General features: G+C 40.0%; 2 protein-coding genes across 2 annotated transcripts; both read left to right on the top strand.

The window, feature by feature from the left end:
• Positions 1-28,190: 28,190 nt before the first annotated feature.
• Positions 28,191-198,765, top strand: LOC109409456 (protein-tyrosine sulfotransferase). The gene is made up of 7 exons (XM_029855542.2): positions 28,191-29,177; positions 92,091-93,046; positions 107,306-107,847; positions 175,238-175,478; positions 196,142-196,458; positions 196,526-196,724; positions 197,897-198,765. Exons 3-7 carry the CDS (start codon positions 107,543-107,545, stop codon positions 198,056-198,058), a joined length of 1,224 nt encoding a protein of 407 aa, XP_029711402.2. The 5' UTR covers positions 28,191-29,177; positions 92,091-93,046; positions 107,306-107,542; the 3' UTR covers positions 198,059-198,765.
• A 24,934-nt stretch (positions 198,766-223,699) lies between these two features.
• Positions 223,700-240,730, top strand: LOC109409457 (alanine aminotransferase 1). Its single transcript, XM_029858059.2, has 4 exons — positions 223,700-224,284; positions 237,632-237,721; positions 239,174-240,260; positions 240,413-240,730. The coding sequence occupies exons 1-4, from the start codon at positions 223,982-223,984 to the stop codon at positions 240,559-240,561; spliced, it is 1,629 nt and encodes a 542-aa protein (XP_029713919.2). The 5' UTR covers positions 223,700-223,981; the 3' UTR covers positions 240,562-240,730.
• The last annotated feature ends 22,288 nt before the right edge of the window (positions 240,731-263,018 follow it).

The raw sequence follows: 263,018 nt of genomic DNA on the forward strand, positions 1-263,018 counted from the left end.
TAATACTTAGCTGTTTTTTTTTTGAAGATCTGGTCATCCCGCATTCAACGTTACTCCTCCAATTCCGTCCAAGTATCGTTCCGCAAACAATCTTCAATTTTAGGCCGTTTCCATCCGATCCATCATTCATCGTGAGCAGGCGATGTTGTCGTTGTTGCACCTCATCTGTTACCTATAAACATAAATTTTAAACACGTCACACTTATACCTTTCACAAGAATATGGATGGTTAAGTTACTTTTTCGATAAATTTCATTAAATCACGTAAAATTCCAATATTTTTTCGCAAAATACACCTCTTCCATTAAACTATAAACAAACAACTTCAGCAGCCCACCTATTTTGACGTTTCAGAGGTTCACTGTGAGTTATCGATGAACAGATTCAGGGTTCATGAGTTTTGTGGAGTCACTCACTTCTTACAGGTTTTGGTGAGTCATGCTCGATGCCTGACGTGAGAAACAGTACAGATGTGGGATGTTAAAGTACTGATTCGGCATATTCCGTATGTGGGATCAAGTTATGCTATGAAAGCGCTCTCTTCCTAGCCAAGGTATTGGTATTGAAGACGATGCGTAATCATATGCGCTTTAGAGTTTAAGTTATAACGTTTGTTCTTAGAAAGCTTTTTTGTCAGGGAATAGCCTTGATCGTCGATCTAAGAGCAAGCAGTGAGGCGAATTCAGAATGAAGTAGTATTTCCATCATCAGGTATGGGGTAGCTTCATGGCTGAATGAGTCGGTTATGTTGAGTGGTAGTAGTTGAAGTCGTCATGAATCAATATCCAAGTGATTTTGATGTCTATGATGTTGTGGTTGAAGGTGTTGAGACTGAATTTGTTTATTGATTTCTCCAATGAACCAAAGATCCGTACTATAGTGTAAATTTCGAGACCCAATTCATTGTAAATATAAAGTAGTTTTCCAATTGACGTATGTAGAACTGGTGATATATTTGTTGATTTTTTTTCGAATTTATATATTGATGTGGTCATGTTTTGTTGATTGGTTGTAAATATATCTGTGTACATGTTATTGTTTATGCATTTACATAGTTATTTACTTATTTATTTATTTATTAATATATTTATTTATTTAGTTATTTATTATTATATTTATTTATTTATTTATTTATTTATGTATTTATATTTTTTGAAGTTTTTTTTTCATATTTTGGAAAGTTGTACAGATATTTACACATTATTTACAAATTTATTTATATTTATTGAGTATTTATGCGTAGTTTGTGTAGAGCTTTATTTACAATGTAGGTGTCTCATTTTTTGAAATTCTGTGATACAGTAAGGCTTGCCCTTACGAAAATTTGGTTGTACTCCTACAACCAAATTTTCGTAAAACAAGTCCAGTGTTATGTAGCGGTATTCGATAGAGAACCAATAAATTATGTTATCATATGAGAAAACTAAACTAAACGAACAGCAATATAAATTCAGTAACCTTCAGAACGAACAGCAGTATGTTTCATCTACTTGCATGCAATAATGAACTAAGATCACTCACTAATAAACTCGGAAGTTATCGTTCACTCACTTGGAGCGTACATAACTCATCTCACGAAGCATGTGCCAAGGTCCGTTGGGATTGAGTAAGATCTCCCGTCGGGATCACTTGTCGTTACCCTCAAAGAATAAGACTTAGAAGTAAAGAATTAAACCGAGCTAGCTAAATGCGAAATGTTTGAGGGGGAAAAGGACAAAATCACTGATCGGCTCAAAGAGTAATCGGGAACCGACTTTTGATAAGATCGTTACCCGATTTCCGGTACGAAGGCCCAAAACCCAAAAGACGACCTTACTGAGGCATCTCAAGTTCTGTCTCGTCCACTTTGATCTGACCCGTGGAAGAGGCAGGAGTGTGAAGTTTTTCTTTAAATAGTTTCGCGGTGTGTTTGTCCCAGGTAATTAAAACGTGAGAAGTGTCTTAGTGATCAGTGTTTAATAGCTAGATTTTCCCTCCCGTTAGGTAGTGCTAAAAGCAATAAATTAGCCAGGTTGTGCGGTGCTGTGCGAGGTTGAGACTAAGAAAAGGTAAGGAGAAAACTGAACGCTTCCCGAACAAAAGCTCATTCCCGTCGAATAGCCGTTCGACGGCTTTTTATTTGGCAGTTTGATTTCCCGCACCACCAACCCTCCCGCTCGACACACCGCGCCCCATACGCCATTTCCACACTTCTGACCCCACGCGCCAGCTTCGAAGGTCCTAACTGCCGGCCGGAGTTAGAAGGGAGTTTGCGCCGTCACCATCGCACTCCACCAGAGCGATTTTCCCGCCAGGAAGCAGAATTCACTGCGCCGGCGGCCTGCATCACCAAGCGCCATTCATTTGTGGTCCCTTTGTTCATCCGCGTGGGCCAGCGTCGCTGAAGCGACGCGAAGGAAGGGGCGACGGTGCCGGTATAACCGGCAATGAAGAGACGGTAAAGCAGAAGTCCAACCGTAAGTAGACTGCCCATGTTTCTGCTATTTTTGGATGGATTGAGACAGTGAAGGAATGTGAGAGTGGGAAGCGTTCGTGAGAGCTCGAGAGCGAAAATCTAAAATTAGATCGATAGGCCAAATAGAAATCCGCACAGTTAGGAGCAATAGAAGGGAGAGGAAAGTTGAGAGATGTGAAGTGGGTACCCGAATAGAAATGTAAGATCGTTGGAATAAATGTTATTTGAAAGTTTGTGTTTCCCTAAATGATGTGAGTAATTCTGTTAGTTAGAGCTTCCCGTAGTTAATGCACTGGTTCTAGGATCTTTTTCACGTTTCGTTCGTTTTGGTTGTAGTTTTCGTTGATTTGTTGTTCTCCAAGTCGGACTGCTTGGGATCCTCAGTCCTCCATTTTTGTCCTGAAGCGTGTAGAGAATTGGGGTCGAGACGGACTTGGCCTGTGATGATACAGGTCGACCACGTGCATTCGTTATCGGTAGAAAGTCGTGTTTTTGATTATTCTTTGAGTCGGTCAGTCGATATCGTTTGGAGTACTTCCAAACATAGAACATTTGCTAGTTCGTTCGGTCGTTTGATTTAAACTGAACTCGCCCTGAGGTTTGAGTTTGCCGGGCAATTGATATCGACAGGTGGTCCTCTTCGGAGGTGGCGCATAAGCCACTTTGTTTCCCTTCAACCCGAACGCCCTAGTAAAACTTTTCTGAGCCGCCTAGTGCCGGCTACAAATTGGCGCCCAACTGCAAGGTTTCAAATTACGTACTATTTTTGTTGAGTGTTATTTAAATTATTTGGGTTAATTGCAAGTTTATGTTCGTTAGTTAGACAGTTGTTTAAAGAAATAAGTAAAACCGCTTTTTCGTATTTATAATTCCTTGGTGATTGTTGAGTTTGTTTGTTATTTGTTTTTGGAACATTTTGTGGAAATGGCTGCCAAATTCCCTCGAGCAGACCATTTAACGAATGAAGAAGTAGACTACGAACTTACCATTAGAGGTAGACGTGAGGAAATAAAAGACGATTTAGGTGCTAAACATCGTCTGCTAAGAAACTTGTTTTTCGAAGATGTTAAAGAGAACAGAACTCACACGTCTCGTTACACGATGGATCAAGAATATGACCACATTACTGGAAAACTCGATACTCTAAACCAAAGATTACAAAAAGGTTTCGATGATAAAAGTATATCAAGGCTGAAACATTATCTGATGAGAGTTGAGCGTTGCGTTGCGGATGATCCTCGATCGTCACAATTGAAGGAAGAACTATGTCAGGAGATCAGTTCCATGTTGAAACGTTTCGCTCCTAAGGACCCTTTTTACAAAGAGTCTTTGAATGTTGGGCAAGTTGCTGGAGCTGTAGGTGGCATTTCTTTACAAGATCATATGCATGAAACAGAAAGACCGGAGGGTAATGGTTTGCAAAATAATCCAGAAGACTTAGAACAGGGAGAATCGCGAAATACTTCTACAGGTGCTTTTCCTAAAGCCATAACAGACAAAGTTAGCTCTTCACCGCATAAGTCAACAGTAGATGAAAATGAGGCATTACGAAGACAGATTCAGATGTTGGAAAAACAATTAGCGGAATTCCGTGCCAATGCACAAATCAACCTTGGTGATTTGCCAGGCCAAGGTAGACCTAGTAATAGATTCCAATCAAATGATCTCGTTCACCAAGAGCATGTGTCCCAGGGTCAACCTGAGAATACTTCCGGGTTAGCACAGTTTAGAAGGAGGGATTATAGAAACGGGGAAACGGCAGGAAACGAGGTTCAAAACTGGAGAAGTGAGCAAAGGCCTGATAGGTCACGAAGGAGCAGTTATAACACAGTTAACTCAGAGGAAGAGAACAGGAGGGAATCTGATCAGAGAAGAAACAGAGGAAGTCATGGATTTTTTCAGGATGGGGATAGGAACCAATTTAGACACAGAGCTCATGAACTAGAATCGAATCAGAATCAAAGTCGAGGAAGTAATAGAATGTACGTAGAGTCAGGTATTGGACAAGGCCGGACAAACAATAGTAGATCTGATATCCGTAATAATGTACCTTACCAACCTTTTGAGGAAGACGAAAATACTTACCCACAATTTCCCAGACGTCCAGCAAGTGAAACGGATATTGTAAATGCTGACAGACGGATGGAAAAATGGCATCTTACGTTCAATGGTGACTCTCGACAAAGATCATTAGAAGATTTTCTCCATAAAGTTCAAAGACTAGCTCACATGGATCGGATCGGCAAAGATATATTACTTCAGCGTATTCATACCATTTTGAGAGGTGAGGCGTACGATTGGTACCTTTGCTATTCAGATGAGTTCAGGAACTGGGAAGACTTCGAAGAACGAATTAGATACATGTACGGCAATCCTAACAAAGATCAGGGCAATCGGCAAAGAATATATGAACGGAAGCAACAGCGTAACGAAACATTCCTAGCTTTTAAAATGGAGATTGAACGTTTAAACAAACTTCTCTCTACCCCACTCGATCAGGGCCGATTATTCGAGATCATTTGGGATAACATGCGTCCCCATTATAGATCCAAACTAGCCTGCATAAACGTTAGGGATCTATATATGCTTGAGTACTATGCTTATCGAATTGATGCCAATGATTCGTCTTTTCGACAAAGAGAAGTTCCTGTCAGAACAGCCAATGCCATCCACAATATAGAGGTGACTACCGAATCAGAGAAATCCTACTCTTCTGACTCAGAGGCGGAGGAAGTCAATGAAGTCGGTAGAAAGTTTGATAAAACTAAAAATAGAGTCCTTATGAATCAGCAATCTAGGGTTAATAGGGAAACGCCTGAAGACAAGAACATTCCTCTTTGCTGGAATTGCAATAAAACTGGCCATCTCTGGAGGTACTGCAAAGAACCTAGGAGAATTTTTTGTTATGCATGTGGGAATCCAGGAAAAACTACGGTCTCGTGTCCAAACCACGTTCGAGATACGCAGCCGGCAACCCAACGATCGGGAAACTAAATTTGGAGTGTAACTCGGGGAACCAATCCACTCCAAATGCAGAAAGTGTTCCCAGCGTAAGACCGTTTAAAGACCCTTTTCTTCAAGTTTGTGAAGTTAAAGTACAGACCGGAAGTTGTCCTCATGTTAGCGTCCAAATTTTTAACAAAGTTTATGACGCGTTGCTTGATTCTGGAGCAAGTGTGAGCGTTACAAACATTGCGAATATTGCACAAAACCACGGCCTCAAACTGCATGAAAGTCCATTCCGAATCGTGACAGCAGATAAAACGGCTCACGAATGTCTAGGATACGTCAATCTACCCGTAGTGTTTCGAGGTGTAACGAAAGTTATATCAACCTTAGTTGTGCCTCAAATCGCCAGGAAGTTGATACAGTCGGAACCCGCTCGTTGAGCCACAACCTCCACCCAACCAACGAATTCGATTCGCTAGTTGGGTGAAGTGACAGCAGCACAAGGGGCGTGCGCATTGTTTTTTTTCAATCATGTTTAGGTTGGACGCAAAAAGGAAAATTTTTCAATTTGTTTTACATTTAGAGCAAAACTGATACGTTTTGCAAGATACATATTGTTGAAGCTAGTCCACCATGGCCACGCAGGCCATAGCGAGGCTAGCTCCGTCGATGACTGTTTCTAAATTACAATGAAAATAGAACGCTAGACATCTTCCATCAAACTAGACGGCTGCCGACTAATACCTCAATCAGCAACCGCCACACTCTTTATTCCATTCAGGTATATACAATTCAACATTCTTCTTTTATAATAATATACCTACGACATCTCTTCAGCAAATCTACCCATCAACAATACTGCAATCACGTACCTGAAGGTTCGACGCTATCCGAGCGTTCAACGCTACCTATCTTCCAACACATATATGGCCAATGCGAGAAATAATAATTTTCACCCATTTTTAGTCGGTGAAGTGAAAATATAGATGTTTATGAAACCACCCGGACCAAAAGCAAGCACAAAACGCTTTCAATGATCGACAAAATAAAGATTGCCGATGTTTTGCATTTGTTTCGAAGTAATTGTACATATTATTATATATTTCGATTATCAGTAAAGTTTAAGAAACCAAAAACTCATTAGCTCGCCCCTCGGAATTACAAATTGGTTGTCATTTTCAGTTTGACATTGAATTATGACATCCAGGTACTTTTTAGTTGGCTGACAGCTCAACTAACGGGGCCCCAACTAAAAAGTCACCCAACTATTAAGCCCCCAACCAGCGGGTCATGACTGTACTGGGTTGCAATTTTTGGGAAGAATTCGAAATCAAACCAATGATTAAAAGCAAAAATGGGTTTGAACAGATTGCTACAATTTCGGTAGAGAGTCAATCGACAGAGACGATTGAATTCTCATTGTGTCCCATTGAAACCTTACCAATCAAAAAGGTTGAACCTGATGAAACCCTAGACATTCCAGCTTTGGAGCTACCAGAGGCTTCGAAGACTACGCCAGCTACGATTGAGACGGAACACGTTCTTTCGGAGGCTCAACGGAAGGAGTTAGTTAGGACTGTTGAAACGTTTCCATGCACTTCAGAACAGCGGTTAGGTAGGACGACTTTGATACAGCACGAAATAGTCCTTAAAGAAGGAGCAAAGCCTAGGCGACAGCCATTGTACAGGTGTTCACCGACGGTTCAAGCTGAAATGGAAGCAGAACTAGAACGATACCGGAAAATGGACGCGATTGAGGAGTGTACAAGCGAGTGGGCCAGCGCTCTAGTGCCAGTTCGCAAGTCGAATGGTAAGCTACGAGTTTGTCTGGATTCACGTGGAGTCAACGCTTGGACAAAAAAGGATTCGTATCCAATGCGTAATATGGGAGCAATTTTCCATAGGCTTGGAAAAGCGAAATTCTTCTCAGTGGTGGACCTAAAGGATGCGTACTTTCAGATTCCTCTGAAAGAGGAATCTAGAGACTACACAGCCTTCAGGACACCACAAGGGTTATTCCGTTTCAAAGTCTGTCCATTTGGCTTAACTAACGCGCCTTTTACAATGTGCCGTTTAATGGACCGTGTGATCGGGTTTGACCTAGAGCCAAACGTATTCGTCTACCTAGACGATATAGTCATAGCCACTGACACGTTTGAGGACCATATCCGTCTGTTGAAGATAGTTGCTGAACGCCTTGCCGCAGCCAACTTGACCATATCGCTCGATAAGAGTAGATTCTGTCGTAAACAGGTATCTTACCTCGGCTATCTTCTGACGGAAGAGGGCGTCTCGATAGACAACTCGAGGATCTCACCAATCCTCGATTATGCCCGGCCAAGAAACGTAAAAGACATTCGGAGACTTTTAGGCCTTGCTGGGGTTTATCAGCGGTTTATACGAAATTATAGCGCCATCGTTGCTCCGATCTCCGATCTCCTGAAAAAAACACGGAACAAATTCATTTGGACAGAGGCTGCCGAGAAATCTTTCGGCGACCTTAAAGCGGCCCTGATATCTGCCCCCATCCTTAGTAACCCTGATTTTAGTTGTCCATTTGTAATAGAATCGGACGCATCGGATAACGCCGTTGGAGCTGCCTTAATCCAGCTTCAAAATGGCCAGCCAAAGGTTATTGCTTACTTCAGCAAAAAGCTTAGCAGTACACAGAAAAAGTATGCTAGCGTAGAAAAAGAATGCTTGGGTGTCCTTTTGGCTATCGAGCATTTTCGCCATTATGTAGAGGGTACTCGTTTTAAGGTCGTAACCGATGCCAGAAGCCTGTTATGGTTGTTTACCATAGGCGTAGAGTCAGGAAACTCGAAGTTACTACGGTGGGCGTTGAAAATTCAATCCCATGACATTGAGTTGGAGTACCGAAAGGGGAAAAATAACATTTTGGCTGATTGTCTCTCTAGGTCCATTGAAACGCTAGGCACGATAACAATAGACCCCGAATACCAAGAACTTCTGGATCGTATTAGGCAAAGACCCTTTGATTATCCTGATTTCAGAATCGTCGATGATCAGATCTTTAAGTTTGTTAAAATGTCTGGGAAACTTGAGGATAGTAGATTCCAATGGAAGCTCTATCCCCCAAGATCTAAAAGACTCGAGGTCATAAAGGAGACTCACGACACAGCGCACCTTGGTGCTGAGAAAACGACATCAGCGGTTAAGGAACGTTATTTCTGGCCCTCAATGGGCGTAGAAATCAAAAAGTTTTGTCGAAGTTGCCTTTTATGCCAAACAAGCAAAGCAACATACAAAAATACCACACCCCCAATGGCAGAACAGAAAAAAGTTGTACAATATCCATGGCAATTCTTGGCCATGGATTATGTAGGCCCACTTCCGGCATCAGGCCGCAGTAGAAACACTTGCCTTTTGGTCGTTACGGACCTTTTTACGAAGTTCGTCATTGTACAGCCCTTCCGACAGGCCACGGCAGATACATTAGTACAATTCGTCGAAAACTCCTTGTTCCTACTCTTTGGAGTACCTGAGGTAGTCCTGTCAGATAACGGTACACAGTTTACTTCAAAGCAGTTCCAATCCTTACTGGCAAAGTACCACGTGAATCATTGGCGGACTCCAAACTATCATCCGCAGATCAATGATACGGAGAGGGTGAATCGCGTGATTACCACTGCGATCCGCGCTTCGATAAAAAATGGTCATACTGAATGGTCCAACAATATTCAGCAAATCGCCAATGCTGTCAGAAATTCAGTTCACGAAGCCACACACTACACCCCCTACTTCGTTTTGTTTGGTCGCAACATGGTTTCCGATGGTAGAGAATACAGGAAGTTACGAGATTTGAACTCTACAGAAGACCACCAGCTTAAAACTGATGAAAGGGAAAAACTGCTTGAAGATGTCAGGAGTAATCTTAAGAAGGCATATGAAAAACACGCGTCTTATTACAATCTTCGCTCCAATACAAATTGCCCAACATATGAGGAAGGTGAAAAAGTCTTGAAGAAAAACATGGAGCAATCAGACAAAGGCAACAAGTTTTGCTCTAAATTAGCACCAAAATATGTCCAGGCAGTGGTCAAGAAGGTGGTAGGAAGCCACTGCTACGATCTTGAAGACCCCAGTGGGAAAAGATTAGGTATCTTCAATTGTAAGTTTTTGAAGAAATTGGTTCAATAGAACTGATTTCTTCGATGGTCAAGCTATGTAACTCTCAGTATAGTTGAGTAGTAACAATTGCGCCATGATGCTCAAAAGCTCTGGTTGCAGCGGAAACGCTTGCCACCGTTTGTGAAGTTTAGCATCAGACCTAGTCTGATGCCGCCCCCACAAAAACTCTATCTACTGGGGGAATCCTTGGGCAAGGACATTCGTTCTAGCCCAAGAAGAAACTTCACAAATGAGTTGGTCAATGTTAACTTTTGACCGCCTTAGGATGGTAAATTCTATTTCAATTTGGTTTGTTCTGCAAATGCCTATCCCCTCGACCAGAAGACAGAGGGAGTCCTTGATTATCAAGGACGATGACCTTTTTGCCAGAAACTCTGAGCTGAGAAAGCGTTGACGAGAAGTACTTGATTGGAAGGTGAAAGCGTGAGTCTGAGTTTGGGGATGCTCAGACGCTGATCGCGAAATAGACTCAATTGCCCAGAAATGGGTCGATAAAGAAGAGCCAATCTAGTCAATCAAGCTGTCAGAACAACCGAAGTTGCAAATTGAATTTATAGTACTACGGATCTAATTGTAAATACTTTTCCCATTGTAAATAGTCTTCTAGTTCGTAAAATGACCAAACTTGACGTTTTTAAAATTGTATATATCAAATATGACCAATCAAGGGTTTTTCTTTCATTGATGGATGTTAGCATGTAGTGCACATCGAGTCTTAAAGCTATTTTAGTACTTATGGCTAAAAGCTTTATTTCTCCTGTAAATATGTTCATAGTTCGTTTATTTATTAATTTATTTATTTATCTATTTATTTATTTATTTATCAGATGGTTTATTTACCTTATTCTAGTTGTTTGTTGTATGTAGTATTTATTAGATGCATTATTTATAGTTTAAGAGATGCTCTATTTATTACATATATTAATGGATTTATTTATTAGATGATTTATTTATTAGATGTTTAATTTATATATGAAGATGTTTATTTACTTATTTATTCAACTTTTTGTTATTTATTCTTCAGTGCGGTCGATGATAGTTCTGTCGATCTTTATGTTAAATATCGTGACGTCATCGTCATGCCTGGTGAGCGGTTAACCATCGCTAGAACCATTTGGTTACTTGTTGTTTGCCCGTCTTTGTTAACCTAAAAGAAAAGAAGAAAGAAACAGTATATGATTGATTAGAAGATAGAAAATGGAATAATACTTAGCTGTTTTTTTTTTGAAGATCTGGTCATCCCGCATTCAACGTTACTCCTCCAATTCCGTCCAAGTATCGTTCCGCAAACAATCTTCAATTTTAGGCCGTTTCCATCCGATCCATCATTCATCGTGAGCAGGCGATGTTGTCGTTGTTGCACCTCATCTGTTACCTATAAACATAAATTTTAAACACGTCACACTTATACCTTTCACAAGAATATGGATGGTTAAGTTACTTTTTCGATAAATTTCATTAAATCACGTAAAATTCCAATATTTTTTCGCAAAATACACCTCTTCCATTAAACTATAAACAAACAACTTCAGCAGCCCACCTATTTTGACGTTTCAGAGGTTCACTGTGAGTTATCGATGAACAGATTCAGGGTTCATGAGTTTTGTGGAGTCACTCACTTCTTACAGGTTTTGGTGAGTCATGCTCGATGCCTGACGTGAGAAACAGTACAGATGTGGGATGTTAAAGTACTGATTCGGCATATTCCGTATGTGGGATCAAGTTATGCTATGAAAGCGCTCTCTTCCTAGCCAAGGTATTGGTATTGAAGACGATGCGTAATCATATGCGCTTTAGAGTTTAAGTTATAACGTTTGTTCTTAGAAAGCTTTTTTGTCAGGGAATAGCCTTGATCGTCGATCTAAGAGCAAGCAGTGAGGCGAATTCAGAATGAAGTAGTATTTCCATCATCAGGTATGGGGTAGCTTCATGGCTGAATGAGTCGGTTATGTTGAGTGGTAGTAGTTGAAGTCGTCATGAATCAATATCCAAGTGATTTTGATGTCTATGATGTTGTGGTTGAAGGTGTTGAGACTGAATTTGTTTATTGATTTCTCCAATGAACCAAAGATCCGTACTATAGTGTAAATTTCGAGACCCAATTCATTGTAAATATAAAGTAGTTTTCCAATTGACGTATGTAGAACTGGTGATATATTTGTTGATTTTTTTTCGAATTTATATATTGATGTGGTCATGTTTTGTTGATTGGTTGTAAATATATCTGTGTACATGTTATTGTTTATGCATTTACATAGTTATTTACTTATTTATTTATTTATTAATATATTTATTTATTTAGTTATTTATTATTATATTTATTTATTTATTTATTTATTTATGTATTTATATTTTTTGAAGTTTTTTTTTCATATTTTGGAAAGTTGTACAGATATTTACACATTATTTACAAATTTATTTATATTTATTGAGTATTTATGCGTAGTTTGTGTAGAGCTTTATTTACAATGTAGGTGTCTCATTTTTTGAAATTCTGTGATACAGTAAGGCTTGCCCTTACGAAAATTTGGTTGTACTCCTACAACCAAATTTTCGTAAAACAAGTCCAGTGTTATGTAGCGGTATTCGATAGAGAACCAATAAATTATGTTATCATATGAGAAAACTAAACTAAACGAACAGCAATATAAATTCAGTAACCTTCAGAACGAACAGCAGTATGTTTCATCTACTTGCATGCAATAATGAACTAAGATCACTCACTAATAAACTCGGAAGTTATCGTTCACTCACTTGGAGCGTACATAACTCATCTCACGAAGCATGTGCCAAGGTCCGTTGGGATTGAGTAAGATCTCCCGTCGGGATCACTTGTCGTTACCCTCAAAGAATAAGACTTAGAAGTAAAGAATTAAACCGAGCTAGCTAAATGCGAAATGTTTGAGGGGGAAAAGGACAAAATCACTGATCGGCTCAAAGAGTAATCGGGAACCGACTTTTGATAAGATCGTTACCCGATTTCCGGTACGAAGGCCCAAAACCCAAAAGACGACCTTACTGAGGCATCTCAAGTTCTGTCTCGTCCACTTTGATCTGACCCGTGGAAGAGGCAGGAGTGTGAAGTTTTTCTTTAAATAGTTTCGCGGTGTGTTTGTCCCAGGTAATTAAAACGTGAGAAGTGTCTTAGTGATCAGTGTTTAATAGCTAGATTTTCCCTCCCGTTAGGTAGTGCTAAAAGCAATAAATTAGCCAGGTTGTGCGGTGCTGTGCGAGGTTGAGACTAAGAAAAGGTAAGGAGAAAACTGAACGCTTCCCGAACAAAAGCTCATTCCCGTCGAATAGCCGTTCGACGGCTTTTTATTTGGCAGTTTGATTTCCCGCACCACCAACCCTCCCGCTCGACACACCGCGCCCCATACGCCATTTCCACACTTCTGACCCCACGCGCCAGCTTCGAAGGTCCTAACTGCCGGCCGGAGTTAGAAGGGAGTTTGCGCCGTCACCATCGCACTCCACCAGAGCGATTTTCCCGCCAGGAAGCAGAATTCACTGCGCCGGCGGCCTGCATCACCAAGCGCCATTCATTTGTGGTCCCTTTGTTCATCCGCGTGGGCCAGCGTCGCTGAAGCGACGCGAAGGAAGGGGCGACGGTGCCGGTATAACCGGCAATGAAGAGACGGTAAAGCAGAAGTCCAACCGTAAGTAGACTGCCCATGTTTCTGCTATTTTTGGATGGATTGAGACAGTGAAGGAATGTGAGAGTGGGAAGCGTTCGTGAGAGCTCGAGAGCGAAAATCTAAAATTAGATCGATAGGCCAAATAGAAATCCGCACAGTTAGGAGCAATAGAAGGGAGAGGAAAGTTGAGAGATGTGAAGTGGGTACCCGAATAGAAATGTAAGATCGTTGGAATAAATGTTATTTGAAAGTTTGTGTTTCCCTAAATGATGTGAGTAATTCTGTTAGTTAGAGCTTCCCGTAGTTAATGCACTGGTTCTAGGATCTTTTTCACGTTTCGTTCGTTTTGGTTGTAGTTTTCGTTGATTTGTTGTTCTCCAAGTCGGACTGCTTGGGATCCTCAGTCCTCCATTTTTGTCCTGAAGCGTGTAGAGAATTGGGGTCGAGACGGACTTGGCCTGTGATGATACAGGTCGACCACGTGCATTCGTTATCGGTAGAAAGTCGTGTTTTTGATTATTCTTTGAGTCGGTCAGTCGATATCGTTTGGAGTACTTCCAAACATAGAACATTTGCTAGTTCGTTCGGTCGTTTGATTTAAACTGAACTCGCCCTGAGGTTTGAGTTTGCCGGGCAATTGATATCGACAGGTGGTCCTCTTCGGAGGTGGCGCATAAGCCACTTTGTTTCCCTTCAACCCGAACGCCCTAGTAAAACTTTTCTGAGCCGCCTAGTGCCGGCTACACTCTTTATATTGAAACCTTGAAATAGTTTCTAAATTATTCTGGCGTTTAATCAGAAATAAGTCAAGCTGGATCACCAAGTCCTCTGAAGTTGCGAGGTGACGCATTACTTATCTACTTTTTTAATCAAACTCTTCATATTAAAACTTTGAAATAGTTTCTAAATTATTCTGGCGTTTAATCAGAAACAAGCCAAGCTGGATCACCAAGTCCTCTGAAGTTGCGAGGTGACGCATTACTTATCTACTTTTTCAATCAAACTCTTCATATTAAAACTTTGAAATAGTTTCTAAATTATTCTGGCGTTTAATCAGAAATAAGTCAAACTGGATCACCAAGTCCTCTGAAGTTGCGAGGTGACGCATTACTTATCTACTTTTTTAATCAAACTCTTCATATTAAAACTTTGAAATAGTTTCTAAATTATTCTGGCGTTTAATCAGAAATAAGTCAAACTGGATCACCAAGTCCTCTGAAGTTGCGAGGTGACGCATTACTTATCTACTTTTTTAATCAAACTCTTCATATTAAAACTTTGAAATAGTTTCTAAATTATTCTGGCGTTTAATCAGAAACAAGCCAAGCTGGATCACCAAGTCCTCTGAAGTTGCGAGGTGACGCATTATTTATCTACTTTTTTAATCAAACTCTTCATATAAAAACTTTGAAATAGTTTCTAAATGATTCTGACGTTTAGTCAGAAATAAGTCAAGCTGGATCACCAAGTCCTCTGAAGTTGCGACGTGACGCATTACTTATCTACATTTTGGCTAAAACTCTTTATATTGAAACCTTGAAATAGTTTCTAAATTATTCTGGCGTTTAATCAGAAATAAGTCAAGCTGGATCACCAAGTCCTCTGAAGTTGCGAGGTGACGCATTACTTATCTACTTTTTCAATCAAACTCTTCATATTAAAACTTTGAAATAGTTTCTAAATTATTCTGGCGTTTAATCAGAAATAAGTCAAGCTGGATCACCAAGTCCAAAAATACCAAGTCCTCTGAAGTTGCGAGGTGATGCATTACTTATCTACTTTTTTAATCAAACTCTTCATATTGAAACATTAAAATAATTTCTGAATTAATCTGGCGTTTAATCAGAAACAAGCCAAGCTGAATCACCAAGTCCTCTGAAGTTGCGAGGTGACGCATTATTCATCTACTTTTTATATCAAAATCTTATTGAAACTTTAAAATAGTTTCCGAATTAATTTGGCGTTTAATCAGAAATAAGGCAAACTGGATTACCAAGTCCTCTGAAGGTACGAGATAACGTATTACCTCTACTTTTTGACTAAAACTCTTTGCATGAAAACTTTGAAATTATTCTAGTCAGAAATAAGCAAAGCTGGATCACTTTTTAACTCACGATTTAGGGTATGTGTGCCATCAGTAATCTCATGCTCCCATATTCATCCTATTCGAAAACAAGCGATTACGGCACCAATTGATTCCGTTCTTTTTGTTTTCATGCGTGCTCACTTCTAACAAAAAATACAAAAATTTGAAACAAAACAAACAACGCTTTAATTCTTTGTTTTTCGTAGGATGAAAATGGGAGCCACATGTTTAATAAAGGAGCCAATACCCTATATTAAAAATTTGAAATAGTTTCCCAATGATTCTGGCGTTTCATCCTTGGTTTCATCAAAAATATTCGAAGCTATATCGCTACCTTCTCTGAAGTAGCAGGTCTCAGATTCAAAGCCATTTTGCCTGTAGCCTTACACTTTTGCTGATGTGGCTGCCCGTCTATTCATGCATGATACCACATTCTCGCAATCTGGATCGTTGCTATAGTTCATATCGGACGTCTGGTAGATCTTGTTGGATGATTGTTGGTGATTCCGACAAGTCCCCGGGAAAACGGTGTGATTTTTCTCAGGAACATCAAGAGCTTCCGCACGGTGCAAAGCTTTGTTGCATAATAAAATAAAAAAAAAAAAATCTATAAATACCTAATTTATTCCACCTAAACAAAAACTTGATTTAGTTATCGATATGGCGTATAAACCAGTTCTACAGGAGGCTGTCGACTTCCGGCTTGACCGCTTTGGCATCAGGTATCCCCCGGAACATCAATGTCATATCTAGCTCATTCCCGGCTATCGCTTCTCCGTCTTTCCTCGCCAATCCATCCCGCCTATTTGGCAATATCTGCCCAGCTCCTCATTAACCTTCAACATAAGTTCCATCTGGTTCAGCTTCTCCCGCATAGCCTTAAGAACTTCTGACTCCTCCAGCTTCCGCATTGCATTCTTCAACGTTCTCAGAGTTTTTCCCTTTCCATGTCCGAGTCCACTGCGAGAAAAATCCGGTTTGGTGTGCGAAATATTACTACAAAGAAATAATCGCAATATAACAGATGCTTACATCATAACCTATACATAACCCACTCCCGGATCAAGAATACTTACCAGGCAATCCAGTCCTTTTTTCTCAAACATTGCTATTTCAAAAACGGGATAAGATGGTCCGATTACCATCATCAATCTGGAACCGCATGAGTTGGCATAGGTCATCCGTCTCCGCATTTAACGTTTCGCTGTTCTGACTCTACGAAATGTTTCGTTGTTGATTTCAGTGGCCGCCCCCAAGTTTTCCAGCTCGTGAATCTCAATCGTGGAGCGACTCGGAGACGCGTACATGATGACATCCGACAAAACGGTTGCCGGCAGACCGCAGCTTTAGATGTCCAGGATCAAGTTAAACCAACGATTCCAACTGGGGCATAATTTACTATAAACAAGTTTTTTTTCTGAATTTCGCGGCACTAGAAAAGCACTGACAGCTGAATCAAAACAAAAAAAAATCGACAGGCCCAGAGAAAATAGGTAGAGAAGCGAATTGATTGATGCACCAAGCGAAAAGAAGAAGAAGTTTTGACATCCAAGCGGTGTGCCGTCGATTGATCCTCGTCGCTGATTGGTCGATGGATGTAAACGGCACACCGCTTGGATGTCAAAATTCTTCTTCTTACCGCTTGGTGCATCAATCAATACACGCTCATTGAAAACTACTCTAAAGTGAGTCGTTTTCTACTCACATTGGTACAAAGTGCATCAGCTCATTTTAGAGTAAATTGAAGTTACTCACTTTTGAGTAACTGTAAGATTTTCGAAAATTAGAGTAGTTTTCAACTCACTTTCTTAATTTCAATAAAAGCAAAAGTGAGTAAGTGCTACTCATTTTTTTATTTTTTAGATGGCATTTTATATTAAAATTGATTATAAAACAAAAAAAAAACAAGCAAGTCAATAACATTCATTATTTATTTATTTCACCATTGCATAAATGTCAACAATTTTCAAATGAAAACAAAAATAATAAAATAGCTAAATCTTCTTCTTGGTCCACTTGACTGTCTGGACCTCGGTCTGGACTCCACCCCGACTTTGATTTTTGGTGGTTCCAGCGCATTTTGGCCAAAGCGGATTCTTCGGAAGGTGACACCACGGGGACACACACAGGGTGACTTTCGGGGCTCATTCATTCGGCATGTTCGTCTTCGACATGTTTTTTCGTCACATGGACACGGTCTTCCATTTCGGACAAGCTCCTGAAAATTATAAACATCGGCACAATTATGTTTCATTCCACAGGTTTATCGATCTCAACTTACCAGATTTATTTTCTTCAACACTTTTCCGCATGAAACTAGCTTAAATATATAGATTTTTCAATAATAATTGTTAAGTCCGGACCGAGGTCCGGACTTAGCATGTTTTTCGTAAGTTTTCGACGGTTGAAACTGAGTTCTTTTCTGATGCCGATACTCAAAAGTGAGTAAAGCACTGATTTTCCTATAAGAGAGTAGTTAATAACTCACTTTGACAAATGCATGTTACTCACCTTTGACAGATTTAGCAAAAGTTTGAAAGTGAGTATAATTTACTCACTTGAGAGTAGTTTTCAACGAGCGTGTAGTGTGAAGCCAAAAATACCTTATCGAACCGTCAAACTGGTATCCTAATGAACAAAATCAACAAACCTTGACGATAGGCCTTTTCATGTGACAGATCCGTGCATGCATTTGTTTACAAAGCTTGAACAACAGCTGCTAACAAGAACGTGTCATCTTCATAGAAGAACTGTCAAACGCCCGAACAATCAGCTGATTTAAGACGTCAAATGAAAAGGCCCATTGCCGCAAAAATGAAGATAAGTATTGCACTCATTTCAAACAAATTTTCACCAAAGTTTCCAAATATTATGGATAACAGTGCAAACAAAATTGATTTCTTGAATTATTTAAAATTGTTTCATTTTGGAACATTAGTTTGATAATTCCTAGTTAATACAACAACAGTATAAAAAGTTTTCAAATGCGGTATGCGCGATAGGCACTACCTTCGATGGGTGGATTAATCTGCTTTGCGACAGTTGCCAGCATCCGAGCAATGAAATCAAAACAGAAGAAGTGTTGCCGTTCAGGCGGCTGTTCACTCTTCGCTTCTCTACCTATTTTCTCTGGACAGGCCCAGCGAGGCCAGCTGATCGAGCTGACCGCACAGCTGATGCTAAATTCACCTCAAACGAGAAATGTCAAAGGGGGGAGGACGGGATCAAACGCATTTTCACCAAAGAAAAACTTAGTGGGGGAAGTGGTGCGAAATGAAGCTTCGCACATTTTTTGCTGTTTTTCAATAGTTGCAGGCTTCAAACAATAGTGGTCTCTTGGGAAAGTTTACTCCATTAATTAAAAGAAAGCGTATAAGCAAATAAAAAAAAGTCACGGGAATGGTCTATTCATGTGGCCATTAGTATCTGTAAATGCTGGAGAAAAATGTTACCGAGAAATATGAATTCTTTGGTTTTTCAAAGGCGAAATCTGTTTACATAACAACAAATATTATTGCATGTTTATTTTAACATCGGTTCAATTGAACCCATTAAACTAATTGTATTTGTATTGTTATCAATGGTAGTTTACTATTTACTAGATTCCTTTAATTTATTGGAAAACATTAGAAAAATCATTGTTCATCTTTTTCTTGTCTTAACATCCTCACTTGGCTAAACCTGCTTTTCAGCTAGTTTTCTATAAGTACTTCCTCAGTTATTCATTGAGAGCTTCCTCTGCCAACACGGCTTGACGTCTGTCAGTTTTAGCGAATAACATTCGATAACCGAAACATCTACTGTACTCAAATTTAAAACGAAAACTATAAAAAATATGTCAAGTGATTTTGTATTTGATTATACAAACATGATCCAAGCAACAATAATACTTATTGTTATTTATTTGTTACAATTTGTTTTTAAGTGTAATTGAGAAATAAACTCTTTTTTAATAAAAAGTCCATGAGAACTTTGCAGGCACTTTTGCAACTATTTAAAAACAACCTCAATTAATTTTTACTTATAGTAACTTTAAATTATTATAGAACTATTGAAACACAATCGAATCAATCAGTCACTAATAAAGCTAATGTTCACTTATTGTACGAACTATATGGGCTTGATTTCTATTGTAAAAAGTAACAATATATCTCGGATACTTATTCAAAACGACGTATCAACATAGGATTTGCGTGTATTATACGTCGTTTTGAAAAAGTATCCGAGATATCTACTATGTGTTTTATTGTGAACAATAAAACCAGTCATTTGTTAATAATATTTACCATGTAATGAATGGTAATTTTTTATCCGGGAAACTCGGCACAAAGTGCAATAGAGGTAATAAACTATAGAGGAAGAATGTCGCTGGCGTCGCTGCTGAAACATCTCTTGCTGGCAGAGATAGGCCGGGCTATAAGTGTCAAAGCGAAAAAGTATGCAGTTTGACAGATAGATACCCGACATGTTTGCGAGCGAGAACAAAGGGAACACCAGCGACATTCGTCCTCTATAGTTTATTAACTCTATTCAAAGTGCCCGGCACACTTTCGGCACACTCACCGGCACATTTGTGAAGCTGGCTGTCATCAAACTGGCAACACTTTTTTTTCTCTTCTGGAGGAGAAGGACAATAACAAAAACAACTTTTATCAACACTATGGTAAAAAAATGCAACAAGTATCGAATTCAAGATTGAATGTGTTTAAGGCTCGAAGCGCTGCATTTTTTCTAGCAGTTATGACGAAGTTAGTCTCTATGGCTCGCTGTATGGTATAATCCGATGCACACTAGCGTTAATTCATGCTGCGCCGCCGCAGCGTTCCTGTGGGGTATGTGTAACTCAGGAGGCACCTGCGTGGACGCGCCGCCTGTGTGCATCGGCAGGGAGGAATAACAAGGATGAGGTTCTGAAGTTCTGGATCTCTAGCTGCAGCATCAACATCAAGCCTTGCCGATTCAGACTGTTTATTCTATCGAATGAGCGCAGCAAGCGGGGAAATTATTTTGCCAAAATCGAGGCCATAATCATGATCTCCTGCAGGAGATTGCTTTTGATTACAATAGTTGTGCAAGAATCAGGACAGGAACGGACATAAAACAAAACAAGCGAAAGGTTGCCAGATACATAAAAACATATAATGAATCAACTGACAGCATGACTGCCAGCATGCCGGCACACTTCAGCACAGTCGGCACATCACCGGCACATTTGGCACAACATGAATTGTGCCGAGTTTCTCACCCCCTGGCACAAAATCAAGTGTGCCGAGTTTCTCACCCCCTGCGCCATTCGCTCCCCCAGTATATTCGCCTGCCTGTAATTTCGCTTGAAGCGACGCCGTAACTTCATCTGCTTTTTCCCCCCGTCGATCTAAGCAACCAACATCGCATCCAAATTTTGATGTTTATTTACTCTACGCACACTTGAACGTCAAATATTTAGAAGTTCAGGGAAACTCCACTTCGGCAAGCGCGACACGTCCGTTCCACGTACTTCCCAATATTCCGCGGGAGTCGTAATTCACAACGTGTGGAATACCCTAGCCCTCGTGAAGCCTCACCCGTTCAGGGCGTGCTCATGGTCAGCCTATTCCCGATCGCCGTGCAAGCTAATACAAACTCGCTCGACAGATTATCGGCCCTCGCCCCGCAAAAGATGATGGACTTGTCATTGGATCCTATGTTGGTCACGAAGTTCATCACGGGCATGTACTCATCTCGATCTGTTGGGTGACTGTGCATTGCGGCAAGATCCAGCGCTCCGACGTATACCTGGACCATAATATATTCATGTAGCTCTGTGTCAACCGGTGGGCACCCGGTGGCCACGTCACATTCGTCATGATGGTCTGCCCATTAGGCCGGATGTCCAGAAAGAGTTGTCGAATTTACGATTCTAAGCCCATGTTCAACCTACGATCCGCCTCGTCCAATACCAGATAGGTGATGGTGTATTATCGATGACTTTGGCAGCCCCGCACCCCTTGCCCTTGCCCCACCCCCCATCCCCCCTCGTAGACTTTTTTCCATGCAAAAAAAGAAAATTTGTATGGAACGTAGACTTTGGCAAAAACCCCTCCCTCCCCTTAAAAAGTCTACGTGGTTTATGGACGGCCACCTTATTTATTTGATCTGCGCTCTCCGATCGCCACCGCCGTACAGACAATTTGGTTTGATGTCCTGAAATAGAGGTAATCACGTTCAAATGTATGCGTGCCTTTCTTGTAGATGTAGTTGTGAAACTGCGAGGAAAATATTTGCACTCTTGCCCCGGACGTTAGTTTTATCATTATTTACCCGTTTTACCCAATTCGATTGGGTAATATTTGCATATGCAATCTGAATAGCCTTTCAATCGGCGTGCACTTTTGTGTGAGGAAAAACTTGCGCTAGTGTTCGTAAGTTGAAATGTCATTTATCTCTATTGGTACTTGAATACCTTCACAATTCGGGAACGTCCATAAATTACGTCACGCGTTAAGGGAGGAGGATGGGAGGGGGAGTTCTGCTAAGCTTGACGACCCATACAACAATTTCAGAGGTCCTACACAAAAAGTGTGACATAGGGGGGAGGTGGGGGGGTGTGTTTGTGTTGAAAGTGGTCGATTTTTGCGTGACGTAATTTATGGACGTTCCCTATTGCTGGGCCCGGCCCATTCACGAGTTAGTGCTATCACTAGAAGGTTCGATCCACCCGGGGCTTCGCCTCGCGATACCTGTTGGCCCTCGATGTGAATAAACGCCGGCAATAGGAAAGCCAACGTTTTCCGGGTTCCAGTTTGATCAATTCCAATTAGATCTTCGACGTTGAGTAGCACTGGCCAAGTCTGGGCCAGAATCGGGGCAGGTTTTGCGAAGCCTTGCTTCTTGATACCCTCTAATATTCACGGAAAGCCTGCTTGAACCTCTGCACTGTGTGAATGCCGGGCAACTCACTGGAACAATCCGTTACCGTTAGCAAACTGCAGTAGAATCACTTGGCATAATACGGAACCTCACGGTGATGGCGACTTGCTCCGCCAACAGTCCACTCGTCAATGAGGCAGCATCACACTGACGACGACCCCGTCATGGTGCTGGCTGTCACTGATGCTTGCTAGGGGAAATACACGCATGGGGAATGCTGCTCAGCTTTGTTCATACCCCACACACTGGGATTGGAGTCGGCACCAACGGTTTGTCCGTAATTCACTCACTTCTTCCAGCGTCATCTTGGCCACTTCCGGCAGTTCGTTATAGAAGTTTTTGATTATCTTCGGGCATCATTGTCGGGGGGTGGCCTCATCGCAGTGTATGTTTAATCAATCCACATCAGGACTCTTGGGACAACCTCTTTTACCCTCCAAAACTGCTTGGGTCAGTCAAAGACCAAAAACAAAACAAAAGAACGAAAAAGTCGCAAAAACATGGGTAAATTGATTGACAGCAAAAATGTTAGAAGCGCCGCCTCCTTTTGGTCATTCAAAAATGATGTAGTGGGGGATTGGGGTCGTTGAAGTATGATGAAACTGGAGTCACGGGCGAATTTCCAGTTTCGTATTGATTGTTGCTATTACCTTGTTTTGGTCGTTCGGGCATCATGTACAGCTCCTGCTTCCGGAGAGTTAACAGTAATTCGTACTGGGCAATCTCTTCTCGCTCTACGCAGTCAGCTGGAACATGGTCGATTTCGAGGATGCGATAACGTAACATTCTTCACTACGGAAATATTTGGACGTAAGTTCTGCTAAGGACTTCCACACGGAACCTGAACGATCATAAGTCCATAGTACGTCGAGCAACTCTGTGGAACCTTGCCAGAAGCGCAATGTTGCTGCGAGGATTGTGCCGCTCCCGGGTGCATCGGGTTGTGGTGAGGATGGTGTAATATCGATGTCGGCAAATTTATTGTTCCGATGGCCGATGTTTAGAATTTGGCGGTCACTCAAGAGTAGGTCCGTAGCCCCATCGTGCTTAATTTATTAATTTAATTAGTTTAATTTTATGAGGAAATCTAAATAACTACCCGAGGAAAATCCGGAACAGCGAAGAGGCGATTGAGTGTGCGGTTGCACCCGAACCTGATTCATTTGCCCGTGTTAATTTTTACGTGCCCGTCATTAATAATCTGGTTTTATACGACTTTGTTCCACTGTGCGTTCCATTTTCCATTTCCTTCCTCCCACGTAAAGTAACTGTTTTCTGGTCACCCCCGCACTCTTCTGACAGCCACTCGCGTTTTCCACGTCGTTTTGTTTACTAAGGCTGTGACCATAGTGGGTAAGGTGAGATGCGATCGGATGCGATAAGTTATGAGATGAGAAGAGGGAAGTTTGATAGGCCATAGTGCATGAGGTTTTCAATGAGGGTGCGCATGTTGTTTTCACATCCTTTTTCGCCTATTTCGTGCGCATCAACGACTCGCGTGATTTGATCGATGAAGTCGCTTGTATGTTGAAGCGCTTCTTTGGATGTGGGTAGTGAAATGATCGTTTCATCTGTAAGAGCGGAAAGATAAAATGCACCTTCTTTTTGTTTTGCGCGGGCCGTTTTTTTTTGCTATAGCTTAGTCAGTTTTGATCCTGTTGCAATAGCAAAAACCGACCAGTTCAAAAAACAAATTTGGTGTAACTGTAAAGATTGAGATTACTGAATTAATTATTTGATAAAAGAATTATAAAATGTAATTATATCCGCATGAGGGATGTCTTTATGTATACACATATTATTACTTTCCGGACTGAGCTATCTGAGTGTTGATTCCAATTTAAATCAATATGAGACTGTTATACTGATTTTCGGCATTAAAACATTACTTTATTGTGCTGATCTCGGCAAAAAGAAACAAAAATTCGGCAAGTATGTATTATTTAAGGGTATAGATTTTTTTTATTACAAAATTTTCGGCGACATCTACGAGAAAAGATGTCTCTACGAGAAAAGGGTGTCTACTACCTGGAAAAACCTGGAAAACCGGGAATCCTCAGGGAATTTTATTTAACAGGGAAAAACCTGGAATACTCAGGGAATTTCTTGAGTACTCAGGGAAATTTTACTCCGAAAAGAAAAATCATTGGGTCGTATGAACCTGGTAGTAAAAATCCATATAGAAATTTCGCTACAAGGATTTTTTTTCCAGAAATTCCGTCAGAATTTCTTTCTGGAACTTCTTTAACGATATCTCCTGGAATGTCTCCCAGGATTTCTTATAAAATTCCATTCCGCATTTTTGACGCTATTTCTCTTGGTATTCCTTTTTGATTTTTTTCCAGAAAGGTATACTTCCGGATTCCTTCCAGGATTCCTGAATTCCAACCGATTTCTCCTGGAGTTTTTCACGGGGATGCTATTTCTTCTCAGAGTTCCTCCAGTGTTTTACTCAAAGAAATCTTCGTAGGATTTCTACCAGAATTTACAGTCATGACCCGCTGGTTGGGGGCTTAATAGTTGGGTGACTTTTTAGTTGGGGCCCCGTTAGTTGAGCTGTCAGCCAACTAAAAAGTACCTGGATGTCATAATTCAATGTCAAACTGAAAATGACAACCAATTTGTAATTCCGAGGGGCGAGCTAATGAGTTTTTGGTTTCTTAAACTTTACTGATAATCGAAATATATAATAATATGTACAATTACTTCGAAACAAATGCAAAACATCGGCAATCTTTATTTTGTCGATCATTGAAAGCGTTTTGTGCTTGCTTTTGGTCCGGGTGGTTTCATAAACATCTATATTTTCACTTCACCGACTAAAAATGGGTGAAAATTATTATTTCTCGCATTGGCCATATATGTGTTGGAAGATAGGTAGCGTTGAACGCTCGGATAGCGTCGAACCTTCAGGTACGTGATTGCAGTATTGTTGATGGGTAGATTTGCTGAAGAGATGTCGTAGGTATATTATTATAAAAGAAGAATGTTGAATTGTATATACCTGAATGGAATAAAGAGTGTGGCGGTTGCTGATTGAGGTATTAGTCGGCAGCCGTCTAGTTTGATGGAAGATGTCTAGCGTTCTATTTTCATTGTAATTTAGAAACAGTCATCGACGGAGCTAGCCTCGCTATGGCCTGCGTGGCCATGGTGGACTAGCTTCAACAATATGTATCTTGCAAAACGTATCAGTTTTGCTCTAAATGTAAAACAAATTGAAAAATTTTCCTTTTTGCGTCCAACCTAAACATGATTGAAAAAAAACAATGCGCACGCCCCTTGTGCTGCTGTCACTTCACCCAACTAGCGAATCGAATTCGTTGGTTGGGTGGAGGTTGTGGCTCAACGAGCGGGTTCCGACTGTATTCCGAATACTCTATAAGAATGTCTGTCGGGATAAATCGTGGAATTTCTTTCGGCACTCCTTACGAAAATTTTATACGATTCCTTCGGGTGTTCCTCTTGGGACTTCCCCAGAAGATCTTCACAGAACGTTTTTCAGAGTTACTAAAGAAGTTATTCCTGGGGTTCCTACTAAAGTTTCTCCAAGGATTTCTGAAGGAGTTTTCACGAATTTACTGCAAGAGTTCCTCAAGAGATTTCTTTTATTTTTTCCTGTGATATCTTCAAACCATTGCTTTGGGCTTTCTTCGAGATGTTTTTCCTGGTCTCCTACAGGAATTTGTTAAAAGTTTTTGCGATGTTTATTTTGAAGTTTTACCTGAGATTTTTCTCGGAGTATCTCCTGGAACTTCTCTCAGAAGATTCCTTCCGATGTTGGTCATGAGATGTCTCTCAGAGCTTTTCCTAATTAAAATACCCTGGATTTTCCCCTAAGATTTTTTTTCCAGAATGCCTTCTGGGATTTCTACAGGAGTTATTGCTGATATTTCTCATTGAATTCTTCTCTTGCATATTTTCGGAGCCAGGCTGTTTCTTGTAGTTGTACCGGATTTCTTATAGTGATTCACCTGAGAGTTTTTACAGATATTCTGTGCATTATTCCCAAAATTCTTCCCGGAATCTTTACCAGAAATTGTACCAGAAATTGTGTTCAGGAATTTCTCCCAAAGTAATTGCAGGGATTCTTCTACGGGTTTTCCTCAGAATGTATCCTGAGATAACTTACGAAATACCTTATAGGAAATTCATGGAGAAATATTCGAGGGAATCAAAATAAAATCTTGCGAGAAACTCCGCAAAGTGTTATTGAAGAAATCTCGACAGGAACTTCAGGAAAAACCTGAGAAAAAATAAGACATCTCGAAAAAAGTTCGAGATAATAGTAATCCCGAGAAAAAATATTAAGGACATCCAAGGAGGAATTCTGAAAACCATATGGAATCTTGAAAGCAGCTGCGGACGAAGTTCCGCGAAGAAAACAAGAGGAACATCGGAAAACTATCGGTAAAAATCCAATAGTTTATGGATAGCTGTCCCGGAAAACCGTTAAAAAAGGCATGGACACTGGCTTTAGCCGGCGGCTGTACCGATTGAACGAAACTTAACACGGAGTGGCTACGGATTAGAAGCTATTCTCGTGAAAATTTTCATCGGTCGGAGCGGGAATCGAACCCTCATCCACCCGGACTCTAACCGCATGGCTACGACATTCTTGAAGAAACTTTGAATAGTTTTGGATGGATCTTCAGGAAGAATCCAGCGAGAATCTCTAGTATATCGGAAAACCTTTGCAAGAAATATCGGGACGTACTCAAACAGATATCTCGTGTGAAAGAATCTTGCGGAAAGCCAGGAAGATACTTTGGAGGAAATTCCAGGAATAATGCTCAGAAATATTGAAAGAATTTTTGAAGAGTAGGAGAACTTACGTATTTTTGGCAGTTTTGTTCTCTTCGTCATGGGGGGTTTTTTGAAACCTGTTGAACTCAGAGTTGGCATCAAATCCGTCCCAACCAAATTGAATATGATCAATTTTCAGGCAATTTGACCGGCATAAATCCCTCATGACGAAGAGAACAAACCTGGTGATGATACCCTAAGTCACCCTTTATAATTTTTAGAAAATTTGGGTTATTTTTTTAATCATAAACTTTCAAAATTTCATCTGGAAAAACCTGGAAAACTCAGGGAATTTTATTTTGAGTTATGAGTAGACACCCAAGTACACAATATTCATCATATATTAGGTAAAAGAGTATCAATCGAAATCGATGCCACACTCTTTTCTAGTTTTGCCTGACAAAGAAAAAAGCAGAACCTTTCAATCAGAGTCCTTTTAGCAATTGAGTTGAATACCATAAAACCCTTAAACTTTCTAACTTGCACATGAATAGCATGCACTGAACAAATGACCATATCAAACATTGATCACTTCATTTAAATCCCGAACGTAGAAAATAAAATGTTTTTTTTTTTATACACATATAATAACAAAAATATGCTGTAAAAAACTTAAACGATTTGATGGAATACTATTTTATATGCAATGAAATATGTTATTTTACATGGCGATCGATAGACAGTATGATAAATTTTTATTACGTCTGGTTCATCAAAATACAAGTCATGTGAAAAAGCATTGGGTTATATTGAAAAACAACAACATATTAACGCATTTTATATTACCTACTAGCATTCCCAACACATTAAATCCGCATTGCTTTACATACACAACGAGCGCAATCATAAAATCCATACCCGACAAGCATTCTCTTGCGTTCTCTTGCGATCACATGCGTCGAAGCAGCTCCATCGCATCTGCACACTCATCGCAACTCATCTACTATGTACGGTTCATGCGTTCTGCATATAGTTTCCACAGAGTGTGCTTCGACGCTTATCCGATCTCTTATCTCTTTGCATCGCACCTTACCCACTATGTGCTCAACGTAACGCGACTACACCACCACATCACAACGCATTCATTGATAGAAATTTAGCCTTTTAACTGCGCACTACTACAAAACTACTACAAGTACAGTTTGTTTTACTCTTTCGCACCCACATCCTCTAAAGAGGAAACCCCGTTATGTTGTTTTGTTTCTTCTGAGCTGCTCACCCACAAACAAAGACGCAGCTGTCACTTTTTTCATTCATCCGAACGTTGTGCGACGGTCGGCACAAACACAAACGACCCCTTTGCTGTTGTAAACATCCGCCGAGTCGCGAATATAGTAATCGGTCGTCCGTCGGAATCGGAATCAGTAGTGGATCGCCGAGAATCACGAAGACCAATCGTCATCGTCGTCCGTCACATAAAAACCGGGAGAGTGCCATCACTGTGCTACTGACTGCTGACTCGTCTGCTCTGGGTCTGGCTGGTGTAAAAGTAAAGACGACACTGCTGGTCCGATCGGTTGTTGGTCCGTCGTAGCTGCGTTCCGTCACCGCAACAGAACGAGGAAGGTGGTGCGGGACTTTTCTTTTTCCGCGACGGATTGTGCAGCCAGCAGCACATTCCGAGAGTGTCGTCGGTTCTTCGTTTCTGGCCAGTAGTGGCCGCGCCGCTGGTGTAACATATTGGATTGTCAGTGCGACGACGGTGAGAAACTTATGACCAGTTTGGGAACAAAGTCGTCGCCTCCGAGGGTCGTTGTGTGTTTGCAGAAGAAGAGAGTTTTTTCTCGAGTGTCAAGAGCCGCCGTGGAGCTATCCGCTTGCTTGTAACTACTTGGAGTGGAGAAGGTTTACCTTGGAAGAATAGTGAAGTTTTGTTTCTCTGTTTGTTTGGTCGTCGCCCGTCGCCGCCAGCCGCCGCCGAGAACGAAGAGAACCGGGGTCGTCGGCAGAAAAATCTTATTGTTTTCTCAAGTGGTGCTTTATCATAAATTCTCGGAAAGAAAACCGTAGGGCTGTGTTGTGTGTGGGATCGAAGTGCGGAGGGGTGCTGCGGGGGAAAAGACGCAAGGCGGGAGGAGCTTTATGACCATTCTAGGCCCCAGTCCGCAGCGCAGCAGTGGAATCCGCTTACATAGTAGCTGAGCGGCGTCGTCGGAGAGCTTCTACAAAGTTACACTCGGAGGTACGTACCTTACATAGTAGCAGCCGTAGCATCGTCGAATCACAGAGTGGGTGGATGGACGGGTGAATCCGCGTGCGGACGGAGGGAATGAAAAAGGCATAAAAATAGGTGATTTGCATACCCTTATAGACGATACGGGACGGGAATGGCAGCTGGTAACGCACAGCACACAGCTTTTCGGCCTGTGACGACGGCGATTCAGTATCGTTCGCTGATAATAACTGGTATGGAAGAGGAGAGGGAACAGTTTTTCCACGTGATTGCAATATGGGGTGGAGTTCTAATAGGAAGGTGGAATTTCGAAAGGCATCGACTTCTTTCGAGGCCGGGTGGCGAATAGGTTCGAGTCATGAGAGTCCATTCAATTAGGGTCAGGCGAATAACGAACAATCTTGGACAACTGAACTTAAAGTCGTTAAAAGCTTCAGGGAAATTTTCTTTGAGCTTCTTGGATGCTCTCCAAGATCTTCTATTTCAAGAGTTCTCAAGAAGCTTTCCTAAAGCTTCTGGGAAGCTTTCCTAAAGCTTTTGGGAAGCTTTCCCAAAGCTTCTGGGAAGCTTTCCCAATTCCAAAACCTTACCCTGGACCATTTTTAATGCGTCATTTTCTTTAGTGGACTAAAAGCCCCAAAAAAGCAGATATTCAAGCCCGAACTGGAAAGAATCCTCTCAGAAATCTGAGGAGATTTCTCTCAGGAATCTGGAGAGATTTCTCTCAGGAATATGAAGAGTTTCCTCTCAAGAATCTGGAGAGATTCCTCTCAAGAATCTGGAGAGATTCCTCTCAAAAATCTGGAGAGATTCCTCTAAGAAATCTGAAGAGATTCCTCTCAGAAATCTGGAGAGATTCCTCTCAGGAATCTGGAGAGATTCCTCTCAGGAATCTGGAGAGATTCCTCTCAGGAATCTGGAGAGATTCCTCTCAGGAATCTGGAGAGATTCCTCTCAGGAATCTGGAGAGATTCCTCTCAGGAATCTGGAGAGATTCCTCTCAGGAATCTGGAGAGATTCCTCTCAGGAATCTGGAGAGATTCCTCTCAAGAATCTGGAGAGATTCCTCTCAGGAATCTGGAGAGATTCCTCTCAGGAATCTGGAGAGATTCCTCTCAGGAATCTGGAGAGATTCCTCTCAAGAATCTGGAGAGATTCCTCTCAGGAATCTGGAGAGATTCCTCTCAGGAATCTGGAGAGATTCCTCTCAGGAATCTGGAGAGATTCCTCTCAGGAATCTGGAGAGATTCCTCTCAGGAATCTGGAGAGATTCCTCTCAGGAATCCGGAGAGATTCCTCTCAGGAATTTTAAGAGATTCCTCTCTGGAATCTGGAGAGATTCCTCTAAGAAATCTGGAGAGATTCCTCTCAGAACACTGGAGAGATTCCTCTCAGGAATCTGGAGAGATTCCTCTCGGAAATCTGGAGAGATTATTCTCAGGAATCTGAAGAGATTTCTCTCAGGAATCTGGAGAGATTCCTCTCAGGAATCTGGAGAGATTCCTCTCAGGAATTTTAAGAGATTCCTCTCAGGAATCTGGAGAGATTCCTCTCAGGAATCTGGAGAGAGACCTCTCAGGAATCTGGAAAGATTCCTCTCAGGAATCTGGAGAGATTCCTCTCAAGAATCTGGAGAGATTCCTCTCAGGAATCTGGAGAGATTCCTCCCAGGAATCTGGAAAGATTCCTCCCAGGAATCTGGAAAGATTCCTCCCAGGAATCTGGAAAGATTCCTCCCAGGAATCTGGAAAGATTCCTCCCAGGAATCTGGAAAGATTCCTCCCAGGAATCTGGAAAGATTCCTCCCAGGAATCTGGAAAGATTCCTCCCAGGAATCTGGAAAGATTCCTCCCAGGAATCTGGAAAGATTCCTCCCAGGAATCTGGAAAGATTCCTCCCAGGAATCTGGAAAGATTCCTCCCAGGAATCTGGAAAGATTCCTCCCAGGAATCTGGAAAGATTCCTCCCAGGAATCTGGAAAGATTCCTCCCAGGAATCTGGAAAGAGTCCTCCCAGGAATCTGGAAAGATTCCTCTCAGGAATCTGGAAAGATTCCTCTCAGGAATCTGGTGAGATTCCTCTCAGGAATCTGGAGAGATTCCTCTCAGGAATCTGGAGAGATTCCTCTCAGGAATCTGGAGAGATTCCTCTCAGGAATCTGGAGAGATTCTTCTCAGGAATATGGAGAGATTCCTCTCAGGAATATGGAGAGATTCCTCTCAGGAATCTGGAGAGATTCCTCTCAGGAATCTGGAGAGATTCCTCTCAGGAATCTGGAGAGATTCCTCTCAGGAATATGGAGAGATTCCTTTCAGGAATCTGGAAAGATTCCGCTCAGGAATCTAAAGAGATTCCTCTCAGGAATCTGGAGAGATTCCTCTCAGGAATCTGGAGAGATTCCTCTCAGGAATCTGGAGAAATTTCTCTCAGGAATCTGGAGTGATTCTTACCAGGAATCTGGAAAGATTACTCTCAGGAATCTGGAGAGATTCCTCTCAGAAATCTGGAGAGATTCCTCTCATGAATCTGGAGAGATTCTTCTCTTGAATCTGGAGAGATTCCTCTCAGGAATCTGGAGTGATTCTTACCAGGAATCTGGAAAGATTACTCTCAGGAATCTGAAGAGATTCCTCTCAGGAATCTGGAGAGATTCCTCTCAGGAATCTGGAGAGATTCCTCTCAGGAATCTGGACAGATTCCTCTCAGGAATCTGGAGAGATTCCTCTCAGAAATCTGGAGAGATTCCTCTCAGGAATCCGGAGAGATTCCTCTCAGGAATCTGGAGAGATTCCTCTCAGGAATCTGAAGAGATTCCTCTCAGGAATCTGGAGAGATTCCTCTCAGGAATCTGGAGAGATTCCTCTCAGGTATATGAAGAGATTCCTCTCAGGAATCTGGAGAGATTCCTTTTAGGAATCAGGAGAGATTCCTCTCAGGAATCTGGAGAGATTCCTCTTAGAAATCTGGAGAGATTTCTCTCAGGAATCTGGAGAGATTCCTCTCAGGAATCTGGAGAGATTCCTCTCAGGATTCCCGCGAGATTCCTCTCAGGAATCTGGAGAGATTCCTCTCAGGTATATGAAGAGATTCCTCTCAGGAATCTGGAGAGATTCCTTTTAGGAATCTGGAGAGATTCCTCTCAGGAATCTGGAGAGATTCCTCTCAGGAATCTGGAGAGATTTCTCTTAGAAATCTGGAGAGATTTCTCTCAGGAATCTGGAGAGATTCCTCTCAGGAATCTGGAGAGATTCCTCTCAGGTATATGAAGAGATTCCTCTCAGGAATCTGGAAAGATTCCTTTTAGGAATCTGGAGAGATTTCTCTCAGGAATCTGGAGGGATTCCTCTTAGAAATCTGGAGAGATTTCTCTCAGGAATCTGGAGAGATTCCTCTCAGGAATCTGGAGAGATTCCTCTCAGGATTCCCGCGAGATTCCTCTCAGGAATCTGGACAGATTCCTCTCAGGAATCTGGAGAGATTCTTCTCAGGAATCTGGACGGATTCCCCTCAGGAATCTGGACAGATTCCTCTCAGGAATCTGGACAGATTCCTCTCAGGAAACTGGACAGATTCCTCTCAGGAATCTGGAGAGATTCCTCTCAGGAATCTGGAGAGATTCCTCTCAGGTATATGAAGAGATTCCTCTCAGGAATCTGGAGAGATTCCTTTTAGGAATCAGGAGAGATTCCTCTCAGGAATCTGGAGAGATTCCTCTTAGAAATCTGGAGAGATTTCTCTCAGGAATCTGGAGAGATTCCTCTCAGGAATCTGGAGAGATTCCTCTCAGGAACCTGGAGAGATTCCTCTCAGGCATCTGGAGAAATTCCTCTCAGGAATCTGAAGAGATTCCTCTCAGGAATCTGGGGAGATTCCTCTCAGGAATCTGGAGAGATTCCTCTCAGGAATCTGGAGAGATTCCTCTCAGGAATCTGTAGAGATTCCTGTTAGGAATCTGTAGAGATTCCTGTTAGGAATCTGGAGAGATTCCTGTTAGGAATCTGGAGAGATTCCTGTTAGGAATCTGGAGAGATTTTTGTTAGGAATCTGGAGAGATTCCTGTTAGGAATCTGGAGAGATTCCTGTTAGGAATCTGGAGAGATTCCTGTTAGGAATCTGGAGAGATTCCTGTTAGGAATCTGGAGAGATTCCTGTTAGGAATCTGGAGAGATTCCTGTTAGGAATCTGGAGAGATTCCTGGTAGGAATCTGGAGAGATTCCTGTTAGGAATCTGGAGAGATTCCTGTTAGGAATCTGGAGAGATTCCTCTCAGGAATCTGAAGAGATCCCTCTCAGGAATCTGAAGAGATTCCTCTCAGGAATCTGAAGAGATTCCTCTCAGGAATCTGAAGAGAGTCCTCTCAGCAATCTGAAAAGTTCTCCTCAGGAATCTGGATAGATTCATCTAAGGAATCTGGAGAGATTCCTCTCAGGAACCTGGAGAGATTCCTCTCAGGAACCTGGAGAGATTCCTCTCAGGAACCTGGAGAGATTCCTCTCAGAAATCTGGAGAGATTCCTCTCAGGAATCTAGAGAGATTCCTCTCAGGAATCTGGAGAGATTCTTCTCAGGAATTTGGAAAGATTCCTGAGAGGAATCTCTTCAGGAATTTGGAGAGATTCCTTTCAGGAATCTGTAGAGATTCCTTTCAGGAATCTGAAGAGATTCCCCTCAGGAATCTCAAGAGTCAAGAGATTCCTCTCAGGAATCTGAAGAGATTCCTCTCAGGAATCTGGGGAGATTCCTCTCAGGAATCTGGTGAGATTCCTCTCAGGATTCTGGGGAGATTCCTCTCAGGAATCTGGGGAGATTCCTCTCAGGAATCTGGGGAGATTCCTCTCAGGAATCTGGGGAGATTCCTCTCAGGAATCTGGGGAGATTCCTCTCAGGAATCTGGGGAGATTCCTCTCAGGAATCTGGGGAGATTCCTCTCAGGAATCTGGGGAGATTCCTCTCAGGAATCTGGGGAGATTCCTCTCAGGAATCTGGAGAGATTCCTCTCAGGAATCTGGAGAGATTCCTCTCTGGAATCTGGAGAGATTCCTCTCAGGAATCTGGAGAGATTCCTCTCAGGAATCTGGAGAGATTCCTCTCAGGAACCTGGAGAGATTCCTCTCAGGAATCTGGAGAAATTCCTCTCAGGAATCTGGAGAGATTCCTCTCAGGAATCTGGAGAGATTCCTGTTAGGAATCTGGAGAGATTCCTGTTAGGAATCTGGAGAGATTCCTGTTAGGAATCTGGAGAGATTCCTGTTAGGAATCTGGAGAGATTCCTGTTAGGAATCTGGAGAGATTCCTGTTAGGAATCTGGAGAGATTCCTGTTAGGAATCTGGAGAGATTCCTGTTAGGAATCTGGAGAGATTCCTGTTAGGAATCTGGAGAGATTCCTGTTGGGAATCTGGAGAGATTCCTGTTGGGAATCTGGAGAGATTCCTGTTAGGAATCTGGAGAGATTCCTCTCAGGAATCTGGAGAGATTCCTCTCAGGAATCCGAAGAGATTCCTCTCAGGAATCCGAAGAGATTCCTCTCAGGAATCTGAAGAGATTCCTCTCAGGAATTTGAAGAGATTCCTCTCAGGAATCTGAAGAGATTCCTCTCAGGAATCTAAAGAGAGTCCTCTCAGGAATCTGAAAAGTTCTCTTCAGGAATCTGGAGAGATTCATCTAAGGAATCTGGAGAGATTCCTCTCAGGAACCTGGAGAGATTCCTCTCAGGAACCTGGAGAGATTCCTCTCAGGAACCTGGAGAGATTCCTCTCAGAAATCTGGAGAGATTCCTCTCAGGAATCTAGAGAGATTCCTCTCAGGAATCTGGAGAGATTCCTCTCAGGAATCTGGAGAGATTCCTCTCAGGAATCTGGAGAGATTCCTCTCAGGAATCTGGAGAGATTCCTCCTCAAGTTCCTTTCTGGAATCTGGAGAGATTCCTCCCAGGAATCTGGAGAGATTCCTCCCAACAATCTAGAGAGATTCCTCCCAGGAATCTGGAGAGATTCCTCCCAGGAATCTGGAGAGATTCCGCCCAGGAATCTGGAGAGATTCCGCCCAGGAATCTGGAGAGATTCCGCCCAAGAATCTGGAGAGATTCTTCCCAGGAATTCTTCTCAGGAATTTGGAAAGATTCCTCTCAGGATTCTTGAGAGATGCCTGAGAGGAATCTCTTCAGGAATTTGGAGAGATTCCTTTCAGGAATCTGTAGAGATTCCTTTCAGGAATCTGAAGAGATTCCCCTCAGGAATCTCAAGAGTCAAGAGATTCTTCTCAGGAATCTGAAGAGATTCCTCTCAGGAATCTGAAGAGATTCCTCTCAGGAATCTGAAGAGATTCCTCTCAGGAATCTGAAGAGATTCCTTTCAGTAATCTGAAAATATTCCTCTCAGAAATCTGGAGAGATTCCTCTCAGGAATCTAGAGAGATTCCTCTCAGGAATCTGAAAAGATTCCTTTCAGGAATCTGAAGAGATTCCTCTCAGGAATTTGGAGAGATTCCTTTCAGGAATCTGAAGAGATTCCTCTCAGGAATCTGGAAAGATTCCACTCTGGAATCTGGAAAGATTCCTCTCAGGAACCTGGAGAGGTCCCTCTCAGGAATCTGGAGAGATTCCTCTCAGGAATCTGGAGAGATTCATCTCAGGAATCTGGAGAGATTCCTCTCAGGAATCTGGAGAGATTCCTCTCAGGAATCTGGAGAGATTCATCTCAGGAATCTGGAGAGATTTCTCTCAGGAATCTGGAGAGATTCCTCTCAGGAATCCGGAGAGATTCCTCTCAGGAATCTGGAGAGATTCCTTTCAGGAATCTGAACAGATTCCTCTCAGGAATCTGGAGAGATTCCTCTCTGGAATCTGGAGAGATTCCTCTCAGGAATCTGGAGAGATTCCTCTCAGGAATCCGGAGAGATTTCTCTCAGGGATCTGGAAAGATTCCTCTTAGGAATCTGGGAGATTTCTCCCAGGAATCTGGGGAGATTCCTCTCAGGAATCTGGAGAGATTCCTCTCGGGAATCTGGAGAGTTTCCTCTCGGGAATCTGGAGAGATTCCTCTCAGGAATCTGGAGCGATTCCTCTCAGAAATCTGGAGAGATTCCTCTCAGGAATCTGGAGAGATTCTTCTCAGGAATCTGGAGAGATTCCTCTCAGGAATCTGGAGAGATTCCTCTCAGGAATCTGGAGAGATTCCTCTCAGGAATCTGGAGAGATTCCTCTCAGGAATGTGGAGAGATTCCTATCAGGAATCTGGAGAGATTCCTCTCAGGAATCTGGAGAGATTCCTCCTCAAGTTCCTCTCTGGAATCTGGAGAGATTCCTTCCAGGAATCTGGAGAGATTCCTCCCAACAATCTAGAGAGATTCCTCCCAGGAATCTGGAGAGATTCCTCCCAGGAATCTGGAGAGATTCCTCCCAGGAATCTGGAGAGATTCCTCCCAGGAATCTGGAGAGATTCCTCCCAGGAATCTGGAGAGATTCCTCCCAGGAATCTGGAGAGATTCCTCCCAGGAATCTGGAGAGATTCCTCCCAGGAATCTGGAGAGATTCCTCCCAGGAATCTGGAGAGATTCCTCCCAGGAATCTGGAGAGATTCCTCCCAGGAATCTGGAGAGATTCCTCTCAGGAATCTGGAGAGATTCCTCTCAGGAATCTGGAGAGATTTGTCTCAGGAATCAGGAGAGATTCCTCTCAGGAATCTGGAGAGATTTATCCCAGGAATCTGGAGAGAATCATCCCAGGAGTCTGGAGAGATTCCTCTCAGGAATCTAAGGAGATTCCTCTCAGGAATCTAAGGAGATTCCTCTCAGGAATCTAAGGAGATTCCTCTCAGGAATTAAAGGAGATTCCTCTCAGGAATCTGGAGGTTTTTGAAGAAAACCAGACCGAAATTGCTGCAGTATTTCCTCAAAGAAATTCTGTAGGAACTTCATGAGGAATTCTATAAACAAAATACTCCCTAATAATAAACTGCTAAATGATTTCCATTAGACACATCTGAAAGATTTCCAGAGGAACTCCAGAAGGATCTGCAGGAATTCCAAAAAGGACTTCTGAAGAAACCAGAAAAGAGCTCCTAGATGAATCATGGAAGCAGTTTCTGAAAGAATTCCAGAAGCTTTCCTAAAGTTTCTGGGAAACTTCTTCAAAGCTTATGGGAAGCTTTCCTTACGCTTCTTGAAAGCTTTTCTAAATCTTCAGGGAAGCTCTTCTAAAGCTTCATGCAAGCTTTCCTAAAGCCTCTCGGAAGCATTCCTAGCGCTTCTGGGAAGCTTCCCTAATGCTTTTGGGAAGCTTTCCTCTCGGCTTTCCTAATGCTTCTGGGGAGCTTTCCTAATGATTCTGGGAAGCGTTCCTAATGCTTCTGGGAAGCTTTCCTAAAGCTTCTGGGAAGCTTGCCTAAAGCTTCTGGGAAGCTTTCCTAAAGCTTCTGGGAAGCTTTCCCAAAGCTTTGGAAGCTTTCCTAAAGCTGCTGGGAAGCTTTCCTAAAGCTTCTGGGAAGCTTTCCTAAAGCTTCTGGGAAGCTTTCCTAAAGCTTCTGGGAAGCTTTTCTAAAGCTCTAAATAAAAATTATGATACACTTGATACACTTGGTAAACATATGCGTTGAGAAGCAGGCTTTGTTCTAGCTCGTTCGGTATTCCAAGGGGAAGAAGATGTACCGTGGCATTAGTTCTTTCAACGAGCAACCATCTCACCCGTATTCGACTCTTAAACAAAGCAACTTCGAGCGAAACCAACAGCCTGTCGTCTCGTGTCAACAAAAGTGAAGGTCTCCCTCCCCACTCAGACCCCTGTCCCCCCACCGAATGCTGACAGTTGCTGTTGATTGCCGCATTTTTCCTCCTCCTCGGAATCCTTATTTGCCATATCCGAACAACCTAACCAAGACGATTGTTTAGCAAAGGATGGAAGTAACACAAACGCTTAAAGATTCCCATCTTTTCTGTAGGGCTTCGAGCTTCCAGTTGCTGCGAGCTCTGGGCTGGGAGCAAAAGGACAACCAACGAAGCAGCCAGTCGCAGCCACAGCAGCAGCTTGCCGAGGGGTGCCGGCCGATTCTGTGTGGGACTCCCAAAAGACACTCAACACCAAAACCCAACTCCACACCATCCTTCGTCGTCGTCGTCGTCGTCGCCACGTGACAATACTCAACAAAGAAAAGAAAGCGCCCGACCCGGCTCTGTACTGCAGCATGGAGCTAAAGGATAGCTTTTCCGTTCTTTCCTTCCAGCAGCTGTCGAGTCGAGTCGAGTGTGGCGTGTGGGTGGTGGATTGCTGGAAGAAATGTATCGCATTTTCATTAGGGGGTGGTGCTTGGTCCGATTGAATCCTTCTCGGTTTATTCTACCTACGGATGCTTGGCGTATGTGTGTATGTGTATGTGTGTGGTCATCGCGGGAGATGAAGAACTTACGAAGATAATGGCCGAATGAAGACGCGCGAGGAAAGTGTCATGTCATTATATCAACACTCTCCCCGTATCGTCGCTCTTGAGCTCGAGTTTCTTTGCTTCTGGCTTTGTGGTTTGGGTTTGGGGTGAGGGAGACCCCATGCAAGGTGGGAAATGAGTTGTGCTGAGGATATGAGGACCTCTTGGTGTCTTCTCTAGTATGCTGCCAGAATCCAAAACGAGCTCTATGGGGGACAAAGGAGTAGTGTTTTGCTCTGTAGTCGATATGATCCGGTTTCACTGAATGATACGTATACGTACAGTAACGGTAAAAAATCAGTCAACTGGAAATTTCTCCGGATTCCTGGAAGGAATCTCTCCGGATTCCTGGAAGGAATCTCTCCGGATTCCTGGAAGGAATCTCTCCGGATTCCTGGAAGGAATCTCTCCGGATTCCTGGAAGGAATCTCTCCGGATTCCTGGAAGGAATCTCTCCGGATTCCTGGAAGGAATCTCTCCGGATTCGTGGAAGGAATCTCTCCGGATTCCTGGAAGGAATCTCTCCGGATTCCTGGAAGGAATCTCTCCGGATTCCTGGAAGGAATCTCTCCAGATTTCTGGAAGGAATATCTCCAGATTCCTAGAAGGAGTCTCTCCAGATGGAAAGATAGAGAGATAGAAGTTTTGTATAATAAAACTTTTTAAAGTGTGTCGAAGAGATAACAAGATAAAACTGCTTTTGAACACTACTGTACTATCGAAACAATAGCTTCCGATTCATTTGAAGCGGCAATGGGGGCTAAATTTGACGTTAATCGTATCGGATGTGGCTTCCCCAACAAGCTGCTTGCTTCAATCTACAAAAGATAAACTAAATAGTGGAGAGATTGAGGGAGAGGAAGAGGACGGGTGGCATAAACGAAACGAAACGAAGCGAGCAAACTGAACGGCAGATAAGGAGACAACAAACGGGATACCTATAGGGAAAGGATATGAGTGGGGTCACGGGGATCTGTATGTGGTATGCTGCATCCTGAACTAACGACGACGACGAAGGACGACGAAGACGACGCTGACTCTCGATGGGATTTGCATTATGACATTCCGGCGAGCCAAGTCAGATGAGCGTAATGGAAAGTCCTTTTCTGGTGGTGGAGCACGCCATCTAATGAACTTTGCTCTCGCTTCAAGCAGAAAACCTGGGAAAACGAGTGTTTGTGTTGTGCTGCAGCGCGATTTTTGATGAAGCCATTTTTTCATATTTTCTCGGAAGATGCAGGCAGGCTTGACAGAAACTCCCTCGCGAGAAAATGAGGAAGCGATTTTGGCGATTTTCTGAGGAGTGAAAATAAAACTCAAAAATCACATCGCAAATCCTCAACAGCACCGAGCGCGAGCTGGCCGCGCAGCGAGGAGTTCGTCCAACACTCATAATTGCTTGTTGTGTTTCTCACGTCCACTCACACTCAAAAAGCTCTCGCGAGTTCCACTCCCATATAAAAAAAGACTCTCGAGGCGAAAATCGCACTCAAAAACCCGAAATAATCATCGGCTCTTTTTTTCGTTCGCCTCTCCCTCGCTCAGTTTTTATTGCCTCTCTGTTTGGGGTTCGTTCGCTCCCTCGCGACGAGGCAAAAGCAAAACACCGCTCTAGAGTATGTTGCCAAACTCTTTTGATTTCGAGGAGGATTATCAAGCCTGGATGCAGGTTCAAAGTTGGATGAACGGTTTTGAGATTGCGGACTGGAGGTGAATTCTAATCAAGTGGTGGTTAGTGAAGTTAAAATGTTTGTTGAAGCAGAAAGCAGATATGGTAGCTCAAACAGTATTCTGTGCTTCAACAAATTCGATTTTATTTAGATAAGCTAAGGAAAAGCGGATGAAGCCCTTATCTTAAAACTTAATCAGGAATTTTATTCCAAATTTCAATTTGTTTTTCAAGGCTGTGTTCGGTGATATAGGATCACCGTTGCATAAGTAATCTTGAGCTACCAAATTCATCCTATTCGAAAAAAAGCCATTACGGCACCGATTGATTCGGTTATTTCTAACAAAAAAAAATAACAAAACAAACAGTGCTTAATTCGTTTGTTTGATGAAAATGGGAGCGCATATGCTTAGTAAGGGAACAAATACCCTACTAAAGTTATGTCCCAGGAGGAGTTTTAGAATTAATCCATAGGATAATTACTGAAAAAATCCCTGCAAAGAAAATAAAGTCCTGGAAAAATTCTTGAAGAAATCCCTGACGATATGTCTGAAGGAATTCTTGAGATATTCAAAATAGTTTCTAAAAAAATGCATCAATACATTTCTGGATTTTTGAAGGCTTTTTTTAATTTTTTAAAGAAATTTAAGAACTATTCTCCTAAAGATTTTCTGTAAGAATCTTTAAAGGAATACCGGAAAGAAATTTCAAACTCTGGAACTGTGAAATTATTTTCTACAAAAATAAGAAGAAGACCGACGAATGTCATCGGTATGTCAAATGATGGATTAGTTGTCAAGTTTTACAGGAAAAATATAAAAACTGAGCCAAATCTACTTTAAGTATTTATCACGGCGTGTGCCTATGATAGGAACCCTGTACCAGTTATGGACACATTTGTTAATTTGGGTTCCACTTCGCACTATTTACATGCATTACTTATGGGATTAGCCCTAACTGGTACACTATGGCGAAATAGGGTGCAAGGAAGCCGAAAAGTTTAGGAAAATGATTTATTTCCATCATTATTTGAGCAAATTGTGAACTTTGAATGATTGCAACCATCTTTTGTGAACGTGATCTGTTGTTCACAATTTTTTTCTTGTTGATTTCCATCATTAAAGGTTGAAAATCAACTATGGCGAATAACTGGTAACTGGTAACTGAGCGGTTCTGGAGGAGAAGGATGCAGCGCGGGCGGTAATGCTGCAGCATGGAACCCGACAGAATGTGGAGCGATACAGACAGAAGCGGAAGCAGCAGACCCGTCTCTTCCGGGAGAAAAAGCGCCGCCTATAAGAAGCGGAGTGCGAGGAAATGGAACTGCTGTGCCGTTCACAGGAAACACGCAAGTTCTACCAGAAGCTCAACGCATCCCGCAAAGGCTACGTGCCGCAAGCCGAAATATGCAGGGATAAGGAAGGGAGCCTCCTGACGGACAAACGTGAGGTGATCGAAAGGTGGAAGCAGCACTTCGACGAGCACCTGAATGGCGAAGAGAATGTAGGCACGGAGGACCAAGGCAGCGGAGGAAATGACTATGTTGGTGCAGCAGAGGACGGGAACGAACCAACTCCTACGCTGAGGGAAGTTAAGGATGCCATCCACCAGCTCAAAAACAACAAAGCGGCTGGTAAGGACGGTATCGCAGCGGAACTCATCAAGATGGGCCCGGAAAAGTTGGCCACCTGTCTGCACCAGTTAGTTGTCAAGATCTGGGAAACCGAACAGCTACCGGAGGAGTGGAAGGAAGGGATAATCTGTCCCATCCACAAGAAAGGCGACAAGTTAATGTGTGAGAACTTTCGAGCGATCACCGTTTTGAATGCCGCCTACAAAGTGCTATCCCAGATCATTTTCCGTCGTCTTTCACCTAAAACAAATGAGTTCGTGGGAAGTTACCAAGCCGGTTTCATCGACGGCCGGTCGACAACGGACCAGATCTTCACCGTACGGCAAATCCTCCAGAAATGCCGTGAATACCAGGTCCCAACGCATCACCTGTTCATCGACTTCAAAGCGGCATACGACAGTATCGACCGCACAGAGCTATGGAAAATTATGGACGAGAACAGCTCTCCCGGGAAGCTTACTAGACTGATAAGAGCAACGATGGACGGTGTGCAGAACAGCGTAAGGATTTCGGGTGAACTATCCAGTTCATTTGAATCTCGACGGGGACTACGACAAGGTGATGGACTTTCCTGCCTACTATTCAACATCGCCCTGGAAGGTGTTATTCGACGAGCCGGGCTCAACAGCCGGGGTACGATCTTCACGAAATCCAGCCAATTTGTCTGTTTTGCGGATGACATGGATATTATTGCCAGAACATTTGGAACGGTGGCAGAACAGTACACCCGCCTGAAACGTGAAGCAGCAAAGGTCGGACTGGTGGTGAATGCGACTAAGACAAAGTACATGCTGGTAGGTGGGACTGAGCGAGACAGGACAAGCCTTGGCAGCAATGTTACGATAGACGGGGATACTTTCGAGGTGGTAGAAGAATTCGTCTACCTCGGTTCCTTGCTAACGGCTGACAATAACGTGAGCCGTGAAATACGAAGGCGCATCATCAGTGGAAGTTGTGCCTACTATGGGCTCCAGAAGAAACTGCGGTCAAAAAAGATTCACTCCCGCACCAAATGTACCATGTACAAGACGTTAATAAGACCAGTGGTTCTCTACGGACACGAGACATGGACGATGCTCGAGGAGGACCTGCAAGCACTCGGAGTTTTCGAGCGACGGGTGCTAAGGACGATCTTCGGCGGTGTGCAGGAGAACGGTGTGTGGCGGAGAAGGATGAACCACGAGCTCGCTGCACTTTACGGCGAACACAGTATCCAGAAACTGGCCAAAGCTGGAAGGATACGGTGGGCAGGGCATGTTGTAAGAATACCGGACAACAACCCTGCAAAGTTGGTGTTTGCTAACCATCCGGTTGGTACAAGAAGGCGTGGAGCGCAGAGAGCACGATGGGCGGACCAGGTGGAGCGTGATCTGGCGAGTGTTGGGCGTGACCGAGGATGGAGAGCTGCAGCTGCAAATCGAGTATTATGGCGGCAAATTGTTGATTCAGTATTATCATGAATTTGATGTGAACTAAATAAGTGAAATGAAATGAATGGTAACTGATACACTGAACCTTTCCAGAGATTTGCCCAGCAATTCATTCAGAGCTTTAGCCAGGAACTTCTCAGTTGGAGATGTTCCAGGTATTTCTGCTGGAGTTGAATTTGAAATAAATTCGTATCACCCTTCGTAGTTCCTCCGAAAATTGCTTCTGCAGATCCTTCGGGAATCCTTCCGTCAGTTCCTCCGCAAACACCACCAGGAGTTCTTCCGGAAATACCTCCAGGATTTCCTCCCAAGAATTCCTAGAGGAATTCCTGTAGGAATTTCCGGAGGATTTTTTCGAGAAATTGCTGAAGTAATTCCCGGAGGAACTGCAGAAGGATTTCCCGGAGGAACTCCTAGAAAAAATCCTGGAGGAACTCCTGAGAATTTGTGGGAGAACTACTGGCGGAACTCCAGGGACAATTCCTTGAGAAACTTCTGCAGCAAATCCCAGGGAACCCCTGGTGGTATTCCCGGGGGAACTTCTGAATTAATTCCCGGAGGAACTCCTGAAAGAATTCCTGGGGGAACTCCTGGGAATTTCTGGGAGAACACCTGGAGGTACTCCTTAGGAACTCCTGGAGCAATTTGTGGGATAATTCTGTGAGAAAATCCTGCAGCATTTCCCGGAGGAACTCCCGGAGGTATTCCCGAAGAAACTCCTGGCGGTATTCCTGGAGGAACTCCTGGAGATATTAACGGAGGAACTCCTGAAGAAAGAATTCCTGAAGGATCTTCTGCAGGAATTCTTCGAGGAACTACTGGGTCAATTCCTTGAGAAATTTGTGCAGCAATTCTCGGAGGAATTTCAGACAATATTCCCGGACGAACTCCTGCAAGAACTCTCGGAGTAACTCCTGGAGGTATTCGCGGAGGAACTCCTAGAGATATTCCTGGAGGAACTTGTGGAGGAAGTTCCGGTGGAACTCCAGGAAGAATCTCAGGAGCAACTCCTGAGAATTTCTGGTAGAACTCCTGTAGGAAATTCTGTATCCTGGGGCAATTACTTTAGAAAGTCCTGCAGCAATTCCCAGAGGAACTCCTGGAGTTTGCCTGGAGATATTTGCGGAGGATTTCCTGGAGGTATTACCTGAGAAAATCCTGGAGGTATTTTCGGAGAAACTCCTGGAGGAATTCCCGGAGGAACTCCTGGAGGAATTCCTGGAGGAATTTCTGAGAATTTCTGGAAGAACTCTTGGAGGAACTTCTGAAGCAATTCCTGGAGCAATTCTTTGAGAAAATCCTGCATTAATTCCCAGAGGAACCCCTGGAGGTATTCCCGGAAAAATTTCTGTAGGTATTCCCGGAGGAATTCCTGGAGGTACTCCTAAAGCAATTCCTAGAGGAACTGTTGGGGCAATTTCTTGAGAAATTTCTGCAGCAATTCCCGGACTAATTTCTGGAGATATTCATGGAAGAACTCCTGGAGTTATTACCACAGAAATTTCTGAAGGTATTCCTTGAGGAATACCGGTGGAACTCCTGGAGGAATTCTCGGTGGTACTCCCGGAAGAATTCCTGGAATAACTCGTGAAGCAACTCCTGGAGCAACTCCTTAAAAAAATCTGCAGCAAACCCCAGTGAACACCTGGAGGTATTCTTGGAGAAAATCCTGGAGGAGTTCCCACAGGACCTTCTCGAGGAATTCTTCGAGAAACTGCTGAGGCAATTCCCTGAGAAACTCCTGCTGCATTTCCCAGAGCAATTCCTGAAAGTACTCTGGGAGTAGCTCCTGGAGGAATTCCCCGAGGAACTCCCAAAGAAATTAATATAAAGATTCCTGGAGGAACTCCTGCAGTATTTACTGGAGAAATTCCAGGAGGAACTTCTGGAGGATTTACTTAAGGTACTCCTAGAGGATTTTTTGAAAAAACTCCAGGAAAAATTCGCGGAAGAACTCCTGGAGGTATTCCAGTAGGAACTCAGGGAAAGATGGGCGAGTTCCTCGGGGAAATCCTCTACGAGTTCCTTCGGGAATATCTCTAAGAGTCCCTCTGAGACTTCCTCTAAGAGTTTCTCCGCGAATTCCTCTAGAATTCCGCTGGGAATATTTCTAAGAATTCCTTCAAGACTTTCTCTAGGAGTTCTCTCAGAAAATTTCACGGAAATTTCTCTAGAAGTTTCTTCGTGAATAGCTCTAGAAGTTCCACCGTGAATTTCCATGAAAAATCTTCTAAAAGTTTCGACCAGAATTCCTCTGGAAATTCCTCTAGGAGTTTTTCCAGGATTTCCTCTAGAGAGTACCTCCGGGAATTTCTCTTGAAGTTCCTCCGGGAGTCTCTTTGCAAAATTTTCTGGGAGTTTTAGTTTCTCAGTGTAGAGAAATTTTCGGATACATCCCTTAAGAAATTTTTTGGAAGCTATCCCAGAGAAACACTCGGAGGAAATTCCCGAAATTTCTTCATGAATTCCTGCAGCAACTTCTAGAAGAATTCCTGGAAGAAACTTTTAGAGAAATTCCCGAATAAACTTGAAATTCTTGAAGGAACCTCCCGCAATTCCCACATGAACCATACCTGGAGTAACTAACAGGAATTCACGAAGGGATTTCTGAAGGAATTGCCACAGGAACTCCTATAATAATTTCCAAAGGAACTCCTACAAAAATAATTGAAAACTCACACAATTCCCAAAGGAACTTCTGGAAGAATTCCCGGAGGACCTTTTGAATGAATTTCAAGTGAGACTCCTAGATAAATTCTTGGAGCAATATCTAGAGTAATTTCTACAGAAATTCCCAGAGGAATACCTGCAATAACTTCCATAGGAATTCCTAGAAGTCTTAGAGGAATTCCCGAAAAAACATCCAGAGGAATTCCTGGAGGAAATTCTCGAAATTCCCAGAGGATTTTCTAGCGGAACTTCAAGAAGAATTCCCAGAGGAACTCTTCTCGGAGGGATTTCTGGAAAAATCCTAGAGGAATTCCCGAAGGAACTCCTAAAGATATTCCCGGAGGAATTTTACGAAATTTCCAGAGGAACTTCAAGAGGATTTCCCATAGAAGCTGTAAGATAAATTCGTGGAGGAAATTCTTGGAGAATACCTACAGAAACTCCTGAAAAAAAATGCTCGTGAAACTCCTAGAGGATTTCCAGAACAAAGTCATTGATAGAACCCCAGAGGAAGCGGAATTCTCGGCAAAACTACTAGAAGAACCCCCAAAAGAGTCGTTTGAGAAATGTCCTCTCTTCTGGAGAGTTCTCAAACATATATATTCTGGAATCACTAGAATTTTCTTGAATCACGTGAATACTATAATACACCAGGAACTGCTAGTTTTTTTACCCCTAGAATCTTTCCTCAAACTTTAGCTATCTGTAGAAGCCCCCAAAATTGCTTTCAAAACACCGTTGACAAGACTTGCGAAATTTAGAATTTAAAACAAACACCGCACAGTGGAAAAAATCGACCCAAAAACGGATCTTTTAAGGCCGCTGGTTTCGGTACGTGAAGTTGACAATTTCTGACGTAAAGAAATACGAGAAATCGATTGGTGCTAAATTTATTCACCGCATGGCACGGGAAATGGTCCATTTTGCCCCATTTTGCCCTTTTTCATACAGAAAGAGAATCAAAATGTCCTATCCAACAACTAACACGACTGTAGTTAGTTGGAAAGAGCTGCAGGTGTAATTAGAGGTTAATAGAAATCATAAACATATATGAAGGATCCTTTTAAATGCTTATTTTGCCCCATATGCCCCAACTACTGCTGGAAATTGTGAATTTTACATAATTTGGAATGAATTTTAAGGTTACTGATTTGAATTTGTTTTTTTTTTCATAAACAAAAAGCGCTAGATCTGTTATTATCAGAATCATCTTCAGTAGTTGTCCAATTTGCCCCATTTTGCCCTATTATCATAGAAAAATGAAATTTAAATTGCATTTATAAGAAACAGATACTGCTATGGAACGTTGAAATTAGTTTTAGTAGCAATTAGAAGCTAACAGTTATCATACACATGTATGAAAGATATTTTCTCTATTTTACCCTACATGCCCCTAAAACTGCTGGATGATAAATTGTTTTGTATTGTTTTGTAATGTCACTGGTTGCAATACATGAAGTCTTGAATATTTTTTCATATATTCAAATACGGTTAATCAATTGGCTTTTGAATCATTCTCGGGAGGGTACAAATAGCTGTCCATTTTACCCCAATTTGCCCTGATTTGTTGTCGCTTCATAAATGAATTGATTTCCCGCATTTTCTTATGTGCGAATTGATGGACTTTTGGTACTGAAACCAATGTAATCGAAAGGACAGTTAAAAATATGACTTTGGGGAATTCAGGGTATAGTAAGCATTAATCTTATTCCTAATTGGGTTTTTAAATTAAGAATAATATATTGATTTTTTGATTTTATTCGAAAGAGCACCTTTTTTATGCCAGTATGATTTTTTTCAGATTTTTAAAACCTTATTTTGATATCTAAATTCAATTACAAAAAGATTTTTTGAAAACACCTTTTGACAGCTGGGCAACTGCTTGACCGCTCCGCCCAGTACGAAATGCGACGAGGGGTGATTCGACAAATCACTCCCATACAAACTTTAAATCGATTTTTAAATAGGTTCCCGAGCACCAAAGTTCATGAAAATTTGGATTTCGGCTCAGTTTGGCATGTAGATTGTGAATATGGAAATATCTCAACACCACTAAAGAAGCCAATTTGTGACAAATATGCAAACAACTGATTTAATTAGGCATCTTGAATATTGATAATTTGGTGCTTTGACGCCCTATTTAATCAATTTAGCGCATATTTGACATATTTTCTAAAATGCTTATTATGCCCTTAATTCCCCATCAAAAGCTGATATTATAGAAAAAGTGATATATATGTCTTTTTGATAACATTGGTTTCAGTACCAACACTAATAAGGGAAATTAATTTATTCATTGCATGACAAAAAATCAGGGCAAATTAATTTATTCATCACATGACAAAAAATCAGGGCAAATTGGGGTAAAACGGACGGCTATTCATATCATTCCGAAAATGGTTTTAGCATAAATCGATAAACTGCATTTGTATATATAAAAAATGATCAAGGACTTCATGTTTTGCATCCAGCAACATAACAAAACCATACAAAATATGTTATTATTCTGCAGCTTCAGGGGCATGTAGGGTAAAATAGGGAAAATATCTTTCATATATGTGCATGATAACTGTTAGCTTTCAATTTCACCTAAAACTAATTTCAACGTTCCATAGTAGTATCTGTTTTTCATAAATACATTTTAAATTACATTTTTCATGAAAATAGGGCAAAATGGGGCAAATCGGACAACTTCCGAAGATGATTCTGATGATAATAGTTCAAAACTTCGTGTTTCATCTTGCCCTACCCGTTTCAACTTGCCCCGGTGTACCTTAATAGAGTCACAGTGGACTTTTCAGATTGGTAAGCATGTTGGCTCACATGAAGAGGCACATTGGCCAGATGAACATTACGGATGTGATGATCGACAATGCGTTCTAAGCATTTCAGGAGAAAAGAGGTCAAACTGATTGGTCTGAAGCTTTTTGCTTCTTCATACGACGTACGACCCACTTTCGGAATAAACTTAACAGTAATATCCCGCCAGGATTTGGGAATATACCCTGTAGCAAAACTGCAAACAAGTAGTTGTTTCAAAACATTGAAATGATCAAATCCCTTCTGAAGCCAAATAGGATAAATCCCATCTGCCCCAGAAGATTTGAAAGGAGCAAAGCTATCAAGTGCCCATTCAATCGATTCTTAAGTTATAATACTCCGAGCCGTACCTAAAGAATCATAACTACAAGAAAAGACATCAGGTTCATCCGAAGATGTAATATCCACACATCCGGGGAAGTGTGTACTGAATAAACATTCCAAAACTTCCTCATCAGAGGAAGTGAAATCACCATTTGGCAAACGAAGTTCCTTCACTTAAAAATCCTTAGATTTTGCAAGGATTTTGTTCAACCGACTGGCTTCACTCAGATTGGAAACATTTGTACAAAGGTTTTCCCAGCCGGTTCAGCAGACCGAAGAGCTTTCTGATAGGCCTTGCGAGCAGACCTGAAAGCCTCCGATCCAGCAGAACGTCGTCTGTTCCAACTCTTTCTACATTGTTTCCTGAGCTTCGCCAGATCAGAGTACCGCCAAGGGGTTCCTCTTGTGGTCTTCACAGACCACAACAGTATCCATGAAATTTGGCTGCAATCAAATCGGTAAAGAGATCCCAGTTGGTTGCCAGATCCCAGTATGTCTAACACTTCCTCTCTAGCAGATACCATGAAGGTTGGGCGGTTGCCTATGTTAAGTAATCCAAGATCTGTACCACTTAAGTATTCCATCAAACTGGAGCCTCTCAAATTGATGTCTGAGCTGCCCCAGATTATATGATGAGCATTAGCATCACTACCAACAATTAGCGGAAGGCCTTTTGAAGTGCAGTATGCAATGACTTGCTTGAAAGCATCCGTAGGGGATGGTTCATCATGCGGTAAGTAAACCGAACAATAAACGTATTTCCTGTTGAGGTTTTCAACAGATACATCGATTGTGATAGCAAATACATCTCTAGTAGTTAGTTCAGAGAGGAGTGTAGCAACGATTGAGTTGTTGACAAGCACACATGCTCGAGGCATAACACGTGAGTTTGCCATTTCATTTTTACTGAAAGTAGCAAACACCGGATTCACAAGGTTTCCTAGACTGAAATTCCCCTTACGAAAGTAAGGTTCTTGGACTAAAGCCACTTGGGCTGGGCTGCGTCCGGATTCTAAATGGACAATGCCTTATATTCTGGAATCACTAGAATGTTCTTGAATCTCTTGAATACTATGATTCACCAGGAACTGCTAGTTTTTTTTTACCCCTAGAATCTTTCCTCAAACTTGATCTATCTGTAGAAGCCCCCAAAATTACTTTCAAAACATCGTTGACAAGACTTGCGAAATTTAGAATTCAAAACAAACACCGGTGGAACTGAGCGGATTTTGGTCTATTTTTGGCGTTTCAAATTTTTAGAACTGTTATAAATTTGGACCAAAAAAATGGACCACCGCTGAAAACGACCTAACAGTTAACTGATGTGAATTCTGGGTGCCATACTGTTCAACTTCTCCTCGATGGTCAACTACACCTCAGATTACGATACCTATTTTTGTTTAGGATTGTCTTGGACACATTTTAATAACGGTGAAAGAGACACAACTCTCTAATATGGCAATAAAATTCAATTGGCGTTTGATTGACTGGCGCCGACAGCTAAGCAAATTGTGTATGTAAATTCGGCAAACTCAGCCGCCACTAATTTAACTTGACGGCTCCTCACAACCTACAGCAGTTAACGGAATGCGTCACGAACTGTTGTGGAGGACGGAAGAAAAAAAATATGTATATGTGACAGTGCATTAATAAACACTAAAACGCGTGCAAATATTCATACATAATTTGTACTAGGCAAACATGGCCTCGGCAACGGACGGACCGACTAACGATGTCAGAAGAAAAGCGAAACAAACAACTGCCAACCGTTTTCCAAGCGATTAACTACTAGGTAAATCCAATGGCTCCATCCATCCAGTACCAGCCCTGGCCGCTGCTATGCGCCCCATATCCCCCCTATCACTCACTCATCAACTCACTTGTCCGGATTAGACTCACCACCATCGCATCGCATCGGAGGACGCATCGATCGAACAACGGGCAATCAAAGCTCCGATCCGAAGCACTCTCTCCCTACCTACCTACCTACCTACCTACCTTCCAACCTACAGGGAAACCGCAAGTGGGCTGAGCATCAACAAATGCGTCAGGTCTAATGCGGGGGTGCGAGCTATTACATACACACAACATTGTGCACTACAAATAGCTCCCCATGAGTCGAGGTGGTGGGACCAACAGTGGGGTGGGGGTGGCTCTACATATCTAATAAATTGCCACAACAACGCGTCCCAATCTCTCTCCATAATAGTGATGAACGGCAAGCACTACCGCGTTGCGTTGCGTAGGTGGCGGCGGCGAGATTAACATGTATTGATGAGCAACTAATTAACATGGGGGTAAAACTAATACGTCTCGGTTGGATTGTTGCGTTTGTCTCCGGTTGTTGGATGCGTGTGTTAGGTACGCCAAACCACAGCATGTTGCGTTGAGGGAATTATGAACATTTTGATACGATACAATGAATAGACAGATTTTCCGGGATAGGGACAAGTATCATTCCTCATAACAAAATCATGATGATTTGTTTGAATGAGGTGTTAACGTGGAGCGGAATTGGTAAGATGGTTAAAATACGAGACTTTCACGCCGAGGACCAAGGATCGAATCCCACTCCTGACAAACTCACAAAATTTTAGATCTATATCCTTCAGCGGAAGGGAAGTGTAACCGTTGGTCCCGAGGTGAACTAGTCCAACGCTAGAAATCACTTTCGTAGAATAACTTACCAAAAATTACCAAAATGAGTTTGAATTTCGAAAAATACATTCATTTATTACATCATGAAAACACCATCAAACAGGTCATAATACCATGACTCATTTTATCGTAACGCAACCTTAGCGTTGCGTATTAGATAATTGTTGAGGAAAAAATGGTAAAATTAGGTTATGACATCATGAAGCACGCACTTGGAATTGCGTAACGTTTTGCAGCGCCATGACTCGAAGTCATGTTTACGGAAATCAGAGTCATAATTTAAAGACTCAGCGTTATGGTTTCATGCCTTGATATAATGGCTAAGCGTCATTATATATAATATCTGAAAACGAGAAAAACTTCGCATAACGCTTTCCGCACAGGTCATGATATCACGACTTGTAGTCATGAATGATATCATGAAGCGGTAAAGGTAAGATGATTTTATAACTTTTTGGTCATGAATCCGATAACGATTTTCCCCATCTAAGGTTTTAATGCAATTCTGAAACCAAGATTAACACGTATTGTGAAATAGCACACTACTAGAACGTAATTTAGAATGATGTTCTGGTAGAAATAAAGATTTGTTCCAATCGAGGCATCATCTAATTGCCATAGTCAGGATCTTCTTAAGGAATTACCATTTTGCAAGTTCTTACAGGAAAGCTTCAGAGTACTGAGAATTTTGCCTGGAGTTCCTCCAGGATTTCCTTGAATATTTCAACTTTTCCAGAGAAAATTTGAAGGCTTCCTGAAAATTACCAGGAATTTACCAGGGAGCTCCAACAGAAGTTCCCCAAAATTGGCTATAACTTTTTAAAAACTTATCGGATATCGCTTAAATTTTGATTTAAGTATCTAATAGGGTTGATTCCCGTACTTACCATTTCATGCTACAAAACAGAAGAAGGAAGTGCTGTTTGTTTTGTATCTTATTTTTGTATTTTTTATCAGACGTTAGCAGGTATGAAAACAAAAAGATACAGAATTAATCGGTGCCGTAATCGCTTGTTTTCTAATAGGATGCATTTGGTAGCGTTATGGCTCTGTGACCTTATATAGTTATTAGCTCGAATCTCAGCGCTTTAATTTGATCAATTAAAAGCCATGATTATTTCAATCAAAACAACTTTTTGGGAAGTTCACAGAAGAAATCCTTGAAGAAACTCTTGAAGCTCTAGGTGAAACGTCTTCAGTGTCTTTAAAAGGAACCAACAAACGTCTTGAGTAACTTCAAAAGAAATCACTGGAGGAATCTCTGGACTAGCTCCAGGAGAAGTTTCAGTAAAAACCTGTGGAGTAGCTCTAGGAGAATCACCTAAAGTAGATCCAAGAAAAACCCCTTGAGTAATTCCAGGTTGTAACCTGTCATCTAGGTTCCAATATTGTAAATAATTAAACTGTAAATATTTTGTAAATAGTTGTTTCTTTTTGTAAATAGAAAATGAATTCGTGGTTATTTAAAATATAATATTGAATTAAATAAAAATGGATTGAATAATTTAGTTATAAAATTCCTATTTCTTTTCCCGCTCCATTTCCCTTGGTGTCAGATGTCCTTTACAACCCGATTATATTTTGAATTCAAAATCATTCCACTCCATGCAATACCCCCTGACACCAAACGACCATCTTTCAACGGCTGATCTAGTTGTTAAACTGCCCGTTGATGTGGAGGCTGATTTCAACCACGAACATCAGCTGCAACAAAACCCGCCTGAGATTTGGTTCAGGTCTCTTTTTGTAACAGAATTGCCAAGTGTCCGCGCAAGTGATCGACCAACCCAGAAGTTTCCGTGTGCGAGCGTGATTTTCGTCAGTGAAGTGAATTTTTCGATTCTGACGACTGTGCCACGTGGGTGATAGTCGACCGGACCGAGTGAGTGCAGACTACTATTCGGCGAAGAAAGCATCGATCGAGCGTCCCGACGACAACCTGGCGGACGTCTCGGAAGCTGGTGAGCCAACCGTGATTGAGCGAAACAGCGAACGTCAAAGCCTGGCGTCTAACCATCCCCGAGCTGGTACGGTACCCGAGCAAAAAGGTGTGTCATTTTCAATTTTCCTTTCTCCATAAATCTCCGTGAATAAACCTAAATTATTGAATTTCTTTGAATTATATTAAATGTTTGAATTAGTGTAAATTAAAGTTCTTTTTTTAACCACGTAATCTCTTTCCGCCATCTGCAAATTGTTTTTCGCCTGGTGCCATAAAGGTGGGAAGTAGTCTACCACCATTTTAACGACCCTGAGATCCAGGTCACCACAAGAGGCCTTGAGTGCCCACCCCGAAAGCAGCCATCGGCTAAAGACCAGCCGCTTGGGGCTTTGTCAGGTTCCCGTCTGGGGCCGAGCAGGAAAAAGACCTGGATTAAAGATAATCGTATCAAGGTAAAACATCTGGAAAAGCTCCCGGAGAAACCATTGGACTAACTCAAAGAGTACACTTGAAGCAGTTCCAAAAGAAACCCCTGGAGTAGTTTCGAAAAAAAACATCGAGTAGCTCCAGGAGAAACGAACGGAGATAATTTAGGAGGAAACACTTGAGGAACTTCATTAGAAGCTTCTGGAGTAGCTCCAGGAAAAACCTTTGGAGCAGCTCGAGAAGAAACATCTAAACAAGCTCTAGGAGAAACCCGTGGAATACATCTTCTTCTTTATCTTCTTGGCGTAACGTCCTCATTGGGACCAAGCCTGCTTCTCAGTTCAGTGTTCTATGAGCACTTCCCCAGTTTGAGTTATTAACTGAGAGCTTCCTCTGCCAACGACCATTTTGCATATCATGAGGCTGACACGAAGATATTCTATGCCCAAAGAAGTCAAGGAAACTTGAAAGCCGTCTGGGAATCGAATCCCTGGAGTTGTTCCGCGTACAAATCTCTGGAGTAGTGCGAGGAGATACACTTGGGGTATGTCAAGAAGAAACCCCTTGAATGATTTCAGAAATGAAAAATCCGAAATAGACTGGAGTAAATTTAGAAGGAAGAGCTCCAGAAGAAACCTCTGGGGGGCTCCAGTAGAAACCCCTAGAATAGTTTGAAGAGAAACACCTGGAGTAGCTCCAGAAGAAACCCATGGATTAATTCCAGAAAAAAAAACCTGGAACAGCTCCAGGGGAAATGCCAGGGGTAACTTTAGGAGGTACCACTGAAGGTACTCCAGGAGACGCCTCTGGAGTAGTTCCAAATGAAACCCCTTGAGTAGCTCCAGGAGAAACATCTAGAGTAGTTGTAGAGTAAAAACCGCTGAAATAGCACTAGAAGAAACCTCTGGAGTAGCTCCAGGTAAACCTCTGCAGTAGCTTGGAGTTACTTGAGAAGAATCACCTAAAATAGCTGTAGTAGGAATTCTTGGAATAGTTCCAGGTAAAACCTCGGTAAACCTAGAGTAGCTCAAGGAGGAATGAACGGAGTAACTTTAGGAATTCCGCTTTAAACCGGAGAAACTTCTGGAGTTGCTTCTGCAGAAACCTCTGGAATAGCTCTAGAAGAAACACCTGGAGTTGCTGCAGGAAATCTCCCTAAAGTAGCACTAGTAGACATCTCTGGAATTGTTCCAGGTTATCCTCTGGAATAGATCCAGCAGAAATCTCTGGAGTAGCTCGAGAAGAAACACCTGATAAAGCTCTAGAAACTCCTGGAGTAGGTAAAATTTCTGGAGTAATTCCAGAAAAAAACCTCTGGAATAGCTCGAAGAGACACACCTGGGGTATCTCCAGAAGAGACCCCTGGAGTAACTTTAGAACATAAACCCTGGCATAGCTGAGGAACCTCTGGAGTAAGCTCTAGCAGAAACCCTTGGAATAGCTTGAAGAGAAACCTCTGGAGTAATTCCAGAAAAAATACACTGAATTGGCTCCAAGAGAAATGCCGGAGTATGTACCGCTGGAGGAACTCCAGAAGGAACCTCTGAAGTAGCTCTACGAGAAACACCTCAGGCAGCTCCAGAAAAAAAGAACCGAAGTAGTTTTAGGAGACGACACATCTGGAGTAGTTCAAGGTAAAACCTGTGGAGTAGCTCTGAATTTCTGAAATGGACTATTGAGTTGCTTCTTCAGGAACACTTTCAGGAGTTTTTAAAAGAATCTTAGAAATTCCTGCAGAAGTTTTACCAGTTTTTCTTAGCTACTTCTGAAATTTCTATATAGACTTCTTCTGGAACTTCCCTAGGAGTTTCTTCAAAAGTTTCTCAATGTGATTCTTCAAGAATTCCTCTAGGAATTACAGCAGTACTTTCAGGAGTAATTTCAGAGTTTTTTTTAAGTAATCGTTCTGAAATTTCTCTAACAGTCCCTTTATGAATTTCCGCAGTATTTCTCTTCTCCAAGAATTATTCCCAGAGTTTTTACAGAAATCTTTCAATAATTTGCAGCATGAGCTTCGGGAGTTCCTTTAGGAGTTCCTTCAGATATTCCTAAAAGAGATGTTTTACAATTTATAACTCTACAAGTTTTTCCAGAAATTTATGTACGTGGTCCTTCAAGAACTTCGCAACAAGTTTCTTCTAGAACTCTTCCCGGAGTTACTAAAAAATCTCAGAAGGAGTCCCTCTAAAAGTGAGTTTAGATATTCTTAAAAGAGATCGTTCTGGAATTTCTATAGAGAGTCCCTTCAGAAATGTCTCAATGCCTCTCTAGGAGTTGCTTCAGGTACTCTTTCAGAAGTCTACAAGAATTTCTCAAAAAATACAGCAGATATTTCAGGTGCTCTACAGCAGTCATTTAAAATATTCCTTTAGCAGATCCTTATGGAATTTTCCTAGAAGTACCACAGAAAATTTCCTCAAGAAATCCTTCAAGAATTCCTCTAGTAGTTACTCCAGTAATTCTAACATTAGTTTCCACAAGAGGTTCTGGTCCTCTAGGAATTACTAAAAATGTGTACGCCTTGTCCATTGCTTCATAGATTCCCATTAAATATCTTGCTAGAATTTCTCTAGAAATCCCTTAAGGAATTTTTCAAAGTGGTCCTTTAGAAATTGCGCTAGAAGCTTCTTTAGGAATTCTTCTAGTAGTTTCTACAAAAATCTATCTTAAATTGCAGGAAGCGATTCAGATATTCCTAATAGAAATCTGAAATTTCTCTAGAAAAAACTTCAGAAGTTTATCTAGATTTTAGTCCAAAAATCCTGGTCGAAGTATTTACAGGAGTCCCTGTAGTTTTTTTTTCTAGGAGTTACTTTAGTTGTTTCTGAAGAAGCTCTTTTAAAATTTCACTACAAGTTTCTGAGGGTGTTCGTCGATTTTTTTGAATTTCCTCCAAAAATTCTTCCCGTTTTTTAGCAACAATTTCTAGAAGTAACAGAAGAAGTTTCAGGAGTTCCTCTAGGAGTTACTTCAGATATTTCAGAAGGAATTTCTGCTGGATTTTTTCTAGAAGTCTCTTCGGAAATTTCCCTTGATTCTTATGGAAGTTGCCTTAAGTGATTCTTCCAGCAGTTTTTACAAGAATCTTTCTTAAAATTTCTGCAGGAGTTTTATGAGTTCCTCTTGTAATTCTTCGGAGATGCCTAAAGCAGATCCTTCAGAAATAAATCTCCTAAGTTCCTTCGGAAATTCCTCCAGGGGGTCTTTTAGGAATTTCTCTGAGAGCTTCTTCGAAAAAAAAGTAAAAGCTCAAAAGATTTCAGAAGAACTGCTTTCCACTTTTCCTTGGAATATCATTGACACACGAATAACACAAACTGAACAAAACTAATTTATTCAACCCTTCCAACCCAATTAGATTCAACTAGTAGAAAATGATAGGCATCGCAAAACTTTCCAGTTGACAAATCCCATCAAACTCAGCCAGCAATCCTGGCACTTTGTCGCCCTGACACGACACCCGGGTGCGCTCCAACAACAACGCAGCAAAGTAAAGCAACGCGCTTCATGGAATTCACACCAATTGCTCCGATTACGGTTGCTGCGAGCCAGCGATTGACGACGGATGAACTAACAGCCCCTTGTTCCTCAAGGCCTACATCATCTCGCTCGTGCCGTAATCCTAGTTGCGCGCCATTCCTCGAACGCCATTAATACTTTTCCCCTTAGCTATGTAGTTTAAGCGAAAAAGAACGGAGGAGGGAGATGAAAGTCGGTAAATTATGCGCCATTATGCAAAATATGAGCAAGCTTACCGATTCATTCCTGTCGCAACTCATTACAAGGGAAGGATTCTTCGACTACCCGACCGCCCGAACGGTGGTCGCACTTCACGCAAAAGATGGCCAAAAATACGAATGTAACACAATCCTGTTACAAATAACTATTTTTACCTGTTGAAATTTTCCGATTTTCCTTAAATTTTTGAAATTTTCTTTTTTTCTGTTTTTTTTCTTTTTTTTACCTAATTGAGAAAGTTGACTTTTCTATTGTGTGGCTGGATTTTGAACGATGATTTCCAAGCGTTTCCCTAGTAGTTTTCACTATCTTGGAAAAATAATCAAATTTTTGAGGGATCTCATTCAAAACATTTTCTCGTAGTATTGAGAAGAGGACACTTCAAATTATATTTGTTCATCATCCAAACTGATTTTTAGGTCTTTTTAATTTACTAAAAAAACAAAGGTTTTGTTGGAGTAATATTTTCTTGAAATTTAGCTAGTCTATATTTTTTTCCACGTTCAACATGGTGTCAAAAATCAAAATCAACTCCAGATAAACTAAACAATTAAATTCAGAGTTTAGAAAAGTTGAGAAAAATATCAATGAACGAATTTAAAAACTTTTGACCATCCTCCGGTCGCACTGTGCCTCCCGCCTGCACCCGGTAGCGGTGGCCTGGGGCGAGGCAACGGACTACAAATGCCAAACGGAACGGAATACAACATTATCGCAAACCGCTCGCTCGCTCGCGCTCTCTTTCGCCCAACTACCTCCGGATCTCCGGCTTCCGGCGTTTCACTTGGATGATTTTTCCCCGGGTGCGTCGGCGATGTCACGCATAGTAAGCTTTCCACTTTTTGGGACCCCGGAATCGGGGGAACGTGGTTTACAGTTTAAGGTATACTGGCACGGAGAATAAAGTCCACGTTAAATCTGGAAAATATATCTAAATAGATACATGAATTTTCAGTTAAATTCGAAAAACAACGATGCAGAATTATGAAAAACATTCTTCCAGAATCCTGATAATGATTCTACAAGAATCTTGAGAAGATTCTCCCAGAATCACAGAAAGGTTTCACCAAAAATCCTCTATGAATCCTGAGCAGGGTTCTCTAAGAATCCTGAGCAGGATTCCCTCAGAATACTGAGCAGGATTTCCTCAGAATCCTGAGCAGGATTCCCTTAGAATCCTGAGCAGGATTCCCTTAGAATCCTGAGCAGGATTCTCTCAGAATCCTAAGCAGGGTTCTCTCCGAATTCTGAGCAGGGTTCTTTCAGAATCCTGAGCAAGATTCTCTCGGAATCCTGAGCAGGATTCTCTCGGAATCCTGAGCAGGATTCTCTCGGAATCTTGAGCAGGATTCTCTCGGAATCCTGAGCAGGATTTTCTCGGAATCCTGAGCAGGATTCTCTCGGAATCCTGAGCAGGATTCTCTCGGAATCCTGAGCAGGATTCTCTCGGAATCCTGAGCAGGATTCTCTCGGAATCCTGAGCAGGATTCTCTCGGAATCCTGAGCAGGATTCTCTCGGAATCCTGAGCAAGATTCTCTCGGAATTCTGAGCAGGATTCTCTCGGAATCCTGAGCAGGATTCTCTCGGAATCCTGAGCAGGATTCTCTTGGAATCCTGAGCAGGATTCTCTCAGAATCCTGAGCAGGATTCTCTCAGAATCCTGAGCAGGATTCTCTCAGAATCCTGAGCAGGATTCTCTCAGAATCCTGAGCAGGATTCTCTCAGAATCCTGAGCAGGATTCTCTCAGAATCCTGAGCAGGATTCTCTCAGAATCCTGAGCAGGATTCTCTCAGAATCCTGAGCAGGATTCTCTCAGAATCCAGATGCAACAAACTGCCCATTGTAAAAAGGCAGTTTGTTACAAGTTGGCATATTTGATTAAAAGCAGTAGTTGAGTGTTTTTGAGTGTCCAAATTTACTTTGGACCAATCAATTAGAATTGAATCGATTTGGCCTAGATCCACTCGCCACTGCGAGCATAACAAGCCACATATAGCCCTGACTTTGAATATTTTTCAAGTTCAAGGGGAGAAAACTTTGCATACACCATATGCGACAATATTTATAAACACTCTTCCTCTAGAACAACCACCGATAGTATGGCGTTTAGCTGAGAGTTGTTTATGTTTGGAGAAATATCGATCGGACGCGCGATCAAAACGCAATGCGTGTTGCAAGCGACAGTCCGTCTTGGGTTTTCTTTTTGTTCTTCCATTTAGAACAGATTACCCCTTATGGAACATGGCATATGTTTCGATAGATGGAGATAGGAATCCATTCAATGATTCATACAAGGCATAGATTCAGCCACTTATTCAAGGCGAGAGCCTGGGGTAAGGAACAATCGATCCAACTGTGATTATGAGTATTCGTACTACAGGGGTTCTCGAACGAATTTGAGTACGAGACATTTTCTTCATACATTTGAGTACGAATCAATCAATTGGGAAAACTTCATTTTTATCACGAATTAGATCTTATCCCCACCACTTTATATTGATAGTGTGTAAAAATTTTATTTATGGGAAAGGGGTGCAAATTTGGAATATCATACCCCCTCACCATATTTCGAATAAATATTTCCGAATGTGAACCGATCTCTCCCCACCACTCTTTAGGGATATTTTGTAGGATCCGTATTATCCCGATCAAGAATAATCGTGGATCCGATCTCTCTCTTTCATTCGTCACGGATAAAAAATTCCGAAGTTGAACCGATCTCTCCCCACCACCCTTTAGGGATATTTTGTAGGATCCGTAGTATCCCGATCCAGACCGATCGTGGATCCGATCTCTCCCTTCCATTCATCACGGATAAATATTCCGAAGTTGAACGAATATGGATCCGATCTCTCTCTTTCATTCGTCACGGATAAAAAGTCCGAAGTTGAACCGAACTCTCCCCACCACTCTTTAGGGATATTCTGTGGGACCCGTATCCCGATCGAGACCGATCGTGGATCCGATCTCTTCCTTCCATTTATCACGGATAAATATTCCGAAATTGAACGAATATGAATCCGATCTCTCCCTTCCATTCATCACGGATAAATATTCCGAAGTTGAACGAATATGGATCCGATCTCTCTCTTTCATTCGTCACAGATAAAAAGTCCGAAGTTGAACCGAACTCTCCCCACCACTCTTTAGGGATATTCTGTGGGACCCGTATCCCGATCGAGACCGATCGTGGATCCGATCTCTCCCTTCCATTTATCACGGATAAATATTCCGAAGTTGAACGAATATGAACCCGATCTCTCCCTTCCATTCATCACGGATAAATATTCCGAAGTTGAACGAATATGAACCCGACCTCTCCTTCCATTCATCACGGATAAATATTCCGAAGTTGAACGAATATGGAACCGATCTCTCTCTTTCATTCGTCACGGATAAAAAGTCCGAAGTTGAACCGAACTCTCCCCACCACTCTTTAGGGATATTCTGTAGGACCCGCATCCCGATCAAGACCGATCGTGGATCCGATCTCTCCCTTCCATTCGTCACGGATAAATATTCCGATGCTGACTCGATCTCTCCCCACCATTGTTTTTAGGGACCCGAATTATCCCGATGCTGAACGAAAACTTTTTTTTTGTCATGGATAATTATTTCGGACGTGGTCGGATTGAAAAATAGAAAAAGGCCCCTTTAGGGTCGGACTTCATGAGGATGGTTTGCCTTCAAATTATAAAATGATGGGTTCGATTTTTATGGGAACACAAGGGATATGGAATGATGTTTAGTTTTTAAGGACGAAAAAAACTATCGGTTTAAAAATATACTTTTGGTGTGTAGAAACGGGTTGGGTTCCAATAGAATCGAAGTTTCATTAGATTTGAATATTTGTTTTTAACTCGCCATGAAAAATCAAAGTTTATCCCGAGCTCAAGATTTTTTCTAGGCGCGGGGCTGAAACGCATGCAAGTTCGGGGGGAAAATTTTGGAATGCGATTGGTCAAATGAACCGTTTGAGTTCATGTAATCAACCAAAAGGGGAAATATGATGAATATGATTGGTCAAATGAATCTCTTTGATTCAAAAAGACATCATATGGGGAAACAGCACAAATGAAAGAAGGATATATACACATCTCTTTCCAGCTCAGGAACTCCAGGATTCTTTTCTGATTCCAGAGTGGGGATGATTGAAAAGTGTAGTGCATATGTATTGTAATGAGAGTTGATGTGTAGGTTGAAATCTCAGGATATAAAAACCGCTGCCGGACCCTTGATCGAGGAAGTGCTTAGAATTTTTTAAAGAGTTGTTATTAAGGAATTGAGTTATTTAGGGAGTTCTTAGTAAGTGATATTGAAGTGTATAGTGAAGACTAGGAAGTTCGTTTTTATTTTGTGAAAAACAAAGAAGAAAAACAGGAAGAGTAATCCTGAAAATCTGCACATGGAAAACGCAGCTAAGTATAAGAACTAATAAATAATCTATTTTAAGGATTCATTTAGCTTATCCACAAAATATCACATCCGAAAAGTACATTTTGACGTAGGACTACGTCTCTGTTTTCTATACCCGGTGTCATTTCAAAATTTATGAAACCAAGAGCGTTACGTTTGAGTGAAAGATTTTAAACGCTCACAGTACCTTTCCCACTGAACGAAATGATAAACAAATCCCGTTATCCGAGAGATGAAACTCCCGCGTTCAATTTGTAATATTCGGTGAACCTAAAAATCATTGATAAATAGTTGAAAAGTTGTTTTAAAGTTAGACATTGAAATCGCTGAAATCTATAAATATGGGTAGCGGACAAATTTTCTCGTTCAGTATACCAACGCTCTCTGATTGGTGCGCATCGTGGGGGCAACTACGATGCAGGAAGGAATGCGATCATGCGAGAGCTGATCGTCAGTTCCATTCGACCACCGTCGAGGTGACACCTCGAGCTGGGCAGCGGCACATCGACTCAGCGACGACAATTGGCTATTGTACTGATAGCACCAGGAATCTCATTCACGGCAGCAAACGGCGGGCCAGTTTTCGATTGCGTCTAGCGTTGAGCGCGGAGAAAACCAACACGAATTGCGTGGCATTGTAAATTCATCAAAATCGTCCATTATTCAAACGGTTCTTTTCAGGACCATCGAAAAAGATTTCTCAAGAGTTAATTGGATGAATTCCCACCCTCGATCGAGAAAGGTGAACCTAGTGCAAAGCAAGGACAGAGCGGCGTTTCTCAGCAAAAGCAAAGCCGGTCATTAATCGCATGCACGGCAGCAAGCGGCGGGCCAGTTTTCGGTGGCGTTCAGCATTTAGTGCGGAGAAAACAAACACGCATAGTGGCATAGTGAATTCATTTAATTTTCCTCCTAATTTAAGGACCATCGAAAATGATTTTTCAAGAGCTGTGAATCGGATAATTCCATTCCAACGAACGGGAAAAGTGTAGTACAACCGAAAAGTGAATGATTTTGAATGCTTGGTGACTCAGCCAGCAACAATTATGACGTCTAATTGTTCCACCCGGACTTTGGCAACGCATTATCATATCCGGACCATTTTGCGTGAAAAATGTTTCAATTCTAACATTTTCCAAATTAAAATGATCTAAATCATCTAATATTTTGGTTACATTATCCGTTCAATGGAAATTTTCTCATTTCTCGGTTGATTAATCGTTTGATGCATCTGGAGCATAAGGGGCGGGTCATGCAAACGAAATTAACTGAAAAGCCAGCCGAATGGGAGGAGCTTCATCTGCCAATCTAGGGGTATAAAAGCAGTGTTCTCTGTTTTCTTTCGTCATTTTCGTTGGATCAGTCAAGGAGGTTGGAGGTGGATGTCACCTCCAGCAAGGCAGCAGCACAACAACCCAGCGACTACTCTCGGATATCGTGCTGATGATAGCACTTGGAATCGCATCCATGGCAGCGGCGGTGGGCCAATTTTCGACGGCGTCCAGCATTCTCCGCACTCCGCAGCGAAAACCAACACGCATTGCATGGCATTTTGAATGCATCTAAATCGTCCATTATTCAAACCGGTTCTTTTCAGGACCATCGAAAATGATTCCTCAAGAGTTAATTGGATAATTTCCAACATCGATCGAGATGTAGTGCAACCAAAAAGCAAAAGACAGAGCATCGTTGCCAGCAATAGTGAAACTGGTCATTATTGTAATCCACGGCGGTCCAGTTTTCGGTGGCGTTTATCATTCAGCACGGAGAAAACCAACACGCATTGCGTGACATGGTGAATTCATGCCATTTCGTTCCTAAAATCGTCAATTAATCAAACGGTCTTGTTCAGGACCTCCGTTAATTATTCCTTAAGAGTTTGTGAATCAGCTAATTTCATTCCATCGAACGAGAAAAGTGTGGTGCAATTGAGAAGTGAAAGATTGAATACTTGGTGGCCCAGCAATAATGATGAAACCGGTCACTAATGGCCTAATGGTTCCACCCGGAATTTAACAACGCATTATTCTATCCGAACTATTTTGCGTGAAACATTGTTTAATTAAAATTAAGTTTAAACATTTTTCAAAAATGTTCGAAGGTGAATATATGACGAAGCCACACCTAGAATTTTCTAGAGCACAAATCTGAAGAACCGAATGTCGGTTTGCGCTTAAAAGTTGATCGTTTGGTTTCCCGCTGGTGGTTTGCTCATTTCTCGGCTGGTTAGTTGCTTGATGCGTCTGGAGCCTTCGGGGCGGGTCATGCAAACGAAATAAACTGGAAAGCCAGCCAAATGGGAGGAGCCTAATCTACTAATCAAGGGGAATAAAAGCAGTGACCTCTGTTTTCTTCCGTCATTTTCGTTGAATCAGTCAAAGGGAATGGATGTCACCTCCGCAGCTGCGCACCAATCCTGCGATGACTCTCGGCTATTTAGCTGATAGAACCAGGAATCTCTAGAATCTGGAACCAGGAATCTCAGGCTATATGGAACAGGGCCCATATAGCCGAGGCGGTAAACGCACGGGTATTCAGCACGACCATGCTGAGGGTAACGGGTTCGATTCCCGGTCGGTCCAGGATCTTTTCGTAAAGGAAATTTCCTTGACTTCCTTGGGCATAGAGTATCTTCGTGCCTGCCACACGATATGCACATGCAAAATGGTCATTGGCAGAGGAAGCTCTCAGTTAATTACTTTGGAAGTGCTCATAGAACACTAAGCTGAGAAGCAGGCTTTGTCCCAGTGAGGACGTTACGCCAAGAAGAAGAAGAAGAAGAACCAGGAATCTCATCCACGGCAGTAAGCGATGGCAGTTTTCGATGGCTTCCAGCATTCAGTGCGGATAATTTTCAATTGTCTTGCCGAAATCTCCTGTTATTTGAAAGGTTCTTTTCAGGACCAGTGAAAATTATTCCTCCAGAGTTATGAATCGGATAATTAAAAGCGACAGACTGAAAACTTAGCAACAGCATAGCCGGCCTCTAATTGTTGTTCGCGTAACTATACAACGTATTGTTGAATCTAGCAATTGAGTTGTGTCAAATACACATGGCTACGGTGGCTCCATCTGTTAATTTCATAGCGGCAATTTTAGTTATTTTAATGATTGTTGCGATCGCAATATGATGTTTGGGAAGCTATGGCTTAACGCCTTTCAATATTATAATCATTCTTTCCTTTCGACGAAAATTCTTTCAAACAACGGTTGAACATTTATCTTCAAAATAAAATAATACTCAACCCTCAAGTGAGGCGCCGTCCACAAATTACGTAACGCTCTTGGGGGAGGGGGGGAGTATGGTCGAGCGTTACGGCCCATACAAAAATTTCCGGGTTTTCATACAAAACAGCGTTATGGAGGGGGGAGGGGGGGTCGAAAATTGTCGATTTTAGCGTTACGTAATAAATGGACGCTGCCTGATGGCCAACCGCGCGAGTTACGGAAGGTTTAACTAATTAACATCTTATGAATGCGTTCAGTGAAATGGATCACATAGGTAACAACTTTAATCAACACATCACTCCGCCGATTTGAATTTTGCCAGCATACATTGTGTAGGCCTTTTATCGTCGGTTTCCTGCAATAGGGGCACAACTCAAAAAATGTGAATTTTCAGAATATGCGTTTGAAATTTGGCAATCATGAAGCACCTCCTGCAAATTCACTTATTTCTCTCATCACTTGACAAAAGTAAACAAATTTTGATTGTTGTATCATTGAAAGGGGCTGAAGGACTATCTGTTTCATGAATTTTTGACAACTATTTTTCAACGACTATTGAAAAAATTGACTGATTTTGAGTTGTGCCCTTACTGCGGAAAATTGGTGAAAATGCCCAAAATCTCGCGTTTCTCATCGAATTTTGGAACGGGTCTTTGTGAGATGAAATTTTACATAGTTTTTCATCATTTGCCATCAAAATCTCAAAAATGACATATTTTGAGTTGTGCCCCTATTGCAGGAAACCGACGTTATGTGATAAATCCGTTATGCATTTATTTACGAAGGTCGGACAACAATGACACGAAAAATCAGCTGATTTAAGACTTCAAATTAAAGGGCCCATTTCAATATATAAAAGTCGGAACCTCATTCCAGCCTTTGTCCTACGTCAACAATGCGGTTATGTCTCAGACATTACCCACCCCTAGTTTTTTTTTTTTAATTTTTTTTACAATCGCTCGAGGTTGGGGCGGTTGCACAGAGGAGCATTCTCTCAAAATCCTGAGGAGAATTCTTCCAGAATCCTGATGAGAATTCTTCCAGAATTGTGAGGAGAATATTTCCAGAATCCTCAGAAGGATTTGTCCTTCTTGTCCAGAATCCTAGAAAGGATTCTCTAAGAATCCTGAAAAGGATTCCTCCAGAATCCTGAGAGGGATTCTTACAGAATCCTGAAAAGGATTCCTCCATAATCCTGAAAAAGATTTCTTCAGAATCTTGAGAGGGATTCTCTAAGAATCCTGAAAAGGATTCCTCCAGAATCCCTCTCAGGATTCCTCCAGAACCCTGAGGAGGATTCCTTCAGAATCCGGAGAAGAATTCTCCCCGAATTCTTAGGAGGTTCTTCCAGAATCCTGAGAGGGATTCTCTCAGAATCCTAAGAGGGATTTTCTCAGTATCCTAAGAGGGATTCTCTCAGAATCCTGAGAGGGATCCTGAGCAGGATTCTCTCAGAATCCTGAGCAGGATTCTCTCAGAATCCTGAGCAGGATTCTCTCAGAATCCTGAGCAGGATTCTCTCAGAATCCTGAGCAGGATTCTCTCAGAATCCTGAGCAGGATTCTCTCAGAATCCTGAGCAGGATTCTCTCAGAATCCTGAGCAGGATTCTCTCAGAATCCTGAGCAGGATTCTCTCAGAATCCTGAGCAGGATTCTCTCAGAATCCTGAGCAGGATTCTCTCAGAATCCTGAGCAGGATTCTCTCAGAATCCTGAGCAGGATTCTCTCAGAATCCTGAGCAGGATTCTCTCAGAATCCTGAGCAGGATTCTCTCAGAATCCTGAGCAGGATTCTCTCAGAATCCTGAGCAGGATTCTCTCAGAATCCTGAGCAGGATTCTCTCAGAATCCTGAGCAGGATTCTCTCAGAATCCTGAGCAGGATTCTCTCAGAATCCTGAGCAGGATTCTCTCAGAATCCTGAGCAGGATTCTCTCAGAATCCTGAGCAGGATTCTCTCAGAATCCTGAGCAGGATTCTCTCAGAATCCTGAGCAGGATTCTCTCAGAATCCTGAGCAGGATTCTCTCAGAATCCTGAGCAGGATTCTCTCAGAATCCTGAGCAGGATTCTCTCAGAATCCTGAGCAGGATTCTCTCAGAATCCTGAGCAGGATTCTCTCAGAATCCTGAGCAGGATTCTCTCAGAATCCTGAGAAGGATTCTCTCAGAATCCTGAGAAGGATTTTCTCAGAATCCTGAGAAGGATTCTCTCAGAATCCTGAGAAGGATTCTCTCAGAATCCTGAGAAGGATTCTCTCAGAATCCTGAGAAGGATTCTCTCAGAATCCTGAGAAGGATTTTCTCAGAATCCTGAGCAGGATTCTCTCAGAATCCTGAGAAGGATTGTCTCAGAATCCTGAGAAGGATTGTCTCAGAATCCTGAGAAGGATTCCTCCAGAGGATTACTCCAGAGGAATCCTGGGGAGGATTCTTCCAGAATCCTGGGGAGGATTCTTCCAGAATCCTGGGGAGGATTCTTCCAGAATCCTGGGGAGGATTCTTCCAGAATCCTGGGGAGGATTCTTCCAGAATCCTGGGGAGGATTCTTCCAGAATCCTGGGGAGGATTCTTCCAGAATCCTGGGGAGGATTCTTCCAGAATCCTGGGGAGGATTCTTCCAGAATCCTGGGGAGGATTCTTCCAGAATCCTGGGGAGGATTCTTCCAGAATCCTGGGGAGGATTCTTCCAGAATCCTGGGGAGGATTCTTCCAGAATCCTGGGGAGGATTCTTCCAGAATCCTGGGGAGGATTCTTCCAGAATCCTGGGGAGGATTCTTCCAGAATCCTGGGGAGGATTCTTCCAGAATCCTGGGGAGGATTCTTCCAGAATCCTGGGGAGGATTCTTCCAGAATCCTGGGGAGGATTCTTCCAGAATCCTGGGGAGGATTCTTCCAGAATCCTGGGGAGGATTCTTCCAGAATCCTGGGGAGGATTCTTCCAGAATCCTGGGGAGGATTCTTCCAGAATCCTGGGGAGGATTCTTCCAGAATCCTGGGGAGGATTCTTCCAGAATCCTGAGGAGGATTCTTCCAGAATCCTGAGGAGGATTCTTCCAGAATCCTGGGGAGGATTCTTCCAGAATCCTGGGGAGGATTCTTCCAGAATCCTGGGGAGGATTCTTCCAGAATCCTGGGGAGGATTCTTCCAGAATCCTGGGGAGGATTCTTCCAGTATCCTGGGGAGGATTCTTCCAGAATCCTGGGGAGGATTCTTCCAGAATCCTGGGGAGGATTCTTCCAGAATCCTGGGGAGGATTCTTCCAGAATCCTGGGGAGGATTCTTCCAGAATCCTGGGGAGGATTCTTCCAGAATCCTGGGGAGGATTCTTCCAGAATCCTGGGGAGGATTCTTCCAGAATCCTGGGGAGGATTCTTCCAGAATCCTGGAGAGGATTCTTCCAGAATCATGGAGAGGATTCTTCCAGAATCCTGAGCAGGATTCTTCCAGAATCCTGGGAAGGATTCTTCCAGAATCCTGGGAAGGATTCTTCCAGAATCCTGGGAAGGATTCTTCCAGAATCCTGGGAAGGATTCTTCCAGAATCCTGGGAAGGATTCTTCCAGAATCCTGGGGAGGATTCTTCCAGAATCCTGGGGAGGATTCTTCCAGAATCCTGAGCAGGATTCTTCCAGAATCCTGAGCAGGATTCTTCCAGAATCCTGAGCAAGATTCTCTTAGAATCCTGAGCATGATTCTTTTAGAATCCTGAGCAGGATTCACTCAGAATTCTGAGCAGGATTCTTCCAGAATTCTGAGGAGGATTCTTCCAGAATCCTGAGGAGGATTCTTCCAGAATCCTGAGGAGCAAGCTTAAAAATGGGGCTCAAACTTTGAATTATGACAAAATTTGAATGGTGGCTCCGAAGAGGAGCTCAGCTAGATATTTCTACAGCATTTGAATAATTCCAGTAAAACTATCCCGAAAACTTAGTCAATCTTTGGATTATCCGCATATCTAGAAATTTCATTAGGAAGCTGGATTTCATAGAAAGTATGTTTTTCACAGATGTTCTTTAGCATTTTTTTTTTAGATTTTCAGATGTCTCCTAATCGGGTTGGAACACGGTGACGTTAAGTTTTTTTTTGTAATGCTCAAAATTGCTTCATGCAAACTCAATTGCTACTTATTGGCAAATAATCAGAAATTTATTCCTATAAAAACACCTCACCCTAGTGCACCTTTGCGGACAAGTTTTCACGTGCGTGCATAGTTGTAGCGCACTATCAGGTGAACAGGGATTTTGCCCTCCCAAAGAACTGGAGTAAGATGGTTTTAGCTTGATTCCTGTGAGTGATTTTTTTTCGCCAAGGATTACCTTGCATTATGTACGGGTATAAGGACCGAGATAGAGAGAGAGCTTTCATAACGAGTAAGGAAGGACCCCAGTAGTATGAGTACTTTATTTTGCTGCTTTTACTGCTGCTGCTGCTGCTGTTACTGCTTCAGGCAAACAAGCTCAGCTAGAATTCATAGAGATTTTCACATCCACCTACGCTGCTACTACGCTCACATCGTTGTTGGTTCTTATCGTGTATGCAAGCAGCAGAGTCTGGCCCAGGATACCTAGCTAGTGTGGGAGTCAGAACAAACAATGGATGCATGCCGCCGACAACTACCAGACTACCAGACCAGGCCAGGCACAGCAGAAGACAGAAAACCCATTCCGATGATGCATGCTTGATATAACATATAATGGGTTTTGATTTCTTCAGAATAGGTAATCTTTTCCCCTCTCTCTTTCTCTATGCGATGCGATGATTGAGTGGAAGCAAAACTGATATCATAGGTAGTCTTTTATCCTCGGCACAGATTGAATCCCGGGCGGGTGTATGCAGTGGTATCCTTTGAGAAAGATGAGGATATTGAACTATTGATGTGCACTTGAATAACGTTTATGCAGACGTGGTAGATGAGTTGATCTTAAATTTAATTACCTGATATTATTCTGAATTGAATATTCTATTTTATAGAAAACTTCACGTAAGACCAATCGATTACGATGAAGATTTGTTTCTTTATTCAATAAAGACATAGAATCTTCTCATTGCGTCGTACAAATCAAAAGTAACGTGATGCTGAAGTTTTTTTTCTACTAGAAATTAATGGTTCCACGAAAAGGTTGCTGATTCCTCTGGATGATCAATCGGGTAGCATGTTGAACCTAGAAGGAATAGGGATAGTCTTGCTGAAAAAATAAGAGGGCAAGTAATATTTTTAAGTCCTGAAGACTAGAATAGGTTCTCAAAACCATCATAAAATCAAATATATGCTGCTAAATCATTCAGAAGTTCCTCGGAAATTCCTCCGGGAATTTTTCGGCAATTACTCTGGGAGTTCCTCGGGAATTCTTCCGAGAATTCCTCGGGGATTCCTCCAAGAGTTCTTCGGGAATTCCTTCAGGAGTTTCTCCGGAGTTTCTCCAGGGGTTTCTCGAGCATTTCTTCAGGGGTTCCTCGGGAATTCCTCCAGGATTTCCTCTAGGAGTTCTTCGGGAATTCCTCCGGGAGTTCCAGGGGAATTCCTTCTGGATTTCCTCGAGAAATCCTCTATCAGTTTCTTGGAAATTTCTCCGGGAATTCCTCCAGGATTTCCGCGGGAGTTCCTCGGGAATCCCTTCAGGAGTTCCTCGGGAATCTTTCCAGGCGTTCCGCGGGAGTTCCTCGGGAATCCCTTCAGGAGTTCCTCGGGAATCCCTTCAGGAGTTCCTCGGGAATCTTTCCAGAAGTTCCTCGGGAATTCCTCCAAGATTTCCTCGGGAATCCCTTCAGAAATTTCTCCAGGGGTTTGTGGGTAATTCCTCTAGGAGTTCCTCGGGAATTCCTGCGGAAGTTCCTCGGGAATTGCTCCGGGAGTTCCTCGGGAATTCCTTCTGGATTTCCTTGGGAATTCTTCCATCAGTTTCTTGGAAATTCCTCCGGGAGTTCCTCCAGGAGTTCCTCGGGAGTTCCTCGGGAGTTCCTCTAGGAGTTCCTCGGGAAGCCCTCCAGGAGTTCCTCGGTAATTCCTCCAGGAGTTTCTCGGGACAATGATTTTATGGCCCTTTTCCGGCTATACCAGACGGCCAGTATGTCTGAAATAGACGTACGTCTAGTTCCTCGGGAATTCTTCTAGGAGTTCCGCGAGAGTCTCTCGGGAATCCTTTCAGGAGTTCCTCGGGAATCTTTCCAGGAGTTCCGCGGGAGTTCTTCGGGAATCCCTTCACAAGTTCCTCGGGAATCTTTCCAGGAGTTCCTCGGGAATTCCTCCAAGAGTTCCTCGGGAATCCCTTCAGGAGTTTCTCCAGGGGTTTCTGGGTAATTCCTCTAGGAGTTCCTCGGGAATTCCCGCGGAAGTTCCTCGAGAATTCCTCCGGGAGTTCCTCGGGAATTCCTTCTGGATTTCCTTGGGAATTCTTCCATCAGTTTCTTGGAAATTCCTCCGGGAGTTCCTCCAGGAGTTCCTCGGGAGTTCCTCGGGAGTTCCTCGGGAAGCCCTCCAAGAGTTCCTCGGTAATTCCTCCAGGAGTTCCTCGGGACAATGATTTTATGGCCCTTTTCCGGCTATACCAGACGGCCAGTATGTCTGAAATAGACGTACGTCTAGTTCCTCGGGAATCCCTTCAGGAGTTCCTCGGGAATTCCTCCAAGAGTTCCTCGGGAATCCCTTCAGGAGTTTCTCCAGGAGTTTCTGGGTAATTCCTCTAGGAGTTCCTCGGGAATTCCTGTGGAAGTTCCTCGGGAATTCCTACGGAAGTTCCTCGGGAATTCCTTCTGGATTTCCTTGGCAATTCTTCCATCAGTTTCTTGGAAATTCCTCCTGGAGTTCCTCGGGCCAGTATGTCTGAAATAGACGTACGTCTAGTTCCTCGGGAATTCCTCCAGGAGTTGATTTTCCTTATGGAGTTAAAAATCTCATGCAAAATCTCCTCAAGATCTCCTGCAAACCCAACATAAACTTGTTTGTCCCAAATCAGCACGACTCCACGATACTCTCTAGTTCTGCCAATTGTAACCCCAGTTTGCGTTCCCTGTTTACTCAAATTAATCAGCCCGAGAAATTAACGATGCGATTGAAATCCCACAGGAAAATCTTTCATACACGTCTCAGCCGCCTCCAGGAAAACCCACCCGGTGACATGTAGCACCCTGGCTCAACACTTCGCTGCTTCTCCATTTCGCACAAATGCTGCTTGCTGCTACCATGGATTCCGGCTTCTCATTCCGGTTGACTCCAATAGAGATGGAGTGTTCAACCGGTGAGCTGCAACTGGCTGTCGGCTGCCGGCTATGACTACGCGCTGCATGGTATCTCTCGGTATATGTGTAGTTATAGAAAGAGGTAGGTTCGGCAGCAGCTTGAGCAAAAGATTTCCCCTCTGCATCCGTCGCCCTTCACCCGTCGTCGTTGTTATCATCATCATCGTCGTCGTCGTCGTTGTCGTTCTTCCTCTTCCGGCGATGAGTGATGGTGCTGTATGTGTATAGTTCCGGTGCAGGACGGTGATTCCCTCTAAACATTGCTAAGGATGAAGCTAGTCCCAGCACCAGCATGCAAGATACAAACGACAAGTAGCGACGCTGTCGGTTCTTCTTGAATCACATCCATATACAATCCGTGCACTATATCTACCGACGACGACGGTCTATTTATGCTGTTACTCTTGGAATCGTCGCGTCGTCTTGGTTTTGAGCAGTGGTTCTCTAACTTGGTGTTCAATAATTACGAAAAAGTCATCCGAATGAGTCCTTGACAAAATCATCGGCCTCATTGAGGCTCAGTCAGAGGCATTTTTATGTAGAGTACTGCATAACGATGTCTTGTTCGATCCAATCCGAATCGTCCTGAAACTTGAAAGGGGTTTCTCTCAGAAGTTTGAGAGGAATTCTTCTAGAATCTTGAGAGGGATTCCCCCTGAATCTTGGTATGAATTATTTAGAATCCTTTAAGGGATTCTCTTAGAATCCAGAAAGAGAATCTCCCTGAACCCGAGAGGGATCCTCTTAGAACCTTGAGGAGATTTTTACTCGGAATTTTGAGAGAGATTCTCTCTGAATCTTGAGAGGAATACTTCAGAATCATTAGACAGGGTGTTTCCTACCTGGAAACAATCTGGAAAACCCTGGAATACTCAGGGACATTTCACACCGATAAAAAATAAATCATAAATACCTTGTATTGAACTTTACTACTTGTAAAATCTTGCGAAAACCCAAAGATCTATTGGAAAAACTCGAGAGGTAGTTTGGAATAAATCCAGAGAAAAACTAGGACCTCCCGGAAAAAAAAATCTGGGAGTAATCCCGGCAGGAAATATGAAAGAAATTTAAGAAGGAACCCTAAAACCTGTAAGTGAAATCCTAGGAGGAACTTTCGGCGTACTCCCGTGAGGATATCCAAGTAAAATATTCTGGGAGAATCCTCTCCAGGATTCTGGGAGAATCCTCTCCAGGATTCTGGGAGAATCCCCTCCAGGATTCTGGGAGAATCCTCTCCAGGATTCTGGGAGAATCCTCTTCAGGATTCTGGGAGAATCCTCTTCAGGATTCTGGGAGAATCCTCTTCAGGATTCTGGGAGAATCCTCTTCAGGATTCTGGGAGGATCCTCTTCAGGCCTGCTGTGTGAAGAATTAGCATTAAGTTAAAATTCACAAATACAAAGAAATTAAAAAAAAATCTCTTCAGGATTCTGGGAAAATCCTCTTCGGGATTCTGGGAGAATCCTCTTCAGGATTCTGGAAGAATCCTCTTCAGGATTCTGGAAGAATCCTCTTCAGGATTCTGGAAGAATCCTCTTCAGGATTCCGGAAGAATCCTCTTCAGGATTCTGGAAGAATCCTCTTCAGGATTCTGGAAGAATCCTCTTCAGGATTCTGGAAGAATCCTCTTCAGGATTCTGGGAGAATCCTCTTCAGGATTCTGGGAGAATCCTCTTCAGGATTCTGGGAGAATCCTCTTCAGGATTCTGGGAGAATCCTCTTCAGGATTCTGGGAGAATCCTCTTCAGGATTCTGGGAGAATCCTCTTCAGGATTCTGGGAGAATCCTCTTCAGGATTCTGGGAGAATCCTCTTCAGGATTCTGGGAGAATCCTCTTCAGGATTCTGGGAGAATCCTCTTCAGGATTCTGGGAGAATCCTCTTCAGGATTCTGGGAGAATCCTCTTCAGGATTCTGGGAGAATCCTCTTCAGGATTCTGGGAGAATCCTCTTCAGGATTCTGGGAGAATCCTCTTCAGGATTCTGGGAGAATCCTCTTCAGGATTCTGGGAGCATCCTCTTCAGGATTCTGGGAGAATCCTCTTCAGGATTCTGGGAGAATCCTCTTCAGGATTCTGGGAGAATCGTCTCCAGGATTCTGGGAGAATCGTCTCCAGGATTCTGGGAGAATCCTTTCCAGGATTCTGGGAGAATCCTTTCCAGGATTCTGGGAGAATCCTTTCCAGGATTCTGGGAGAATCCTTTCCAGGATTCTGGGAGAATCCTTTCCAGGATTCTGGGAGAATCCTCTCCAGGATTCTGGGAGAATCCTCTCCAGGATTCTGGGAGAATCCTCTCCAGGATTCTGGGAGAATCCTCTCCAGGATTCTGGGAGAATCCTCTCCAGGATTCTGGGAGAATCCTCTCCAGGATTCTGGGAGAATCCTCTCCAGGATTCTGGGAGAATCCTCTCCAGGATTCTGGGAGAATCCTCTCCAGGATTCTGGGAGAATCCTCTCCAGGATTCTGGGAGAATCCTCTCCAGGATTCTGGGAGAATCCTCTCCAGGATTCTGGGAGAATCCTCTCCAGGATTCTGGGAGAATCCTCTCCAGGATTCTGGGAGAATCCTCTCCAGTGTTCTGGGAGAATCCCCTCCAGGATTCTGGGAGAATCCCCTCCAGGATTCTGGGAGAATCCCCTCCAGGATTCTGGGAGAATCCCCTCCAGGATTCTGGGAGAATCCCCTCCAGGATTCTGGGAGAATCCCCTCCTGGATTCTGGAAGAATCCTCTCCAGGATTCTGGGAGAATCCTCTCCAGGATTCTGGGAGAATCCTCTCCAGGATTCTGGGAGAATCCTCTCCAGGATTCTGGGAGAATCCTCTTCAGGATTCTGGGAGAATCCTCTCCAGGATTCTGGGAGAATCCTCTCCAGGATTCTGGGAGAATCCTCTCCAGGATTCTGGGAGAATCCTCTCCAGGATTCTGGGAGAATCCTCTCCAGGATTCTGGGAGAATCCTCTCCAGGATTCTGGGAGAATCCCCTCCAGGATTCTGGGAGAATCCCCTCCTGGATTCTGGGAGAATCCTCTCCAGGATTCTGGGAGAATCCTCTCCAGGATTCTGGGAGAATCCTCTCCAGGATTCTGGGAGAATCCTCTCCAGGATTCTGGGAGAATCCTCTCCAGGATTCTGGGAGAATCCTCTCCAGGATTCTGGGAGAATCCTCTCCAGGATTCTGGGAGAATCCTCTCCAGGATTCTGGGAGAATCCTCTCCAGGATTCTGGGAGAATCCTCTCCAGGATTCTGGGAGAATCCTCTCCAGGATTCTGGGAGAATCCTCTCCAGGATTCTGGGAGAATCCTCTCCAGGATTCTGGGAGAATCCTCTCCAGGATTCTGGGAGAATCCTCTCCAGGATTCTGGGAGAATCCTCTCCAGGATTCTGGGAGAATCCTCTCCAGGATTCTGGGAGAATCCTCTCCAGGATTCTGGGAGAATCCTCTCCAGGATTCTGGGAGAATCCCCTCCTGGATTCTGGAAGAATCCTCTCCAGGATTCTGGGAGAATCCTCTCCAGGATTCTGGGAGAATCCTCTCCAGGATTCTGGGAGAATCCTCTCCAGGATTCTGGGAGAATCCTCTCCAGGATTCTGGGAGAATCCTCTCCAGGATTCTGGGAGAATCCTCTCCAGGATTCTGGGAGAATCCTCTCCAGGATTCTGGGAGAATCCTCTCCAGGATTCTGGGAGAATCCTCTCCAGGATTCTGGGAGAATCCTCTCCAGGATTCTGGGAGAATCCTCTCCAGGATTCTGGGAGAATCCTCTCCAGGATTCTGGGAGAATCCTCTCCAGGATTCTGGGAGAATCCTCTCCAGGATTCTGGGAGAATCCTCTCCAGGATTCTGGGAGAATCCTCTCCAGGATTCTGGGAGAATCCTCTCCAGGATTCTGGGAGAATCCTCTCCAGGATTCTGGGAGAATCCTCTCCAGGATTCTGGGAGAATCCTCTCCAGGATTCTGGGAGAATCCCCTCCAGGATTCTGGGAGAATCCCCTCCAGGATTCTGGGAGAATCCTCTCCAGGATTCTGGGAGAATCCTCTTCAGGATTCTGGGAGAATCCTCTTCAGGATTCTGGGAGAATCCTCTTCAGGATTCTGGGAGAATCCTCTTCAGGATTCTGGGAGAATCCTCTTCAGGATTCTGGGAGAATCCTCTTCAGGATTCTGGGAGAATCCTCTTCAGGATTCTGGGAGGATCCTCTTCAGGCCTGCTGTGTGAAGAATTAGCATTAAGTTAAAATTCACAAATACAAAGAAATTAAAAAAAAAAATCTCTTCAGGATTCTGGGAAAATCCTCTTCGGGATTCTGGGAGAATCCTCTTCAGGATTCTGGGAGAATCCTCTTCAGGATTCTGGGAGAATCCTCTTCAGGATTCTGGAAGAATCCTCTTCAGGATTCTGGGAGAATCCTCTTCAGGATTCTGGGAGAATCCTCTTCAGGATTCTGGGAGAATCCTCTTCAGGATTCTGGGAGAATCCTCTTCAGGATTCTGGGAGAATCCTCTTCAGGATTCTGGGAGGATCCTCTTCAGGCCTGCTGTGTGAAGAATTAGCATTAAGTTAAAATTCACAAATACAAAGAAATTAAAAAAAAAAATCTCTTCAGGATTCTGGGAAAATCCTCTTCGGGATTCTGGGAGAATCCTCTTCAGGATTCTGGGAGAATCCTCTTCAGGATTCTGGGAGAATCCTCTTCAGGATTCTGGGAGAATCCTCTTCAGGATTCTGGGAGAATCCTCTTCAGGATTCTGGGAGAATCCTCTTCAGGATTCTGGGAGAATCCTCTTCAGGATTCTGGGAGAATCCTCTTCAGGATTCTGGGAGAATCCTCTTCAGGATTCTGGGAGAACCCTCTTCAGGATTCTGGGAGAATCCTCTTCAGGATTCTGGGAGAATCCTCTTCAGGATTCTGGGAGAATCCTCTTCAGGATTCTGGGAGAATCCTCTTCAGGATTCTGGGAGAATCCTGTTCAGGATTCTGGGAGAATCCTCTTCAGGATTCTGGGAGAATCCTCTTCAGGATTCTGGGAGAATCCTCTTCAGGATTCTGGGAGAATCCTCTTCAGGATTCTGGGAGAATCCTCTCCAGGATTCTGGGAGAATCCTCTCCAGGATTCTGGGAGAATCCTCTCCAGGATTCTGGGAGAATCCTCTCCAGGATTCTGGGAGAATCCTCTCCAGGATTCTGGGAGAATCCTCTCCAGGATTCTGGGAGAATCCTCTCCAGGATTCTGGGAGAATCCTCTCCAGGATTCTGGGAGAATCCTCTCCAGGATTCTGGGAGAATCCTCTCCAGGATTCTGGGAGAATCCTCTCCAGGATTCTGGGAGAATCCTCTCCAGGATTCTGGGAGAATCCTCTCCAGGATTCTGGGAGAATCCTCTCCAGGATTCTGGGAGAATCCTCTCCAGGATTCTGGGAGAATCCTCTCCAGGATTCTGGGAGAATCCTCTCCAGGATTCTGGGAGAATCCTCTCCAGGATTCTGGGAGAATCCTCTCCAGGATTCTGGGAGAATCCTCTCCAGGATTCTGGGAGAATCCACTCCAGGATTCTGGGAGAATCCTCTCCAGGATTCTGGGAGAATCCTCTCCAGGATTCTGGGAGAATCCTCTCCAGGATTCTGGGAGAATCCTCTCCAGGATTCTGGGAGAATCCTCTCCAGGATTCTGGGAGAATCCTCTCCAGGATTCTGGGAGAATCCTCTCCAGGATTCTGGGAGAATCCTCTCCAGGATTCTGGGAGAATCCTCTCCAGGATTCTGGGAGAATCCTCTCCAGGATTCTGGGAGAATCCTCTCCAGGATTCTGGGAGAATCCTCTCCAGGATTCTGGGCAGGGATTGGCGGCATGCACCGTGCGGTGCGAAAAAAGCGTGTGCTTCACACAATTGCAAGTGCTCGACTCCCGTTTTGCCGAGAGACAAGAGACGTATGAGTGAGAGCTTTCGTAATTGTGCGAGAGACAAACGCAGCACTAGCTCTACGGCGTAGGGAGTAATGCACGGTGCTTGGGACTGCGCTTGTCTCCAAACAGAAAAAATCAATTAATAAATTAATTGAAGAGTTTGTGTTTTCAGCAAAGTTGTTAAGCTTGTCAAGGGTTGACAAGTGATGGGTCGTTTGATTCGAAATTTTTCCAATCGTGCGTAGTATTAAGCCAAGTGCAAAGCACGGAGACAAGCACCGAGAGAGTGCATACGACAGAGCGTGAGAGACAGGAGAGCTCCAGCGCGCGGCAAAGTAAGCGAGCAACACACAACCGATTGCGCGTACTCGTCTCCTTCTAGTTTGTTGTGCTGTCTCGTAGCAGAGTGTGCGGCACGCAAAGAGTTTTGAGTCGCACCCTATCCCTGATTCTGGGAGAATCCTCTCCAGGATTCTGGGAGAATCCTCTCCAGGATTCTGGGAGAATCCTCTCCAGGATTCTGGGAGAATCCTCTCCAGGATTCTGGGAGAATCCTCTCCAGGATTCTGGGAGAATCCTCTCCAGGATTCTGGGAGAATCCTCTCCAGGATTCTGGGAGAATCCTCTCCAGGATTCTGGGAGAATCCTCTTCAGGATTCTGGGAGAATCCTCTCCAGGATTCTGGGAAAATCTTCTCCAGGATTCTGGGAGAATCCTCTTCAGGATTCTGGGAGAATCCTCTTCAGGATTCTGGGAGAATCCTCTCCAGGATTCAGGGAAAATCATCTCCAGGATTCTGGGAGAATCCTCTCCAGGATTCTGGGAGTATCCGCTATTCTGGGAGAATCCGCTTCAGGATTCTGAGAGAATCCGCTTCAAGATTTTGGAGAATCCTCTTCGGGATACTGGGAGAATGCCCTTCAGAATTTTGGGAGATGGAATCTCAAAAATGTCAAGACATGTTTTCCATGACTTTTCGTGACATTTTCCAACCATGGCTCGAATCACTTTGCTGTCTCTGACGAAGCTTTTCGGCACATCCTAGGCATTTAGCTTATCGGTGAGAGGGTTTAAAGAAATTGTGAGGTCTAAGCTTTGTTGCCCATATCCGCAAAGTCTACGTAAGCGGCACTGCTGTTTTCAACCAACTTTTTCAATTTTAACAATGAAATATTTAGAGGTTAAAGGTTTTTTTCACGCTGACATCTACCTAAGGATTAGTTATGTTGCGTGCTCTATTGAATTAAATTGATCACAAATCTGTTCATGAATTAAATATTAATCAATATGTTTGCTGAGTTTTTCAATGGTGTTCACGTCGATTCTGCGAACATGTAGTAAGTTAAAAGGTAGTATGTTTCTGGAAAACACATTACGTCTCTACCTTTAATTTTGTTGGAATTCAGCCGATTTTTCCCTATTCTGTTGATACAGATCGTCTCTTTTGAAAACTACTGTCCCGTATAATACACCATCTTCGCTTTCTCTTTATTGACTCGAAGGGAGGTGCCGTGCTTGCTTGGGAACCGCGGCACCCGTGTGATAGGATTTAAAGGAGCTTCCAGAATCATCATCAGCAGCTCCTTCCTTTTTTTCCTCTGCTACTACTGCTACTACTTCTAGGTATATGTCAACTCAACCGACGCAACGCGACGGTGACGGTGTGATGCGTATGGTGGCTACGGTGAGGAGCTCCACCGGTGTGTTAGGAGGCGACGAAAATGCGCTGCTTTTAGAGGTACAGGAAACGAACGGGGGATCCCATTCGGATTGATGTTTGCCTTCTTTTCCCCATGTTTTCGCTCGACTACTGTTCCTCCGTCGTAGGTACAAAAGATTCCTCAACAACAACGAGGGAAAACGTGGGACTGTGACGATGTGGCAAGGCGCAGCAGCGGCCTTTTTCGATTGCGTTGCGAGGAAATTGTATATTCTCTTTGGTGACGAAGAAGCAACTGGTCGTTTATCGTATCCTGGGTTTGTCATTCAGTTTTTCCGGGCGACGACAACGACGACGACCACGGTGGAGGAAAATTGGCATCTCGTTGGTTGTCTCTTTTTTTTTTTTTTGAGGCGGAAGGCTGTCTGACTCAATGCATGGGTAATGTGGAAAGTTTAACGAAATTTGCATAATCTGCCATCACCGGGACGATTTTTTTCCTTGATCCTTCGTGGAAGATGTACCTTCTACACGCATTGCTGGTGTCACGCCCCGAGCAGCTGTCGTCGCACAAATTAAATTTGATCAGATTAGGGCTACCGGCTTCGACTGATTAGCATATAAATGAGGCATTGGAAAATCGATTGGAAAAGGGAAGTAACCGGAAAGGAATGCCTTGTTGAGCTAATCTTCAATTTGAGATCTAATGAAATACTTATCTTAGGGTACTCGATCCGACCCTGCTTTGCTCTGTACCTCCACTAGTTTCATGAAAAGGATTCACTTCGATGAGTTTCCTGATTCAATTTTGATGTTGGTACATTTCTTCGTCTCAGCACAAAAAAGTAGTATGGAACGAGCTCACCAATCCAACTTGTTCTGAAGCCTGTTTCCTATTTAGCTTATTAGAATCTTATGGAATAGTACTAGGGCAGCACAGTTTGCTGTTCATTTTTAGTAAACATGATCACTTTGCTTCATCCAAACAACAATTTGAAGTCCAATTGGATTTGGGGAGGTTCTAAGAATCATCATAAAACCAAAGTAATTTAATTTTGGTTTTATTGTGGTTCTAGGGTTTTTTTTTTCAAATTAACTTGGAAATGTTACGTGGAAAGATAAGTTTGCCAGTTTTTGAGTATTTTATGTACATTGAACATGTTCTAACTAAAGAATTAATGATCAAATCTATATATATAAAAATGCAGTGGCATACGTGGGACCGCGCATAACTTGCGAAGCCTAAAACATGGGAAAATTGAGAGTCTTTGAAAATCGGGTTTTCATGCATTTTGAACGGGGACTTGGGCGCTTGGCTAGGGACTCGAAACGTCAAAAAACGCAGTAGGCAAGACAAAGTTTGCCGGGTACAGCTAGTTTCTCATAAAGATCTTCCCCAAGGATTATCTCCCTTACCACGTCAACCCAGTTACGTGTCCGTCCAGAGGGATGATCAGAAAGCGCAACAATTTAAGCGCAGAACGTCCGGATTCTCATCGTCGTCGTCATTCTTTCATTTCATTTTGTTGTGACTGACGGGTTTCGGTATTGTATGTACGTGTACACTGTGCAGCTATCTGGTCTGCTGGTCGGTCGGTTGGTCGGTTAGTTGCTTCGGTCTGCGTTGTGTTGCTGTTGTGTATGACTTGTGCCGGGATGTCTAACAACACTAACAGACAGCCCTAGCTAGTGAATGACGAAGAGCTCAACAGTCAGTGTCGACGTGAGCATACTTACTTGCAGCAGCATCGCGCGCCGTGGACTATGGTCCAGGAATTAGAAGCTCCCAACGTTATAGTTTTTTGGCGTAACCTCTCGGGGATAATTTTGTAATAGAATGGTATTGGCTTTTAAATGACCCTTCAACCCTTTGAAGCCGGAGCGTACAAGCGTTATTGTACAGTTATTTCATTGTGTTTCTGTAGTTTTGGTGCTCAACAGCATTATAAGGGCAGAATATGATGCAGACATTTTTTTCTGGATATCCTAGGTCATCCAAACTGTTCTTGAATTTAGCTCCTAAATCCTACGGGTGTATCGGTAACTTATTTCATTATACAAAGCTAACATTTGTAATCTATAATGTTCAGTAAGTCTTCTGAAAGTTCAATAGACAAGTATCAGATCAGCTGGGATATCCTAGGTCATCCAAACTGTTCTTGAGTTTAGATCGCAATGGGTGTAACAGTAACTTCTTCCATTACATTATTCATAATTCTTTATTATCATCGCAAGCACCAGGTTTGCGGGGTTGTTGTCCGGCATTCTCACAGCAAGCTCTGCCCATCGCACCCTTCTAGCTTTTGCCATCTTCCGGATGCTAGGTTTGTCGTGAAGTATAGCGAGCTCGTAGTTCACACACCGTACTCTTGCACACCGCCAAAGATGGTTCTAAGCACCCCACGCTCGAACGCTTTGAGTGCTTGCATGTCCTTTTCAAGTTCAGTCCAGATCTCGTGCCCGCACTTGAAGAACTACTGTCATAGCCATAGATTTTTAAGAACTGTGCTCCATAACACATAGGATGACCCAGAATACCCTAATATTTCTAAGAATGCCTTGTGACCTTCAACTATCCAGTGAACATGATTGATTACACTAGTTTACAGCATTTCTGAACTCGGTAAGCTGATGATCATTTTTGGTGTAGAATCATGCCCTGAGTTCGAAAACGCGAAGAAAAAAAATTAGAGTAGAGCGGAAATTTTTTCGACTTTCCATACAAGGCTGATGATTTGAAATCGATTTTTGTTCTATTTTTAAGCAAAGTCGCTCACTACAAACATCTCATTCTCCGTAATCAATGCTCCGATTGAGCTAAAATTTTTACTGTAACTCGCCTACATATGATATGTCAAATAAACGTCGAGAAAGAATTTTTAAGTTGTTTTTTTCTTATTGAAAAAAATACATTACTTCAAAAAATTTTGGGAATTTTGCTAAAATTTAAGAAGATTGTCCCTAAAACTCGCCAATATCTTGAATTTCATCAATCTGATGTGAAACCTGTATTCAGATGATCGAATGGTATTGTATTCAGCTTTCAATTTATGGAAAAAGATTTAAAATTGGTTGAACAAAACGCAATATATTTGAATTTTAGTTAATTACATATTTTGAAAAGTTACAAAACTCGATATTGAGCTAAAACTCAAAAACTGTTCTACTTAAAATTTTTTGAAGGTCAGTTTCGGAATCAGCACAAAATTGTGCTTCAAAAATTTTGGTCGTTGACAGAAGTTCACGACTTTCATTTTATTTTGTAAACTTGTGTTATGTAGGGTTACTCTATATAGCGGGAAAGATTTTCGATACAAATTTTTACTGGAAGTTCTTAGTTGTAGGGAAGTTTATTAATGCTGAAATATCTCAAAGGTATTTTGGCATGGCTCTGAGTTTCACAGAAGCTCGTGGATATGGGTGCGTTAGACTAGGTAACGAAACTTTTCATAGCACAAACTATAACTACAACGAATGTAGATTAAAAAAAAACAGCTTTATAAAAGTTCGTACAACCTTGATTATTTCAAAAGTACAGAACAATGGCTACTAGTCTTTGAAGAATATTAGTAAATATGATTCATTATGTAACAGGCTAGAGTTGCAAGTGTAGATATAAAGCTGTGTACTCAAGAAAAAAAAGATTGAATGACCTAAATTATCACAAAACTACACAAGTTTACAAAATAAAATGAAAGTCGTGAACTTCTGTCAACGACCAAAATTTTTGAAGCACAATTTTGTGTTGATTCCGAAACTGACCTTCAAAAAATTTTAAGTAGAACAGTTTTTGAGTTTTAGCTCAATATCGAGTTTTGCAACTTTTCAAAATATGTAATTTACTAAAATTCAAATATCTTGCGTTTTGTTCAACCAATTTTAAATCTTTTTCCATAAATTGAAAGCTGAATACAATACCATTCGATCATCTGAATACAGGTTTCACATCAGATTGATGAAATTCAAGATATTGGCGAATTTTAGGGACGATCTTCTTAAATTTTAGCAAAATTCCCAAAATTTTTTGAAGTAATGTATTTTTTTCAATAAGAAAAAACCAACTTAAAAATTCTTTCTCGACGTTTATTTGACATATCATATGTAGGCGAGTTACAGTAAAAATTTTAGCTCAATCGGAGCATTGATTACGGAGAATGAGATGTTTGTAGTGAGCGACTTTGCTTAAAAATAGAACAAAAATCGATTTCAAATCATCAGCCTTGTATGGAAAGTCGAAAAAATTTCCGCTCTACTCTAATTTTTTTCCTTCGCGTTTTCGAACTCAGGGCATGATTCTACACCAAAAATGATCATCAGCTTACCGAGTTCAGAAATGCTGTAAACTAGTGCTATCATAGAGTGACCCGTGAGAGTAAAAAGGCTGACGGATCCTATTTGGTTGTGTAACGTTACTCTCTAAAACAAAATCAACAGTGGTTGTTTTTATCATCTAAGTTCCATAACAGTAAGGAAGACCCGTAATATCCTGAAAATAAATAACAACGCTTATTATTGCTCAAACTACTTTGGTAAATACAGTTGATTACGGAACACCACTTAACGTAGGAGCAAAAGCTATTATCACAAGTGTAGACCTGAAGCTATGCTCTCCAGAGTAGTTTGATTGATCTGGAATATCTGGAATCTGGAATATAAAGTATCTTTGAATGACTCATGAAATGCCAGAGGGATTACAGATCACAATTGGATGTGTAATGTTACAGTTCATTGTGAGAATAACTACTGTTACTGTCAAGAAATAAACTTCAGTACAGTTCGGATGACCTTAAATGTCTCAAAGGTTTGTAATAATATATAGTAGACTTCTGGTTGGTCCAGTAACCACGATTGATTGTGCAACGTTATTCAGTATATCAGATATGACTACTGTTACGAGTGTAGACCTGAAGTTCTGAACTCCAAGGTAGTTTGACTGACCTGGAATATCTCTATAGTGTCTCTAAATGACATTTGACATTTCAAGAGCTTCACGGATCCCAGCAGATTATGCAATGCTATTATATGTGGCGAAAACATTCAAAGTTATTCTTGTAGATTTGATGATATGAATTTGAAGGATTTCATTATACGACAGTTTGGACGACCCTGAATGTCCCAAAGGTTTATAATAAATTCGACTATACTTCAGATTGGTCCAGTAACCGCGGATGATTATGCAACGTTACTCAGTATAGCAGGTATGGCTACTATTACGAATGTTGATCTGAAGTTCTGAAGTCCAAGGTAGTTTGGCTGACCTGGAATATTACACCCCCCCCCCCAAGTTCCTAGGTGCTGAAGCTTTATTGCATGCAGATATACAGTGTATTTAGAGCAATCATTACTTTACATGCAAACTTAAGGTTGATTTAAAGTGGAAATGTGCAATTACCTATAGAATCAAATTAAGATTATACTGGTATAATCTTAGTTCAGTCGCATAATTGCCCATTTACACTTTAAATCAACCTTAAATGTTCATGCAAAGTAATTATTGCTTTAAACACACTGTGTATCTGTATACAATACGGCTTCAGCACCGTAGTTACTAGGGTCTATAATTATTAAAATAGAATTATGGGCTTGTAGATTTGAAGGACTTCACTACAGGACAGTTTGAAACACCTAGAACATCGCAGAATATAAAACACCTGTTGATATTCTTGACGAAGGTTAAATGAATACATATGTACGTAGTCCACATCCAAATTCAGCTTTTAGAACAATTATTTCGTTTCTCCTTGGTGTTCAGGATGTTCTTCTAGATTGTCAGTGAAGTCTCAAATACAAATATTTCCATTTTTCCTTAATAGAGGACTTAATTTGAAACGTTTTTTTTCCGAAGATAGCGTTTTATTTTATTTAGTGTGTGAATTTTCACAGCCGTTTCTATGTATTTTGGGGTCCGCCTCCAAAGGGTTGAACATTGTTCAGCATTCCATAATGATTTTTTTTCAAATTCATGGAGAAACTCTTAAAATAATTTGCTAAATGACTATTTAAAAATATAACTTGAATATTTAAAAATCATTACATCAATGTATTAAGATTTTTTTCGGCTATTCTCAGAAATTACTTAAGCAATTTCTTTAGGGATCGTAACGACAATTTCTTCAGAACTTCTTGGCTTTTTTTTAGTAATTCCCTGCTATTTTTTCAGAAACTTCTCTGGCAGTTTCTTTGGGAATCGCTCAGGTAACTACTTCAAGAAGTTGCGACAATTTTTTTTTGAAATTCCCTAGGTATTCCCTTGGCAATTATAATATAAGAACTCTCTGATTTTTTTCCAAAATTTTCTCCGCTGATTCTTTTTAGAATTATTTCTCCTACGATTTCCATTTGTAAATTGCTCTGACAGTTTCTTTAGAAATTCCACCGGCAGGTTTTTTAGGATATTCTTCGTAAATGCCTGCCCATTATTCTTCAAGCTATTTTTGTAGGATTTCCTCCGAAAATTCCAAAATGACCTTTCTCATTTTTTTAGGAATTTGTCTGCCAATATTCTTAAAAATTCTTAGTATCTTCAGGAATTTTGTTTTTTTTTTTAATTTTTCATGAACTCTTGTTGCGTATTGTGGTTGGATTTTCTTATATATGGTGCCACCCACTTTACGTCCACAGCGATTTCTCGGCAATCTTAGATCTAATTGAGCTTATTTTTGTGCGTAATTGGGGTAGCCTACTAATTTACCTTCAAAAATCAACTGCATTGCCGGCAATTTATTCAAAGAAAATTTCTAAAATTTCTTTAAGAATTATTCTGAAAAATACATAACAAACTCCTCTAGCTAGTTCTTCAGGAACTCCGACAATTTCATCAGGGTATCCTCTGGAAGTTTCTTTAGAAGTTGTGCTAGGAATTTTCTTTGTTTTTTGTTAAGTTTTTAATAGAAATACACTGAAGATCTTCCTTAAATTTCATTCATGAATTTCTCAGTCATTTAACATAATTTCGCAGGGCTCTGTCAATAAACTGTATGAGAATTTTTTTGAAGGAATACCTGTACAAATTTCCAGTGCAAGAATAGGTTGAACAAATTACCAGGGGAAATTCACAATGGATTGCAGGAACAATTTCTGAAGAAATTGCTAGAAAGGTTGTTAAACATGATAAAACTAGCAAAAAAAAATCTCAAGGAATTTTCGAAGATATTCCTGAAGTAGTAGTCTGGAAATTCCAGAAGTAATGGATGGAAGAATTCCTAAAGAAATTTCAAGTTTCTTGAGAAATTTGAGTACAACTTTCTGTAGAAAATTTTGCAGGATTTACCTAAAAAAAAATAAAGGAATTGTCGGAAAATTAAAAAGAGATGCCTAAAATTCTTGGAAGACATTTCGTAGAAGTTGCAAGGCGTTTTCCACTATATTTTCAATAAAAATCAGATGAATTATTGTAGGTTTTCCTGATAAAATGCTAAAAGATTTACCAAAGAAATTACAAAATTCTTAGCAGGAATCTTTAAACAAAATGCAGAAGAAATATCTAAATAAATTACCAGAGGCATTCTTCAAGTAACTCCTTAAAAATTTCCTAACGATAATCTGAAGTAACACATGGGATGAACGTCAAGGGGGTTTTCAGAGGAAAAAAAATATCCAAGAGAAGCACCAAGAATTTTGGAACTTCAGAATAAATGCCTACAAATTTGCATAAGAAATTCTTAGCAATTTCTTGGAAAATTGCTAGAAAATTTCCTAAAAAGTTTCCAACACTGGAGCAACTGTGAATTGAGCTTTTATAGAAATTGCTAGAGGAATTCCGTAATAAATTGCCGAAATAAGTTCTAAATAGCAAGAGAAATCCCCGAACAATATGTCGGAGAAAGGTCTAGAAGAATTACCTGAAAAATGGCCAAAGAAGTTGTTTGTGCGCGCGGGAAACGGATCGTTTCGGATACCATAGAAAGAGATTCTTGATTTCACTCCTGAATCGCTGCCAACTTGTTCAATCTGTGTGAGCAGTGTCTGGAACTCGTCTGCAGTCTGGCAGGATTCTTGGCCCGATCATTCGTTTCAATAGTGTCTTGAAGGACTTCACTTCTCGAGAAATCCATGGAAAAATTCGTGGAGTATTCTCTGACTAAATTTGTGGAGAGACCTCAGGAGGAATGCCTGGAGAAACTTCTGGAGAAATCCCTAGAGAAATTCTTGGGAAAATTCAGTGGAAGTATCTCTGGAACAATTCCTGGGGAATCCCTGAATGAATTTCTGAAGGAATCTCTAAACGAATTCTGGGAGGAAACTCTGGTGAAATTTCTGAAGAAATTTCTGAAGAAATTTCTAGAGGAATTCTCAGATGAATTTCCGGAGGAATTCAAAAAAGAATTTCTTAAGAATTACTGGAGAAATCATTGGAGGAATTCATCTTTTGAAGGATCCGTAGAGGAATCCCTGATGGAGTTCCTGGTAAATTACTGAAGGAATTCCTGGTGGAATTTCTGCAGGACTGGAGGAATCCCAGGAGAAATCTCTGGAGAAATCCCTGCAGGGGAAATTCTTTGATAAATTTCTGGAGGAATCCCTGGAAAATTCCTGGTGGGATTCCTGAAGTTCTTTTTGAAGGAATCCCTGGAGGATTCCCTGGAGAAATTTCTGGAGGAATTATTGTAGGAATTTTCGAAAAATTTCCTGGATCAAATCTTAATAAAATTCCTAAAGGGGGTAATTTCTAAAGGAATTCTTGGTGGAATTCATAAAGGAGTCCCTGGAGAAATGCCTGGATGAGATCCTGAAGGAATGCCAGGAAGAACTCCTGGAGAAAAGCCTGGATTAATACCTGGAATAATTCCTGGATTAATTCAGGGAAGAATTCCTGGGGGAATTTCTAAAGGAATCTCTGGAGCCTTTCCTGGAAAATATCCTGGAGAAATTTCCGTAGTAATTTCTGAAGGAATTCCTGGAGGTGTTTCTGGATCAATTCCGGAGGAATTTATGAAGGAATCCCTGGATGAATTTTCGAAGGAATTTCTGGAGGAATTTTCGAAGGAATTTCTGGGGTGCTTCCTGGTGGAATTCTTGAAGGTATTTCTGGAGGAGTCCCTGAATGAAATCCTGGAGAAATGCCTGGAGGAATCCTTATGGAAATCCCTGGAGGAACTCTTGGAGGAATGCCTGGAGAGTGGAGGTATTCCCAAATGAATTCCTTGGAGGATTTCCTAGAGCAAACTCTAGGGGATTGCCTAAAGGAATTCTTGAAGCAATGGCTGGAGGACCCCCTGGAGACAGTCCTGGAGACGTGCATGTAGGAAATCCTGGAGGAATCTCTAGAGAAATTATTTGAGAAATCTCTAGAGGGATTCCTGGGGAATTTCCTTGAAGAATAACTGGGGCACTTTCAGGAAGAATCCCGGGAGGAATGCCTGGAGGAATCTCTAGAAGAGATTGAGATATCTCTAGACTAGAGGAATAACTTGAGGAATTTCTGGAGGAGTTCTTAGAGGAAGTCCTGGATGAATCCCTGTAAGATACCCATAGGAATCCTGGAAGAATTTCTGGAGGAATTCCTTGAGGAACTCATAGAACAAAGAAAAAATAGGAGCAATTCCTAAGGGAATTCCAGGACGAGTTTCTGAAGAAATCCCTGGAGGAAGTACCCAAGAAATCACTGGAATTCCTGAGAAATTCCTAAAAAAAAGTACTTAGAAGAACTCTTGGAGGAACCCCTGTAGCAGTTACAGAAGAAATACTTGGAGGAGGCATGTTGTTTGTAACTTCTTCACAGTCTTTAGAAACCTCCACCATGAGGGTATCAGAAGGTTTTTATGATGGGCTTGGAGGCGCTTTGAAGCATTTCGTAAAGTTTCTGGGGGCTCGGGGGGCTGCAGTAGAGTTTAAGAGTAATCTACGGTTTCAGGGAGTTTCAATGAGTTTATGTAGAGTTTGAGAGGGTTTTCCGGGAGGTTTCAAGGCGTTTCGAGAGCTTTCAGAGTGTCCGGTAATTTTGCCGAATGCCGGTTGGCCGAAATGATCGTTTGGCTGGAAGCTGTTTGGCCGAAATATTATCAAAACGATTTGAAGGCGTGGACAATCTCTGGATAACATTGTAGCTGCCAATATGATCATTCGAAATATTTTCATTTTTTTAATCATAGGTTATTCTTTCTAGTCTTACGATAAAGGAATTGGTTGGCGTTGAAACTGAGAATATTTTTGTCAGATTTTTCCTTCTTTAAACCATGTAGGCTATTCTTTCGAGTTATACTGATATACGAAACAGTCAGTGGCATGATGACTTAAGTTCATCATAACTTGTTCGGCCAAAAGCCGTTCGGCCAAATGACCCTTTCGGTCAAATAGCGTTCGGCCAAATGACCCGGAAACAGAGTTTAAAGGGTGTGTCACACAGGTTTTCTAGAGGTTGGAAGGCGTTGTGAGAATTTGAAGAGGGTTTCATTGGAGTTTAACAAGAGTCTACAGAGGTCTCCAAGAGGGTTTTGAGGCGTTTCGAAAGGTTTCACAGGGAACTTTATCAGATTTTATTGAAAGTCTACAGGGGTTTCTAGGCGGTTTTTGACAGTTTTAAGGAAGTCTTCAAAGACATCATGGAGATTTATGGGTTTGGGAAGTTTTAAGCAGTTTCATGGTTCTACAGGAGGCTTTTGCAGAGTTTGAGGGAAGCCTATGGGAGTTTCAGGAGGTTTGCTGGGGCGTTCTAGTGGATTTCGTAGGACTTCAGTAGAGTTCGGTGAAAGTCTACATGGGTCTCAATATGTTTTATGCAAAGTTTTGCTGTGTTTTAAGACGTTCTGAGAGATTACGGAAATTTTAGGTGGCTGCGGTAGAGTTCAAGGGAAGTCTATGGATGTATCGGGTGGGCTCTGAACGGTTTCAATGTGCTTCACTGAATTTCAGAGGGTTTTAGGAGAGTTTCAGTAGAGTTCCAAGATGTTTCGGGGGGGTTTCACAAACCTTTAGGGGGTTCTCATAGTTTTTTACAGGCCAACGTGATTTTCAGGGGTTTTCATAGGGATTTAAAAGTGTTTAAAGGCGCTTAAATAGGTTTCAAGAGGTTCAATTGGTCTCCAGAAGGCTTTAGCAGGGGGTCTCCACTTAGCCTAGTGGTTAAGGCTATGGATCGCCAATCCGGAGACGGTGGGTTCGATTCCCGTTCCGGTCGGGAAAATTTTCTCGACTCCCTGGGCATAGTACATCATTGTACTTGCCTCACAATATACAAATTCATGCAATGTCAGGTAAAGAAAGCCCTTCAATTAATAACTGTGGAAGTGCTCAAAGAACACTAAGTTGAAGCGAGGCAGGCCAAGTCCCAGTGAGGACGTCGAGCCATAAAGAAAAAGAAGGCTGTAGCAGAGTTTAAGGTAGGTTTCGCTGGCCCCGTTCGCACAACAGTCCCATGTGAATAGGAAACCCAGCAGAGATGGGACTATCATACGAAAAGGGGCAGTACGGGAGTCTCAAGAAGGTTTTATGAGGGGTTACAAAGCGTTTCAGTAGATTTCTGGAGTCTCAAGGGGCTCCAGTTGAGTTTAATTGAAGTCTACGGAAGTCTTAAGAAGGTTTTGTGAGGGGTTTCAAGAGATTTCAGGGGCTTCAGTAGAGTTTGAGGGAAGTCAACGGGTATCTCAGGGGATTTTTCTGAGGGGTTTCAATGCGTTCCAATGGAGGTTCCAGTGTAATATGTTGCGAAATTTAACGTTCTGACCCATAGTGTCCTCGCCGTACTGATGATGATACGTGAACGTGATGTGTAGTTGATTGTTGTTTTCTGTTTTCTTTACATTTACAGACGCCTCTGCCGACTGAAGCCTGATTGTGGAGCTGCCTGCTGGAGGACGGGGCGCGAAACGAAGAAGGGTTCTGTGTGATAGCACACACGGAATCAAATCAGTTCTACCCACCCAGAGAGCAACGGGAAGAAGCTCTCGCTTCCGAAAGCCGAGGCCGGGGCGGGCAATATCGCACCAAACAACCAACAGTCGTCAGTGCAGTGTTCTTCAAAGCAGAAGCATCATTTGAGCTTCGGAAGCGAGCAGCACCAGCCAGCAGCGAATTGGCAGTTCCAGTTATATCAACAAAGCGGCCCGGCAGCCCCGCGCGTCACTTCGTCGCTGGGAGATTTCTGCTTGGAAGCATGTGCTAATAGATTTAACACTCGCGCGCTCGCCGCTGCCACCGCGCGCTGCGCTGCTGGAAGAGTGTAATTTTGAGTTTTGAGTCGTCGTCGTGTCAGTGCGGCTGAGAGCGCGGTACGCTACGCACGTGGTTTTTCGTTTATTTCGGATTGGGTCAGGTCCGTTGGGGATGGAGTGCGAAGCCGGTCGTCGCGCTATTAGAACACCCGTTAATCGCATTCATTACAAGTGGTACTGTGGCTGCTGCTAAGCAGTGAAGAAGGTTCAGTGGAAGAAGAAGAAATAGAAGAAAAGTGTTCTGGTTTAGTTCAATTTCCCAAAATTTTGAAGTGAATCTAATCTGGAATCAAGAAGTGTGGGATACAGTGAACCACAAGTAAGAAGAGAAGAAGAGTTCGCACAAGTTTGGGGGTCTTCGCGACCAAATGGAGGTTCCTTGGGGAAATCCACGGCAGTCTGATCATCATTCCACAGCGAGCAACAATTGCAAACCAATCGTCGCAGTTCCCCCTAATCATCGTTGTCTGCGGCATCGTCGTCGTCGGATGAGCAAATATCAAAACGAGAACGTTAATGAATGTACACAGCAAAAAGTAGTCAATGAACTTTGGTAAGAAAGCACTTCTATATGCAACGAATTTGAGGCCTTCCATAATTAGCGTTCAGAGGCGCAATTGAATGGGCGATTTAATGATTGAATATATCGAGGCTATTACGGCATAACGAATTTCTCACGTTCGTTACATGCATCTTCACTAGGACAGACTAGGACATTTCTAGAACGAACTGCAGATATACTTTGAATGCTGCTGTGAGGAAACTGGAGAAGAATCCTAGAAAGGAGATTTCCTTGACAAGTGCTCTCATGGAATTTTCCCGGAGGTAAAATTGGTCGTAACTCAGGAGCGGAGAAAAACCAACAAAATTTCACAGGATATAGCTTATGTAATTCTTTTCCAAAAATATATTTTTTTTTCAACAGTGGAAAAAATTGTGGAAAACAATTTTCATGTTGTATACTACAACAGGTTTTTTTTCGATTTTTCACTCGGTGCTCGTCCTGGAAGTTTATGAACTTCCATGAGTGCATGAGTGCACTCAGGAATTTTTGAGCTTCCGATGATTTTGTTGGGATTGTTATCAGATAATGGCACACATTTGTCAAAAGGAGGAGAACGCACCTATGGAACCATCCTACTGATCAATTAGACTAGTGGATGAGCCGTTGGATCGCCAATCCGGAAACGGCGGGTTCGATTTCTGTTCCAATCGGTATCAGGTATCAGAAGGCCGGCTCCAGAGGCACGTTATCCTCCATTTGGGACATTTGTGCCATCGCCATACATATAAGCCTATTTCATCATTTACCTGAGGGAATGGGACAAGGGATGGAATGGGATTAGGAAAAGGAAAGGTGATGAAATAGGAAGGGGTGCCCTAGAAGAGAGAATCAGAGGCGTCTCGTGACTAGCAGACTGACCTGTTCTACAGATTACTATTTTACTAAATGAAAACACATTAGAGTTATATTATACTATGCTTGCTGTTTTTTTTTTGTTTTAGTACATATTGTGATTTTTAACATAAGCTGATTTTTATCTTCTTGTTTGTTAACCATTTTCTGAAAAATATCTTCCGCATTTTCATCGCAAATAATGATGCGATTCGCATTCAGAGGCGCCTTTGAGCGACTTCCGAAGTTTGGTATCTCACATACTTTCAGAAAAATCAATTTTCGGTGGAAGTCATTTTTTAACGTTCTTCACACACCGACGATACTTGTTTTTTTTTTCAATCATGTCCAACATGTTCCGCAAATGAACGAAATTTCCACCTCCATAAATTGTTTTAGCTCGTATCATGACCTCGAATTTAACATTTGGAAACCGTTGCCAACGAGTTAGAGCACATTCGGCACCCCCAGCTTCATCCACGCTGGATGAAATGCATAACAAGCGCGCACGACATTGGGTGTGCCAAAATGTGTTCTAGCTGCGCAAGTTGTTCTCAGCCTACGTAGAACGACAAACCGAGAAACCACAATCCAAGCTTTCATTCATTACTGGTTTTGCTACACACATGTAAACTTTCCACTGAAGAAGCTCTTTGCGTTTAGCTGTGTGCCTCTGGTATCCATCGCTTTTTTCTCTGAAGAGTATTCCGAGCAGCATGCTAACAATTATTTACACACATTTGAGAACCTGATCGGTAAGCATAGCTGGCAAAGTATTTATTTAAATTGATTTAAATACTGTGCAATGAATGTTCCTTATTCCATTTTTTTTAGATTTTGTTAAATAATCCTTTAATTTCCAACAACGATACAACATACATTTTTTAGCATTCTAAAACTGTAAATTTTCAACATGATTTTAAAGACTTTAGTCGATTGCGCTTAGCGTGCGTGTACGCGTGAGAAGTAGGCGGGAAGTGAAAAATGGAAAGAAACGTTGACAACGTTGCTGCTGGTTCTAGACGAGTAGGGAACGTATGAGCGACAGAGTAAAGTGAAATGAATTCGAATGAACACTGCCATTCGGAGGCAAAAAAGGGAGGAAACGGTTGGTTTGGAAACAGCATCCATCGTTCGCATGAATCGGGGAACCGGTGGCATGTAGTTTCGAAGAGTCGAGCAAGAGAGAGCTGCGCAAGGCTGGCTCTCGCATGCTCTTGTTATATGGTTTCTGCCGGTGGATGGCTTGGAGTCGTCTTTCGTTCTTCATAAACCGGGAACGATGTTAGCGCATTGTGTGCAAGTTGTTATGGGATATGTGCGGTGGGAGTTTTAAATTTAGTTTATTCTTTTGGTATATCTACTTAAAGAATATTTTGCGAGTTTTATTCTCAGCCTATACCCGTTCCAAGAACAGGTCGAACATGTGGACGAGGCGCCTCTGGAGAGAATGAACGCATAAGCGCAACGAGAGCTCATAGCCCATACCACAACGGGTTTAATCAGTGCCCTGAAAAGGACATTGTAAAACGCATAAGCGTAAAAAGAGCCTATAGCTCATTGGAGGTAGCTTGTGACGTCATGCAACTTTCAATATGACATTGAAAGGCACGCCATCGAAAGCACCCTCAATATTCAAGAAATCACCCAAGCAAAAACTACGTTTGAGCGAGTACTTTCTTGAAAACGTATACAACTTTGTGTAAGAGTCACTGTGGACATCCCAAATTGGGAGGCATGTGAATTCACATGAAAAGGCATGTCAGCCAGACAAACATCGCAGATGTGATAATCGACAATGCGTTTCAAGCATTTCAGAAAGAACGAATCTGGAACTCATTCCTTCTTTACAACGCACGCACCCTTTCGGGATAAAACTATGGAGTAATTTCACGCCATGAAAATACCTAACAGCAATCTACAAGAGTTCAAAACATGTTTGAAATACTCAAATCCCTTTGGAGAAAATAGGACAAACCCCCATTCGAACCTGGAGATTTGAAGTAAGCAGAGATTTTTAGGCAAAGCAAAGCAAAGCAAAGATAACCGTACACATCGTAGTTGCTACTCCGTGATTGACCAGAACAATCGAAGTTGCACAGAGAGCCAATGAATGTGAAAGCTTGGGACGAGCTAACCATTCTCAATGTGCACAATTCGAGAGTTCAGCTATTTAAAGTCAATAACGGCGCTGGCCACGTCCTTACGGTCATCAGGAAAGGGAAGGAATGTTAGTTCGACAACCGTTGCTACTAGAAACCGTGGAATCCACAGCATCCCCACAGTTGTCACGGGAAGGAATGGTGGTTAGTAAGGTAGGGTAAGGTGTGGATCTAGGAGCCACCTCTGTTAGGTGATATGATCCACTAGTTATATGGAAATACACGTCGCGGTCTTCATCACGATTATGATTTATTTGATCACGATGACCACTGATCCCGGATTTCGTGCTCGCGTTTCCATCGCCCTACCTTGGAAACCGACTGACCAACGAATATTGTAGCGCGATTCTGATCCCGGATTTTTCACTCGCACCCCCATCACTCTTACCTGAAAATTGTCTGCCATTCGAAAATTCTCAAGCTAATCTGATTCCGCATTCCACATTCGCGCTTGCATGGCTCTACCGAGAAAATCGACTCTTGAAGTAAGCAGAGATTTTGAGGGCCCACTAAGTCGATTATATAGCTATAATTCTCAAGCTGAAGCTAGAGATTCGTAACTATACAAAAGAATGGTTTATCCGAAGATATTTTGAGCTGGAACAGATCAGAGTTCCATTCAGGAATACCTCGGAGACGAACCAGCCGCGGGCTGAAAGTCTCGATAATAAAGATAAAAAAAAAAAAAAAAAAAAAAAAAAAGGAATACCTCTTGCGGTCCACACAGACCGCAGAAGACAAGCTTCTTTCAAAGCAATAGTTATGGTATACCACAATGGAGGGCGTTGTAGGTACAAAACCGCAATGAAACTCTCTTGGAGTAGCAATGGAAGCGAGTTATCCACAAAACGTGGTCGCAACCAGTTAGTACAGGTTCCCTAGTTCGTTGAGCAGGGACGCCTGAATACGCAAATTTTGCGAAGGAACACTCAAAAGTGCAAAGAAGGTCAAATGGAGACTCCTCATCTGACACATGCCAATCAGTCAGCTCATGGCAAATTCTGCTCATGCAGAGTTGGGTTAGGTGCAATTCTATGTTAAGTTATCCTTGAACTGTACTACCTAAGTAATCCATCCAACTGAAGCATCTCAAATTAATGTTTGAGCTACTTCAGATGACGTAATCATCGTAGCAATACTGCCAAATACCAGCGAAAAGATGCTGAATACAAGAGCTTGCTTGAAGGTATCCATAAGGATAGGTTGACTGTTAACGTTATTCTAAGATATAGCATGCTCGAGGCACGACACTTCATTTATAATGAAAAAAAAAGCAAACTGGGTTCACAAGGTAACCTATGCAGACGGTACCCTACGAAAATGAACTTTTCGAAGTAGAGTCACTTGGGCTACGCACGCTTTTTACGCTGAAAATTGATCGGAGGTTTCCTAGCCGTAGCCATTACCCAAACTAGACAGAATTACACTCTTCACAATCACAGCACAAAAAGAAAACATCAACGACAAACCAGATCGGTGTCAATTGAAAAACGCCAATGGCGAAAACGCATTAAGCGAACCCACATAGGTAGTAATGTAAGCTATACAACATTTGAATAATCCCGCCCTTATTTAGCCTCAAATTTGAGACTCAAGAAGGGCAACTGATTATCTCGGAGAGACGCAAGGTCCACTGCACTATTGCTCCGGTTAGTGCAGTAAGGGCATAATACTGTGGAAGACGCCCTAATTCACCACAGGCTCCGTTTGTGGTTAGGTTTTTATTAGACCCCCCAAACCATTCATTCCTTGGCACGGTAAGCATAAAGCCGCATAACACCATGAATTAGGGGTCACCTGTTGGTGGACTCTTACCACTGGATCAGGCGGTCCGTAGTGTTATTCTTAGCCAATTGAGACAACCGCTACCGACACTACACAGCTATCTAGGCTGATCAGGAAAAGAAGTTAACATTGATGGTTAACTTCCAAACGAGCCCGAACAGCGCCATGGAACCATCCTACTGATCAATTAGACTAGTGGATGAGCCGTTGGATCGCCAATCCGGAAACGGCGTGTTCGATTTCTGTTCCAATCGGGAAATTTCTTTCAATTTTTTGACTGAATACTGGCACACAGTATACGAATTCGTGCTATGGTAGGCAAAGAAAACCCTCCAATTTATAACATAAGGGTGTATTATAGAAACCTCAGGTTTCGAAACGGTTTTATGGCATTTTCAAAGTTTTCCATTAAATCGAAATTATGGCGACAATATGCCTTTTTATCAAATTATTTACCTTTTTAAGCTTGCAAAACCGAAATTTGATTCAGTTACTTCAGTTAAATACAAGACTCCTTCCGAGACTACTGTCGTTTTTTGCTCGAAATCAGTTACAGGATTCCTCTTTGAATTTTTCGCGAAACTTTCAAATGAGTTTTGCCTAGGATTTCGCCCAGAGTTTGTTCCCACTATAGGTACTGAAGTTCCTATCGGGATTTCTGATGAATTTCATTCGAAATTTCTCTTGGGATTTCTTCATAGAATTCCTTCTGGAATATCTCCTGGACTTCTCGGGAAGCTCCACCAGTGCTTTTCCTCGATCACTTTCTCAGAATGCAGAGTGCATTTCTTCAAGATTTTGAAAATAATTCAAGCAAAAATCTCGCTAGAAATTTTGGAAAGTCATGCAAGATGCCCTGAGAACTCGAAAGAGTAAATCTGGCGTAGGTATCTGGAATACCTATGAAACCTGGGATTCCCTGAAACAACCTGATTCACCATGTAACGCCCATGAAACCCCCAGGAATGCCTCTAAAACTTTCTGATTTTTCTTGATCTCTCTGTGGAACCTATTTGAATCACATGAACCCATTGACGCGCCTCCATTACCCTCTCCGAGACACCCTATGGCACCATTCCCCTTTTTCATGTTCTTGGTGTAACATCCCCACTAGAACAAAGATTTTTTTATGAGCACTTTCATAGTTATTAACTATCAGCTTGTTCTGACCATTTTTGCATTTCTGTATCGTGTGTCAGGTATGAAGATGCTCTATGTCCAAGCAGGAATGTTTCCATTATGCAGGATCTCTTACATTATTTATGCAGTACCGATCGGAAATCGACTCCGGCATCCTCTACATGGTTTTGTTATAACCATTTCGCCCTTCTGCCTTTTTTGATTCATCTTTTTGTTCTTTGCAGTATTTTCTAATCTGCAATTCTTGTATTTGAATGATTCTCTAAAGTTGCTTCAGATGCTAAAGATGTTTGGTGGTCATTTTTCCACTAATTTTACATCTGTCAATCTTGATTTTGATTAGGCTAATGGAAATTGCAATGGACAAGTTTCTTTGACATCCGTGTACACAACTCGATGGACAATGTTTGCCAAAGATGAAATTCTAAGTAAAAATTTTAAGACTCTCTAGCAACATCTGGTGGATAAACCTAGAATCAACTGTTTCATCATCGGATGTCTCTTGATGTTTTGATCAACTTTTCCAAAGACGAAGTTCTTCTATGTAGTCTGATTTTCAAGAAACCATAGGAATTTCAAGGCATTTTAAGACGCTATGGATGGTTCCAGGAAATTTGGATGGTGTTTTTGGAATTTGCTGTGTGAACCTCCTTATTCCATGGTTGTTTTAGAAGGTTTTGAAGGCGTTTCAAGTCGTTTCAGGGGTTTCCCAGAAAAGTGTGAAATCATTTCAAGGCGTTTTTGGGTATTTTAGGTGAGGGAGCTTTCAATGAGGTTTCAGGGATGTTTCTGCGTGTCAAGACGTTCTATGGAGTTTTAGGTGGCTTTCATTGTAGTTTAAGAGAGAGTTTCAGAGGGCTTTCAAGGTGTTTCAATTCATTTCAGGGAGTTTAGGATAGCACATGAAACGTTCTGAAAACCCTTGCAACCACATGACACCCCTGGAATACCCCTGGAACACCCCTGAAACGCCCCAGGAAACCGCAAGGATCAACTGGAATCTCTCTGAATCCCCCTGAAGCGTCCATGACATACCCCTGGATCTCCCCTGAAACCCCTCGAAACTCTCGGGAACGTTACTGAAATCCCTAGAACGACATTGGACCATTTTACATCCCCTGGAACTCCCGTGAAACCTATAGACATTATAGATACCATAAACTCGCGAAGGCGAAGACAACTGTAGCCAAACGGACTATCAGTTCGTGTAGCCAAACGAGCATGACGTCACGAGTTCAATAGCGACATTAGCGACAATGGATTGTGTGACGGTACACTCTAAATTCACGGTAAAACACACTAAAATCGTTTTGCTCAACCATGTATCCGCAAGTCTATGGAACGCCCCTAGTACTCCCTTAAATCTCCTGAAACACGCTGTAACGACCTTGAAATTCCCTGAATCGCTCATGGAACCCTCTCAAACCCCATGATGTGAGGGCCTTTCCAGTCATTAAAACGCGTAACTCGATCCAATACTAGACTCTCTATTTGAACTTACTAATCCTACTTACAAGCTACCCAACTGCTGTGATAAACTTTTCTTTGAGAACTTAAATCCAGCTCTCATTGAAGTTTCTCTATAGGGTGTCCCAGAAAGTATGGGCACAACTTTGTATAACGAAAATGCAATCATTTTCTTAGCAAACAACAATTTTTATATTTTTGTATTTCTATTCAAAGTATTTTCATTGATACCTGTAAAGAGTTTAAACATTAAAAAGGGTTTTTGTATGCAGAATATTTTAAATGAAAAAAAAACTTCTAAAACTTCTGCACAAACTACTTTTTTACGGTTTTGCCAAAAACCCAAAATCGAAACAATTGTTTCGTATTTTTTTTAGATGATATATTCGAAAACATGATTCCTTAGATGGGTGATTGAAATTTTTTATAAAAATATATTTTGCCTGTGCGTACGGGTACTTCAAAATTTTGAGAAAACTGAAAAAATCGACTTTTCTATTTCTGGATAAGACATACCCACAGACATTTGAGTTTGAAAGAATGTTTTAACGAGAATAAAAATAATTCAATCTACACTTCATAAAGCTGAGGCATTTATTTAACTTATAGTGAAATTTAATTGTAGTTTTCTGCATGCTGTGATAATAATTCAGAAGCTTGTTTTCCACTAGTCGAAAATCGGGTTTTCAAAAATATCGATTTTGGTGTTTGAATTCATTTTTCAGGTGCAAAAGTATATATTTTCAATTTAAACTAAGGGTTGTATAATAGATACACATACTGAAATTCACGGATATATTTTTTGAAATTTTTATTCAGCCTAATTTCATGCGCAGAAAACAATTTGTTAAGCGATGTCATTGAAAAATAAAACATTTGGTGCAGAAGCTTTGAAAGGTCTTTTAGGGAATGTTCTACCGCATTTAAACGAAGTGTAAAATGCATATTCTAATGATTGGCATTTGGTGTTAATATATCAAGGCAGGATATGTGTTAAAATAAAGATTGTTTATGCATCCATTCCAAAATGGCAGAGCTGCAAAGTTGTGCCCATACTTTCTGGGACACCCTATATTGCGCACCAAAAATGCACCGCATAAAACTGGGTTACCAAGCTTTTCTGCAGTACCATTACAGTTACGCAAAAAAAATAATTAATAAATATTAGTTCTAGCGCCCTTTTATCGAATGCCGTTATACCAATGCAGTGGGGTCTCCAGTTAGCCTAGTGGTTAAGGCTTTGTATCGCCAATCCGGAGACGGCGGGTTCGATTCCCGTTCCAGTCGCGAAAAATTTCTCGACTCCCTGGGCATAGTGTATCATTGTACTTGCCTCACAATATACAAATTCATGCAATGGCAGGCAAAGAAAGCCCAAAGTGCTCAAAGAACACTAAGTTGAAGCGAGGCAGGCCAAGTTCCAGTGGGAAAGTAGATCCATAAAGAAGAAAATGAAGAAGTTTCTAACAGATACATCAATTGTGATAGCACATACATCTCTGGTGGTTAGTTCAGAGATGAGTGTAGCAACTATTGCGTTGTTGACAAGCACACAGGCTCGAGGCATGACACGTGATTTTGCCATTTCATGTTTACTGAAAGTAGCAAACACCGGGTTCACAAGGTTTCCTAGATAGAAATTCCCCTTACGGAAGTAAGGTTCTTGGACCAAGGCCACTTGGGCTGAACCATTTTGCATAAGTCTGCAAAGATCGATTGTTGCTGTTCTTTTATGCTGAAGATTGATCTGAGCTATCCTAACCGTAGCCACTACCCAAACTAGGCAAGATTAAACTCTTCGCAACAACAGCACAACAAAACCAGATCGGTATCGATTGGAAAACGCCAAAGGCGAGGATACACAGAATACACTGTGTAAATCGCATGATGCGAAACCATATAGGTGAAAATTTAAACTAATTAGGGGCCGTCCATATACCACGTGGACAGACAATTCATGGTTTTTGACCCCCTCCCCCCTCCCCGTGGACAAGCGTGGACATTTCATAGACCCCTACCCCCCTCCCCCAATGTCCACGTGGACATCCGAAAACAATTTTTTTTTCATATTTCTAAAATAAATGGAAAAAGTGATTTTGAAACGTTTTTTTTTTTAATATTGTTTTTTTATCTACGTAAGCAATGTCCTTGGGGGTTTTCGGCCTTGCAGTCTCCGGTGCAGTTAAAACGCAATATATTTTCGATGCCTGACGTTTCGATGGACTATGCCATCTTTCTCAAGGGTTAGAAATATCGTTCTTCGTCTGGTGGTATGAATTGCACATGAATTATAGTCAAATTTTGGACGGAGTTAATCAATTTCTATTTTTGCCAGGAAAAACTGGGAAGTTTTGTATGGCGGGTCACTACTCTGATCGTCACTATGCTATTCTAATTTTAAAACCCTTGAGAAAGATGGCATAGTCCATCGAAACGTCGGGCATCGAAAATATATGTCGTTTTGACTGCACCGGAGACTGCAAGGCCGAAAATCCCCAAATTACCAGTCGATTGCATCCACAAGGTAAGCAATGTCTTAAAGATAATTAAAAATTTTATAAAACACAAAAATTCTATAGCTTTACATAGAATATAAACAAGTAGCACAAGGTTTCAATATTGTTGTTAATTCAGCTTAATGTGTGTGAGAGTGTGGGTTCGATTCCCGCTCCAGTTGGTAAAAAATTTCGTTAATCGGAAAATTCTTCAATGGGTGTGTTTCGTGTGATGTTAGTGATTGTTCAATGTTCAGTCTGTACAGACTCTGGTTGAAGACGATGTTTTTTAGAATATTTGTTTAAAATATGATTGCCAGATTGTTTTGTTGAGATAAGGTAATTTTAAATCTTAGATTTTTGTTGAAATAAGATTATATTTCTTAGATTCTTTCAAAAAACAAGATTTAAAGCATCTAAATTGTGTTGCTGAGGTTTAGACTTTAATATCTATTAGAAACATCTTAAATTTTAAAGGAACCTACCAATAAAAGTTTTTGAGATAAGTAGTGAAGTAGTTTAAAAATTTGATATATAACTTCGAGAGATCCATACAGCACTTCAATGAAAATTTTCTGACTGAAACACCAACATTTGCATGGTCTACACAACTAAGTAATTAGAAATTCTGATAATTTCTGTTAATTTAAAACAAATAATTCTGTGAATCGATACCATCATTATTTTTCCTTGAAGAAGTAACTTACAATTTAAAGACAATGTATAATAAAATAAAATGTATGGAAGAAGTGTTGAAGAGATTCTTATCAATAGGCACAATGGAAATTCGCGGCAAAATTGCTTAAATTTTGCGAGCCAACATTGTGAATTTTGCGGTTCCATATTTTTGACGGTATCGTTGAAGAAAACGCCGATGTTGCATGCGAAATGAAGCATTTGGTTGGTTTTTGTGAGGCGTAAACGTATATTCACAGAAAAGTTAAAACATTTGATATACCGTCAAGGCGCCATTCACCGTGGGGGCTCCATTCACCGTGTGCCTTCGAATATTTTTTCATTATTTCCATATTACGATTGAATGATATGACAATTTCCCGTCAACTTCACCAATACAACACTAATGTATTGTTATCATGTCAAAACGCTCATTAGAAACATTTAAAAGTATCATTTTGACACTAAAGTGTGTTTACATGCAGGGATGGGAACACTCACTTGGAAAGAGTTACATTCACTTGGTATTTTCTCAGCTCAGAAGCATGCTATCAAAAAACAGTGTATGGAGCACTTTTACCTTGTGGTTTTATCTAAAACTTTGCCGAATACATTGAGGATCGAATACACATACCAAAGACGTGAGAGGGCTATGAAGGCGAGTCTCCACGAGGTGAATGTAAATTACACTCACCTCGTGGAGAGTTGCCTTCAACGCTCTGTCACGACTTTGGAATGCGTGTGCGACCCTTACTTTATTCGGCAAAGTTTGAGATAAAACCACAAGGTAAAAGTACTCCATACACTGTTTTTTGGTAGCATGCTTCTGAGATGAGAAAACAGCAAGTGAGTGTAACTCTTTCCAAGTGAGTGTTCCCATCCCTGTTTACATGAAGCGGGTTTCTGCTCGTTCACTGCATTCATAGTGAAAAAAACGAAAACTGCGCTAAGGTGATCTAAGCGATAAACTAAATGTAGTAACGTTTTTATTCCACCAAGAAGCAATTAAATTCACATATCAGGTATGTATTTTGCATTACCGAAGTAAGTTTAACAAGAAAGTACGATTATTCGTACTTTTTAATTGAAACAAAAAGGCACGGTAAATAGGTACCCTAAAAATCAATGGTCTCCATTCACCGTGCCCCATATTGTCCCATATATCTAGAAAAAATCGAAAATTTGAACATTCGTTTTTCTAATCTAATCTAATCTAATCTAACACAAACGTAGCCAGTACTAGAAAGCATCCTGGAAAATAATCGGGTTAGATTACGCCCAATTATTTTTCTTGTCAATATTGATGATTGTGGCATATCATAGATATGACACAAGCATCAAAGCGGCCAGGCCTACTACGTTGCGTTAACCACAAAGATGATTCTTCGAAATGCTTCGATGTCATGTGATATCCGGATTGTAAAACATCGAAACACTTCTCGAATCTACAAGGGAGGAAGGATGCGTGGACATACCGTACCAAACGCTCCGAGTTACATGAGGTAAATGGTTGTTTTGGTGTGTTGAAATAATATAGTTAAAATGTAATCAAATAAAGAACAATCTCACCAAATGTGGCCGTCCAGGTCCAGGTCCAAACTTTGCCGTCTTCTCTGGTCCAGGGGTTTTGTCTCGTAATGTAATCCTCGTTCATAAATATAGGTAATTTAACGTATATGCAGCTACTTCCAAGTTCAATCCTCTTTCTTCGGCACAGGGAGAGAGTTTAATAATGCACGCGTTTAATAGTGACTTTAATTTAGTTACACCGCTGTCTGTGAGAGAACCAGCGGAACACAAAACTAAACCAAACTGCTTATAAAATCTGTCGATAGTAATGTCACTATTTCACGTTTCTACTAAAACCAGATCACATTTTCACAAACCGCACGACGGGAACGAAGCGGGATACACAGCTCTTTTCTGGCAGAAGATCTCAACCCGAAAAAAAAACAGCTTTGTGGACATTTTTTACTGCCAAACAGAAACTTTTCGGGTCAGAACAACAGTTACCAAAAACTTGTCCGGTAATAACAAATACTAGCCATCGTCGGAACTGATTCCACGCAAAACCCGAAACCCTCCCTCGAAACCTCGCGAGACCGTGCAATGGACCTTACATTAGAAGGTTATATGTTTCACCTGAACTTTCACTAATTAAATTCACATAATCACTATTCAATTTCTTGAAATAAATGTTTGGAAAGCATCGGCCGAAAAAAAAAATAAAGGAACGAAAAAATGACAGCCAAATTTTTTTAAACGTCCGCGCGCGTTCACAGACTGCTGCGATCTCAAAATTTGAACATTCGTTTTTCTAATAAAATCTTGCAAGTTATTACTTGAAATGAATTTAAACGAAGAAAATTCCCTTGGCTGGGTTGTTTTAATGATGTTTAAACAAATTAGAATAAAATTTCTCATACACGGTGAATGGGTCCCTACTACCACGGTGAATGGTGACCTACCACGGAATCAGGCGACCTTACTACCCTCTACTAATTGTACTATATCACCAAGTATTGTGAAAAATTTCTACTTCTGTGGATATTGTTTTAATTTTAACCAATAATGAAGGCAATTAAAAGCGGCACTAGCAATGTTTATAAGACTGGTGTCAAATGACAGCCCTTATTTGCCCCGAATCCTCTTAGATCCACGGTGAATGGTGCCTTGACGGTAAATCGAAAAAAATGTAAAATTGTTCAAACTTTTATTTTATTAGGCTCGGAATAGTCAATTTGTCTACACTGTTAAAAAATATCAGCATTATTTATGTTTCAAAACTAAAAAATTGTGAAATTTTCAGTTTTTTTAAAAATATTGTCAGATTTCGCGGCATTTTGCGAGATTTCCTCAATTTCGCGACCGTTGTCCAATTTCGCGTACTTCGCGGCTTCCGCGAAATCGCGAATTTCCTTTGTCCCATACTCATCAATAATGCGATATAATTTGTTTCGTTTGTAGATTATCGTTGTATGTCAATGTTGTCCACGTGGACATTTAACGAACCCCCACCCCCCTCTCCGTGGACAAGCGTGGACTTTTCGCTAACCCCCTCCCCCTTCCAAGCTGTCCACGTGGTATATGGACGGCCCCTTCTGATAAACTTTGGCAAAGACTTCGCAAGAATGGTTACAACTTACGCTAGATACGCTACGCATTGCAAAACCACGCTTGATGTTCAACACGAGCGTGACGGTATTGGCAATGACTGCTGAGGCAACAACATTCAAAGCAAAGTGTTTCAGGATCACTAACGCTGCCTACTGGAACAAATATGTACTAAATTACGTACTATCCCTAAGCTCTTCAATAACTTTTCAATTTTAAGAATTGATGAATGATTTAGAGCTGAATAAACTAAATAATTAAATAACATTTTCTACTGAATACAAATTTGTAACGAGAATCTGAGTCATCAGCTTGGGGAAGAAAACCATTGCAATAAAAATAATTATAATAAACAACAATAATAATAATAATAAAATATAAGAAAGAAGAAGCACATGTCATCACAAAGTGAATTGATAAAGTTTTTTTTTCCATAGCCTTCGATATATTCAAATGATTTCTACAAATCAGAACAAACTGGAAGACCTTAAATAGAGCAGATCGTTGCTAATGAACGCTGATCATTTTTTTTGCTGTGTACATTCTCTTCTAATCGCCAATCCATCATTCACACACAGGAGAACTGGCACATCAGTAAACTAGGAGAATTTATTGATTCCCGGTACAATCACACATATCTCCTCTTGGTCGTCGTCGGTGAGCAGCGCAAGCAAACGGCACAAACAAGCTCGCGCAACAACCAGTAACCAGAGTAGTTAAACCATAAAACACAAAAAAAAGAAACAACCAAAGACTGCGAATCCCCCCAAGGCGGCCTGTAGTACCGCGTAGATATAGAACAACAACGTAGCACAATGCGATACATGATGCGCAACCGGAAGCTGCTGGTGGCGGCCTGTTTCGGCTGTGCCCTTCTGCTGATCCTGCTGCTGAAGGATTCGGAACTGGGAGCGAGGTGTTTACGGGGGGCGGCATCCACCGGAGCAATGATAAGGGGCGAAACGGGTCCCGAAGGGGGCGAAAGAGGAGCAGGTGATGGCGAGAGGGGAGACAGAAACTATCGCTACCATCGGAATATGCCGCTGATTTTCATCGGGGGAGTGCCCCGTTCGGGGACGACCCTGATGAGGGCGATGCTGGATGCACATCCGGAAGTGAGGTGAGTAGATTCGGCGGGACCGACCGTATGCCTAGCCTATTTGTTGCTCCTTTTTGGAGTTGATTGTGGTTGTGCTTTGTTGGGGGGACGGGTGGGTTGGGTGGAGGGTGTTATTGGGAATTTGAGCGTGTTTTCGACATAAAAGTGTTCCGCATGGAATCCGACGGATGAAAAGGCAGGTGGTAGTCTAATGGTTACCATTTGAATGGAAAATACCAGAGGATTTATATTAGAATGGGAAGGATTGAAATGGCTCAAATAGAAATTTTTACTTGAAACTTAATATGCAGGATAGTTCACAAACTGAGTAAAAAATGTTTAGTCGTCAATTACTATAAATTCACATGCTCGGGCTTAATAAGGGATTCTACGGACAAAAACTGTCATATACATGCCGTACATAACCATTACGTATATTTATTGTATCGTATCGTGTATCTTATTACGTATATTGACCATAAAGTATATTGTTATTTTATTGTACTTCTTTACTAACCACAACTGTAATGCTACATCATGATGAACTGAGTTGCATGACCATTTCTAGTCTGTTTCCGAAAATTTACTACGTGACCAGACGAGAACAGACACCCAGGCTAGAACAAATTTCATTCGGAAAGTTGTGTAGGGATTTGAATCTTCACTTGAGTAAGGTTGCAAACCAATACACGATGATAACCCTAACGCCGCCAAACACCATATTGCCACAGTCAGTGGTGAATTGAAACATTTCAAGTGGTGAATTAAATTAGTATGGGAAATTAACCGATTGCAGCGCCACGCTATTGCCACTTGTGTTGCCGATTTCAAATAGTCGTTAAATTCCTTACACAGTTTCGCAACTGGACTTGGATGTCTGTTCTCTGTGGTGCTAAGTTGGGCGTTCTAGTAGGTGCTAAAATATTGCATCAGGTGCTTATATTAGAATTGTTTGTTTCGAATATGACCCATATAGCATGATACACTTTGTTGCTCGATTTCTAACATATTGAGAGAGATTTTGTGGATCTGGAGACTTTTCATTAATCCTTCATCGTTCATAAAACTGAAAAGACTCTCTCCAGCATTCTGGAGAGATTTCCTACAGGAATTTGGAGATTTTTTTTAACAATTTCCCCGACAAATCTGAAAAAAAAATATTCAAAAATCATTCAATATCTTGGAGAGATTTTCACCAAAAATCAGGAGAGATTTCTATCAAAATCTGGAGAAATTTCCTTCATAAATCTGGAGATTTTTTTAGAACCCGGAGAGATTTCCTCCAGAAATCTTGAGAGATTTCCTCCGGAAATCTGGAATGGTTTCTTCAAGAAATCAGGAGAGATTTCCTCCCGAAATCTGGAGAGATTTCCACCAAAAAATCCGGAGAGATTTCCTTCAAACCTCTGGAGAGATTCCCAAGCAACACACATGTTGCATAAAAGTTACGACAGCGCAAGTTTTGGTTGTATAGAAGTTTATTTTACGTTATTTCAACACAATGTTGGAATTACGTAAAATAAACTGCTATACAACCAAAACTTGCGCTGTCGTAACACTATTATAACATGTGTGTTGCTTGGGTTATTTTAGAAACCCGGAGAGATTTCCTTCAGAAATCTGGAGAGATTTCTTCAGAAATCTGGAGTGGTTTATTTCAAAAATCTAGAGATTTTTTCAGAAACCTGGAGAGATTTCCTTCAGAAATCTGGAGAGATTTACTCCGGATATCTGGAGAGATTTCCTCCAGAAACCACGAGAGATTCCTCCAGAAATCTGGAAAGATTTCCACCAAAAATTTGGAAAGATTTCCACCAGAAATCTGGAGAGATTCCTTCCAGAAATCTGGTGAGATTTCTTTTAAAAATCCGGAGAGAATTTCTCCAAAAATCTGGAGAGATTTTTTTTAGAAACCCGGAGAGATTTTCTCCAGAAATCTGGAGAGACTTCTTCTAAAAATCTGGAGAGATTTCCTCCAGAAATCTGGAGAGATTTCCTCCAGAAATCTGGAGAAATTTCCTTCAAAAATCTGGAGATTTCTTTCAGAAAGCTGGAGAGATTTCCTCCACAAATCTGAAGAGATTTCCTCAAGAAATCTGGAGAGATTTCATCAAGAAATCGGGAGAGATTTCATCAAGAAATCTGAAGAAATTTCCTCCAGCAATCTGGCGAGATTTCCTTCAACAATCTGGAGAGATTTCCTCCATTGTGGAGCGGACCTGGTGTGGTGGTTAGAACACAAGACTATCATGCCGAGGACCTGGGATCGAATCCCACTCCCGACATACTCACAAAATGTGGGTTCTTCCTTCGGAAGGGAAGTAAAGCGTGGGTCCCGAGATGAACTAGCCTAGGGCTAAAAATTTCGAGACAAAAAAAAATTCTCCAGAAATCTAGAGATTTCTTTCAGAAAGCTGGAGAGGTTTCCTCCAGAAATCTGGAGAGATTTCCTTCAGAAATCTGGAGAGATTTCCTTCAGAAATCTGGAGAGATTTCCTTCAGAAATCTGGAGAGATTTCCTTCAGAAATCTGGAGAGATTTCCTTCAAACATCTGGAGAGATTTTCTTCAGAAATCTGGAGAAATTTCCTTCAGATATCTGCAGAGATTTCCTTCAGAAATCTGTAGAGATTTCCTTCAGAAATCTGTAGAGATTTCCTTCAGAAATCTGTAAAGATTTTCTTCAGAAATCAGTAAAGATTCCCTTCAGAAATCTGTAAAGATTTCCTTCAAAAATCTGGAGAGACTTTCTTCAGAAATCTGGCGAGATTTCCTACTGATATCTGGAGAGATTTCCTTCAAAAATCTGAAGAGATTTCCTTCAGAAATCTGGAGAGATTTTCTTCAGAAATCTGGAAAGATTTCCTCCAGAAATCTGGAGAGACTTCCTCCAGAAATCTGGAAAGATTTCCTTTAGAAATCTGGAGAGATTTCCTCCAGAAATCTGGAGAGATTTCCTTCAGAAATCTGGAGACATTTTCTTCAGAAATCTGGAGAGATTTCCTTCAGAAATCTGGAGAGACTTCCTTCAGAAATCTGAAGAGATTTCCTTCAGAAATCTGAAGAGATTTCCTTCAGAAATCTGGAGAGATTTCCTTCAGAAATCTGGAGAGATTTCCTTCAAAAATCTGGAGAGATTTCCTTCAGAAATCCGGAGAGATTTCCTTCAGAAATCTGGAGAAATTTCCTTCAGAAATCTGGAGAGATTCCCTCCAGAAATCTGGAGAGATTTCCTCCAGAAATCTGGAGAGATTTCCTCCAAAAATCTGGAGAGATTTCCTCCAGAAATCTGGAGAGATTTCCTCCAGAAATCTGGAGAGATTTCCTCCAGAAATCTGGAGAGATTTTTTTAGAAACCCGGAGAGATTTCTTCCAGAAATCTGGAGAGATTTCCTCCAGAAATTGAGAGAGATTTTCTCCAGAAATCTGAAGAGATTTCCACCAAAAATCTTGAGAGATTTCTTCAAGAAATCTGGAGAAATTTCTTTCAAAAATCCGAGAGATTTACTTCAAAAATCTAGAGAGATTTTTTAGAAACCCGTAGATTTTCTCCAGAAATCTGGAGAGACTTCTCCTAGAAATCTGGAGAGATTTCCTCCAGAAATCTGGAGAGATTTCCTCCAGAAATTTGGAGAGATTTCTTTCAGAAAGCTGGAGAGGTTTCCTCCAGAAATCTGGAGAGATTTCCTCAAGAAATTAGGAGAGATTTCATCAGGAATCTGGAGAGATTCTCAGGAATCTGGAGAGATTCTCAGAAACCTGGAGAGATTCTGAAGAATCTGGAGAGATCCCTCTCAGGAATCTGGAGAGATTCCTTTCAGGAATCTGCGGGACTTACTCCTGAAACCTGGGGCGATTTCCTCCAGAAATCTGAAGAGATTTCTTTCAGAAATCTGAAAAGATTTCGTCCAGAAACCTGGAGAAATTTCCTTAAAAAATCTTGAGAGACTTCCTCTAGAAATCTGAGAGATTTCCTTCGGAATTCTGGAGAGATTTCCTGCATAAATCTGGAGCAATTTCCTTCAGGAATCTGGAGCAATTTGCTTCAGAAATTTGAAGCGATTTCCTTCAGAAATCTGAAGAGACTTCCTTTTTTCAGAATTCTGGAGCGATTTTTTTTTCAGATATCTGGAGAGATTTCTTTCGAAAATCTTGAGTGATTTCCTCCAGAAATCTGGATAGATTTCCTGTAGAATTTTAGAGAGATTTCCTCGGAGATATTTCCTCCAAAAATCTTGAGAGTTCTCCTCGAGAAATCTGGAGAAATTTCCTCCAGAAGTTTAAAGAGATTTCATGTTCTTTCGACATCTGGAGCGATTTTTTCCAGAATTATAAAGAGCTTCTGAACGAATTCTTGGAAAAATTTCTAGAGGAAAATGTAGAAGATTTTTCGTAACAATCATGGGGAAACTTATGAAGGAACCCCTAGAAGAATTTCTTAAGGAATTTCTTGAGAAATTGTTCAAGAATCCATGGAAAATTTGCAGATGGAATACTTGGAGTAAATTCAGGAGGAACATCAAGACTGAATTCTGCAGAACTCCCTGTAAAACTGTCTTAACGCTATTTTAAATTATTTTCGAGATGCACTACTCTAGAGAAGGAATGTCTGAAGAAAGCCATGGAATGCTTTATGGAGGAATCTACAGAATATTCTCTGAATGCATTCCTGGAGTTATTTCTAGAAAAAGCATGATTTTCAAGAAATAAATCCGTCCCTGTGGATATTTCCGAAGAAACCATTGCAGAACTTCCGTAATAAATTGCTTCACGAAATTGAATGATTTGTTCATAAAACGTTACATGGTAATTGTATGATGATTTAGCAATACATTCGAGTGTATAGAAAGTTCAAATAATACATAAATAAATATGAAATGTATGCCATGGATTCGTTTGAGAAAAAAAAAACAAATAATTTTTCAAATTGTTACTATACTTGATAACCTCTATATTAAGGTGGCCCACGCTTATATGAAGAGCAAAAATTTCAAAAAATACCAAGTCTTACCTCCTCAATCAGTTGTTTTGGACTCCCAGAAGCTACGTTTAAAATTTGAGAAAAAACGGTTGAGCCTATGGGGGCGCTCAAAACGCTTGAAGTTTGTATGGGAAAACTTGGCCAAATGTATGTAAAAAATTTAAGTTTTCGAATTATGCCGCTAGGTGGCGCTGTAAGTGTTCAATAATCAAACCCTCTGGTATTATTGTAGGTGACTATATGAAAAGTGAGGATAAACTTTATTGTTGTTTTTCCAATACATACATGCAGAGTTTATAATTTTCATTTTCAATGACTGAAAATCAACTGGAATTTTGAAAATTTTCAACTCAGGGATCAAAATAAAATTCATTTTGGTGAATGATTTTTTTCACCTATTCATTCATTTTTCTGTCACTGACAATTTTCACTGAGAAATAAAACTGAACCGTAACTCCCGATTATACTTCCAATCACCTCAAAACTTGTGTATAGTAGTTTATTAGAATATTAATTATGTTCTCTATTTGTCCCTTAACCTTCCGAAACTCGCGCGGTTGACTACCTGCGTCAGCACCACGCTAATGCTGAGTACAAAAAGCGAGGTTTTTTCAACGTGTTGCACAAAATACAACAGCGCGATCGCTCGAGGGTTAAGTGGGATTGTGCGTCTGGTAACAGAAATTGGACATTTTACGTCGTGCGAAAAAATATTCGTCACAGCGAATTGAATAAAAAAAGAGAGACATTCAGCTGACAATGAATGTGACCAAAGACGAATGAAAAATTGAGAATGTCAATTTTCACTTTCAATCTTCGAATTTTTCACTCTCTGCATACATGTAAAGGAATACATAATATCAATAATGAATTCTCAATACTTTGCCTCACTTTGCCTAGGGTATAACTTTTTTCACAGCCGTCAGATCACTTCGCGGTCTCCGACAAAGTTTTCTGGCATATAGTTACCTACAATAATACCAAAGGGTTTGATTATTGAACGCTTACAGCGCCACCTAGCGGCATAATTCAAAAACTTGAAATTTCTGCATACATTTGGCCAAGTTTTTCCATACAAACTTCAAGCGTTTTGAGCGCCCCCTTAGGTTCAACCGATTTTGCTCAAATTTTGAACGTAGCTTCTGGGAGTCCAAAACAACTGATTTAGGAGGTAAGACTTGATATTTTTCGAAATTTTAGCTTTTCATATAAGTGAGGGCCACCCTACTCTATATGCTTGTAACGATACATCATATGGCGCATAACCATTACTTATATTGTTATTTTAGTGTTTTTGTTCTATTACCACTACAAACTGTACCATAAATTTACAAAACAATGTATTGTATTTATATTCGAACTTCTTTAATGTTAGGGTAGTAACGCACTGGCTGGCACTGTCATCAATCAACTTGCGGCACTAATTTGTTTGTATGCTTTCGTAAGCTTACTTCGTGACCATTTGGTTATTTAAGCAGGTTATTTCGTTTTAATAAGTTGTTTCTAGGTGCTAGAATGTTGCATCAGAATACTTATTTTAGAACTGTTGGTCACGACTATGACCCATATAGGGTATGTGTTCCATCAGTAATCTCACGCTCCCATTTTCATCTCATTCGAAAACAAGCGATTACGGCACCGATTGATTCCGTTCTTTTTGTTTTCATGCGTGCTCACTTCTAACAAAAAATACAAAAATAAGAAACAAAACAAACAGCGCTTCAATCCTTTGTTTTTCGTAGGATGAAAATGGGAGCCACATGCTTAACAAGGGAACCAATACCCTAGCAGGTTATATTTCATTACGCGACACCATCGCTGAGTTCTTTATACCTGCACTTCTGTTTGGAATTATATGATCACCTTTGCGAATAAAACACCTGCTTAAATAATACAGGAGGTGGTCAAAATGTTTGGGATAGGCAACTTTTTTTTCTCTCATAAAAAAGTTCAACATGCTGTAACTTTCCATAGAGATCATCGAAAATTCTCAATTTTTTTTCAACTGTTTGTTAACCTATTATATGTGCATCATTGGTACAGATTTGTGCTCGATTGGTTAATCTCTCGCGAAGTTAGAACCGTTTTGATAAAACCACTATTTTTTAGACAACTAATTTTTGAGCTGCCATATCTCGGAGACCAGTGAACCGAATTGAATGAAATTTTGAACGTTTATCAACAATATATTATTGCTTGAAAATTCTTTAATACATAGGGTAAATCGCCAATTGTTGCACGGCTAAAAAATCGCCTATTGTTGCACACTCCATAAGAAAAACATGGAGTGTGCAACAATAGGCGAGTTTTTAGCTGTGCAACAATTAGGTACTTTTCAAACGTTGAAAAAAGTTATGATGGATTGACACTTTTAGGACCTTTCTCGAAAAAATGAAAATTTTTCACATCTATGTCATTAAATTTTACTTTTGATGTCCAAAGATTTTCTATTTCTGTTCTTAAGATATCTATAATAAGATATATTCGAGCCCATTCAGAGTAAAGGAAGAACACATTTAGTATTTTCTGTAGGGTATTGTAAATTTGACTCATTTTCCTCTATATCATCATAACTTTTTTCAACGTTCAAAAAGTACCTATGTTTTGAAGCATTTTCATATAATAATATATTGTTGATAATCGCTCAAAAATAAGCTGTCTAAAAAGTAGTGTTTTGCGGAACCGTTCTAGCTTCGCGAAAGATTAACCAATCGAGTTCAAATTTGCATCAATGATGCACATAGGTTGACAAACAGTCAAAATTTGAGAATTTTTGATGCACTCTATGAAAAGTTACAGCATGTTGAACTTTTTTATGAGAGAAAAAAAGTTGCCTATCCCAGACATTTTGGCCACCCCCTGTACAAATTCATGCAATGGCAGGAAAGCCCTTAAATTAAAAACTGTGGACGTGCTCAAAGAACACTAAGTGGAAGAGAGGCAGAACAAGTTCCGAACGTTGAGCCGTAAAGAAGAAGAAGATCTGAAAGCAATTTTGGACAAGTTCTGCAAAAATACTATTAGAATTTGTGCAACAAATATTAAAGAATCGCTGAAGGAATTACTAAAGAAAAGTCAAATAGATGACTAACTAGGTTAACTCCTAAATGAATTTCTGGAGAGCTTGCAAAAACACATTTTGAAATTAATATTCCGAGTTGAGTTCAGAATATCTGGAAATTTTTTTTAGGACAATCCTAGAAAGAGTTTTCGTAATAATATTTTGAGAAAAAAAAATGAGCCACTGGTGGAATGCTAGAGAATGATTATTTGGAAAATTTTTGAAGTAAATTGTATGAGAAATTCTCTGGGAGAAGCACGACACTAAACAACGTGCAATGCTCAATGGCACATACAAAAACATGGCCTCGAAGCTTGAGATCCAAAGTATCATTTTTAGTCAAATATACTAGAAGAAGTTTTTAGAACGAATAACATATATTTTTAGGTTTTATGTTGGTTCTCAAAACCTTCACAAGCCTAATTGGTCATCAAATTGTTACTTGTGCATGAACGAGCTAGATCAAACTAAACTTACATGAAGAATCAATTAGATAACTACCCAAGTAACACAACATGCTCTATAAGAGTTTAAAATTCACTATTCATACATAACGTAGTGTATTTTTCTTGTATTATTTACTTAATTTTAAACACTTGTATAATCAAAACAGCGCAAAAAATGGCGGCTTATAAAACATCTTACATGTGATATAAGATGTATCTCAACACATTAATATCGCTGAAAAATATGATATAGGACATATCATCCAACTCCCAAAAATGTTTCGATACATTTATCAGCAATATCACTTGCAAAATACACATATAGAACAATTACATACACGAGTACTTATAACACATTTTGGTAGTAATATAACTTGTAAAAAACATTTATATTACACATCATTTGCACAGGTTCGAATTGAGCTATTCAAATGTTATATAACTAATAGAAAGCATTTATGCTACAAAAAAAATATACAACAGTATATCTGGCATACTAAATTGACAGAACACAGAAAAACAAAATAAATTTGGTTATAAACATATAAATAAATAACCACATGAACATGGAATTTGGAAGACGTTATGGGGTCAATTATTTGTGAATTATTTGGAAAGCCTTAATTAGTCACGGGATATACTCAATAATGGTAGCGCTATTTTACATGCAATTCAAAAATTATGGTGAAACATTCGATTTTGCTCATCCAGATTTCAAGCGCTCTAGGTTCAATTAGAAATGCCAACCATAACCATTAAAAATAAGCCATCCAAATTGTGCTGTTCTATCAGTTTATTGACTCCACATGTAGATTCAATATGGCTGATTTTCTATCATACTTACAGTGCCGTACAAAACATGTAAACAACTATGCAAATCTTAATAATAATGGTTTTTCAGCCTAAAATGTATCACTGTTTTGGGCACACGTGGAGATAAGAGTAATGTAAAATTTATAAATAGTTTTGTTTGAAGAATTTATAATGATTTGAAGGTAAAAACATGTGCAATTGATTTCCATATTTTTATTTGTGCATGCATATTTTTGACAGGTACTGTAATTTGGATGGTTTGCTATGGAAGAGACGCTATATATGAAGATCTTGCGTTAAAAATACGTTTATAATACATAATCAAAACAATCATACAACAAACGTTTTATTAAGCTATAATTATGTTCTGCGGTTAAAATTTAAACTCCGAAATAACTACACTACAACTAAGTTTCAGCATACCTAGTTGAATCTGTCAAAATGTAAACGTAAACATTGCATTGTAATTGTTCCCTTCACTCTGCTATTGGTGCAGATTCTGATTCGTTTTTCAATATCTGACCACTAGTTTTTGGAAATTTGAGATTTAGATTATTCGCAATCTGATTTGGAATAACATCAGCTGCTGCCGAGAGGACTTAGGATGGTGCTTGGTGATAAGCTGAACGGTGTGTGAGCAGCCACTATTCAAATTGCGAGTTGTGTCCTAAAATTCAATAACAACTTTCCCAGATCAAACTTTTCTCGAGACCCTGCGTAAACTAGACAGTTTTCGTAAATCTTTCTCGACATCATCGTCATCGTCGGAGATTTTTCAGACCATTGCCGACCAAAATATGGTTCATGAAGCTTTAATCTGTGTTGAATTTTGCAGTTAGGAAAACTCGGCAAACCCAAATGAGCTGCTGTTGTAAAATAAAAACATTGTGGCTTTCATGAGTGAGTTGCATGATGCTCGAGTATTGTTATATATTAGTAAAATATACTTGGTGTGATCCGTGATATTTTTTTTGCTGTTTGTAATCGGCTGACATTATAAAAGCCTAATAATAACATAATGTGCTTCCTGATACACTTATATTACCGTTATAAAACATCTTTTGAAGCTTAAATTTTGAAAGATGTTTTCTGTGTTACTTGGGTACTTCTTGAGCAATCATGTTTATTGTGTTAGTGTTGGCGATCGTTCCCTTTTAGTATTTTCCAAACTAGAATCTGGTATGAGTTCAAAGTAGTAGAGCCTATTGGATACAAATTGAATTGTATCCAATATGTAATATATGTAACTGTAATTGAGTGGACGCCATTACACCACCAAGCCTGTTTGATGCAATTTCTGGATATCAATAAGCAGTATCTGGATTCCTCGGTGCACGGGTCGATATTTTTACATTTTTCGACTGAGTGTATGAAAGGTTTTCTTTAATATGGACTTATTTGGACCGATGCTGGTAGTGCTAGGGATGTGGACGAAAGACAACTTTCAAAGATAATAAAAACAATACTAAAATAAGGATCAACGAAAATGGACATAACAAACTTATCGACTATCTAACAGATCATAGGCACACCAAAGACTACTGAATTATAGGGCACAGCATGAATATGAACTATAATATTCTTTAAACCTTGACATGACAAAAAAAAACAAATACAAAATCGACCATATGACAAAACCGAAACTTTCACACCTTCTACCGTAACCTTCTGAGTCAGTACGCAACAGTGTCTTACTGGACGACATGTTCCGTGCACGGCTGGTGAACTGCTTCTGAAGGATTACGTTCTCTATCCTATCCAAAGGCCTAGTGAACTATCGTTGTCCGCGCAAACGCGAGACGCTTGTGCGCACAGTAGTGGGAGAGGTTTCTACGTCCGTCGGCGTGCCGCTAGGAACCTTTAAAAAAACAAAAATAAAAAATAAAAAAAAATAAAAAAAAAATAAAATTTAAAAAAGGATGCTCAATGTCTGCAACGAATGAGCAAGAAATTGAAGCTCCTCAGGTAGTAAGGATGGAAGGAAGATCTGGCTATTGTGGTGATAATTTTTGGTTTTACTCACCAATATCCTCCATAAATGCAGACAATTCAGTTGAAATCTGAGAAGATGTTTGCTTTATTCGTAGAATGTCGAAATTTACTTCTGAGGTAAATGTATCATTTTACAAAGTATCCATTTTACACTCGACCAAAATTCATCAACCTGCAACTGGCATCATCTTTGCCGAAGATGTTGTTTCGGAAGGAACCCTCCGGGAATCTAAAACTTCTCACACAAGAAGTGGTTGTTGTCTGACGCAACAAATTAGTTACAGACAAGAACTGTTGCTTTGAACGCAGGGGTAATTGCAAAACATGGCTATTCTCAGCATTGCAACGAACATCTTTGCATCTCGGTTTCTCAATTTCTTCGCTCTCATCTTTAGGCACGTAGGTATCTACGCACGTTTTATTCAAATAAAAGTCACGTTACTACCAGGATCGTGACAATTTTGGACAAGCTTTCCGATTATATTATACGGTAGTCAAACGTAGTGAAGTTTAAAACATTAGGGGAACACAGTTTATTCAAATGTAGGACAGCAACAGGCACGTTTCAAATGCCCTGTCCTATATGATTGCTGGTCCCCAATTGATAATGACAACCTTCAACCTTTGCCCAGTAGCACTTAATTTGGCAGTTTGGGTAGTTTGGCACGTGTTTGTACCCGCATAAATTCTTGTGATCAACCTTCACCATTCTTCCACGAAATTGGCCACGCCATTGATAGAAGGTCGTCAGAGATTGGAGTAACCTACAATAATTTTAGAATATTTTGCACATAGCCGCAAATTGTGAGCGAAGCCACGTTTTTGTGAGAAAGTTAGAAATGTTCATAACAATTTTTGATAAATGAATATTAGTAGGTTTCCGTTCTTCTTCTTCTTTATGGCTCGACGTCCCCACTGGGACTTGGCCTGCCTTGCTTCAACTTAATTTTCTTTGAGCACTTCCACAGTTATTAATTGAAGGGCTCTCTTTGCCTGCCATTGCATGAATTTGTATATTGTGAGGCAAGTACAATGATACACTATGCCCAGGGAGTCGAGAAATTTTTCCCGACCGGAACGGGAATAGAACCCACCGTCTCCGGATAGGCGATCTATAGTCTTAACCACTAGGCTAACTGGAGACCCCTAGTAAGTTTCCGTATTTTCTAGTAAGATTAGAAACCCTATACTAACTAAATACATTTTGAGATGTGAAATTCAGTCACAATTCACTTGCAACAATTTCAGTTTAAATCTCATAAAAACTGATTCCAAACTTTAGTAGATGAAAAAATGCACAAACATGTAACGAAATGACTTTCCCCAAGAATGCGTTGACAGAACAACAACTGACCGCCGAAAAAATCAGTCCTAATTGAGTTACTCATGCCTCACCTGAACTTTCCCACAACCTTCTCCTTTCCCCCACTTTCCATTCATCCAGCAGAATGAACGTTAATCGATTCGGACCAAAACATCCATCAGACATTGTTTTCCAATGCCTATCCTATAGAGGCATCTGCCTCTATCGGAACGGAACCTATCGCATAGCGATGTATGTCGTACGCTTCACTTACCCGACCACATCCCAGAAGCGATTTTTATCAATCATAAAACATTCTATGGGTACACGGGTACAGGGCCGATTAAAAATGTGTAACAATCTTCACAAATAAAAAAAACATTTATATGTCCCAAAGAGCCAGAATGTTTTATGTAATGTACCCGAGAAGGTGAGAAAATCTATCGACTAACACATTCAGTTATTAATAACTGAATTACTGAAGAACAAAAACTGGTATTGGTTTGATTGAGATAAGAGGTAAAATATCAGAAATAATATCAAAACCAAGTATGGAGAAGTGCACACTAAAAACTCGTTAAGATATTACAAGATCAAAATAATAGAAGACAAGCTTTGTCGATCATTTTCTTGAAAAAAAATTCCAACATCCAGCATCGAACCTACGACCTTAGGCTTCATATGCGGTGATGCTTACCACTCAACTGCGGCTCACTGTTGTGAATATCATGGCAACAAGAGCATGAGATTCTTCGTTTCCTTAGCTCAGAAAGGGGCACATGGCATTTCACTAACATTGAGCCATCTCTATGGGTGTATGTGTTCCATTTCGTGCAGAAGAACTAAATATGTTATTATGAAGAAATTTTCAGATATATCGACAAGAACAAAATCTGATATCGTATCATTTTGAATTATTGGTGCGATATTCTTTAAATTTTTGAATAACACATCAAAATCACATCGAGCTATGACAGCAAAACTTGGTCAATTTGAGATATGATTTAGATATTCTCGTCTGCCCGGGTATGCAGGAAGTAATATGGAACGAGCTCACCAATTTATCTGGAGATAAGATTTAGTACACTATCACATTCAATGCTCAAAATGGAAACGGTCAATGTTCACGATTTTCCATGAGAGCTGACTCCATACTTCTGATCGGCAGTCTAGACTGATAAAAGTACCCAGTCAGGACTCAGCTACACTCGCATAACATTCCCTTGTTAAAACTCATTAAAAAGCTTTTGGCGATCATTATCGTTGATTCGTGTTTTTTTTTTTGTTCGAGTGTTTTGGTTGTTCGCTTATCACACAGTTCGCTGGGAGTTCCCCTACCTCGGCTCATGAAACGGACACCCGCTGCTGCTACTGGCCCACACTTTTTAAATAGGTTACTCATCCAAACGCCCTTTCCCCACCTGTTTCACATATTCAGTGTTTGATACCTTCTCCTCTCTTTAAAGCGGGAATTTTCGGCTCATTACCATAGTGTACCGCTCAACGCCAACTCCACCACCGCAAACCATGCACAGAACCACGCCAAAGAGCCCCCAAAACCAAGAGAGTGATGATGGAATGGAAATATTATTGGATAATTGGCGTTGTTTCATCTAGTTTGGCTTGCGGTAGATCGGAACAAGCTTGTGCAAGTTGCTCAATCGGCACACGCTATGGTTAATGTTCGTTATTTTGGGCTCACTTTTCAGGCGGGAATTCATCGAAATACTGTTCGATTGGGGAAAATGTGGAAATGGCAATTTTTGTAGAAGCGTAGAACAACGTTGAAAGCTAATTAAGATTTTTTTTTGTAATGAGCTAATAATTAATAGCTTTCTTGTGAAATACAGTGAATCGAATATATGCCCCTTGTAAATTCAAAACAAGCTGACCAAATAGTTGGACAGCCATAATGTGCTTTACATTCCACCTTTCTGTGGAAAAGTTTGAAAGTTAGAAGACACAGAATTTTGATTAATTGGCAAATAAAGAGAATGAATGAAGAAAAAAAAATTCCCATCTGATGGGATGATTTGAACCCATGACTCCAAGTTCGCTACACCGGCGGCGCTTTAACCAACTAAGCCACATAATAGGTCAAAATTCTGCGGAATAGAAAGCCAAACTGACTCCTACACCATGAACACACATTTTTTCACAATTCCGCAGGTGATTTCATTAGAAAATGCTTCTGTGGTTCGTTTAGATATTTTTCTGTGAATATTTTAGAAAATTCTCGAAACATTCCTATGAAATACTCTCAGAGATCACCTTCACGGATTCTTTCAAAATATTAATATAGAAATTCCTCCATGTATTTCATAGAAATCCCACTAGGGATTTGGACAGAAATTCCATTAAAAAAATCGATAAAACTTACATGAATTGCTTCAGAAATATTTCAAGAGTTTCTTCAGTGATTCCTTCTAAAATTTTCGGAAAATATTTATTTAGATATTTTCTAATGATTCTTTTAGTAAATCCTTCAGAGATTCCTTCAAACATTTTTTGGAATCCTTAAAAAAATCTTTCATTTCTTTCAGAAGTTCGTCCAGGGATTTTTATTAATTTCTCCTGCAATTCCCTCAGAAATTTCTACAGGAATTCCCTAACAGATTCTTTAGAAAAATCTTTCCAGGATTTATTGAGAAAATTCTCTATTGAACCCATATCTTCTCCAATTTGTGTCGAATTTCGAAACTGTAGGTCTCTTTCGAAAGATAATAATTCATGAACGTGATATTTTCGAAAATTTGCTAAAAATAGTTAACATTTTCTCAAAAAAATAAGCGGTGAGAGCGGTAATATAACCTATTTCTATAAGCTGTTTTGTTTTGTTTGTTTTTTTTACCGAACTTAGCGAACAAATCTAGAACAATCGGTTAAAAGTTTAGGGTCCCCTTCGCAAAACATGGAAGCTGATTTGGTGATATTTTCGTCATCTTTCGTTTGATTCCAAGCGTACAAACTATACTTATGCATTGTATCTTTAGTTTATTGTTTATTATATTACAAATCTTAATTCAGAAGATCCTTCAGGGTTTGATTCTATAAATTCCCGTAGGATTTTTTTTTTGTGGATTCTTTCAGTCTCTTCAAAGATTGATAAAGAAATTCCTCCAGGGATGCTTTCAGAAATTGTACTAAAAATTTCTCAAGAGAAATAGAGAATGCTCTAAAAATATTGCATTGAATGCTTCAGAAATTCGTCCAAGGATTCCTTCCGAAATTCTTCTGGATATTCATCAAGAAGGTTCGCCAGTGATTCCTGCAGAAATGCCTCCAGGGATACATTTAAAAATTTATCCAAAAAATCCTCTAGAAATACCTACGCAATTTCTTTCAAAAAGCCTTCCAAAGACTTATTCTGATTTTTTCAGGGTTTGCTTTAGAACTTCCTCCAGCGATTCTTCCAGTTTTTTTTCTATCTGAAAGTTCTGCAAGTATTCCTTCGAAAACAGGAATTTCTTCACAGATTCTTTTAAAAAATCCTTCAAGGATTCACTTTTTTTTCTGAAATACTTCCAGGAATTCCAGAGAATTCTTCAGACATTCTTCTATAGATTCCTCAAGAAATTCCCCGAAGGTTTCCTTTGAAAACTTTCCATGGGTATCTTCAGAAATTGTTTCTCTAGAGGAGTTCATCTAGAAAATGATCCCAAAAAGCATTCAGAAAGTTTTCCCAGGGATTTCTTCAGAATTTAGTTCAAATATTCTTCCTGAAATTAGCTCAAGTATTTCGTCTAAAAATTCTTCATCAATTCTCCAAGAATTTCCTCCGAGATTTCCAACCCGGGAGCTACTTGACAGCTGCCGAACAACGTCAGCGTACCTAAAATTTTTGGTCCGGGTGGTACTGTCAGATTCAAAGCGGCAAGCGCTACTTTTGATAAGGACGAAAACCGACAATAACAAACCGAACAAAAAATATTAAAACATTAAACATTTGTTGTTTCCGCTTTTTTTGTGGTAGGTAAATGCAAATAAAGTGCGGCATGATGAATTTGTTTACTAGAAGCGAAAATTATATCTATAAAACAAGTAAAGGCAAAATAGTCGGCTTTTATAAAATTAATAAGACACTCATGTTTTCTTCTAGCGCGGTTATTAAGCACCAGCAAGTAATAAATTAGGTTGCTTATGCTAACATTTTACAGCTACATATCTGGTGGCCAATCCAAAATGGAAGTTAAAAATAATCATTTGCAGATTTTTTTTTCGAGTTTGATCTTCGGTTTGGTCTAGCATGCAAAGTCACCAATTACTATGGAAGACCGTTTTAAAATGTGTTTTTATTACATTTTTTACAACAACAAAAAGAAAAATCAAAATAATTTCAATTCAATGAACATTAATTTTTGCACTTCTGTTGAATACGTCCTTTTGATACGAAACGCTAGCCTCTTGTTGGCTTCCACTCACCACGAAACAAAAAGATGTTTTCGCATGGACAAAAATTGTTGCGTCAGTGAAGGATGGACCCGTTGTTTACGAACAGTAGCGACATCTGCGATTTGCAAGTAGGTACGCGAAACTGAGCTCATCTGTCAAGTTACGGGGGGGTTGGAGATTTCTTAAATAAACCCTCTAAGGGTTCCTCTATAAATTCCTCCAGGTTTCTTTAATTTTTTTTGAAATTTCTCCAGAAATTCTTTTAAGAATGTTTCCAGAAATTCTTGAAATTCCTCCATATTTTTTTTCGAGAATTCATTCAGAGAGTCTTTCAATAATTTCTGTATATTTAAGTATAATTAATTTGAATATATTTCTGTCTAGGCAAGGGATTCCTTCAGAAATTCTTCTATAGATTCGTCCAGAATATTCCGATTCTTTAGAAACTTCTTCTCTATCGGAATGAATTTCGATTGTTCCAGTGCATAGAATCGATATTCCTGTAAGGAAAAGAAATATTTCAGAGTTACATCATGACATTTCACCAGCTATTTCCTTTATTCTTGTCCAAAACTTTTATAAAACTACCCTTTCAAAAGTTTTGCCAAAAAATCCTCAAAAAATATTCTCAGGGATTCCTTCGGCTTTTTTTAAGGATCTTCCAAATATTCTCCTTCGCGGATCCTTTCAAAGGATTGCTTGAAATTCATCCAGGTATTGTTTCAAAATTCCACTTGTCCAGAAATTAAATCAAAATAAAAATCTTTAGGTAATACTTGCACGGATTGGTTCAGAAATAACTTCATGAGTTTCTTCAGGGATTCCTTCAGAAATTCCTGTGAGTGATTGTTCAGATATTTTTCCAATAATTCTTCTAGAAAATTCTTCAGATATTTTTTCAGAAATTCTTCCGTGGTTCTTCAGAAAATTTCCAAATCCTTCTGAAGTTTATCCATGGATTTTTTTTTTAAATTTCTCCAACAACACCTTCAGAAATTCCTACAGGAATTCCATCACGGATTTTTTTAAAAATATTTTCAGGATTTATTTAGTTACTTCTCCAGGAATTTAGAAGATCTTCAAGTAATTCTTCCATGGGGTTTTCAGAAAATCTTCCAAATATTTCTTCGAAAGATCCTTCAGAGTTTCTGCCATAAATTCCCACAAGAATTGGTTTCTAGATTCGTTCAGCAAATTTTCAAAGTATTCACTTAAAAAATTCTACAGAGATTCTCTCAGAAATTGTTCTAGAGATTCCTCCAGACATTGAATGAAGAATGCCTTAAAAAATTGCATAAACTGCTTCAAAAATTCATCCAGGGATTTCTTCAAAAACTCCTCCAGAGATTCCTTTGAAATTTTTATCAGAGTTCTACGAATATCCCACAATTTTCTTGACCCATTTGGATTTTTTTTTTCAGGGTTTGCTTTAGAAAATTCCTCCAGAGATTCCTTCAGAAATTGTTCCGGGTGTTCTACAGAAAATCTTCCGGACACTTCTTCAGAAAGTTATGAAAGAATTCTTTCAGAAATTTAGGCATATCTTTACGGATTGTTTCAATAAATCTTTCAAACATTTATTATTTTTTTCCGTAATTCCTTCTATGATTGCTTCTTCAGATTGCTTCTGAAATTTCTCAATGATAATCTTCCTTGGGTCGGTTCAGAAATTCCTCAAAATTTTTTTTTCAGACGTTCTTCTAGAGATTCCCCCAGAAGCTTCGTCAAGAGTTCGTTCAGAAAACATGTTATTGATTTCCTCAGTAACTGCTTTTTTGCAGATGAACCAGCCTAGGGCTGAAAATCTCCCTAATAAAGCTAATAATAATAACTCCTTTAAACATGTTTTCGAGCATTATTTCAGAAAGCCTCCAGCAATTCCCTAAGAAATTGTTCCAAGTTAAAAAAAAAATAGGGATCCTTCAGGAATCTCTATAAAAATTCTAAAAGAGATTCATTCTGGAATCCCTCTGGATATTTATCTGTGTATATTCTCTGTGTCATTGATCTAGGGTTTCTCCGAGAATCCTCCAGATAATAACATGACTGTCATCAATTGTATTCAGACGATCAAATGATTTTTTGAAGCTTTCAATTTCTGCCAAAAGATGTTAAATTGATTCAACACAACGATTCTGTATTTTAACTCAAGGTGAAACTAGACGCATTTTAAAGACACTGCACACCGTCTTCAGCCAGAGGCGGTACAGACTGAATATAACTCGCACCAGACAACGGACAACGTTTACGACAACCAGTAGTGGTCTAATGATGAATTTTTTGTTTGACGAAAAGTTTTCACCGACTGAAGTGGGAATCGAACCCACACTCCGTGGCTTACAATACGCGTAAACGGCTGGCACCGCTAACCGCACGGCCACGAAGCCCACAATTTCGATAAGAAATTAAAAAAAAGGGAAAAACTGTTTTGTGTAAATTTGGAGAATTTTCCCATAGTTTGCATAGGGTGGCGCTAGAACAAATTGTTTTATCGCTCTATATTTTTTGTTTCAAATTTATCATAAAAGTCGACAAAGAACCACTTTTGGAGCTTTCAAAACCGCACATTTTCGTGCGCGGAGAATGTTGCTATGTCATTCCGTTCAAAAGATATTGACGATTTTCTAGAATCTAGAAAAAAATGGGCACTTTTCAGCTTTTTTTTCTCAAGTCCCAGGATTAACACCTCTCTAATTCTTTGATATGTTTTAAACCCGATATATTTGAAACAGGCATTCCTTGACCACCCTAAGCTAATTCAGAAAAATATCACTAGTTCGGTTTTTCCAAACAACATCAAAAACTGTCTTCAGCAAATTTGCTCAAAATTGAAAGATCTACAACTTTGCCGGTGAATGTACATATATAGATATTCTTGCAAATAAAAAAGTTTGATTTCCAATTTCTTCCAAAATACGGATCCCCCTAATTTTCATGTACATTGGAAAGAGGGTCTGTTTTTGTTTTGTGTTTGTTAATGTGCATTTTAACACTAAGCTAATTCTACATTTGGTAAAAAGATGGTCCAGTGTAACATGAAAAACATTTTCAGATAGAAGCTCGTGCATGAGGAAAAATTCCATTTGAATTGAGAAAGGTCGCATCTACGCGATCCGTGCGTTGAGCTGGATGTGTTCCATAGACTGATTTTTTTTTTGTGAAATGCGTAATTGCCATTTTTTATATTATCGTGCAAATTGGGCCGAAGGGTCTCAGATATTTATGATTTTTTTTCTACAGGCAGGGCTCAAGGATATATAAACAAAAAAAAAATAAGAAAAAATCAGAGTCGCCTATTTTCCCGGAAAACACAAGAGAAATTTTTTTGTTTTCCTCTGATACTACTTACTTTGAAAAATTATAACTCAAGAACAAAGCATCATCGTAGAAACAAAGTTTTTTTTTAGAAAATGAAAGCAAATTTTCTCAGGAATCAAAAAAAATATGAAGTGGAAAAGTTCTTCACAAAATTTTCCACCGTTGAGAAAATTCATAAAGAAAAACCGGAAATTTATGCCCGAATTATCGGAAAATTAAAAAAAAAAACATATTGAGAAGGTAATTTTATAAGCTTTGATCGCTGAAATTGAACTGGAAAAAGTTTTCTACAAAATTTTCCACAGTTGAGAAAATTCGTAAAGAAAAGCAGGAAAAACTATGCCCGAACTCGTGGAAAATTTTCGAAAAAATATTTTGGAGATGGTTATTTTATAAGCTTTGATCGCTGAAATTTTTGGAATGCTTTTTTTTCGTTTTTGAGTTATGACCATTTTTTTGAAAAATGTCCAAATAAGCCAGAAAAGCATTTTTCTTTGAAAAATTATAACTCAAGAACGAAGCATCGTAGAAACAAAATTTTTCAATGAAAACGAAAGCAACTTTTCTCAGGAATCAAAAAAAAATGAAATGGATAAAGTTTTCCACAAAATTTTCCGCCGTTGAGAAAAATCAAAAAGAAAAGCCGGAAAAACTATTCCCGAACTCGCGGGAAATTATTAAAAAAAATTTGAGAAGCTAATTTCGTAAGCTTCGATCACTGAAATTTTTGGAATGGACTTTTTTTTCTTGAGTTTTGGTCAATTTTGTGAAAAATAACCATGTATATTATATGGTAATTTTTCACATAATTGGTCATAACTCAAGAACGAAAAACAAGCGCATTCCAAAAATTTCAGCCATCAAAGCTTATGAAACTACCTTCTCGAAAAAACTTTTTTGAAAATTTCCCGCGAGTTCGGACATAGTCTGTCCGGCTTTTCTTTATGAATTTCCTCAATGGTGGAAAATTTTGTGGAAAACCTTTTCCACTTTTTTTTGGATTCCTGTGAAAATTTGCTTTCATTTTCTAAAAAAAACTTTGTTTCTATGATGCTTCGTTCTTGAGTTATGATTTTTCAAAGTAAGTAGTGTCAGGGAAAACCCAAAAATTTCCACCTGAGTTTTCCGGGAAAATAGGCGACCCTGAATTTTTCTCAATTTTTTTTGTTCATATATTCATGAGCCTGTGGAAAAAGTTTCATGAAAATCTGGGACCCTTCGACCCAATCCCGTACGGTAATAATAAAAAATGCCCCATTCAAAAATTCAGCTCATTACTACAAATCTAGTACTACACCGAACGTGCCCCATTGCATTAATGACTCCTACGGTCTCGAAGTTCACAGTGGAGGACTTCCGTTAATTCCGCAAATTAACCTTCATGCTGGAATGATCATAGCTGGAAAACAACCCAATCTCCAGCTCTCTGCTGGAGCGAGCTGACAGCGTGCTTGCATGGACAAATTCGTGGAAGAATTATTTTGATTGGCACGTGTTGATGGTGATGAAGGTTGGTCATCAGGCAGGACTATTTTCGCGGCACAACGGCACGTGCCAAACTACCAAAACTGGCTAGTTAACTGCTGGGTACCTGAGGTAACATGAAACTATCGAATGTGTAGTCAACGAAAGCTTGTGCGTTATCTGCAGGAAGCATACGCGGTTGAAACTTGGGAACGTGCCCAGCTGTTGGCCCAAGTTTTTAAACATCCAAATTTACGTTTCCCACAATCCGTGGTCGGTTACACCACGTACCGTTTAGTTTTCGCTTTTTTCTTAAAAAAAATAAGCATGGAACATTCGTGACATTCCACGATGCCCCATAATTGTGGGTTGGAATTTTCAATTATAGAACGCAAGTGCTCGCTGAAGCACGTGGTGGAAGTGGAACAGAGGCAAGGTTGCAAAACATGACCACATTTCTGTACCTAACTGCCCTGGGGTGGGCGCCGTCTGTGTATGATTGGTTGCATTATTATATAGACAGCACACATCTTATGCGAAAAGTTTTGGTTTCTCGCCGGTAGGACTTTTCAAACCGGCAGCATCGGATCGGTACAGACAGGCAGTTGTTAGAATCGTTGGAAGCTTGATTGAATTTTCTTCGAATAGAAAATTAGTGCTACGGAAAGGGGACTTAGGCGCTCAGGACTATTTGATACAAAATTGTTTTCAGACTTAACTTTAGAAATTGGTAGCAACATAGTTGTCGGCTCTTGATGAATACTTGAATTCGAAAGACAGTTCTTAGGTTCAGGCAGTACTTCATGCCAATACCATCAATACCATTGATCGGCCTAGAAGAATGGCAGCCATTTTTTTAATTTTTCTAAGAATTCATCTAAAAATTACTCAATAAAATCCTCTGGGTGCTTCTTCCGATATTCCTCCAGATTTTTTTTTGAAAAGTTCAATTCTTGCAGAAATGCCTTTACAGATTGTAGACAAGTTCCTGAAACCTTTCTTCAGAGATTCTTTCAGAAAATTGTCCGGATAGCTTTCAGAATGCCTTCAGTGATTATGTATTTCATGATTTATTTCGTGGCGTTTCTCAAGGGATATCTCAAAAAAATATTCTTGGAATTGCTGCAGAGCATTTTCCAGTTCTCCTGGCATTGCTTCAGAATATCGTTCTGCACAATCTTTTTAATTTTTTTTACTAAAAAAAAATCAGGAACTTTCCAGTAACTTTGTCTGCAGTATCTGCACGGATTCCCACCGAATTTTTTTCCAAGGATTCCTTCAGAAATTTCTCCGCTATTTAATTTAGAAATCGCTCAAGGATGTTCTTTAGAAATCCCTCCAGGGATTTTCTCAGAAACTTCTCCAGGAATTATTCCTTAATTTTTTGCAAAAGTTCGTCATAAAATTCTTCTATGAATTTCTCCAAAACCATCTCAGGCAGTTTCTTCAGGTATTCCCTAGGGATTCCTCCAGGAACACATCCAACGATTACTTCAAATATTGCTTCAGAAAATTTAACTCGGGAAATTTTTAACAATTCCTTAAGAAATTACTTTAGATAACCCAAGAATTATTTAGTATTTTCTATGCCATTCCATTAAATACTACTGTAAAAATCATTGGAAGAATATCTGAAAAAATCCCTGGGGGGTCTCTGAAGGATTCCAAGGATATACACTCCCGTTCAAAAGTTTGGGGTCACCCCCTCAAAAACATGTCATTTTTTTAGGCCCATATCTCCGCCAATTTGCGTCCGATTTCAAAACCCTAGGTTTCATTCAAAAGATAATAAGTCAAAGAAACTTTGAACATGATTTAAAAGAAACTTTTTCAAAAAATTTTGTATGTAAACTTAACCCAAAGTTGCCAAATTTTCTAAAAAATGAATATAAACTTACGGCAGTGTCGCTGGAAATTGGGTCGACCAAATTTTAAGATGAGAGCGGTAATATGACCCATTTTCTATTAGCTTTCAACTACTTTTTACCTAACTTACCTAAAAAATCTAGAAAAAAAGTTATTAAGTAAATTAATCCTTGATGTCATCGACCAAAAGTTTGGGGTCACCCCTCAAAATGATGTATCGGCCAAAAGTTTGGGGTCACTATCGTAAAACATGGAAAAGTGATTTGTTGATATCTTTGTCATCTTTCATTCAATTCAATTTTAATTCTTCTTGGCTTATTTGAAACAAAATGAATGATACTTACTGCATAGACATTGAACCACACATATTTGTTGAAATTTACATACTAAAACTTAACGTAAAGTTGCCTCATTTTTTGAAGCGTGGTAAAATGTGCTAACTTTACATAACATTTTTATATACAAAAATCGTTAAATACGCTAAGTTAAAGACATCAAACGTAAATTAAGTTAATTATCTTTGAAATGAGCCAAAAATAATAAAAATTGAACTATAGATGACGAAGATATCACCAAATCACTTTTCCATGTTTTACGAAAGTGACCCCAAACTTTTGGCCGATACATCATTTTGAGGGGTGACCCCAAACTTTTGGTCGATGACATCAAGGATTAATTTACTTAATAACTTTTTTTCTAGATTTTTTAGCTAAGTTCTGTAAAAAAGCAGTAGAAAGCTAATAGAAAATGGGTCATATTACCGCTCTTATCTTAAAGTTTGGTCGACCCAACTTCCAGCGACACTGCCGTAAGTTTATATCCATTTTTTAGAAAATTTGGCAACTTTGGGTTAAGTTTACATACAAATTTTTTTGAAAAAGTTTCTTTTAAATCATGTTCAAAGTTTCTTTGACTTGTTATCTTTTGAATGAAACCTAGGGTTTGAAATCGGACGCAAATTGGTGGAGATATGGGCCTAAAAAAATGACATGTTTTTGAGGGGGTGACCCCAAACTTTTGAACGGGAGTGTATTTCTGAAGGAAACGCAGGATGAATTCCCAAAAGAATCATTCTAGAAAATCCTCCAGTTACCCCTTTCCTGAGGAACTTTTTAATAGAATTGTTATAGTAATTTCTGAAAGAATCATTGGAGGAATTTTTGAATAAATCGTCTAACTAATTCCTGTAGAAATCCCTGGAGATATTTTCGAAAGAATCCCTAGAGGATTATGTGAAAGAATCCCAGGGAATTGCATATAGGAATTCCAGAAAGAGTTGCTCAAGAAATTTTTGGAAACTCTTCCTCAAAAAGATCTTCGTAAAAGATTTATTAAAAAAAATTAGAAATAAATCGTACTGTAATCTTTTATCAAAATTCATGGAGGAATTCCCGGAGGAATTTGTGAAGGAATTCCCGGAGGAATTTGTGAAAAAAAATGTTTTAAATAACCCCTGAAAGAATGTCTGGAGAAACACACACTCACTTCTGTTAAGATAAATTAGAAAATTTCATGAAAAATTCCCAAGGAATTTTATTTAAAACTTTATTTCTAAAAAATTTTTTAAAAGTGCAAGTGAAAATTCCTAAAGGTGTCCTTGGAAGAAATTCTGAAGAAATCCCGAGGAACTTATAAAGAATTCTCTATCAATTTCCGCAGAAGTCGCTGGAAGAATATCTGTTGGAATTAGTAAACAAAACCACGACCCAAGTAGCATTTTGAAGACCAATCAGTCTTGTAGTGGTTTTGAGAACCATCATAAAACCTAATACCTTTTATTTTGGTTTTATGATGAAACTAAGAACCTTTTCTAGTCTGATTAACTAAGAAATGTCACTTGGGGAAAGAACTTTTATTTATTTATTTATTTATTATTACTATGTCTTCAATAGAAAAAAACGTACAGACTGGTTCTTAATCTAATTTAATAACCTATTCCTGAAGTTCTCATTCGTCATTCCAAAATCGAACATGTTGCTAACTTCATTAAACACTCGTATGCAGTTATATCTGGAGATTTTCCATGGGGAAATTAATTGAAGATGCCCTGAATGAATTTTAGAAGGAACCGATGAAGGAATTCCTGAAAAACCTCCTTGATTACTTTATAAAAGGAATTCCTAAAGTTAATTCTGAATGGGGAATGTTCGTAAATTACGTTAAGAATTTAAGGTCTCATACAAAAGGTGGTCCAAGAGGAAAAGGAATTGAAAATGGCCAACTTTTTCGTGACCTAATTTATGGCATAATAAGGAATCAATAGAGCCATTTTAGGAGGTTCTCTGTTGAAATTCTGTGAAAACTTACTAGGCATCTAAAAAAAATCTGAAGGAACATTCGGATTTTTTTGAAGAAATCCTTGGAGAAATTTCCACAAGACTTTTGAATTTTTGATTTTCTCAAAATATAACGCTGTTAGGATGTCTGAAATCCGTGAATGGTTTTCTGAAAGAATCCGCGGAGAAATTTCTGGAAAAATACCTAGCGGAGGAATTTCTTAAGCATTGAGATTTTCTAGAAGAATTCTTGGTAAAATTCTTGAGATTCCTCTAGAGAAATATCAGAAAAATCCCCATGGATAATCCTCCAAGAATGTCATACGGAAATTGGCTATAAAAATCTTCCAGGAGATATGCCAAAAATATGTTGGAGAATGTGTTTACTGACCTCATGAGAATGCCGCCAAGAATTTTGTTCATAATCCGTAAAGGTTTACAAAAGAAACTCGCTTATTACTTAAAAACAATAGCGAGAATCTTCAAAATATTGCAGAAAGATATAAAAATATAAATCATTAAAGTTATTGCAAAAGATTCACAAAAAGAACTCAGGAAAAATACGCCTAAATAGTACATAAAAATGTACTATACTGTAAAAAATTATCATTATGACGTGGAAAAACGCGTCATAAATAAATATAAAAAATGCAAAGAAGGAACTTCTGAAGAAGTTTCTGAAGAGATTCCTGGAGAAATTTCTGGAGGAATTTCTGGAAGAAATCATGGAGGAATCTCTGGAAGAATTCCTAGAGGTATTTCTGAAGGAATTCCAGGAAAATTTTGTGAAGGAATTCCAGAAAGAGTTCCTGGAGAAATTTCTGGAGGTATTGTTGGCAGATTTTTGGAGGAGCATCTGGAAGGGTTACTGGAAAAAAATCTGGGAAAATTTTTACAAAAAAATCTGGAGTAATTCCGATAAGAATTTCTGAAGGAATTTTCTTGGCGGTTTTTTTGGAGTAATTTGTGAAGAAAGTTCTGCAGGAACTCTTTGAGAAATTCCTTGAGAAATTACTGCCAAAAGCTTTGTTGGAACTCCTGGAGAAATTTGTTCAGGAATTAACGAGGAATATTTAGAGGAATTTCTGGGACAACTCTCGGGGGATTATTTTCTGGAGGAATTTCTGGCAGAATTCTTGAAGGAATTTCTGGAATAATTATTGTTTGAACTTTTGGAAGAATTCCTGGTGAATTTATGGAGGAATTTTTGGAGGAAGTTCTGAAGAAACTCCTGAAGAAGTTCCTTGAGGAAATTTTGTAGAAATGTCTGTCGGAACTCCTGGATGAATTTCTGCAGAAATCGCTTCGAAAATGTCTGGAAACCAAAACCTAGAGACATTTCTGACGAAAGATGAAATTTCTGCAGAAATTTGTGGAGGAATTTCTCGAGGTATCCCTGAGTAAATTTCTAGAGGAAATCCTAAAGGAATTTCTGGAAGCATTTCTGAAAGAATTTCTGAAGGAATTCATGGGTGAAATCCTAGAAGAATTCAATAAGAAACTTTTAGAAGAATTTCTGAAAAAAAATCTTGGTGATATTTCTGAAGGAATTCCTGGAGAATTTTCCTGATGGAATATCTGGTGGAATTTCCGAAGAAATTCTTCGAGGAATTCCTGGAGAAATTGCTGTGAATATTTCTGGAGAAATTACTAGAGAAATTTTTGGAGGAATTTCTGAAGAAATACTTCGAGGAGTTTCTTGAGGAATCGTTGGAAGAATGTTTGATCTCAGAAGAAAATTCTGGAGGACCTCCTGCAGGAAATTCCTGGAGCAATTTCTGAAAGAATTTCTGGAAGAATTATTGAAGAAACTTCTGAAGCAATTCCTGGAAGAACTTTTGGATGAATTCCTGGAGTAATGTCTGGGGGAATTCTCAGATGATTTTCTGCAGGAACTTCGGGAAGAATTTCGGGAATAATTCCTGGGGCAATTCCTGTAGGAATCACTGGAGGTATTGCATCTTGCTTTGCTTTATAGATTACCGTGCAAATGTTCAATCGTCTAAAATATTTGTTCACACGTCAGACATCAAAGAAAGTAGCAAGCAAACAAACCGATTATTCCATGCACCACCTAAAAAGTGTAACCGACGCTTAAAATTTCTAGCAGCGAAACGAACCAATGTATGCTGAAACTGGTGGGAACATATTGTGGTGTGACAAAAAATTTCTGCAGGGGGTCGAATACGATGCAAAAAAAGCAATATTCATGGATGAATTTCTGGAGAAACTGCTGGAGCAATTTCTAGATGGATTTCTGGAGGAATTTCTGACGGAATTTCGGGAATATTTCCTGGGGAAACTTCGGAAGGAGTCCCTGGTGGATGTTTTGGAGAAATTTTTGGTTGAATTCCTTCAGGAGGATGTTCTGGAGGAACTCTTGGAGAAGTTGCCGACATTTCTGGAATTCCTGGAGAAATTTGTTCAGGAATTCACGAAGGAGGTTTTAGAGGACTTTCTGGAGGAACTTCTTGAGGAATTTGTGGGATAATTCTTGGGGGATCTGTTGGATTTTTTTCGGGTGCAATTACTGGATGAATTCCTAGCAGAATTACTGGTGGAATTTCTGAAATAATTGTTGGTTGATTTTTTGGAAGAATTCCTGGTGAATTTCCTGGAATAATTTATGAAGGATTTTTCTGAAGAAACTCCTGAAAAACTCCTTGAGGATTTTCTGTAGAAATTTCTGCTGGAGGGATTCCTGGATAAATTTCAAAAAGGAATCCTGCAGGAATCTCTGGAGGAACTCCTAGAGGAATTTCTGAAGGAATTCCAGGAGAAATTTCGGAAGGAATTCCAAGAGGAATTTCGGAAGTAACTCCAGGAGAAATTTCTAAAGAAATTGGAGGAATTCTCGGTATATTTATTGGAAAAAAATTCTGGAGGGTTTTCGGGAGAAATTTCTGGAAGACACTCTGAAAAAATCTCTGGCAGAATTCCTTGAGGAGTTTCTGAAGTATTTCTGGGGAAATTAAAAAAAATCCTGGAGGTATTCTTGGCAAACTTTTTAGAGGAATTTATGGTTCAATTCCCGGGAAAATTCTTGGAGAAATTTCTTGTGGAATTTCTAAAGAAATTTTTGTAGGAACTTGTTCAGGAATTTTAAGAGAAATTCTCGAAGGAATTTCTTGAGGAATTTCTGGGACAATTTTTGGAGAAGCTTTTGAGGGAATTTCTGAAGGAGTTACTGGAGGAATTTCTGGCAGAATTTCTGGAATAATTATTTGTTGAATTTTTGGAGGAATACCTAGTGAACTTCCTGTATGAATTTATGGAGGTATCAGTAGGTCGGCTCTAGAGGCACGTTCTCCTCAATTTGGTAATTTTGTGGCATCAATTTATGGAGGACTTCTTGGAGAAAGTTGTGAAGTAACTCCTGAAGAAATTTCTGTCGGAACTTCTGGAGGAATTTCTGGAAGAATCCCTGGGAGTGTTTCTGGATTGATTTCTGGAAGAAATTTCTGTAGAAACTATTGATGGAATTCTGAAGGCATTTGTAGAGGAATTTCTGGCGGTAGGTATCTCTGAGTGAATTTCTGGAAGAAAACTTGGAGGTGTTTTTGTAGACATTTCTGAAAGAATTTCCGAAGGAAATTCTTGACAGGAATTCCTAAAGGAATTCTTAGAAGAATTTCTGATGGAATTACTGAAGATATTTCTAAAGGTATTACAGAAGAATTTTCTGAAGGAATTTCTGGACTAACATCTGGAGGAAACCCTGGAAGGATCTTTGGAGGAATATCTGAAAAAAAAATCCAGCTGAAGTTTTTGTAGAAATTCCTGAAGAAATTGCTGGAGGATTTTCTGAAGAAATTCCTGTAGGCATTACTAGAGGAAACTCTGACGTAATTTTTGGAAGAATTCCATCAAGATTTTTTGGAAGAATACCTTTCTGGAACAATTTCTGGGGGAGCTTCTGAAGGAATCTTTGGTAGTATTCATGGATGAATTTCTGGAGAAATTTCAGAAGGTTTTCTTGGCGGATTTTTTGGAGGAATTTCTGGAGGGCTTACTGAAGAAACTCTTGGGGGAATTTCAGGAAAAAATCCTGGAGGAATCTACGGAGGAATTTCTAGAGGAGTTTTTGAAAAAAAAATCCAAATGAAATTTTTGGAGGAATTTTTGGTGGAATTTTGGAGGAATTTATTGTTGAATTCCCGGAAAAAATTCTGGAGGAAGTTTCGGAGAAACTCCTGGCGAAATTCCTTGAGGTATTTCTGCAGAAATTTCTGTAGGAACACTTGGAGATTTTTTTTTCAGGAAGTCACGGGGAAATTTTTAGAGGAATTTCTGGAGGAATTCCTGGAGAAATTTCTGGGACAATTCTTGGGGCTGCTTTCGGATTAATTTCTTGAGAAAATTCTGAAGGAATTTCTGTTAGAATTCCTGGAATAATTATTGGTTGAAATTTTGGAGGAATTCCTGGAGGATTTTTCGTAGGAAAATGTGAAGAATCTCCTGAAGAATCTCCTCGAGGAATTTTTGTAGAATTTTCTGTCGGAATCCCTGGAGGAATCGCTGGGAGAATTTCTAGAGGAAGTCCTGGAGAAATTTCTGGAGACATTTCTGAAGGAATTTCTGAAAGAATCCTTGTTTGAATTCCTGGAGAAATTCCTAGTAGAATACCTATAGGAATCTCTAGAGGGAAACTTAGAGGAATTCCTAAAGAAATGCTTCTGAAGAAATTTCTGCAAGAATTCCTGGATATATTTCTGAAGTAATTCCTGGGGAATTCTGTGAAGGAATTTCTTAAAGAATTTCTGGTAAAATTTCTGGAGGATTTTTTGAAAAAAATTCTGGAGGAATTCCTGGAGAATTTCTTAGAGGAATTCATGGAAAATGTCTTAGAGCAATTCCTGGAATTTCTTGAAGGAATTTCTGGAAGAAATCCTGTAGGAATCCCTAGATGGGTTTCTGAAAGAATTCCAGAAGGAATGTGTGAAGAAATGACTGGGGGAATTGCTGGAAAAATCAGGGAAATTTTTTGGATAAATTCCTGCAGGTTGCTGGTGAAATTTCTGGGGGAAATCTTGGATGATTTTTTGAGAAATTCCTGTAGAAATACCTTAATAGTACCAGTAGAAATCCTCCATACAAGTTCCAAAGAAATTTTGGAAACATTTTCGTAGGAGTAACTGAAGAAGGTTCTAAAGAAAACTGGGGTAATCTGGAAAAATCTTTCAATTTATTAATTTTAAATCCCCGAAATAATGGGTAGCTTTCGATTGGATTCTTAGAAAAAATCTCAAAAAAAAAATATTTAGGAGCCCTTGAAACATCTTCGAAGAATTGCCAAAGCTAATTTTGGAGTAATTTTAGTAAGTATTCCTAATGAAGTTCTAGCTTCTAAGCAATGTTCCTGCTGAAAGCTTTTCCAAGAAGCTCTGGAAGGTAGTTTCTGGAGATAGGATTCTACAGGAGGTTTCTGGAAAAAGTCCTTGAGGAGGAGAGGAAGTTTCTTGAAAAAAAAAATCATGGGTCATTCCTAAAGAATGTCTTAGTAAATCCTGCATCTTTTACTTGATGATTTTCTGAAGCAAATTTTAAGGGACGTCTATAAAAATCTTTCTATTCAGTGTACAACATTCATTGCACGAACTACTCAAATTTTGACTATTCTGTTAGCAATCAATCTTGTTGAAATTCTTCATTATAGCCGTTTTTATCTCCCTAGCTCAGAGTTGTTTTCCAAGAGCCACTCAACTCAAATGAGAAACACTTTTCGTAAAAATATATTGCTGTAAACTACAACTGCCGCAATCCGTTGTAGGCCAATGCAATAAACATTTCTGCCGAGATTTTGTTAGGAGCAAATTGACCAAAATTCGGTTGTTCTTTTTCTTTTGAATGAATGCTTTCTCGATATCGTGAACCTTTTTGTGTAAAACGGTGTCCGACCGTTTGACCGAATGCCATCTGGGCGAATGGGTCGTTTGGCTGAATGCCGTTTGGCCGAGCAATGATCAAAAGAATTCAGAGGAACTTTTCGACATCCCAGCTGTCAATATGATTATTAGAAGAAATGTTTCCTTCTTTTAACCCTCTAATACCTAAACCCGCCTTTAGACGGGGTAAAGTTTGAGCATTTTTGAAATTTTTGTTTCGTGGAAAATCATTTTTTTATATTTTTGGCTGATATTTAGGACTGTTATGTATATCTCAAAATGGTTTTTGGTGTATTTTATAACATATTTACGTTTTTTAAAAATCATTGAAAAATTGATGTTTTAGTCACCTTTTAGAAGTCATTGTTTATTTTGTATTGAATCGCTACAATTAACATATTTTCAATTTTTCCCAAATCATTCTATCGGAAAATAAAACTATCTGTGAAAAAAAATAATAATATTTCAACAATAATCATAAAATCTCAAAATGTTTTCATCTCAAAAAATCCGTTCCCCAAAGTGGCTTCTAGGAAAAATATAAAAGTGTGGGGATGTTCAAAAATAAAAATTAGAAAAATCAAAAACTGAAATTCACGAAAACGAGAATTAAAAAGAATCATCTTCCAAAACATGTTTAAATCGATTTTTGATGACGAAAAATGATATTTAAAACAAAATCGGGTATTAGAGGGTTAATCGTAGGTTATTCTTTCTAGTTTTGCCATTCAGAGATTGGTCAACGTTGAAGATTTTTCTTCTTTAAAGACAAACGACCTTGAATCCCTCCCTATTAAACATTGCATCACGACCTAAAATACACAAATCTCAAGATGCAGTATTCCTACAATACTGTAATTTTTATTTTGTTCTTGTTCACTTATAATAAGCTTGAAATAAGTAGATCCGATGCATTGGATCAGTTGTTTGTGAGATTTGTGTGCTCAAAATCGTGGTGCAAAACTCGGCAATTGTGGCGGCCATCTTATGAGTCTAACGAGCTTGTCCTTAAATCATAGGCTGTTCTTGCGAGGTATACTTAAGTTCATCATACGTTTTTCGGCCAAATGGCGTTCGACCAAATGACCCGGAACCATGTAAAACAGTCACAGTGGACTTTTCACATTGGTAAACACGATGATTCACATGAAGTGGTATGTTAGCCAGATTAACATCACGGATGTGATGATCGAAAATTGGTTCTAAGATAAATTAGCAAACTTCTTCTCTCTTTATACGACGCTCGTCTTACTTTCAGGGTAAACTTTACAATAATATCCCTCCCAGTAGCAAAACTTCATACAATAAGTTTTCCAAAATATGTTCAATCCCTTTTGGAGCAAAACAGCGTTACATTCATTTGCTTCTAGACATTTGAAAGGAACAAAGCTAATTTCACAAAGCTTTTTTTTTCAGAAATTCCACCAACAGTCCTTCCAAAACAACTTCAAGAGCTTATGTATGAGTTCTCTTGACCATTTTATCAGAATGTATTCAGGTTGAATTGAAACGGATGGAACTAATTAAAATCTTTTCATTCTTTCAAAACTTTTTTTTTATCATTATTCAATTCCGAGTTTCAGTGACAATCCTATTGAACCATCGCTATCCTGTCAACAAATTGGCCTATTTACGATTTTAATCAATTTCGCGACACATTCATCCACTTCAACGGAACACACAATAGCTACCTACCAACGTTGTTGTTCAATCCCGTTGCGTTGTAGATCGTAGATAATTTATTCCCTACGAAATTGGCAATTTAAGCGATGATAAACGATAGCTCATTCCGAGTGCGCTTCGCCACAAATGGTTGCAAATTCTCTCTATCTCTCCCTCTTTTTCTGGTTTCCGAATGAAAATTGCAAAAGTTTGCACCGCATCATCGGAGAGCTGAGCTGAACTGATAGCTGGGAAAGCTATTAACCTGTCATTTCCACCAGTGTGCGCCGGTTTTTTTTGTTCGACGATAATAGTTCTATGGGCGTGTGTAGAGATAGCAAAAGGTATATATTTTGCCACCCATCATCAGCCGTTGTTGCTGGTTGGTGGTGGATGATGCACTAATTTTTATTTCATTTTCCTTCGCTGTTTTTCTGCCGCACCTCCTGCCCTCAGCGTGATTGTGTGATTTGCTCCGATGACGGTGTAGTGTTTGTCACCCAATCCGCGTATCATTTCGTTCCATTGTGCGGCGCACAACGTGAACTGAAACAAAATCGGAGCAATTTTTGCCGCCACTTCCGGCGTTTACCTTTCTGGCTCGTTCCTTCTGAAACTAGCTTAGAGTGCTTTTCGAAACTGTATGGTCAACATTATTTTTAGTGAGTTTAGCCACAATAACTTTTGTCCCAAAAAGTTCGAACAACCAACAGCCTTTCTATTTTTCAGCTCGGTGTATGAACTTTTTCACCTTATACAGCTGGTAGTTCCACTGGTAGTTCCACTGAGAGTAGTGTGCGGTAGTTCGGCAGCAGCAAAGCTTCGCGCGCTCGCTTTGCTAGATTTTTGCGATTTGTTTTTCTTCTCTGCGGGGCACCGACGACGGGACGCCAAGCAGTCAGTAGTGTCAGTGTGCGGTAGTTTGGCAGCAGCAAAGTTTCGCGCGCTCACTTTGCTAGATTTTTGCGATTTGTTTTTCTTCTCTGCGGGGCACCGACGACGGGAAGCCAAGCAGTCAGTAGTGTGCGGTAGTTCGGCAGCAGCAAAGCTTCGCGCGCTCGCTTTGCTAGATTTTTGCGATTTGTTTTTCTTCTCTGCGGGGCACCGACGACGGGACGCCAAGCAGTCAGTAGTGTGCGGTAGTTCGGCAGCAGCAAAGTTTCGCGCGCTGGCTTTGCTAGATTTTTGCGATTTTTTTTTCTCTTCTCTCTGCGGGGCTCCGACGACGGGACGAGTGTGCGCGCGCCGTGGTTGAGTCGGTTCCGAATTTTTCGCTTCCCTTCGGCGCTAGTTTCCAATACACTTTTAGTTGATAATAAATATTTTCTTTCATTTTTTGCATTTACACAAAAGAGTGAAAAATGTTAGTTCGGGTTCGCCGGTCGAGAAAAAAATCCGGGCGCCGACAAGTGAGTCGCGTTCAGTGTATTTCTGTGTGGAATAGACTAAAGGTTTCTGCTCCCTAGTGGAGTGGAGACGCGCGATAGAATTTTCTTTTTGGCTAGTTCTTGCGTCGAAAAGTGGTCGGTTGTTAACGGCGGTTTGTGTATATTGATCCATTGTCAAATCATATCACCAACCATAGGTGACTCCCGGACTGACAATGTACCTTACCCTACTAACAAAAAATTCCTTCCTGAGACAAACGTGGAGATGCAGCGATTCGCGGTCTTTTTAACAACGTTTGTCTTACTAACATTCCCTTCCATCCTCGATGACCGTAAGGACGTGGCCGGCGCCGTTATTGACCTTATTAAAGTTGAGAGCTCTCGACCTGTGTACATTGAGAATAGTAAGCTAGTCCCAAGCCTATTCATTGGTTCCTTGTGCAATTTCGATTGCTCTGGTCAATCACGGAGTAGCAACTACGAATTGTGCGGTCATCTATGCTCATGCTCATGCTCATGCTCATTATACAGCTGGTAGTTCCACTGAACCGAAAATTCTCCAGGAATTCCAACAAGGGGTTCTTTTTGAAATTTCTCAAGAGAAATTCATCTAGAGTTTTTAATAGATTCTTCCATAAATTTCACCAGAGCTTCCTTTATAAAACTGTTTATAGATTTCCTAAGCAATTTCTCCATGGGTTTCTTTAGAAATTCCTCCAGGGATTGTTAAACAAAATCTGTAGAAATTTCTCTCGGAATTTTATCCGAAATTTTTCGAGGAATATCTCCAAGAACCCGTTGGTGCATGAGTTCCTTTAACCTTCCGTAACTCGCGCGGTTGACAACCTGCTTCAGCACTACGCTAATGCTGAGTACAAGCGAGATTTTTTCAACGTGTTGTACAAAATACAACAGCGCGATCGCTCGAGTGTTAAAAATCTTCCACAGAATTCTTCAGAAAATCTTTCACGGATTTGATCAAAAATTCTTCACTGTAGAAATTTTGTATGAACAGATTCAAACATTCCTCCATGAGTTTCTTAAGAACTTGCTCCACAGTTTCCTTCATTAATTTCTCAGAAATCGTAACATGAATTTATTCCAAAATTATTTAATGAATTCATTTAGAAATTCTTCTAGAACATCTTCTTTGGATTCATTTTTTTATCTGTATTATCAAGATTTTTAGCCCCAGGCTAGTTCATCTTGGGACCCACGTTTTACTTCCCTTCCGAAGGAAGAACTCACATTTTTTCAAAGACACGGACATGTCTTTACCCGAGCAGAAAAGAATGGCAACAAAATAACATATCGAGGTATTTATCTTAAATAACATTATATCTCGATATGCTCTTCATTAGGTATACATAAGAGGCAAAATAACAAAAATGAATACCATAATTTTGTATAAATAACACCTGAAAAATAACAAGTCTTGTTATTTCAATAATGAATGCATACCATAAATTTCAAGTGCTCTATTTGTTATTCAGAAGGTATGAAATAACAAAGTAATAGCATGTCTTGCTATTAAATTGAACAATTTTCGAAAGCTCCGTGATGTAATAACAAATCTTGTTATTCAGTTATTTTCCCAGCTAAATCAACAATATCACATCAATACCTAACTTTGCTCAAATACCTCCATTTGTTATTGTGGTGTTCTCATATCATTACGCAGAATAATATAGCAATGCCACAGGTTGTGCTTTGCACGGTATTTGTAAGGTATGCCGTTCTGCTCGGGTAATGCTTCCAGTGAGCTATTTTCTCTTTGAAGGAAGCACGACACTAGACAACGGACTAGCATGCAACGACCAGTGGCACAGCCGAAAATTTTTACTGACAGCTGCGGCGGGAATCGAACCCGCGCTCCTCAGCACGATGCGACTAAAGGCTTGATGACCTATGCCGCACGACCACGAAGCCACACCGTGTGAGTTTGTTGGGAGTGGGATTCGATCCCAGGTCCTTGGCGTGATAGTCACGTGCTTTAACCATCACACCTGGTCCGCTCTTAGGATTCCTTCTGAAATTATTACATAAATACCTCCATAAAATCAACCAAGGATTTCTTTTTATAAATTCTTTCAGGGATTCTTTGTGAAATTAATCCTCCAGTGATTCTGTATATTTTTTCAGGTATTCCTTCAGAGACTTTTTCAAAAATTCTTTCGGTAACTGCTGCACGTTTTATTTAGAAATTCTTCCAAGGTTTTTTGCTCCAGGAATACCTGCGGAAATTCTTCCAGGAATTCCTCCGGATATTACTGATTGGATTTTCTTAGAAATGTTGCTCTTTGAATTTATTCATAAAGTCTTTCTAAAATTCATTCAGAAATTTCTCCAAAAATATTCTATAAGACAGCAACTGCTTTGGAAATTTCTCAAGAGATGTTTCTAGGACAGAGATTTATAAAGGAGTATGTCCTGATGTTTTTTCAGCATGACGTCCACGGATTTCTCCTGGAATTTCTTCAGAATATCCTCCTTTTGTTTTTTTTTTTGAGAATCTAATTTGGATTTTATCAAATATTCCTCCTGGTTTTTTTATGTACTCCTTCAAAGATTTCTAGAGGATTTACTTGAAAAAAAAAGTCCATGGACTTTTCAGAAATTTTTACGAGGATTCCTTTAGAGTTGCAGAAGAGTTTCAGGGGAAGCCATGGGCGATTTCAGAAGGTATAACGTGGAGTTTCAGGAGCTTAACTGGATGATCAAACAAAGGGTTAATAGGAAGTTTCAGTGATTTTCATGGATTGCAAGGGGGGTCATTAGGGGCTACGTACAAATGGCTGAAACACATAAGACTGGAATAACAAAAGACTGAAAATCAAAAGGCTAAAACTCAAAAGGTTGAACATATCAAAAGGCTGTAATTCGACTATTTTTCAAACTCCGTCAATTTAAAATCAGCCGTTATCTAGATCACCACAACCCTATCAAGTTCATGCTATGCTTTATTGATCAACCACAAATTATGACAATATATATCGCAAGACTAGCCTATGCTTAAAATAAGAGAAAATCTCTGACGATATTGTTAGCAACTATAATACCAACAATTGCTATAAAAGCATAACTCGAAAGAAAAACCCTTGTTTAAAGAAGGGGAAATTACCGATTGAAATAATACCAGTCACATTTTGTGTAACTATGTGGCACGCTATGTCTGAACCAGCAGATTATAAAAATTGAATGTACATCGGGTTTCTTTCCATAAAACATCAGTATTCAAGCTATATTTTCATTTGCAGAAGGTTTTAAAATATTCTATCGGTGAAAATTTTTCCATACATTTTGCATGGGAGAGAAATTGACCGGAAATGAGGATATCTAGCAAATTTGTATGAAAAACGGTCAAAAAGATGGAAAAATCAAAATTTCCCCGATAGAATATTTTGAAACCTTCTGCAAATGAAAATATAGCTTGAATACTGATGTTTTATGGAAAGAAACCCGATGTACATGCAATTTTTATAATCTGATGGTTCAGACATAGCGTGTGTGGCCCTTATAAACGAAACGGTAACTGTGCTGCAATTCGGCAAGACCATACTGAGGGTGCCTGGTTTCCCTTCACGGTCAGTCCAGGAACTTTTTGTTTGAAAATTGTCTTCACTGCAGTCGGCATGAAGCATTTTTGTGCCCACCACATAATATGCAATATGGTCATTGGCAAAGACAGCGTTCAGTTAATAACTGTGTGAATGCTCACAGAACACTAAGCTGAGAAGTGGATTTTGTTCTAATTAGAACGGTATGCCAAGAAAAATATGATTTGTGATTTTGGTATGCATCATTACTAAACCTAACTTTATTTCAAGGTTTCGTGAGCTTTCAGCTTTTTTTACATCATCACTGTTAATCACAATAAACTGCTCTGACTACACGAGAGGCGCCGATTCCAAGAGAGTTTATTTATTTGTTTGATTATATCCAACTTCGTGGGGAAATATCAGGCTGGATTTATGGGTGAACGCGCTACAACGGACCAGATGTTCGCCATCCGCCAGGTGTTGCAGAAATGCCGTGAATACAACGTGCTCACACATCACTTGTAGATCGATTTCAAATCGGCGTATGGTTAAATCAGCGAATGTTTCTAACAGTAGTTTGAATAAAGTTCTTTTAATAGCGAAAGTATCCTAAAAAGGGTGAGTCGATAATTATTGTACCATTTTCAAACTAACGTAACTTGGTTCCTACCTCACCGAAATCAACCAAATTTTGCACAGTTTCTCCTTATAGTCTGCTGTTTACATATGCTTAATTGAGCAGTTATCAGTGAGATTCCGGGGGATATAGAATAAATTTAGTTAACAGATCTCAAAATGATGTTGTACAATCACATACTAAAATCTAAAATTATGGTAACGCGCCTTGGAACAATTAATGATTATACATTATAATGTATAATTATCGTTATAATTATCGGATCATCTTAATATTCGTCAATAGGTTGTCAGTGAAACATAAGCTTGAAGCTGGGTGAAAACCAGGCATGATGCGCATAAACAAACCAGAGAGCGTTAATTGTTTATTTCAAGTGGAACCTGAACATGCCCACATGGAGGACGTCAATCGAAAATGTCGTGAATTTTAACTAAAACGCATCCTAAATTTGAGCCGATACCAAAAAGTTGAAATACATATATTTACTAAATTACTGTAAAAATTTGGTTTCATTTTGTTAACTGTAGACAATCTGCGAATCAGTTGAAGGTAGGGTGGCACAATAATTAACGACTCACCCTTTAAGTACAAGTTCAATACTTCGCAGATCTGCTGATAGTTATGTAGGGGCCCCTTCGTGATAATCAAATGTTTTGGCTTGGCTAGTTTGAAGTCTAATTATTAACAATTGCAAATGTAAACACATTATTCTAGTGGTTTAGTTAACGCTCAAAGTATTTGTAATGATTATTAAACATAATTATATTCGTGGTAATTTTTTGAGTTTTCTTTCATAGGTGCTAGATTTTGACAACATCTTGCATTCTAATAGAGTAGATATACGACAGTGCTATTATTTCACCAGATTGAAACATCCTGAAATACGTCGAAAATTTAAATCTCCATCTCAAGTGGATCTCCTTGAAGGATTCCTTCAATAATTTATCCGAAAATTCATTCAAAATTCCCCCCAAGGATTTCTTTAGAATTTTATATAAAGCTCCACAGAAATTCCTCCATGAAAGTCTGTATGAATTTCTTCAAAGAATCATTCTGAAATGCTTACAAGGATTCCTTCAAATATTCTTAAGTATTTCTTGAAGGATTACTGCAAAAAATCCTTCGGAAATATCTCTTACAATTTATTAGCAATTACTTCAAGGAGTTTTACAAAAAAAAATCCACTAAGATTTCCTTCGGAACTTGTTCCAGGTATTGCTTTCGAATTTCTTCAAAAATTTCTCCAGGAATCCTTAAGGAAATTCCTCTAAGCATTCCGCTTCATGAATCCCTCATGGGTTCCTTCATATAGGCCTTCAAGAATTACTTCATGAAGTCCATCAAGTAATCCTTCAGTTACACCTTGTCGAAGTCCTCCATGGATTCCTTTGAGATTTCTTCATAGAGAAATCTTGCGGGAGTTCCTCATGGAAACATATCTTTGATAAATTTCTGAAATCATGCACGGAGCTACACCTAAATGAATCTTTGAGAGATTTTCTCAAGGAATTTTGGAGGAATTCCTAAAGGAATCCTAGTCTAAATATTTGCAAGAGCTTTTAGAGGAATTTCTAAAGGAATCTTTGAAGAAACTTCTAGATAAATTGTAAGAGGTTTTCTAGGAAGAATCATTGGGTGGACACGGAAGGTGTTGTGTACCATCTACGGCGGAGTGCAGATGGAAGACGGGACTTGGAGAAGGCGAATGAACCACGAGCTGCATCAGCTGCTGAGAGAACCAACCATCGTCCATACCGCGAAAATCGGGAGGCTACGGTGGGCGGGTCACGTCATCAGGATGTCGGATTGCAACCCGACTAAAATGGTTCTCGAGAGTCATCCGACCGGTACAAGAAGACGTGGTGCGCAGCGAGCTAGGTGAGTCGATCCAGTGGAGGACGATTTGCGGACCCTTCGCAGAGTGCGGAACTGGAAACGCACAGCCAAGGACCGAGTAGAATGCTGCCGTAATTCTGCAAAACGACGTAAGCGACATTGATAGTTATAACATATTTTTTGGTTATTATGCATAAAAATCTTGGTCATCCTCTAAGTTTTTTTTTTCCACAAATGATAGATTATGACAAGATCTTGCATTCTAATACAGCAGGCATACCACAGTGTTTTTTTACACCAGATATTATAAATAATATACCAAGAAATTTTGAATTTTTTTATGGCGCTTACGTCACTTTGCAGAATTACGGCAGAATGGAGACGACTCCTACGTACAGCGGAGGAGAGTAAGGCCTTAGTCTGACCGGTAAGATAAAAAGTCTACGCTTGTAATAGATTCTTCTTCATAACAGACACATTCTACCGTGACGTTACAACGTTTTGACGCATTCGTAGTCAGATTTTCCTCTATAACTCATGAAAACGAGCGTAAACCGCGAAATATTTTTTCATATTCGGATTCCTTGTAAAATTTCTGATATATTTGACCTATTGAACATTTAGTTTTCATTAGAAAAACGTGTTTAAAATGCGTATTTGTAGCGTGACGTTACAACGCGCTAGAATCCGACCCTCTCTAACGCGCTACCAACATCTTAAAAAATCTGCTCGGATTTTTATGATATTCTGATTTTTTTTTCCACCATTGAAATTTATTGGTTTGTTCTTCAATTCAATTGAATAAAACATTTAAATTTCGGATTTGTTTTTGAATGATCGACTTTTACTTTTCGTGACGTTACAACGCCCGTTCAGTTTCAAACAGGGTTCTGCTCGCGTTGTAACGTCACGAAAATGCACATCATGTTAGAATCAGAATAATCAGCCAAATTTACCCGAATTTGTGAATATATCATTGCATTATCTTCACTGCTTCAAGGGGAACTTTATTCTATTGAAAATCCAGTTTGTGATAAATGGCTCGGAGGGCCAAGTTATTGTTATCAATAGTATGAATACTCCTTCATGAAGGTTAATGACACCGGCACCCATCTTTGGTTTAGTATCACCCATATTCTTCTAGTTTTGTTCCAAAGACTAGCGCGCTGAGATCCGTTATTTTGCACTGCCAGATATTTAAATTTTCAGCATACATATAACTCATCACGCCATCGAGATAAGGCACATTCTACCGTGACGTTACAACGTTTCTACGCATCCGTAGTCAGATGGTGTACTTTAATTCATAAAAACGACTTTAAACCTCAAAATATTTTATCATATTCAGATTCCTTGTAAAATTTCCGATATGTTTGACATGTTTAACATTTAGTTTTCATTAGAAAAATTTGTTTAAAATGCGTATTAGTAGCGTGACGTTACAACGCGCTAGAATTCGACCCCCTCTACCGCGCAACCAACATCTTGAAAAATTTGCTCGAATTTTTATTTTAAACTGAAAATTTCTCCCACCATTGAAATTTATTGGTTTGTTCTTCAATGCAGTGAAATAAAACATTTAAATTTCGGATTCGTTTTTGGATAATCGACTTTTACATTTCGTGACGCTACAACGTTCAGTTTCAAACAGGGTTCTGCTCGCGTTGTAACGCCAAGAAAATGCACATCATTTTTTAATCAGAATAATCAGACAAAATTGCCCGAATTTGTGAATATATTATTGCATTATTTTTACTGCTCCAAGAGCAACTTTATTCTATTTAAAATCCGTTTTGTGATAAATGGCTCGGAGGGCTAAGTTATTGCTATCAGCAGTATGAAAACTCCTTCATGAAGGTTAATGGTACCCATCTTAGGCCTAGTACCACCCATATTCATCTAATATTGTCCCAAAGACTAAACCGTTGATATCCAATACTTCGCACCGCCAGATATTTAGATTTTGCAGCATAAAACTAATCACGCCGTCGAATTAAACATTTTTTCAATAATTTATGCAATGTCATTGATTCAATTAAAAACGCTTTAAGATGTGCGAGCAGTTATTGAACCAAAGACATACCTGAGGATCTGCATACCACTTAGGGGCATCAATTTATGTGATTCCAGAGACAAATAGACCTAATTCTGACAAAAAAAAATCCATCCTATATATGTCAGAGTCATAATTACTCAGAGAGTTAGTGTCTTCGGTAAAATTGTTTAACAAGTCAAAAACTTACAGCTGATTTACTATTGGATGTGAGATTCAGACACACTGGGAGACGCTTATTAAAAGTTTACAATAATTTAGAATTTCTCAAAAAGTTTTCAACAAATTTTGATTAGTTGAGAAACAATTTTTTGGCAAAATCTTTGGGCTCTTAATAAGAAGTTACAACATGTTGAATATTTTTGAATAAATATAAAGTGCACTATTTTTCAAAATTTCAACTACCACTAGTCAGTTAGAAACTTGAACCAAACGGCTTTCAAACTGAAAATTCTGGACAAGATAAACAACTTTTCCAAAGACATCAACATTCTAAAAGTCTAAAGTCTAAGTAATTAGAGTCCCGAGATATATATGAGTTTCAATTTCGTCTGTTTGTCGGTGATTCTTGTTATATCAAAAATAGATGTAACACTGACGTAATATCCATCCCATATATTTCAAGATCCTAAAATTTAGACAGTTGGTGTCCTCGACAAAATTGTTTGGCTGGTGAAGAACTTTCAATCGATGGGCCGTATGATTTCAAATCCTTCCACTAGGAGGCGCTAGAGGGCATACGCATTTTTAGTTTTACTTCCCAAGTAACACAATTTGTTATAATAATGTAAATAATACATGATCCATACAAACACCAATGTTTTATTCCAAATATAGGAAACGTATTTTCGTACACTTATATCACCGAAAAAGCGCAAAAAATGGCGGCTTATAAAACATCTTCGATGTTGCCAAAGATGTTTTTCAATACATTCTTATAACATAAAACTAGTATTGAATATGTTTTCTGCAAACATTGTAAACACTTACTTTTTACTTTCAGAGAAATCATAACTTACCAAACTCACGCTGGGTAAATAAATATGTCACCTGTTATGGTGCTATTTGGACATGGCTCAAAATAAATATTAAGCCACTAATTTGATTTGTTATTTACCATCTGAATGTTTGATTACTATGAACTAATTTCATATGCCATTTAAAATTTATGGTGAAATAAACACATTCACTCTTCCTTAATGCATGCGCTTTCCATCGGGTTGGAAACAAGAAGAAAGGTTTTTGCCATTTCTCTGGATTGCTTGAGAATTTGGAACAAATTTTCAGGCATGCAACATGGTGGCTTCCTGACACAGTACCGTCAGGAAGTTTTGGAATGCCATTTTCATTTATGTTGTATAAATGATGTACTTTTAGAATGTAGAATTTTTATCAATTATTGATAAGGAAATTATATTATTTCAATCAATGTTTAATTGTCACAGATAAATAGTTATTGGAAGAAAAAAAAATGTAGATAAATCAACAGCTGAAGTGTCAGTGTGAAACTTTTTAACGGGCACTGTAATTCATCTGTCCTGATAAAGAAAATTTCAAAATATTAGAAATACGTTCAAATTACATCTTATGGACATCTAAATAACATGTTTCTCGAATACCTTCAAAAATACATTGAAAAAACATCATTGCAACGTATTTTAAACAACCATTTGCATATAGTATGTGATTTTAGTTTTGGATACCTATTTTGAACATTAGTATGACAATAACAAACTCAATGTTCAATTTGCGAAGCCAGTATCAGTAAATTGATTATTAATATTTCGTGGGGTTAATTTAGTGCCTTTTCAGTGAGATTGAGCCGCCAGTAAGTATCGTAGTGACTTTAATACCCTACAAGGAATAATAAGTATCTGAAGTGATTATCAGGTGATAGTATAACTGACATTGTGGTGAAGAAAAAAGTGGTCGCTTTCTTCTTCGCCTAGAGTGATTTCCACAGTCGCCAACCGTTGTAAACAGTATTTCAATACCTCTGTTTACCTGTTGAGTAAAAGGCAAAGCTAACAAATGTGAATGTTGCATGCTATTATAGTATAATTTCTGGGTATTTTTTGTATAAAAGATATTTAATGATCAAGACAGTGACATTCAAGAAGAGACTGTGAAGTGATAAAAAATTACGTAATTAATACTTGAAAATAACGTTTTAGTAACACATTTGGGAGCAAAGGTTTTAACTATGTGCTGCTAATGTTTAACAAATCATCTTTAATTGAAGCAGATGTTGATACAAAATCTTGTGTTATTAACGTTAAATTTACGTCATTCTAACTTGTGATGAGGTTGATTAGACTGTGTACAAACATGTTTTTGTCAAACATAAATAAAACACGATTTCAACACAATATGTATTCAAATACGATTATAGTACTGTATTATAACATCTTTCTCAAATATTTTTTTTCAAAGATGTTTTCTGTGTTACTTGGGTTATCTTAGGATCGTGATTAATTGGAAAGATGGTTGCTTCATTAAAGTTGTTTGGTAGATCACTAGACTTTCAGTTTAATAGCCGTATGTTATTAATTTCTGCCACACAGTGGTGGTAATTGCAAGTTTTCAAAAGCATGCCAATTTTATTAATTACCCAAAACACATTCAACAAGCCGAAACTTTTTATAAAATATTTCAAAAATTCTTAAATTTTGACTGATAGTTCCTCATCTTGTTATCTGTAATATCTACAATTTTGGACTTGATTGGTTAGCTCTACACAAAGATGGAGCGTTTTAAGCAGAATAATATTTTTGACTGTGTTCTATTAACTCTTATATCTAAGGAATAAGTGAATCAAATCAAATAAAATTTTGAAAGTTAAGAATTATATATTGATCTTTGATTACAATTTGATTTGAATACAATATGTCCAAAGTGAAAAAAGTTCCAGCTTGTAGAATACTTTTCAAGAAATTCTAATCCCTTGACTGCTTTTGCAAAATGGAAACTAACGTCTTTTAGTGGCAAAATCTCGCATCTATTGGTAAATCAACTGCAAGTCCATTACTTACCAAACAACTTTGCCGAAGAAATCGTATTTCTATGTAAAAGGGATCCTGAGATGTATGAAGCTTAAAATTTGTAAGTTCTCTCTCAAACTATCCATCAAATGTAAGTCTTTGACCAACTCAATACCCTTGTAATTTCGTCAGTGTTTCGTCTGTTGGCCACTCATATCACAGAAATTTTCGGTTTGAGTGGTACTAGATTACGATTAAAAAAATTTACAATATCGCAGTACAATTACATAGTAGATTTTGGCCAAACACCATCTCCCCGTCCTTCAAAAATCTACGTAGTTTATTAACCGGCAATGGTACGCAATTTATAAACGATATCTCGAAAAAGAGCTCATACACAACGAGAACGAAGCTGTTTTGCATATAGAACTACGTTTGTCCAATTCAGAAGCCGTCCAAGCCAGAAAGATTTGGTCTTTTCCACAGAACTTTTTTTCGTGACGTTACAACGCAAACTTCAACCAGGTGAAACTCAGGCTTCCGTGAACCGATTTTATTTTTTTTAGTCTCATTTGAAAGATCTTTTCGAGTACAAAGAGCATACAAAATTTCATATTTGTAACGTTTTCCGTATTTGAATAAAATTTAAAAATGTTGATTTTTCGTGACGTTACAACGCAATAAAAACCCATACTATGATCAGCCATATTTCAGAGTTGTAAAGTCTTCCGATTAAAAATCTTTTTATGCTAAAAAATCTACATACATTTATCTACAAATGATGGAAGACTTTTGAAAAATCAGTGTGTTGGTGTTTAAAATACGATAGTTTGGATGAAAAGTGTGCCTAAAAGACTTAAAATCACGATTTTAATGTTAATCTTAATCGTCATTCAATTAATATTTATTGTAACACTAATATCATGTCGAATACATTTTTGGATGACAAAAGTAATGTAGAATGTGATAAAAATGTCAAATATGCCATAACTCAACTTTGAAAAATTGGTATTGATGATACGGGGCCCGTAGAATGTGTCAACAAATTTAGAAGGCCTTTTTAACCAATAAAATTCGCTGAATAGTTCGATGTTCAGAAACATTATCTAAAAGGTTAAGGGGTCCATAATTCTATGAAAACCAGTATAACATTTGCTACTGATGATGAAGTAGAGGACTACACCGGAATGGTGGCGTATGGAGGCACTGGACTTTATGTCACCCTCAGAACTGGGGAAAAACATGAGCACGTGGCACGGCGGCGCGGGTTGGAGCTGGTGGACCGAACGCCACCAACCAGGACCGGGAAAAGAAAACCTAATTGCACACTGTTCGGAGCAAACTTTCCCATGTTATTTGATTCATGGCTCCGCATCGTCGGGCATCGTTGGCGGGTTGTCATCTCGCGCCGTGCCGTGCGCATTGGCAACTTTTTTGCTCTTCCTGTCTGTTCCATTCCAGTCCCGTTCTCTTCCTGTGCCGGACCGGGTTTCCGGTTGATTCGTCCGAGGCCGGGCCCGGCCCGGCCGGACGTCGTCGCATGTCCATCTCTTGCGAATGCAGCCCTGTGCAACCGACAGATGAAGCGCCTCCGGTCGATCGCTCGGTCAGGCGCAGGCCACGGTGATGTTCTCTCGGCGGCACATTTTTCAGGTTCAGTTGTTGCAGTTTTTAAAATCGTTTTAATTCCGGTGCTGCTGTTGTGTACCGCCGCCGTTTATGTAACCCAAGGGATGAACCGCCAAACGCAGGCAAACAGACAGCAGCGCGGTCCCATTAGTCAGCGAGCGGCCGTTTATCATGGCTTCCCGAGTGAGGGAGGATTACGAAAAAGGATCCAGTTTCGTCTGTGAAATAGAATTACTAAACCAAATCATAACAAATAAAATGTTATATATTAGGTGCAATCATGTTGTAATTAAGTTCGCACGTACCAAGTTTTTGGCAGATGATACAACAGTTCCAAAATATTGGTGGAGAGGTATGAAAAGATCAAGTTTTGTCGTTTCATGCAACAACTAAACTAACTATCATCAGTTAGATGTTATCATTGCCACATATAGGTTGCATATAAGTTGTGAAAGAGTTCCCTCGTAACAAGGGGGGGGGGAGTTTGTGGTAGTTATTCAAACTCATCAAACATTTTAATCGTTTCACTGACATCTGTCTTCACTTTTAAACTTATAATAGACGTAATTGTAACATGATGTTGTTCATAAAGCAAAAGTAATGCAATTTTAATACGTTGCCTTTTGTTTTATAGCGAAATTTTCACCCATGATCTAAGTCATCTATCCTATTTTTGTCTTCAATCAAAAAAATTAATGAAACTTTATTAAAAATACTTTTACGAAAAATAAAAACAAATTCATCAGTACTTTGCAGCGTTTGCAAAGCCGAAAAATGATTCTTATATGACTGATAGTTGCGGAGATTTCCGAAAAAGAGACGAACCGGCCAAGGGCTGAAAGTCTCTTTAATAAAGACAAATCAATCAATCAAATTTCCGGAAACAATTGATATAAAAGATGTTCTAAAAATGTTACATTAGTTGTTATAAAAATGTTGCAAAATAAACTTATTTAGAACACAATACACAGATTTTCTCCAGTTAGCCTAGTGGTTAAGGCTATGGATCACCAATCTGGAGACGGCGGGTTCGATTCCCGTTCCGGTCGGGAAAATTTTCTCGACTCCCTGGGCATAGTGTATCATTGTACTTGCTTCACAATATACAAACTCATGCAATGACTGGCAAAGAAAGCCCTTCAATTAATAACTGTGGAAGTGCTCAAAGAACACTAAGTTGAAGCGAGGCAGACCAAGTCCAAGTGGGGACGTAGAGCCATAAAGAAGAAGAAGAACACAGATTTTATGAAAGGGTGATGTATAGAAGCAATTCAGTGACAATTATATTTGCAAAGTTTGTTGTTGTACGGATGTAAGGTTGTTTCTTACTTCTAGTCGGGTCTAGATGAGAGACACGTGCCAGTCACACGAAAAGACACGCAAGAATAACCCCGTGCTAATTGGAGCTTTAATAAATAAACCAACCCGTTTTTTTCTGTGAATGTGAACTTGCTGACTTTGAGAGAATTACGCAGCCGGTTCTAACGCTGTGTCGTGAATTATAAAATTATTCTAAAAATTCCATATCTTCCTATAAATATTTAAAAATAACAATTTATCTCAGTCCTTCAACAAAATCTAGATTTTTTAAGAATTCTGTCAGAAAATCTTTTGAAAATTTAAAATGAAAATTATATTGGAATTTGTTTGGCAACTCCTTCGCAAATTCCTTCAGCAATTTTATTGGAATTTATTCTGTACTTTCCTTGGATTTCAATCGAAAGTTCTTTTGAAAATGCACCAGCAATTCATTTGGCAATGTATTTCTGTAAATTTTATCGGCAATCCTTTTGAAAACTCTTTCGATATTTTTTTTCGTAAATTTCTTGGGAAACATTTTTGCAGTTTGGGCCGTTTATTAGGAAATTTTTAAGGCAATTATTTAGGAATTTCTTCCACAGAATTCCTTTTTGTAATCTCTTTATAAACTAATTCGACCACTATTTTGCAAATTTCTTGGGAAATTTAGGAATTCAGAAACGAAATTGCTGACTAGTATTCAAGTAGTTGCAGAAGGAATTGCCGAACTTCAAAAGAGCCGGGAGTATTTCTGAAAAAAATTACCAAATCAATTTTAAGAGGAATATCTAAAGAAATAAAAGAAATCGCCATAGGAATTTCAAAATTAATTGTCTAAGGAATTCACATGAGAATTCCCAAAGCAGATGCCTAGGAAATTTCCAAAAACAATGCAGAATGATTTTCTTTAGGAATGACTGTAGTATTTCCAGCGAGTTTTTGAAGAAATATCCAAAGAATGTAACGAAAAAAGTTCCAAACAACAGCTTAAGAATTTCCGAAACAAATTGCCGAAGAAATTCCTAAACAAATTGCTATAATACATATTTCCAGGAGGAGCTTGCCAAATCAATTTCCAAAAAAATTCCGAAGGAGTTTCCAAAGGATTTTGTTGAAGGAATATCCAAGGGAACTACCGGAAAGAAAAAAGTTCCAAATAAACTGCGGGAGGAGTTATCGAAGGAGTTTTCAAAGAATTTAGAGAATAATTACAAAAAAAAACCATGGAAATAAGCAAAAAAGATTCTAATAGAGTTGCTTTGGAAATTTGAAAAAATATGTTGGATGAATTTTCCAAGGAATAATCGCATAAGCTGCAAATGGGTTTAACGAAGAAAATGCGAAAGATATTTAAAAAATAATCTAATAAAATTCAATAAAAATGAGCAGAGAAATTCCCAAAGACATTTTTGAAGAAATTTCTAAAACAAATGCTATATAAATGCCTGAAAGCATTACTAAAAAAAATTGTTGACGAAATTGTCTAAAGAATTTTCATAAGAATTACAAAAAAAATACTCACGAAAGCCTTGCTGCAGGACTTTTTGAGAAATTACGGGAAAAATTGATTTCCGAAACAGAATTGATGAAGAATTTTTCAAGAATTCCAGAATTCCAGATAAAAATGTGCCGCAGAAATTTCAAAAGCAATTCCCGAAGACAGTCATTATTGAATAAATTTTTAACCCGTAAACGGGAAAATCTTCTTCTGGTAGAAATGCAATATATTCTTTGTTTAAAAAAAAATTACCCTGTTTTACAAATGATTTTCATAGTATTTTGAAGTATGGAACGTAGAATCTATATTTAATCACTTCCACTTCAGGAGTTCACCCAGAAGTTCTCCAGCAATAATGCATACTTCTCTCCAGGATTTCTCAAGGATTTTTCCAGGGTTTTCCCGAATATTACTAAAGGACTTACTGGGCATATTTCCACGAGTTCCAAAATCAATATTTGTCAAAATTGACAGATTTCCCCCAAAAGTTCCTCGGAAATTACCCAAGAATTCCTCCAAGAGTTTCTCGGAAATTCATCGTGATGTTCTCCGAGAATACCTCTACGAGTTCCTATAGAATTTCTCCAGAACTTCCCGTGAAATCATCCATGAGTTTCCCGATGGTTTCTCTGATTTTTTTCAGGAGCTATTGTGGAATTCCTCCAGGAACCTTTCGCAAAATTCTGCAGGATTCCTCGGAATTTCCTCCAGGAGATCCTCGGGAATTTCTCCTGGAGTTCTTCGAGAATTCCATGGGAGTCCCCTAAGGATTTCTCTAGGAGCTCCCTGAAAACTCAATTTTCCCAAGAGTTGATCCAGAATTTCTCCTGGGATTCCTTCAAGAGGTTTTCCTAGAATTCCTCTTGGAATTCCTCCTGGGAATTTCTCTGGGTAATTTCTTCAGAAATTCCTTCAGGAATTCCTCCAGGACTTTCTACAGGAATAATCCACCAAGAATCCTTCTAGGGATGCCTCCAGAGATTACACCAGGATTCAACCACGAATTCATCCAGGGATTCAACAAGGAATTTCTACATAAAATTCTGCAGGGATTCATCCCGGAATCCCTCCAGGAAATCTTACAGGGATTCCACCAGGAATTCCTCCTTGGATTCTTCCAGCAATTCCTTGGGGATTCCTCTGGGAATTCTTGCAAGGGTTCCTCCCTGAATTCCTTCACAGTTTCCTCCAGATACATGACATCTTCCAGAAAGTACTCCAGGAATGCCTCCGGGATTTCCCCCAAAATTTTCTTCAAGAAATTCTTGAAAAAATTTCTCGAAGTTGTCTTGTGAGAATTCCGAAAGAATTTATCAATGAATTACTAGAGAAATTCCTTGCGTGATTCTTGGTGGAATTCTTGAAAGAAGTGTTCCTGAAGAAATTCTTGGAAGGGAATTCCGGAAGATATTGTTGGAGGAACTCTTGGAGGATGTCTTCTTGGAGAAATTCTTGGAGGTTTTTTTTGATGAATTCTTGGAAGAAGTCTCGGGGCAGTTCCAGAAAAAATCCCTGAAAGAATTCTCGGAGGAATCCCTGGCGTTGTCCCAGAAGTATTTTCTTGAGAAATTTCTGGAAAAAATCCCTGGAGGTATTTCTGGCGAAATTCCTGAAGGAGTTCTTGTAGAAATTCTTGGCAGAAGTCCTAGAGGGACCCCTGGCGAAATTCTTGGGGTAAATTCGGTATGAATTTTTGGAGGAATTTCCGGAGGGATTCTTGGAGGAAATTCAGACAGATGTCTTGAAAGAATTTCTGGATGAATTGTTGGAGAAATTTTCTTCTGAATAAATCTCTGGAGGAATGCCTGAAAGAAATCTTGGAAGATTTTTTGCAGGTTTCTGGATGAACTCATTTAGGATTTTCTGGAGAATTCATCGAGTGATTCTTGTAGGAATTTCTGGAGAAATCTCGGAGGAATTCCTGGAGGAATGCTTGGAGAAATTTTTGGCAAAAGTCTTGCAGGACTTCCTGGAGAAATTCTTGGAGAAATACCTAAAGGAATTCATTGAAGAATTCTTGGCACAAGTTTTAGAGGAATATCTGGAGAAATTCCAGGTGGATTTATTTGAGGAATTCTTGGTGAAAGTGTTGGAGGAATGCCTGAAGGATATGTTTATAAAGGAATTCCTGGAGGAATTTTTGAAGAACTCCCGGAGGAATTTTTGGAGTTATTTGTGGGGGTTTTCCGGTTTATCCTGGAGGAAGTTTCAGAGGTATTCCTGGTGATGTTCTTGGAGAACATTTTTGGCAGTTGTCTTGGAGAAATTCCAGAGGGAATTCTTAATGAAATTTTCGGAAGAATTCCTGGAGTCCCCTAGAGCAATTTCTGGAGGAAACCTTGAGATATTCCTGGAGTATTTCTTTGAGGAATTCTTGTATAAATTTCTGGAGGAATTGTTTGAGAATTTCCCTAGAGGAATAAATGGAATAATTTTTGAAGAGATTTATTTATGATTTTTTTTTTTGAGGAATTTCTTCAAGATTTCTAGGAAGAATTCGAAGAGGCATTTCTTAATGAATTTCTGGGAGTATTCGTTAAGGATTTTTTGCAGGAGTTCCTGGATTAGTAATATATCAGGCAATTCTTTGAGAAATTTCTGGAGGAATTCCTGGAGAAGTTGCTGAAGGAATTCACGGAGGCATCCCTAATCCAAATCCAATCCAAATCCAATCCAAATCCAATCCAAATCCAATCCAAATCCAATCCAAATCCAATCCAAATCCAATCCAAATCCAATCCAAATCCAATCCAAATCCAATCCAAATCCAATCCAAATCCAATCCAAATCCAATCCAAATCCAATCCAAATCCAATCCAAATCCAATCCAAATCCAATCCAAATCCAATCCAAATCCAATCCAAATCCAATCCAAATCCAATCCAAATCCAATCCAAATCCAATCCAAATCCAATCCAAATCCAATCCAAATCCAATCCAAATCCAATCCAAATCCAATCCAAATCCAATCCAAATCCAATCCAAATCCAATCCAAATCCAATCCAAATCCAATCCAAATCCAATCCAAATCCAATCCAAATCCAATCCAAATCCAATCCAAATCCAATCCAAATCCAATCCAAATCCAATCCAAATCCAATCCAAATCCAATCCAAATCCAATCCACATCCAATCCAAATCCAATCCAAATCCAATCCAAATCCAATCCAAAGCCAATCCAAATCCAATACAAATCCAAGCCAAATCCAAGCCAAATCCAAGCCAAATCCAATCCAAATCCAATCCAAATCCAATCCAAATCCAATCCAAATCCAATCCAAATCCAATCCAAATCCAATCCAAATCCAATCCAAATCCAATCCAAATCCAATCCAAATCCAATCCAAATCCAATCCAAATCCAAATCCAATCCAAATCCAATCCAAATCCAATCCAAATCCAATCCAAATCCAATCCAAATCCAATCCAAATCCAATCCAAATCCAATCCAAATCCAATCCAAATCCAATCCAAATCCAATCCAAATCCAATCCAAATCCAATCCAAATCCAATCCAAATCCAATCCAAATCCAATCCAAATCCAATCCAAATCCAATCCAAATCCAATCCAAATCCAATCCAAATCCAATCCAAATCCAATCCAAATCCAATCCAAATCCAATCCAAATCCAATCCAAATCCAATCCAAATCCAATCCAAATCCAATCCAAATCCAATCCAAATCCAATCCAAATCCAATCCAAATCCAATCCAAATCCAATCCAAATCCAAATCCAATCCAAATCCAATCCAAATCCAATCCAAATCCAATCCAAATCCAATCCAAATCCAATCCAAATCCAATCCAAATCCAATCCAAATCCAATCCAAATCCAATCCAAATCCAATCCAAATCCAATCCAAATCCAATCCAAATCCAATCCAAATCCAATCCAAATCCAATCCAAATCCAATCCAAATCCAATCCAAATCCAATCCAAATCCAATCCAAATCCAATCCAAATCCAATCCAAATCCAATCCAAATCCAATCCAAATCCAATCCAAATCCAATCCAAATCCAATCCAAATCCAATCCAAATCCAATCTAAATCCAATCCAAATCCAATCCAAATCCAAGCCAAATCCAAGCCAAATCCAAGCCAAATCCAATCCAAATCCAATCCAAATCCAATCCAAATCCAATCCAAATCCAATCCAAATCCAATCCAAATCCAATCCAAATCCAATCCAAATCCAATCCAAATCCAATCCAATCCAAATCCAATCCAAATCCAATCCAAATCCAATCCAAATCCAATCCAAATCCAATCCAAATCCAATCCAAATCCAATCCAAATCCTATCCAAATCCAATCCAAATCCAATCCAAATCCAAGCCAAATCCAATCCAAATCCAATCCAAATTCAATCCAAATTCAATCCAAATCCAATCCAAATCCAAATCCAATCCAAATCCAATCCAAATCCAATCCAAATTCAATCCAAATCCAATCCAAATCCAATCCAAATCCAATCCAAATCCAATCCAAATTCAATCCAAATCCAATCCAAATCCAATCCAAATCCAATCCAAATCCAATCCAAATCCAATCCAAATTCAATCCAAATTCAATCCAAATCCAATCCAAATCCAAATCCAATCCAAATCCAATCCAAATCCAATCCAAATCCAATCCAAATCCAATCCAAATCCAATCCAAATCCAATCCAAATCCAATCCAAATCCAATCCAAATCCAATCCAAATCCAATCCAAATCCAATCCAAATCCAATCCAAATCCAATCCAAATCCAATCCAAATCCAATCCAAATCCAATCCAATCCAAATCCAATCCAAATCCAATCCAAATCCAATCCAAATTCAATCCAAATCCAATCCAAATCCAATCCAAATCCAATCCAAATCCAATCCAAATCCAATCCAAATCCAATCCAAATCCAATCCAAATCCAATCCAAATCCAATCCAAATCCAATCCAAATCCAATCCAAATCCAATCCAAATCCAATCCAAATCCAATCCAAATCCAATCCAAATCCAATCCAAATCCAATCCAAATCCAATCCAAATCCAATCCAAATCCAATCCAAATCCAATCCAAATCCAATCCAAATCCAATCCAAATCCAATCCAAATCCAATCCAAATCCAATCCAAATCCAATCCAATCCAAATCCAATCCAAATCCAATCCAAATCCAATCCAAATCCAATCCAAATCCAATCCAAATCCAATCCAAATCCAATCCAAATCCAATCCAAATCCAATCCAAATCCAATCCAAATCCAATCCGAATCCAATCCAAATCCAATCCAAATCCAATCCAAAACCAATCTAAATCCAAATCCAATCCAAATCCAAATCCAAATCCAATCCAAATCCAATCCAAATCCAATCCAAATCCAATCCAAATCCAATCCAAATCCAATCCAAATCCAATCCAAATCCAATCCAAATTCAATCCAAATCCAATCTAAATCCAATCCAAATCCAATCCAAATCCAATCCAAATTCAATCCAAATCCAATCCAAATCCAATCCAAATCCAATCCAAATCCAATCCAATCCAAATTCAATCCAAATCCAATCCAAATCCATTCCAAATCCAAATCCAATCCAAATCCAATCCAAATCCAATCCAAATCCAATCCAAATCCAATCCAAGTCCAATCCAAATCCAATCCAAATCCAATCCAAATCCAATCCAAATCCAATCCAAATCCAATCCAAATCCAATCCAAATCCAATCCAATCCAAATCCAATCCAAATTCAATCCAAATCCAATCCAAATCCAATCCAAATCCAATCCAAATCCAATCCAATTCCAATCCAAATCCAATCCAATCCAAATCCAATCCAAATCCAATCCAAATCCAATCCAAATCCAATCCAAATCCAAATCCAATCCAAATCCAATCCAAATCCAATCCAAATCCAATCCAAATCCAATCCAAATCCAATCCAAATCCAATCCAAATCCAATCCAAATCCAATCCAAATCCAATCCAAATCCAATCCAAATTCAATCCAAATCCAATCCAATCCAAATCCAATCCAAATTCAATCCAAATTCAATCCAAATCCAATCCAAATCCAATCCAAATCCAATCCAAATCCAATCCAAATCCAATCCAAATCCAATCCAAATCCAATCCAAATCCAATCCAAATCCAATCCAAATCCAATCCAAATCCAATCCAAATCCAATCCAATCCAAATCCAATCCAAATCCAATCCAAATCCAATCCAAATCCAATCCAAATCCAATCCAAATCCAATCCAAATCCAATCCAAATCCAATCCAAATCCAATCCAAATCCAATCCAAATCCAATCCAAATCCAATCCAAATCCAATCCAAATCCAATCCAAATCCAATCCAATCCAAATCCAATCCAAATCCAATCCAAATTCAATCCAAATCCAATCCAATCCAAATCCAATCCAAATTCAATCCAAATTCAATCCAAATCCAATCCAAATCCAATCCAAATCCAATCCAAATCCAATCCAAATCCAATCCAAATCCAATCCAAATCCAATCCAAATCCAATCCAAATCCAATCCAAATCCAATCCAAATCCAATCCAAATCCAATCCAAATCCAATCCAAATCCAATCCAAATCCAATCCAATCCAAATCCAATCCAAATCCAATCCAAATCCAATCCAAATCCAATCCAAATCCAATCCAAATCCAATCCAAATCCAATCCAAATCCAATCCAAATCCAATCCAAATCCAATCCAAATCCAATCCAAATCCAATCCAAATCCAATCCAAATCCAATCCAAATCCAATCCAAATCCAATCCAAATCCAATCCAAATCCAATCCAAATCCAATCCAATCCAAATCCAATCCTAATCCAATCCAAATCCAATCCAAATCCAATCCAAATCCAATCTAAATCCAATCCAAATCCAATCCAAATCCAATCCAAATCCAATCCAAATCCAATCCAAATCCAATCCAAATCCAATCCAAATCCAATCCAAATCCAATCCAAATCCAATCCAAATCCAATCCAAATCCAATCCAAATCCAATCCAAATCCAATCCAAATCCAATCCAAATCCAATCCAAATCCAATCCAAATCCAATCCAAATCCAATCCAAATCCAATCCAAATCCAATCCAAATCCAATCCAAATCCAATCCAAATCCAATCCAAATCCAATCCAAATCCAATCCAAATCCAATCCAAATCCAATCCAAATCCAATCCAAATCCAATCCAAATCCAATCCAAATCCAATCCAAATCCAATCCAAATCCAATCCAAATCCAATCCAAATGCAATCCAAATTCAATCCAAATCCAATCCAAATCCAATCCAATCCTAATCCAATCCAAATCCAATCCAAATCCAATCTAAATCCAATCCAAATCCAATCTAAATCCAATCCAAATCCAATCCAAATCCAATACATACAATTCATTTGGTTTCATAATTTCTTTAAGAGGTCTTCTCTAAAATTTCTTCGTAAAGACTCGTAACTCTTCTGGTGCCTTTTTCTCCCAGAGTAATAACTAATGCATGTCGCATAAGCGGAAACGGCATAACGCTATAATGCTCTGCTATCATAACTACGGGATAAGAAACAGGCACATTCCATTTGGATGATTAAATTTACTGGAAGTGCAACACGACATCTCATAACTCTGGGATTGCGTTGGAATAAGGGCTTGGGGAAGGAGGCAAATTCAGTCCATGTGGAAATATTTTATTGGCTTATTTTTTAACCAGCGTACTTATGGTTCTGGAATATGTGTTGATTTTTTTCTTAATATCTGTCTTTCTTGAGAAAACAGATATGTAAATAACAAGTTTCGTCCTTATGTCAGATCACTCCAGAAATTTCCGCACCAAGATCCATTGCGCTAATCCAAATTTGATTCTGTCGCTCGCTTTGGCTCAAGAAACAGCTTCCGGGAAGCCGCCTTCGAGGCAGCTTATGCCCGACTGCTTCAACTACTGCTCCAATCCAATATGTATCGCAAAATTCCTACTGGGATACGAAGGCACTGCAACTGCATCGTTATCATCTTTTATCGAGAAGAGGCAGTGGAGGCAGCGAAACTGCTGCAGTCGCAGATGTGGCTTTCCTCCACATGTGGTGTGTAGGTACGCTGCTTTTACCTTGTTGCTTGCGTTCATGTTTGTTTTCCGTGGCGTACATTTTCGCTTAGTAAATTATTCTGATGCTCACCGTCGTCGGTTGCGATAGACCAACGACGACGACGTGTTTGCTCATTTGTTCTAACTTTTCCGTTTAACTATGGTCTCCTTTCTGTATCCCCCGAATGTGGTCACTAATTTCACAGTGGGTCAGGTTGCAGATGAATGTTGCGTCTGCACAAATTCGTGCGGATGCCGGAGTGTTATGGTGGGATATGGTTGGCATAGGGTTCACACATTGGTGCATGAATGACATGCGTAAGGTGAAAGATTAGTGTGTTAATGAACTCTGAAGATAATGCGGCACTGTTCAAGGGCGTAGCCAGAGGGGGGCATGGGGGACTTCTCCAGGAATTTCTCCCACGATTCCTTTAGAAATTTTTACAGATGCTTCTGCAAGTATGAATAAACGAATTCCTCTAGGATTTTGTTCATAGCTTTCTTTAGTGATTCCATCATGGATTGCTCCAGAGACTTTTTCAAGAACTCCTCTAGGGAAATCACCAGACATTTCTCCAGAAATTTCTCTTGGAATATCTTTAGAAGTTCCTTCAGGGATTGTTCCAGTGCTTTTTAAGAGGATTCCTCCAGGAATTTCTCTAGGGATTCACAAAGGAATGACAACAGAGATCTTTTCAGGAATTTCTGCAAGTGTTCCTTCCGAGATTTGTTCAGGGATTCCACCAATGGCTACAATAATACAAGTATTTCAGCAGGAATACCTTCCAGAAATCGTTTCATAAAATTTTACCTGAGATTAACTAAAAAATAATCCTGGAATTCTTTAAAATCTAAAACATTCTTTTGAGATTCCTTCCACAGATTCAAAAATAGTTCGTCCAGAAATTGTTGCAGACATAGATTATTTTTTTGCTAGGTATTCCAACAGAAATTCTTCCAGGAATCTGTCAAAAAAGCTTACCTAGAAATTTCTAAGGAATTCCTCATGCGATTGCTTCCGGGGATTCTTTTGAGATTTCTTCTGGTATTCCTCCTGATTTTTCTCCAAAAATCCCTCCAGGAATTCCTCAAAGAATTTGTTCACGAATTGCATCAGTGATTCCTCCAGAATTTCTACCTCAAGAATTTCCCCAGGACTTCAATGGAGAAATCCTTCTGTGATTCTTTCTGGAACAACTTATTTTTTAAATTCCTTCAAAGAATGCCTTAGGAACACTTCTTAGGATTCCTTCAGGAATTCCCCCTTGTATTCTTGATGAAATTCCTCCATGAATTAATCTAGGAACAGTTTGGGGATACCCTTAGAAATTTCCCTTGAAATTGCTTCTGAAATTCCTTCTGGAGTTTCTTCAGTTATTCTTCTAGGGATTCCTCCACGAACTCTTCTATGAATTCCTTCAGAATTTCTTCATGAATTCCATCTGCAATTTCTTAAGATATTCCTCCGAAAATTTCTACTGGAATTCCTCTAGGAATTCTTCCTGGGATTCCTCTGGAAATTTTTGCAGAGATTTCTTTAAAATTCCTCCAGACATTCACCAAGAGATTCTAGAAAGTCCGCCAGAAATTCGTCTAGAAATTCCTTTAGAGATTTCTCCAGAAGTTCTTCTGGAAATTCCTTCTCAGGAATTCCGCTAGGATATTCTCCAATGATTACTCCAATGATTTTTCAAGAATTTCTCAAGAGTTTCCTCAAAGCATTCCTTCAGAACCTCTCCAGGCATTCCTCCAAAGATTTCTCCAGGAATTACTTCAGGGATTCCTCCAAGAATTCCATCAGAAATTCTTTTAGTCATTCTTCCAGAAATTTATGCATGCATTTTCCATGGATTCCTCCATAGATTCTTCTTGCAGAAATTTCTCCAGGAGTTCTTTGAGCGATTCCTCTAGGAATTCTTCCAGATATTCTTCCAGGAATTGTTTCTGGAATTCCTCAAGGGATTTGTTCACGAATTTCCTCTTCCTTACCTTCGTGGTACGCCCGTTAGGGATGACTTCGAGAAGAGGGGGGACCGTACATGAGTACACTCTAATAGTAAGCGTTCCACAAGCTACCGCCTTAAGTTGTTCACTCTCCCCTGGAGGCTCGGGTCCTGGCTAGTACTTAGACTACCCGTTGAACTCAAGCTCCTGGATGGGGAAGGGGGGGCCAACTCAACTAGCTGTTGTTCGGCTCGCCATTTACTCTGTAGTTCAAGTACGATTCGAGAAACCGTGGAAGTAACGGAGTCCCACTTGTCCGCCCCCATACACATCCTTTCAACAATGTTGTCAGGCGTGATATCTCTACCGCATACCTCTTGCATACTCGCATACTGCATGCTCCACGAAACGTGGACATTCAAAGAGCACATGCTCCGCGGTCTCGTCGCAGTCTGCACACTCCGGACATGCGGGGGAGCCTGCGTGTCCGAATCTGTGCAGATACCACCTAAAGCACCCATGGCCTGACAGAAATTGAGTCAAGTGAAAATTCACCTCGCCATGGGGCCTGCTCGTCCACTTGGACACGCTCGGTATGAGCCTGTGTGTCCATCTACCCTTGCTGGAGGAATCCCATTCGCTCTGCCACTTCAGCATAGACGAGGTTCTGGCGATACGCCTCGCGTCTCTTATGCCGCGTCGCTCGAAGCATTCTTCATCCTCTGCCACCACTAAAGCTATGGGCATCATGCCCGCTAGCACACATACCGCGTCCTTTGAGACCGTGCGGTATGCGCTCACCACCCTAAGGCACATCAGCCTGTGGGTACTCTCAAGTCGCTTCACGTTTCGGTTAACCACTAGCGCCTTCGACCATGCAGCGGCGTCATACCGTAGTATGGAGACCGCTACTGCCGCGAGCAGCTTACGCTTACTCGAGACTATTGCCGAGCTGTTTGACATTATCTTTGACAATGCCATTATCGCCATGCTTGCCCTTTTGCAGGCATATTCTACGTGGCTTCCGAATTTCAGCTTATCGTCGATCATGACCCCCAATTGCTTCAGTGAGCGCTTAGAGTTGATCGTGCATCCACCTGTGGTGACAACTGCCTGCTGTTTAGACTTGCGGTTGTTTACCACCACCACCTCCGTTTTGTGGTGCACGAGTGCCAAATGTCTCGACCTCATCCAATCCTCCACTATGCCAATTGCGTGAGTTGCTGTCAGTTCCACTTCCTCTATCGACTCGCCGTATACCACGAGGGTAATATCATCGGCGAAGCCGACCAGCTTTACGCCCGGTGGAAGTTTGAGCCTCAATACGCCATCATACGCCGCGTTCCATAGTACCGGGCCCAAGATGGACCCCTGCGGTACCCCTTGCGGTGATTTTGTAGCTCCTCTCGCCTTCCTCGGTGTCATAGATTAGCACTCTATTCTGGAAGTAGCTCTCCAATATCCGGCATAGGCTAACCGGGACTCCTAGGTGGTGTATTGCGCACTCAATGGCGGTCCAGCTGACGCTGTTGAACGCATTCTTAACGTCCAGCGTGACGACCGCGCAATAGCGGATTCCTGTTCGCTTCTTTTGGAGCGCTATTTCGGCCGTTTTGGTTACAGCCCTAATAGCGTCCACCGTCGATCGACCCTTACGGAAGCCGAACTGGTTATCCGAGAGACCAGAGTCATCGGGTTTCTCGATATTGACCATCAGCCTCGACAGAATGATCCGTTCCAACAGTTTTCCGGCGGTGTCCAGCAGGCAGATAGGTCTGTATGCCGACGGGTCGCCAGGTGGCTTCCCGGCTTTGGGCAGTAGAACCAATCTTTGCCTCTTCCACCTCTCCGGAAATTCGCCTCTGTCTAGGCACATCTGCATAGCCATTCTGAACATGTCAGGCTTAGCCTCGATGGCCGTTTCGATGGCTAATGTCGGGATACCGTCCGGACCCGGAGCCTTGTTCAACTTAAGCGACTTCGCTATTGCAATGAGTTCGTCGTTCGTCACTGGGGCTACCTCGCTATGGCCGGTTTGGCTATAGGGAACGGGGGCCCATGGTCTTGTATCGTGGCGCGGGAACAGCGTTTCCACGATCTTCTGCAGCATTTCTGGGGAGCGTTCTGGGGGTGCTGACGCGCCCTTCGTTTTGGCCATGACTACTCTGTAGGCATCACCCCATGAGGCGTGTTCGAAGCCGCCCGCTCACGAGTCTTAATCTCTTTATTCAGTGCCAGTTTAGCCGCCCTGTAGGCCTCGCTTCGTTCAATTCTATCCTCATCGGTACGAGCCCTTTGTATCCTCCTTCTAGCTCTTAAACAGAATGCGCGGAGTTCTGCGATTTCTGGACACCACCAGTACACCGGTTTGCGTCCATTTCTGGGTAGGAATCGCCTTGGCATAGCGGCGTCACATGCACGGCTTAGGGTTCCGACTAGATCATCGCTGGATAGATCGTCGGTGTTACTCTCCATAAACAATCGCTCCACAAATGCCGGCGACGAATCGCGAAGTCAGCCATCCCCGATGACGGTCGATGACCTTCGGCTGTGGCCGTCTTCCTCCGTGTTCTTCGCGACATCCACGTTTAGTCTAGCCATAGCTTCGAGTAAGGCCCAACCTCTCGCGTTAGTCAAGCGGCTATTCCACTCAATCGCCCAGGCGTTGAAGTCTCCACCGATGACCACGGGACTCAATCCCACCATTGCGCTTGTTAACGATTCCAGTCATAGAGCTTACAGTTAGATAAAACATAGATGTATAAGCCTTTGTGAGTATAAACTTTGTTTGTAATATAACGAGACGTCACAAGTTATGCATTATGGTTTGAGTTCAAGAAAGCTTTTAAGGGTCGTTCAATATTTCCAAACCCCTTTCATCCTTCACTCTTGCACATGTGAAAAACTTCCTTCTCTGGTTCTTTCCCGAAAGCCAACCATATCCCTAATCTTAAGTACACTAACTGCTCTGAACACAATCCAATTCCATCTAGGTTATGGAGATGCCTAAATAGATTTTATCCAAAAGGATTTTACTCTCGGGGTCCCGGGGATTCCTTAGGGCATCCAAGGGAATTACAAAGACGTTTTGAAGGATGATTTTCAGGGGGTTTCAGGAGGGCTCCGGAAAGGTTTCCGGGAGATTCAAAAGGAATTAACAGGACTTTCAAGAAAGTTTCACGGATTTTCAGAGAGGTTTCAAGGCTTTTCAACCTTCTGAAACATACTGGAACACCCCTGAATTCTCTTGAAAATCCCTGTAACGCCCATGAAACCCTCTGAAATCCGCTGAAACACTCTGAAATGTCCCTGAAACCCCAAGGAACGCCCCTGACACACTCTGGAATTCCCTTCGAACGCTCTGGGAAGCCTGTGAAACCCCTTGAAAACACCTGTAACGACCCTGGAACCCCTTGTAGCTCACTGGAACATCCCAGGAACAGCATTACTTTCCAAACCCCCCTGGAACCGTATGAAACGCTCATAAAACCCTTAAAGTCGCATTGAGCCCTCTCGAACACCTCTGGAATTTCGCTGGAATGTCTCTGGAATCCCCTGACACACCCCTGTTGTGCCCCAGCTTGATTGATTTAAGGAACAAAACTAGCAGTCTTGCTCACAGTTAAGGTTATGCCAGTGTTCAACAATTGGATCATAGATGCAGAATGAAAGTTTGATAAAGGAAAATAATGTATCTTTTAAATTGAAAAGTATTTTTGAAGAAGCCTCCCAGCTCTTGTAATACTATAGTATGACTTTGATATTTGTGAATTTAAGAATTGTGCAGTTTTTTTTTACATTTTTAGTGTCATAATTGGTTCAAATGATAGCGTTACTCAAACTATTGGTTGCGTCCCACCAGAGTAGTGATCAGAGCTAGTATTTGATGAATTAGGTTTCTACCAAAAGAATGAAGATTTTTGCAATGTTTTAGGTTTGATTTATTCAAGGGAATTCTTAAGGTTCTCCATATTTGTAGCTTAGAAGTTTACGTAGAAATTTCTTTTTTTTTTTCTCTAAAGAAATGTGTCAGAATTGATGAGTTTGTCTCACAATCTTGCCAAAGAGTTTTAAATATTTCAAGACCGCCCGTTCAAAAACTGATGTTTCAGGCAGCTTAGCTCAAACTTATCCTCATTTCAGAATTAGAACTTTGGTTTTGGAACTTACGTATATTCGGCCGTTTTGTTCTCTTTGTCATTTGGGGTTTTTAAAAATCTATCGGCTATTTTGGCATATTTTGAGGATAAAACTTTATCTACAGAAAAAAAATAATAAAAAATCGAAAGGCAATTTTTTTTGGAAAATTGAAATTATATGACTTCTAACATAGATTCGCGATGAATATAAGTCTCATAGGCGAGATGGCCAGCTGGGACGGTGGTTACACTCCATTATTCCTAATGTTTCTTTGCGAGCGTGGTGGCATGGTTTGGATGTAAGTCGAAATTTCATTCGCGTAATGTCAAGGCTTATGTCCAACCATTACTCGCCAGACGCGCATTTACACAGGATTAACCTCGCGTTGAGCAATGTTTGTACTAAGTGCGGTTCCGGTTATGATGACATCGACCACGTAGTTTGGCAATGCTCGTATAATGACGCCTCCAGAGCACTACTTTTAGATACCCTTGAGGCCCGAGGTAGACAACCCTTTGTTCTTGTGAGAGATGTGTTGGGCCCTCGCGATGTCACTTATATGATATGCATTTACGACTTTCTTCGTTTGTCTTGTATAAAGGCTTAATTCTCTTGTTTTTTCTCCCCCAGTTTTTTTTCTCTATTTTCGTCTTTGTGTTGTTCCTGGCCATCCGGCAGGAATATGGTGCTGAATCACTATGAGGACAACGAACATGCCATTACGTTATACCTTCCGGATGAGCTTCAGAGAACCCTTACCCCCAGTCCTTACCACGCCCATCCTCAAAGCATCTGTGACCCACTCGAGCTGCCACGAGTATCCTGGCTCCGTCCCGTACTAACTACACTCCCGTTCAAAAGTTTGGGGTCACCCCTCAAAAACATGTCATTTTTTTAGGCCCATATCTCCGCCAATTTGCGTCCGATTTCAAAACCCTAGGTTTCATACAAAAGATAATAAGTCAAAGAAACTAAACATGAATTAAAAGAAACTTTTTCAAAAAATTTTGTATGTAAACTTAACCCGAAGTTGCCAAATTTTCTAAAAAATGAATATAAACTTACGGCAGTGTCGCTGGAAGTTAGGTCGACCAAATTTTAAGATGAGAGCGGTAATATGACCCATTTTCTATTAGCTTTCAACTGCTTTTTCCAGAACTTAGCTAAAAAATCTAGAAAAAAGTTATTAAGTAAATTAATCCTTGATGTCATCGACCAAAAGTTTGGTGTCAAAAGTTTGAGATCACTTTTTGGGGCCAAAAGTTTGAGGTCACTTTCGTAAAACATGGATAAGTGATTTGTTGATATCTTTGTCATCTTTTATTCAATTTTAATTCTTCTTGGCTTATTTGAAACAAAATGAATGATACTTACTGCATAGACATAGAACCACACATATTTGTTGAAATTTACATACTAAAACTTAACGTAAAGTTGCCTCATTTTTTAAAGCGTGGTAAAATGTGCTAACTTTACATAACATTTTTATATACAAAAATCGTTAAATACGTTAAGTTGAAGACATCAAACGTAAATTTAGTTAATTATCTTTGAAATGAGCCAAAAATAATTAAAATTGAACTATAGATGACGAAGATATCACCAAATCACTTTTCCATGTTTTACGAAAGTGACCCCAAACTTTTGGCCGATACATCATATTGAGGGATGACCCCAAACTTTTGGTCGATGACATCAAGGATTAATTTACTTACTAACTTTTTTCTAGATTTTTTAGCTAAGTTCTGTAAAAAGCAGTTGAAAGCTAATAGAAAATGGGTCATATTACCGCTCTCATCTTGAAATTTGGTCGACCCAACTTCCAGCGACACTGCCGTAAGTTTATATTCATTTTTTAGAAAATTTGGCAACTTTGGGTTAAGTTTACATACAATTTTTTTTGAAAAAGTTTCTTTTAATTCATGTTTAGTTTCTTTGACTTATTATCTTTTGTATGAAACCTAGGGTTTTGAAATCGGACGCATATTGGCGGAGATATGGGCCTAAAAAATTACATGTTTTTGAGGGGTGACCCCAAACTTTTGAACGGGAGTGTATGTTGTATAAGAATTATATTTGTACATAAAATACAAAAAAATAGTTTTGGCTCCGCAAAGCGTTAAACGCGATTGAGCCCCAAATAAATGAACTAGATAAAAAAAAGAATATAAGTCTTTTTAAGTAGAACATTAGATATTTTTCATACGCCCTTATCAAAAGATAGGAGAAGAAAAATAGTTATGTGATGCAAAAGTTAATGATTCCCATTTAATTAGAAAAAATGTCGAGTCAAAATGGGATTTGTTTCGTGTTTCGGGCTGGAAATGCTCAATAATAAGAACTGAAGATTTTGTATTCAGTGTGTTAAAAGTTAATCTCAGTTGCACTTATTCTCGGGTACTTTTTTGTATTAACCCTACTTCTTGCGCTAGTCTAACAACTAGTAATTTGAAATTATAATTCATTTAAACGGAGAAACATAAAAAAATAACAACCACGTGTTTGACTCAGCATTTATCCCACTGTGACAATTCCTTTGTTGATGCCCGGAAGCCCCTCATCAAGCCACCGCGCGCCCAGCAGACCACACACACCACACACCGTCAGCCAGCAGATGCGAAAATAATGACCCAACTGCAATAGCCGGGCGGGCGGCCATATATTTCCATTTTACTACGAATGCTCATTTTTCTTTTTATGATTACATTACACATTTTCCATCCTCATGATGGCTGCAGATGCTGAAGCTGCAAACTGCACAGTGCAAAATGTAGAACGAGAAGAGGCGGAGGGGGAGCATTTGCATTTGCACTTCATTGCTGCGCGCACACATTTTTAAATGACGCACATAAAAATCAGCAACCAGACGCTAAGTGACCTTGTAGCCAGCGGTTCTAACTTTATGTTGTTGTGTTTCCGTTTGCAGATGTGGCCAGGAAACTCGTGTCATTCCGCGAATACTGCAGCTCCGGTCCCACTGGATGAAGTCGGAGAAGGAATCGGTCCGGCTGGTGGAGGCCGGAATTACCAAGGAGGTGCTCAATGGGGCGATCGCACAGTTCTGCTTGGAGATCATCGCCAAGCATGGGGATCCGGCGCCTCGGTTGTGCAACAAGGATCCACTGACGCTCAAGATGGGCACGTACGTGATCGAGCTGTTCCCGGAGGTAAGAAGTAACCATTACACTACATTGCCTAGATATATTTATTTGCTCAACAGCACATTTAAGATTAGATATAATCTACAACAGTACGCCACAATACTCGATTTTTGGCAGCAGTTCACCGAGGCCAATGTTGTGCCAACCGGATCAGTAGCGAACACAAACTTTTCAGGGTTGTTGTCCGGCGTTCTTGTGACATGCCCAACGCACCGTATCATTTCGGCTTTGGCCACCATCTGGATGCTGGGTTCGGCGTAGAGCGCAGTGAGCTGGTGGTTCATCACGCCACACACCGTTCTACTGCACACCGCCGTAGATCATCCGTAGCATGCGTCGAAACTTCCTCGAAAACTCCGAGTGCTTGCTGGTCCTCCTCGAGCATAGTCCATGTCCATAGAGGACCACCGGTCTCATAAGCGTTGTGACTAGCGTGGCTTTGGATTTTTTTTTTGACTGCAGTTTGCTTCTGGTGCCTGTAGTAGGCATGACTTCCACTGATGATACGCCTTCGTATTCGACGTCTAACATTCTTTATTCTTTATTCTTTATTTGTATATTATGCCCAACTGACCATGTCTAGGTCTTATTGAACTACTTATATCTAAATTACATTTAAAAAACATAATAACAAAAGGTCTACAAAAACTTATCAATCATCTACGCGGTAAACAGTTCAAAATAATCACTAGGGTAGGTAATCAAAATTTGAACCAAATTGCGGCTTTCTGAAGCAGTGCATATTTTAAGTGATTTTTTCTCCCACATGGAAATAATTTACTACAACGAAATCGTATGTACATGAAAGCCATGGGTATAAGCTTTCTGTTAAATGGTAAAAAGTTTGTATTTGCACCGAATTTCATTGAACTATTTGATTTTTCATCAACAATTATTTTAATCTTAATTTGAACCATCGTAATCATAATTTGAACCAATTTTAATCTTAATTTGAACTACTGGCGGCAGCAGCTCGAGCAACTCACAAAACAGCCAATTCCATGCTAAACAATGAAAAATCACATGAATCTGCTAATTCTCATACCTATTTTTCATTAGGCAGTGGAATCTAAACTCAGAATGTTCGAAATTCTTTAGGAAATTTAGATTACAAATGGTTCAACTTAAGATAACATTCTCCAAGTAAGAATCACTTGAATTTGATAATTTCATGACAAATAATGCGGAATATTATACGGTTGGTCGATTCTACGATAAATAAGCTTTCATTTGACGTGTTCACATATTGCGTTTGATACAATGCATGAGCTGTACGAGTGCACCAAAAATGTGCTTTCTCTTGGGGGAAATTGGTGAAATCACAGTGATTTTTCAATTGCCTGTTTTCCATGACAAAAACGCTTTTTTCAATGTTTTTAAAGTCCATGTTATCAGGTTACATTACGGAAAGCTGTTTAACATCTTTTTCGGGACAATATTTGCCTGAAAAGTACGTCGTTTTAATGAATTTTTAAATGGTTCAAATTAAGATTACAATTTGACTAGTTCAAAGTTTGATTTCTTACCCTAATAGCTTTACAACGATGTACAATAGCAGCATACTAAACATATACAATAAAACCATCATTCAATCTTAAACTTAAATATTCAATTAATCATCTACAATACAATCACTATTTGATCACAACATATTACATCATAAAGAAAAAAGCAACAAACATATACGCTACGCCGATGTAAGCAAACAATATCTTCATTAGCATGGTTTCCAAGTATCATTTGAACGGCTTACAAATTCACGAAATTTTATTCCTTTCGGCCAAGTACATTAATTCAGTGCTAACGATTTTAACTTTGTATTCAAAACGATTTTGAATGAAATGTAATCAACCGTGTTAGTGCATTTTCCTTTCGGAACAAGCTTCACTACATCTTTACAAGACAATATTGGTGCATCTAGAAGCGTGATACCATCACACTAATATCTTCTTCAGTAGCGTTTCTATCAATGTTCGTCAAATACAGAGAAAACTCTTCACTATTAGTTTCAATTTGTTTTGATGTGCAGCCAGTCATATTACTTCCTTCATGAAGTTTAGGCGAAGAAACGGGCGTCGAATGTTGGTACGGCATAATTGGATCCTGTCTCCGAATCACCTCTGCAAGCGTTTGGACGACCTCAGCAACAGTACTCTTTAACTCATTAATTTCATATTCCAACGGACGAGACACCTCAGTGTTGGTAGTGGCATCAGCATTAGTTCGCTCTCGATATCTGCAGAATAGCACCATACACGAATCGCAAATCCAAACAATATTGTTCGAAAAGGCACACAATTGATCTTCAGTCACGCCAACACAGTCTGCGTGAAACGATTTGGCGCACTTTCCTTCGCACACTGTGTAGAGGTCGGTATCTATATTGATGCCAAGAGTGCATTTCTCGCAATTCTTCATTTCCCCGCCGAAGACTGATGGGTATTTATTGCACTAAATTGTCGGGTGAAAAATACAGTTTACCGGGAAATCTTAACACGGCGTAGTGAAACAGGCAATGTTGCTCAAATACAATTCACTTTCACAATTTTTGCGTTATATTATCACAAGAAAAATACGTTTCAAAGACCGAGCGAAAATCAACGACGGCGATACGATAGCGTTTTTAATTGAATTGTTGTCAGACCAGTAGAGATCCAATGTAAAGTAAATTCCACTGTTACCTCGAAGCTAACCTTGTCTTCATTGCATTATGTAGTTTCTAGTCGAATCCTGTCGTGTTTAGTTGCGCCTGCCAGCTAACACTTTGCTGTTCCGCCTATTCCATTCAGGTTTTTTTTTTCTCCTGAAGAGTCGGGTACACTTCTTTCGCTTCTATTTGTATCGCTCCTCATTCTGTCGGGTCCCATGCTGCAGCATTACCACCCGCGCTGAATTCTTCTCCTACAAAACCTCCGTCGTGCACTCATTGTCAAACCATTCGACTCCGTTTCACGTACCGTAGTACACTCGGCTGGTATCAGGTATCAGAAGGCCGGCTCCAGAGGCACGTTATCCTCCATTTGGGACATTTGTGCCATCGCCATACATATGAGCCTATTTCATCATTTACCTGAGGGAGAATGGGACAAGGGATGGGAATTGGGAAAGGGAAGGGTGATGAAATAGGAAGGAGTGCCCTAGAAGAGGGAATGACCGCATAAGCGCAACGAGAGCTCATAGCCCATACCAGAACGGGGTTAATCAGTGCCCTGAAAAGGACACTGTAAAACGCATAAGCGTAAAGAGAGCCTATAGCTCATTGGAGGTAGCTTGCGACGTCATGCGACTTTCAATATGACATAGAAAGGCACGTCATCAAAAGCATCATCAATATTCAAGAAATCACCCAAGCAAAAACTATGTTCGAGCGAGTGCTTTCTTGAAAACGTATACAACATTGTGTAAAGCCTGGAACACATAGCGTCCGTTCCGTCGAGGTTTGCGTTTTTTTGACAGTTTTCCCATGGGAAATGTGTCAAATTACTGTCACGCACACGCAAACGTATGCATTGTGTGGGGCACTTAAAGAGTCACTGTGGACATCCCAAATTGGGAGACATGTGTGTTCACATGAACAGGCATGTTAGCCAGACGAACATCACAGATGCGATAATCGACAATGCGTTTCAAGCATTTCAGAAAGAACGAGGTAACCAGATAAATCTGGAACTTATTCCTTCTTTTTACAACGCACGCACCCTTTCGGGATAAAACTACAGAGTAATTTCACGCCATGAAAATACCCAATAGAAAACTACAAGAGTTCAAAACATGTTTGAAAAATTCAAATCCCTCTGGAGAAAAATAGGACAAAGCCCTATTCGCTCCAGGAGATTTGAAGTAAGCAGAGTTTTTAGTGCTCACTAAATCGATTCTATAGCTACAATCTTCGGGGTAGAAGCTAAAGATTCGTAGCTATACAAAAGACTGGTTTATCCGAAGATATTTAGAACTTGAACAGGTCCGAGTTCCATTCAGGAATATCTCTTGCGGTCCGCACAGACCGCAGAGGACAAGCTTCTTTCAAAGCAATAGCTATGATATACCACAATGAAGGGCGTTGTAATAACAAAACCGCAATGGAAGCGAGTTATCCATAAAATGAGATCGCAACCATTTATTACAGGTGCCCTAGTTTGTTGAGCAGGGACACCTGAATATGCAAAGTTTGCGAAGGAACACTCAAAAGTGCAAAGAAGGTCAAATGGAGATTCCTCATCTGACACATGTCAATAAGTCAACTCATGACAAATTCTGCTCATGCAGAGTTGCGTTAGGTGCAATTCCATGTTAAGTTAACCATGAACAGTACTGCCTAAGTATTCAATCAAACTGAAACATCTCAAATCAATGTTGGAGCTACTTCAGATGATATAATGATCGTAGCAATACTGCCAAATATCAGCAAAAAGATGCTGAAAACAAGAGCTTGCTTGAAGGCATCCATAAGGAAAGGTTGAAACATACTGTAAAAGTTATTCTAAAATATAGCATGCTCGAGGCACGACACTTCATCTATAATAAAAAAAAAACAAAGCTGAAGTAGATCCACTTGGGCTACACACGTTTTTTTACGCTGAAAATTGATCTGAGCTTTCCCTGCCATAGCCACTACCCAAACTAGACAGGACTACACTCTTCACAATCACAGCACAGAAAGGAAACATCAACGACGAACCAAATCGGTGTCAGTTGAAAAACGCCAATGGCGAAAACGCATTAAGCGAACCCATATAGGTAGTAATGTAAGCTAATTAACAACATTTGAATAACCCCGCTCTTATTTAGCCTCAAATTTGAGACTTAAGAAGGGCAACTGATTATCTCGGAGAAACGCAAGGTCCACTGTGCCATTGCTCCGGTTAGCGCAGTAAGGGCGTAATACTGTGGAGGACGCCCTAATTCTCCACAGGCTCCGTTTGTGGTTAGGTTTTTATTAGATCCCCTTAAACCATTCATTCCTTGGCACGGTAAGCATAAAGCCGCATAACACCATGAATTAGGGGTCACCTGTTTAGTGGGCTCTTACCACTGGATCAGGCGGTCCGTAGTGTTATTCTTAGCCAATTGAGACAACCGCTACCGACACTAGACAGCTATCTAGGCTGATCGGGAAAAGAAGTTACCATTGATGGTTAACTTCTAAACGAGCCCGAACAGCCCTGAAAACCATTCGACTCCGTTTCACGTACCGTAGTACACTCGGCTGTGTTGTTGATGACTGCTTCGAGTGTACTGTAGCAGTCTCCAGAAAGCCGGACGGAGCTTGCAGCCGTCCTCAAGCACCAGTTTGAGATGGATGCACAAAGTGCATCGATTCGTATACGAAAACGCCCGGCAGGCACGCAGATCGCGCCACGATCAAGCTCCAAGTATTTAGGTTGGGCAGCAGGGATTACCGTTCCGGGGGCCTGAAGAACTGCCCCGCCTGAGAGTCGCCGGCGTAGTGGCCGGCTAAGAATAGGGCTAATAACCCCAATTCAAGGTGTCAAGCGACCCGTGCTGAGGAACGAGTGATCGAGAAGGTGAAAAAGATGCTCGATCGTTAACGGAGTCTGTGGGGTACCTGGGCACCCCCACAGTATTTCGTCCCTTACCGCGTTGATGAAGGGCTCTGGCGTGGTGGACCTTCTTTCCCGTGCTACTCGTGGGATCTAAGAATGAGCTTTAACAAAAACTATCAAAAATCAAGTGGTCGAAGTAGTGGTGAGGCTAACCCCTGCACGAGAAGTGTAGTATCAGTATCAGACAGAAAAACTTCAATCGTTCGCGGATGCTGTCGCGTCTTCAGGCCAGAGCGGTCTCGCGATTGAGAAATCGGCCACGAGTGATCGGAGTGGACAGCGAATCGTCGGTTGTGCAGCCGTCCAAGAGCTAGGCTCGTGAAATCAGATCCCGTCCGCCAAAGGCGCGCCGGCATATGCTCCGACCCGAGCAGGAATGAATAACTGCCACATAACTGCAGCATGCCAAAGTCAGGTCTCATACCAAGACAAGGTATTGGTCGGTTGTCCAGGTATTGAAAATAACTTATTTTGGTATTTTGTAGGTATTCATACAATACCTCATCCAGTTATTGGTTTGGTGTTGAGGACTGCTTGAGGTATTATTGAATTATGGAAAAATCGCTATTTGTAGGGAAATATCGCTGATTATTATTTAGGTATTGCCATACCTGATATCATTATTCACGCATTATGCACAGAATACACACCAGTTATTATTTTAGGTATTTTACCTCTTATGCAGGGCTACTTAATACCTCATTCAGGTTGTAGGTATTCGGTTTTTCATACCTGAGTTAGTTATTCTTTAGCTATTTTCTCCTGCTCGGGGAGGCCACACGAAACGTGGCTGACTGGAGGATCAATTCATCCAGAACTAAGGAAATGGGGCAGCACGGACGTAGAGGCATGGGAGATTGGGACCCCGAAAACCGATGGCAGAGTAAGGAGGCTCCAAATACCAGCATTGTTCTTTCGATCAGTAGAGAAGAAAAACGGACTGAATTTCGATAGCACTTTACTTCAGCGATGCTTCAAAACTAAAAAAAAACAGATTATAATAATTAGTTTAGTATATAATATAGGTTAGGTCAATTATCGTACTTTTCAGTGATTCCTTTTATTTCAAGTACAAATTATAACCGATCAAAGAACTTTGCTTGTTTTAACTGCAAGATAAATGCGAATTTAGTAACACAATTGAGGAAAATGAAAATCAAAACTCACAATATTTTAGCCAATAACTTCAAGAAATACACTTTAGTTAGATGAATTCAGTCAATAATGTAGCGTGGCATATACTTATAGAAATGGTTTGACGTTTTGTCTTGTCACGTATATCTAGGCTTGCCAAACTGACAAGCGCTGACGTTATGCGACCAGGGTGGCCATCTCGACGGACTTGCTGTCCACAAGCATGCAAAAAGGCGAAAGCAGTCAATCAGCTATGAACAACACCAGTTACAAGGAGTTCAGCCCTCGAGAAACACTCAAGAAGGAAGCAACGAAGTCACAAGCCCTTAAAAAAATAGGAATTTACACGTGACGTAAACCATCAACGTATGTAAACATTTCATGACTGAATGGCAAATTTGACTCAATTTTACATCCATCATGTAAGTTCGCGTTGGTTGTACAAGATGTCAACAAACCTATCTGACCAGATAGGTAGAAACAGTTTTACATTTATCGTTTGTCTCACAACTCGGTGGTACAGCCGAGAGGTATAGTACGTGCCTCTCAATCAGCGGACCAGAGTTCGAATCCAGTTCATTATTTTACTTACATATATTAAAACATATGTATATATCTCTCGCTTCGGCTCTAGCGATTGCTAGCTTGACTTTATTTGTGATAGAAGACGTCAATTTGTGTCAAACGTGCCGCTTCTTTTATATGCATCCAAGTGAACTTAAATTTACATGATTTTTTCTAAGAGTGTAGTCACAACAGCAAAAATCGATCAGGTCCAGAGAGTTACGTAATCCTGTAAATCTGTCAAATAAAGGTCTTTTTGGCACCTCGTAGTGTTCGGGCGTTTGCATGGCATATCATCCCGGGTTTTACCCAAAAGCAACGCGACCGTGGGCGCGGATATTCCAAGGCAACATGGAATTGTGAACCCTTTTCCTGGACCCATGCAAATCGAGGGCGAGTAAATGCGCTCTTTCCCGAACTAACTACTCATGCTATGAACTTGACTTTGGTCAGCGACTACGCCACAAGGCACGAAAACAGGCAGTACAAGGAATCAAACCACCGATGATGTCCTAGCCTTAAGTAATTTAGCCAAATCGTATTCCTCTATGTTATTGGATATTTGTAAGATTTCCCTAGTTATAGTTGCAACTAGAGATAATCTGTTTGAATGTTTCGCTGTGGGACAGCTAGCATAGAGATTGTGTGGTATATGTCTGACAATGATCATCTCTCAGTGTCTACAGAGTCTTGTCCCTCAATATGTTAACGGACAATTGATAACGCACGCACATTGCCCACCCGGGGTAACGCCTACGCTGTCGACTGACCGCTGCTGATGAGATCATAGCAGGCCACGGCTCTGCCCGAGCAGAAGGGAATAGCAACAGCATAATAAAATGTGTTATTTTGGAAAAATAACTGAGTAGCAGAAAGAGTTATTTTCATGTTATTTACATAACACATCCTGTTATAAACTTGTATGCCATAAGCGGCAAAATAACAAAAATTATAACAAAAAAATGTTCCTGGGAGACCTGTATAATAACATGTTTTGTTAGTTTCAATAACAACTTAATAATAGCGAATTTTTAAAATATTTCAATAACAAGCTTTGATATGAATACGTTATTGATAACAATCCGAAAACAAAATTTGCTTTTTTTCTGATTCGGATAGGAACTCCTCCAAAGTCCCATATGCATTCAATGGGATACGCAACAATAGGATCTATTGTTAAATTTTTCATTCATAATTGGGACGCTATTGTTGTCGCAAACGGTTTATTATCGAAAACAGAGAGAAACAATAATTTTCGTTTATTTCCCAAACAACTTACGATGAAAAACTACCGTCGTTTTGAAACCCTTTATTAGGTGGTTCATTGTTTGTAAGATTTATTCACATTATTACCTCATTTATTGACACATTTATCCAAGTGAATCTAAGTGGGCTCGATGCAGTGAAATCAATAAAAATAAAATGTCTAAAAATAATCAATGGAGTTCTTGATGACTTATTTTTTTACATTTTTGTCGAAAATGTGTTGTTTGTCGTTGATTTCCACCAGTTGATCCAAAATGTTTCATAAAATGCCTAACACTCTATTACACTTTCTATTTTCGTATTCATATCTTACTGAAACTGGGACAAAAAAACAGGTATACTTTTCAAAGTGCTTATAAAACAAAAAGGCTGATAAGTTGGCACTGTCACAGTAAAAACGTAATGTCAGTAAGAAGAGGAACTGATGACAAAATAATATTTTCTCTTACAGTTCCTCACGGAATGCTGTGTACAACGAAAATCTCGAATGGTGTAGTTTTGATTGCAAAGCTAGTTACGTTGTAATATTAATGATCAAATATTTGTACAGTCTCAATGACACAATAATAACTGAACTTGTGCTACAACAAAACATGTTATTGAAATGTAATTTAAAGAAAATATACCAAGAGCACGATCATAACAAAATAAGATTGCCCAACAGAACATGTTATGGAACGGTGATGACTTAATAAGTTAATAATAACAAACCGAGATATAAAAACAGGTTTTGTGATTCTGTTGTTATTATTTTGATATTTTCCTCTGCTCGGGTGCCTCTTTCTTCGGTCAGCGTTCGCCCACGTCGGACGTGCTGCAGTGCATCGGGTCGCTGCGCTGGGCGATTCTCATCGAGAACCATAAGCTAAATTCCCACAGAGATGATGGACAAGAACTTCTCTAGAGACCATTTGCCAAGACATCGTTGGCGTCTGATCAATTTGTCTGACAGGACTCGCTGTCGTTTACAGAATAATATGAGTTTTGGATTAAGTATTCCCGCTATGGCAAGTGGTAAGATTTCCCGAGCAGGAATGAATAACTGACACATAACTGGAGAATACCAAAGTCAGGTATCATACCAAGACAAAGTATTGGTCGGTTATCCAGGTATTGAAAATAACTTATTTTGGTATTTTGTAGGGATTGATACAATACCTCAATGAGTTATTGGTTTGGTGTTGAGGACTGCTTGAGGTATTATTCAATTATGGAAACATCACTATTTTTATGGAAAAATCGCCGATTATTATTTAGGTATTGCCATACCTGATGTCATTATTCATGCGTTATGCAAAGAATACACACCAGTTATTATTTTAGGTATTTTACCTCTTATGCAGGGCTACTTAATACCTCATTTAGGTTGTAAGTATTCGGATTTCCATACCTGAATTAGTTATTCTTCAGCTGTTTTCTCCTGCTCGGGTGCCTTATTTAGTTTGGATTTTGTATCGTTTAGTACATAGGTTCCCAAACTTTCAAGTTGTGCGACCCCCTTTGGTCAGCAGACGTACTTTTTGCGCCCCCCCCCCCATAGCAATTCTTTCATTTGTTGTCTGTTACAGGAAAATATTTGACTGTCTCTCGCGACCCCCTGGATGATGTCCGGCGACCCCCCTGGGGGGTCGCGACCCATAGTTTGGGAAACCATGGTTTAGTATGTCTGTGAAAACTAAACAACCAGATCAGTTCAGTCTCTAGAAAACTTCTTCATGGAAGTGAAAGTTTAGAATTTTTCATGAATCGTAGAATCGATTCATGACAAATTCAATCCCCACAGTGAAGTTGTGTAGCGTTTGGTTTTGCAAACTTCAAACTTCATGATAATATTAAGCGAGCATAGTTACTGCTCCAGATTTAGTGTGCAAACTGGGTGTAATTACTAGCGGTATAAGCTTAGAGTGTAATGAAAACGAGTGGCATGCTGCTGCATGGGCTCCACAGCCTGACAAGAAGACGCAGTTGTCATAACTGTCACCCGCATGACGGTTCGAACTCCTTCCGGAAAATCCACACGCACACGTCGACACACACGAGCAGAATAGAGAAATCAACGATAAAGCCTCAGCAGAAAGTATTCCACGCCCGGAGTGAATGTTTGTGTTTTGTGCATTTGTAATGTTTTATTTTATTGTTCGTATACAGTTCTCAAACGTGGGGCCCGATACAGAAAATAAAATGCGCATTCGTAAGGTTCCAATGTATTTGTTACAGTACTCGTACGGGTGACATGATCCTAGAACTCAAGCGCGACAAGGAACGCAAGGGCGCCGCCTGCAAAAGCCTGGCGGAAGAAGTCCTTGGCGAAGTGGTCGAAATGAGGGCTTTTACAGCAGAGGCGACTCTGAAGGTGAAGACCCAAGACGAGGCCACCGAAACAGGTAAGCTCGTCACGGCACCGCGGCAACAGTGCGACGTGCAGGTGGCCACCACAGCCGTTCGCCTTATGGAAGGGTCTGGCAGGGACACAGGTAGCCTTGGTTCAGCTACCTGTGACAGACGTAAAAAAATCCTTAAGGCTAAAGCATTCGTAATCATTTTTTGGAAAAAGAAAAGCAGTTTTTTCGCTGTAAATCAAAACAATGACCACGAAAATGTATTCACTGTATTCTATTCCTCATGTGGAATATAGTGAATCCATTTTCGTTGCAAAAATGATTGATTTGAACGAAAAAACTGCTTTTTAATGTTTGATGATGACTGTGATTCCAATGACGAATGGTTCAACGTTAAATGTTGAACAATTCGTCATTGCAATCATCGTCATCATTTGAAAGCAGTTTTTTCGTTCAAAACTAAAATCTTTGCTATGAAAATGTATTCACTGTACTCCACATGAGGAATAGAATGCAGTGAATATATTTTCATGGTCGATGTTTTGATTTACAGCGAGAAGACTGCTTTTTATTTTCCGAAAAATGGTGACGAATGCTTGAGCCTTAAAGTAGGGAAAGTCAAGGTTGACTGGTGCGTATGTCATCTGAGCTTCCACGAGCCACCGGAGATTTGTTATTGTGTTTGGAATCAGGACATAAGTCATGGGAATGCAAAGGTCATGACAGGAGCAAAATGAATAGGAGATGTGGCGCCGAAGACCGTAAGGCACAAGGCTGCACGTAACAAGTTACTGGCATCAAAAAACTTCTCCACATAGTATCAGTAGGTCGGCTCCAGAGGCACGTTCTCCTCCATTTGGGAAATTTGTGCCACATAGTTTACATAAAACCCAGGAATTAGAACCAAGGACTCCTAGAACCTGAAACAGGAACTCGTCATTTTTATCAGTGAGGCCATCGCAGCACTTAGACTTAGAGTGAAGGACGATATTAGCTGAAAAAGTTTTTCGTATTGATAGCTCCTCTAGAAATAGACTTGCTGATCTAACATACAAGAAAGAGAAAGTATGACGTCACCACGCGCATAACAACAGTCTATTTGCCCCCCCCCCCCCTCAGCTTCAATGTCCTGCGCGCTTGTTGTGCCCACAGCCAGCGTGCACGACTTCGGAGATGGGGAGCCAAATCGCTGTAGTTACACGAATGCAATTGATCACAATTATATCTTCGTATCTTCAACTAAGTTGTACAGATATTTCAAATGCTGGAAATCGTGGAAGTCATAACTACTTTGCACCAGCGTTTGACATGTTTTATTTCATGTCATGATATGCTTTCAGCAAAGTTGTTCAGTAGCCTCATAGTGCTTAAGTGGTGGACATTTTAGTAGGAAAATCCACAGCAAATTTTTGCTTGAATTCCCATGGAGGAATTCATGAATGAATTTTTGAAGGGAAAGTAAAAGGAATTCCAGAGAGAGTCTTTGGTGTATTCTCGATGGAATTTTTAAGTATCCTTTGGATTGAACCAAACATTGAAGAAATTTATTTTCGCCCATAGAGCGTTCCGAAAGTCGGTCGCTACATATAACACTTCGTTTCGCGGGTGAACTAAACATTTTGTTTACGCGAACAAAAAAACTACACTTCTTTTTTGTTCGTACGGAATACCGGTAACAGCAGTAGTGTAGTTCTGACTTCTTGACTATTTAACATAGCCATTTCGATCATCAGCTGGGCATACACAGATGATCTATGCGGCAAAAAGCTGTACTTAATTGTAGTGATATATGCATGCAACAGAGAGTGAGTGGCCCTCAAATTAGTAATTTACTACTGGCTTACACAATATCCTCGTAAGAATCCTTCAGAGAAGACTTTGAAGAATTACTGGAGGATAACTTTGTAACGATATTATATATTCCCATCATATATAATTGCATTGAAAATGCATTTTACTCCAACCGTTTGCCTATGCTGACAAAAGGGTTACAACTTGAAGGAATTACTGCTGCAATCCTGCTGACGGAATTTTTAAAGAAATATTTGGAAACATTTCCTATGAGATCCTTGGAGAAATTTTCAAAAGAATCCATGGAGATTTTTTTTAAAAGAATCCTTGAATTCCTGAAATAATCCTTAAAGAAGTTGCCACTGGAGGCATTTCTAAAGAAAACTTTGGAGGAATTCCTGGAAGAATAAATGGGAAATTATCCGAAATAATCCTTGGGGGAGTTCCCAATGCAATAATTTCTAAGAAAATTGGCATAACGCGCCAGCTTGGTGTTTTATTAACAATTTCGCAGTTATGATTCACGAGCTTTCTCTTTCCAATGACCGTTTTGTATTTGTATTTCGTCAGGCACGAAGATGTACAATAAAGTCAAGGAAGAATTTCTCTTAACTCATAATAGTTGCAAAATTACAAGAAAGAATCCTTTGAGGAGTTCCTGATGAATTCGTTGGAGAAATTTGTTAAGAATTCCATGAAGAAATCCTTTTTTGGAATCTACGAAGGAATTCACAAGAGGTCAATGTATAAGAAATAATTTTTCAACAAATCCTTGGGGCATTGGAGTTCATATGTATGTTAAAACATGTCAAAAATTTCTATATTTTCTCAACACTATGGAATCATGCAGCGATTAACCCGGGTAGAGGCTGATGGCAAACAAAGGACAAAATAATAACTGGTTCTGCCATCATATCTCGTTTTGCCATTCTTCTGTTATTATGAAAAACTTAAAATGGTTAATCAATAGCAAAATATACAATCATAGCAAATCTTGCCATTGATATGTTATCCATGAATAATGCTAAATAACACATCAATAACAAAAAATACTATCATGGTAAAACTTGCAATGGCACCTTTTACAATGAATTGTATAAAATATCAAAACAATAACATAATTTACATTCCTAGATAAATTTACCATTATTTTGATATTGTGAGAAATTATTTATAAACATTAGGCACCATAACATATTTTACTCTTAATATACCATTAACTATTATATTGTATATTTCAAGCATAACGGTGGCTACGTTCATCAAAGTGAATTTGATTTTTAAGTTCGTTTCGTTTTGAGTTTTTAATTTCCACAAAATAAAACTGTTTTTACATTGATTGATGAACTTAAATTTTATTGAAGAAAAAAAAAAGAAATAAATTTGTTCTTATTCTGTTATCAATAACTCAAGAATGTCATATTTTGTTATTCACCGATAACAGTTAATTTGGGTCTTATTTTGTTATCAATATCTCAATAATAACTTATTTTGTTCTTCAATTTAATCCGCATGCTTTACCATTACTTTGTTATTACAATGGCAAAATAAGTTATTTTTATGTTTTTCTGCTACCAAAATTTTGTTATTAGTTTTGTTATTTTAACTCTTATTTCAAACAAACAAATAACACATTTTGCCATTCAAACATTCTGTTTTAATGGTAAAAATTTGCCATTCTTTTGCCATTAAGCTCTACCCGGGAACTTACGCGCTAAACCGAAAAATATTATTAATCATACAAACATACATATCACCCAAAAATTTTATTAGGTAGGTATACATTGCCTTTTGAAAACTATAACTGAGTTTGTTATAATGTTGATGTATGCGCACATAAGGGCGATGGGGTTTCTTAGTGCCAGAATTAGGCGAGATGTAACTAAATATTCAAACACTGTACTTTAATTAACAACTAACTGATTTATTGGCTTAAGTTCACATAACAGTAATATACAAATTGTAACAATTCACGGAATAATGTCGCACGGACGGTATGAAACCTTTGATTTTTTGATACTGTTCTCAAACAAGTTACTGGACATCGTATATATGATTTAAGGCTTGTTGTATAAGAAGAAGGCTATTCAATTTAGAGGATAATGGTTTCTGAGTTCATTGTACAGTAATAATGCAGTATACAGGGTGTTAGGTTCCTGAGTGCAAACTTTTTAAAGGGTGATAGAGGACTATAAATGGAGAAAAAAATTGTTCTACGCATATGGTCAAATCTCAATCGTTACGTAGTTATTGAACGTCCCATGTTTATGACTCTTATTGCCTTAACTGGCAAAAACTTGAAAATGGTTAAACTTATCGAAGTTTTTCTACCCTTATTCGAAAGATTATTGAATTTTCTAACAAATGGCATCTTTGAATCGATTGGTTTAGTTAAATAACTAAGTTTTCTAGAGCAAAATAGCTTAAAAAAGTTTATTTTTATTGGTTTTTGTCAATTATCTTTGAAACATGCGTAATAAATAAAAATTCTTTCTTTGGGAAAGTTGTGGTCCCTGTTACACTCTACAATTCGTTTTTTGACATTGAACTTCTATCTCTTATCGTTTCCTTGCAATTTCGATTTTAACATCGCATTTCAGATCATAAATTTGCAATCGTCATGGAAAGCACTTTTTTGCGCATTGTGCCGCACATTTAAATCAAAATTGCAAGAAAACGATAAGATCTGGAAGTTTGGTGTCGAAGAACGAATTGTAGAGTGTAACAGGGGCCACAACTTTGCCAAAGGAAGAATTTTTATTTATTACGCATGTTTCAAAGATAATTGACAACAACCAATAAAAATACACTATTTTTGGCAATTTTGCTCTAGTAAACTTAGTTATTTAACTAAACCAATCGATTCAAAGATGCCATTTGTTAGAAAATTCAATAATCTTTCGAATAAGAGTAGAAAAACTTCGATAAGTTTGACCATTTTCAAGTTATTGCCAGTTAAGGCAATAAGAGTCATAAACATGGGAAATTCAATAACTACGTAACGGTTGAGATTTGACCATATGCGTAGAACAATTTTTTTCTCCATTTATGGTCCTCTATCACCCTTTAAAAAGTTTGCACTCGGGAACCTAACACCCTGTATAATACAAAGTGTGAGTAAACACATCGCAATCCATGACTACATTACCGAATGCACTTTGACGACAGACAATTCTAACTAATCCGTTAAAAATTACTGAAATATGCGTAAACAGTTGATATAAAGATGATCAAATCACACTTTAATTTGTTGTAGCTGACTTTGTTACCCGGACAGAAGAAAATAACAAAAGAAGATAAATTTTTGCCATTAAAAGTGAATAGCTGAATGGCTAAATGTGTTACTGGTTTGTTGGGAATAAGAACTAAAAGAACAAACATAATAACTGAATTTGTACTGGAAAATAACTCAATAATAATTTTTTTTATCATTATAAGAACAAACCAAGGGCATAATATTTTGAAATGTAAAATAACTGAATCAGTTATTATTGAGTTATTGAGAAGTAAGTACAAAATAAGTTCATTCAAAAAAGATCATGATAATTGTAAACTTTGTTTTAATGATTGGAAAAAAAAACTGTGTTTCAAGTTCAGAAATGTTTTGTCCTTGGTTTGATCTTATAATAACAAAAATAGTTATTATTGAGTTATTTTCCGATGCAGACAGTTATAAGTTTTGCTCTTTTAGCTCTTATTCCCAATACGATCTTCTCATGTGATTCTTTCCCGACTAGAAAATATAACAAAATGTGATGTTCGACAAACTTGTAGATTATTGTTTTTCCTACAATTATCACCAAGGACGCCACATTCTAACTCTTATATTTACGGCGTAAAAGTGTTAGTACTACCTACTCATACTAAACGATCGGATTTTTCGATCGTTTAGTATGAGTATGTGGTACTAGCGCTCTCACGCCGCATGTTTGAGAGTTAGGATATGGCGTCCTTGGTGATAATTGTAGGAAAAACACTTATCTACAAGGTTGCCGAACATTTCATTTCAGTATCATGCTTCTGAACTGAGTTATGGATAAATGAGTCAAATGATTGCCAAGTGATCGAAAACAACCTTGCTACCTGAACACACCAAGAGATTTCCCGGTGTATTCTCAGAACTGCTTTATGTGGAACCGCTAAATATGAAACTTTTAGAAAATTGTTACAAACTTTGCAATCAACGTGGTATATGAATGGTCAAAAAATGTCAAGCGGAATTGTAACATTGTTACCACCTTGTATTGGTTACACAACTGTTAGCACCACCTAGCGGCGAAAATCACAAACTAATTGGTGAATCACCAGATTGTTCTTGCCGAAGACAGCATTGTTTCAAATCAAGTAGATCTTGAGATTTCGCATGTGATAACTTATGAGTGCTTCTACAAGCGAGTGGACATAAGCAACCACTTCTACATAGCGCCTCTATCGGCCAAATTGCCAACTAATTGGATACATTGTGTGGTAAATCTGGACTGGCACTGGACTACAACTTCGCCAATAAAAGTATGGTGCTATCTTGTAATACTCCTGATATATTCGCTCACACCCCCAATTAGGCGAAATCCCATAAGCTCAGGGATTCCTACAACACGGATTCCTACTGCACCCCCGAACCAACCGTGTAGTAGGAGTCTAGACTGTATTGCGTTCGTCACTGGATAGCCCGTGGCCCAGCCAACAAATATGTCGAAGACACCACCTACTTAAATTATCACGTTATTGAGATACACACATATACGTTTGTACTTTTGCATCCAGTTTGTATGCACACTAGCGCCACCTATCGGTTGAATTCCTACTTACTTGGTTCGTCACTGGATAGCCCGTGGCCCATCCAACAACTTTGCCGAATATACCAAGTTTTTAAAAAGCAATATCGCAATAATATTTACAATTCCAATTATCCCTGTTTTATAAGGTACTTTCGTCTCCATCCAACGACGGGTGGTGACGCCGCAGATGACTGTTACCACCCTCTTCAACACGCAAAACGTGCAGTGATGCCAATTAAAGAAGTTAGAAATCATGCGAATAAGATGTCCATTGTTTCGAAATTTAATAATGCCGTTATCTGAAGTGTAACTAAAAAGTTGTCTTCTAACAAAATGTTCACTAATATATGCACTCAATCTTCAGGGGGGGAGCGGATTTTTAGAGTTACTTTAAAGTGCCTTTTTTTTTTTCAAAAGTTTGAACGCATTGTACAAAGCCGCCAAAAAAGCAAGGCCTGAAAAGGTATAGCTGTGGTTCATGATGGCTGTTTTGAGACATCAGCAACGAACGTGCAGCTTCACAGGAAAAGCATGTCACAATTTAATGGACGCTTTAATTGTTCTTGAAGGGCTCTACCCCATTTGGCATAACGCCGTTTGGCATAATAGCCATTTGGCATAACAAATATTATGCACATTCTTATCAAGAAGGCTGTTCTTCGTGTTATGCCAAACGGCATTATGTCAAATGGCATTATGCCAAACGGCGTTATGCCAAATGACATTATGCCAACTGGGGTAGAGCCTTCTTGAAGGAGTTTCTAAGCTACACGATCTTTTAAATGTAAGCGTTTAATTAACTATGATGGTTTTATAACAATTATATTTCAGGCATTAAAACTCTACAGACATCTATAGAGCGTGTTTCATAGATAAAATAGATACATACTATACTGCCGTGAATCGCAAGTCAGTCCCCCCATCTGCAGTTTGAGCAAAAATGAACTAATACCCGTTTTCGACCTTTTTTCCGAGGATCTTTCAGCTACGTAATTAAAAATATGTATATTTGTTTTAGTAAAATCGAAAAACAACACCAGTCCAGTCAGATTGTCCCATAATGAAAAGTAATCGCAAGTCAGTCCCATTTCGAACTTTTGTACCTTCCAATACAAAATTGATCAATGTTTTTCTTACATTTAAATTTTCTACAGTTACCGCTTTACGTCTGAAAAAAAATCTGAAAGTTTCACGATGACCGCAGAAGTTTTCAAATCACGGCCATTTTTTGAAGTTTTTCTTATTAATCGGATTTGTGTGTTGGTGGTTCATCGATTGTTTTCGGCGAAAAAATAATAAAACTGTTGTTTTGCCAGATTGTCCGGACGTTTCGGTCGATTTTACTGGCCTTCGACCATCTTCTGCGGACTAATCTTCTAGTCGTCTTTTCACTATTGGACGACCATTACTGGTAATGGTCATCCAATAGTGAAAAGACGACTAGAAGATTAGTCCGCAGAAGATGGTCGAAGGCCAGTAAAATCGACCGAAACGTCCGGACAATCTGGCAAAACAACAGTTTTATTATTTTTTCGCCGAAAACAATCGATGAACCACCAACACATCAATTCGCGGCGATTGAACCATCAATATCATTAATCGGATTTGAAAACTTCAGGGTCCATTTTCTCAATGCCTACTTTTTACATATGGGACTGACTTGCGATTCACTGCAATTATACCACGTTGAAGGCTAGGTTTGAAACAATATGGAAGGGCCTTAATTTGCCGAATTTCGCAAAGTTTCATATTTTGCAGTTCCTACGAAAAAGCAGGTCTGAGATGATACTGGAAAGTCTCTTGGTGTGTTCGGAGAGCAAGCTTCTGAGAGCGTTCCCAGTAATTTTCAGAAACATGGTAGAGATATCGTACCCCCAGACATCGAAATCATGTTTCAACCAGCTGTTGAATGCTGTGGTTGACTACAACAGCGGGAATTTAAATTGGGTTTGGTTATTATTTACTACAAGTAACCGTTTATTTTCCATAAATTCTGTAAAAACCTATGGATTTGGATTATAAATTCAATTCCCAATCACTTTTAATTTATTTGATGAAATGTTCTCAAATTTCCAGTAAGAATGCTTGAATACCGTACGTTTTGAATGTTGAATGTCTAATTTACGAGCGACAGGTCGATGGCCACGATTGTTATACAACCACGATTGAAAATTAATAGTTCAAAGAGTGTTTCGTTGAAAATCGCCCTAAAATTTCAAATCGCTTAATCTATCAATTCCCTCGATAAAACATTTCCAAAATTTCAAAAATGATACCTGGATACTATATCTTTCGAATGGTGGGTACTACTGCTTAGATGGGTATTTTATTTTGTTAATAACGGTTTTAAACACACCGTGAACCCATTACCGAACGCTCAGCGGTTGAGATTTGAATTACCCAACGCGATTAGCTGTGTATGTCTCAAGTGTTCCAAGATACACAAATTCTCTGATAACTTCAAATACATCTTCATCACTACATCTACCTTAACACCATTAGGCCTGCTTCTGTCTCTACCCACAATCGTGTACTATATGGTCGAGTTTATCGTCAAGTATACTCTCGTTGTCTCCTTCAATCAGCATCGTCCGCAAAGCCGAGAAGTGTGTGTGACCGTGTTCCCAGTCCTTTGCAATCTCGTAATCGCTCTTTCGAGTAGAACTTTCAACAATGAATTTCGTCTGCGATCCGAGCACTTGATTTTGATCTATCCAGCGTTACGCGTTTCAGCCTAATTAGTATTGCCGGAAAACCATGTTTTGACATTATCTGCCAAAGCCTAGGCCAAAGCTATTTTTTCCAATGAATCGTACACTGACTCCTTTAAAATCAATGAGTGAGTCTGCATGTTATACTCCGGAAGCTTTTCTAGGATCATCCGCAGGTTAAACATTTGATTCGTCGTTGATCGGCCCCACCAGTCTGATAGTCTGATAGTCAGGAAAGGCTACAGTACCTTGTACGCCAAATTTGTGAGGATCATTAATCTGTAACTACCATACTCTATCTGTACCCTTTCTTGTAGATTGGGCGTATGAGGATATCCAACCAACTGGTGGGCAATTCTTCATCGTCCTATATTTTTATACGAACCTGGTGGATTGATTGTAGCTGCTCGCTTTCATGCTGAAAATGTTCGATCAGGATCTCGTGTTTCCCAGTCGTCTTACTGATTTTATAAAAATCTCTACAAAATCCTCACAAACAATCTCTCTCTACTCTCATTCCAGGCTAAATTCCTCTTCATGGTGCGGGACGGTCGCGCAACGGTACATTCCATCATCTCTCGTAAGGTCACCATCACCGGATTCGACCTGTCGAACTACCGGCAGTGTATGACCAAGTGGAACCAGGCGATCCAAACCATGCACGACCAGTGCAAGGAGATCGGCAAGGAACGCTGCATGATGGTGTACTACGAACAGCTGGTCCTCCATCCGGAGGAGTGGATGCGAAAGATCCTGCACTTCCTGGACATTCCCTGGAACGACTCGGTGCTGCACCACGAGGAGTTCATCAACAAGGAGAACGGGGTGGCGCTGTCCAAGTATGATTGTTGAATATAGACAGATGGTAATGAGATGTTATTTATGACCTTTTCCGATGTCTTTCAGGGTGGAACGATCGTCCGATCAGGTGATCAAGCCGGTCAACCTGGAGGCGCTCTCAAAGTGGGTGGATCACATACCGGAGGATGTGGTCCGGGATATGGCAGAGATCGCACCGATGCTGTCGGTGCTGGGGTACGATCCGTACGCCAATCCACCGGACTACGGCAAGCCGGACTCGTACGTGCAGGAGAATACTTACAAGGTAGGTGCATCAAGGATTTCTCCGAGAGTTCCTCCAAGGAATTCCCCCTCCAAGGGGAATTCCTGCAACGAATTCCCCTCCAAGGGGGATTCCTCCAAGGAATTCCCCTTCCAAGGGGGGTTCCTCCAAGGAATTCCCCCTCCAAGAGAAGGATTCCTCCAAGGAATTCCCCCTCCAAGGGGGATTCCTCCAAGGAATTCCCCCTCCAAGGGGGATTCCTCCAAGAGGGATTCCTCCAAGGAATTCCCCCTCCAAGGGGGATTCCTCCGAGAAATTCCCCCTCCAAGGGAAGGATTCCTCCAAGGAATTCCCCCTCCAAGGGGGATTCCTCCAAGAAATTCTCCCTCCAAGGGGGATTCCTCCAAGGAATTCCCCCTCCAAGGGGGATTCCTCCAAGGAATTCCCCCTCGAAGGGGGATTCCTCCAAGGAATTCCCTCTTCAAGGGGGATTCCTCCAAGGAATTCCCCCTCCAAGGGGGCTTCCTCCAAGGAATTCCCCCTCCAAGGCAAGGATTCCTTCAAGGAATTCCCCCTCCAAGGGAGAGATTCCTCCAAAGAATTCCCCCTCCAAGGTAAGGATTCCTCCAAGGAATTCCCCCTCCAAGGGAAGGATTTCTCCAAGGAATTCCCCCTCCAAGGGAAGGATTCCTCCAAGGAATTCCCCCTCCAAGGAATTCCCCTTCCAAGGGAAGGATTCCTCCAAGGAATTCCCCCTCCAAGGGAAGGATTCCTCCAAGGTTTTCCCCCTCCAAGGGGGATTCCTCCAAGGCATTCCCCCTCCAAAGAATTCCACCTCCAAGGGGGATTCCTCCAAGGAATTCCCCCTCCAATGGGGATTCCTCCAAGGAATTACCCATCCAAGGGAGATTCCTCAAAAGAATTCCCCCTCCAAGGGGGATTCCTTCAAGGAATTCCCCCTCCAAGGGGATTTCTCCAAGGAATTCTTTCACCAAGGGAGATTCCGCCCTGATATTTTCGTGAAAGTTTTCTTTTGTAATACTGCGGATTGCATCAGGAGCTCATATTGCCTTTTTCTTGTTTAGGCATTCTAACTTTGGGGTCAGCCCACTACAATCTGCCGTGTGTATAAAAGAAGAGTTTAACGAATTTTAAAACGAGCATGTTAGGAAATCCATGTTTTATTTATGTATTTTGTATCGAATTCTCTTCAGGTCCAGGCGAATCCGCAAATGTGGGAACACAAGGTGAAGGAGCTACTTAATCGGGACGAAAACCCACCACCCAAAGCGAACAACAACAACAACAACAACAACAACAACAACAACAACGAGGACGAAGATGACTATGGCAATAATAAGGAACGTAAAACGTGATATTAGAAAATTTTAGCATACTTTTCAATCAATCAACCAGCGCAACCAGCGACCCTCTATTCTTAGGGGACAAGTATCGGACAAAATCTGGTTCGAGTCCGGCTGCTGAGTGTTGTTCCAGAGCACAACGAGATGTTATAGCGCAACTGTGTGCAAACAGAAATGAGCGAGCTTTTTTAGTTAAATTTGTTAATTCCTATTAGTTTTGTGCGTACAATCGTGACATAGATTTTTTTTAAAGCTGAACCATCATCGCATCGCCAAAGCTGCCACCGTCGTCACCACCGTCGCTGTCTAGTACATAAAACAAAGAATACAAGCTATGGGCAACGATGCGATTTATGTGTCGATAAGCGAATCATCAGCAAGAAAAGCACTTTTTAAAGAAATCAAGACAAACCAAGCTAATCGTAGACAGCAAACTAATATAAATTATTATTTTACAAAAAAAAATCAACGTACAAGCAAATCCTGTACTCGATACGTTCAGCGTATCGAACGAATGCAACCAAAACTGTGACTAGGTGTGTTTGTTGTGTAAATAATAGTTGTGTAATGTATGGTAAATGAATGCCGCGCCAGGGTTGCACATAACTAATAATAATTGTAGAACAAGTCGGAGAAAAAATGGCCAGAAACGAAGTTTTTAAATGTGTATAAAAAAGAGGAAACAGAAAATCAAATAAACGAAAAACAATGCGATTCAAGTGGGGCACCTTTTCGCTTCTTCAATGTTGAGATAACAGTAAAATGAAATGGTGTTTTATTGTACGAGATTCTTCCGGTGTTGTTGCGAATTACATTGAGTAAAGGTAAGTAATTCTTATGTTTTGCATCGTTGTTCATTCCAACAATTCCATGAAAGAATGTCCATGAGTAGAGTATAGAGTAATTTTAACCAAATAATAGCTCCCATAGCAGTAAGGGAGACTGGTTAGACTTGATCCCTTTTTCTTAATTTGCCTGTAACTTAAAAAAACACACAAAACTAGTTCTGCTTTTCGTATAGAATGTCAGGTTAACATCTATTGCAAGTTTATACACAACAGAAGGACTTAAAATTATTGTTAAAGTTTTCAAATCTGTGTTTTATGGAGGCATGTTTTTGATGTATTTTTCAAAAATAGGTTTCAATTGATCCCCTTTTGAGCACATAGTTAATTTAAAGAGAAAATATATAAAGAAGCTTCCTATTAATTTTCTTTTCAAGTTTTCTTGTATTTTTGATGAATATGGTGTATTTGAAATTGTAAGATTTCCTTAAATTGTTAAGGATATTTCGAGCATGGGGAGACTTGATCCCCCTTTTATGATGTTTAATAAAATAATAATTATCTGACACGTTTTATAATTGAATATACTAGAATTCCAAGTAAATAGAGGCTTCCAAATAGAATTTTATTTTTCACATGTATAATGTGTGGATAATCCTTGAGGGATCAAGTCTCCCCATGTCACTGTTGTATATACTAAGCTGCGTTAATTAAAGTATTTGTATAGCAGCCTTTTTTGTGTAAATACGTTTGATAGTATTTTATTTATACTATGTGTTTTGAAATTTTGAGACGATTTGGTGTAATTTTCACAAATTTATTGAGATCTTCGAAATCGCCTAAAAGATTCTAAAGAACTGAAAACAAATCATCAGCCATTAGAAAATAATGCAATGCACAATCAAAATCACTTGTAGCCAAAACATTGTCGTCTGTTCAGATGTAGTTTTGAGAAAAACATGCTAGAAGAAAACTGTTTTTGATTCCAAGAAAATATGGGGGGAACAAGTCTCCCCAGGGATCAAGTCTCCTCAGTCTCCCTCACACCACATAACGATAAAGGAGATAAAAAACCTGACGAATATTTTACCAAATCATCCGAGTATGCTTAACGCAAAACAAAGCATGGCGAATGTTTATCCAATGTCCATGTGTACAACATTAATAATACAATACATTCAAGTGATAATCATGAAATTTATGGTTATTACCATTTGCTAATAAAATAATTCGTTCTAACTTTTTTGAAATTTCTATATAAGATAGAAAAAAGTGGTCGTATATCATAACACAATCATATGTTACTTTATTGTTTTTGTATGGTAGCCACATGAAATTGCATTGTGATGTTTGGATCACCTTTTCTATCTCTGTTGTAACCCGGGTAGAGGTGAATGGCAAACCAAAAACAAAGGAATAACAAATTTTATTGTCATAACTTATTTTGTCATTCATGAGTTCTTCATGAAGAGCTTGAAACAACATGTCAATAGCATAATATGATATCATATCAAAATATGCCATTCGCTTGTCATTTATCAAATTTGGAAGAATAACTACTGAATGTCTTATTTTGCTATCATAACAAATTTTGCAATTGATGAGTTATTGTTGACCTCTTACGAGTTTGATGAACCATCGCAGTTTTGGCACTTATTAAGAACAACATAAAGACAAAGTTTGAATGTTGGTTATTCTAATGGTAAATTTTGATATTTTTTTGTGACAGGTGAATAATTAATTTTGATATTGTTCTGTTTTCAATAACTCAATAATGGTATATTTTGAAATTCTCAACCTAAAATTTTTTAGTTCTTGGTTTGCCATTGTAGTGTCGAAATTTGACATTCTTAAGTTATTATATAGAACAATGTCAGTTATTATTTTTGCCCTTTTGTCACTTATTTCAAACAAACCAATGGCAAATTTTACCATTCAGTCATTTTTTTGAATGGTAAAGCTTGCAATTGCTTTGTTATTCTTTTCTGCCCGGGAATAAACAAAACTTTGTCTAGTTGTTTTGATTGAATACGTTCTTTTTTAAGAATACATCTAGCATGTTTTGTTTGTTGGATGTTCTCGGAAGGCCCTCGAATGTGTCCCGTAACGTGTGTAGAACACCTTGCAATGGTGCGTTACGGAGTAAGATCTACGAGCTGTAATCATGCTTTGATAATGCTGACCTTTGATTCCACATGCAGGAACATCGAAGTTTCATAAGTCATGAGCTGATGACCATGTTTTGTCAGTTGTTTTTAGCCTTTATAAAGATTCCAAAAAATGGAGTTTTTAGATTTTATTTCGGGAGCAATTTCCACTTGAAATTATAGTAGCAATTCCTTGAAGACATTCCCAGATGAAAACCGAAAGAATAACTGCAAGAATCTCTAAATGGAATTTCAGTGAAACTCGAGCAAGAGTTTCTAAAGAAATCCCAATGTAGAATATCTGGAGAAATCCTTTAACCTTCACGCACCCGACCCCCGACAACTCATTTTCCAAATGCTGGCATTTCGTCAATTTTCATTCATTTTTTTTATAAGTCGCCCTCAATCGGTGCCATTTTAATACACTCAAGTGGCCATGTTACATCCGGAGCCATTCCGGATACTCCGGATTGTACTGGGGTCAAAAGGTAGGAGAGGGATCTGTTTTGCCAAACGGCTAAAAATGATTATTTGATGTGTTATTGTGCTTTAGAGGCCAACGCGAAACCTTTTCCAAATTGTCCGGAGCGGCCATATCAGTTCAGTCATTTTTTTTCTGCCTCATTCTCTCGAAGTCATGAAGATTGATTCGTCTCACAGCATGTTTTGGTTGCAAACCAGAAATGTCCCCGATGACACCCCCGTGGAACCTGTGCTATATGTTCCGGAATGGCCATATTAGTTGATACATACTTTAGTCTATCGTTTCTGACTCAGTCATTCGAAATCATGAAGATTGATATGTCGCACGGCATGTTTAGGTTGAAAACCAAAAGTGTCCACAATGAGGTCCCGCGGAACCTGTCACGGGGATCCTGATTGGTCAACTTATTCAAATCTGGTTAGCGCAGTTGTATTTCACTGTTTGCAACTGTGGGGTTCTCCGTACAGTACAATCCAGATGTTTCTGATTCTATCCCGGATCTCCAGATCCGATTCGGGAACCAGTTCTTAATGCCTCCTTACACTTGTTTTAACCCGTCGTAATTTGCTCAACCACTTGCTATCACTCCCGCTCACATACTGACTGATGCAACCTAGAATGCAACACTGTAAAGTTTGAACTACTCAAAAGATGTGAATATCAACCCAAGTGCCAAGGTATCTAGATGTTTCAGTGATAGGTCACCACATCTCCCTTTTTCTACAAGAACCAAAGTTTCTTTTCTCAAATCCACAATAGATTCAGAACTGCTGAGATTGATGAGTTCGATTCTCGACCGACCAGGAAAGTTTTGTAATGGGAACTTCCGAAACTTCCCGGGTTCAGCCTTATTCGTGCCTGCTACACGATATGTAAAATAGTCATTTACAGAGCGCTCAGTTAATAACTGAAGAAGTACTCATAGAACACCAAGCTAAGAAGCAAGCCCAGAACATTACGCCAAGAATATGTGTATCACCTCATACAATGCATTATCTGACTAACCTCTTAACATTAACATACATTTTCCAGTTCTGTGTATGTACAGCAAACTCTTTACTCTCCTCTTCCTAATTTCGCTCTATTTACCTACACAGCTCAATAAACCATCTTTTATTCACGGAACAAAATAGTGTTCCTATTATTTATTTCTCGGTATATATCTATGTATATTACTTCTTATTTATTCATCTCTCTCTTTTATTAACCTCAGCCATAATTTATACTCCCTTAGGCAACCCATTGATTATTTCCTTGGATATTCCAATTGTTTTCTTTTTCAGCTCGAATTATCACGCATTTTACTGGAAGCATTTCTGATTACTTAGACTGTAAAGAGTCTAGATTTACTTCTTCTGAATGCCCGTAAGGTCAATGTCAAACTCAACTACAAAACTACTTCTCGAGCACCGTAATCTCATTAAATCCGTATCCTAGAGGGACAGTGGTGTTTCATTTATCATCTCAATTTCTCTGTACACGTTCTCTAAGCTGAGATACCATTCGTTGTTCAAAACGTTCATTAGGCCCTTGTATTTACCAGTCTTTGGATATTATAAATCAACCATAGACAAATAGACGTAGACGTGCCACAGTCACTACTTCATCATTCATTTGATCTTATTTATAGTCTTCTTTCTGATCAACCAACACTATTTCGGCATTAATTGTAGCAACAATCGCATGCTGCTTGAGCTTAGCCTAAACACCGACTGTCAAAGAAACATTCACTCAAACACCTTGCATTCTACACATCGAAGCTATCCATAAATGGGTCGGTACAAATGGTTTTACGTCCCTTCCAAAAGTATGGCGAGATTGAACAATTTTGTCTCAAAAGTATCGACAGTGTTATTGAACCCAGCTCGACTGGGTGAGAGACAATCACGCTTACCACAACAGCACGGACAGTATTTGTTTCACTAAATGTAAAACAACAATTTTGTCCACCTTGTGCTGCCCTGATTGGTATTTTCACATTTGACGATGATGAGTTTGATAAGCTATATTATCTAACATTTCCTTTTGTTTGTCTGTGACCCAACTGTGCAGTTTCGTTTTCCAAGATTGTGTCACGAATGAACGTTTGATTCATAATTTATTTTACGAAACGACAACAGTGTTGATATTTATATTTTCACTCACAGGCTACGACGTGACCTCCTGTCGAACTTTCATTTATGAAATGAGTGACTAGCTGATCCGAAACGTCTCGTGATATGGGTCATTCTCGTTCCTCCCGATCTTTTTCTTTGCTAGCGAATTTCAACAGTTACCGGTGATTTGTTTTGATTCCTATCGTTGCCGTTTTTCTTTCGATGAAAGATTATTTAGAATTGAATTTTGCAAGATGACGTCACGAATGAACAGACGGTTCATTCTCGTTCGTCCCTTCCTTTTCCATCTCGGGCGAGTTTTGACATTTTCCGGTGGTTTGTTTTGAATCCCATTCGTTGCCGTTCTTTTCTCTCTCGGAGAGAAAATTTAGGTTAAATTTCGATGCAAAATTCCTTCGCAAACCTTCCTACGCAAAACTCCAATCTCTGGAAAGTGCGTAATTGAGTACGCTCTCCGGGAGCCTCGCCGTGCACTGCACCAGCAACATTTATTGGTTACGGTCTCCGGGACCACCTTTCATTTTTCGCTCTCCGGGAGCCTCGCCGTGCCTTGCACCAGCCGTTTCATTATTCCGGTCTCCGGGACCGCTTCTGCAATTCATTCTCCGAGAGTTGTTTCCCTTTATTACTTTCCTATTGACTGCCATTGAAACACCTTGACTTCCAAAGTAATCCAATCGCCCTCTTCCACCACACTTCACCAACCACAACAATCCCATACTTGTCGCCACTGTGGGGTTCTCCGTACAGTACAATCCAGATGTTTCTGATTCTATCCCGGATCTCCAGATCCGATTCGGGAACCAGTTCTTAATGCCTCCTTACACTTGTTTTAACCCGTCGTAATTTGCTCAACCACTTGCTATCACTCCCGCTCACATACTGACTGATGCAACCTAGAATGCAACACTGTAAAGTTTGAACTACTCAAAAGATGTGAATATCAACCCAAGTGCCAAGGTATCTAGATGTTTCAGTGATAGGTCACCACAGCAACAAAAAAAAATCGATGGTTCAAACACAATAACAAACGAAATAATCATTTTTAACCATTTTGGAAATCCCCTATCCCCAGTACAAGAAGAAATACCAGCATTTTGAAAACGAGTTGTGAGGGGTCAGGTATGTGAAGGTTAAGGACAAACGCCTTGAAATCCCAGTTCAACATTGTACCAGAACCTCAATATTGCACAAATCTCAAGATGAAAACATCAAATAATACTTACTTTCAGTCCTGAGCACCCATGGTGGTGCAGAGGCCCGAATTGAAAGATCCCTATCCCGGGCGATTGCCCGCCGCCGCGTTTACGCCAGGTCAAATTTCTGTCGACTTGTTTTATTTCCTTGTTGAGTCTGCGAGGCGCAGCCATGAGCCTCTGCTGCGATGTCCAGCTAGGTTCCAAGCTAACGCTGCTTGCAGATTTCGTTTCCGCCCCTGTGTAGAGTGTGGCCAGCCCATCTCCACTTTCGCTCCCGAATTTCTGTCGCTTTCGGCTTTTGATGACATCGACGACGAGAGATCCAATTGTGAGGCCACCATGCACAAATTATATACCGCAGACATCTATCGATGAAGACCTGCAGCCTTTGAGTATGTATTCTCCACTGGTACACACCAAGTTTCACTGGCGTACATCAGCACAGATTTCACGTTCGAGTTAAAAATTCGTATTTTGGTGCGTTGACTAACCTTCACGTACCCGACCCCGACAACTCATTTTTATTATGCTGGCATTTCGACAATTTTCATCCGATTTTTTTTTAAGTCGCCCTCAATCGATCATAAATTGGTGCGAGTTTATTATACTCAAGTGGCCATGTGATATCCGGAATCATTGCGGAGATATTCCGGATTGTACTGGGGTCAGGGGGTGAAGGAGGGGTATGTTCCATTTGGCAGGCAAAAAGTAATTATTTCGAGAATTGTTGTGCTTGAGCGGCTCTCATTTCCATGGAACCTGTTCCAGGTGTTCCGTAGCGGCCACATCAGTTGATACATCATACTTCAGTCATTTTTTTCTCACCCGTTTCTCTCGATATCCTGAAGATTGATATACGTCGCACGGCACGTTTTGCTTGCAAACCAGAAATGTCCCCGATGACACCCCCGTGGAACCTGTGCTATATGTTCCGGGGAGGCCATATTAGTTGATACGGTCTTCACTCTATCGTTTTTGAGTCAGTCATTCGAAATCATGAAGATTGATATGTCGCACGGCATGTTTAGGTTGAAAACCAGAAGTGTCTCCAATAAGGCCCTGCGGAACCTATCACGGGGATCCGAATGGGTCAGCTTAGTTAAATCTGGTTATCGCAGCTATGTTTCATTGTTCGCAACAAAAATGTCGCAGAAAATCGATGGTTAAAACACAATAACATACGAAATAATCACTATTAGCCATTTTGGCAACCCCCTGACCCGAGTACAACACGGAATATCTCCGGAATGCTTCCGAATATTGCATGGCACTTGAGTATAATAAACTTGCACCAATTTATGATCGTTTGAGGGCGATCATTGAAGAAATGCCAGCATTTTGAAAATGAGATGTCGGGGGTCGGGTACGTGAAGGCTAATCTGAACGTTATTTTTTTGCATTTCATAACCCTTTGAAGCCGGATTTTTTTCCAAGCGTTATTATAGTTTTTTCTACGAATTTCTATGATTTTAGTTGTTTGTTTGTTTGTTTATTTATTAACGACCCTTTAATCAAAAATGATCATTCGGGTCGGAATGCGAGTTCATTAAATTAAATCTAAATACAAAAAAATAATACAAATTTCGTTACTGTTTTCTCCGTTTCTCTCTATCGATACTCCTGCGTAACCATTTAATCCATGCGTCCATGTTATCATCGCGGTCGGGCTCGGGATCATCTTCGTCGTCTTCATTCAATTCGATGCTATTCATATCGAAATCTGGGCTGCGTTCTCTCTGCGACTGTTCAACCTTGCGAAAGAATTTTTCGTTGCTTTCCTGCTTCTTTCTCGGTGGCGATGGCGACTCCGTTGTTGGTTCATTCGTATTCACCACACGCTCGGGCGGCTGTACACTGTGTTGCTGTTGTTTATTTCTCCTTCTTTTCCCGCCGACGGTAGTTGCGACGTCTACCGATAGCTTGTTGGTCGGTTTATTTTCCACCACGCTGGAGTAGCTCAAACGGATGTTCGGCTCGTTCGCTTCGTTCGTTTGTTTGAGTGTCGAGCTACTATCGCTAGCGGGTTTGTTGGCTGTCGATTGTTTGTCAGGCTTGATTTTAACTGCTTTTTTATTTTGTACACATGTACTGCCGGGATGCAGTGGCTGGGTGCAATGCTTGATTTTAGTGCTCAACAGCATAGAAAGGGTAGAATATGATGCAGAATATTTTTTTCTGGATACCCTAGATCATCCAAACTTTTCTTGAGTTAAGATCCTAAAGTCTACGCGTGTAATGGTGACTTCTGTCACTATTCAAAGCTACGATTTGTAATTCATCGTGTCCAGTAAGTCTTCTGCAAGTTCAAAAGACAGTAAAAGATCAATCGGGATATCCTAGATCATCCAAATTGTTTTTGCATTCAGATCCTAAAGTCTACGGTTGTAATGGTAACTTCTTTCATTATTCAAAACTACGATATGTAATCTGTCATGTCCAGTTAATCATCTGCATGTTCAATGGATATCATCAGATCAGCTGAGGTCATCCAAACTATTATGATGTTTAAAATCTAGCATCTACAGCAATTAAAGTTTCTGTTTTGGTTATATTGTTTTATGTTGTAAAATCTATTACATATGGGTCATTCCATATGAAGTGACCGAGAAAAAGTGAAAACCTGCAATCGACCGTCACGGATTTGAACCAAATTTGGCTGAAACATTTGTTTAGATGGAAAAAGAAAAAAATCCAAATTTTGGTGCCGATCGGATCACCCCTCGGCCCGTGGCAGCACCCCTCGTTTTGGCCGACATGAAAATTATCCTCTCTTTCTTTTATTTTTATCATTGAAACGATTGCACATACACATTTTCGGCCTTCGGCTTTTTTGTAGGAGATCGTTCAGGGAATCCAGAAAAAATATTATTTTTTTGATACAGTGTTGCCAGATATCATTATTATTATATTTTATTAAAGACACTTTACCAAAAAAGTTGGCATTCGTGTCCAACCAGATATCATATTTTTCAATTTTAAAACTAAAAATCGATTTTTCTCAAAATACGTATATTTTGATTTTAAAAATTTTGATTCCATCGTGTTTATCAGACGTGTTTCGATCGAAAAAGCTTAACTCCCCAAGGTAATTTGTGTTGTTCTTGAGATATAGCGTTTTTAAGAAAAAATATTCATTTTTTTCATATAAAATCAGGTGCAGTTTATAAATTTCGCAAACAAAACATCATTCGATGCCATATAAAGACGTTTTGTGCTGATTTGAACAATATCAAGTACCTTATTGATTGAAAAAAAGTGACAGTGTTGCCAGTTCATCTTTTATGAGCCTATCGTAATGGACTAGCATAACCTGTTGAACTAAAAAATGTATCTATTGAGATCATCAATTCTAAACAAATTTCATAAATTTTAACATTATCTGAACGGAAGTGCTGCCGAATATGTAAAATATATTGTAGAAATCTTAATTTTATGAGAACTCTAGTTCTCCTCTCTCCTCTTCTTGGCGTAACGTCCTCACTGGGACAAAGCCTGCTTCTCAGCTTAGTGTTCTATGAGCACTTCCACAGTTATTAACTGAGAGCTTCCTTTGCCAATGACCATTTTGCATGTGTATATCGTGTGGCAGGCACGAAGATACTCTATGCCCAAGGAAGTCAAGGAAATTTCCCTTACGAAAAGATCCTGGACCGACCGGGAATCGAACCCGTCACCCTCAGCTCGGTCATGCTGAATACCCGTGCGTTTACCGCCTCGGCTATATGGGCCCCATATACACTATAATTACTTACTTTCAACAATCAATCTTCACTTAAAAAGAAACAGACTGGATTGTATAAACAATCATATTTCTTTTTGGGGCCAGAACAAAGTGAAATTTTGATTGAGATTAAGTCAAATATTGTTGTTTTTACCAGATATTTTTCTGCGTGTACATTCAATGACCCACAACTAATTTCAGAAGCTGAACCTGAAAATATGGAATATTGTAAAATATGAAGAATGATATCCTTTGGAATTAGATAATATTAGATACTACGCATCGTCGGGCAACTGATAGCTCAACTCTTCGGCAGTGATGGAATTACTCTCCTCGTGAAGCAATTCGCGAGTGTAAAGCAAGGTGTAAAGCCAACACAAGGCTTACTCACGACTCCGAGAGCAAACAGTGTGTGAATTTATTCGCACCCGCCTGCTTCGTGAGTAAGAAGCAAAACAAAAACAGAAACACTCATGAGCGTTTATTCGTGAAGAACTAGTGGAGGTGCGGGAAGTGGATTTTGTTGTGGTTATAATAGCAAATCCAGTGATTATCCAACATAAACTAATGCTTTATGCTTCATTGTTCCTGAAAAGCAGCACTGTCAGTCGTTAAAATGCGTTTTTCGTCAAAATGCAAAAAACTCACGAAGCTTCGCGAATCACATGCGAATGCTTGCCAGCTTCGTTTACTCACGAATAAAAAAGTGCGAGTATTCTCGGGCCCCTGTTGTTCACGAGTATGTTTGTTTTGATTTGTCTCTGCTCAGCTGCAATCTTCATCATTTTCCATCCCTGCTCTTCAGTATTTTTATTTATATTATGCTTTTGGTCGAAATACAAAGTGACCGAACGTGCGAAAATTGATTTTTAACCTACTTAGAAATGTCGCAACTCAATTTGGATTAGTGCATATTGTTGCTCTTAATCGTTATGTGGCCGGCAAACTTTTTGCTTTTTTCTACACCGTGTATTTTAAATGGGTGCTGGGTACCCGGGTACCCTGCCGGCCACATAAGGGTTAATTAGCTTAAGGCCGGACGGGACGGTGGTTGAATCGTCCGCCATTGCTCTGTTGCTAGTAAGATGCAAATCTCAATTTCTACTTCATATTATTGACTAGAAATTTGATCGTTCATTTGCTCACTTGTGGTGCACAATCGACTAAAGTTTCAGCTACGTCAGTGCAGTGGAAATTGATATTTGCTTCTTCAAAACCGCAAGGCAAATTGTTAGAAAGAGAGGGAAGATAGGAAAAATTACACGTCGTCCCGTGCGGCCTTAATGATGCGCAACAGAAAAAATAGATTCAAATTTACTTCGCAGCTGCAACTTTGCATGTGCTTCTAGCGACGACTTCGATTTGGTGGTGCGACGATAATATTCGAAGGTTCAACTCCTTATAAAAATCCCTGTAAAAATATCTTTTGATTAATTTTTACGGCAGTGTTGCCAAGAATGCAAGTATGCTAGTTTCCGCGGAAACGCAAACAATAGGTGCGGGGATGCTTAGTATTGCGTTTACTCTTACTGTGAATGCATCACCCCTATGAGGGGATCGTAGAATAATAGATCATGTCCTTTATTGTTCCGGGCAGAGAAGTGAAGAACAGTGTTGAGTATTGTATTGTCTATTAATGTGATTGCATATGGTATGAGTTTTTGTTTGTTCTTCGTGGCGATGAATGAACTAAAATTTCTGAGTGAAATGGATTAGTGGCGTTTGCTCCCTAGAGAGGTGGTAACTACTTTTATTAGCCTTTTTTTTGCATGGAAAAGAGATCGTTTGTACGCGAAGGTTAATTCCGGTAAATCAAATCGATTGTTCGATCAATTATAGGTGACTCCCAGATCGACAATGTATCGTATCATACTAAGGATCGGTATATTCGCCTCACTTTATTCATATTCACTACTCTTTTCTGAATCGAATCGAGAAAGATGCAGCAAACGGGTTGTCGTGATCAAACACGCAACCCGATCACCAGTGGGAAGCCATGCGCAAGTTACTTGACATGGATATTCGTTGCCGTTCGTCACAGTTTGGATCGCAAGCGAATGAATGAATGGCGAATGGTGAAGAATGCTGGTGAGTGATCGAAGTGGCTGCTGTCGTCGCTGACAAGCAAACACACAAACTAAAGCGACAGTTGTTCGCTGCGACGGAGTATCAATCATGAATTGTGTTGCCATCTATGCTCATACTCATGCAGTGTTGCCAAATATGCTCAATATGAATAAAAAACAGAAATCATTTGTTTTTATTTGGTGTTATCTATTTACGGAAGCTTTCGTGTAAATTAGATGTTTACAATAAAAATGACATGTGCGGCAACACTTCCATCTACAACATTGTAGTTATTGAATAAAATGACAATTGAAATGAATTTCAGAATAGATACATTTTATATTTTAACAATTTATCCTCATCTTTTGCAATAAACGTATTTTTTATTGCTAACTATCAAACTGAGCCGGGGCCCGTGGCGTAGTTGGTCACACGTTCGCTTCATATGCGGATGGTCCCTGATACGATACATTTTTCGTCAGTTGCTTTTCCCCCGAGAGCAACTGACACTGACCCTCTTCTGAGCCCCATGGCTCAAACGGATCCGGATACCTGGACATCGGCGAACTGCTACTCATAATGGACCCCCAATCGGACTGGAAAGGAACAACGGCCATCCATCATCATCCTTGTGCTCATCATTCTACTAGGTATAAAGTAGAAAAAGTGGAAGCAGCAGAAAGGCAACCAGTTCGATAAAGTAGAATAGAATCTAGGCGCTGTACAAAAATGTAAGTGCAGCTGTCAATTGAAATTGCTCACGTAGTGCCCCAGTGGACAATAGAGCTGTACATTAAGTTAAGTGATTAAGAATAAAAAAAAACTGCCAATTATCGGGTCATTTTGTCAGATAGGACCATAAACAAGAAAACACAGACACAGACGTATCATTAGCAAAATTTCCATCGACCACGGTTTTAACGATTTTTTCGAACCTTCATAGTTGTAGCACAGACAAACAGACGTATCACTTGGGACAAATTGCGATAAAAATCATCGTCACGAAAACATAATTGCCCAATGCTAATCAGGCTGTGTTACGCGAACCACTCAGCAGGTGGCGGTAGTAAGCAAACGTCAAACAGGAGCAAAAACGATGCGAGCGCCGTGACCGAGCGATTTGCGAACTACAAAATATTTGAACTAACCGTTAAAAAGGATAACGATAAGAAGTGAGTAGAGTGAGACGTCTGTTTGTCTGTGGTGTAACATTGTGTTTGTTATACCATATACAACTTAACACAATGGCAGGCAAAGAACAGGAAGTTGAAAATATGCAGGCCAAGTTGCAATGACAACGTAAAGTAAGACAGGACAATAAAAAGGATTCATTATTTTTGGTCGTTTTTTTTATTCGACCTTTTGACCACTTGTCATTTTGACCTTTTATCCTACAACCGTCCCCGTAATCCTAAACTAGAAAAGTTTTTAAGAAATTGTGAAAGTTTAATCAAAACATTTTGAAAAACCAAAAAAAAAGTTTAGACCATTTATGTGCTTTTCCGAAGGTGGAAACATGTTGTTATAACGGTGGCCAATGGTAACTTTCGGGAGCAATACACTTAACTTGACCGGACAAAAGTATGGCGTGTTTCGAACTGCGTATTTATTTCAACACATTTTTATACGAACAAAACTTCTTTTCTCTTGTCGGGGGAAGTGATGACAGCTGTCGCAAGTTTAAGCAAGGTATTTAGGTTAAAGGTTTACATGGTGAAAGTAGTTCATTAAGGGCCGATTTCTTCACCTCGGCTTAACCGGTAAGCCAGGCTTATCCATACAGTTAAACCTGGCTTAACGCTTAAGCCAGGGTGAAGAAATCGCCCCTAAAGGTATGACAGCTCTTCCTCCCTTGAAATAATTCAATTCACGTTTCATAGATTTAATCTTCTTGGAGGACGAACGATCCTGCCAGATCGTCTCGGCGATTGAGCTACACCTTGGTTTGGTAGAGCTAACTGTTCTGTTTCAGTCAACGCATCGGGACCAGGAACTCTTATAGCCTCTGTCTCCATCGGTGCAGGCGGTGGCATCGTAGAACTGGCTTGATGGTGTTGTGGTTGATCCGGTGCAGCATAAGGTGTAGCAGGGCTTCGACTTTCAATGAAGGGTGGTTGAACTGGTTCTTCTGTTAGAGCCGGAACTGGAACGAATCTATCACCCGGCAAGCTTGAACCAACCTCCCGCAGTTGGTAAACGTGGCGTTTCCAAGTTCTTCCATCATCCAGCTTGACGTAGTAATGCAATTTTCCCAACTTCTCCGTGACGACTCCGTACTTCCATTTGGTTTTGTCAAAATAATCCCTGGCAGCAACTCTCGCCCCCTCTTGAAGCTCGCGCACTTTTCCTTCTATCGGTTTCGTTGTTGCCGATGATTCAGGAATCAGTAGATCCAATCGAGAACGGATTTCTCGGTTAAATAACATCATTGACGGCGATTTTCCAGTGGCTGGGTGGATGGTCTTACGGTAGGACATCAATATATTGCAGAGTTCAGTGTGCATCGTAGTTCTGTCACACTGAAGGCTCTTCAACTTCGCTTTTAGTGTTTGGATGAACCTTTCTGCCAATCCATTCGTCACAGGGTGATAAGGTGCACCCATCTTGTGGTAGACTCCATTTATTTTCAGGAACTTCTGGAACTCCTCAGATGTGAATTGTACTCCATGATCAGACACAAGCACTGATGGAATTCCATAGGTCGAAAAGAACTCGCGGCACACCTGGATCGTTGTAGCAGTCGTAATGGAGCGATTCCAAGCAACAGCATCAAAATTAAGGAAATTTTTTAATTCATGATTTTCTATTGAACTGAAACTTTGCACAGTTTTTCAGTTCCATCTAAATCGCCATTTTTCGATAGTAAATTTTTATTTTGAATCACGACTAACTTTTCAAAAGGGTGTATGTGAAAATGATTCAAAAATATTCAAAAATCTGCACAGCCAAAATGGTTCGTTCGATTGCTATGAATTTTTCAGCAAAGTTAGATAACTAAATGGTGATTTCTAAGAAAATATACACTGTGAAAAAAATATTTTTTAACATGAAAAAATATAATTTTTTGGCACTAAAACTCAAATATCTCAAAACCCTATTTTTTTACCAACGTAATTTTTTTAGGGAAGACGGTCCATTGTATTAGCAATCTACCATAAAAATTTGGTGATGGTAAACTAATAAACAAAAAAGTTATAACATTTCAAACATTTCACAATTTTCACAATTGGTAAATATTTTTTTCTGTGTAAATTATTTCGGTCAGAAATTGCAGTTTGATGCTAATTTTATTGTTCAGCAAAGTTAGATAACTAAATGGTGATTCCTAAGAAAATATACACTGTGAAAAAAAACCTTTTTTAACATTAAAAAAAACCTTTTTGTCACAAAAACTCAAATATCTCAAAACCCTATCTTTTTACCAACGTAATTTTTTAGGAAAAACTGTCCATTGTATTAGCAATCTACCATAAAAATTTGGTGATGATAAACTAATAAACAAAAAAGTTAACACAATTCAAACATTTCACAATTTGCACATTTAGTAATAATTTTTTTTTAGTGTAAATTATTTCGGCCGGAAATCGCAGTTTAATGCTGATTTTATTGTTAATGGCATTGCGTGAGAAAAACAAGCTGTTTTTATTATGTATTATGTATATTATATGTACAGTAATGTTCCGATTTAAGCACGCCCTCCGCGCATCAGTCGTTTATTCATTAATTTGCTGTTACATTTGAGGACAAGTGTTTTCCCTCTTCTTCAAGATGAATGTTGAAAGCGTGTTTTGCAACGTTAAAAATATTGAAATAGGTATAGATGTTGAAAAATATTTCAAAGCATTTTTTAAAAGGGGCGTGATTAAATTGTTTAAACAGATGTCGCTGATGATACGGTGACATGACTCTCTGCACTTAGCACTTCTGGCAATTTCTCAGTTGTTGTTGTTTTCGAACTTCCTGCGCTCTGCTTTACCGATGATATACAGATGGCTCGTTTGTCAAAGTCTAGACGGCAGGACGTGCAAACGCGTAAATTTATATTCAATGTGGACATTTGGGCATAACCAGTCTCTTTCGGTGAGATTTCGTAACTCTTTTGAACATTTTTTTCATCAAACGGTCTACAACAGAGCGTTGAGTTAAAGACCTTTGAGAAAGCGACTGTTCATGTTGTTTGTTAGATTATAATAAACAAAATCACTTATTAGTTTTAACTGACTAGTTTGGTGTTGTTTGCTTGGCTGAAGAAAAAGTTTACTATAAAATTTTTAATATCCATAGCGGTAGTATTTTTTTGCTTTTTCGTGAGCATTGTCATGGTATGTATACAGACAAACAAACGTAACACTGACGAAATTTTCATTGACCACGCCTTTAACGATCATTTTGAATCTTGGTTGTGGCTTTCATAACCAGAAGAGTGCCCCTCGTTTTTCTTTGCGTTTGACGTTTCACACTAGCGCCTTCTGATGACGATATTGCACAACGCAGTGTTTCGTGAAACATTTCCACCAGGTGGTGGTAGTGTGAACTGGGCGATGGATTTTCACGAAAATTGTTCTAGGCGTTTCGTCTGTTTGTCTGTGGTATGTATCTCTCATACATTTGTTGTTGTTGAAGTTACTCGCATTCTTCCGATCATAAAGTCTGTTCTCTAAGAGGTATTTTTTTTGCAGATAAACTAGACGTATACGCGTATATAAAACTTTTATTATACAGCTTTTGTCTTAAAAATAAGTTTAATTCCATTTTTCTTATAATCAACAGCTTTTCAACACCCAGGTAACCAATAAGCATTTGAATAAGCCGTATTTCTGTTTTATATCTGCATTTGACCTGCTTACTGCCGTATGACAGCAGTTCGACGGCTAAACTGCCCTATATTAGCAATTTAAATGCTACTTAAAATCTGACAGCAGTTATGTAGCATTTCAGATGCACGGTATGTTTTGGTCAACAAGCAGCATAACTGCTACATTAGTGCCATAAAACTGCTAAGTGGGAGGAGTGATGCTGAACCCACAACACATTTCCACTTTTTAATTTACGTGCCCCGGCTGTAGATGCCATTATCATTCGCTTGTCCGGTCATTTATAGAGTAGCAACTAAAAAAACATGCTTTGGCAAATACATTCCATGGTTTTGGCTACTTTTCAATGCTCGATTTAATTATCAGCACATGCTGGGCACATAGCATATCTGACGAAGCTACCGCCGGTGTAATATTCAAGTTTTAAATTGATCAAAAAACCAACGCACATAATCTAATCATCTATAGCTTACAACGTAGCGAGGCTCAGCACCATCGTCAACCCGAGGATCGAGGGATCAAATCCCAATTTCGCCTAAATCAGCAAAAAAACAAGAACAGAATTTCAAAACGTGCCCCCAAGCCTCTAAAGTTGCACAGGAGAGTAAAGATAAAAATAGAAGAGAAAGAGAGGCCGTAAAATGGGCAGGGGAAATTTTTTGTTTTTATTTTTGACAATCTGGGGGGTAGGAAATTTAAGCATTAAATCGGCCGTATATTGGGCCAAAACCTGCATTTAAGTAGCACTTATGGCGCATATGGGGCAAATTAGCATTTAATGACCTGCCGTAAAGGCGCATATAGTGCCGAATTAATGCCATTTTAACTGCTTATTGGTTACCTGGGCACTATCAAGGGATTTTTTCACCAGTCACGTACAATAAAAAGTATGACACTCAATATTTTTGATCATAACACTGGATCGCGTCTAAGTTTCAAATAGATACTATAGTAATTATGAATAATCAAACAAAAATATTGATTGATTGATTGATTTGTCTTTATTAAAGAGACTTTCAGCCCTTGGCTGGTTCGTCTCAAACAAAAATATTATGAAAACAACTTGTTTAATTCAGGCGGTAGCTTTTACAATAAAATCAGCATCAAAATATAATTCTTGAAATAATTTACACAGAAAAAAAAATGTTTTGTTGCAAAATGTAAAAATTGTGAAATGTTTGAAATGTCATTACTTTTTTGTTTATCAGTTTACCATCACCAAAATTTTATGGTAGATAGCTGATATAATGGGCCATTTCCCCTATAAAATTGACGTTGGTAAAAAGATAGGGTTTTGAGATATTTGAGTTTTTGTGACAAAGATCATATTTTTTTAAAGTAAAAAAAAAAATTTTTTACAGTGTATATTTTCTAAGGAATCATCATTTAGTTATCTAACTTTGCTGAAAAATTCATAACAATCGAACAATCCGTTTTTGCTGTACAGCTTTTAGAATATTTTTGAACTATTTTCGCATACACCCTTTTGAAAAGTTAGTCGTGAGAGAATATGAAGGCTTAATATCGAAAAATGGCGATTTATATGAAATTGAAAAACTGTGCAAAGTTTCAGATATTTTTGAAATGGTCGCTCAGGATCGACTGACATGACCCCGTGGAATTCCTCAATGTTGTTAACTATTCTCGCCTCCGGCCACTTCGTGTAGGCATCCACGAGAATGATGAAATACGTATTTCTGAACGGACCAGCAAAGTCGACGTGTACACGCTCAAACGGTTTCGAGGGGATTTCCCAACAATGGGTTGGTACTTTTGCTGGCTCAGCTCGGGTGGACTGGCAAAGACTACAGTTGCGCACTAGGTCCTCGATAGATTTATCCAATCCTTCCCACCAGACATACCCACGAGCTAGGGACTTCAATCTGGTGATACCAAAGTGTGTAGAATGTAGTTCTGACAGCACCTTGTTTCGCAAACTAGGAGGAACATAGACGCGTATACCCCTCAGGATGCACCCTTGCTGAAGAGTGAACTCCGATTGATCAACTCCGAAGCGATCCCTAGGCTCAACTGGCTTACCGTTCTTCAAACCCTGTACGAGCACCTTCACTGTAGAATCCGCAGCAGTAGCTTGTCGAAGTTGCTCCACGGTCAACGGCAATGTCTCAATAATGTTAACCTCCAGGAAATCCGTTTCTTCAACAATGGAGTCTGGCGTTTTCTGCTTCAGCGGCAATCTTGAAAAGGCATCAGCGTTGGCATGTTGGTTTGTTGGACGGAATTGTATGTTGTAGTTGAATGATTGCAGGAATGTCGCATAATGCTGCATTCTAAGCGCCGACATTTTCGGGAGTCCTTTCGTATCCGAAAATATTTGCCTCAACGGTTGGTTGTCCGTGACTAGCGTAAATTTCCGGCCGTAGAGGTACTGATAAAATTTACGAACTCCGAAGATTATCCCATACGCTTCTCGGTCGACTTGCTTGTAGGCTTGCTGTGTAGAGTTGAGAGTTTGCGATGCGTACTGGATCGGTCGCTCGGATCCATCCGGAAAAACGTGACTAAGAACTGCGCCAACTCCGTAGGGCGACGCATCCGTAGCAAGTACCAGCGGCAGCTTAGTATCATAGTGGACCAAGAATTCATCGGACTGCATCTCTCGCTTCACCTTGTTGAACGCATCCGCACATTCCTTCGACCACACGAAAGGAACCGAAGTCTTCAAGAGGTTATTGAGAGGGTACAATGTCGTGCTCAAATTATGGAAAAACCTCCCATAATAATTGACTAGGCCTATGAAGGAACGAACTTGATCCTTGTTCTCTGGTACAGGCATGTTTTGTACAGCATCGATCTTTTTCTGGACTTTGTGAATACCATCCTTGTTGATTTGGTAGCCACAGTATTCAATTTCATTCGCGAAAAACTGGCATTTGTCCAGATTAATTCTCATATTGTACGAGCTTAGGCGTTTGAGAACCTCTTCTAGCCGCTGCATATGGATGAAATCATTTGGACCTGTAATACGAATATCATCCAAGAACACGGTCACGCCCGGAATACCATCCAACACCTGTTCGATGAACCTCTGCCAAATGGCGGGCGCAGAAGCGATGCCGTACATTAGACGTGTAGGACGATACAAACCCTTGTGAGTGCTTAGAATTAGTATCTCACGATCACCCTCCTCAACCTCCAGTTGCAGGTAGGCCTGAGTCAGATCAATTTTTGTAAACTTTTCTCCACCAGCAACGGTCGCGAAGAGCTACTCCACAGTCGGTAACGGATGATCATCAACTTCCAGCTTCGGATTAACCGTGACTTTGAAGTCACCGCAAAGTCTCACTCTGTTGTTGGATTTCATTATTGGGACGATTGGAGTCGCCCACGCGCTATGGTTGACTTTCTCCAGCACTCCGCTTTCGACCAAAGTATCAAGCTCCCTTTCGACGACCTCTTTCAAAGAAAACGGAACCGTACGAGCTTTCACGTACACAGGTGTTGCATTCGGTTTGAGGCTCAACTTTGCCTGGAAACCGGCCCAGCCAACAAATTGATTCACATAACTCTGCTACAATTGTGCTAAGTGAACTCTTATCCGTCCAAAACACATTGTATAAGATGCACCAAATATGCTCTATTCGCACAAATTTGGAGGCCATATACGTACGTTTTCAGAAAACCACTTTTAGTCATACAACTTCGGACGAATGCATTTGGCATGTAATATAACTTCTTTTTATAACTTTGCTTTGCAATATATACAATTTCATTTTCACATTTTCAAACATAAAAAAAGAAGGTAACAAGCATAGATTTCCCTGCCTGCAGCTCATTGATCAGATACCCTACCACTGTAACAATCACTGACTGTTGTAGAACGTGAAATTTAAGCAAATATAAATTAGATGGGTGGTGAGCATTCATCCACAAGTACCAGTATTGGATGATAAAATTTTGCACTCAAACTCTGCCAACAAATAGGTTGGCGTTATTCTTTCGCAACTGAGTCAAATGAATATTTATTCGTTCAAAATGAATTGCTTTAAATGCTCATATTTGCTATATCCGTACACTCTTTGGGGGTCATCTACGTACATATTGACAATATCATTTTGATATACAATTCTTGGCGAATTCATTCTGCGTTTTATATAACTTAGTCTGACCCTTTACGATTTTTCATTTACAAACAATAAAATAACAACAATTCGTGTCAGTATCGTTGTTGAAAGTGTGAAGTTCAGCAAAAATGTTGATGAAACTACAAGTAAAGTGTGAAAAGGATTTCGTAAATTGGTGGAATTCTTGATTTATGCTGATATCAGGTTGTGCAGCAGCATCTGAATGGTTTTTGTTCGCGGAACGAGAGAAACATTAACCTAGAACAGCGCAGCTGCTGATCCGTGATACGGCTGATGTGGTACTTCCACAGTGCTGCCCTTGAAGCTGCCAGTAGGACATTGAGGTAGGTGAATCTAATACAATTCTCCTGCATCTGTAATTATTTGAGCTGAGCGATGCGTTTAGCGAAATATTTCGAAAATCATTTCAATATTAATCATCCACTGGCTCTCCAACTAGATTCCCTTACCGTATGATTTAATTTTTACAAATATGACCTCATATGCAATCTCGCATTTAAGATTATAATGGAGTCACAACAAGTGCATCTGAAGTTGTTAAAGAATGTCAACTTGGAGTTATATAATTGTTAACGCAAATTTGAAATTATTAATACAGCCAAATGAAATTGGATAAAATTGTGGGCTTCGTATACGATTTAACCTAATTTGTTATTGCATCTTATATAATTCTAACTTAATTTGTTCATCAATATAACTTTAGACTAACATCCTTATATGACTTCTGGTTTGCTGGGGGTAATTCTGCCAATCGAATTGTCGTACACATTGGCATACTTTTCCACTAACGCTCTAACTGCAGCAGGAGTACACTTGGACACAGCAGCAGGACCATCGAGAACATGAACATCTGAATGCGCAACATTGTTCAAATCAATCTGCATCCCTGTAATCCACTGACGACCCAGAAGTGGCTGCCGGACATTCGACACGTACAACGGTAGTTCAAAAGATTCCGAGCGGTACTTGGTAGTAACATTCAGCATACCCTCGACGTTAATCCGGTTGTTGCAGTAGCTCACCAGCTCAAGATCCGAAGGCAGTAGTTTCTCCGCGGGAAAGTATCTCTTCTTATCCTCAGTACTGATGATAGTGACTGGAGCTCCGGTATCCACCTCGAAACGGACGGCAGCGCTGTTCACCACCAACTCCAAATAAAATTTGGTAGTCGACGGCTTCGGTATCTCGTCCAGCTTGCAAATCTCCTCCAGTGTCATCATTTCACCTTTCTCCCGTCTGGTTTCAGCTGCAGCATCCTCCAGCAAATGAGCTTCCGATTTGGTACCTTTCTCTTTCTTCGCCTTCAAGCACACCTTTTGCAAATGCCCTACCATTTTACAATAGTGACACACTGTACGAATATGGGGACATTTGTTCGCAAAGTGCGATGCGCTACCGCAACGGTAACATTGCCCTTTCTTTCCCGAACCCAACTTCTCTTTATTTTTCTTATCGTAATTTGCATTTGTTACCTTCGTTTTCGCTGGGGTATTCCCACGGACGCTTCTCGTCAGTTCTACCAGGTTGATTTCCGACTTACCCTGCCGCAACTGGATTTCTCGTCCGCCCTTGGACGAAAGTTCCATTGAGACAGCGATCTCCCTTGCACGGTCCAACGTAAGGTTCCTCACCTCCAGCAATCGGGACTGTATTACTCGATCTTTCAGTCCAAAAACGAGTTGATTCCGCAGGGCCGTATCCAGATAATTACCAAAGTTGCAAGTGATAGCCAGCTTGCGTAAGGCTATCAGGTAATCATCAATAGTTTCCTCTGGGTGATCATCTCCCTGCTTGCGGCACTTGAATCTAAAGTTTTCGAGTATCTCCAAGGGCTCAGGATTGAAGTGAGCCTCCAGCAAGCGCACAATCTCAGCATACGTTTTTGTCTGCGGTTTCGCGGGCGCCAGCTTGTCGCAAACCGTATCGTAGGTTTCACTGCCCATGAAGTGTAGTAGCATGAAAAGTTTCGTGTCGTCCCGCACTCCAAACAAGACGAAGGCACCCTCCAGCCTTTCGACCCATCGCGACCATTTCATACGGTGCCGGTCGAATGCATCGATCGTGAACGCCGACTGCATCATCGCAGGAGCAAAAACGGGAACTTGTGGATCTGGGTTCTGTGGTGGCGGAATTCCAGATAGAAGGGCCATCCTCGGTCGACAACTGTTATAACGGTGGCCAAGGGTAACTTTCGGGAGCAATACACTTAACTTGACCGGACAAAAGTATGGCGTGTTTCGAACTGCGTATTTATTTCAACACATTTTTATACGAACAAAACTTCTTTTCTCTTGTCGGGGGAAGTGATGGACAGCTGTCGCAAGTTTAGGCAAGGTATTTAGGTTAAAGGTTTACATGGTGAAAGTAGTTCATTAAAGGTATGACACATGTATTGGCTGAATGAAGGTTAAACAGATTTTGTTGAAATGTTTTTGAAGTTAGAAAAAGGCATCACGACCAATAAGTGAATAATTAGTGTTAAATCTCATTATGTAAATAACCTTTTTGATCGCACCCTGTAAGGATGGCTCAACTCCAGCAGATGGCTCGGAATGATAACGAAAGGTTAAATGTGAATCGCTAAAGTGTACATTCACCTACGTCGCCGATCAAGTGCGGTTGATCATGACTGTGAAAATCTTGTTTGTTTCATTAGTCCTGCATCTAATCAATCGTAGTCTAGGTGAGACACGTGCGATCAGCTCTTTCTTCAACTATTTCTTGGAACTGATATCAAAATCATTCGTTCATGATAAAATACGATTGGGCGATAAATCTCTGTCCGGTGGAAAGCAGATCCTCTTGCCTAATCTCATTTTTTCAGTTAATAAGTCACCCACCTCCTCCTCTCTCTCTCTCCTCTTCTTGGCGTAACGTCCTCACTGGGACAAAGCCTGCTTCTCAGCTTAGTGTTCTATGAGCACTTCCACAGTTATTAACTGAGAGCTTCCTCTGCCAATGACCATTTTTGCATGTGTATATCGTGTGGCAGGCACGAAGATACTCTATGCCCAAGGAAGTCAAGGAAATTTCCTTTACGAAAAGATCCTGGACCGACCGGGAATCGAACCCGTCACCCTCAGCATGGTCATGCTGAATACCCGTGCGTTTACCGCCTCGGCTATAGGGGCCCCTAAGTCACCCACATGGCACCGGACTCGGCCATCAGATTCTAATCTGACTTGTTTTGATCGGTTCGGTTCGTATTAGAACTCGACCGTGATGCAATACCAGCTGAGCGTTGCAACGATTTTTCCAGTTTGCCAATTTCGGTTTCATGATGTCATGCGGAGCTCCTATTCCATCATTGCCCTTTAGCCCGTAAGATTTCCGACAAGACAACTGCCACACATATTGATTAGATGAAGAAACGTGTTTGAAATTGAAAAACAATAACGATGGATCCATCTAGCGGGATAGGGTTCATGGTTTGGACATATTTAGGCTTTTTATTGGATACATGACATAGCACAGCACGATCATGCTCTACAAACATTTAAATAATACAATACTGTTTACAGTTGCTATTATGCAAATACAATAACATAACTATATAACGTATGGTAATGGACTATACGATGTATCGTCGAAAATGAACAAATAATATTATAATATGTATCTGGCAAATCTGAAGCACACGTCATACTTACATATTAATTTTTTGAGATTGTTTGAACTTCCTGTATAATAGTATTGTTGTAACGCCATAAAATAACAATAGAAATCATTGTTCTCAATACAATGTATTCTATCAGTATTGTATTGTATTTGTATAGGATTCTTTTATCCGGAATGGTCCATTTTCATTCATCGTTTCTCTAGCATCATCTTTATAGAAAATACCGAGTGTAATATTTAATAAGGGTTTAACTGACACGATCAATTTTTTTTCTCTTTGCTCAAATTGATTTCGTCCTCTGTGTCTTACTACAGTTTTGTGTTACTATTTGTAAACTATTATGAATGTTAAGCCCATTCGAAAATGTCATCGTGCATTCGTTTTAAAGGATTATGTCCTTTTTGTGTTCTAATGAAAAATCTTCTCAATCATTAGATCGTTCCCACGCTACGCAGCGATCGACGAAACGATCAGCAAATGATCACGTGAGAAGCCCAAATCTTTTCCCAGTTTGTTTTCGTTTCTACCTTTCTCCGTAATAACCAACCAATGGGCTCGCGTGAAAACCAAAATATTTGTGACGGTCCTTGAAACTGCAAGTAATGCAACCCAGAGCCAGCCGTCAATCAGTCACTCAACCAGTCACTGACTGCTGCAGCGAAGTTGAGCTGATCCAGTTTAAATCGGTTTCGGTTGTTTTGGCTTACGAAATAAGGGTGTGCTGTGTCTGTCTGGAGGAGGATCGCCCCGTCGTAGGTGAATCGGTTAGATCCTCGATCAGCTCTCGCAGTATTCCACCGTTCGTTGATCGGATCGGTCGCTTTCGCTTCAAATAGTTTGCGCGCGCGCTTTTCTTCCCACAGCCACAGCCACAGGATGTCGTTCGGGCAAGCGTTGAACACCTGTCTCAAGGGAGTGCTGACGGCGGTCGCTACCAAGACGAACCGTGAACCGGTGATGGCTGCAGCCGCCGTCGCTGCCGCCGCCACCGCTAGCAAACCGGAAGTTTCCCGTACAGTGCAGACCACGTGGCCGATCGTGGCGCCAAAGGCAAGGGAAGTGATCTACGAGCCACGTGTTACACTGGACAACATCAATCCGGCGATCGTCAAGATGGACTATGTCGTTCGTGGGGAGGTGCTCATGCGGGCGGCTGCTCTCGAGAAGGAACTGGCACAGGTATGATGGTGAAGAAGATTTGTATCTACAGTACTGTGAATTCGGATGCATTTGAATAATGATTTAATTTGTCAAAAATGGTAAATTAACCTGAATACTGTTCAAAATCTGTGATAGTAGTTACATACACATAGTGATACATTTTAAAGCATCCATCCTGAAAAAAAAACTTAAGCTGAGATTTTTGAACTTTTTTCGGCTAGTTTCTGCTGGAACTCCTGAATAAATTTTATGCAAAAGTTTTCAATGCAGCTCGTAAAGGCATTCCTTTGATATTTTTTTATGTTTTTTGTACTTGTAGCCGTTATACTAGAATTCATACAAAAATTGGTGATGAAATTTCATGTTTCATTCAATTTCTGGAAATGCAAGTGAAATAATTTCTACAGAAATTCATAATTCAAATTCCTGGGGAGCTTAGAATTGCTGAGGGTGACGGGTTCGATTCCCGGTCGGTCCAGGATCTTTTCGTAAAGGAAATTTCCTTGACTTCCTTGGGCATAGAGTATCTTCGTGCCTGCCACACGATATACACATGCAAAATGGTCATTGGCAGAGGAAGCTCTCAGTTAATAACTGTGGAAGTGCTCATAGAACACTAAGCTGAGAAGCAGGCTTTGTCCCAGTGAGGACGTTACGCCAAGAAGAGATAGAGACCAACGAATGTCATCAATATGTTAAAAGTAGCTAAGTTTCTATATTTTACAGGAAAATATTGAAACGGAGCCAAAACTACTTCTAGTATTTATTATAGCGTGTGCCAATGATAGGACCCTTGTACCAGTTGTGGCTACATTTTTTAACTTCGGTTCCTTTTCGCACTATTTGCATGCATTTCTTATGGGATTAGCCATAACACTAGTTTACAGCATTTTTGAGCTCGGTAAGCTGATGATCATTTTTGGTGTAGAATCATGCCCTGAGTTCGAAAACGTGAAGGAAAAAAATTACAGTACATAGGGCGGAAATTTTTTCGACTTTCCGTACAAGGTTGATGATTTGAAATCGATTTTTGTTCTATTTTTAAGCAAAGTCGCTTACTTCACACAACTCATTCTCCGTAATTAATGCTCCGATTGAGCTGAATTTTTTACTGTATCTCGCCTACATATGATATGTCAAAAAAAAACGTTGAGAAAGAATTTTTAAATTGTTTTTTTGCTTAATTTGAAATTTTGAAATTTTGCTAAAATTTAAGAAGATCGTTCCCAAAACTCGTCAATATCTTGAATTTTATCAATCTGACGCAAAACCTGCTTTCAGATGATCGAATGGTATTGTATTCTGCTTTTAATTTATGGAAAAAGATTTAAAATTGGTTGAGCAAAACGCAAAATATTTGAATTTTAGTAAATTCCATATTTTATAAAAATGTAAAACTCGATATTGAGGTAAAACTCAAAAACTGCTCTACTTAAAACTTATTGAAGCGCGGTTTCGAAATCAGCACTAAATTGTGCTTCAAACATTTTGGTCGTTGACAGAAGTTCACGACTTTTGTTTTATTTTGTAAACTAGTGTAATTGGTACACTATGGCGAAAAAGGGTGCAAAGAAGCCAAAATTTTAAGGAAAACGATTTATTTCTACCATTTTTTAAGCAAAATGTGGAGTTTAAATGAGTGCGATCATCTTTTGTGAACGTGATCTGCTGTTCACAAATTTGTTATTGTTGGTTTACATCGTGAAGGGATGAAAATCAAATATGGTGAATAATTGGTACTATAGCCATAATTGGTACAGTTACCCTATTCACAATAAAAAAAAACATGAAACGAGTGTCTCCATCGCTGGAGTATCTCGACGTCGAACAAAGCACAAAAGCAAGCGCGCACTAATTTGGATGATTAGCTGCAAAGCTACCGCACAACACCGATCTTCTACCATACGACCGAACTATTCCCAACGGAACTAATTTCGTCTCCAACCCACGCGTGCCATATACAAGCTATATATGTAATGTACCCTTATATTTGCACCTATGCGCGTCGACCGGGTGGCTTTACGAAACTGATTCGAATCGAGATGGAGGATCCCAAGTAACAATTCCATCGCTGATTGGTTTTGTTTGATTTTTATTAATGATTTATTACAGCAATAATTAAAACTCACAGTATTATGACTGCTTTTATGAAAACCATTAATAAAATGTTTTATAGTATACTTGAAGATATCCATAAAGACAGATTTTAAGAGTAAACAAAACTTTCCGATATGTAAACCTTCTGGCAATCATTATTACCGCAATAAAACTGTTAAAACTCTCAACAGATAGCGATCCGTTCGATTAGAAACGACATCTGTTGGCGGAAAAGCAGAACTATGACATTTCTAGGTTTATTGCGGTCATCATAAAAGTAAACTTGCTTTCGTTTTATTTTCGCTGATTATGGTCGTCGCCATATTGAAGAATTAGCTTACGTGAATGAAAAATAGTTAGTTTTGCCTCAATTAGCAATGAATTGGTAGTTTGCAACCATTTCCATAACATGCTCACATAAATAAACTCTCTCTGCTGAGTTTTCTTGTTATTCGGGATAGTTTTACTAAATTCACAAATTGATTTATTTCATTCCAAGATGATATTGTCGGGCCGCCACCAAACCGGACTTCGCAGAATCAAGTCGCGACATGACCCAACTTGCGACGTTTTATAATCATGTCAAAAGTAGTGCGCATCCTTCCCGTTGTTGTCAGCAACACAGCGCACTAGATGCGAAACAGTTGCGACACTTGTGGACCAAGAAAATGACAATTTTTTATTGAATGTCGGTCTTGATTCCAACCGGATAGACAATAATATTCACTATTTTCGAAGCGCATTAATTTTATGATTCTGCAACCCCAATATTCACGGTAAATTCGAATGCGCATAAGCCTACCAGCACAATAACTACTAAAATACTATGTACTTTGAAATAATCGCTTTCTACTTACGAATGATGTATCCTCCTGTCCTAAACTTTACGTGCCATCGAAGAAGCTTCTCTGCATCTTGAGCTGTCATAGTTTTTGTTAAAAAAAAAAAAACAACAACAAGAATGAGAAATATTTCAACTAGGTTTTAAAACGGGTTTATTGCTACTCTTAATGCGGTTTGCAAAACCTCACCGAGAGTGGTCCACTTAGCCGGAAGATACTCTTAAAGAGGTTATCAAGAGGTTTTGATGTATGATTCAGTTTTATTGCTAGTTTTATAAAATTGGTCATGAAGATCTCTTGTAGAGCTGAACAAAACTTAAAATGTTACTTGGGAAGCGCGGAGGCACCACTGATATAGAATGATAAATAAAATGCGGGAAAAAAAATAACGAACACAGCGCGCCGACCAGACGGCTTTACGAAACTCGCCGGAGCTCAGCAAAGCGAAAAAGGAAAAAAAAATCACAATAGGGTAATTCATGTATTTTGGACAGGCTGAGGACAACGTAGGAAAAATCGTCCCCTAGCTTCCTTAGAAAGCAATTAATTATTTTGTAAAGTTACTAATACGCTTATAATATGATTATACTTTGCGTTCCTAATGACTAAAACCTTAACGAAAGCATTTTAGGCTAAGAAAATAATAATTTTAAATCGCCTGTTAGAATTGCATTTTGGACACCGAATATATGTTTTGGACACCCTCAGGTATATATAATTTGGACAGAGCAATTATCCCAATGTTTAGCCATGAATACTGTTAAACCATGGAAGTAGCATAAATTAACAAATATTTTCTCACAAATAATCACATGTTTCCGCTTAACAGGCATCTATTTTGATAACTATTACAGTTTTTGTTAAAATCGAGGAAATACCGCCAGACCCACATAATACGCCTCCAAGTATGCAACCGCACAGCATCCCCATGTAGTTCGTCAGATGACCAAAAAATATTAACAGTACAAAACTAGTAATGTATTTTGGACACCACCTATTTTAAGCGTTCTAAATGAATGTTAAGAGATTGGCTGCCTAATGCTTCTTTATTGAACATTTTTTTTGCAATAAGGCTTTCAAATTTCTTACAATTATTAATTCAACGATTTTGAGGTGAATATTGTATTTGACTGTGATGTGTGGCGTCTTGCATACCTGTGCATTTGAGGGGTTTTAGTGAAACAATTTACATTTACGATAATTTTGAAGTAAATTCTTAATTGTTAAGCGTATTTTTGACGTAAGTCATCAGAATAGGGTCTGTTTGATCCAATAATCGATATTGAGAAGTTTCCACTTTTATTAACTCTTCGGAACAAAACATACATCGCCGTGCATGTCCAAATTATATACATGTCCAAATTATATTTTTTACCCTAATCAAGCAAAGCCAACGCGCGCGAATGTGGCTTTGCTGCTGCCGAACTACCGCACACTACTATGTCAACATAAAAAGACGACCCATGATGCAATACAAACTTAAAGAAAAGTGACGGCTGACTTACACACTAAGATCAGCTCGGTATTTTTCCCATCTTTTTACTGAGTTCTCAACAGCAGATTTAACTCGGTACGCTCGGTTATTAATTTTGCGGATATTCTGTAAATGAGTTACCGAGCTCAGCTCACAAACTGTCAAAAGTTACTGAAGCACGGTAAACATCGTTACTGGTGAACGGTAAATACGATTACCGAGTGTACCGAAATAAATCTGCTGTTGAAAACTCAGTAAAAAGATGGAAAAAATACTGAACTCAGTGAAAAAATTACTGAGCTGGAACATCTGAATCTTAGTGTGTAGGGACTGTTCATAAACCACGTAGACCAAAATTTGGCAATCTCAGACCCCCCTTCCCCCTCGTCGACTTTTGTCCATACAAAAAGTCTACGTGGTTTATGAACGGCCCCTTAGCTAATGTTGAAGATAGACGTAATGGTTTGTGTCACAAGCCGACATGTGCCGAGACAATGACGGGAATTGTACACAGATAAAAATAATGATATTTACACGTCATGTAAACTTCATTCTAGTCATGTAAACTTAGTGCTATGGGGGTTTACATGGTATATCATGCAAATTTGCGTTATATGTCATGTAAATACTCAGAGTAATGCTGAATTACATTACATATAATGGAAGTTTACATGATGTTATATGGCTTTTACATGATATGTCATGTAACCTTCTGTGACATCACACGCTCCAATCATGTGCATCATATGTCACAGAATTTTACACTCTTTTTTCGATCTGTGTAGTATACCATACATGTAGTATGTAGCTGAGTGAGGTAACTTAGTTTGTAACTTAGTAGAGTAGTTTGACAATAAGGATGCTCAGCTTGTAAAAAACCTCTGAACCAGAAAAACGTTGTTTCACTACAGGAATCTGGTGGTAGTATCAGGGCCGGATCTAAGGGTGGGCCGGGGGGGGGGGGCCGGGCCCCGGGCCCCCACATTTTAGGGGCCCCCACAAAAACCATTTTTGGTTGCCAACATAAGCTTTTTTTTCATATTGCTCAAGAACTGTTCGAAAATGAGGAAAAACATTTTTGGTCATCTCTCCGAGGGGCCTCCACATCCGCTCGGGCCCCGGGCCCCCACAATCCTTAATCCGGGCCTGGGTAGTATTACGATGAGCACCTCAATGGCAACGTTGCAAACACCGAAGATCTAGGAGTGCGTTCTGAGGACGAAAGACTTCCGACCCCTAGCCTTGGAAAGATTGAGGAGGACGTTGGCCATTTGAAAAACAACAAAGTCGCTGGAGCAGATTAACTATCAAGCGAGCTTCTAAAATACGGTGGAGAAGATACATTGTTTTTCAACAAGCACTGGTGTTGTTTTTCAACGTGCGTACCGTTTGTACTAGAACTTCAATTATGTCCAAAGAAATGTATTCAATTCATGCATATCCTTTTCGTGGCATATTGAACTGTAAAATGAGGCGGGAAAGATATCAAGTTTGTTTTAACCCTTTGGAAATGGAGGGGTCATATATGATCCCAACATAGAAATGGCTGTATAAATTCACCCATTCAATAAAACAGAATTCGGCAAAGTTGTTGAAAATTGAGTCCTCTATTAGGGAAAAATGGGAATATTTGTATTTGGGACTTCATTGAAAACCTAGAACCTAGAACCTCTTAAGAGTGCTGAAAAGTAGCACTTTTCGGCACTTTTGCTCGTACGCACTTTTTACTTGCCATAATGCCTTCCGTAGATTCAGCCTCTGCCTCTACATCTACTAAGCAGCTTGAATCTGAATCAGGACGATTTCAATTCAAATTCGAACTACAAGAGGTAGCTGCTGAATCTGCTTTTGCTTTTGCCGGCACACAACTGTTTGACAACGGGAGCTCGATTGTTGGTGACGCCTACTACACCAGAGCCTACCTGATCAATCAAAAAACTACGCCGACAAGCATGAGCGCGCGCACGTGGTTCCTACTGATACATGTTTGTGTAGCTAGAAACAAGGCTAGAAAAGATCGCACTAAATGGGTGTTTTTCGTAATTACAAAAAACTTTGTATGCAACTCGTTGCAAAACTCGTTTTTTTCAGCACTTGTCGTATTTATCCAACTCGGCAAGCCTCGTTGGATAAATGTACGACGCGTGCTGAAAAAATCATCATTTTGCAACTTGTTGCATAAATAACTATTTATATTCTGAGATGTTCTAGGTGTTCCAAACTGTCCTATAATGAAGTCCTTCAATTCTACAAGAATAATGTTATGTATTTTCGGCACAAATAATAGCATTGCATAACCTACTGGGATCCATGAAGCTCTTGACATTTACAATATCATTTATAGACACTGTAGGGATATTCCAGGTCAGCCAAAAAACCTTAGAGTTCAGAACTTTAGGTCTACACTCGTAACAGTGTCCATATATGTTATACTGAGGAACGCTGCATAATCAATCACAGTTAGTTACTGGAGCAATCTGAAGTCCACTAGCTTATTAGAAACCTGTGGGACATTCAGGGTAGTCCAAACTGTTATATAATGAAGTCCTTCAAATCTACAAAAATAACTTTATGTGTTTTCACCATGAATAATGGACATTCATGGATATAACACTAGAAACGCGGAACAGATAAGAACACCCAGTTTTTTACATGGTGCTTCACAAAATTCATTGTGTTATAAAGGCATAAATGTTTTCAATTCGATGCCTAACTACATCACGGGTGCAGCGACAATATCACAATTCAAGAGACTATGTATTTCACACGTGAAAGCTGTTTTCTAAACAACTTGTTAATCATTGTTTTTATCAATTTAATAATTTTGTATCTTGACGATGCTCTCGTGAGCTGATTATTTGTATGACTGATTGCAATCTACAATTGTGCAACTACAATACAATTGTAGTTTATTTTTATTCAATTATGAGGGCACTGGTAGAATATTATGTTCGCCCTGATGATGATGATGGATGTTATATTTTTATTTATTTATTTATTTATTTATTTATATTGCTATATATTAGTTGAGAATATTGCCGACTGTTTTGACATCGCGCGAACGTTATCAATCCTCGCAATACTTTTGATTTTCTGATCTTTCATGATCACTAGTAACGCTTGCAAAGATCTGTAGTTGAGAGCAGCAGTATTTTGAAATTTATGTTTTTGCTGTATAGTATGACAAATTATAATGTTGATTATATCTGTAGAAATAATCAGTCCGTATTTAGTTTGCAAAATCTGATTACATTGATCATAATTAATAATTATCTTGAAGATATTTCGTCAAGCTCAAACCACAGACAAACAGACGTAACACTCTGAAGATTCCTATCGTACATCGATTTAACAGTCTATTTAAAAATTTGATAGTTGACCAACTTGCCAACCGTGGCGCTTGCATCGTTTTTGATAGAGTTTGACACTACCGCCACCTAGTTGATGGTCGGCCAAACTCAGTCCTTTTAGCATTGGGCGAACATGTTGCCGTAACTATGATGTGAATCGAAAAATGTTCGAAGTGTTACGTCTGTTTGTCTGTGCTCAAACCTTTGTAGGGGTATGTGGCGGGACCATCATCATCATCATCATAATAGCAAAGCATAATCTGCTGAGATTCGTAAAGCTCTTAAAATCTCAAATATCATTTAGAGACACTATGGGAATGTTCCAGGTTTGCCAAACTATCTTTGAGTTAGAATTTCTTCTCTCGTAATATCAGCTATATCTGTCATACTGAGGATCGTTTCATAATCAATTGCGGTGGCTGAACCAACCTGAAGTCTACTATATATTATTATGAACCTTTGGGATACTGAAAGTCATCCAAACTATCCTGAAGTTTAGCTCTAGATAGTAATAGTATTTATTCTCACAATGAAATTTAAACTGTAATCTGTAATCCCCCTGGCATATGATGAGTCATTTCAAGATAGTTTTGAGATATTCCAGATCAACAACACTACTCCGAAAAGCATTACTTCAGGTCTACACTTGTGATAATAGCCACTATTTTAAGAAGTGTTACATAATCCACTGTACTTACCAAAGTAGTTAGATGAACAATATGCGTTGTAATATATTTTTGGGATATTATGGGCTCCTTACTGTTATAAAGCTAAATTGATAAAAACAAACAACCACTGTAACTTTCGGAGACTTACTGGACATGATAGATTACAGCATTTAATGAAAGAAGCTACGGTTACACCCGTAGACTTTAAGATCTGAACTCAAGAATAGTTTGGATGACCTAGGATATCTCGACTGATCTGATACTGTCTGTTAACCTTTCAGAAGACTCACTGGACATGATAGATTACAATTCGTAGCTTTGTATAATGAAAAAAGTTATCGTTACACCCGTAGGTTTTAGGTTCTAAACTCAAGAAAAGTTTGGATGACCTAGGATATCCTGACTGATTTGATACTGTCTATTGAACTTTTAGAAGAGTTACTGGATATGATAGATTACAAAACGTTACTTTGTATTGTGAAAGAATTTACCGTTATACCTACCCGTAGACTTTAAGATCTAAACTCAAGAATAGTTTGGGTGGCCTAGGATATCCAGAAAAAATATTTTGCATTATATTCTACCATTTTTATGCTATTGACCACCAAAACTACCGAAAAACTTAGAAAATACTCCATAATAACGCTTGGAAAAATTCCGGCTTCAAAGGCCGCACGGGACGACGTGTAATTTTTCCTATCTTCCCTCTCTTTCTAACAATTTGCCTAGCGATTTTGAAGAAGCAAATATCAATTTTCACTGCACTGACGTAGCTGAAACTTTAGTTTAGTCAATTGTGCACCACAAGTGAGCAAATGAACGATCAAATTTCTAGTCAATAATATGATGTAGAAGTTGAGGTTTGCATCTTACTAGCAACAGAGCAATGGCGGACGATTCAACCACCGTCCCGTCCGGCCTTAAATGACCTCGTTAGTGACAAAAATATGATTCGCATCAAAAACAACATGAACAACTGAAGACAACGGAAAGCTAATATCAGATAATGTTTCGAGACGAACAACCATAAGTGGACGAGGTGACGGAAACGGAAGTACGAGGAGGACGGCATCTGCGAATGCTGGAGCAACTGCAGGAGGCAGCGGATGATCTGGCGCAAATGGGCATGCCCAGTGAGTTTTCCGGGCATCGAAAAGTTGTGAGAACTACGCATCATGGGCGTACGCGATGAAGATGATATCAATATCAGAGGGCTCTTGGAGAGCGTATAGAGCGGATCAAAATCAGGCGGTAAAGTCGAATCTGGATGAGAGGGCGTTGATGACGATATGCTTGTATTAAGAAGAACAACTATAGCCTAGTACAGCAAATGAATACACCAAGAAGCATAAGATGCACTCCAGAAGGCGTTCGAGGGCGACAGCGGCCTGCTGCGAAAATTGAGCCTGCTGGACAGATTAACATCCGTGAAGCTTGAAGAATGTGCCTGTGTGGAGAATTATGTGAACGAACAGTCATCACGACGAACAGCTTAAGCGAGATAGGATTCGAAGTTAATTACCAGTGGCTGGCGTCATTGCTAATGAAAGGACTCCCAGAATACTACAACCCTCTTCGATTCTGGAGCAGTTCGCATATGAATAGGAACTGGAAAATTCTCTCGAAGCCGGACCATCCATCCATCGGTCAGGCTAAGGCCGGGGTGGCCTCTGCTGTACATAGTAGCCGCCTCCATTCCACTCGGTCCATGGCTGTTTGTCTCCAGTTCCGCACTCTGCGTAGGGTCCGCAGATCGTCCTCCACTTGGTCGACCCACCTAGCTCGCTGCGCTCCACGTCTTCTTGTACCGGTCGGATGACTCTCGAGAACCATTTTAGTCGGGTTGCTATCCGACATCCTGATGACGTGACCCGCCCACCGTAGCCTCCCGATTTTCGCGGTATGGACGATGGTTGGTTCTCTTAGCAGCTGATGCAGCTCGTGGTTCATTCGCCTTCTCCAAGTCCCGTCTTCCATCTGCACTCCGCCGTAGATGGTGCGCAACACCTTCCGTTCGAAAACTCCAAGGGCGCGTTGGTCCTCTGCACGTACGGTCCATGTTTCGTGCCCATAGAGGACGACCGGTCTAATCAGCGTTTTGTAGATGGTTAACTTCGTGTTACGGCGAACTTTGTTCGATCGTAGAGTTCTGCGGAGTCCAAAGTAAGCACGATTTCCTGCCACAATGCGCCTCTGAATTTCTCTGCTGGTGTCGTTGTCGGCGGTCACCAGTGAGCCCAAGTACACAAATTCTTCAACCGCCTCGATTTCATCACCGTCGATATGAATTCGGGGTGGCGGGCGCGGTGATTCCTCCCTGGAGCCCTTTGCCATCATGTACTTTGTCTTCGACACATTAATGACTAATCCGATTCGCCTGGCTTCACTCTTTAGTCGGATGTACGTTTCCGCCATCGTCTCAAATTTACGAGCCATAATATCAATATCATCGGCGAAACCAAGCAGCTGAACGGACTTCGTGAAAATCGTCCCACTCGTGTTTATCCCCGCTCTTCTTATTACACCCTCCAAAGCAATGTTGAACAGCAAGCACGAAAGACCATCACCTTGCCGTAACCCTCTGCGAGATTCGAAGGGACTCGAGAGTGTCCCTGATACTCGAACTACGCACATCACTCGATCCATCGTCGCCTTGATCAACCGTATCAGTTTATCCGGGAATCCGTATTCGTGCATAATCTGCCATAGCTGTTCTCGATCGATTGTATCATACGCCGATTTGAAATCGATGGACAAGTGATGTGTGGGCACGTTGTATTCGCGGCATTTCTGCAACACCTGGCGGATGGCGAAAATCTGGTCCGTTGTAGCGCGTTCACCCATAAATCCAGCCTGATATTGCCCCACAAACTCTCTTGCAATCGGTGATAGACGGCGGCATAGAATTTGAGAGAGTATCTTGTAGGCAGCGCTCAGTAGTGTGATCGCGCGGTAGTTCCCGCAATCCAACTTGTCGCCCTTTTTGTAGATGGGACAGACGATACCTTCCATCCATTCCTCCGGTAATACTTCCTCCTCCCAAATCTTGGTAATGACCCAGTGTAGTGCTCTCACTAGTGCTTCTCCACCGTATTTTAGAAGCAAGGAAGCCGGAAGATCCAAGGAATTGGCATCCCTATCCCACCAATGCAATGTTTTCGTAGCCAGCATAACAGCGGCTCAAGCGTAGGGCTCAAGCTGACAACCAATCTTTCAACACAGCAGCATAATTTTAATGCGGGGTAAGAAAACAAGAAGACCATAACAGTCCCCTGGGAAGATCTGGTGCACTCGATTGACACAGCAAATAATAAGTGATTGTATCTACTGTTGCTAAAGGCAAGGTGGAACTCGAGCTCGATGAAGGTCGAATCGAAATCCAAGACGGTTTGCAAGTTCCTGATTTGGCGACCGATTTATCGGTGAACAAATTTGCAAGAAAGGCCTGAAGATGATGTTTAAAGCAGAAAGGTATGAAGTCCCAAGTAACAATTCCGTTGCTGATTGGTTTTGTTTGATTTTTTTAGGGTTTTATTACAGCAATAATCAAAACTCACAGTTTTATGACTACTTTTATGAAAAAAATAAATAAATGTTTAATAGTATACTTGAAGATACTATTGAACTCTCGAATATGTATGTAATCCTTCTGGCATTCATTATTACCACAATAAAACTGTTCAAACTCCCAACAGATGGCGATCCGTTCGATTAGTAACGACATCTGTTGTTGGAAAAGCAGAAACTATGATACTGCTAGGTTTATTGCAGTCATCATAAAAGTAAAATTGCTTTCGTTTTATTGTCGCTAATTATGATCGTCGCCATATTGAAGAATTAAATAACGTGAATGGAAAGTAGTTAATTTTGCTTAAATTAGCAATGAATTGATAGTTTGTCGTCATTTCCATAATATGCTCCCATAAATAAACTCTCTCAGCTGAGTTCTTCTTGCAATTCCAGATAGTTTTGCTAAATTAACAAACTGCTACCTAGAGAAGCTTCTCTGCATCTTGAGCTGTCATAGTTTTTGTTGGAAAAAAAAACAACGACAATCATCATAACCTCTTTTTGAGTACCGAAAACTTGTCAACTAGGTTTTTAAACAGTTTTATTATTACTCTTAATACGGTTTGCAAAACCTCTCCGAGAGTGGTCCACTTAGCCGGAAGATGCTCTGGTTTTGATATATAATCAGTTTTATTGCAAGTTTTATAATATTGGTCATGAAGATCTCTTATAGAACCGAACAGAACTTAAAATGTTACTTGGAAGCACAGACGCTGTTCTAGCCGCCTCTCCCTAGTGAACAGAGGACGATGCACTACCAGCTAAGAACAGAATTCATAGTTGGCGGTCTTTGCCATTGATTGACCCGTGGAAGCATGAGGTAGGAACTTGTGAGGACCAGAGGTATGCAGAGTTGCACTCTATCACTCGGCCTCGGATCGTAAGTCGGTTTTTCGAGCATTATTTATGCTCTTCTTATGGGTGTAAGAAGGGTTAAAAATAGTAATAACCTCGGTTTTTGCTCTTGTTACCAAAATATTGGAGGCTGCAATACTTCCTTAGAGATGAATTTATTGCAGCCAAGCCTTAAAATAGTCATTCTCATTTGGGGGTTTCGTAGGTATATAGTCAGTAATCTAGGTGTTTTGTATGCTCCAGTCCGCTCCAGTCGGTGAAAATTTTTCGTCAAATGGAAAATTCTCCTCTGGACCACTGAGTGTTTAGCGTTGAAAATGTTTTTCGATAGTCTTAAGGGGCCGCTTATGAAGGTGTCCGGGGCATTTTACGGCATTTATTCGATTGAACATACCTATTACATTAAGTTTTATTGTTGAATTTAGCATTATTTTTTTTGTTTAGTCCATGATAGCATATCGTAAAGCAAATAGGTATGCGATGTCGAATAATACCATCTTTCATTTCAGGGTGTCGTCAAACCGTTCAAGGAAGTCATTCGAGCCAGTATAGGCGATTGTCATGCCATGGGACAGCAACCGATCACATTTTTACGGCAGGTGAGTGAATCAGGTTTAGTTTAAAACTAGAGCTGTCTCTTTTGGGCCGATTGCAATTGAACTGAACACATAGCATTAGCATATGGTTCCCGTTTACAAGATGACGTTGAGAATAAAACGACATGAGTCAAGAATTTGTTGTCAAAGCACAGGTTCAACGAATTGCGAGAGCAACCTCTAGCCCTGTTTAGTTATTATTATTTGAAAAATAAATCTAGCGATCACTAAACCTGTTATCAGATGATTCCACGTTGTCAGTTGACAACATAATGAAAGTGATAGTGATCGATTGAAACTCATCTTTGAATTGGCAACGCGATGCAATCACCATACTGTTCAATAGTTCCATTATTGTACAGGGAAACTAATATACCGATGTCAAGCAGAAGCCCATTGGATTCAACGGGTTGTTAAAGAAAATATTTGCGTATCTCCACGCAGAGAAAGTTGAAAATGTAATGGGGTACGTTAGGTGTAGTACTAGATTTGTAGTAATGAGCTGAACTTTTTTATAATGAGATGGTTAATTCCCAGTTTCTGCAAATAAATGGAGCGAAAAGCGTTGGTATTATGATTCCTTGCCTAATTTTATGTTGTTTGAGCAAAACTTTTGATAACTCTAACCACAGACAAACAGACGTAACACTTCGAACATTTTTCGATTCACATCATAGTTACGGCAACATGTTCGCCCAATGCTAAAAGGACTGAGTTTGGCCGACCATCAACTAGGTGGCGGTAGTGGGCAAACGTCAAACTCTATCAAAAACGATGCAAGCGCCACGGTTGGCAAGTTCGTCAACTATCAAATTTTTAAATAGACTGTTAAATCGATGTACGATAGGAATCTTCAGAATGTTACGTCTGTTTGTCTGTGCTCTAACTATTTTGTTTAAGTTGTAAGAAATGAAGAAAATAACAACACAGTTATCCAAAGTTTGGCTCAAACAGCATCAAATTTGGCAAGAAATAATAATACCCACGCTGTTTGCACGATTTCCTTGCATAAACGGAAAGTTTACCTTCTTACCATACAAAAATTCAGCTCATTACTACAAATCTAGTACTTCATCGGTTGTGTCCTATTTAAAAGTCATACTCTTTGCCTTGGCGTATCGATAAATTGTATAAACTGTATAATCAAAATTTAAATTTCCTTGTTTACGCCGTTAGAGTTTTTCAGTCAATTTGCCAATTTTGTAAATTTTACGGTCGCCATGTTGTAGGTCGTACATAAGTTTATAGCAATAAAAATAGGTCTTAAGATGTTGATAACACGTGGTAATTTAAGAATTGAGGTCTTTCGAACAACTAACTTCGAACGTAGAATTTAATAAGGGCCAATATAGCCCAAGCAGTAAACGCGAGGCTATTCAGCAAGACCATGCGAGTTCGATTCCCACTCGGTCCAATAACTTTTTCAAACGTTGTCATCTTCCGTCTCCCCTCCAGGTCCTAGGACTGATCACCTACCAGCCGCTGTTCAACGATCCCACAATCCCGGAAGATGCCAAAGAACGGGCCCGCACAATCCTGGCCGATTGCATCGGAAACTCCGTCGGTTCCTACACCGACTCCAGCGGAATCGAAATTATCCGCCGGCACATTGCCCAGTACATTCAGAAACGGGACGGTGGAATCCCATCCGATCCGAGCAACATCATCATGTCGGCTGGGGCAACCGGTGCCATCAAGTCGCTGATGTCTCTCTTTCGGTGTACGATCGACGGCAAGTTGCCCGGAGTGATGATCCCCATTCCGCAGTATCCGATGTATTCAGCAACCATTGCCGAACTGGAGATGGCGCAAATCTGCTACCACTTGGACGAGGAGCGGAGGTGGGGTTTGGACATTCCAGGTTTGGAACGGTCGGTGAACGAAGCGAAGGCCAACTGTGTTCCGAGGATCTTGGTTGTGATAAATCCGGGTAATCCGACGGGACAGGTTCTATCGAGGGAAAATATTGAAAGTATCATTAAATTCGCTTACAAGGAAAATCTGGTGATCTTTGCCGACGAGGTCTACCAGTACAATGTCCACGAGGAGGGTTCGGTGTTCCACTCGTTCAAGAAGGTCATGATGGAGATGGGAGCCCCGTACAACCGGATGGAACTGTGCAGTTTTATGTCCTGCTCGAAGGGTTACATGGGCGAGTGCGGCATCCGAGGAGGTTACGTCGAGGTGGTGAACATGTGCCCGGACGTTAAGGCCATGCTGCTCAAGAGCATATCGGCTCTGGTGTGTCCGTCCACTATCGGACAGGCCTGCATGGACGTATTGGTGAATCCACCGAAACCGGGTGAACCGTCGTACGAGCAGTTCATCAGGGAGAAGAATGCAGTGTTGGCCTCGTTGAAGGAACGGGCAGCGTTGGTGGCCGACACGTTCAACTCGTTCGAGGGATTCTCGTGCAATCCGGTCCAGGGTGCCATGTATGCGTTTCCGCGAATCCATTTGCCGGAGAAGGCCATCCAGGCGGCGAGGAAGGCCGGCCAGGAGCCGGACGTTTTCTACGTGTACCAGCTGTTGGAGCAGACGGGTAAGTTTTGTCGATCATATCTTCTGAACATTAGTGTCCATCTGTTCAACATTGTTTCTGCATGAAGACTATCAGTCTTATCCCTTTATATCATTGTTGAGATTATCAACACATGGAAACCGGATTGAAGTTTTATTTCTTCTAAATAATAGGCATTTGCGTCGTGCCTGGATCGGGCTTTGGACAGAAAGCTGGCACTTTTCACATCCGCTCAACTATCCTACCACAGCCGGAAAAACTCAAAGAAATGCTGAGCGTGTTGCGATCCTATCATGAGAAATTCTTACTGCAGTACCAGTGAGTGACGAAGCATGTTCCTTTTATTTAGATTTATAAGTGTTACTTATTACGAAGTGAAGAACTGATTGGTGATTAGCAATCTTTGTGGATTGTTCGAATGTATTTGTTGTATGAAGAATGTTTTATAATAAATAAAGTCTATATTATTATGGCAGACTTTGACCAAATCACGCCAACGGAAAAATCATTGATGATACAGTCGAACCTCCATGAGTCGATGTTCCTTGACTCGATATCGACCCATGGAGGTAAATTGTTCCATACTGAAAAATAATTTCTGGGTTACTATGATGGTCCCCCCAAAATGCTTCCCAAAGGAATTTTGTTCCACTACTCGATATTTCCTTGAGTCGATGGTCCCTTCAATATCGACTCATGGAGGTTTTACTGTATATCCGAAAGCCTAACCATTTGAATAACGCGAACCGGATCAGTTGCGAACACAAACTTTGGCATTCTTGCAACATGCGTTTCCTTTCGGCTTTAACCACCATAGTGTACGGCGAGCTCGTGGTTCATCCTTCTCCGCCACACACCGTTCTCCTGCACACCGCCGAAGATCATCCTTAGTACGCGTCGCTCGAAAACTCCGAGTGCTTGCAGGTCCTCCTCGAGCATGGTCCATGTCTCGTGCCCGTAGAGGACCACCGGTCTTATTAGCATTTTGTACATGGTGCATGTGATGCGTGGGTGAATCTTTTTAGAACTCAGCTTCTTCTGGAGCCCGTAGTAGGCACGACTTTCGCTGATGATGCGCCTTCGAGTTTCACGACTCACGTTGTTGTCAGCTGAGGTAGACGAATTCCTCCACTACCTCGAAGGTATCCCCGTCTATCGTAGTAACATTACTACCCAGACGGATCCAGTCGCATTCGGTTTCTCCTACCAGCATGTACTTTGTTTTTGAGGCATTCACCACCAGTCCGACCTTTGCTGCTTCGCGTTTCAGGCGGGTGTACAACAGCTCTGCCACCGTGCCAAATGTTCTGGCGATAATGTCCATGTCGTCCGCAAAGCACACAAATTGACTGGATTTTGTGAAAATCGTTCCCCGGCTGTTGAGCCTGGCTCGTCGCATCACACCATCCAGAGCGATGTTTAAGAGTAGGCTTGAGAGTCCATCACCTTGTCATAGTCGCCGGCGAGATTCGAATGAACTGGATAGCTCATCGTTGCTTAAAATCAGTCTAGTCAGCTTCCCAGGGAAGCCGTTTTCGTCCATGAATTTCCATAGCTCTGTGCGGCCGATACTGACGTATGCCGCCTTGAAGTCGATGGACAGGTGATGCGTTGGGACCTGGTATTCACGGCATTTCTGGAGGATTTGCCGTACGGTAAAGATCTGGTCCGTAGTCGACCGGCCGTCGATGAAGCCGGCTTGATAACTTCCCACGAACTCATTCGTTTTAGGTGACAGATGACGGAAGATGATCTGCGATAGTACTTTGTAGGCAGCATTCAAGATGGTGATCGCCCTGAAGTTCTCACATTCCAAATGGTCGCCTTTCTTGTGAATTCGGCAGATTACCCCTTCCTTCCACTCCTCCGGTAGCTATTCGGTTTCCCAGATCCTGACTTTCAGCCGATGCAGACAGATGGCCAATTTTTCTGGGCCCATCTTGATGAGTTCAGCTGCGATACCATCCTTACCAGCTGCTTTGTTGATTTTGAGCTGGTGAATGGCATCCTTAACTTCCCTCAGCGTGGGAGTTGGTTCATTTCCATCCTCCGCTGCACTGGCATCGTCGTTTCCTCCGTTGCCGTGGGCTCCCGTGCCTACGTTCTCCACGCCGTTCAGGTGCTGATCGAAGTGCTGCTTCCACCTTTCGATCACCTCACGTCCATCCGTCAAGAGGCCTCCGTCTTTATCCCTGCAGATTTCGGCTCGCGGCACGAAGCCGTTGCGGGATGCGTTGAGCATCTAATAGAACTTCCGTGTATCTTGGGAACGGCACAGCAGTTCCATTTCTTCACACTCCGCTTCTTCCAGGCGGCGCTTTTTCTCCCGAAAGAGGCGGGTCTGCTGTTTCCGCTTCTGTTTATAACGTTCCACGTTCTGTCGAGTCCCTTGCTGCAGCATTACCGCCCTCGCTGCGTTCTTCTCCTCCAAAACCGTTCTGCACTCTTCATCGAACCTTTCGTTCCGTCGATTCCGTTCCACGTATCCGATGGTGCTCTCGGCTGCGTCGTTGATGGCTGCTTTCACTGTACTCCAGCTGTCCTCTAGAGGGGCCTCATCGAGCTCGCCCTCGTCTGGCAACGCGGCCTCGAGATTCTGCGCGTATGCTGAGGCGACATCCGGTTGTTTCAGTCGCTCTAGGTTGTATCGTGGCGGTCGCCCGTACCGTACATTGTTGATGACGGAGAGTTTTGGGCGCAGTTTGGCCATCACCAGATAGTGATCGGAGTCGATATTGGCGCCACGATAGGTCCTGACGTCGATAATGTCGGAGAAGTGCCGTTCGTCAATCAGAACGTGGTCGATTTGAGATTCCGTCTGCTGTGGTGATCTCCAAGTGTAACGATAAGGGAGGCTGTGTTGAAAATGGTGCTACATGTGGCCATGTTTTTGAAGGCGGCGAAATCAATGAGTCGTAGGTCGTTTTTGTTCGTCTGCTGGTGGGCGCTGAACTTACCAATCGTCGGTCTGAATTCCTCCTCCTGGCCTACCTGAGCGTTCAAATCTCCTATGATGATCTTGACGTCGTGGCTTGGGCAGCGATCGTACTCGCGTTCGAGCTGCGCGTAAAATGCGTCCTTGTCATCATCAGTACTTCCGGAGTGAGGGCTGTGCACGTTTATTATGCTGAAGTTGAAGAATCGGCCCTTGATCCTCAACCTGCGCATTCTCTCGTCGATCGGCCACCAACCGATCACGCGCCTCTGCATATCACCCATCACGATGAAAGTTGTTCCCAGCTCGCGTGTGTTGCCGCAGCTGTGGTAGATGGTATGATTACCTCTAAACGTTCGCACCATGGATCCTGTCCAACACACCTCCTGCAGCGCTACGATGCCGAACCCGCGGTTCTTCAGTAGATCGGCGAGTATGCGGGTGCTCCCAATGAAGTTGAGAGATCGGCAGTTCCACGTACCGAGTTTCCAATCGCAAGTCCTTTTTGTTCGCTGGGGTCGTTGCCGTTGGTCTCGGTTCGTATTATTCTGTTGCTGATTTTCCGTTACAATGGTTTTTTACGGCTGGCTCGTAGGGCCTGACACCAACCCCCTACTTTCCGGAGGACCATAGTGCACAGTTGAGCTTAGAGTCCTTCCCTGGCACTCGGACGTAGATCAGCCGCCCCTAACATGGGGATCAGACGCTGTTGTGAGCCGCTCCTCCTGGAGAACAGACGTTCAAGTTTGCCGAAGCAAACCCCCCTCCCTCCCTGTCAGCCTACGACCAATGTTCCCACCGGGGTTGATTACCCGATCTTCCCTAAGGATGCTCATAGTTTCCGGCCGGTACCGCGAGAAGGCAGGGATAGGAGTTGCTGGACAGAGGCTAGTGGGTCACAATGGGATCTGAATTGCGCAACATACCCAGCCTTTACCGTGTCGAGGAATGTAATTCCTCTGTAATTCGCGCACTCCAGTCGATGCCCTTTATTGAAAAGAGGGCAAATGACACCATCCAACTAGCAGGTCCGTCCTCATCCCTCCATATTATGGATTCAACACTAAATCATTAGATGTACTAACAGCGAACTACTTCCGATGTTATGTTTAACACACAGAGGAGAGGCAGCGGGAATCAATGAAGTTATTTCCGACACCAATTTAGTGTTAAATCCACAATATTTCTGCTCGCGGTATGAAGTGTTACGGGTATAAATATTGGTTACATTAATAAGACAGAACAATTGTTTAATGTGTTATAAGTTTAGGAATCGTGCGTTCTTTGTGATACATGTTGTATTTTAACTTGTAAATATTCTCCTAGTATTAATGCACATTTATAGGGTTCTGGCAGAATAGAGGCCCATGAAATGCAATCCTAGGTATTTCGATTGCCAACATTCAAGCCAATTTGGGGCCGCGATAAAGTACTGGAGATGTAAACTTTTCCCTGGCGCAGACTTCAAGTTATAGAGCTCTAGTGGTGAAACCCGAATCGGGATGTCCGATTAGAATTAGTTTTCCTACACTGAAAAACAAGAGAATTCAGAGAATTGTCAGAGGGTGAATAGCAAAACCACAAACTCATTTGAGTTTGTGGCAATACTACATTGCTAATAAAGGGCAATTCAATATCAATTTTGCAACAGTTTTTGTTTTGTTTCTCAGAACCTTAAGAAGCTATTAAATTTGATAAGGTCGCACATTTACACTAAGGAATCTCCGAATGATTTCAGTGAGGAATCTTAGAAGGAATTCAAAGAGGAGCCTTGAAAAACTCCTGGAGGAATCCATGAAGTAACTTCTGGACTTATCTCTTCAGGAACTGTTGTATGAAACCCTGAAGAAACTTCTACATGAATCTCTTAGCGAGATCCCTGCAGAAACTTCTGAAAAAATCTCTTATTGATTTTTTTTCATCATTAATTATAATTGGATTTTTTCGGTGATATCAATACTACTCGAAGTAAGTACGTTTTCCAGTTGAACGGCTAGGCAATAGTAGTTAGATGAATACTACTATCCCTAGACAGGCAAAAAGATCGTGGCTGTGATCTGCTAAATGTTGCTCAGCGGTATTTTCGGTTCTATCGATTGGTGGTACTTATTCAGAGATTCATGTCGAGTGAACGTTTTGGATTTTTTTCGCGTTTTCATCTCACATGCTCATATTGTACCCCAATGATCTTTAATGCGAATCGAAGTTTTATTAGTTTTCGCCAATTGGATTCTATATTTACTAGGTTTAATCACCGCATGACTTTATCATAATTAATCATAATTTCTCTTATCGCTCGCTTGCGCATCTATCCACCGTATTCTTTCATTACTTTCCTTACTCCCACTTACTTCGAGTAGTATTGATATCACCGAAAAAAGCCAATTAATATTAATTATGATAAAGTCATGCGGTGATTAAACCTAGTAAATATTGAAATTTTCAAATAACTTCGGAAGGAAACCCAGCAAGAGTCCCTCGAAGGAATTCCAGGAGGATTCCCCATATGAATTCAAGCAGGAATCCCAAAAGAATTTCCAGCGGGAATTACTGAAGGAACTCGAGAAGGAAACCTCTTAAGAATACTAGGACGAATCAACAATAAATATCCAGAAAGAATCTCTGAATGAATTCCAGGAGGAATCCCTGAGAGAATTTCAGGAGATATGGCCGAAAGAATTCCATTCTCAAAAGAATTCCAGAAGGAATCTCCGAATGAATTCGAAGAGGAATCTCCAAAGGAAGCATTGGAGAAATCTCGGAAGAAATTACAGGGAAAATCTCTGACAGAATGTCAGGAGAAATCCCCGAAGAAATTTTATGATGAATCCAGATAGAAACCTCGAAGGAATTCCAGGAGAAATCATCAAAGGGACTTTAGGAGAAACCCTCGAAGGAATTCCAAAAGGAATGTCCGAAAGAATTCCAAGCGGATTCCTCAAAGGTTTTTCAAGAGGAAACCCCGAAGGAATTCGAAGAGGAAGTCTACGAGGAATCCCCGAAGAAATTCAAGAAGGAACTCTAGGAACAATCCCCGAAATCCAGGAGGAACTTTTGAAGGAGTTCAAGAAGCAATAATCGGAGAAAATCAAAAGGAATCCCCGACAGATTTTTTGAAGGAATCCATTAAGAAAACCCAGAAGGAATTTTCAAAGATATTCTAGGAAGAATTTTCAAAGAAAATCAAGAAAGGATCCCCAAAGGATTTCTAAAGAAACCATCAAACAATATCCAGGAGAAGTCCTCGAAGGAATTCCATGAGGAACCCCTGGAATAATTCTAGGAGGAATCCCCTGAGGAATTCCAAGAGGAATCCCCAAAAGAATCCCAGTACGAATCCCAAAGGAATTCCAGCAGTGATCCACAAAGAAATTCCAGCAGGAATCCTCAAAAGAAATCCAGTGGGAACTTCCAAGGGAATTCGAGAAAGAATTCTCGAAGGAATTCTAGGAGGAATCAACAAAACATATCCAGAGGAATAACCGAAGGAATTCCAAGTGGAATTCCAGAAGAAATTCTCTTAAGAACTTTACGAGGAATCACTGAAGGAATTCCAGATGCAAACCCCGAAGTAATTCTAGGATGAATCCCCGGAGGAATTCTATGAGTGATCTCTGAAAAAAATCGAAGTGGAATCACCAAAGGATTTCTAGGAGGAAACTCCGTAGGAATTCCAAGAGGAATTCCCGTAAAAAATCAGAAAGAATCCCAGATGAAATACCAGGAGGAATCCTCGAAGCAAGTCCAGAAGGAATCCCCGATAGAACTCTAGGATGCCTGGAGGAAATTCAGGAGGAATCCCCAAAAGAATTCCAAAATAAACCCCCGAAAGAACTTAAGGAAGAACCCCCGAAGGAACTCCAGGAGCAAACGCCAAAGTAATTGCAGGAGATCTCTGGAACAATCCCAGGGGGAACCCCTGAAGGAATTCTGTGAGGAATCTCCAAAGGATTCCCAAGCGAAATACTCGAATCCCCGAAAGAATTCCAGAAGAAATCCACGAAAGAATTCCAGGAGAAATCCCCGGAGGAATTCCATGAGGAATCCCCAAAGTAATTCCAGGAGGAACCTCCGAAGTAATTCTAAGGTGAATCACTAAAGGAATTCCAGGAGGAATTCACGACGGAATACCAGAAGGAATCCCTGAAATATTTTCAGGGGGAATCCTTGAAGGAAGTTAGGAGAAAACCCTGAAAGAAAATCTAGGACGACTCCCTGAAGGAATTCCAAGAATAATCGCCTAAAGAATTCCAAGGGAAATTGCCGAATTAATACCAGGAGGAATCCTCGAAAAAGTCCAGAAGAAATCCCTGCAGAAATTGCAGAGGAAATTTCCGAAGGAATTTCGGTAGGAATCTCCGAAGGATTTACAGACGCAATCCTCGAAGAGTTTTTAGCGAAATCTCCCAAAGGGAATTTATTCGGGAGGAGAAAGGATTTGCAAGAGGTATCCCCTAAAGAATTCCTGGATGAATTCCAGAAGGATATTCTGGAGGAATACTTGTACAAATTCCATGAAAGATCTCTCAAGAATATCATGGAGCTATGCTTGATTATAAACCTAAGAAAATTATTGAAGGAACTCCTACGAGATTCCCTGAAGTAACTCCTGTAGGAATTTCTTAATGAGCTTCTGGAGTAATCGCTGATGTAACTCCTGGAGGTACCTGTGAGTCCTTCTGAAAAAATCTCAATCTACAATCTAAAAGAACCCCATGGGCGATCCTTAGAAGAACTTCTGGAAGAATCCCCCAAGGATAGTTCGAAGGAATCTTAGAAGGAACACTTATGTAGGGAATTTCCCTGAGTGTTCCTGGAAGTATTCTTGGATATTCCTTCAAGGTTCTCTGAAGGAACTCTAGGAGAGATTTCTGAAGGAACTTCTGTGGGAATCCTTGAAGAAATTCAGGAGGAATCTCTGAAGAAACATTTGCAAGAATCCCTGAAACTACTGAAGGAATCTCTGAAGAAACTCCTGGACTAATTTCTGTAAGAACTCATGTAGGAATTTGAAAAGGAACTTCAGAAAGAATCTAACTAATTTCTAAAGACCTTCTTAAGGAATTCCTGAAGAAATTTCTTACGGTATCCTTGATGGATCTCCAGGAGGCATTCATGAATCCTCCTGAAAGAATCTCCGAAGGAACTTCTAGAAGGATACCTGGAGTGAGCTCCTGTTGAAGTAGCTTAGAAAACTTCTGATGGAATTCCTAATGAACACCTGGAGGCATCCCTGAAGCCTGCTGGAGCTATTAGGAAGATCCCTGAAGGAACTCCTGGAGAGATCACCGAAGGAATTTCTGGAGCAATCCTTGAAAGAACTCTTGTATAAAACTCTGATAAATTGTCATGAGGCACCCCGAAGTAATTCCAAGAGGAATCCCCGAAGGAGTTTCAGGAGGGATTCTTGGAGAAATTCCAGCAGGGATGCTGGAAGGAATTCCTGTAGAAACCCTTGATGAAACTCCCGGAGTGATCCCTGAAGGATCTATTCAAGCGATTCTTACAAAACGCAAGGAGAAATCCCTTGTTGGAATTTTAGAGCAATTTCTGAAAGAACTCATGGAAACTCTAAGGAAACTCCTGGACTAGTTCCCAAAGAAACTACTGTAGGAATTCCTGAAGGAACTGCAGAAGGAATCTCCGAAAGACCTCTTATAGAAATCTACGAAGGGAAGGATCTTCTGGATGAATCTTTGATTATCTATAGGCATCTATGAATCCTACTAAAAGAATTTCTGAAAGAACTCCTGGAGTTTTCCATGAAGGTACTTCTGTCGAGATCCTCTGAAAAAAATCAATGATGAAACTCCTGGAGGCATCCGTGATGAATTTTCTGGAGAGACCAACTTGAAGTTGAAACCTGAGACGGATCGTCTGTCCACGCCATCAATACCTCAATCTGCGTCTGCATATCCTTTTTTTATTCATTATTCGCTTCATCTGAATTGTGTCCTAATAAAGGTGGAGTCTGCTGCGCGGAATTCACAAATCCAAAATCATTTTTTTATTATTATTATTATTTATTTACGACACTTTACCATAGTAGGCATTCGTGTCGGAAAAATCCAAGATCTCTTGTACCTTTAAGGTACTGCAATAGTTATTTATGCAACAAGTTGCAAAATGATGATTTTTTCAGCATGAGTCGTACATTTATCCAACGAGGCTTGCCGAGTTGGATAAATACAACGAGTGCTGAAAAAATCGAGTTTTGCAACGAGTTGCATACAAAGTTTTTTGTAATTACGAAAAACACCCATTTAGTGCGATATTTTCTAGCTACACTAACATGTATCAGTAGGAACCACGTGCGCGCGCTCATGCTTGTCGGCGTAGTTTTTTGTTTGATCAGGTAGGCTCTGGTGTAGTAGGCGTCCCCAACAATCGAGCTCCCGTTGTCAAACAGTTGTGTGCCGGCAAAAGCAAAAGCAGATTCAGCAGCTGGCTCTACACTTGATTTGTAGTTCGAATCCGAATTGAAATCGTCTTGATTCAGATTCAAGCTGCTCAGTAGATGTAGAGGCAGAGGCTGAATCTACGGAAGGCATTAAGGTAAGTAAAAAGTGCGTACGAGCAAAAGTGCCGAAAAGTGCTACTTTTCAGCACTCTTAAGAGTGCCGAAAAGTAGTACTTTTCGGCACACTTGCATTAGGGGTGAAACGTAGGCCATTTCAGCACACTTCAGCCAGCTGAAATGTCCAACTTTTCACAACGTAATTACAAAAAATCCTTTTCAGGTGATTCCAATGTTCGTCCGTTGGTGCTGATGATTGATATCGACTAAACGTGTTGACTGCCGCCGCTATGTCTGGTCTTGTTGGTAGCATTAGATACGACAGACATCCAATCAGTTCCTTATACGAGTATTTCGTCACTACCTGATTTTCTCGAAGTTCAAATTGAGGTTTCTTTTCCATTGGAGTTGATGTTTGGCTGACAATCCTCCATTCCAAAGCGTTTAAAGCATTCCATCAATCTATTTCCGCAGGCTGATTTTAAATCGTCCCGGGTTGACATCTCGTTTCACTTTTACTCCAAGAAACTGCTTAATTTCTACCATATCGGTCATTTCGATTTTTTTTCCGAAAGTTGTGTTTTAATTCGTTTGACTTCTCCATATTGTTTGTTATTAGCAAAATGTCGTCCACATTAAGTAATTAATATAGGTCCAATATATAACATCTCCACTTCGTGGCACCTGCTTGAGTCCATAAAGCGATTTTTGAAGGCGGTATACCAAATCTCGATCTCCTTCTTTATCTGACTGGTTCATTAAAATTTCATCCTTCAAGATTCCATTCAGAAACGCTGTTTTCACGTCCATTTGGTGTATGATGTACTTGAAATGCTTCGCAATATTCAGCAATCGTAATTCTTCTCCTGGGAGTATTAATTAATATTCATAAATATACCGATTTAACTAATGGCAACAAAAACAAACTGGTTGAAAACAACTTGGAACACTTTCTGGATACTTTTGTCAGTATTTTGGGAATACTGTTTAACACAAGAATGAATAATTGAGAAATTTCTTTACTTAAAACATCAACTCAACATGTCTCGAGATTCATCCTAGGGATTATTTTTAAAATTGACCCAGACGTGCGGAATGGCCACAAGCAAGGGCGTAGCCAGCTTTTCGATCAGGGGTTGGCAAGCCCCCTTAGCAAATTTGTACCTAGTACGTTTATAACTAAACGTAATATGATGTTGTTGTTGTTTGTTTTATTAACGACCTTTTAACTCAAGTGAGTCATTCGGATCGACCAAGCATACATATTTTATATAAAGGAAAACTACAATTCAACTCTACTTTTATTTTATTAAAAAGATCTACATAAATAAACGTGTTTCTGGAAGCGGTGACCAATTCCTGATTAAGACTTTTATTTACCCGTACATTATTTTGCTCTGATTTTCTATTGCTAATATCCCCAAAACAGTCATGAGAAATTATAGTTGAACTCTTTTAAGGACTAGCTAAGAATTACCTAGTTCCTGCATTAATTATTTTCAAATTATCTTCCAATACTATTCGCTGGAAAAATTCTTCCAGAAAATTTTTAAATATTAAAAAAATCATCAGGTAATCCTGGAGAAGTTCTTGGGTACATCACTGAACAGATGATAGAAGGATTTCGAAAATCTTCGAAGGAACTCCTAAATGAATTCTTAAAGAGAACCTGAGAGAAATTTCTGAAGAAATCATTCATGAGGAATTCATGGAGCAATCCCTGGAAGACTTTCTGGATAAATCCCCGAAGAAACACCTGGAGGAATTCCTGGAGCAATTCCTACAACAATGCCTGGAAGAAGCCCTGTAGAATCCCTGAAAAAAAAAACCCGAGGAATTCCCGGAGGAATCTCTGGAAGAATTCTGGAAGTATACCTGGAGGAAATCCTGTATAAATTATGGGAGGAATGCCTGGAGAAATATCTGAAGAGATCTCATGAGGAAATCCAAGAAGAAATCCTTGATTAATTTCGGGATTCCTTGTAGAATATTCTGGATAAATTCCTGGAAGAATTCCTTAGAGGTATCCCTAGAAAAATTTCAAAAGAAATCTCTTGAGGAATTCCTAGAGGAAATCTTAGAGAAATTTCAGAAGGAATCCTTGGAGGAATTCTTCAAGAAATACCTGAAGGAATTCCTGAAGGAATCCCTGAAGCAATTCCTGGGAAAATCTCTAGAGAGAATCCCGGAGGAATGCCTGGAGAAATTTCTGAACAAATTCCAGGCGTAATTCCTGAAAGAATTGTTGGATGAGACCTAGCAAGAATTGAATTCTTTTGGAGGAGTTGCTGGAGATATTTCTGAAAAAAAAATCCCTTGAGAAATTCCACTAGATTTCATAGAAGAACCCTTGGAGGAATTTCTGGAGGATTCCCTGGAGGAATCTCTGGGAATATCCCTGAAGAAGTTGGTGGAGAAATCCCTGGAGGAATCTCTGAAGCAAATACTGGACGAATGTCTGGCGGAATTCCTGAAGGAAAGCCTGGAAAATTCCTAAAAGTATTCCTGGTGAATTTTCTGGAAGAATCTCTGAAGAAATCCTTAGAGGATTTCCTGGAAAAATTCCTGTAGGATTTCTTGACATAATTTCTGAAGGATGTCCAGGAGCAATTCCTGGAGGAATTCCTGTGGGAATTGCTGGAAGAATCTCTAGAGGAATTTTCGAAAGAATCACTGGATGAATTTCTAGAGGAATTCTTGGAGATTTCTATTCTGGAGCTCGATTTGAATAGGTCGTATGTGCTTTTGTCGATTAAAAATTCGATCAGTTGGATTCGCTTATTATAGCGACCGGCACGGTCCCGGCCCGGTGTAATGGGAATAGCCCTTTATACGATTCAAGTTGATTTCCTCAAGATTTTTTAGCAAAATCGTTATGCCTATCTACAAAGCGTTCTTGGAGAAATCAGTCAGAACCCCTTCATCCAGGAAAATACACCAAAAGATTCGTGAAGAAATTTCTAGCGAAGAAACCATTGGAAAAATTAAAAAAAAAACTATTTAAAAATCAAAGAAAGAGCCTGAATGAAACGGAAATAATTTCTGAAGTTTTTAAATACAGTACCCGATACAAACTTTTTCGGAGAATATGAAAATATTGAGCATAAATTCCAGTAGAATATTGTGAGGATAAGTCTTAGAAATTAACTTTGAGATTTTTTTTAGTAATGTCTGGAGAAACCCGGTGAGACATTCCAGAAAGAAACTTTAGATAAGTATTTTCCAGGGAAATGTTCATGGACAGCACCTTAATCTTGAAAAAATCTTGAAGAAATGCCAAGAGGAACACAATAGCCATACAGCAATCGTTGGAGGAAGCTCTGGGAAAATTCCTGAAAGAGTTTTCCTTTTTTCAGATTTTCTCAAATTTTTACTAAGTTTCCTCCAGGAACTTCTCCAACTCTAATCGTGTTTTGGTTACGCGCATAACCATATCCGTATTGGATATCTTGGGAAAGTTATTGCAGAATTTCTCCAAATAAATATTTTGTGGAATTATATCCAATTTTATAAGGGATTCCAGTAATTCAGAATTGCTTTATCTGACTATTTACTAAAAATTCCTATAGTTTTATCAGAACCTTTCGAGAATTTTCTTTATCTTTAGTAAATTATTTCGATATTTCTACAGGATATTTTCACAGAAAATTCACAGGCATTAAGAAACAAATTAGGGAATTCGTCTGTTTTCTACTATAACTCAGTCAAATTTGAACCAATTGACACAATTTTTGGAATGCGGTGAGATAGGTATAGTATCTACCCGTGTACAACATTTCAAGTCAATTGGTTCAAAATTGATTGAGTTATAGTGGAAAACAGACGAATATAGAAGCCACCGCCCAAGTGGCGCGATACCCTACTTGTGAAATTTTAAGATTAATAGATTAGAATTTTTTTTAATACAATAGGGGGACTCACTAAACAGATTAATTTGCTGCGTAAGCCATGATTTTCTGCTTATTTGAAATGTTTCATGATTTTGCGAATGAAATAATCGAAGATTGCCTTGATGATCGCGACGTTTAATCAGTTTAATCAGTTTACACTGTTTAGTGAATCCCCTTAATGTAAAAACTAATTATGCAAAATGAATTTAATTGCTGCGACAATAAACTACATAGATGTACCTAAGCTGATTTATTTCAAAACTTTGTAGATCAATTGCGTATTGAATTATTACTGAAATATATTACCAAAGTTCCAAAGGCTCTAGGATTCATATTAACAGGAATAGAAGTTATTTCAAGCACAAAAATGGCTTAACTCTCAGTAATATCACATGCAAGATTCACAAAACAAAGTAGGGTTTCGAACTACTTCGGCACCCGCGTCAATTTCCGGCACCTCACAGCAAAACAAATCAAAATATCACTTGCCGCATATTTTCCAAACGCCCTTCCGTAGGTAATCGTCTACCGCAACCTTTTCGCAACGGAATCCACAGTCAATGAGCTACACTTTCACTCTGAAGCCGCACAAGTGCTCAAAACAAATATTACTCACAGACGGGTGCACTTCGGCAGCACAAAGATGAGTGCCCAAGTGATTTCCCATTTGATTTTGCTGGAAGTTTGGCACTGATGCCGAGAATTGGTGCTGGACTAGGTGCAGTAAACTCGTTCAAAATCAACTTTCCGGCAGAAAATCTTCACAACATTACTGTTAACAACAAGTTCAATCAATAAGGTATCTGATTCAGACGGAAGAAGTGGTTGAAAACAGTCGTTTCGTTGTGAATTTAGGTTCTAAATAATTTTGTTTACATGTTGTGTCGGGAATAGGGCAAAAAACCCTACGTCGAAGAGATTCGTCAATCGCCGGTTGGTAGATAAAAAGAAGGCAGTCTCATACAACAAAACTATGATACAAATCAGAGTAAAATCATTGACACTCAACAAAATTTGCATGACGGAACAGCAACACGAATTCCGCGCCAAATACGCGCGAGGGCTGAATTCTAGGGGCATATCCGCGAGTGCAGAGATTTTTTATTTATTTATTTTTGTGAATTTTAACTTAGGCTAGTTCTTCACACGTCAAAAGGGGAAAGGCCCAGAGAAGACCTTTCTGAAGTTAATGCCCTTCGAGCTAGGGGCAAGACACTGTGAAATCCGGAGCAACTCTTTTTGTTCGAATCCATTCAGAAACGTCGCTACGGTCTTGCTCTACTTGTCAAGTTTTTTCTCGCGCTCCCGTTCTGTGTGATTTAGAAAAAAAAAATAACTGGTGCTATGCCTTCCGGAAATAGAACGCGTGTGATTCACGATCTGCGTAGTTTATTGCCTGTAACGGTGCAATTGTAAAGTTGTAAAAGTTGTGAAGTTGTGAAAGTTGTGAATTTATATACCGGATGTTTCATTTGACCGGCGAGAGGTGGTAACGTGAATTGCCCACTGACGAAGCGGCAGGAGTGAATAAGTGGTAGCAATGAGCCATTTTACGAGTGACAACAATGTTGATGATGATATTGATTTTCACGGGTTATTGGACACTACCTCCTGTCAAAATTCATTCATAAAATCGGCTCGTAAAATGGACTATTGGAATTTAGAAGAAGGTGGTGCCTAAGAAGATTTTACACTGAAGAGATTCGCATTAAGATTTGGTGCTTATTTTATGAGAGTAGGAAAAGCGTCGTTAAAAAATTGCAGTTGCGATTAAGGAAGAATTGCATCGCGAAATTAGCAAACAGGCATTGGTGTGCACACTTTATATTAGTTACAGTTACAAGTTGTGAATGCCGTGAGTGATAAAACGATAGAGTCAAGGCCCTAATTAGAATCAATATGGTGAGATCTTTCTGTTTTGTTTTTTGTTTGTACTCGTTCAGTAACATCAACATATTACGGGTAACTGTTTATTTAGGGAGGGCTGGATACCATAACTTTTTTTCTCGTCCCAAGCCTAGGCTTGAGAGTCAGGGCATACGGGGGAAATACCGTTGCTCCATCCCAGGATTCCAGAGGACATGGAGTGACATTATCATTCTTAGCAAAGTCACTCCCAACGAAGCGGCATATTATACTCACTTATATCAAAACGGTTGGTACGAGATGTCCCCGTTTACTGATTCCAAAAACAATAAAAACGCTGCACAGTAGGCCTGGCCGCTTAAATGCTTGTAATGCATCTCTGATGCACTGCAACCATTAATAATGACAAGAAAAATGATAGGAGTAGTCGATCTTATCATTTTCCAGGATTCTTTCAATGAATGGCTGTGTATGTGTAGACTAGACTAGACTAGACTAGAATCCATTCAGAAACGTCGCTACGAAGCGGGAAATCGGGCAAGACTGCTCGATTTTTCACTGGTATCAGGCAACACTTCGGGAAAACTAGAGTTATCCAGAACAATCCAGAGGAATTCTGAGGAACACTTCGATAACAGAGTTGTTCTTTGCTGTATCTGTCTTGCCCCTAGCCTTCGAGCCCAATCTTAGGAGTGCAGAGATGCGGTTTCAGAACACTAGTCATCTCTTTAATTTGCTAACGCCCTTATGAGCTAGTTTCCTTCAACTAGAGCCTCAAGCAAATCAGTTCGAGCTGTTGGAGTGAACGGGATACTGGCACTGACAGGTGGTGCGAGCGACTGACGAGAAAAATAATTTGTTTATTGCTTGTTTCGCTTTCTCGCTCTGTTTTAAAAATACAATGAATGTAAAGCGTATCACAGGCATATGTAACACACTGAAAATAAAAAAAAACTTGGATATTTTTCAAACTGTATTTTTTTCAATTTCACAAAAAAGTTGAAGAATGTGACTTTTTAGGTGAAAATAGTGACTTTAGTGACCTGACCTTGAAAAAAGAGACTTTTTAGTGACCAACCCAAAAAAAGTGACTAAGTCACTAAAAAGTGACTTGCTACCAGCCCTGTGGAGGAATCTCTGAAAAAATCTCTGGAGAAATTCCTTAAGCAATTAATGAAAGAATCTCAGGAGAAATTCTTAGATAAATGCTTGGAGGAATCCGTGAAAAAAAAAACTTGAGGTAATCCTGGAGAATCTCCTGGAAGGATTTCTGGAAACATTCCATGAGAAATTGCTGACATAATTTCTGAAGGATGTACAGGAACAATTCCTGGATCAACTCCTAGAGAAATTGTTGGAGGAATTTCTGGAGAATTTCCTAGAGTAGTTCTTGGAGAAATTCCTGGATAAAATCCTGGTGGTTTTCTTTTGGGAATTCCTGGAGGAATCTTTGGAGGAATTCTTGAACTCTGAGAGAAATTTCTGAAAAATTCCCCTGCAAAATTCCTGGAGGAATTTTTCGAGGAGATCCTGGAGAAATTCCTGGATGGAATTCTAGAGGAATGCCTGCATGGATTTCTGAAGGAATCTCCTGGAAGAATTAGGAGGAATTTTTGGAGGAGTCTCTGAAGCAATTCCTGGAGGAATATCTGGTGGAATTCCTGAAGGAATCGCTTCAAAAATCCTGGAGAAATCTCTGTAAGAATCCAAGGAGGAATTCCTGAAGGAATGCCTGGAAACCTTCCTGGAAGAATGCCTAGTAGAATTACTGGTGGAATTCCTGGAGGATTCTCCTGAAGTAATTCTAGGAAAATCTTTGAGGGAATTATCGTAGGAGTCTCTGAAAAAATCCTTGGAGGTATTGCATAAGGATTCCCTGGATAAATTACTGTAAGAATTCCTGGTGAAGTTCTTGGAAGAATCTCGGAAGCAATAACTGGAAGAATCTCTGGAGGAATGCATGGAATAAGTCCTGAAGGAATGCATTGAGGAAACCCTTAAGGATTTTTTGGAGGAATATCTGAAAAAAAATTGTAGGGACTCTTCAAGGGATCCTTGGAGGATATACTAGAGAAATGCATGTAGGAATTCCTGAAGGAATCTCCACAGGAACTCCTGGAGAAATATCTATAGGAATTTCTGGCGGAATCTATGGGGGAATCTCTAGAGGCATTTCTGAAGGAACCTCTGGATGAGTTTTAAGGGGAATCCTTGCAGCAATTCACAGAGAAATCCCTGGAGTAATTCCTGGAGGAATCTCTGAAGAAATTCGAGGAGGAATCTTTTGAGAAAGTCCTGAAAGAATCTTAGGAAGAATTCCTGAAGAAATTGTAGAAGCGATTCCTAGAGGTATTCCTAAGAGAATCCCTAAACAGTGCATGTAGGATGTACTAGATTAATTCTTAATTCCTGGAGAAGTCCCTGACAAAATTCCAAGAGGAACTTCTGAATCTTTGGAGGAATTTTTAAAACAATCCATGGAGTTATTCCTGAAAAAAACACAAAGGAATTTCTTCCCTGAATCCCTTGAGGAATTCTTGAAGGAAAACCTGGAGGAATTTCTGAAAAAATCCCATAAGGAATCCCGGAAGCAATCCCATGAGAAAATCCTTAAGAAATCCCAGGAAAGCTTTCTTAACCAATTATGTAGAATTTCTGTAGAAAAAAAAATATAAAATCCATGTCTCAAAAATTTTTGGACGAATTATTGTTGGAGTCTTTGGCTGGACTCCCAAAAGAATGTTTTGTACAAAAGGAACTCCTGGAATGATTTTTAGCTAATCTCTGGTAAACTTCTGTTTTTCCTGCTGAAGTACAGTGGTTTTTCGGTTTTATCACGATCAAAAAAAACTTTACCGTGATAAAAACGAAACCGTGAATTTGGTGAAACGTGAAAAAATGTTATTTTTTTATTCAATATCGTTCATCTGTAAAATATATGAGTCGTAGTTCACATTTTTTAACAGTTTTGGTGGACTGGGCAATGCTGTATTGATTTTATTTTGATTTCGGAATGTTTTAGAACAAGTGTGATAAAAACGAAACGGAAATCGTGATAAAATCGAATAGAAAACCGTGAATTTGGGCGAGTAGTGATTAAAACGACTAGTGATAAAACCGAAACGCCACTGTACTTCGAATTCCTGAAGAAATCTCTGAAGGAATACTTACAGAAATACTCAAAAGAATTTCTGCTGACGGGTATCCCTGGAGGAATCATCGAAAAAAGCACTGGAACAATTACTGGAGAAACTTCTATAGATATCCCAGGAGAAATTTCCGGAAGAATGTCTAGTGGAACTCATAGAGAAATTCTTGAAAAATTCTCTGGAGCAATCAATGATTGAATCACTGAAGGAAGCTATCGAAAAATTCCTGGAGGAATTCGTCAATGCATCCTTGCAGACATAGGGTAAGTAATCAAAAGTTGGACCAAATTGCGACTTTCCGAAGTAGCGCAAATTTTGAGTGATTTTTTCTCCCACATGGAAATAATTTACTACGGCAAAATCTTATGTACTTCATGCCACGGGTATAAGCTTTCTATTAACTGGTAAAAAGTTTGTATTTGCACTGAATTTCATTGAAAAATTCGATTATTCGTCAATAATGATGTTAATCATAATTTGAACCAATTTTAATCTTAATTTGAACTACTGGCGGCAGCAGCTCGAGCATCTCCCACAACAGCCAATTTCGTGCTGAACAATAGAAAAACACATGGATCTGCTAATTTCCATAACTATTTTTCATTAGGCAGTGGAATTTCAACTTAGAATGTTCTAAACTCTTCAGGAAGTTGGAAACTAAATTTGGAATTTTTCATCCCCCAAGAGTAAACAAAGCAACCACTAGCGCAATCTACAGGCCAACACTAGAAGCTCACCACCGTTTACTAGTTCAAATTTAGATTACAAATGGTTCAACTTAAGATAACATTCTCCAAGTAAGAATTACTTAAATTTGATTATTTTATGACAAATAATGCGGAATATTATTCGGTTGGTTGATTCTACGATAAATAAGCTTTCATTTGACGTGTTAACATATTGCGTGTGATACAATGCATGAGCTATATGAGTGCACCGAAAATGTGCTTTCTCTGGGGGGAAATGGGTGAAATCACAGTGATTTTTCAATTGCCTGTTTTCCATGACAAAAACGCCTTTTCAATGGTTTTAAAGCCAATGTTATCAGGTAATATTACGGAAAGCTGTTTAACATTTTTTTCGAGGCAATACAGGTATTCTTCGATATAACGTACCCTCGATATAGCGTACCCTCGATATAGCGAATTCGATATAACGTACATTTTGCTTCGATATAACGTACAACATTGATTTTTTTTATTTTTCCCACGAATAACTCTTAGATAAACTACGAAATCACTCAAATTAATGTTTTATTGCAGCATTAGCCTTGTTACCCAGAATTAGCGCAATTGGGGGAAAAATTTAGTGTACGTTATATCGAAGCAAAATGTACGTTATATCGAAGCACAAAAAATGAAATGACTTTTTCGTCAAAACTCAAGTTTTTCATTATTGGTTTTGTGAATTTCACCGAAATCATTATTTGGGATTAATTTCACGTCGAATACATCAATACTAGCATAAAAAATATTAAATTTTTCTCTGCTTCGATATAACGTACAAGGAGAAAACTTTTTTGTACGTTATATCGAAGAGTACCTGTATTTGCCTAAAAAGTACGTCGTTTTAATGAATTTTGATATGGTTCAAATTAAGATTACAATTTGACTAGTTCAAAGTTTGATTTCTTACCCTATCTGTAAAAAATATTAAAGGAATCGTGGGCTGAATTCCTGAAGCATTTCTTGGAACAAACCCTGAAACCATCACTATCAGAACCCTGCAAGATGCTCATGAAAGAATTCACAAAGAAGAAACTCCTGGAAAAGTCCCTTTTGGAATTTCTGAAAAAAAAATCCCTGAAAAGTTCCTGAATAAATGCCTGAAATTCCAGGTATTTTGCTCTTAGCATGGCGTTTGTTTAAATTTACAAGTGAAAATTCGTGTAGCAGTAGCATATAACTGCACTCTATAGTTGTGCTCATTCTGCGAATGGAGTGACGTGAGAAAAGTCGGAGTCGTATATCGAGGTGAGAAATCTCGACTCGAATGAGGTGACTCTCCATTTGATTTACACGGCGAGTCACTCCATTCGAGAGTGGATTCCTCATCTCGATATACGACTCCGACTTTTCTCACGTCACTCCATTCGCAGAATGAGCACAAGTAGCATATGATTCTACATACCGGTTCGGGTATATCTTGTAAATTTGGCATTCTGTTTTTGTAATCCATGAATAAACATCACAAAATTTAGCCATTCAACCAAGCTTGTTTTTTTGGTAAAATTCTATGATAAGATTGAAGTGGTTCTCTTGGAGAAATACTTGACGAAATGTACCGTGGTTCTCGACTAAAAAAGTTTGATAATTGTGGATAAAAACCTTAATTATTAGAATAGTTTACTTTTTGTTATATTTTTTCTGGAACTCTGAAGTATAGATAATCTTTGAGTTGGCTCCGTTTTAAAAAATAAATCTGGCGGCCAGGGGGGGGGGGGGGGGTGCACGGCCCCTCCCTGCCCCCCTCTGGCTACACCCATGGCCACAAATTTCGGGCCCTGAACTTAGTCTCGACGGACATTTTTATTCTATAATAACGAGCTGTGGGAGCATCGTGGCAAATGCTCAACAGTGATTGTGAATTACCAACAAGGAAAAAAACGAAAATAGATTCGAGTTTGTCTTATTTAGTTTTAAACTTTATTCACAATAACATGCTTCCGTTGTTTGCTTCATGATCATTCCGGAACAATAATTTATAGCATTCTGCGCGGTTTGCAGAAACAGGGAGGATCACTAATCAATAAATGAGCGACTAATACAAAAATTAAAGGAAAACACGATAGATGATAGTACATATGTATGTAGTTAGGTACATTGGCTGTTGTACGGATCTAATTATTCTCTCCCACGGGATGATATAATCGTCTTTTTTGATATCGTTTTTTTGTGTTTCAATAACGCGTTAAAATACATATACATATGACACACTACATTGTTTAAAATTTTCTCAATTGGCCAATTTACGAGGGTGTACCCTAGAACCCGAACGCTAGCTAGGGTACCCCAAAAATATTATTGTCTTTTAATCCATCATTTTCGGTTGCCAATTTGTAGACATACTTAAAAACATGTTCGACTTCGGAGGTAAGATTTTCTTACTCCGAAGTCGACAGTTCCATATGTATGTTAGGTTTTAAAAATGATGTATCCAATTTGTAAGAAACCCCTATTATCTACTGAATTGAAATGTACATAGACAATGAAATAAAGATCAGTTTGAATTGAGCGTTCCGATAGATCGAACGGTATGATCTGATCGGTGAATTTAAGATGTGTTTTTGCGTGCTGTAATCTGAAAGTATGGCGAATTGGAGTTATTTGCCTGGGATCCCAACAAATTTGGGGGCTCGTCCGGGAATCCCGCACAATGGACGTTGGATCGAGCGGGAACCATCGCCAAGAGATACAGACGTAAATAACAATTATTGGAGCACGAGAAGTGAAGAGTTGGATTTCAACCATCATGGTGATTTCTGGAGGATGTTTGCAGATCAAGTGCAGATGTTAGTAAATGGAACATCTAAGCTTGTACAAGAAGCGAGTGAGATGAAGGCAGATCTTGGTGAACTAAAGCGTAGCATGATATCATTGAATGCTTCCATTGATAGCTTTGCTGTGCGTTCCAAAACTACCATCGCTGTGCAAAGCGAAGTGGAAGAAGACAATACAATGATTGCTGATAAAACGCCTAGTAACGATGTCATTCTTTCTGTCGTGTCCGACTCCAACCAATCAAATTCGGATGGAAATGGTTCAGTTGGGCTGATCCAGCAAGAAAATATTGTGGATGGACAAGTTATAAACCGATCATTATGTAGTATTGTTCACATCGTAGCCAATAAGCAACAGCAGCAGAACCGTTTTGAAGGTACCAGATCTTTGCGACGACGAGCATTTGCAAATAACTATCGTGATCGCTACAGAAAGAAACGGTTTCGTCGAAGTGCAAGACAGACAAAATCGAACACACCGATGGCTAGCTATATCATGCGACCCCAACGAGTGCGATGCGGTCATATGCAGTATAGGAGGAGAGATATTGGTGAAAACGATTGTATTGTTATAGCCACAGTTCAGGGTGACGCCGATGACGATGACGACGACGACGACTGACGATAATGACAACGAGGGCGCCATCCGGGACGGATGCCGGTCAGGTTGGCCGAATGTTAGGTTTTAAAAATGATGTATCCAATTTGTAAGAAACCCCTATTATCTACTGAATTGAAATGTACATAGACAATGAAATAAAGATCAGTTTGAATTGAGCGTTCCGATAGATCGAACGGTATGATCTGATCGGTGAATTTAAGATGTGTTTTTGCGTGCTGTAATCTGAAAGTATGGCGAATTGGAGTTATTTGCCTGGGATCCCAACATGTATGAAACGGTTTGTTTCGATTTACACGACAAA

Source organism: Aedes albopictus, chromosome 1 (genome assembly GCF_035046485.1).
Source record: "Aedes albopictus strain Foshan chromosome 1, AalbF5, whole genome shotgun sequence".
Classification (NCBI taxonomy): Eukaryota; Metazoa; Arthropoda; class Insecta; order Diptera; family Culicidae; genus Aedes; species Aedes albopictus.

Bases quoted from the DNA above. Each gene is read 5' to 3' on its own strand.
- LOC109409456 (XM_029855542.2), top strand. From the start codon at position 107,543: ATGCGATACATGATGCGCAACCGGAAGCTGCTGGTGGCGGCCTGTTTC. The intron at 107,848-175,237 runs GTGAGTAGATTC...TTCCGTTTGCAG, and splicing joins GATGCACATCCGGAAGTGAG to ATGTGGCCAGGAAACTCGTG. The intron at 175,479-196,141 runs GTAAGAAGTAAC...CTCTCATTCCAG, and splicing joins TGATCGAGCTGTTCCCGGAG to GCTAAATTCCTCTTCATGGT.
- LOC109409457 (XM_029858059.2), top strand. From the start codon at position 223,982: ATGTCGTTCGGGCAAGCGTTGAACACCTGTCTCAAGGGAGTGCTGACG. The intron at 237,722-239,173 runs GTGAGTGAATCA...TCTCCCCTCCAG, and splicing joins CGATCACATTTTTACGGCAG to GTCCTAGGACTGATCACCTA. The intron at 240,261-240,412 runs GTAAGTTTTGTC...TCTAAATAATAG, and splicing joins CCAGCTGTTGGAGCAGACGG to GCATTTGCGTCGTGCCTGGA.